General features: G+C 41.2%; 6 protein-coding genes across 7 annotated transcripts; 4 read left to right on the top strand and 2 right to left on the bottom strand.

Annotated features, from left to right (window-relative positions):
• The first annotated feature begins 53,351 nt into the window (after positions 1–53,351).
• On the top strand, positions 53,352–87,501 carry HABP2 (hyaluronan binding protein 2). The gene is given in 14 exon segments (XM_054382333.1): positions 53,352–53,501; positions 71,214–71,250; positions 76,754–76,882; positions 78,054–78,164; positions 78,619–78,735; positions 79,092–79,211; positions 79,611–79,782; positions 80,928–81,022; positions 81,394–81,640; positions 82,493–82,635; positions 82,994–83,134; positions 84,668–84,807; positions 86,059–86,217; positions 87,448–87,501. Coding segments are annotated over 14 exon segments (1,815 nt in total).
• Positions 87,008–139,306, bottom strand: NRAP (nebulin related anchoring protein). The gene is made up of 42 exons (XM_054382465.1): positions 139,235–139,306; positions 138,871–138,965; positions 138,075–138,162; positions 134,962–135,066; positions 134,358–134,462; positions 133,620–133,727; positions 132,679–132,783; positions 132,073–132,180; positions 130,450–130,554; positions 129,110–129,214; positions 127,155–127,271; positions 125,319–125,423; positions 124,167–124,274; positions 123,361–123,465; positions 120,966–121,064; positions 120,030–120,134; positions 118,335–118,442; positions 117,462–117,563; positions 116,091–116,288; positions 115,774–115,878; positions 114,084–114,182; positions 111,901–112,005; positions 111,338–111,445; positions 110,403–110,714; positions 109,256–109,360; positions 106,959–107,057; positions 105,352–105,456; positions 104,849–104,956; positions 103,997–104,110; positions 102,384–102,581; positions 100,470–100,574; positions 99,426–99,524; positions 97,741–97,845; positions 97,258–97,365; positions 95,273–95,584; positions 93,394–93,498; positions 92,596–92,694; positions 92,373–92,477; positions 90,775–90,882; positions 89,801–90,112; positions 89,409–89,555; positions 87,008–87,939 (listed from the first exon to the last, which is right to left on the bottom strand). The coding sequence occupies exons 1-42, from the start codon at positions 139,304–139,306 to the stop codon at positions 87,838–87,840; spliced, it is 5,208 nt and encodes a 1,735-aa protein (XP_054238440.1). The 3' UTR covers positions 87,008–87,837.
• Positions 139,307–147,180: 7,874 nt separating this feature from the next.
• CASP7 (caspase 7) lies at positions 147,181–169,434 on the top strand. Of its 2 annotated transcripts, XM_054382270.1 has the most exons (7): positions 147,181–147,293; positions 151,677–151,679; positions 164,625–164,773; positions 166,064–166,192; positions 166,674–166,849; positions 168,363–168,501; positions 169,145–169,434. In XM_054382270.1, the coding sequence occupies exons 1-7, from the start codon at positions 147,181–147,183 to the stop codon at positions 169,366–169,368; spliced, it is 933 nt and encodes a 310-aa protein (XP_054238245.1). In that variant the 3' UTR covers positions 169,369–169,434. The 2 variants fall into 2 exon arrangements, with proteins under 2 accessions (XP_054238245.1, XP_054238244.1); XM_054382269.1 differs by lacking the exon at positions 151,677–151,679.
• A 5,467-nt stretch (positions 169,435–174,901) lies between these two features.
• On the top strand, positions 174,902–197,330 carry PLEKHS1 (pleckstrin homology domain containing S1). The gene is made up of 13 exons (XM_054382666.1): positions 174,902–174,932; positions 177,118–177,209; positions 177,316–177,422; positions 178,791–178,925; positions 180,263–180,338; positions 180,991–181,098; positions 182,575–182,670; positions 188,632–188,742; positions 190,191–190,291; positions 192,101–192,304; positions 193,522–193,623; positions 194,967–195,102; positions 197,262–197,330. The coding sequence occupies exons 1-13, from the start codon at positions 174,902–174,904 to the stop codon at positions 197,328–197,330; spliced, it is 1,368 nt and encodes a 455-aa protein (XP_054238641.1).
• Positions 197,331–212,872: 15,542 nt separating this feature from the next.
• DCLRE1A (DNA cross-link repair 1A) lies at positions 212,873–230,827 on the bottom strand. The gene is made up of 9 exons (XM_054382332.1): positions 230,419–230,827; positions 227,954–229,510; positions 225,980–226,113; positions 224,766–224,884; positions 222,944–223,087; positions 221,948–222,093; positions 219,805–219,959; positions 213,978–214,119; positions 212,873–213,072 (listed from the first exon to the last, which is right to left on the bottom strand). Exons 1-9 carry the CDS (start codon positions 230,825–230,827, stop codon positions 212,873–212,875), a joined length of 3,006 nt encoding a protein of 1,001 aa, XP_054238307.1.
• Positions 230,828–232,004: 1,177 nt separating this feature from the next.
• NHLRC2 (NHL repeat containing 2) lies at positions 232,005–256,998 on the top strand. The gene is made up of 11 exons (XM_054382417.1): positions 232,005–232,167; positions 233,873–234,025; positions 238,209–238,664; positions 240,915–241,036; positions 241,852–241,981; positions 250,106–250,205; positions 250,667–250,898; positions 251,362–251,484; positions 252,808–253,017; positions 254,117–254,342; positions 256,722–256,998. Exons 1-11 carry the CDS (start codon positions 232,005–232,007, stop codon positions 256,985–256,987), a joined length of 2,181 nt encoding a protein of 726 aa, XP_054238392.1. The 3' UTR covers positions 256,988–256,998.
• The last annotated feature ends 31,360 nt before the right edge of the window (positions 256,999–288,358 follow it).

Genomic DNA, 288,358 nt, shown 5'->3' with positions numbered 1-288,358 from the left:
CTGACAAATTGACTTTCCTGTTGGTAGGAATTACAAACACTGGAAGGATAAGGTTCAAGGCTCTCAGCACAAGGTTTCTCTGTTTTTTAACCCCCATGCCCCAAAGTAGCAGGATCAACAGTGAAGAGAAAATTACATATTCTGTATTTGCTGGGAAGAACAAACGACACTGGGTCCCTGCAAATCCTTCTATGTGTATAAAGGGGAAGAGGGATGTGGATGTAAAAGGACTTTGGAAAATACCAATAGGCAGGATATTGAACTACCCAAGAGAGGTCATCTTTCCTGGTGTGCCATGCAGGGAAACCTGGGATTAATGGATTTACAAACTAAAAGAAACTTTTCGTTGCAGAGCAGTCCAAAACAATTTTTCAAGGGGAAGAGAAAGATTTTGAAGCTCTCCTTCATAATCAGGGCTGCATTAACCCTAACACATTAGCCCCAAGACCTGCCCTAGTACCATCTTGCTAGATAATAATCACATTAACAGTCTCAGCTGCATCCTTTCCCACTTGCATCATTTCTGGTCATTGCATGGTGCCTGATAGGAGCAAGTTGGCTGCTACAGCAGTGTCCCTCTGTCTGTCACAACGTCAGTGCAGGAGAGCCTGTAACAGAAGTATGGCCTGTCTCTGAGTCTCTAGGATCTCCCTTGAGCGGGCAATCCTTTAGCACATCTCAGACTACACACTAAAAGACAAAGTTGTCTGTTGCTGCTTTGCCACATCTCCTCCTCTTGGTTCATCCTGCTGCATTTATGCTCTGAGGGATTCCATGCTGACACCAGGCTCCAAACAAGAATCACCCACATCAGCTCAAGTGCCGGATGCCCTAGAGCTGTCCCAAGGCCAAGGGAGAAACAACAACTGTGCCTTGATCCCCTTGCCAGAGACTGATGCTCGGATGCAGTCCCTATGCTGAGTTTCTCTGTGGTGTTGCCACTCTGCTGTGAACCTTATGGCTCAATTTTATGGATGAATTTTATGGCATTGAAAGTCAGCCAGGCAGTGTGGAGAGGCTGTTTGCTCAGCCATAGCAGGAGTTATCTGAAAACACTGACATCTTGTGACAGTTTGGAGTGAGATGACAACAGAAAAGAGCTGGAGAGCCTGTGGGGTGTCTATGCCTCTTTAAGGACTGGAGATTTTTAAAGAGGCTTTTACATATTATTGCCATTTTTTCCCATGCCTTCTGCACTGCAGCCTGTTTGTGGACCCTGCTGCTACCAGTGTGAGCTGGTCCACATGGCCATATAAGCACATTTAAGCCCTGAGTTTCTGCCCACCTTGCTGCTGATCTGTTACTCTTCAAACAAAGGCATGACAGTCCGAGGCTTGAGACAGTGTCCAAGCAGAGAAATCCCTCCGGAAAAATCTTGAACTCCCATCTGTGTGAGGTGTGCATGAATGACAGAAAACCTCAGACAGAGGAAAGGTGAGGATCAGATTTCTTCAAGACTCATGCAAATGCTCCTCTTCCATCCCAGGCTGGCATGCCCATCCTGTTTTGGCTACGAAACGGCTGCCCAGGGATCAGGCAGGCTGCAGGGAATGCACAGGGGCTGCCTGATGCCAATGCCCACAGCTGCCATCGATGCCCTGGTACTCACACACACTTTTCTGTGCCAACCCACAAGACGCCAGCCTTCCAGCCCTGCTATGTGGACAGTCCCCTTCTCACCCCCTTCCAACTCTCCAGCCTCTTCTCTCCCTGACAGCTCACTCTTTAGCCGGTGACAGCTCCCAGAAGTGCCAGGACATTCTTGGCAACCCCTGCACCCTTCCACACAGTGTAGGTGACAAACCCCATGCCCAAACCCCAAATGGAGCATGGCAGCAGCCCCACAAGAGTAAAACTCCTCTGTGTCACAGCAAACTGGTTTTATCCTCTTCAATGCCACTGGTTAAGGAAACATCTGGCTGCTGCTGAAGTGAACATTCACTGCTGGTGCTACAGGAAGCGGGGGCAGCACGGTGGTGAGTGTTACAGTGTCCACACCCAAACAGTCAGCACAGCTCAAAGGGCTGATTGAGCAGCCACCCTCTAAACTGATACAGAAGGGAAGGATGCTAACTGGAGAAGTCACACAAAGTCCCTGTGCTTGGACCAGGCCATCAGCATCTCCAAATGTTCACTTCACGTTCGAGGCTTTGCATTTTGCGAGCAGCTGAATTTTGAGGACACATTTATGAAAATAAGGATTTTTAAGCCCTTACCACTGCCCCTTTCTCTTCCAGTAGGCTTTTTCTTCCACATGGTACAAGTTCAGTCCCAGTACACTTGGGGATTACCAACTCTAAATGTTTAAATTCCAGAATCAGGGGATTTGCTTTAAAATTCTAAGATGAAAAAGGGAATGGAGATGTTTATTTACTTAGCTGCTTGTTTAAGTTTTTTGAGGTCTTTTCAAACTTCACTTGCAACCACCATGATTATATTTTTTAAATAAAATGTCAAGATTTTCATGTACTCACATGACTTTCAGAGATGGCAATTTAAGGAAAATCATCCAAGAGTCAAGATAAAGTTGTAAAAGCTGGTATGGTTGTGGCTCAATTTGAAGGTTGTTTCTTAACTTAGCTACACAATAGAAAAGCAACAAAAATAAAATTATTATAAGATATTAACTATTACCCACTTAGCAGCTATATAAATGTCATTAAAAATAGGAATCTTACCTAATTAGTTCAATTTCTCTTCGTTTGCTGGAATATGTCATAACGAGCATCAAAGAAATAGATGCTGAAAATTAGGAATGACAATGTAAAAGGCTTGCTGTGAAAATTTAGAATTAAAAAAAAAACAGGGGAAAAAAAAAGGAAAAAGAAGTTATATCTACAAAGAAATAGCTGCATGCTAGTTGAGAAGCCAGCCAGCATTTTCAAACTACTTTTATTAAAGAGAAACCAGGCTGTTTTCAAATTTCTTTCTTTGAAAGAAGCTGAGGTGTTACGAATACTCTGCTAAGCAGAGTCCAGGTAAGGCTGATGAACTGCTTTAACCAGCCTCTGTTTCCAAAATTAAAGTTCTGTGGGCAGAAGAGGTCGTCAGGGTGGCTTGCTTTTTCCTTATTGAAGTAGTGTTTGGGCTTCACAGATTTTAAAGCCAGAAGGGACTATTATGATTCCCTTGCCTGACCTCCTGCATAACACAGACTGCAGAACCTCACCCAATAATTTTCGCATCAAACCCATAACTTCTGTTTGATCTAGAGCATATCTTTTACATCAAGACTGGATATCTTCTTAAAGACTTCAAAAGTGATGGGGAATCTACCAAGCTCCTAGATAAGATAGTTTGAATTTGTCTAACTTCAGCTTTCAATCACTGGATCTCATTATGCCTTTTTCTGCTAGATTAAAGACCCTTCTTCCATCAGAAATCTCCTCCCCATGTAGGTACTTGAAGACCTTGAGAGGGTGATAAGAGAGGATGATATTTCTTGAATGGGTGAAGAGAATGTGTCATCTTAACAAAGATAAAAACTTATCCAAGGATATTCTTTATTTCCCCCCTAGTTTAAAGCTAGTAAAGGTGAAACCAGTAGACTACTCTGGTGAGTCAATATTACTCCCAAGAATATGAGCTAGTGTCAAGCTCCGACTCACTCGTCGTAAGGTGTATTACTGTGGATTTGACAATGCCTGTCAATTAAATTGCACTTCATTTTGACAGAGAGTGGTGTTATACAGTAGGATGCACCATCTGCCCACACGATCAGAGACTGTGTTTTGAACAGGCATTTACAGTATTAATCCACTCAGGAATGATTCATTTCATAATTTTTTTATCCCTTCCTTTCTAAACATGAGTACAAGAATAGCTTCACCTCAGGCTATGTCTGTTTTAGAAATGTTTACTACAGTCCCAGCAAAAACAGTCTATTTTGTTTTTTGGTGGGAATCTACATGAAGGGCTAATTTTTGCTGTAGGCTAATTGTGAAATTACATAGACATTTCTTTAAAAAACAAAACAAAACAACAAAACCACAACAAAATGCAGCACCTCCATTCCCAAACAACCTCTTTCCTTGCCATCAGAACAGTCTCAACATTGGAAAAAGGGAGGGAGGGGGAATGAAGCAAAAGAAAGAAGTATTTGCATGAAGATCATCATCTCCTCTTCAAGGAATTTCCTTTTCCCCTTTCTTTGGTGTGCTGACAAGAAGCCACAGTAATTATTTGGCCAAGGAGTTTACAGGAACACTGCACTACATTGTGTACTCTTTATCCGAGCTGTATATTGCCATATAGTTGGAATGCCCCAAACTGACCTTGTGTGGAGGAACAAAGGAGATTATTAATGACTACTAGTAAGCTGCATGCTCCTGGGATTCACGTTACACAACCACCCACTTCCACACACACTGGCTGGCTTGAAATGCCTAGAAACATTCCTGTGTTCAGCACTGATATTGACTTTTCTTGATTTGTCCTTCTCCTTTTCAGCTGTGTGTATTGCTGCCCCCCTCCTTTTCATTTGAGTTGAATTGTGTTTGCATATTGTATCAAGGAACACACATGGACTCATCTCTGACTTGCACCTAGAAATGTATATTTGTGCACCTGAATAGGTGGTTACACTGCTGGGGGCAAGGCTGCTCTGAGTCACAGTGGCAGTCACTAATGCCAGACTGCAAAAGGTCTAACCACCCTGTGTGGGTGCCTGGGAAATGCTGCCTGTGATGGTGCAATGTCCTCTCCTCTCCTGGCAGAGCACAAAGACAGGAAGACTAAGCGCTGTGTCCAGCTTGGCATCTGAGCCAGAGCTGGAGGCTCTCAAGCTCATATCTGGTGCCTTTCCAGTGGCATATCTTTCCAAAGGGAATGTCAAACTGCATGCTAGCAACGGCTTTAAGATTAAGGAAAATCGTGGGGTTTTTAAAATTTCAGTAGATAATTAAAACTTGACAGTCAAAGGGGGTGATGAGCACGAGCCAGGGGCTCTGCAGGATCGAATGTTCAAAACACAAAATGGATACAACAACAAGAAGAAGCCCTGCCCAGATTAAGTCCTTTCTCATGGGGTGAAAAACTTTTTTTTTTTTACATAATGCTTCACTTCTTTTCATTGTGTGCATATTAGGAATAAGGCTGGAAATAACTAATGGTATTTTTGGTCTGGCTCAATGATGTTTTGATTAAAGATCAAATTCTGGATGTTTCAGCAGAACTGGCTTTATCAACAGCATGAGGTGCTCCAGCCTCTCCTGTGGGTTTAGCCACAGGCTCGTTGGGCAGTAGAGGTCTGGCATTCAGCCAGTGTCATCCAAGGAACTGAAAGGCTCTGAAGAAGCTGAGATGGTTACGTGCACACAGACAGGTCCCTTTTATTAAAGCAGGCAGGACACACAGTTTACCTTTTAGAGCCAGCATTGCCAATACAAACTAAACTTTCCAGCGCTCAGATGGGAATTAGCTCACAGGACCCAGTTTCAAAAGCACTGCTGGATCAGGAGCTAAATGAGCCCCAGCACAGCCCCAGATTGTAAGTGTAGAGCAGAAGGGGCTGTTCACTTCTTAGCACAATGCATGACCCTGCCATTTCCATGCTGGCTGGCCAGACTGCACTGTACTCCTGTCACAGGTATAGTTAAAAATCTCTCTAGCCCAATTAAACACCACTGTCTTTGGTGGTGGAATCCAGGCTCTTTTGAGCAAGAAGTATTAAACTGACATTGGGTAAACATATTTTTTAAGCAAAGTCTCCTGTAAAGGCCAATTATAATCTCAAGATGTTGCATCACCTCCCCATGGACATTGCAGCCTGTTTCCTTGCACACACAGGTGCCAGCTAACATTGCTCAAAAAGATGAAAAAGCTATTTGAAAGCAGGTTTCTTTGCACCTGCTAGAGGATATTTTGTTGAACAGGTTTGTGTACGTAGGAGTTTTCTTTCACAAATAAAAGATTTGCCATACACTCTCACTCCAAACGACTGAGCACACCTGTAGGGCACAGCGTATGTACACAACACCTCCTCACATTGCCTGCACTGCAACCATTTCTTAGCAGAAAGGAAAAGGCTGATTTCCACTGGCAAATAAAAGCAATCAGTGTCATTTTCTTCCCTTTGGGCCCCACGGTTTCCCAATCTCTGCATTACTAATCTTCACAGACCCAATCAAGGAGTCCTTACATCATAAAACACTGATCCAAAATTCAGCATGCTATTCTGTGCAGATGGCTGGTACACCCAAATCTTTATAACAAATGAGAAATCACCAGATACTGCCTCTACTGGATGATGCTTCATAGCTACCAGAAATCTATATAAGGACCGTAGAAATACTGAATTGGAAGCAGATTGAATGGTAGTGTTAGACAGACCAATCCACTTTATTACAGAGCAGCCAGTATTCACATCACCCTCTAATTCATGTTTTTATTCAAGCTTAGGTTTAAGGCCATCCCATATGTTTCCACTTCTTCATCTGGTCTCACTCGTGTTATTTATTAAGCCATTCCTCCACTGGGGTTGTCCTCCAGTGTCATGGTGACAGAACTGAACAGACAGGCAACTGAGAGAAGCCTGGAGTTTGAAAATTAAATTAAAAATCCTATGCACCACAAAGGGGTGATTTTTTTTCCCCTCCCTCTCCCTCTATTCTATTCTGCAATGAAATAAACAATTGAAACATTTTAGCCAAAATCAAAAATAATCTGTAATGAAAGTGGCTCTTCTCTTGGGAATCATATTTAAGGATTCCAGCACTCACACTGTCTTCTGGAACAGCTGGTCTAGAAGAGGTCATAGTCTTTGCTCAGTCCTATCTCTTTTCATTAAAAATGTGCAGAGCTGATGTGCCAGAAACACACATATTTATTTTGCCCTACCTTCCATAGGAGGACTTCTCAGTGAGAAAAACACTGGCTTCCTGATCAAAGCTGGAAAATGAGACTAGATAGAAGAGCTGCTGTATGGATTTTGAAAGCAGATGCAAGCTTGCTGCACCCAGATTCCAAGCTGAGCAAAAGCTGTATGTCATCTTCCTGTCCCAACAGAGCTAGCATCACCACCTCTGCATTCTGTTATCATTTGTCTGCAAATTTCTTGGAAACAAGCCTTTATCACAGAGTTAGAGAAGTTTTTCCTCCAGCAGTGTAATGTACATAACATGAAACAAATGAAAATTATCAAAGACCACCCTGATGAGCCCAGGAGGGAAAAGGGCAACTACAGCTGATTCCCCTGAGTTATCTGCTCATGCACCATCAGCCAGTGGGCTGACATAAACCCCACTTTGAACAGGTCCCACCCTCAGGCAGGTCCTACTCATCTTGGATGAGGCGCAGCTTCAGAGAAGACATCTAGGAGAACCTGGCAGGAAGATGAGCTCATACTGGGAAAAGGCTTTAGAGTGCATTACACTTGAAAGTGAGGAGTTTTGGGGCTCAGTGGCTGGGGGGTTCAGGACTTCCTGCTGCAGACTGTGCTTAAATCATTCTAGGTTGTATCCTGAGCTGGTAGTCTTCGATGCTGAGTTGAGATCTTAGCCCTGAATGGACAAGGAAGGGAAATTCCCCAGATTAGACACTGTTAGACGGTGTTATAAAAAGTACAATTTCTCTGTCTTCTGTTGGACTTGGTTGCTCTGTTGTTCTTACTATGCAGGAAAGCATTGCTAAGAGCCTTATAGTAGAGCAGGCATGATGCTCTCTGCCCTGAGCTGGTAGCCTTTGTGAGGCTGTAAGTACACTACTGCTGCATGCCAAAACCCCAGAGCCGCACAATCGTCTCTGGTGCTTTAAGTAATCAACATGGTAACTCCACTCCCAGTTTCTGGGGCTCTGAACTTCCCTCTTGCACAGAGCAGTCCTGAGAGGGGATCTGATCAATGTCTATTAATATCTGAGGGGTGGGTGATCAAGTGGAGGGGGCCAGGCTCTTTTCAGTGGTGCACAGGAATAAGACAAGGAACAAGGGAGACAAACTTGAAAATAGAAGGTTTCACCTCAACATGAGGAGAAACTTCTTTACCATGAGGGTGACAGAGCACTGGAACAGGCTGCCCAGAGAGGTTGTGGAGTCTCCTTCTCTGGAGTCTTTCAAAATCCACCTGGATGCATTCCTGTGCAGACTACCCTGGGTGTGATCCTGCTTTGGCAGGGGGGTTGGACTGGATGATCTCTGGAGGTCCCTTCCAATCTCTAATGTACTGTGAGACTGTGCTGATAAGAGCAGCTGCCTGCACCTGAAACAGCAGAAGTCATCAGGCTGATAATGTCCATGTTGAGCACTGTCTGTCCTGCACCCCACTAGCACAGTGGCATCCTGGCTCAGCCTCCTGTCTTTTCCAGTGGCTGGTTGTTGGCACTTTAGCTCAACTCAGCCCTGTTCAATCACACCCATGAAGGGGTTTACAGCTACAGAAATGGGTGAAGACCGAATAACAAGAAACACGGTGGCTTAACTAGTTCCTACTGGCATAGTAGCATCCTGAGCATAGCTAAGAAGGTGGTACCTGTGTGACTGTCACAGCCTCTCTTCTCCCAAAACCTTCTTCTGAAACGCTGCTCTCCTTACCATGTCTACTCTACACAGCTGCCAGAAAGTCTTCCCCAGCATCCAAAGCTGTTGCTCATCTTGGTTTACCTGTGTGTGAAACAAAATGAGCAGAAGTAGTGACACCCACATTTCTCATGCAAGCTGTGAGATACTCTTAATGAATGTGCATAAAGGAGCCAGGGTGGATACAGGCAAGACAGCAAACAAATAAACCCCCTGCAGTCTCAGAGCACTGCTAAAGGAAGCCAAGCATATGATGAAAACAGATTGTAATAGATCCTGAGCAAACCTTCCTATGTCACAGGCCTGTGAGCAAAATCCAGTCTGCCTCATGCCAAGAGTGAAGGGACTTTGGAGAGCCAATTAAAACTGCAAGGAAAGTCTTGAAATGTCAAGATTTCTTTTTTTATTTTTTTTTTTATTTTATTATTTCTTTCTCTTTTAGCATGAGGGCACATCTGAGTTCCACAACACCACACTGCACTGTGGTTTGGTGATCTAGGAGCGATATCCTGGGTGGTAACATAAAATATTCACGAAGACAAATGTGAGCTGAAGCTGCTACAGGCTCTCTCAACCAGCTGTGTGGTAAAAAAAAATAAAAAAAAAGAAAAAACAAAAAGATCCCCAAACCAAAACAACAAAAAAATCCCCAAACAAAACCCACCCAGCTAAACTAAATGTGGCAAGCCTCTACCTCTGCCTGAGCCTGTGCCTATGTGACTTAGTCTGTGTGCTTTAAGAGCCAAATTATCTGGGGTTTGTGAACAATGTTTGCCTGAAAAGTCAGGTGAATTTTACTCTTTGCTTTCAGCTGCTTCAGTGAATTTTCTGCACCTCTCCAGAGACAGTCAAGCTCCTTCCAAAAATGTCTTTGCTTTCTCTGTTAATATCCCTCTCCTTGTCAAACTTCCCCTGCTCTAGTCCCCACCTGTTTTAAATGGGCTTTTGCTGATCATTTTTGTGTTTTAGTGACTGCTTTTAGTCAAAAGTTATTCTTCCAGTCAGTCCTGAAACAGCCATGAAGTTGAACTACTTCCTTTTGACAAAAGGAGAGGGGCACAGAGGCACAGGAATCTCTTGAAAGGAGAGACTACATGGGCAGGATGGGTCTGTGGCAGGCTGGTACTATGGATGTCTCTGGGACGAGATGTCCCTCCAGTTCAGCATCCCTTGGGGTGCCTCTGAATCATGAGGTGTGATTTCCTACAGTATGTGGACAATGGTGGAAGAACAAGTAGTAGCAAAACAAGAGAGTGTGGAGTTTGTTTTGGTGGGGTTTTGTTGGTTTTATTCTCCATAACATCATCATATAGTATTAGGCCCAAAGTAGTGACTGTTTGGAGGACCTGCTCTTTCCAGGAGCTGCTGGATATATCTCCCTCACTGTTGTAGGCATGGCAGTTGCTCAGGCAACTGCTCGTGGCTCTCAACACACTTGCTCCTCCAGGGCAGGTTTGTTTCCCACTCATCTCTCCTGGTTTCACTCATGAACCATGGTGAGAATTAATGCCATGTGTAATGCTGGGGACACCTGCCAGCCCAGCCTGCAGGGGCACAATGACCCTGCAGTGCCTGAGGACTGGTAGATGCTCCTGACCCAGGCAGGATATGAATGACTGACCCAGAGGCAAAAGGCTCAATATCCTGTCACTAATTTCATCATCCAGCCAGATCCTTGTCTCTTCCCCCCCTCTCCCTTTTTTTTTTTTTTTTTTTTTTTTTTGCCTTAAAGGACATTTGCTTCACCAGCTGCCAGAATATCTCAATTGTATCATGTCAACAGATCCATCTCAGCCTGATGTTTTATACTAGGGAAGCCTGGGCTTAGCTCTTCCATTAAACAATTAAAGCCATGCACACCAAACTCAAAACAGGCTCTGTTAGAAGAGAACAATAAAAAGGGCAAGACTGGCTTTGATGACGTTTGATGACAACTGGTATCACTTACCCCCCCAAAAAAAATTACATCATAAAGAAAAAGCAATGAAATTGCATGTCATCAGACATCATTAAATGTCAGAAGAAATATGTTTATCCTTGGTTTTCAGATCCAAATTCAGTTCTAACCTTTAAATGAAATCTAGGGCTGTTCTAATACTTATCAGACACCATTACAAAATGTCCTGGGGTGTTTCTATTTGCTAACTAGCTCATTGTCAAAGGTGGTATGTTGTTAAAGTTCCTGAGTTTTGAAGCCAATTTGTGCCTAGTAGAGCATCCTCTGAATGTAAACATCCCCTTCCTCTTTACACCACCCACCTTATTTTTGTCTGTTCTCATTCTCTGGAGGAATCATGGGGCTTGGCCAGCTTGTTGAAGACCTGAGGGTAATCAATGGCAATAGTGGGCCTGGGGATGAGATTGACAGAGGTCTGGTACTAGCAATAAACCATGGGTTTGTTGAAGATATTTGGAGATGAAAACACTTTGTCTCCTGTTTTTTTCCAAAGCTAAATAAAATTAAGACTGTCTGGCCCACTGCACCACAGTTATGTGGTTCAAACAAAACAAACCCTCCCTCTGGATGTGAACCTCAGGTTTCTATATATAGCCAAGGCTGCTAAATTATTGCTATTATTAAGCAATGGTAGAATTTTCAGCTATTCACAGTGCTTTACAACCTATCCCTGCCCATGGCAGGTGGGTTGGAACTAGCTGATCCTTGGGGTCCCTTCCAACCCTGACTGATTCTATGATTCTATGATTCTATTGCCATACAAACACACAGAGAGAAGCCTTAATGTGCATGTCTTAATCATGAGGTCCTTTTGCTGGCCAAACCTTTGGAGCACTTCCTTAGCTTTGCACACGGATAGATCATGTGATAGATCAGGTTGAGAAATCTTGCCCAGAGTTCGTTACAAGGTTTGTCAGATTTCACTTTTAGTAATAGAGACAAGAGTAGAAAAGTTACCATTTGGGGAAGAATAGGTGTAGGAAAGTAGAAATGTGTGATGGGCTGAGATTACCCCCCAACTAATTTGAGAGAACTACCCTCCAAAATAAAACTCACTTTGGGATGGAAGCTGTATTTACAAGCAAGCTAAATTCTAGAAATATGAAATGCAATGAATATGTACAAAATATACAATGTATGTACAATATTAAAAAAAAAATATATATACACAATTTATAAACAACACAGAAACTCCTCAGACACCCACACCCCACCCCACCCCACCCCCCCCGGATGGATCCAGGGGACCCATTCACCTCCTTCCCCACTCCCTCTCTCCTTCCCATTACCTCACACAGTAGACAAAACAGAAATCCCTGGCCAGGCCATGAGAGAGAGAAGTTGCAAGCAGAAGTGATAAGTGGAAGAAAAGAGAGAGAATTGTTCATGCCTCTTCTCTATATCCCCATTAGCAATCCAATGAATTATACAGACCTTATCATTGTTTTCATTTTGCATCCAATGTTAATTTATTTTACTTTCAGTCTTTGCATTCAGGAACCAGGCTAAAGTTCCCCCTTCAAACAGTAACAAAACGGTCCTCAGCAAGCATCTGGGAGGGTACAAATGCCATTTCTCTTTGAAGCAGCACCTGACAGCATTCAACACATCTTACAGCAACCTATATCTGTACAGTATCCTAAAATAAGAGCTGTTTAAACAGAAGAGCCTTGCTATTGCATTTATGGTTACCAATGCCCATACCAATGTCTAATGGGTGGAGGAATGTAAAACCTGCTCGAGTTTTTTGACTCAACCATTCCAGATAGTTGTGTTCCTGATTCTCCTGTAGTCTATATGCATCTGTGAGGTAAACTGTATCCTAAACTTCAGTGTCTTCTCAGACATCAGCCAGAACTCTGGGTTTAAGTACTTGCAAGACTGTGTAAAGCCTGCTCAGTGTCTTTATTGTAAGATAAGCTGACTGAAGATCTCAGAGTTTTTTCTTTTAGATGTCTGCTAGAAGGGGTCAGGGGAGTTGTTTTTGACTCTGGGGGATCTAAACCCAGACAATAAAACTATGCAAATGTGCATTTCTGGAACAATTTAGAAGTAAAAGTTTCAGTCAGGGTTTTACTCAAGTTTTTGGCTCATCCCTGATGAGTCAAAAGAGGAAAGAGGAAATGTTTTTAGGGTATTTGTTTGTTTGTTTGTTTGTTTTTGTCTCCTGTATGGTGCAGAGACTGTCAGTTCATGGGAGCTGAATAATCATTGCTGGGTGTTAGGTCTTGGGTTTTTCTCACTGCTTTAAAGCAAGGCTGGGGCAGCTGCAGTTGTTTTACACTAAGGAATTTCAAAGAATCATCATCTGCTTTTTCTTGTGGTTGAAATCCTTAAAATATTCTTGTTCCTAAAGCAAGCTGAATTTACACATATCTGTATGTATATATAAACAAACACACACTAAGGCTCTAAGTCTGCTGGGGGAAAAATTGTAGCAATCGAAGCAGGAATGTATCTAAGTTATTCTGAGAGACTATGAAAGCATCAGAAAGTAAATACAACCTATAAAAAGAAATAATAAAATCAGGCATTCATAAGGAGTGGAAGATATTCTGTTGGCTTTGCTCATTTGCATGTCAATGCCACAATGCCATGCCAGCCCAGAGCTGCTTCATAGTAGCACTGGTGTCTAAGCCCAAGGGAACAATGTAAGAGGTCATATCAGCACATTTGTAGGTTCACTGGTTTCTTTTCAGTGTGCTCTGGAAAACAAAACCAAAGTGGAGAGACAGAAGCTGTATCCTGCGTGGTGATTTGTTGCTGACCTTTCAGGTCTTCAGCACAAGCTCGGTGGCTGCTTTTCCAGACCCTCGTGCTTTGTGCTGCTCGATGTGGTGGAAGGAGAAACTCCTGAATTCCACTGTGGGCCCTGCTGCTGTAACTTCACGGAGAGCTCAGCACCTGTCTAGGTACGCTTTGACTAACAGCTTTTCCATGCCTGAACTGAAGGGTCAGGATGTCTTTGGCTGAAATAGGAGCAGTCAGCTTTAATTATCACTCTGTCAACTTCTGTAAAGGCTTTTATCTGAGTGTTCCAGGGCGTTTCACGGGTGTTAAGGGGCAAATCTGCCTTTGTTACACACACACAGCTTCTTTCAAGGAACATCTATTTGTGCCTCTAATTTGAACCGATTAATGAAGTTTTGTGCTATCACATCACCTAATACTCTTAGGAGGAGCAGCCTCCAGCAGCTGTGGGGCATAGAAAGCAAATGATACAGATATGTAAAATGAGAAACAGGAAAGATACTGAGTCTGCAGATGGAAGAGTAAGCAAGCCTGAGGAGAAGCTCTTGGTTTAGTAGTTACATAGGTGAATTACTCTTCTGAAGTGCTTGCTGCACCTTCCTGGGTTTCCATAGGGCTCCTTTACTCCTCCTTGCCACTGGCTCACAATCAGAGTCTGGTTGATATTTTTTGGCTGGTTGATTCGCTTTTGGTTTTGTTTTTTGTTGTTTTGTAGTTGTTTCGTTTGGGGTTTTTTTTAGTTCATGCTTTCAGGCAGGCAATGATCCCTGCAGGCTTGCTTCTGAACCCCTGACTTCATTAAATGGTGAAGAATGGTGAAGGAGTTGTGGTTGCAAAACTCCATTTTCTTCGTGGAGCAAGGTCTGAGTTGTCTCACCGTGCTTTAAGTGACTGCTGAAGCAAGTCCAGCTGCTGCCACAGGGTAAAACCACATAGCTACTCTGAATTAGCCTTCCCACTACACCTACAACTAATTCTATTTATTCATTTTGTGAATGCCTGAAAACTTATGCTAGGATCCCACCACACTGTAGTACCAAAGCAACAACATGAGACTAGGGGTGAAATCCAAAATCTCTAAAACCAAAAATAAATTTAGCAGCTGGGGATACTGGGAGGAAAAGTAAGAGCTGCCAACACATGCAGCATTTTTTGGCCTATCACTATGTGCCAATTTTAGCTTGCTGGCATTAGACAGAGAATGTGAGTGATTTCCATTAATTACCATTTCTCTGCCAATGTAGATAACTAGGACTTTCTTCCACCTCACTGATGTGCAGTGTGACTTTTCTTTTTTTCTCAGTTACAAAACTTCAAATTATCTTTTTACCCAGGAACTTCCACCAGGCCTTAAGCCTATAATTTGTCTTTTCTGGATTAAAATTGTGTCTCACTGATTTCAGTTCTGTTTTACACTTGCAGACACCTTCTTGCCTTTGTGTAGTTTCAGCTGTTCTTAGAGGACAGCAAAACCTCCTCTTCTCTGCACTGGACTTTTTTCAGAACCACAAACTTCCCTTCCTTTGCCTTGGCCATGGAATATGCATGCAGAAAGCAGGGATGAAATGGGGCAAAACTACCCAGCTAGCAAAGCTGAGATTGTGTTATTAATGAGGCACAGTTTGTGGCAGTAACTAAAGCTTTTCAGTAAACCAGGTAGAAAGTAGATGTTGCTGTTAATTTGTCTAACATTTGATAGTCACACTTTCAAACACTGACCCTTACCATGAGTGTCTGAGTGTATGAGCAAGGTCTACAAGGAGAGGAGAAACCATTTAGCTTAATATAAGATAACTTTCTTACTTACTGCTATTGTCTTGCTCATGCTTTTAGACTAGCAGGACTCCAGTAATGCTGAGCCTTTCATTGTTTTATACATGAGTTAGGAGGTAGTTAGAAGGCTACAAGGTTTTTGCTCAAATATCCTCCATGATTCAGTGGTTGATTTCTTTCTCCTTCTGCAGAATATTTCGTCATGCTTGAACAAATAATGGATGAGCAAGTTTGAGAAAAGTGAGGGCTGATTTAAAACATCACTTCAAGATTGTTTGTGTATTCAGAATCTTTCATTTAGGGTTTTTGGGCAACCTAAACAATTGCAAAAAAAAAAAAAAAAGAGAGAGAGAGAAAAGGAAAAAAAATAAAATTAATAAAATACTGCCTTGCAGATTTGGTGTAGTGGAAATGCAATTTAAAATAATAATAGCTTTGGCATGCTTCTGACCTGCCTCTTTCATATTACTCAAGGTAGTTCTTAAGCAGTTCCTAAGCTTTTATTGGGTTTGCCTGCAGCTTCTAATCTGTTATTATGCAAAATTTGAATCCTACAAGGAGCATTTCTATCCAAGCCACAACAGCATGGAACTCTCATGCAAGCTGCTGATGAAGTGGCCAGATCATACCTGTTGAGATACAAGCAACTATTCCCATTCTTTCACATTAGGCTTGTTTCTGAATCCGGATCTGGACCTCCCTTCAGGTGTTTTTTTAATAGGCAGTTGAATCTCTGCTACAATGCTGTCATGCCAGGGGAGTTGTGTTTTCCCTGATTCTGCCTCGGAACCCTGAAGCCTTCTGGTTTTTCTAGGTTTCAGGTCATGCCACAAAGAAAACTGGCTTGTTCTTGCAAATCACTTCTGAAAGTCTATGAAGAACTCTGCTAATTGTGCTTATGTGTTGGCTTCTGCATGATTATGTTCAGCTGTTGAGCTGAACTCTAGGAACTGTCAAGCCTCATTAACTAATCATACCTTCAGTGAAAAAAATGAGCCTGACAGCTTCATGGACATAAATGCCCTCTAGTGACTGGTGAGCACTGTAAGGAGCAGTTCTTTGTATAGAGCCTCTGTATTCTTTGGTAAACATCTTGTTTGTTTGTCTTGAAGCGTTGCTTAGCTGGACCTTTCTCCATGCACAGTATTGGTCTGTAATGAGACACTTCAATGAAGTTTGTTGAGAAAACATTCACTCTTTATTCTTTTCTTTAACTCCATACTTACATTAAAGATACTGTATGTGAGAATTCCCTCTGACATTGCTGTGTTCAGCTTTTTCTTCCATCTCTTTACAGACAGTAGGAGCAGATAATAGCTGTCACTTTTCCCTGGAAAGCCTTCATGCCACATTTGCTCCCAGTCCACAGTATCCAATTTGCAAGAAGTGTTACTTGGTCTAATTTTATTTCTCCACAGCTGGAGTAACTTTGCTCATCCCAATGAGCAGAAGAGCTGGGAAAAAGAGGATTGATGCTACTTGGTTGTGTTCCCAGTTCTTACTGTAAGATCATTTTTGCAAGTAGATTCTTTGTTTAAAAATAAACAAGCAAACAAAAAACCCACCACCACCAAAAACCACCAGCTTGCATCTCTAATTCCTGGTCTCTCCAATTCCTGGTTAGCCAGAGTTCAAGGATCCAAGGACCACTGTTGCAGAGACAATATAAGATGCTAGATGTCTTTGGGGACCCTCTTCCCTTCATATGGACAGTGCCAAACCCTCTGAAGAAGATCCTAGCACTGCTGCTTACTGACCTGTGGATGGACAGGTCTCTGCTCCCAGTCTATGCTCTCCTTAGTGTAGACAAAACCCACTGAAGCTGCACTTTACCAGAGCTTTGAATCTAGACTTCATGCTGTTATCAGATCAGGAGGTGTCTTCCTGCCATGTGAGTGGGAGATACAGGTCTTGTCTACTGGCAAAAGGCTACCAGACCACAAGTGGCATGATTTGCTGGAGATTGGAACCAGACAGCCCGAACATTTGCAGTGCTACACTCCTCCTCTCAGCTGGTGATCAGCCAGGTTGCATCTACTATGGCTCCTACAAACTCTTTCTCGGTCTGACTCACCTGACTCCTGGAAGACCTCCTTCCATCACTTGTTCATATCTTTGTGTCTGTACAGGCTTTCTGGGGCTGCTGGCTCTTTGTTGCTGGCAGCCCCTCTGAGGTCCCATGCGTGCAGCCGCTGCTGATTTGCATGCGTGTGCATCGCTGCCAGCAAGCTGCTGCACAGCTGCCTGTGCTGACCTCTCTTGCTTGGCCTTGGGTTTTGTTTCTTTTAATGCTGCTAATCCCCAAATCTTGTGTAGGACGAACACAGGACAGCTAAAGATGTGTTATTTTGTTTGGAGAGAAAGCTTCACAAATGTTTGTAGTCAGCATCTGAATGCTATCAGGAGTGGGGGAAAGCAGATGATTCTGGCTATGTCTCATGACTGAAGGTTTGATATTAGTCTGGGCTGACTTGTTTGGGGCTCTTTTGCAGTAGGATATTTGCAATATTCACTATACAAACATCTGTGTGCTTTTATGCACGTGTATGTCTCTTTTCCTCTTCCATGTATGTCTTTCTTCCTTTTCCATGTATATCATTCTTCCTCTTCCATGTATATCCTTCTTCCTTTTCCATGTATGTCTTTCTTCCTTCTCCATGTATATCCTTCTTCCTCTTCCATGTGTGTATTTCTTCCTCTTCCATGTATATCCTTCTTCCTTTTCCATGTATATCCTTCTTCCTCTTCCATGTATGTCCTTCTTCCTCTTCCATGTATATCCTTCTTCTTCTTCCATGTATGTCTTTCTTCCTTTTCCATGTATATCCTTCTTCCTCTTCCATGTGTGTATTTCTTCCTCTGCCATGTATGTCTTTCTTCCTCTGCCATGTATATCCTTCTTCCTCTTCCATGTGTGTATTTCTTCCTCTTCCATGTGTGTATTTCTTCCTCTTTCATGTATATCCTTCTTCCTTTTCCATGTATATCCTTCTTCTTCTTCCATGTATATCTTTCTTCTTCTTCCATGTATATCCTTCTTCCTCTGCCATGTACGTCTTTCTTCCTCTTCCATGTGTGTATTTCTTCCTCTTCCAGTATATCCTTCTTCCTTTTCCATGTATATCCTTCTTCCTCTTCCATGTATGTCTTTCTTCTTCTTCCATGTATGTCTTTCTTCTTCTTCCATGTATGTCCTTCTTCCTCTTCCATGTTGCTCTTAGAAGGATTTCTCATCATCGTTCACCCTTTTGGGTGTCATCATCTCCTGCTATGGTAATTAAACCAAAAAGGAGGGAGGGGGCAAATAGCCATACCAATAAAAAAATCAGGCTTGTCATATTTGACAAAGGTACCCCATGTTAAAACAAGTTTTCAACATCATGACTGCTTCCTTGTTATGTGTAGCTAAGGGAAAAATGCAACTAAAGTTGTGGGTTTTAGGGAAAAATGCAACTAAGGTTGTGTTTTTTAGTGATAAAGTGGTTAATGATTTAATGAACTAAAAAAATCTCATTTGTTGCATCCCTTGGACTCAGAACAAACCTCAAAGAGTTGATTTTCTGTGTACCTCAGTCCAATATTGCTACCTGCTGGGATATGAACACAATCTCTAAATAAATTGCAAGTGGCCTTGGGCAAATGGAAGAGTTTCACTTTGATCTTGCTAGAGAGAATGAAGTCAAATGTTCAATCAATCAATCAAATTCATAACTTCTAGCTACAATCGGCCTGACAACAGCCTATTATTTATTTTTAAAATCATATATTTCATTATTGCAAAACACACAGTCTCTCGTGGGGGGAAGAAAACTAAATTATTGATAAGCTGTGTATGTGACTGAGTTTGTTGTTCTTGACATGCTTGTCACTAACTATTGTCAGGAAGAATTTACTAAGATGTTTAGTCTGAAAAGTCGGCCAGGAATATGTGTGGTGCCACATCTAAACTGGGTAGAGGAAACTTTAATAGCTTCTTTCTTCTTGAAATCCTAGTTGGTAAAGACAGCTGAAGGCAGATTGGGCTTTCTAATGTGAAAACAATGCATCAGAACAAGCACCCTTTGTTTTAATTGCTGCAAACCAGATGATTCAGGCTCTGAAATTATCCATGAGGTGGGGATATGAAAGTTTTAATTGATTTGTATATTTCTGGAAATAGCAATTCTCAGTCTGCAGAATGTTTATGTAAACAGAAAAGGGAGAACAATTAACCTCACACACACCTCAAGAGTCTGTTTTCACCAGCGTTTGTCAAAAGCATCTGAAGAGTGGGTAAATGAAGAGTGTATCAGAGAAGTCTGCAGAGAGACTTACTTCTCAGAGTTATCCTAATATACAAAAGCATTTACAGTTATCCTAATATACAAAAGCATTTATAGAGATGGAGATGTTACAATAGCTAGCTTTTCCAAGCCAGCTGTAATTTGTGAGGAAGCTGTGCAGACACCTAGATACAGCTCCCAGGTGGCTCATGAGATGCCATGATTAGCCCATCAGTATGTGTCCAGTATGGATAAAGTTTTTATAGGAGAGCCATGACCTTTGCACTCCCTTATTGCTATTTATGTGACCCTTATGAGCCTTACATGTCTATAAATGTTACTAGTACTCAGCAGACTTGGGTCCCTGGATGTGTCTCAGAGTGTTTATGGCAATACTAGAGCATCACAGGAAAGAAAGAGGGTAAATCCTGGCCCTTTTGAAGTCAATGGGTATTTTTTTATAATTGACCCTTTAAAGTCAGGATATTCTCCACCTGTGCCTGTAGTCATTACTGGGCAGAGGAAGGAACCGTGGTGAGTGCAATGACCCAAATCCAGCTAAGAGATCCACCAGCTTGTACTCTTAATGCACCAAGGGAAAACAGCAACTAATGTTGAAGAACTGAGAAATGGTGAATTGAATCATTATCAAAAGTATCCATACATGTATTTTATGTACTGATATACCTATTCTTGCGGTACTCCTTATCTGCAGTCAAAACCAAGTCATAAGTAACGACTTCAGCATTTGAGTGATTAGCATGTGAAGCATTCAAAGCCTTACAAAGACGCTACATTATATCTCTCTGTCAATACACAGGAGATACAGCTTCCACTCTACCCTGTGTAAACAACTGATGGAACCACAGCCGTCTGAATCCTCTTCGAAAACAACTTTTGCCTTCAACATTGCCTGAACACATGCAGCTTCATTTGCTTTTTCTTCATAGAACTCTTGAACAGTTTGAGGAGGCAGATAGGTAATGCTGCCCTGGATTTGCTGGAGGAAAGGCAAGGATAACTCTTCCAACCCAACAACCTGGGTTTAAGCCTCAGAACCTTTAGGTCTTATGCTTTTGACTTTGCTTTGGTGTCTTCCAGTCATCCTTAGCAGTGCAGGCTGAAATTACCCCTTCTGCTCTGCAACACAGATCTCAGTCATTCTGTTGGATTTGATGCTCATTTTGTATCTGTTCCTCAAGCAGAGGCTTGATGCATAAAAATGGTGCAGATCATGCAGAAAGAATCCAAAAAGGCAAATGACACCTGCTTTATGTGCAGTTGCTACAATCTCACATCATAGATAAGCAAGGGCTAATTCTTTGGATCTATTAGCATTATTATCTTTTGGCCATGTAACATGGAGCTTGTTTCTGTAACAGGGAATTTTTGGAGCAAGTTTGTTTTTAAAAACAAACAAAACACACACACACCCCAAACAAATAAACAAAAGACAACCACAAAACAAACAACAAAACATCAAATATAATTAAAAAAAAAAAAAATCACAGACAACCAACAAACCACATCTCCTACTCCTCACCCCCTCCAAAAAGCCAAAACCCCAAACAACCAACAAAACCCAAAAAACCCCACAAAAAACTACTTCTGAGGTAAAGGTGTGCTCCTGAAATATTTTCAGATAATTAATTTTAAGTGAGGTTTCAGAATTAAATTCTAATCATGGGTATAATGTAAGTGGAAATCTGTAGAAGGATCTAAAACTTTAGCATCTCACACAGTCATAGGGCTTGATAGAGAATTCTGAAGATCTTTGTAGTGAGAAGGTGATGCTGTCACAAAGTTAAAATTGCTGGAATAAATTTTCCTTCTAAATGCTGAGCTTCTCTCTGAAGAGTCTACACAAAGCATTTTATTTCAGCTTAGTACAACACTGATCTATTTTTTTGTTTGTTTTGTTTTGGCGTATCTTGATTCAAAATTAAATATTTCAGGTCAGGGAAAAAAAATGTTTCCACAATGCTCAAAATGTTGTTTTAGTCAGATATTGAAATTAAACATTTTACTGCTTCTGACTGTGCTTGTTCCTGAACAATTTGTTCCATGAGCTTTGTGGTGATATTTCAACATCTTCTATTGATTTCACAACAGTGGAGTATCCCATGAGTTAGAAGATCTAAGAGAAGGTGAAGGAAAAGCTGAGCAGAAGGATTGATTTAACCAACCTTTACTGTTCTGAAAGTTGAGCATCTCACAGATCCTCTATGGTTTCTCTGCAGGAACTGACAAAAAGAGACCTCATTGCAAGAGATGGTTTGTCTTCTGCTGAAGCAATGGAGCATGGGCTATCTTTCTCCATGGGAACAGAGTGGACTATTGTCCACTGTAGTAAGGGGAAATTAGATTAGAAGCCTTGGATAAAAGGACAAGAAGCAGTACTTAGAGGAAGGGAAGTTTTGGGCTGAATGACTGAATGGAAGAAAACCATTTTCCTGGTGAGAGTGTTCAAACACTGGGACAGAGGCTGGGAAATTTTCCCCTTTGGAGAGTTTCACTAGGCAGCCTGAACTTTTGAAGCCAACCCTGCTGTGAGGAGGAAATTGGACTAGAGAATTCCAGAAGTCCTGATTAATCTCAATGATTCCTTAATAATAGAGCATGTCCTTGTAATTTTGTGTGACACAACATCCTCATAGAAAAGCTCAGGAGATGTGGCATAGATGGCTGGTCAGTGAGGTGGATTGCAAACTGGCTTCACAACAGAGTTCAGAGGGTTGTCATCAATGGCACAGAGTCAACTTGGAGGCCTGTGGCCAGTGGTGTCCCCCAGGGATCAGCACTGGGTCCAGTTTTGTTCAATATCTTTATCAACAACCTGGATGAGGGCACTGAGAATACCCTCAGCAAGTTCACTGATGATACAAAGCTGGGGGGGGGTTTGGCTGACACCCCTCAGGCTGTGCAGCCATCCAGTGTGACCTGGACAGGCTGAGAGCTGGGTGCAGGCAAACCTCAGGAAGTTTAATAAGGACAAGTGCAGGGTCCTACATCTGGGGAGAAATAACAACAGGCACCAGGACAGGTTAGGGGCTGCCCTGATGGAAAGCAGCTCCACAGAGAAAGACCTTGGAGTGCTGGTGGACAGCAAGTTCTCCATGGAACAACAATGTGCTCTTGTGGCCAAGAGAGCCAATGGGATCCTGGGATGTATCAAGAAAGGTGTGTCCAGCAGGGCTAGGGAAGTTCTTCTGCCTCTCTACTCTGCCCTGGTGAGACCACACCTGGAATACTGTGTCCCCAGTACCCTCCACTTGTTACAGAATCACAGAAATAACCAGGTTGGAAAAGACCTTCAAGATCAAGTGCAACCTATCACCCAACACCATCTAATCAACTAAACCATGGCACTTAGTGCCTCAACCAGGCTTATTTTAAACACTTCCATGGTCGGTGACTCTACCACCTCCCTGGGCAGCACATTCCAATGGCCAATCTCTCTTTCTGTGAAGAACTTCTTTCTAAGATCAAGCCTAAACCTCCCCTGGCACAGCTTGAGACTGTGTCCTCTTGTTCTGTTGCTGGTTGCCTGGGAGAAGAGCCCAACCCCCTCCTGGCTACAGCCTCCCTTCAGGTAGTTGTAGACAGCAATGAGGTCTCCTCTGAGCCTCCTCTTCTCCAGACTAAACACCCCCAGCTCCCTCAGCCTCTCCTCACAGGGCTGTGCTCCAGACCCCTCCCCAGCTTTGTTGCCCTTCTCTGGACACGTTCCATCAACTCAACATCTTTCTTGAACTGAGGGGCCCAGAACTGAACACAGTACTCAAGGTGTGACTTAACCAGTGCTGAGTACAGGGCAGAATGACTTCCCTGCTCCTGCTGGCCTGGTTTGGTGGAGGTCTGTGGAAGTTTTGGCCTAAGAAGGTTTTGGAGATCTGTGGGCTATGGATTTCTATGTATTTTACATGCTTTGCACTGTAGCATGTAGTTTATGAATAGCATTTCCATTTAAACTTTCTAGTTCTATCCAATCCTGATATGGAATGTTTTTTTTCTTAACTACTTTGAAAGAGTTAGAGAGTCTGTCTCACTCCTTAAACTGAGACAATGAGTAATGTGATTTGAAGGGTAATTTTATGACATTAAATTTAAAATGAACATTCAGGTGGTTTTTATTTTATTTTATTTTTTAGAATATCAGGTGACAGCATTGTAAAATTTTGGGTGGTTGTTCACTTTGCAAGAAAAAGGGGGAGACAAATCCCCTCGCAGGATGTGTTGCTTGGGAGATGTCTGAACTACTTGAAGCAGAAGGAACTTGCTCTGAACATTATCCCTGGCATGGCTCCTTGGCTGCTGGAGACATCTCAGTGCCACCACGGGCTGTCAGGGTAATTACAGGGAATTTGCTGCATTTTTATGTTTGAGTACCAGATAGATGGTGGGAAGAAAAAAGCCTTGAGGTTTGCTTAACTTGGAAAAGTACCCTGCGTTTAAAAAACAAGCAAACAAAGAAACCCAAACACAAATGGTCACATTTGGGGACTAAGGGAAATGCATCCTTTAAAAAGTGAAATTCATATTTTTGAAATCTTTCTTCATTTCTTAGTCTTAGATGCTATTGTTTCAGTTTGCCAGAAGCAACGGTTCAAAAGGTCTTCCAGCCTTTCCAGGACCCTCTGTTCAGACCTGTCAGAAACACCATAGGTGTAACAGGCAGTCACTGCTGCAGTGTTGCACCAATAAATCTGGGTGACTTTCAGGAACTTTCCTTCCTAGTGCTTGCTTAGCAACTTTAAGCATGAACCTGTACCATTTGTCTGTTTTATGTCACAGATGATAGTCCTATTTGCACCTAGGCTTGGATCCAGACTGTGAATGTCTTTTAAGCCTCACACCAATTCACACTTATTGCAAAGCCTGGAAAATTAAGGCTTTCCTGAGCTTTTCTCCTGTGGCATGATTACACCATGTAATTATAGACTGTAATGTTATTTTATTATGATGGTTTAGCAAGATGAGCAGTTTGGGATACTTAATGCCCAATGTGCAGTTCAACTTGGCTTTGATTCCTGTTATGAGATTTATTGTCACAGGGAATACACATTCCACTTGACACTGCCATGTACCCATGTAAGCTGAGCAAGCAGACTTTTCTAGGGCTAGAAAGATTTATTTGTTCTTTCAATATCTGGGACTAAATTTTTCATGGAAGGTATGTGTTGCCTAAATATACTCTGCTCCTTCCAGGTATAAGGGTGGGCTAAAATAATTCACTTTATATCTGTCTTTCTCAGCCATCTGAGAGATATTTCAAAGATCTTTCCTGGCCAGATTTCCATTGGGCTGTAAGTAACTTTTTTTCAGGAGGGTCTGTTTTCAGGAGTTTACAGGTATATCAAAATGTAGGGATGAACCTCTCTTAGCTCACTTACAGGCTCAGATCGTTGTGAGAGGGCAATGCCAGTGTGGTGTATTTTGCCAGCTGCTTAGCTGCTGTGATAATGAAGCCTATTAAGGAAGCAGGGGTATTAGATGCTGCAGTCTATGATAGTGGGGGATTGTGTTTGTTGACTCAGAAAGGTCTCCTTGGCTGCTGTGTTCCTGCGTTGAAGGGAGGTGGTGTTTGCTACCTGCCAGGCAGCCTCTGATTTACAATCTCAAAGCACTGTGAAGTGTCAACACCAAATTAATTTCTTTGTGTGTCGGTTGTGATCTCAGACCATCCCTTCTGGTACTTGGTGGTTGCAAAAAAGTGATAAATTCGGCTCTGAGGTTGTTTTGGGTTTTTTTGTGCTCAACTGGACATCAGAGAAAATCCTTCAGTCAACTGTACTGTTGAGAAGAGCAGGGAAATGGCTCAGTTATGTAGCCAGGGCTGGTTAGAACTACTTTCAAATGAAAAAATGGCACTTATAAACTGAATTGTCCTGTAATTTCTCTTAACCAGGTAAATTTTGCTGTTACATTGCAATCATGTAATCTCAAGCAAGCTGCATACTCTTTGTTTGCCAACTTACACATTTGGAAATGAGCACATAGAGTGTAATTCTGCTGCTGTAGGTGGATCAGCCACAAGACCTCCAGAGCCAATGACAACCAGTTGCCTTTGTATGAATTAAGATACCCTCTCACTAGTTCACAACAGGAGCAGATGCTGAAAGTTAACTACATATCTCCATGCAGAGGACTGCTAACTCAGGTACACCACACAGGGCTGGATCCTGTTGCTATTACATGGGTAAGAAATATTTCATGGACTTCAGTAGCCCCAGAGTCTCAGCCATGGCTTTGAGCGCACTTATTATTAAGAGACTGTTTAGGAAGTGTCTTGATAGCATTGCTGCCTTTGGGGTTTGGGAATGTTACAACTGGACATTTTCCTAATGGACTGAAGCATGCTGCTGTGTTGGTTTTGGTTTCCTGCTCTAGTCACTTAACACAGCACCTCATGATCTTGAAAACTGGAGTTCAATAACACCTTTTTGCCCAGGCAGACAATTGTGACTCTCACACATTTACTGTATTCAGGCACCTCTGAAGGAACATGAAGGGCCATCTGAAAGTCTGCTTCTGGGTTTTGCATATGAGAGGCTTCCCATTTGTATACTGGCATTTTAACACACTGAAAAAGAGTGTCTTCAGCATGCAGAAACCACAGACAACTTGGGATTGTTTCCAAGAAGAAAATGGAAGTAAACAAACTAGGTAATATAGGATATTTCTGTTCCTTTGTCTTCAGCAATGTCCTTGGATGTGAAGGCTTTTCTGATCTAATTTCCTGAGGTTCTTGGGGTGCTGCTCACCTGCATCTTGTGCTTTATCAACATGTAATCATAGGCAATTATCTCTTAACTCAAAACTATTTATTCCTGCATTTAATGTTCACACCTATAAAAGCTTGACCATAATAAACTAGGTAAAGAGAGCTTTATCCCTAAAGAGAAGGTAATTAATTCCAGGGTATAGTTGCAATGAGACTCTGACCAAACAAAGGGACAAAGAAGGGGATAACCATAGAATCATAGAATTCCAGTTTCAGCTGGAAAAGACCTTTAAGATTGATTCCAACCATTATCTAACTCTACCTAGTCTGCTGCTGAACATGGGCTGGAAGAAAGGCCCAGATGTCAGGTTTGGATGGCAGCTGCTCCAGACTAGCATGAAACAGTGAGTGCTTCAGAGTGCACAGATTCCCATCACAGGTCCAGCCACCCCTGCCTGCGACAGCTGGCACAGGGCATACTAGCACACGCAGTGCTGGGCTCCTGCATGGCAGCAGCCTCAGAACTTGCCTGCTCAGAGCATTGCCAGATCCAGCACTGACCTTTATTCCGGTTTTCAGTGCACATGTGAATTGAGATGAAGCTTCCCAGGAAATCTGACTGTGCAGTACCCTTGCCTATGTTGGTGTGTTTCCCACTAACATGCAGAAGATATTTGGGATTTGCTGTGTTGTAGTGTTGCTCGGAACTGTCTTGCTCCCAGGAAGGGCAACGTCTGAGTGAAGCATCACTCATCAATGTCCATCCTCATCCTGACACTCAGCTTAGAGTCTGTCCACCAATTTTAAATTCACTGTATTGGTGGGGGACTTGATTACACAGGGCAGTGAAAAAGATTTTTACTTCATACTTGACTTTTCTTACTTCATGTTTGACTTTTCTAGAATGACTCTGACAACAGCTGATGGCCAATTTCTATTGGTCTCAGTGTGTTATTTCAGTCTAACTTCTTAAATCATAAAGTGCTTATATTCTCATTTTTATCCTCCTGGTAGCACAAACTGCATCTCATCTTCTGTATATAAGACATGGTTATCTATAAATGCATGGGAGAGAGTGGATTATGCAAATGTGCTTATTACTCTGTTATGGTGCTGGTAGTGGTTGGTTTCTGTTCTTTTTTTAAATCTGAGCTCATTAACACTTGAGACAACACGTTTTTTCCCTGCAGTCTCAAGACAAAATCAGAAAAAAAGAAAAAAATGTTGCCACCTCTATTTTGTCCAGGCTGAGACATTAAGAAAAAAAAAAAGGGCTTCAAATTGTTGACCAAGCCTCTGCTAAATCCTCCCCAGCTCCCCCCTGTATAAGTCCTTGGTTTTTTACTGAGCTGAAAGTATGAATCAGGAGCAAACACACAGTGTTTCTGTAGTTGTTTCCATAGAAATTAGGCAGTTCCTCTACTACACCTTAATTGCATATGTTGCAGATCATGTCATAAGTGACTCTGAAAAAAAGGCCAGGGAACCTTCATATTTTTGTTTACAGTATGTTAAACAGATGTTTTTTTCAGTGTAGAGATAAGACTACATTAAATATGATTTTATAAATAGAGGCTCTCACAGCCCAGCTCCTCTTGGGACTGCTCTGATTTGCTTCTTGGATGATTATAATGGGTTTTTAATTACACCTATGAGCCAAGGTGTATATCAGAACTAAATTACAAAGCACCTTACAGTCAAGATTTTTTCAGTGTACAATGAGCTGAAAAGGGCTTTTTGTCCATAAGGACAAAGAAATTATTTTTCACATTATTAAAATTACAGAAGCTTTCTGGGCAAACATAGTGATAACACAGAAGATTAAGACAGACAAACTTTTCATTTGTTTATTTCTGTATTATGCATTTATTTTGGAGGTTGCTTAGTAATTTCTCCCAAGCAAGCTTAACTCCTTGTGAGTAGCTGACTGAGCCTCTGGTATTTTTCATATTCAAAGCTTACAGCAGGTTATTTTTGTTTCAGTTTTGTTTCTAAGATTAGTTCTTTCAGAAGAATGCAGAAAGCATTCTAACAAAATCAACCAAAAAACAAACAAGCAAATGAATAACCAAGACAAAATGCCAACAAAACAAAACAGCAGCAAAAAAAAAACAAAACACAAAAACAAGCAAAAAACCCACAAACAAATTCCATCAAAAACAACAAAACAAACAAAAAATACAACAAACAAACAAACAAAATGCCCTCCCACTCAAAAGTAAAAAGCTTGCTTTTAAAAGAATGAAGATGAGTGATTTTCTTCCTTGAAGGAAAAACATTAAAATAATTAATTCACTTATGAGTCATCTGAAGCTGTGCCTTAGATTAAGAGGTTGGACCTTAGAGCTGTACATTAGATTAAGATGAAAGTTGGACATTCTTGAATCATAAAAAAGTCGCTATTTTGGTCAAAAACGGATGGTCAGTGAAGTAACAAGAGCAATAAACACATGGCTATTCAATCTGGAGAGGGGAAGGCTCCAAGGAGACCTTATTGTGGCTGCCCAGTATTTGAAGGGGGCTACAAGAAAACTGATTGTGCCTTCAGCAGTGCAGTGGTGTCCAGTGAAGAGAACAAGAAGTCTTTTCCCCACATGTTTTGAGAAGGGCAGTAGTTGCTTCTTTTTAAAATTTGGGGAAATTAAGACCTTTTCTTTGAAGAAAGAAGAGTGTATGTCAAAGGAATGGTTAGCTATAGATACAGTCCAAGGCCTGCCCTTTATTCAGACACAGGAAGGAAAGAGGTGTTAAAAGCAAATCAGATTGTTGTGCTGGTCCTGCCTTGGTTGAGCTTACCCACAAGGCAGCTTTTCCCATTGAGTTCACTGCCCATATATGTGGATGTGCATAAGCAGGCAGTATCTGTATTCTTGCCTCAGATATTTTCCAGAGAGGGAACTTGCTGTGTTTATGAAGTTATTACTTAATGGCCCAGGGGTGAATGGACCACCTGAGATAAGTCATATTTGAAGCAGCCTGTAGGCATGTTGTTCATGAACTTTTATTTTTCCCTGGGTGGAATTAGAAGGCAATAAGCTGTATGTTGAAAAGCAGTGATGAAAAAGTAAGACAAAAGCCAGGGGTAAGAGGAAAGGCAGGGCATATGAGGAGAAGAAAAGGTGAGTAGGTGGGAAAGGTGGAAGAAATGGATATGAAAAGAGAAAGATGGATAGTCAGGCAGTTGGCACTAAATGATTGTTAAAAGAATGTGCTTCTAGAGGAGACCTTAACTGGAGCAGAACAGTCAGTAATGAAGAGAGCAACTGATTGTAGCTACTGGTTTGGACACTGTTTTCATGTACTGGTTTCATCCAACACATTTGTCTTAAGGCTGGTTTGAATGAAGCATTTCTCAGTTTCATAGAGAAAAACGGTGTGTGATCAAACTGGGTTTTGATGAGACCATCACAGTGTATCTGGTTTAAGTGAAATTCACAGGGTTCACTCATGTGAGGTTTCATAGAATCATAGAATTGTTAGGGTTGGAAAGGACCTCAAGGATCATCCAGTTCCAACCCCCCTGCCATGGACAGGGAGACCTCACACAGGTTGCTCAGAGCCACATCCAGCCTGGCCTTAAAAATCTCCAGGGTGGAGGCTTCTACCATCTCCCTGGGCAACCTGTTCCAGTGTCTCACCATCCTCATGGTGAAGAATATCTTCCTAACATCCAATCCTTTTAGTAGAAGGGCAGAGGCCATGAAAAAGAGTTACTAACTTCACTTTCAGGGTGAAATTCTCTCTTGGAAACAACAAAATACTGGCTGAATCCTGTCTAGTTTATAGTTGGCAGACTAGAGTTGGCATAGCTGCAAATGTCAGTCTTGTTGGGTTAGGAAGTACTGCCTATTATTATACACTGTGCTTGCATAGGACCATGAACATAGAGGGCAGAAGGCCAGATCTGTAGCACACATTATTTCTATGCCATGAAACTTGGGGAAGTGTCTACCATTTCTTGCCAGATGCTAACAGCTGTGACTTTCTAAGTGTTCTCCCTGTTGCTCTGCTGGCTTTCTCTGGTGTGGGATGGCTTGGATAGCCCCTCCTAAGTGACCAGAGCAGGACTGCCAGTTTCTGACATTTGTTATGTTCACAAAGGAAATATCAGTGCAGTATCTGAATAATTTCCCTGATATTGCTCACCTGCACCCATGTAGCACATTTATCACAGTTAGTTTCCTTTTGTAAATCAAATCACCTTCGAACATCAAACTCTCCGTTTATTCTCGTTTGAGATTGGAAAGGTTGATTCATAGAAATGAAGGTACAACCATGTTCAAGAAGCTGGCCATATTCTCTTCTCCTCTTTCCTTCTGTGGTGTTTGAGTCCCCACTGCCATATGCTTTAAAGGCCTCCAAATGACAAGTGCTTGCAGTAAACAGAGGCATACAGTAGGGATGTGGCAGTTGTAGTGCACCACGTTATAACAAGTAGCTCTCCAGTCGCTGTCAACCTTGACAAACATCCTATTGAAATGCAGATTCTTCCTTCTTGCACCTAATGCAGCAAATGGTTCAGCCAGAGTCCATTCCTCTGACTAATGAGAAAGAGGGGAAAGGATGTGCTTTTGATTATACATAATCATCTCAGGCTGTCTGTGCCTCGGGGCAGGGCCACATCATGAAGGTGCTTTGCACATTATTCTGTTATGAAATCTAATATTTGGCCTATCTTACCCACAGCCCAGCTAGGAAGATGCAGGGGGTATCTGAGGCTGGAATTTTTCCCCTTTGGTTTTGACTTTGTGGTGGTAGGTGGGATATGACCTCAATCTTGACAGAAGATGAAATTCTATAGGCTTTTATCTACAGGTGGAAGATGTTAATAAGTATTTCTGACATTCTAATATCCTTCCACTTAAGCATCACTAATAAAATCTCACTTCTCTCTTTAATCACCGGAGCTAGACGTTTCTGAGCTTTGCAGTCATTTGAAAAAGAAACAAACATGCAACAAATTGCACTTGACTAATTTTGTTAAATTCTCCAGGAAAGCAAATGTGAAGTCAAGTCTCTGGAGGTCGAGTCTTTGGCAAGAAGAATTTATAAGCGGAGGACGTATCTATTTGTTCTCTGATTATTTGCTCCGCTGACAGCAGATGAAGAAAAGACGAAGCAGAAGATTTGTGCTAATTTAGAAAAATGTTTGAAAACGTTGGCCTTGCAAATCCAAATATATTAGCTAAATGTTATTGAATAATAATGAGAACAGGCGTGTATTGACCGAAGGACTTTGGAACCATGCAAAATTAATTTGTATTTATTTAACCCTGCCTTTCAATGGATCTTTGTTCATGTTTCTGCAGCTTGGATTTCCTTGCAAGAGCTGATCTCTTTTTATAGCACTTCTTTATTTTAGTAACCAGCCTAAGTGCCTTGGTTCCTTAACAAAGCTTGAACAAGAAATGAAGTAAATATACAAAGCAAAGGCTTGCTTCTCAGAGGTGCTATTGTTTGTACAATGGTAGAGTGCCGGCATCTCCACTGAAGCCTGGGCCACCTCTTGCTGGATGTGCACTAACCCCAAATCTTCCCAGACAAATAGCTGGAAGAAAAGAAGTCTGTTATCTCTGACTTGCCAGCAGTGAGCTGAAGTGGGAAACAAGCAAGAGACCTGTCCAAGTTTCTAGTAGCAATGATCTGGGCTTCCCCAAGTCACAACCCCTTACCCCGAGCACACTTCCTCTTGTCATTCTATATGGAGCTCTCAACCTGATGCCTTTTTCTTACAAGAAGAAAAAGGTTTCATGCTATTAAAATTATGAAGGAAGTAAGTCATAGGGAAGGAGATCTGAGAAGGGCTTACAAATAAAGGGTAGCTATTGAAAATGAAAAATCAAGATCTCGTCAATCTTTGCTACAAAGATGACCTCCTTCTCCAGCCTGTGCCCACAAACACCATGCAGGAGGTGAACAAGTTGACTGTGTCATCTCCTTCACTCCTCTAGCACCCTGGGTACTTTCCTGCTATTTATTCAGCCCCATAGAGCTGTTTCCATGAGCACAGCATTGCTTGTTCCTGCACTGCTCTCTGCCAAAAGACATGTCTGAACACTGTGCTTCTGGAAGCCAGTGCAGAGCAGGGCCAAATGTCATTTTACAGACTGTGTCACAGAAAAGTTCCCCACTGCTCCTTCTGCACCCCTTACACAGGTCAGCAGGGCTGATTTCATCCCTGCTTGTATTCCACGGGACAGCCTTGGGAGGCCATTTAATCCTTCTCCCATGCTAAGATTGGGACTGAGCATTTCTGGACCTTTCCTGATGGACTTCTTTCTCAGCTCTTCCCTAACAGCCTATGAAGGGCATCCTGCAGCTTCCTGCTGCTCTGGGGGGCTGATGGCCCAAACTCAACATGTCTTAACCTCTGTGGAACACAGAGCATTGTCACTCATCCCTTTTTCATAACAGACATTCATATGTGGAAGATTTTGCCTCCTCTGCCTTTTTGATTTGTGCTAGACTTAGTAAACACATTTTAATGCCTCTGGGAAGGGCTGGCAAGGTCCAGCCCACCTGTACACTGGTGTATCCAGAGTGTGAATGTGGAGTCTATGAGACCAAGTGTTTTCACTTGCCACCTCCCCATCACTGCAGAGCCTGTGTCCCCTGTGTGTCCCTCCTTAGCTCCCCAAAGAGGTTAGGATACACCCCATCCTTCCCATTTCAGAAAACAGCACAAAGGACTCTTGGAGATGTCAGCAAAAATGTTTTACAGGTGCCATACAGCTGAAAATGGGAGGCTAGGCAGCATTTTTCAGAATGACCAAAGAAGGCACAATGTGTTCCTTTTCTTTATGGACATGGAAGTGTTAAAGGCTTTTAAGCTTTGCTGAGGAAAAGTTAAATGAAGTCCTCAGCATGTTCATAATGGTGGCCCCTTTGCCTGCACATACATGAGTTATCTGTAGCAACTCAGTACTTTGCTTTGGGAAGTGTGAGAATGAAACAGACTGTTTTGAATCTCATTTATTTCCTCAGACCATCTGGATTTAGTAAACACTCTAGATGTCTGACAGGACAAAGTTGAACCTCAGCACCAACAGGTTTCTGAGTACTGGCTCCAGTGTTGGCTTGCTATGAAGCCTTAATAGCTTTTCTGCAGCTTATACGTCTTAAAGTAGGCCCAGCTCTGACTTCTTGCCTCATGGGGTGTTGTGAATGTTTATTACTTATTGCTGAGAGCGGACAGCATTACTGAAAGAAAGCTAGTGGTCTTTTTCAAGGCTCATTAAAATCTTGCAAATTTGGCTTGTGCAAAGCCCTCTTCAGGAATTACCCATTGAAGTCACTTTACCCCTTGTGTGTAAGAATGGCAGAACTGAGCCTTTAATATGCTTTTCAAATGAATCTGCTCTCAACGTGGTCAGGAGAATCTTACAGCTGGCTTCAGTGGAAGCACGGGATGTGGTCCAAAGTAAAAGAATCAGCACTCTGGGAGTTTGAATGAAATCTAGTAACCAATAAATGAAAAGTAGTTTTGTTTATCCATGCTGGCAAGCAGCCTGTCCATAGTGGGAACACCAATGCCCAACTATGTTCTTTATCCATTTGGATTTATATGATGCTAGAATGGGAGCCTGGCCAAAGCATGAGGTGCCCCTGCCATAAAAAGGAAGGGCAAAATAGGAGTTTTGCTTTGAGAGCTGTTTGGGAAATCCATGCAAAACACAGCTCCTAAGTGGATGAAATCCCTCCATTTGTGGTGGTGTTTAACCATAGCTCTGTGCGTGCTGTCCCTAGCTGTGTTCAGCACAGACTGACATTACAGACACTGCTATGCTGCTGACTTCTGTGCAATGCTGAGAATATGGTGGCTGTGTTTGGATGTGAATGGTACTAAATGTGAGTCAGAAGCCAGGATGCTTTATGCTTTTCTAGTCTTTAAAATCCTTGCACTGGGAGGGCTCTCAGGTGATTTAGTCAGGTTAGCTCTATTACTGCCTTGAAGCAGGACCAAGCATCCAAGTCTCTCACTAGTTTCAGGAAAGGGATGAGTAAACCATAAGTCATGTTTCTGGGGTTTGAAAGGAAAGGTTTTAACCTTGTTTTGTTTTGATGGGATGGTGGCAGAAGGAAGGTTAAAAAGTGTCATTCTTCCACTATTGCCAAGCTATCCAATGCATATCCTTATCTATAACCCTGCTGTGAATCTTTTAGTTAGGCTTCGTAGTGTACTTTAACATTACTCAGTGGAATAAGAAAGAGCTGTTAAATATGATGGTTTTGCCCAAGCTTTACAGTCAAAATACTGTATAAAATGGTAAATTTTGGTTTAATTATTGTATGGACGTAAAGCTGCTGGAGGAAATTTTGAGGAACCGTTCTAGGGAGTCACATAAATATTTGCTTTGGTTTTGTGTAAGCATCTCCATTTTATTGTGAAACTCTCCACAGCTAGAAGCCTATGTAAGATATTTTATTCAGGTCAGGTGTGTAATTATAAATGATACAGCATAACATGATGTGACAAGAAGACAATCTGTAGCTATAACTTCATGGAGGGGCTTTTTAAACCACAGAGCAAAAGCTCCCATCTACAACAGAGCATTTTGGTTGGCTAGTCCAAGGGCTTCCATTGGGAAGGGAGCATACAGTTTCTTCTGAGCTGGTAAATCTGAACCTCTGTTTGACACCACCTCAGTCTGAGGTTGAGCTTTTTGAATTTCACCCATATGCAAAGCAAATGGAAAGTGTGGGGGAAGAGGCTTTTAGCTAGCTAGAGCTTTATACTGTTCTTGGTATGATGCCTCCTGATGGGAAGCAGTCTAATAAAGCTTCCATTTTCAAGTTGAGATAAAAGCATTACCTATCCAATAGATCTGTGTGTAGACACTAATGCCTCTCTGCTTTGTTTTCACATATTATATGTACAACTGGCTTTAATTGTTGCATTTTTCTTATGTTTTTCCAGTATGTTTTTAATCTCTGCAGGCTGTATTGATTTTTTTTCCTGTGTTGCTTCTGCACTTGCCACCAGGACCTCCTTGTAGATAAGGTGTTTCAATTCAGTGTGTGATATTTCTTGGGAAAACACTCTAAACCACTTCTTTTTTTTTTTTCTTCTGTTTTTTAATGTGAGGATTCTTTTTTCTTTTTCTTCTCTCTCCCCTTTTGCGATGTATTAAAAGGAAGATGCTGGAAAAGAATTCAGAGCACAAAGCAGGGACTTGCAATGCCCTTTCTCTTTCAGCAAACTCTTTTATTCTACTGTGAGGAATGAAATGCTTCTGTTACAGCAAACACAGACTTATGTTTTACAGCAAAAGCTGTTTAGAAGGTTATACACAAACTGTACAAAAGGTTGAGCTTGGTGGTGAGAGTGTTTCTGTGTTGTTAATATTGAGAAGAAGAGACCATTTATTCTTGATGTCACAGCTGCTATGGAAGGACCCTCTTTTTTCAGTGCTTCTGTCCTCTCTCTAATTCAGAGCTGAGGGGAATCAGTCTGGAGAGTGAAGGGTTAAGGTGTAATGTTAGGCTGCCACAGAATTAGGCTTAGGGGTTAAGAAGAGGGTGTCCTTGGCCATTCCTCTTGGATGATGGATGATGACAGAGAATAACAAAGTTTGTCATGGGATGGACAAATCCAGTGTCTGCAGACAGATAAATCACAGTATCTTCTAGGTCGTTAAGGCTTATGATTCATTCCTTTAAAAAAAATAAATATTGTAATTTTTCATTATCTCAGCACATACAAACACCCGACATGGAGCAGTCTGGAAATATTGGGGAGGTGAACTCAGGCAACATCTCCAGGCAAGCAGCACTGCCAGAAATAATTTGCCATATACCGTGATTACCAATGTTGTGCAGACATAGTTTGCATCCCTGTCACTTGTCTCCCACCATGACAGGACATCCCAGTGGTTCTACCAGTAGGCAACTCTGTTCCATAACATGATGACCATCTGCTGCCAGCCTCCACCTATGCCTCACCTCCATAGCCATGAGCTCACCTCTTTCAATAATCTTAAAGGTCTTTTCCAACCTAAATGATTCCATGATTCTCTAAGCATAATTAATGGTGGCACAGCAACAACTTACCTTTTGGCACATCTAAATTTGTGCCATAGACTCTACCAGATCATGAATATGGGCAGAGGATTTTCTGTGCACTCATCCTAGCTTTGGCTAGGGGAAGGAGAGCCACAGTTGTTCAGTGACAGGTCCTGGTGAGTCCAAACCACCATCAAGCCCTCTTCAACTAGACACCAATGGAGTGTTTTCACTTAGCTTGGGAGGCAAGACTTTTTTCTGCCCTGTGCACTCCACTGGCTGCACTGAACACAGGCTGTTGCTGATCTCTCTCTTTTCCTGGTGTGGACTGCATGAGCCTGCTGCCCTGCCTGCTGGCCAGAGCATCCTGCTCATGCCTGGGTATGATGTAAACATGCTAACCCACATTTAGCAGCTAGCAAATGGTGCTTGGAGCACCATGCTGGGTGCTTCCCACAGCCTGTGTGTGTGATGTGCGAGCGGGCAGCATCGTCTGCCTCGGCCGTGCGTTGTTATCTGGGCCCTTCAGATCCACTGCTGCTCATTAGGCACCTTTCTTTATCACACCGATTTCCACTTCTGCACCTCCAAAAGCATCAGGGACCCTCCTGGCTGACAGTGCCACAAACCCAGCACACACCAGAGATGATTACGGCAGACTGCCAGCTGTTAGTTCAGCCCCAGTTTGATGCTGCTTTTGGTAACAGAGAACAGGGAAACACTTTTCTGGCTACCAGGTGCAATAAGGACTCAGACTTCTTTCCTCTGTCCCCCCTCTTCTTTATGCTCTGTTTGGGTGAGTTTAACTATTTATAGAACCTCACAATGAGTGATGGAGGTTATTGCACTGCATCCCTCACTCTTTCCAGTACTCAGGTGGTGAGATATCTGCTCTGGCTCAGGTCTTACAGTAAGCTGGAGCAGAAGCAATTCCCCTTCAAAGCTCAGGATTCAAAATCAGACCAGTATTCCTCACAGCACTTTATTGCCTGGGAAGCCCTGTCTCAGCTGTGTCACATGTAACATCAGCCTGGTATGCTTCAGCATGCTGCCTCCCCTGAGCAGGGTGAAGTGGAGGAGATGAGACTCTCGTTCAGCACAGTGACAAGGGAAAGAGAAGCAGCCTGGGCATCCCCCAGCACATGCAGTGAAAGAATGCCACGAGGAGGTCAAAGAGTCTAGGCTTGTTGTCACAGGCTGCACCTCAGGCAAAATACAGCTGAAGGAAAAATCAGAAACCTTCCAGCCCAGTTAACCTGTATCTTAAGCAGAATAAGCAATGCTACAGCAGAACTATCCATTTCTAGCTGACATCCATAAATACAACAGCGATCAATTACAAAAAGAATTTAATATTAAAATTTCAGCCACCTTAATCAGAAATAAGCCCTGATGCAACACAGATGTACAAAAAAAAAAAAAAAAAAAAGGTTTGAATTTTAGGTCTACACCCCAGCCCCAGAGAGCTAAAGGCTGAACAGTCACCACTCTGAAATGCATGCTGTCTCTTGGAAAGTTCTGCAAAAGGTGAAATGTGCTGCAGTTTGTTTTGTTTCCAGACTGATCTAACTTACCCTTCAAATTTACAAAGACAATATGTAGGAGTCTGACATTTAAAAGAGGGGGGGAGAAGGGGGAGGAGGAATCTTCCCAGAGAATTTGAAAAAAAAAAAAGTATTTTTTTTTCCTCCTTCTCCCCTGAAGGACAGTCTCGAGCACTGCTGGGCTGGCATTTTGTCCTGGAGGGTAGTATAGTGTGTGTTTCCCAGTGGTGCAAAAGAGAAGCGTGTCTAGATGGGTGTGCTGATGTCAGGTTTGCTTCACTGGATAGTTCAGTGGGAGGATATCATTCAAGAGATCAGCTCTGCCTGCATTGTGAGATAATGCAGTTAACAACAAGAAATACTTGCAAAGGTTTTGATGGGCCATGGGAGATTTAACACTGGAAAATAGTGTGCTATAGACTGGTTGTCTGCTCAGGAACCAGATGAATCTCAGCTCTCCTTAATCAGCGTAACCAGGAATTTACCAGATTAAACTGGGTTGAATTTTCAATGGTTTGTTCCCCCTTTGCAGTAGGCAGAATTTCCATGCATGCATATACAGCTCTATACCAGAATATTATATAATACACATACTGCTCTGATACAGGCAAGCATTACCCCTAAGGATTTATATATTTCTTCTATATCGTGAGGTACATTGTAGATGCAAATCAGCTGTTTAGAAGCACAAGAAAAAACAAATCCACAACTTACATTGAAGCCACAAAGAGATGCCTCTGCTGCATTTCTGCCTTGGTATGAGCTTTCTGAAATACAATTCAAGCTATGACAAAAAGTATTTTTAACTTACAAAACCATCACCAGGCTATACAGATTCTTAGAGAAGGTTTGGGGTTTTTTTTCCCCCTGACCATACTGGCACACACACACACACTCACATAAGTGATTTGGACTTAGATCTATAAAAACTCCCAAGGTCTAAAGTTTTGACAAATGAGTGGCAAAATTCCCTGTAATCCCCCAGAGTCCATAGGTTTGCTTCCAGGGCCCTTGTAGATGCTTATGAAAGCTGCAGGTCCACACTGAGTATCAGAATAATCAGGAAGAATTTAGCTCTGAGAAGCTGAAATAAATGCTGAATGTGGTGGATGTTTATGAGGCTTGAGGCAGTGAGATGTGTAAACAACCTATTAAGTTCAGTCCTTGCCAGCACTGGATGCAGACTGTCGTCCTGCAAAACCTTATTCACACAAATTGTTCTTACTTATGAGATGCTTCCTTCTGAAGTAAAAACAAACTCTGATGCTATTCCGTCCTCAGAGCTTCCCTCCACATCCACATCTTCTGTTTCTAACAGAGGATAGCAATGCAGGCTCTTTGAGATCAGGGTTTCAGCACTAAGACTTAAACTGTAAAAAGTGCCATAGCAGTGAGACAAGAGACAATGGATATCAAATAAAGATTAAAAAAAAAAAAAAAAAGTATTTCCAGGAGTTTCAGTGAAAAATGCACTCCTGAGAGAGTCTTATTTGATATGACTGTCTGCAGAATTGACAGACCAAGTCAATAGATTGGAATTATTAGACAAATACAAATCAATCTCTCTTCTTCCAACAATTCTTATTTTAAGCTTTTTCTTTCGTGCAAGAAACCTGTGAATTTCTTAATTTTTCTTTCTTTCTGTCTTTCTTTCTTTCTTTTTCTTTCTTTCTTTCCTTCTTTCTTTATTTTTCTTTTTCTTTCTTTCCTTCTTTCTTTCTTTATTTTTCTTTCTTTCCTTCTTTCTTTTTTCTTTTTTTCTTTCTTTCTTTCTTTCTTCCTTTCTTTTCTTGCTTTCTTTCTTTCTTTCTTTCTTTCTTTCTTTCTTCCTTCCTTCCTTCCTTCCTTTTCTTGCTTTCTTTCTTTCCTTCTTTCTTTCTTTTTTTCCTTTTCTTTCTTCCTTCCTTCCATCCTTTCTTTCTTTTTCTTTCTTTCTTTTTCTTCCTTCCTTCCTTCTTTCCTTTCTTTCTTTCTTTCTTTCTTTCTTTCTTTCTTTCTTTCTTTCTTTCTTTCTTTCTTTCTTTCTTTCTCTTTCTTTCTTTCTTTCTCTCTTTCTTTCCTTCTTTCTTTCTCTCTTTCTTTCTTTCTTTCTTTCTTTCTTTCTTTCTTTCTTTCTTTCTTTCTTTCTTTCTTTCTTTTTCTTTCTTTCTATTATAGTAAGAAAAGCTAGGAACACTTAACAAAAATTTAAAAAGAAATTTAATTTACATTAAGTAAAAGAAAATATGTTATGTAAAAAAGACAGAAACAGGATCTCTTCTCATTCCTTTTTGATGAGGTTGTCTCTTGGAAATTTTCAGGGTATATTTTATTAAAATTATTTCAGTACTCACATCTTACATATTCCAGTGGCATTTTGAAATATTTTATATAATCTTAGTGGCATCTCTTCAGTTCTCAAGAATGACAGTCTTCCAGTGCTGCATGTTTTTAATGTTGGAGTTTCTTACATCTGGTTTATAGCTAACAAAAAAAAAAAAAAAAAAAAAAAAAAGTGTGAACTGATTTGCACCAAATTTCCTCATAACAGCAAGAGTTTATAGTAAAAAAGGGTTGTGAAAGTGAGGGGAAAGACGGGAAGAATTAAATAATAGCAGAATAACTCTTGTAATCACTCAGGGTAGGATAAGCATGAAATGCAGCTATAATATGAATGATAATCTGGAGGGGGAAGTAACAGCTGAAAGACTGAAAGAATTTCAATTAAAATATACTAAGCTGAGCAGATAGTGCAGATAAAGCACACTGATAGAGTGATGATGAACACTACATTAATGCCAATGCAGATTCCCAGAGCACAGCACAGGGTTTAATTAAAAATGAATTTCAATTCAATTATTGTTTTTAGCCTGACAAACAACTACAACAGAAAGTCATATTCCATCGGACGAGCTCCCGATGCATGAAGTGTTTCATTGTAAGGTATTTATGAACCCTGGTTTTGTTTCAGACCTCATAATGGACAGTTGAAACACGCAGCAATGAATATTCCCTTGTATCAGTCCTTTGTTCTGGAATTTTATCTACAGATATAATTGTGGAGAAGGCAGTTCCATCCGACAGGAGACTCCCGTTTGGTGCGGAGGCTTGGCGTGTTTCAGTGCTTTGGTTAGGTTTCAGTGCCCTCTCGTGGCTTGCACGCCGTGGGGACATGGGGGACAGGCATCCCCACACAGGGATATTGCCACCCAAGGATGTCCCCACACAACATTGCTCTCCCACCCCACATTGCCATCTGGTGTTTTCAGCATGGCCAGTCTTATCAGCACCCTACAGCAATCCTGCATGAGCATTGCCACTATCCCCGTGGGGCCACACAGCATGATGGGGGGAGAGTCATCATCCTACATGCGTCCCTGTGCCCTGGGTCACATTCACACTCTGCCACTCACACTGAGGGGGTACAAGGCTTGCTATGATCTGTCCCAGAAGGAAGCACAAGCTTTCTCTGTGGTCTGCAGGAGATGATGTCGTTGACCCCATTTCTGGATCAGGCCTGCTTTGTCCCATCTCTCACTGCGCAATGACTCACACTCTTGCCACGTACCTGGGCATCAAAGGATGCTGCAGCCAAGCAGTACCTACCTGCATGGGGTTTCTGTAACAGTCGGGGTTATGGACTGTAGGATGGCCACTTCAATACTTAATCATGCATTTCAGAGTTCCCCTGTGATCTGTAAGTACATACCATTTAAAATATCTAAAATTACTTTTATCTTTTTTCTTTTTCTTTTTTTTTTCTTTTTTTTGCTTCTAACATTTTTTTCGTCATCCTTTTCATCACCTTCCTTTCCTCCCAAACCAAGCAGTGACAAAACAACTGCTATACTTGGAGCTGGTGTGAGGGGCTGCAAACTGAGGAGCAGGCAGGTTACAGGCAGCTGCCTGTTCCCTCCTAGTCCCAAAACCTGCTGCCAATCACACTGGTTTATATCAAGTGATGTGGTACATGTGCTCTGATACAGAAAACCCCATCTAATTCTCAATCAAAGGCACTTATCTAAGCCTGGTAGGGAAACAAGCTGTGACCATTTCATTCAGATCACTTATGACACAAACTAGATTTAAACACATCTCTCAAGAAGCATATACATATACCTCTGTCTTCTGACTTCACTGCAGTTTTAGGTGATGGTAAAAGTCAAACCCACCACCATAATTACCCATCTAGTTCTCATGCTTCTTGTAGTGCCCATCACCGTAAAACCCTGGATATGATGTTTGAAGTTAAATAAATGATGTGAAACTTAGATCTTTGTTTCAGCCAGGCTCTTTTTTTTTAACAGCATCAGAACTGAGTGCAGGCTGTAAGTCTCGTCTGTGCACCATGTCTTTTATTGCTGCCTTGCTTGTACGGTGCAGCTTGGGAATTTTAAGACAGAGGAGGGTGTATAAATTGCACAGCTCTGTACTGCAGGTGAAAGTGATCCCTGCTGTAATGCTGCTGAAGGTAGGAGAGCTGTAAATGAGAAAGATTTTTGCTCTGTGTTTCGTATAACGGTTTCACTGAGCAGCGCGTTGCCCGGCCCCTGAAGCCTTGTGCTGAGAAAGAGACAGCAGGCAGGGAATGCTTCTTGGGTTTTACAAAAATTTAATTGAGCGTGAGTTGTCTTTCCTGCCTCTGTTTTTCAGGTCTCTGTGAGACTGTGTAGACATCACTTTTCATTTTGAGGGACATAACAAATCAAAGCCAGAAGTAGTCTGGGTAGAGTTTTTCCTCTGTTACTGATGTCCTCCAAAGACATGGGAATTTCCCAGTAAGATGCAGTATTACTGTTTTGATCTGCTGCTGATACTGAACTGAGTTCCTGGTACAGGGACATTTCTTATAAAGGTATTTTTTTCAAAGAGGAGCAGGAGAGGGACTGGGACTCTCAAAGTCTGTGCTGGTTCTTACTGGTCAGAGATTGTAAAATGTCAGTGGAAATGAGGCAGGGTCGAAGGCACCCTTAGGTGATACTGTGACAGCAACAGTGATTCACAGGTAACTGCCACTCCTGCCTATTTTCCCAAGTGGAAAACCCTGTTTCTCATTAGGTGACTGAGGGAGAGGTCCCAGAGGACCTGCACATACCTCTGCTGTCCTGTGATTCTCAGTGAGAAGATTCAGTCATCTCCACACAAACACAAGCCATGCTCACTTACACTGCTAGTCATCAAAAATGAGTGAATAGGAAGGGTCAGCGTAGGTCAGAGTTTCACTCAGAGGGAGTCAGCAGAGTTTTCACCTCAGGATGTAGAAACCAAGATTTTGTATTAAGGCCATGAGCAAAAGAGCCCTGCCAGCACCTTCACCATGTTCCTTTGTCAGGACCATTAGCTGCATGTCTTACTCCATTCTGGAGACAAACTTTCCAGGGAGCTGCTGTTGAGTTTGGGGGCCACAGCTGAGATGCAGGCTGGGTTGGGAGTTAGAGTCTTGCAACACCCTTCTCTGTCACAGCAGGAGCTGCTGAGCAGAACTGGTGAATGGATCAAACAACAGACCTGAGAACCATTATTCAGGGTCCACAGCTCAAAGATCTAGGCCGGTGTAGGTCAGAAGTAAGGAATCAAGTACTGTCAGCCCTTCTGTTTTCACAAGCCTTGGCAGCCATGTTAAAAATAAATTCATCTGGTCTTTGAAGAGATTGGAGAGGCAGAGATAGGGCCACAGGAGCAGGCAAAATTCCTAACAGGACCATCCAGTGGGTCTGGCTAGACAGCTCTGCTGCATCCATTAATAATGATCCTGCACCACACAGTTCTCAATCCTGTATTTTGTGAATCATAAAAGAAGGGGAGATACCCTTTCATGTGCCTACTAGGACACCTTGTTTTCAGACCTCAATATTTCAGATACCTCTAATGTTTGAGTCTAAAGTGGATGTGGCTGGAGAGAGGAGCTACTCCTCTGCTTCATGACTAAAATCCCCAAAGACCAAGGGCTAAGGGATGCTGAGCACCCACTTCAGTAAGTGTCCCTAGTGCAGACCAGGCATAATTGCAGGGCATGCCACCCAGATGTTAAGTGTGCCCAGTGGTGTGAAAAGTGGAGGGAATTTGTGGCTGCAGCCTGTTCCTGTGGCTGTGAGTTGAAGTGGAGATGCTCCTTCACACAGATAAGTCAGTGAGAGAGTTTCTTTATTTGCCCAGATTGGAGTGAAGCCTGTGTTGTCATGACCTTGCTTTTCTGTGACTCCTATTCTAGCGAGCCCTACCTTGTTGCTCACTGACATTTCCTTGAATGTATCTGTTATTTACAGAACAAGAGGTGAACACTCAGAAATGTTTTTGGCAGCCAGCAGCAAGGGCCAGGTTAATGGTTACTTGTGTGCTAACACAGACTCTGACCCACACGGTGCAGCCAGAGCGGTGGGGAGCTATGCTATCATCTTCTCACACAGCACAGGATGGCACAACACAGAGACTACCCAGAGCAGTGCTATCTCCTCACTTTGCCTCATCTCTCATTAGCAGCAGCAGCAGCCTCTACAGCAAAAGACACTTCTTCAGAAACTTAAGAAGTGAGCGTGAATGCTGTTCAAAAGCCTGCTTGTTAGACTAGAAACGAGTGGCAGCCTGAGCTGCAGAGATATAGAAGACTTTAAAAATATATATATATATATATATGAATCGTATATGCCAGCTTATAAACCAGGGTATATTGAAACTGACCTTTCTGTTTCATCACAGCAGAGTAAACAAACTGCATAATTTTCTCCATCCCACCAGCACTTGTCCCCTCTGTGCTGTCTGGCCCAATGTCATGCGCTGCAGCAGTGTTTGGCAGCTTCACTCCCTCTCTCTTCCCTCTACTCTTTCTTTTTCAGTCAGCACAGCAGGACACCCACTCTACTATCTTCACTGTTTCTTCACCAAAAAAAAATTACCTAGTTCAATTGCAGGGATGAGTCCTGATCAGTTGGACAGAGGCAGTGCAGATAGAAGACATAGGACTACCTTGTGGCAGGACAGCCAAAACTGTCTCATTTTGACTGTATTTGTCTTAGATACAGAGATTTAGTTGTCTGGAAGCTTGTCTGAAAAGGAAGAGTTTCTGTTATTGGTGGAAGAAAATGAAGCCATATTTGAGTAGAGATGAATGGAAGGTCTACCTCTCAAAAGTGCATAAAAATGGATCTCTCAGACCTGAGATCTGCTCAAGTACTGAGCTTTGAGTTCAGACTCGCTGTCATCATATTTCCACATTCTTGTCTGAGAATGTATCTGCTGCAGATTGAAGTCTTCAAGATTAAACATGTTCTTACTTTTGCTAGCTAAATTACACAAAAAGCTAATATTCTCCAAGCTTCCAAGATGAAGAACTACATTTAATTTGTCCTTGAGGTAGGCAACCTCCATCAGAAACTGGGTGTTCTTCACTTACAGAAGCAAACAATTATTCTGCATGAAACTGATGCATAAAATAAGCTAAGAAAGCACCCTCCTGTGAATACAGCAGCCTGCTAGAAGCCCTGAGTAAGCAGCACTAGAAATCTATCCCTTCATGGAGGCTGGAAAAGATTTGCTTAATATTTTTAGCCCAGTTGACAGCTTTGCTAACCTCTTTCCCTTTTGAACATTTTTCATGTAGCTATTTTTCAATAGTAAGTATACAGAAACAGTGTGGTAAAGGAGCAGGGAGATTTAAGAGGAGCATGTGAGACTGGCAATGCTGGAACTGACACCAATCACAAAATACCAGCTCTGCAGCCTGATGTCCCTCTGCTATCTTCTTGGTTTCTGAAAGACTTCAAAGTTTCCTCATGTACAAATTCATTTGATATCTACTGGGCTGGAGACTTCATGCCTAATAACACACAATCCATCTCAATCCATTTAGCTAGGGACTCTGTCCCCTAAACATGCCTATGAGTGGGTGCACCTCAGCTGTGCCTCTGCGCAGCCTTATGGTGCCTTTTGTGGGTCTCTGAAGAGCCCAGGTACCGCTCAGTAGAGACAACTTCCATGTAACACTGAGATCTAGTCATGAAATAGGAGTATGAGCTGTTTATTTCTTCCTGACTGCTGATTTCAGACAACCACAAAAGGATAACCATCCTCCTTCTCCTATATCCCAGAAGCTGATGGGCAGTTATTTTATCAGCTTTTTTGTTGTTGCTGTTGTTCAAAAAGAATTTTTTTTCCTATATGTTTCCAGATAAAGGTGAAATTGTGACCACTGAGAATTACAGATAATAGAAAGGTCAGCCTGCAAGAACACTCTTGCCTACATGCCCTGAATCCTATGCAAAGTATTTCCTAAGCCTAAAGAGCAGGAAGAATGGTAAAGACTCACACTAATGGAAATTTTGAACATGTACTAAACCACCAGGAGTTAAAGGAGCTTTAGGTGATGGGACTGGGGGAAAGCATCATTTATGGGGAAATTATATCATTGTAACTGGAAAAATCATCTTTGACCTTTGCTTTGTGCTGAAGTCCAGCATTATAGGGAGGTTGGTGCTGGAAGGGATTGTGCTGAGAGGCTGTGGAGTCTCTGCCATGAAAGGTCTCTGAAAGTCAGCTAGAGGGCAGCTGGCAGTGCTAGGGCAGGGGACAGATTGACAAAACCTGTAAATTTTTGTGATATTTGCTGATGTCTGACAGATTTGATCGTTGGATGATTCAGCTGTGAGTAAACCTCTGTCTCCTCCTTATTGTAACTTTGAATTACCTTCACTTCTCCTCTCTGCCTTCCTGTGCTGCTCATTTGGAGGGAGGTTAGGTGACCTGGCATCCTTTATTCATGACAGGAGCCCGGTATATCCGTGCGTTTGTTCTGCCTTCGTGGGGTTAATTCAGTTTTGACAGAATGTGCAGAGAAGCAGCCCTGAAGATAGAAATCCTCCATTTTTCTTCCCAGAAACAGCCTGTCATTCATGCTGCACAATCACTGTCCTGCAGTCTTGCCTCCTGCCTTGCCTTGAAACGGTAGGTGGTATTCCAGCTGCTGGGACAGTCCTTGGCCTTGCTGAGACCATCATATGCCCAGTGGTATGCGTCACAATTTCTTTTACCTCCTTCTAGCTATAAATTTGGTTGGGAAAACCAAATCTATCTCTGGGGAACCATAGAGAACCACATATTGGTGGCTCATGTCCTCTTCTTCTCCCTGCCCAGCTGTAACTCATGGGCAGAGGACTTGCTGGCTTTGGTACAAAATAAAAAGGTCATTTAAAAACCAGTTAGCTATCCCTCTTAGAGAGGGAACTGTGTCCTGTTTAATTGTGAAACTGAACACCATCAGAACATTCTTGTTTATCCCAGTTGAGCTATTATGCAACTTGTCAGAAAGAAACCACATTTGCCACTGGGGAATAATAAGTCTTATTTATAGAGTAGCCCATGCATGAAATCCTCTGGGCAACTAACAAAATACAGCCTGGCTTTAAAAAAAGAAAAAAAAAAGAAAAAGAAAAAGAAGAAGAAAAAGGTCTGAACATCTCCATATAGTCCAATAAATGCCAAGAGGGGTGAAATAATTACTTAATGTTTTCAGACCAAACGTGGTCAGCAGCAAATGAGTGCCAAAGGGATTTTTACCAGACATTTTCTGGAGTCACATTGCTATCTCCTCCAAACAGTTGGTAGCTGTGTGGGATGATCAGAAAAAGAAGAGAGAATACAGATGAAGAGGTGACTATGTCTTGACCCTCAGCTCACCAAATCACTCCCTCTGTTTCTATGCAGCTTTCATCTAAAACTAGTGAAAAAAACCTAATATGGAGACAGCTGTACTGAAGACCAAGTGACACTACATTTATATTCCAATGTGGCAAATTAGGACAAAAAGCCTTCTGTTTAAAATAGTTTTTGGTGAAGCCTGAAGGTCCCAAACCAAGGGAGGAAGCTGGGGGCAGTCTCAGTCAGTGGGGCAGTCTCCCTCCTCTGGAGGGGCTGAAGCCATGAAGGGATCTGAGGGCAGCCATGCCTTCCTTGAAGATGTGCTGATCCCCTGTGTCAAGGGTAGGAGTCACTGAGTGTTAACCAGACACAGCACTGGGGAGAAGGAGGACAATATCCAGCCCCTTTTTCCACCTGGCTGGCATATGTGTGAAAAGGAGACTGGTGGCCAGAGCCAGGATCAATCTCTATGCCAAGGCTCTCACCCTTATTTGCTGTTTAAGGAGAATAAGGGCAAATTCAGGGTGTCATTGAAAACCAGATGCTAATTTATTCAGGTACAATATATCTCTTAGTATTTTCCTTCCAACTACATTTCCTGTATGTTGCAGCTTTTATTTTAATTATTGCATTCCAAATGACTTGCCTTTCAGTCAGCAAGGCTGAAAGATCTTGAAAGACCCCAGAAGTAATTTATGAGCAATTATCTGATTTTCATTTTTAGCAGTCTGTACTGTTCTGATTTCTGTCACCTTGGAATATTCTTCGCCACAGTCTAGATAATTTAACTAATAGGAGGGACACCCATTTTAAAAGGGGACTTTCTAATGACAGGCCCTGCTGAGCCTGCTGACACTGGTGCAGATAGTTGGAATTATTATGGTGATTCTCAGCATTTTCATTAATCTCTTCTGCATTCTCTGGGGTTTCTGAGCTGAAACTTGCCAGGCAAGGTCTTAGCAAAGGAACATATTTTCTTCTCTTTCCTTCGGGTCTTTTTCCCTATTGTGAGAGTCTGTTAAATAAAGTAAAAGTAGTTCACAAAATTACAAATGAAGATGGTGCCAACAGGCTTAAGGGGTCCAATGAACATCTGCTGGAGCTGCAAATTCCAAGACAGGGTAATTTTTGGAGGCTGAGCCACTTTTCTCTCAGCATTATGGTTTGCTGAGGATTGCTCTGCTGGCTGAAGGGGGTGATGTCCACCAGCAGGTCACTGCAAAGTGGCCCCATGGCCACATCCCCATGTGTGGCCTGCAACATGATCTGACAACAACTAATCTTGCTCCTGTGGTCCCCAGAGGCAGAGGAAACTGATGGAGTGGCAGCATGTGGAAATAGAGGAATGAGATGCATGCAAAGGGCCATGTGAAGGCCCATCAGCTGTAGTTCATCCACCTGGCAGGACATGATACAGAGCACACTTCTTCCCTCCATGCTTTCCCTGGCACTGCTGAAGTGTCCTCCAACATGTGTGGGAAAGCAGGACATGATAGACAAGTGGGATATGGTTTTGCACAGACAAGTGACTATCCATTCCATCAACCTTGTTCAACAAGTGCACATCTTTACTGTGAGGGTGGTGGAACGCTGGAACAGATTGCCCAGGGAGGTAGTGGAGGCCCCATCCCTGGAGATATTCAAAGTCAGGCTTGATGGGACCCTGAGCAACCTCATCTAGTTGGGGATGTCCCTGCTTACTGCAGGCAGGGTAGACTAGATGACCTTTAGATGTCCCTTCCAACACAGTGCATTCTATGAAGTGAAGGAATTAGTCTAGCTCAACTGGTTTTGACCAGACCTGAAAGCACAAATTGTTTATTAAAGACCTGGTGCAACCAAAATTCTTACATTTCTGAAGCATAAGGTCTCTGAAGGGTTCCCTCGTGGGTGCACAGACCCACAGAGGCAGCAGGACCCAAATATCTTCTATTACCATGCCACCAGCTGAAGAGAGGTTGCCCAAGCAAAATTAGCGACAGGAGCAGAGACAACCTGGGAAAATAAACATTTCTTCACTCTGGTCACGAGCAGAAATCATCTATTTTCATCTCACTTAAGTCTAATTTGCCTGTTGAGACTGCTGGCACTTCAGAAGACAAGCAAACCCCACTATTTGCCAGTAGAGCATCAGCTTCTTTCTGTGGAGTGCTTGGGTACTACCACAATCCGAATCACAAATGTCATTTTTGTGTTTATCTTCTCTTCCCTTTGATCTTTCCCACACTGAGATTGCTGATAGATTCAGCTAGTCTAGAAACAAATATTTATTGCAGCTATGCTCTTCCACAAAAAAAAGCAATTGTATAGTTTTAATCAGAACAACTTTTCTTTTCCCATTTCGCTTCTTTCCTTTTCCCATTTCTTTTCTTTTCCCATTTCTTTTCTTTCCTTTTCTTTTCTTTTTTCTTTTCTTTTCCTTTTCTTTCCTTTCCTTTCTCTTTTCTCTTTTTTTCTCTTTTCTTTTCTTTTCTCTTTTCTTTTCTTTTCTTTTCTTTTCTTTTCTCTTTTCTTTTCTTTTCTTTTCTTTTCTTTTCTTTTCTTTTCTTTTCTTTTCTTTTCTTTTCTTTTCTTTTCTTTTCTTTTCTTTTCTTTTCTTTTCTTTTCTCTTTTCTTTTTTCTTTTCCATTATTTTCCATTATTTTCTTTTTTTCTTTTCCCCTTCCCTTCCCTTCCCTTCCCTTCCCTTCCCTTCCCTTCCCTTCCCTTCCCTTCCCTTCCCTTCCCTTCCCTTCCCTTCCCTTCCCTTCCCTTCCCTTCCCTTCCCTTCCCTTCCCTTCCCTTCCCTTCCCTTCCCTTCCCTTCCTTTTCCTTTCTTAACTTTTAAGCACATATCTGGAAGCTAAAAGGAAGGAAATCAAAGCCATTTAAAAAGGCAAAGGATATGGGCATGTACACATGTCCCAGTCCTCTGCAGTACAGTGTGAAGAGCTAAGCACAGAAATGTCTGCTGTGCTTGGAAGACTTCAGAGTCTTTAGACACTTAAACATACAGCATACACAGGAAGAAAAGGCATGGCAGCTACCAGTTACCTGGGAGGTTTTGGGTTATTACACTCTCTGTTCATCTTGAATGTATTTAGAGGGGATGGCTCAGAGGATTAATGTGATGGAAAAAAAAAACCACCCCTACTTTGGGAACCCAAATTCTCTATCCAAATGGGAAGTCACAGATATAGCACACCAGTGGGTAAGAGAAATGCTTGCCTTGCCCCCACCTTGACACATCAAAACTGAAACTTAGGTCAAGCCTTTTCATTTGTTGCTCTCAGGTTCTTTAAAATAGTGTTTCCACCTATGCACACCAACGTGATGAACATTTTTCATGTATTATTAATACATTTCTTTGTACCATCTTCCCCAAAAAAAAAAAAAAGTTCTGATTTATTCCACACCTTAAACCCAATGTGACAAACTAGTGAGATGGCAGCAGGCTGCCTCTTTCTTTCTCCAAGATTTGAAAACTGAACTTAAAAGTCGAGAATTATACTCAGATGCATTCCACTCTTGTAATATTAACATTTTTTTTTTATTACCTGAACTATTTTCCCTGTCTCCCTTGACTCCCACAGCAGGGACTCTCATATTATTTCCTGCAGTGTTCCACCCCCACTTTCAGAGACCTGGATTTGAGGAGCTGCCCTACCGTTTATCAAAGCTTTTCCCTTGGTCATCAGAGAGAGTCTTGTCTGGTTTGGGCTCTATGAAATTGTCTGCTTCTACTTTTTTCCTTGCTTTTTCTTCCTCTTCTTTGTATCGAGTTATCTGTTCACAGCTGAGTAATCTCAGTAGAACTGCGGGGATGGAGATCTTCTTGCCTCACGTCAAAGGTACAGAACCTTTTTCAGCTGAGCCAGGGATTGGCAATACGGACAGTTATTTATAAGTGCACACACAAAGCAGGTGTGAGGTGTCCTCTGTGGCAATTCCTGTGCAATATTGTATTGATCATATATACCTCTGACCTCTTTTTCTGCCCTCTAACCGTACAGTTCACCTCCACCAAGACTAACTGCTTCCAGCTTGCTTTGCTGCTCAGTGCCTCTTAAGCACCAACCAACTTTCTGGGAAAAAAAACAAAACAAAACAAAACCAGAACAAAGGGGGGAAAAAAAAGGCAAAACCCAAGGCCAATCAGAAAGGGAAAGTCTTTGTTTCTTTTCTTCAAGATGTAGGATTTTCTCCCACACCAGAACTGTAAAATATATGACACCCATTCTTAGATGAGATAACGTGTTTAAAGCTCAATAGGTTGTAAGAGAGTTTAAATCATCACCATCTTTAACCCACAGAGATTTGGGAATCATTTGTTTGAGAAGAGAGGGGGAAAAAAAAAAAAGGGTTTTTAAGATAGAGGTAGCTTGTGAGATATTAGACTTTAAATTTTCAGTGGTGTTGTGCAGAGAAAAATCACAGACCATTTCCCAGAGAAACCACTGATACCAGATTTGTGGACAGACTCTATCATCAGCAGATATTTTAAGTTCACAGAATTAATATAGGTAATCCAACTGCAGAGGGGTGTGAGACCCTAAGCAAATGTTTTTGTTGGACTTACTTGGGGGTTACATTCTTTGTGTGTTTTCAACTGTTCTGTTCATGCCTTTTTTTTTTTTTTTTTTTCTCAATGTAAAGCCTTATCCTGCCTGCATTTTGCTTCTCTTTAAAAAACACTGCTCTCTGGAACCCTTTTCACAGTGCAGTGAGTTCACACATGCAGAAATTCTCAAACTGTCATTTGTGCCTAATCTCTGCCTATTTGCATGATGGCCCTCCAAGTAGGAGCCTCTCAGAATAAAAATGAGTCTCCCTTTCCTGAGAGTTTGGAAATCATCTAGCCCAAACCAGCACCCATGATAAAGATGCTGACACCAGTGTTGTGGATGGCTATTACTTATTTATATTCTCATGACTGGCTAATGGAGTTCTCTCACCTGATATTAATAGAAATATTTTTTTACAGCAACATTAGATATATGAGTACAGATGGTGGGGACAATTTAAACTTTCACTAATCAGTTCCACAAACATTTACTTGAACAGAAATCTAAATCCACCTCTCTATATTTGTTTTTCACTTATTTGAGGGGGTAAAAAATAAAAATAAAAAAAAAAAAGCACAACTAATTTTTCTTCTGGTGAGTTTCTATGCTGCAGCCCTTTGTGAGAGTATGCACTTGTAGGGGAGCTAATCACATTCTGTGGCTACTCTACCTGACAACTGTAATCATGAAAACGTGGATGTTTGCATGAGAACCTGAGCTATGTACAGAAAGCAAACTTTGAATGTTAAACTGAATATATGGAAACAGAATCTCATTCTAGAAGCAACACTTGTCAGTCTGCTAGTCAGGCAGTGAAAGGGAAAGCCATAGGAGCTCTACACACCAAGGTTTATCAGCCTGGCTTCATCCACCTTTACCAGACAGTTGTAGGAAACCGCTTAGGTTACAGAACACAAAATCTGCAAGGCCTTAATTCACATTTTGTAAATGGAAAAACTGGGCAACCCTACAGAATAAATTATACATTCCCCCCACCCACACACACACACTTCTTTTGCCTGCCAGCATCACTATGCCCATACTGTGCTGAAAAAAGGGTTTTCACAGATTTATGATGTTAACTGTTGAATCTATATTTATGAGTTTCCATGATGTTTCCTTAATAATAAGATTATTAACCTCTTTTCTACTTAGTATGAGGTACTCAGGCAATCAATGCATGAAGTTCACCTTTCTGTAAGAGCAGCTGGTTCATTAGCAGGGACTGTGGTGAACATTAAGGAATATGCACGTATTTTTAGCAGGTATTCAACCTTCTCTGCAAATCCAGTATGGAAAAGAAGCACAGAATTTGTAAACTTCTTATTGGCAAAGAATCCTTCACAGAATGGCAGCGTTTAAGCATTTTATACCTTTCCTTTCTGGCCCTGTACCCTAAGGTGCCAGTGACAAAAGCATGCATGGTACAATTCCTAAGACAGATACAGAGAGGATTTGGCCATCAAACTGGTCCTCCAACTCTGAGTGTTGTCCCACAAGTGTGGTTCAGTCAACAACTGTGCCCATATAATATTTTCCTTAGTTCCCATTTTCACAGCTCATGAGAAGATCATGTCAGACTCTTTTTAAACCTCATACTATCTTCAGACATTCCTTGCTTGTGTTGAGTTCTCCTCTGTCCCTAGGATCTCTTTCTTTCACAGAATCACACAATGCCAAGTTGGAAGGGGCCCCAAGGATCATTTGGTCATCTTTCAGCTGAGACCAGGCTAGATGGGGAGGCAATCCTTGACGTGCTTGGCAGAACCTGGATTTTTCAACCCTTTGACAATCCCCACATTTGGTAACACTCAGATCCTATGGTGGGGATTTGGTGGCCTCACTGTTAATGTATGGTCAAAGAACCCAGCTTCAGCATTCAAATCAAACCTCATCACTGTGAGGAATAGTTGCACACTGATGCCACAGTGCTGAATATATCATTTTGACTAGGACAGAATGTGAACATACTCAGCTCTTGAACTTTACTTAATCAAGTTGGAAGTCTCCTTGTTCAGCTGAAGAGATGGCAACAGTGTGTGGAAGTGACAGCTGGGGGAAATGCCATCATTAGGGGCATTTCCATAGTGTCTATGGCTCTCCATCAGCAGGCAGACATGCTGAAGTGATGCACACAGCATTTTCACATTAATCTAAAGGGTATATGAGTGGTCTTTGTAAGCTTGCTGTGTATTCTGAGGAAGCTCAAACTGAGGATCTGACCTGAATTTGGAATGGGGTAGTCCCTTCAGTTAAGTAAAAGCTCATTTTTTTGCCATGATAAGAATCCCTTTATTAGATGAACCAAAAAATCCCATAAGCAGATAGTTTTAGGATTTCAAAGTGCCTTCATACAGGTTCTAGGAAACTATTTGCAAAACATGCAGGAATTTATAACAGAGATGTTTAATAAATCAAAGAGACACTTACAACAATGAACATCACTCAGTTTAGGTGATTAGTTCTTTACAGTCATTAGGATTGGAGACCAGAGTGTGTGGACTAGTCTCTTTTTATAGATGATTGATGGAATGAGAGAGATCAGAAACAATATTGTAGACAACAGATGAACAGAGAATATTAAAAAAGCAATGGGGGGAGGATTGAAGCCCTGCTGAAAGATTAAAGAATAGAAAGAAGTACAAATGAGCAAATCAATTATTGTGTGAAGATTTCTAGGATGTTGTTTAATTCATATTGGCCTGTTCTATATATAGTTTCCTCACAGTTTCTTTCTTTTTTTTTTTAATTTATTGATGTTTCTTTTAGTTCCCTCTCTGGAATCTGATTCTAAGATGCATCATTGAATGATTCTTTGAGGGGAAATGTTACAAAATGAGATCCAATCTAGCAAACATTTTCTGACATGAGCCATCTTGCTTTAACTAAGCAAAATTCAATGATGCTGTTTTAGAGTAAGAGAATCTCCCAGAAGAAAAAGTTTGCAAGTGTGGGCTGTGGAGTGGCTACATCTGCTTGGGGAGGGAAGGACAAAGAAGGAAAAAGCAACTTCAGACACTCTTTATTTTTCCCCAGGAATTTATTTTAACACCAAGTATGTGGGGAGGGTTGTTGGAGGGATAATCCCAGAATGTGCAGACTGAAGGGCTTTATGGGCAGTGCCTGTCTGTCAGATCCCCTGCTGGACACAAAATGAGGAGTTAGCCAGTTCTCCCATGGGAACCTCAGCTTCAGCAGCCAGGGTACCTGGGTTTTCCACCTTGTCCTCCTGCTTGGAGGCTCTTCTTCCAAAGCATCCTGTGCATAGTGTGAAAGTTCTTTCCTGCATGGGAATCATTCCCTTCAAATTCTTGGTTTCTAATCAATTAAGTGATCAGTGAAAGCACTAACATAGGCAAGGACAATACATGAGAGGTTTCCTCTGGGAGCTGTTGCCTCCAATTACCCATTTGACAGACTTGATATTCTCAGAGGTCTACTCCAGCCTCAACAATTCTGTGATTCTGTGATTTCTTGAGCCAGGCCAGCAAACAGGCCCACTTCAGAAAAACATGTGGGGCATGAGAAGAAGAGAAGCTCAGAGGTGCAGCTGCTGTAGCACAGCTATGTACTGTGTGGTGAGGGCTGTGCAGAAAGGGTGCTAGGGGAGAGGAGAGGAATGACTGGGAATGGGTGTCAGAGTGGACAAACCTTTGTGCTTATGGAAAGTACCATAGGAAAGGGAGAGGATGACATAAATCTATGTTTTAAAAATTGTGTTAACTCTAAGCACAGCCCAACCACAGACGTGGTTGTTTTGCTGGCTTCAGGATGTCATTACAGAGCTGAGCAACCAGAGTTCAGCAACCAGTTCCACTTTGGAGAACATTTGAATGAGGTTCCACAATAAACTATTCAATTTTGCAATGCATGGCTTAGGGATGATTCTAACATTACTGTAGTTACTTGTAATGTAAACACTAATAGAGGCTGCTGCCCACACCAGCACCTCAAATAGCCAAAATTTACAGTGAAAAGTTAGGTGCCCATCAAACCTACTGTGTGCAATGTGCTGCTTTCCACACAAAACATCAAATTCTTCTCAGAAAATTCTTTTCAACAACAGCCATATTATTCACTAATATCTTTATTGTGAAGCCTTTCATAGAAATATGGTGAGTCTTACTCTTCTCTGCTTTCTGGGAGACCATGGTGCATCACAGGAAGATTGCCAACCAGGAGGTCCATGTTACTACCAAGGGTTAGGGGAGGAGGGAGTTGACTACTGCTGTCATAAAACATTATGATGCTAGGCTCATACCAAAGTTTTCCAGCCTTAAAAATATTCAGGTTTTGATTTAGAACTCCAAAGCAGGAAAACCACACTGACTTTCCAGAGAGCTGATATAGTGGTTGGCTGATAATGAGGGAAACCTCCCTGGACAGTGTCCACATTTTCCTTTATGAACTCCAGACTCTGATTTTTTTGTGTTGCTGGGTCTGCCCATTCCAAGTGTGGGTCTTCAGAGGTTGTGCTGGTGGTGTGGGCACAGTGATTCTCTGGGCTGCAAGCATCTTGCTCCCATCACTTTGGCTGGGTTTGGCTCCTGTTATCTGCCAGCAGTGTAACTTCAAAACCTGCAAGGTGGCTTGTTTGGTTGTAGTGGGAAGAACAGAAAGTGGAGAGTGGAAAAGGGAACAAAGAGATTTGAGAGCAACCTAATCAAAAAAGGGCTGGTTAAACTGAAGCAGAGGAAAGCAGGTAAATAGCACTGAGTGCCACAAACAAGGAGAAGGAATAGTGGTTAGGGTCTTAAAAGGAAGGTAAAGGGCAATTCAGTGGGAGAGGAATACCAGACCCCTTAGGATCTGCTCACAATTCTGGTGACTAATTTACAAGCTGTTAGCCCTGCATTCATCAATCCACATCTCCCATTTGGCATTGCTGCTCAAGAGACAGCTTTCTTATCCCAGACAGTCTCATAAAAACCATGATCAATTTTACTTTTGGTTGCCACTGCTAGCTGAAGGAAACTGCAAACAGTGTCACACTGCTTCTGTTATAAGTTTCAGAGACTTAAATTAAAAAAAAAAGCTTGTTTGACTTCAACTATGTGAAAAATGAGCATGAATACTGGATCAGCGTCCATAGAAAAATAGTTTTTCAGAAAGAAAATCCAGGGCCAAAGTATAGATCTAAGATGATGAATCAAAAAGAGGAATTGTAACCTGGGGAAGCTTGGCTTGAAATGAAATCAATGTTTTTCTGCTCAGCCATATTGGCCCTGCTGATCACACTAAGCCAGCCAAGTTAAACATGAAGCCAAGACAAACAGGACATAAGTACTGAAGCTATTACACATTTCATCATCTCCACATCTGAGAACCAAGGAGGTGAGACAGGGGCTACAACCGTGTGCTGGTTCTGTTGTGCAGCCTTTCAGCTGGCCATTCAGATGGCTAACTCTGTCAATGTGTAGTACTGACCACCAGTAAATACATTAAAATCTTTTGTGTATTGTAGTCAGAGTGCTGCACAAGGAAAAGCAAACACCTAAAGAGAGTAAAGTAGTTGCATAACACTCAGGCAAGAATTGCTGGCTCTATCAGAACTGCATAGCTGTACTCATAACATTTATTCATCCTTGCACCTGAAGTTGTCTCTGTTATTTTAGTCATTTAGACATTTAACTGAATAACATACTAACTTATTCTGCCAAAGAATTCCCAGACATTTAGTCTATGTATTACTGTGTTACTTTTGGATTCCCCTCCTGGGAACAGATGATATCTCACTGTCCCACTGAGCCATTTGTGACTCCTGTTTAAAGGTCTGTTGGACTTTCCCTCATTCCCTTGGTGAATGAGGGAAAAAAAATAATCATCCAAAAATTACAATCATGTATTTTCAAGACACATTCTTTTTTTAAAATCCAAGTGTTTCCTAGTTTGTCCTGACCTCTACATGCAAAATAGCAAGGGGATCAAGCTTCATTATGGCTTTCTTTCTTGAACTGGAAAAAAAGGCATTACCATGATGTTCATTACATGTGGCTTGTTTGGGGATTGTAAAAATAAACTAGTAATGAAAGTGGTGTAAGTTACCCTGCTATTTGAAAGCAAAAGAGACAGAGATACTGGCTACAGTAGTACCAAGGTCTGTGAGAACTGCTGCAACTGGGCAATGCTCATGATTGCAGAAGCAATGTTCTGGAGTCACTTTGGGGCTGCAACCATGCCAGCTTTGCAGCCCTAGGTGTCTGCAGGGCCTGTGCCTGCCTCACAGTACAGAAAGGAGATGGAGTCTCCCTGAAAGCCCACACACCTCTGTCTGGCTTCATTTTTTCTCCTCTCAATCCTCTGCAGCTTGTGAGTTTGTGGGCCAAGGTTAGCCTCAGACTGGGCCATGGAGCACAGCCCAGAGCAGCTGGTCTGTGCTACTGTACTACAAGAGCCAGGTTTCAGGAAAGCAGCAGAGGCTCCTACCTTCAGTTGTCTTGCCAGCTGCTATTTGACATGTTTTAGAAGTGCCTGGCTCTGACCAGCTCGAGGCAGGTCTTCATACCTCTGTGCAAGCAGCTGCCTTGTCCCTGGCTGAGCACAGCCATCTCTCTGTGCTGCTGCTCCTCACACCCTGGTGAAGAAAATCCTCATGGACACAGTGCCAGGATCTACTGTCAGGCTTCTTCAGGTCCAGCAGCATCATTTGTTCTTTGCTTTTACAGCTTCTTCTCTCTTTTCTGTACTTCTGCTGTCAGGTTAAAAGCCAAATGCTGCACCTTTCAGAGCCCCCCACAGAGCAGCAAGATGGCACTGTCAGCTCTTCCTAGTTGTCCCCTGACTTTGATACCACCTCTGACAAACTCCCTCATCTAAGACTGTATTATAGGGACACAGCTTGTGTGTGTTCCTTCAGGCTGATGCTCTCTGCTCTGCACTTTATTTGGAGAAGGACCAACAAAGCCTGTGGAGGAGGCATTTGGTAACCAGAGCAGAGAGCCTGTATTAGCTGTATCTTTGCAGTGTAAAAATATCTTTGTTTTAGGATGGCTGGACAGAATTTGGCCCTTGGGATTTATAGCCTAGGCAGGTTAAATGAGAGATGTGCACATTAACTGCAAACTTTGAGGTAGGCCATCTCATCTTTCACAAAATTATGTTACCCTACGGTCAGATTTTGTTTGGTTTTAATACTCTGTAAATTTACTACAGGAGCTTTGATGCATGTTTTTCAGCTTGAAAGCAAAACTCTCTTCCCTTGTCCACCACATTACAGTTTTAATGCTTTTAACAGACAGCTCCAAGACACAAAAATAGGCTCTGAAATCTGCAGAGCCAACAAGGATATCTGCAGCTGTCACAGGAAAGATTTAAAAGAACACCCAAAGGGCCATAAGGGGACAGAAAATCTTTTGCCCAGGGCATAGACCAGTCTTTGACTGAGGACAGAAACAGAGCTCCACCATGGCAGGTTGTTCTTCAAGGACTCAGCAGTGTTTATGTACCTTTAGAGGAAGAGTCTGGTACGAACTCAGCATCAGAGAGAGGTTGCTGCTCTTGGTGTGTACCACTGGAGTAGGATTGCCTCTAACTAGCTGAGCCTTTTGTTGCACTAGCTTTGAGCTTGCACAAAGTCTTTGAAGAGTTACTTCTGGCAAGGATGAGGGAAGAGCCCTTTTGCTTGTCCAACTGAACTTTTTGCTGCCTGCACTTATTGTGGGGTTTGTTTGTTTGCTTGTCTTTAAATTTTTACTGTGCTTTTGATCTGAGCCCAAGAATTGAAACCATCGCTGGGAATGTGCTGCTAGAGAGCAATATGAGACAAAATGCAACCACAACACTTTAAATGTTGATTTAAGTGGTGTCTGGACTTCATGCTGGCTTTCTGCACCAACACGAATTTCACAAAGAGAATACCCCTCCTCCCCTTCCCAGGTTTTATATTAAAAGCCAATTCCCTATACTCTCACTCAACTCTGGTCCTCCTGTATGAAGAGGAATAACAGGACTTCTGCTTTCTTATTTTCATTTGTCATTTGATAAAAGCTTATATTTAAGGGAAGAGAAGGGAACATTAAAAAGGAAGCACAAACATCTATAAGGCTTTTGAGTTATTAGGTTAATTAAAGAAATCCACAAAATGGTAGCAGTGGAAAAGGTCAAAGTCAAAAAGCATCAACCTTTGCATGTTCCATGGCACTGCTGTTGAGTCTAAAGACAGATGTCCTGACCCTCAAGGAGACTGGGCTTATACTTTTGTGGGCATAGTGTTGATAGCTGATAGGGGCAAGTATTTCTGGAACCACTATTTTTATTAAAGTTGCATAGTAGATGCTTTTATTTTTCTGTTGCCTTAGGAGTTTTCTCTCCCACAGCTGTGGTGATTTGTTTCTTCTGTTGTTAATAACTAGATCTACAGTTGGTGCATCTGACACTGGATCCAAGCTAGGGGGGAGGGGGTGGTAGATTTAGATTAGATATCAGGAAGAAGTTCTTCACCATGAGGTGGTGAGACACTGGAACAGGTTGCCCAGGGAGGTGGTAGAAGCTCCATCCCTGAAAATTTTTAAGGTCAGGCTGGATGTGGCTGTGAGCAACCTGGTCAAGTGGAAAGTGTCCCTGCCTATGACAGGAGGGTTGGAACTAGGTGATCCTTGAGGTCTCTTCCAGCCCTGACAATTCTGTGATTCTGTGATGCTGTAATAATACACACACACCAGACACATGTAGGCAGATCCAGCACAGAATTGTGTTGGAGAATGGAGAAGAGTTTGAAGGGCTTGAAATACAGGTTTGGAATTCAAGTGTTGTGCACAGTAGCATAAAAATGTTGAAGGAGTTTTTTTCCAGTGGAAATTCCCCTTTTTTGGGAAAAAAAAAACAAAAACACATACACACACACAAAACACAAACCAAGAAATAATACTCAAGTATTCTAGAGTACAGTCCTTACTAGTAATTCAGGGAAAAAACCCCAACATTGAGACCATAATCTTTTAGGTCATTCTTTCCTTTTTTTTCATATACTAAATATCACAGCCAAGACAGAGCACCTCTTGTGCCTGGAGCTACTTGTTAATATAAGGAAAAATACTAAGCAGGAAGAGTTTGTTACCTAATCAGGCAACACATAGTGAAAGAAGTCACTACCCACACTCTTTAGATGGGAAGTGAAGGAATTCTGAGAGCAAATCATTTGTTCAAGGCAGTATAGACAGCTATGTGTAGGAAACTCCCAGCCCACTAGGTTCTTATCCAGTACTTGAAACAGTTATTTATATCTATTTATTATCAATTTAGAAAGATTTTATACCAATCCTCTGATTTTTATCCATATTTCTTATTTGAAAACACCTAGACTGTCAGAGAAGTGTTTCATGTCCAATGGTCAAGCTGTCAGGACTAAGATGGCTTGGAAACTTAGGAAATGGCTCCATTCCCCCAAAAAAGAGAACATCTGCATCCAAATCCACCTTTGAAGCCTTTTACAATGCACAGCAACATACTTTAGGCACTCCCATGCTCTGAAAGTGCTGGCCATATCCTGACAGACAAGGACAGCAAGATGACATGTGTGGTTTTAGAGCTTTTAAGAATCAAAATTACTCCAAATCTTCTTCTCAGTGTCTTAAAGCTCCCTACTGACAAAGCATTTCTGCATACAAGAAAGAGGATGAAGGAGTTTCATTTTTTTAGGCTTTACTCCTTCTTCTAAAATCAACAGAATTTGCAAGCAAATTTCCCTTTCCCTAGGATCTGACATGAGGATCCTTTTGCCACAGAAGTTGAGGCAGAATGAAATAGATCCATAGAACATTCTCACCAGCCAGAATTTCCCTGGGAACAAAGAGAAACCCTGTTACTTGTGTCTTATTCTGTAGATCTATGCGGCACAAAAAGATATGAGCGTTCTGCTAGCCCTCTGCACACAGAGAGATTTTACTCAGCAGCTTGAGGTGGTCAGCTGAGTGTTAAATAGCATCCAGGATAACAGGCTGTGATGACTCTGAGCCATGTAACACTTTTTACATATCATGAGTTGTGCACCAGGGCATATCTAAATAAAATGCATAGGAAACAGCATCACGCAAATATGATCTACATTTTTCCTTGATCAAAGAGGCTGAAGGGAAAAAATAATTAAAAAGTAAAAGCCTTATGCAATGAGGTTTAAAAGAAAACTTTGGAGGCTGACAAGATGCATCTGGCACAACTTCAAAGTCCATCAAAGTACATATAATCAATGTTTGTCAATAGCAGTTTTGCATCCTTTAATTTATCTTTCATGGAGATAAAGCATGATGTTATTAGGATCCAGTCCATACCTTAATTCTGTTTGAGATTTGATGAATCAGGGCTCTATTAAAATTCAGTGCAAATCAGCTTACTCAAGGACACATTACATAAAGTCATGTGTTATCTAACTCCTTTTATCTTGCTGTCTTTCTAACTAGTTAAAGAATCTGGAATCTCTTAAACTTGTACGTGTGGCCACCAACACACTAAATCTCAAACACGTTTTGCTTGTAGGCACCTGCTTAAATTATGCATGTGTGGCATAATTAGCATATCTAAATTTCTATCCCCCTCTTCTCCCCTTCTTCCTACCCAGGCTGTAAGCTATCTGGGGAAAAGGATCTATCTTTTCACTTGTTTTCATTCCGTGTAGCACAAACAAGATCTGATCAGTGAAAGTTTGTCAGCATTTCTGCAACAGAGGGTTATCTATTCTTGCAATAATATTGTGATTTCCTCGGCTGCTACAAATGTTTCAGCTTCTGGAGGCTGGGGGTTATTCAAGAATTTCAGATTTTATTATTAAAAACTAAAACTGTCCCCAATGGTGTGGCCAAATACTTGAGAGCATGAAGCCTGATGCTTAAAATCCAGCAAACAAACACACGTTCATGTTTTTAAAGCCTTACATTTTGTAACTAGATCTCACCAAGTGGAAGAGAGAGAAGTGAGTCTGATTCATGCTCTTTAAAAACTGACAATAATTAGGGAAAAAGAATTCTAATGCAAGGGAAATACTTTGTTTCATTGCTAATTTATACTATTCCCATCTTTGATACTTACTGATTTGAAACATTTGTCAGCAGTCAATGCAAGGATTATCTGGACAGGAGACGTTCATTTGATCTCGGCACTCTGTTGAACATTAAACAATATTTGAAGCACGGTTAATTATTTGCACTGAATTAGCTCACCCTTGAATGATTGTGACTTGTCTGGGATAAAAAAAAAAAAAAACAACACAGGCAAGCAGAAAAAGCTGATTTCAAGGAAAAAAAAACAGGTGTAAGGATGGTCAACAGTGCTTTGGCTCTTCAAGTTCTTCCTCTGGCTGTTGTCCTTGGGAACATACATTTGTGCGTGAGTATGGGTTTATATTCTTTATCTTGCCACATGCCAGCTCTGCCCCTTTGCTGGGCCCTTCCTGGGCAGCTGGAGCATTTAGGACACTGAGGTGCCCAAGTGAATGCTGCATGAGAGGGAAGAGCTATGGTTTTTTGAAGCATATACCTGCAGTGACAAGGAATGGCCCATCTGGGTGCTTTAAGTGGCCATTCCACTCCCAGGGGTGTGTGGTAGGGAGTGCAGTCACTCTCTCGGACTTGAGCCCTCAGAGGTGCTCCAGACCACTGAACTTGCAGCACAGGGTGCTCATCTCCATGCTGAAGGGACTAGGTGTCAGGTTAAAGAGGTCAGGGGGATGCACTGACTTGGCAGTTTTTCGAGCTCTTTAATCAAAGGCAAAATTTATGCCAGCCATATGTTTTGGATGGCTGAATTTTCATTGCTGTTAGTGTGGAAGGAAAGTTGATAGCAAAATACTCAACACAGCTAGAAATAGCCAGAGTCCTGCATTAGCAAAGCTTGATTTCCCAAATCTATTAACCTTCCCTTTAAAGAAGACAGAATGAATGACTTGTAACCAAAGCAAATTTAAAAGTCAGTGTTAAAAACGTTTGTTTTGTTTCTCCAAGCACTGTGATGAAATAGATTTTCTCATGAAGGAATCTGAGGTTCTTTCCAACCTCTGCTTTGCTAATGATGGTTCCTCTATCTGCAGTTTCATACTTACTGAAATGCCTTGCAAAATTTCAGATGTTGATAAGTTTAAATTGAGTCCTTTGGGAAAAAAACAACATATCTTGCAGGGGTTTAATAGGCTATGGATGTTGTTGAAGACCTTGGTTAATTTGAAATCAGTGATTCTTGTAACACAATAGGATATGTATTAACCAGTGCATCATCAGGGCTATCACTGAGAGCAGCAGATATGGCACACTTGATCCACTAGTGCATGTGGCAGCTTACTGGGGGGATCAGTTCTAGGGTGGTTCAATGCCAGTTTTGTAGACTTTGTGGGAGCCCAATCTAATAAGAATAAGCTCATCATGAAATGGTTGTGTTAATTCTCACTCTGTGCAGTTTTAGACAACATGAAGACTTGTATAGGTTTTTCCTAACTACTTCTAAGTGCTGGACTGATTCATTAGCTTTGGCAATTCTAACCAGACTTTGCTCTAAATATTGCTGTGGAAAATACAGTGCCTATCTCTCCACATCCCTGAAAAGTCATTAACATTGCTAAAATGCAAAAGCAATTCTGCTGTCACTGAAAAGCAGCACGACAGAATATTCAGCAGGCTAGTTTTTAATAAAACATGTTTTTTCTTCATAATTAATATAACAAGGTTTTCTGGCTTAGCACTTGGCATGGATCCCAGAACAAACAAAAAAAAAAAAAAAAGAGGGGAATGACTGGCCATGATGTGACCATTGCATGACAAACATGTTTTAAGAGGACATTTTTACCTTAATGATTTGCTCCAAAAGAAAAGTTACAGTGAAATAGCTTCAATGAAAAAAAAAAAAAAAAAAAAAAAAAAACCCAACACTTTACACTTCCCTGAAACCATGGAAAACACCTTTAAATTACTATTTCCAACCTTTCCCAGAACTATCATCCTTTGCATTTTTATTTCAATCTGGGTTTAGGAGTTTTTCTAAGTAATGCTTTGATTAATAGTTGGTATTGGTGAAATGCAGGAGAAATCAAATGCAGATTTAGACAGTATCAAGTCAGTCAGAATAGAAGAGGAAAGCACTTGGGCATTTATGGATCCAGTGGGTTTGGTACAGAACCCTAAGACAAAAGTTTGCATTTGGTTCTTTCATATTACCTGAAGAGAAACTATTTTCACCAAACTATTCCCATCAAAGGCATAAAGCTGCATGATGGATGCAAGTGAGAACAAAACTTTGGCCTTTATTTTCACATATATGAAGCAACCATGCCAAAGACTGTCTTCAGATAATGGTCTTCTCACTTTTTTTTTCACTTTTAGTTACACTTGTGCTTAGCAAGATACTGTAGTAGAAATGTGCCTGCCATAAGGTATTGTGTTGTTAAGTGTGCCTGGCTTAGCCAAAGAGCAATCCAAAGGGCTCTGCTGCAGCAGGTTGTACAATTCAGCTGCGTAAACTTTTTTACTCAGACTTGCATTGAGGCAACCTTTCAGAAATACACATGGTATGAAATGTGAAATGGCACACTTAAATGTTGTTCTGACTCAGGTTAGAGAAATCTATCAGAACAAGACCAAGGCGGATCTCACAACACTCATCAGATAAGAAGCAGAAGGGAAGAATTAAAGTATCACACTAGGATCAAACACTTGCAAAGAAAACTCAGCACTGGTGCCTGTCTGCTTGCTGGTCCACAGAGGGAAGGAAAGTACAGATCTTTCTTTGCCTCAAGTGCTTGGAGACCAGCACTTTGCGTGCCCCAAAGCCACCTATAACATCTTTTTCTACACAACATGAGATATGTTCCTGTAGTAAACTCTCCCTTCGGCTCCTTTCACACTCTCTCCAGTGCTGCACCACTCACACAAGGGCTTTATGCTCCACTGTGTTGCGAACCGATCACTGCAAAGAGAAGTGAGGGCTGTCAAGCCCATCCTGATTTGTGACCCATCAGGTGTGAGGCCCTTCTGCAGCGCTCACCTAAATTTGCCTGATGCAGCAGGAAAGCAACAAAGCCCTGGGAGTGCCCCCAGCTAATTGTGCGCGGCGCTCGCAGAGAGGGAAGCGTTCCTCGCTGACCCCCGAAGGCAATCAGCTCATGCCCTGAAGCGTGCAGGTTGATATCCCGTGTAACTAAAGGGACAAAACGACTTTGCATAAGCTTTAAGTCTAGCAGTATAACCTGCATTCCTGGCACCGGCTGCAAAAGCCTTTGATAGCTCAGGGCACTGGTGTTAGTGTGACACGGCTGGGTCCTGCAGCCTGCATGAAACAGGTTTTGTAGCTTCCACTTACTGTGGCATCCAAGGCTGACCCCATTTTCCACTTGGGAGCACAAGCACACCTCATTCACCAGTGAGCAACTTTAAAAACAGCCACCTGCTACCAGGCCATCTCTCACAGTGCAAAGACTAATTTGGGAACTTTGATCTCTTGGAGAACAGGAGCAGGTAACTCCTGCACAGACAACCAAGCTGATTTCAGCAGTACCTCCAAGGGATCTTGTTCTTTCCCTGGATCCCTGAGTTTTTTTTTTTTTTTGATCTGGTGCTACCATGGGAAAGGTTCATAACTAAATCATCATCAAAATAAGGTCTTAAAATGTAAACTTCTCTTGGCACCCTGGGACAAGTCAATGAGGAGCGTGTCAGTTACTCTGAGGCACACGTTGTAGTTCATTGTGGAGGCAGAAGATGCCTGGTTAGAAAAGAGGTGAAGAACTCAGAAGTTTTGGTGGAATCTTTTCAGAGAATGGTTTCCCAGGCTAAAAATACAACATGTGCTACATGTGTGCTCCAGATGATAATATGCCCTGCTTTCATTGTGCTGCAACCATGGCCTTGGCTGAGAAATACAATGTCATTGCTGGAAAAGCCATTTTCCCTTGAAGTTCAAAGACTGTCACTACCCAAGATGGTTGCAGGCAAAAATCTGGCTGATTGTAAGAGCATCAGAACTGTTGATTCCCTCCTTCTTTGGCCAGGAGCCCAGACAAAGGTTCCCACCGAGAGCTGTCAGCAGGATCAAGGGGTTCACTACGAAAAGGCAGTAGTTGTGTCTGCCACCATGGCTCCTTCATGTCAGTCGTGGATGGAAGCTGATCAAATATCCATCCTAGTTCTCCTGTTCATTCCCATCCCACCTCCTTGTCTGCAAAGCTGTGACTGCACAGAGGAAATGAAAGGGGGTATGCTTGTTTCTCTGTGATGGAGGCCACTTCTCAGCAAGCTGCAGGAGCATTTTCACAGATTAGTACAATTAAATGAATAGGCCAATTCCTACCAACACAGTTTAGTGTTTGAACTCTAGTGTTAGAGTCATAGAATTGTTAGGGTTGGAAGGGATAGAGGGCTGGAGCATGTCTCCTATGAGGAAAGATTGAGAGAGTTGGGGCTATTCAGTCTACAGAAGAGAAGGCTCTGAGGAGACCTTATTGTGGCCTTCCAGCATCTTAAGGGGGCCTACAAGAAAGCTGGGGAGGGACTTTTTAGGGTGTCAGGTAGTGATAGGACTGGGGGGAATAGAGCAAAAAGTGAAATGGGTAGATTTAGATTGGGTAGGAGGAAGAAATTCTTCACCATAAGGGTTCTGTTGCAAAATGTGTGTGTGTACAGGTGATTTCCATCCCTTTTGCTAGTCTGTCACAGCAGCTTGGGTAGCTACACAGATTTCTCTGGAATTACTTCTGGTTTGCACACATGTAAATTCATCCTGTGTTGTCACCTCCGTGCTCTCTGTTTCTCCACCTGCTTTTCTCTTTTAGTTATTCATTTTGATTGTAATAAGGGGTAACAAACATACCTGAGACACAACCAACAGTTCAACTGCAGAATGCCCTTGGAAGCTGTAAATAACTTCTCTTGAATATAGGAACAAATCTTTCGTTTGGTTGGTTGGTTTGGTTTGTTGCTTGTTTGGTAGTGGTTTGGGTTTGGGATTTTTTGTGTTTGGTTGGGGTTTTTGTGGGTTTTTGTTTTGTTTTGTTTTTTCTTGGGGGGGTCATTGGTTTGTTTTGGTTTTCGTTTTCCACAAAGAATCACCAGAGATAAACTGTACATTTTTGCCTGGGGAAGAGATGTAGGATTCTCTCATGAGACCCAGAAAGTTCATGGTTCTGGCATTAATGTTTGAAAACTATTACATTTCATTAGTCTCACTTTCTTGAGGAGCTGAAATGGGAAAATACTGTCATGGTATAGGAAATATCACAGCAACCTTGGTGCAAACCCCAGTTAGCAAAGTTTTGATGATCCTTTGGAGGCATGAAGCTTTGGTAAAGTGCTAATCATTATGATGATGATGATGATGACAACAAAGGACAGGTAAAATGAGGATATTTTGAATTTCAGCCATTTCCCCACCTTTTTTTCCAGGAGCCCTATAGATGTAATCTGCTCCACACTCAGCAATGCTCTGGTACCCATAGAAAACATCTCTCCACGTTTTCTTTGTTTGTTTGTTTGTTTGTTTTTGCAGGGTTTGTTTTTTATGAGCCTAAAGCAATCAGATTTAAAACTGCTCTCTGCAAATTCCTCCAGCTTTTGTCCCCTGTCTCTACGAACAGGATCCAGTGATGTTATTCCCTCTTGAGAGAGCGCACGAAGTATCGCTGTCGAGCTGCAGCAAGCAGGCTGTTTGGTGAAATCAGCCCCACAGTCTAGTATCTTCTTCCCCCCGCCACCCCTTCCTTTTGTTTGAATCCTGCTCCCCGTTGGACGCCGTACTGCACCTCGTCGGAAGGACAAGATCCTCCTCTGCTGGCCATGAGCAAATACGGCACAGCAGGCAGGAGCAGAGACCCTGCCTTCGCCGCCCCTGCCTGCATCCCTTCCTGCAGCCCCATCCTGCACCCTCTCCCACCTGCAGTCCCTTTCTGGACCCCCCACCCCGACAGCCCCCAACCTGTGCCCTCTCCTAACAGCTGCCTTCTGCATCCTGCATCCCCTCATGGCTCCGGGAAAGAGCGAACTCAAGCAGGCCAGAGGGAAGGAGGCGAGCTCTTCCTTCCCTCTGCTGCACACCACCGTGGAGAGCCTCATGCAGGGAGCCAAAGCACTTAACTGTGGCCCTGTGCTGGCTATCGGAGGTGAAAACACTTCAAAATCAGTGTGGTTTGGAGAGTGGTTTGGTGGACCTCAGGAGGGAGGAGAAAAGTCTCGTGCTGAGATTCAGCTCTGCCTGAGGTTTTGTTCCCTGTCACTGCTGCTTCAGCTTATGGCAGGTACATAAGGGGGGGAAATAGGACACTAGAGCCACACAGTAAGGACTGGGTTTAACTTTTGGATTCTCTGTGCCAGGTGTTCCAGGAGCTTTTATTCTCAGTAACATTTGTACTGTTGCAGCAGCTAGAAGCTTTCATCCAAAAGCAGGAATGAAAATTTGGGATTCAGCCACCCTAGAGAACAAACCACTGCCTGCTCTGAAGGATGTCCCCAGAAACCTGCACAGTGCTAGGACACTGACTTACAGCAAAAAGGAATTTAGGGTATCTGCCCTTCTACTCTGCCCATGGAAGAATGCTTGGTTGGGAGGGGTAGGTGGGTAACCTGGAGAAGAAAATAGTATAGCAAAGTGCTAGTTCTCTTCTTTTTCTCATTTTCCTGGTATGGGCCACCTCCCCAGCAGTGTGATACTATCATGTCTGCCCTACAGCTGGGGGAAACTGGTGCCTGGAAAAGAATGGTTGCAGTCACATCCTGCACCTCACTCAGCCTGGGCTGAAACTCTCTGATGTTCCCTTGTGGTGCCAGGGGCTGCCTCAGGTGCAGGGCAGCCTCACCGAAGTCAAACCATTCTGTCCCCAAACCCTTTCAAACAGGCAAGCAGCACAACAGGGCACTGTGGAGAGCTGAGGAAGGAGGTCAAATGTTTCTTGCTTCATCCTGCTCCTGCTGCAGCTTCCTTGTTCTTTGTTTCATCTGTTCCTCTGAAAGAACACACACTTGCAGGGTTTGTTTTGGTCTGTGTTTATGGATGAATGCTACCACTAATTGTAAATGAAGCAATTAGACCTTTCTTTATACAGAGTCTACTGGGGTCTGGCAAAGGATCTGACAAAACCTGTACCTGCTCTCCGGAAACATATACACCAAGGGCAGAGCTTTTACAACCATCTGATTTACCATCATCTCCTCACTCATTCAGGAGGGGCAATTGTGTGAATGGATGTGTCCTTCCAGCTGCAAAGGATTTAGCTTTGTATGTGTGTGGCTACTTAAGTGTACCTGGAAAGGGGCTCCACTGAGCGGTTCAGGGAATGATGTCGCTTCATTAAAGTCAGTGGGAAGGGGGAAGCTGGAGTGTCTGTTCTGCCTGGCTCAAACACAAGAGGGACACAAACGTGCCTGAAGCAAGACCTCATTTATATATTCTTGTTAATATTTGCAAATGTCAGTTATGTACTTTTTTTTTTTGGTCCTGTTTCTTACTCTTTGCTTCTGATTCATTTGTTCTTAGTCATAGCTGGTGTTTGCTGAGAGTGACTTTCTTCTATATACAGTTTCTGTATATAATGCACAACTAAACAGGAGCTGTATTTAGAGCTTAATTCTATCTCTGCTCACAATAACTGTGTATGAGTGTGTGTGCGCCTATGCTGTCTTTACTACATGTATTAAATCCAAAGAATCACAAAATGTCAGGTTGGAAGGGACCCCAGGGATCATCTGGTCCAACTTTGGTAATGCTTTTTCTTCTGACAAATCATGTGAGGGATGAAGAATAGCAGCTCCAAATCTCCTTCTTTACACCCACTGCTAGCATGTGTGTTCTCATCACAGGCAGGTAATCCCGTCCACAGCTGGGGTTTAGAGCGAGAGGCAAGGCGAGCTGAAATCATCACGCAGGGGCTGCATCCTGGTGTGGAGTCAGTGTGTCTCCTTTTAGACAAGCCTCACTTATACTCTTCAAAGGCTGAGAGCTGTTTTCCTTCTTCTGTTCCCTTTTGTCACTTGCCTTGATCAGGAGCCAGGCAGGAAAGGCTGGAGCCCCATGCTGGAGGTCAGACACATGGCATTTCCTCATGGGAAGTGCCAGAGATGTTCTTTTCCATCCAAAGGTTGTTGACAACCTTCCAGCTCTGAGGTCCAGATAGGACTGGCTGCAGCAGACATAGGCTCTCAGGCTCTGCCATGCTGCCCATCCTCTGCTCTGCCTTGGCCTCTGGCTTTGGCAGCTGGCTGGAATATGGCCTCTGTTGGTATCTCAGAGAAATGAGACAAATAGCCAGTGCGTGGTCGCTTAGTAAGCAAAGAGGCAATTTAACCAGTCCAGAACAGGTGCCTCCCAAAGGACAGGAGCCCAGTTGGCGTGGGCTGGGTGCTCAGAAAAGTCAGAGCTCCCACATGGGTCATTGGGAGCAGAGAGTGTTTTAAGACATTTTGTTAATCTTTTGAAAGAGCTCTTAAATTCCAACCCAGTTAGCTCCAAAGTGGGTAATGAGCTTATCTGGATGTCCAGTACAAGGGGCAAAGAGAAACTTTATGCCCTAAATTGAGTTGTCTGCTGGCTTTTTTTTTTTCAGAAACTGACTCTCTGGTTTTTTTTATCTCATGCAGGCTTCCCATTTCTTCTCACTGGCTGACCTTCTACATGGTAAGTGGTTTAATTTCTTCATTTTAACTTCTCCGTACAAAAACCAAGAGGCAAGTGACCCGCTCTGTCAAAAGCCTTCACTAGTGCCCAGCACTGAATTTGATTCATTTCATGCACAGCTTTGCTTAGCTTAAAATAAGGCCTGTGACCAACTAGAAAATTTGCTTGACTTTGGACAAATCATATGGTGAGCACTTCCAGATCTCCACATGTGCTCTGTATCAATATTGGCAGGGGAGACAATGTTGTCTGGAGCCCCAGCCAGGAGTGTGTCTGGCACACTGGAGCTAAAACCAGAGTTAGAGCAGCAGTAACAATTTGCAGCTGATCATAGGGTACTCCTAGATCATACCTGCAACTCACACCTCTGTTCCAAGACAGGGATTTTCTGCCACTCTGTGGCTTCATGTGCTCAACACAGCTTTGGGGACTCATAGGTGACACAGTGGGCTATGGTCTGGAGGAGAGGTCATGGCACTGGGCTGCAAAACTCACGGAAGGATAAACCAAGAGTCTAATTGTGCAAAAAAAGTGAAGATCAGATAATGGAAGGATAACTTTCTCTTGCAGCATACAACTAACTGTGGAATGTAGTTTTGCTAGGTTTCCTCCAAAGTGCAAGAGGGTTCAAAAAACATTTACAAGCTTGTGGAAGCAAAAAAATCATTAAAGACTATGTAGCATTAAGATGTTGATAAGGGAAAGGCTGTGATGAACGTTGTGTGAGGATGTACAGATTGTAGTGATGATTTGTACATCCTTACACAGCCCACTTGGTCCAGCAGAAGATTGTGGTTTTATTGATAAGTTTAGTATTTTTATGGGTAAGCTCAGCTCTTCCTTTTTCTTGATGTCAGTGGATTTTAGATCTGAGTTCATAATTTATAGCTAATAAAGTATTACATTAATTTTACTCATTTACCTCCAAAAAAGAGTGTGGCTTTCACTATGAACTCATTATTTGGTCACATTCCTGTTCATTCAAGTAGCATATTGGCTTCCAGGTTAAACCTGCAAGTTCAGGTGCTCCTGTGCTCCTGTGCTCCTGTGCTCCTACAGCACAGCTTCTTTCTCCAAATCACTGTTGTTCTTCTAACAAGGTGTGAGCAGAAAATCGATTTCCCGATCAGTTGTGCATCTGAGCTCAGTATTTGTCTGCTGCAAGTATTTGCCCACAGACTTGTGGCTTCAGGCTTTACACACAAGCCTTGTGCAAACTGTTTGATTTGTGTTTTGATGGTGGAGTATCCCTTTCACAATTTCTTGATTCATTCCCTCCCTTACGCTTTGTGGTTCTTAGCTCTGTCCCTCCACCACCCCTGCACTCCTCGGCCTCCTGTGGGTCCCCTTCAGCTGCTGTCAGTCACCTTCCCGTCCCTCCGAGGAAAAGGTGCTGCAAAACTGCTTTTAAGTAACAGCCACAAAGCTGTTTGAAGGGCTTGCTGGCTTTGTTGTTAGCTGGTTTCACTTCTTTTGCAATTTCTTTCTGAAGCTGCAGAAACTGCCAGGCACAGCCTGCGTAGAAGGGGAGAAATACCATGAAGTCTCGTCCCCGCAGAAGTAAACGGGGGAGATCTCATTATTTAAAATACAGTCAGGATTTCAGCCTCATAAAAAAAAATAACAGGACATTATCCTCAGAGCTGGAGACAAAAAGTATTTAGAAAGGTGGTAGGAAAACTCATCCTGCTTAAATTAGGCCAGATTTCAGTCAGTCCCCAGAGGTTCAGAGAGCCTGAATAAAGGCTGGGTCCTTCCTGGCGCTCTCGACGTGTGTTGGCAATAGTCTTTAACTTTGCACATCACTCATCTTGACAGCTGCAGACCAACAAAGTTACCTGGCAATTCAGGTCACTGGATGGCATCCTCATGCATCACTTTCCCACTCAGAACATTAGTCACGGCTCGATCCAGCGAAGGTTTTGAAAGCAGTGTGACTGCCAGCGCTGGGATATCTGTTCTCTCCCTTACAGAGAGCCCGTGGAAGCTAATGAACAAGGGGATATTGATCAGAAATCCATCCCTTGATTGACAGCTCTTGTCAATGTGAAAAACTGCAGATGAAAGCTTGAGGAGTTTAAAAGATCACCCAGACCTCAAAGCTGAGTTGGAGCTTTAAAAGTCAATCTCTGCCTATCAATTATGGGGTATTTTTTTTTTTTTTGTACTACACAGAGGAAAGTTATTCTTTGAAAATTTGCATGCAGGATGTCTAATTTAATTTCATGTAATAGTCACATTTCAGTGACAAATGTCAGATCACTGCTTTTTTAAAGCATGTAAAGGTTTTCCAACACTTACAAAGAAGGAACACTCTGATTTAGTAATATCTTTAAATCAATGTATCAGACTGTGTGTGTTAATTATGTGCTCAGATAAAATAAGAAAATGTTAGTTTTGCTTTACTAAACCTATGGCTTGTTATGAATAATTAAAAAAATGGAATGGGAGCACTTCTTAAATAAGAGATGTGGAAGCCAAATAGTTATTTAGTGTCAAAGCAGTGAAAAATAAGATGTCTTTCAGTTTGATGTACCCATGTCAGGGTTTTCTGTTCTTTGTTTTTCACTGCTTCCTACTGCTGGAGAGGACGTGGAGTAGCTGAGAGATGGAAAGCATCACTTGTGTGACCCATAGAAGCTATTTCTGCTTCAGAGTTTCATGAAGAGGGATGGAGATGGAGAAAGCAGGGATGTTAGTAATTTCTCAGATCAGCTGCAGTCTCATGTCACATTGTCTGGTCTCCTGACAGACCAGCTCAGCTTCCCAAATCCCACTATTCACAGGGAGGGGCCAAGGGTACCCAAAAGGGTTTGCTGATGTTTCTTGAATCCTTTCTGCATCCAACCTTAACTCTATGGGTTTGGTCATAAAATTTCGTGCAATTGTAATAGCCAATTCTTGAGGGGTTGCTTGGTGCTGCCCTCTTGTCCTCAGCCCTGGCCACCAGAAAGTACCATCCTTAGGGGCTGCAGGGTGCCAAGCTGGACTCAGGTGTGCATAAACCTGTTCCCACAAAACTTGAATTTCACCTTGGCTAACTTGGGTTTTATCACAGAGGTGCACTTGAAATAGCCCAGAATGGGACAACAAAGAATTTCATAATGTTAATAAATCGTGGAATAGAATCACAGAATTGTCAGGGTTGGAAGGGACCTCAAGGATCATCTAGTTCTAACCCCCTGCCATGGGCAGGGACACTTTCCACTAGATCAGGTTGCCTAGAGCCATATCCAGCCTGGCCTTAAAAAACTTCCAGGGATGAGGCTTCCACCACCTCCATAGGCAAACTGTTCCAGTGTCTCACCACCCTTATGATGAAGACTTTCTTCCTAACATCTAATCTAAATCTTCCCTCCTCTAGCTTGGATCCATTCCCCCCAGTCCTATCACTCCCTGACACCCTAAAAAGTCCCTCCCCAGCTTTCTTGTAGCCCCCTTCAGATACTGGAAGGCCACAATAAGGTCTCCATGGAGCCTTCTCTTCTCCAGACTGAACAACCCCAACTCTCTCAATCTGTCTTCATAAGAGAGGAGCTCCAGCTCCCTGCTCATCCTCATGGCCCTTCTCTGGACACGTTCCAGGATGTCCACATCTTAATGTTTAATTAATTGCTAAAAAATTATGTAACAAAATGCAGTGAGAGAATCCTTATTTCTCTACCCCATACTTACACTGAGAAGTTGGTTTAAAAATCATGGTAGATGCTTCTACAACAGCTTAGCTTTTTGATCTCATTTGGGGCACTTGTTTTCCCTCTGTTGACTCAAGAGAGTCCTGACCAGCCTCTGTAAAGCACACTGGACATGTCTGCAGTCTGCTTTTGGGACCCATAATTCCCCTGTTTATCCTCTGTAACTTGTAACAGGTCTATCTTTTCCACGCAAAGGGCTACCCAATCCCTCAGAATACTTCTTGAAAGCATCTATGGAATGAAAGGCAACATTCCCCACTAAGATTTGGAAAATAAACAGGGGAAACAAAATCAGACTCCCTGAGACAATTCCCCCAAACTCCAGTTCACTTGCAAAAATCTCCCCTCTGACAAAGTGAGCTTGCAGGCTGCATTTCAGGCAAAACCTTCTTTTTTTGTTTTTCTTTCTTAACTACAGCACATTAAATTTAATTTTGTTCACTGTAGACAATGTCCTTATCTTCCAGTGAGATCCTTCTGTTCCTCAGCAAAGCACATACTTCTGCAACACTTGCACACTGTCGAGACTCAGCTCCTGTGGAAATAATGAGCTGAGGAAAAGGAGTCTTGACTTGACATAGCAATAAATGAGGTGAAACTTTCCACTTTTTTTTCCACTTTTTTTTTTTTAATGTGAGAAACGAGAGTTGGCATGTAGGCAAAAAAAAAAAAAAGAAGAAGAAGAAGAAGAAGAAGAAAAAAAGACAGTTCTATTTTAATATGAAATATAAAACACCCATTGTACAAAAGTGGAATTTCTTTTTTTTTTTTCAGAAGCAAAGAAAGAATAAAGATGAAGGCTGCAAGCAAAAGAATGAGGAGAGAAAACTAAGATAATGCAGTTGATAATCAGTTCAAGGCAGAGCATTATCCATGGGGCCATTGGTCCAGCCCTAGGGGAGAGCTTTTTTAAATGTCTCTGTGTATAGCTTAGCTTTGCTCATTACCATAACTTGTCTTTGAAACACTGGAGTGGCTTCCACTGGCAGCAGCCATACCTGTGCAAGGAGCTGCCAGCCCACTTTAATCAACCAACCACCCCAAATGTGGGCTGGCAGAGCTGTGGGTCCTGCCAGGCTCCTGAGGAGGATGCTGGCTGCTGGGATGCTGCAGGCTTGGCTGAGGCAAGGATGGACTTTTCAGCATGTGCCTGCTGCACCAGGCTCTCACTCCCAAAAAGGGATTTTATGGATGAGGAGCCATATATGTGTGCAGGTGCCTTGGGCTCTTGCTCCCATCCAATTTCCCTTGAAATGATTTTCTGTGTTCCTACATGCAGCAGTCAGCCACGTGCCAGCGAAGGTCTTGCCTCACTCTGTGGTACTGGTGATGCTGGTGATCAAAGCAGTTTGATAAAGGAAACTCCTTGTAGGAATCTAAACCTCCTTTTCCTCCTGTTCTGGTAACAGCCATCACCATCTCTCCTGGCTGTGGTGCTATGCAGGGCGTTTATGTCTATGCCTGCAGTGCCACCACCTTTGTCCCCCCTGGTGCATTCTGGATGCCACTGTAGAAGCCAGCTAAGCACCAGAGACCCAGCACCCTCCAGGAGTGTCAGAGAGGACAGAATCCCAGTGTTCTGTAGTGCTGTCTGTGCTGGGCACTGGGTGAGCTCTTCCCAAGGAAGAGCTGAACAGCACCTTTGGTCCTCAGGACAGTGCAAGCTCTGGACCTCCTGACATCCCAAACAAGCAGAAGGAGAAAAGGACTGTCCATCCCAGGGAATAACTTCTTTCATACTTTCTCTTCTTCTGGCAGTTTTAGTTCCTCTGTTCTAACACTTTCTTCTCACCCTTCCTTCCCTGCAGATGAGGCTGATGAATACGAGTACTACGATGAGTACACACAAGCAGAGCAGGACCCCTTCCCCCAGCAGCACCCCTCTGAGGACCCTGACTGGTTTGAGGAATTTTTTGGCTACAGTGATACTGGAAAAGGTATCTCTGAGGGGTGGGTAGGGAGGTGAGGAAGGGGTAAAATCCCAACCCTGCGCTTGCAGCATGAGCATGGCAGGCCTGGGCTGCCAGCCTACTCTCAAAATGCCTGCATCAAAGGGATGAGTTAGGAGGATTGTTTGCAATGTTCTCTTTTTTATTTCTCTTGTAAAGAGCCTGTGTTTTATCTCTTGAGTTTCACAGGACGGATTCTGATCATGCAGAACATTTCTGATTGCTACTACAAAAAAGCACAGGCTTATTTGTCTATAGACACTGTAAGATGTAATTGCTGTTTTCATGGGATATATGTTCTGTATTTATGCTGGGAACCAAATATAGAGCAGGTTTCTTTTTTTTTTTTTTTCCCCTAGCCTTTGTTTTCTCAGTTGCAGAGTTTTTTCTTTCTTCTTTTCTTTTTTTTCTTTTTTTTTCTTTTTTTTTTTTTTTCCTGTTTTGCCAAACTTCAGGAGAACAGGAAACACAAAAGAAGAGACAGGGAGGTTGCCTGTAACATTCCCTGGGTTATCCCCTGGTACAAGGAAAGCAGAGCTGAGGCGTTGCTCCTGGCAGCCTGGAACAGAGAGGTTGAGCATGGCATAGGGAGCAGCACTCAAATGATTCTCAGCAGCTGCCTGTTCCCTTGGAACAGTAGCCCCCCAGGGATATTTTACAGTATAGCAATGGTGCATGGCTTTTCCAGAGGTGATTTAGAGCACTGTTGTGCCCAGGGCAATGCCAAATCCAGATGCTCCACCCTGACTGCATAAAGCCAGACATCCAGGACCAGCTCTGCCTCTTAAGGCATCTGCTTCTGCCACTGCCACAGAGATAAATCTGTCCCCAAGCAAAGGAGGGTGCCTCATTACAGCTCCACCACAGAGATAAATATGTCCCCAAGCAAAGGAGGGTGCCTCATTACAGCTCCACCACAGGCATGGCAAAGAGAGCTGAGGAGCTCCAGACCCAAAGCTGTGACCCGTTACCACAGCTCTGCAGCAATTCAGAACTGCTCCCATAGCTGCTGAGCTGATGCCTAAGTGTGGTGCATCTCACATGAGATTCTGTGCCCCGGAAAGCAGCCTTCTCCTGTCAGAAAATGTAAGAAGAAAAAGCAGAAGATGGAGGTGGTCAAGCTGAAAGTAAAGCTAAAAGATCTCCATCCTTCCCCCAGCAGACCCCTGCTCCTCCAGCCCCTGCAAGAACAACGGTGGGTGTGAAAAGAGAGGAAGCAGCTTCTCCTGTCTCTGCCCTGAGCCGTATGCTGGGACTACATGCGAGAAAGGTAATCTCTCTTCTGCTGATTTACACTCCCTGCTGTGGCTGCTGGTGCTGCTGTTACAGCTCTGTCAGTGGAAGCAAACACAGGACTTCACCAATCCACTGTTCACAAAGCTGAGGTTTTTGCCAGCCCACCACAGTCATGTTCATAGGTCTCATGCTAAACTCCTCGTCCAGAACAAGGTCAGCCTAAAGCAGCATCCCATAAAATAGACTTCAGGTGTGCAGGAAGCACATCTCAATCCCCTGCCAGGTGGGCAGTAGGGAACTGCTCACCAGTCCTGCAGGTCTTTTATCATAAATGCTGACAAGAAGGGAAATCCCAAGTTCACACCAGCCAAATGAAAGCCTCCTTGGGGTATCAAGTCCAAGTGCATCTTCCCATGACCCCTGTGAGGGCACAGCTCTTGTGCATGAGGAAATGTTGAAGAAGTACCTCATGTCTCTGTTTTCCACAGTGAAAGACATGTGTCAGAAGGAGAGGTGCCATGGGGGAGACTGCTTGATTACATTAACCCCACCATATTTTCAGTGCAGCTGCAACCACCCCTACAAGGGACCCAACTGCAAGCGAGGTAAGCACTCAGCAGGGTGCTGAGTGAGTCGTGATGGGGACAACGTGGCAAGGTTGCCTTATCATGGCTGGTCAGTGATGGGAAATCACATGCAGCCCTTTGCAGAGGGTTGTCCTACCCTAGTCATCCAGTCTGCTACGGCTCCCATCCATGGGGCTGGCCAGTGATGAGCCATGCTTGATTTGCAGGGTGGTGATACAGCCACCCATAAATCCCATGGTGATAAGCATTTTAAAAAACTTCCTAAGAACTCAAAGCCAACAGGCTAAGAGGGAGCTCTCCCCAGTTTTCATTGGGCATGGCTGTATGTCATTCAGCAGAGTGATAAGGCTGTTCTGTGTTTTCCACGTTGCCAGCATCTTCCCCGTGCAGGCCGAACCCTTGCAAAAATGGAGGTGTCTGCCTACGGCACAGAGTCAGATCCAAATTCACCTGCAAGTGCCCTGAAGCTTTCAGAGGGAGATTCTGTGAGATTGGTAAGTCACAGCTCTGGGGGAGAGGGTACAGGTAAAGCCTCCAGGCAGCACATTGACCTAGTGTGATAGCAGCTCTGTCCCCACTGCTGTCTAATCTTGCTGATATCATTTCTTGCCCAGGCCACCGAAGAAGAGATTCTTCTTTGGCACTAAGACATCTCTTAGCTGCTAGGTCTTTACCATGCAAAGAGGTTTCAGGCATTTGCAGTTAATCAGGCTTCAAGCTGGACAGATTTGGAATATCACTCTTATTTCTGGCCTGTGTAGGATAAGGGATATCATTACACGACCCAGTAGGTCTCTCTGAGCCTCCCTAAAATGAACACAGGACAAGGAAGGGAAGGAAGAGGCAAGGAGCAACACAAAAGTCTTTTTGATATCAGCATTGTCTTCCTACAGGACTGGACGACTGTTATGAAGAAGCCTCCTCTGAGTACAGAGGAAGAGTGAACCAAGCAGCAAATGGCAAGACCTGCCTGCACTGGAATTCCCGTGCCCTCCTGGGCTTCCCTATTAATGCCTTCATGGAGGATGCTGAGTCCTATGGCATCGGTGAACACAACTTCTGCAGGTAATATTTTGACGCAGCTGCACCAGTACAGGTTAGGAGGTGATCTGCTGGAGAGCAGCCCTGTGGAGAAGGACCTGGGAGTCCTGGAGGATAACAAGTTCTGCATGGGACAGCAATGTGGCCTTGTGGCCAAGAGGTGTGTCAAGAAGAGTGTGTCCAATCAGATCCAGGGAGGTTCTCCTCCCCCTCTACTCTGCCTTGGTGAGACCTCACCTGGAATATTGCATCCAGTTTTGGGCTCTCTCATTCAAGAGGGACAGGGATCTGCTGGAGAGAGTCCAACAGAGAGCTACCAAGATGATTGAGGGACTGGAGCATTGCCAGATGAGGAGAGGCTGAGGAACCTGGGGGCTATTTAGTCTGGAGAAGGGAAGACTGAGAAGGGATTTAATGAATGTTTATAAATATCTGAGGGCTGGGGGTCAAGAGGGAGGGAACAGGCTCTGCTCACTTGCACCCTGTGATAGGACAAGGGGCAATGGCTATAAACTACAGCACAGGAGGTTCCACCTCAACATGAGGAAGAACTTCTTCACTGTGAAGATCACAGAGCACTGGAACAGGCTGCCCAGAGAGGTTGTGGAGTCTCCTTCTCTGGAGACTTTCAAGATCCATATGGATTTGTTCCTGTGCAACCTGTGCTGGATTCTATGGTCCTGCTCTGGTTGGGGGGTTGGACTCAATGATCTCTGGAGGTCCCTTCCAACCCCTAATATCCTGTGATCCTGTGAACATCTGCAGAAGTCTTTAACAAAGAGAGCACCAGGGACAAACTGCTTATAAATTTGGAAAACTGATGGGGTTAAGATCTTAGATCTTACTAGACACTGCCTGACTATAGAATACCAAGATGTTAGAGAGGTATTCCCTGTAACTGTGCTGATGTGGGGCTTCCAAAAGCAGCCCCCCTTTCCCTAAATCAGTCTCTCATTTTGTTTAGGGTTAATATAGGTCTGGGGATAGAAAAATGGCAGAAGCCCCACTCTCTTATCTCATGCATCTTCTTTGTCAAGTCTTATGAAAGGGTATCTTTGGAGGTTAGATTCTCATATGGGAGCATGAGACTGCTCCCTTAAGCATCCACAGCTCTGATTTTGTGGCAATTTCCCACTCCTGCTGGCTAATGCTCTCAGCTGTTCCCTCAGGAATCCTGATGAGGATGAAAAACCCTGGTGTTACATCAGAAAAAATCATGAAGTGGAATGGGACTTCTGTGAGGTTTCACCCTGCTCAGGAACAGGTAAAAAATATCAGAAGTGAGCTGTTTGGGAGCAAGGAGGTCATCCAGAGCAGCAGGTCACTCCCAGTCTGATATTAGGGTGTCAGGTAACGATAGGACTAGGGGGAATGGAACAAAAATAGAAATGGGTAGATTCAGATTGGATGTTAGGAAGAAGTTTTACACCATGAGGGTGGTGAGACACCGAAACAGGTTGCCCAGGGAAGTGGTGGAAGCCTCATCCCTGGAGATTTTTAAGGCCAGGCTGGATGTGGCTGTGAGCAACCTGATCTAGCGTGAGGTGTCTCTGCCCATGGCAGGGAGGATGGAACTAGATGATCCTTGAGGTCCCTTCCAACCCTAACAATTCTGTGGTTCATTACACTCTGCAGCTGAAGAGAGCCAATGGCCAACAGACAGCCTAACAGACCCACCTGGACCAAATGAAAGTTTCAAAACATGTGGACAACCAGAAATTCAAAGCACATTCAAGAGGATCTATGGTGGAGCTAAGACTAGAGCTGGCAAACATCCTTGGATGGTATCTCTGCAGACCAAGACCTCAAAAAGAAGTGAACATTTCTGTGGTGGAGTGCTAATCGAAGCATGCTGGGTTCTTACTGCTGGGCACTGCATTGAGTAGGTGCATGACCTTTGTCTAGGGTAGATAAACATTTAAAAATCAGGATGGTTGTTAAAGACAGTTTGGAATCCAGATTCTCTGCAATCCAAATGGTTGCTGGGAATCAAACTGTCAGGAAAACACATGTGTGATAAAATGAACACATACAGGAAAAAATGTATACACGTGAAAACCACACCTGCTGGAGTGACAAATTAAATGTATGCCCTGCTCACCTACAATGAGCTAAAGTAGTTGTGTGAGAGGAAAAAACAAAAACAAAAAACAAAACCCCAAGGTTTTGCAGTGTATAAAAAGCCTCATGATTATTGGGATATCATAAGCAATGCAATCATGTTGCATTGTAATTAATTTCTCCACAACAGCCACAATTTGCATCTCACTTTCAATTATTTATGTGCCAGCTAGTTAGGTTATGATGTTTCCTTCTACATCTTTATCCAATAGGATGGAAACCACCATTCTTGGACACTAGTAGATTACACTCTGAAGATCATTCCAGCACAGAGGATTTCAAGTATTCCCAGACAATGTACTCCGATGGCTCCACGGGTTGCTGCTCATCACCACAGCCTCAGTAACAGACTGGGTGTGCACTGCTGCCCTCAAAGCAAGCCACGTTCATGAGCTTTACATCACTTTATGTCACAACTGCAGCAACTTTAGGGCACAAGTATTGTCCAAACCCACACGTGCCTGACTAAGCCCTCCTAGAATGATCTTAGGAAATCTTCTGACCATGCCTTAGAGCAGGAAGCAACATCTTAGCTTCCAGATACTAAAGGTGCAGGTTTTCACCACCAGTAATAGACAGTGCCTGCATGTAGCTTACACATGTGTTTTTGCAGACAACCAGCAGAAAATCTCCAAGTAGCCCTTGGAAAGCAAGACCTCAAGAAGAGAGAGCATCAAGAGCAAATATTTGATGTGGAGAAGATCATTGTGCATAGCAAATACAGAGAGAAGAATGGTATCCCACACAACGATATTGGTAAATCCCTTTAACTGAATATTCACATAGCTCACCTCCAACTAAAGTCAACGAGGTGCTCACCTCAGCACCTCTCTCCAACTAAAGTCAATGTAAACTTCCTGTTGAGACTATATTCTGGAAATAACAAGGCCAAACTGTGGGTTAGACTCATCTGAATCTTTGGGGTGTGAATTGTGATGGGCCGGCAGAAGTCACTGTCCAGGAGAAACAAAACAACAGGGATGGATCTGACCTGTAGAGCAAACGGCCCACCAGGGATAAGCAGCTTTGCACAGTTGTGTCACACACTGGTAATGATGGTGAGGGATTAAAATTAGCTGCCAATACTTTTTATTGCTGTTTATCTTCTCTCCAGCACTACTTAAATTGAAGCCAGTCGATGGTCACTGCGCAGTGGAAACCAAGTATGTGAAAACTGCGTGTCTGCCTAACTTCTACTTTCCCATGGGGACCGACTGCTTCATCTCTGGATGGGGCATAACAGAGACAGGTATTTGTGGGCCAGCTGCACTGTGGTGGCTACTTTGGTGACAGTGTGCACCAGTATTTTCAGTAATAATTGCCAGACCCAAATGTGGAGCTAGGCACTCAGTGAAACCAAGGCAAGGAACTCAAAACTATGGGCAGCTAAACCCTGCCATGGAAATTGCTCATTAGCAGATCTCTCCAACTGATAGACAACCAAACCTTCCACAGCTATGAAAAAAATCCCTCACATGCTTTTTTTGGCTTGCCATCTAACACAGTGTCATGGTTTCACCTGAAGACAGCAACAGAAGCAGGAAGGTATCAAGAGAGCAGCTATTGTATAGTTTGTGTGTTTCAAGACAGGACCAAGAAAGATGGGAACTTTCACTTGGTTTTCCAGCCCATTGGGTCAGAGAAAGCTTTTCAGAAGCAGCATCTGGATCTTCAGATGCACTGAAAAATAATAAAATTGGGGGGGGCAGGGGGCGGAAATCCAAAGCTTTTCAAGTTCAACCAGCTCTACCCAAAACCTTTCCTGCCCGCAGTAAATCCTGAGGGGAGAAATTACTATGCTTAAAAAAAAGATAATGGCAATTTTCTGAAAAATGCATTTTCTCATGTTCTGATTGATGTGTTGCTCTAAAGCAGCAGAAGGAAAATGTGTCACTGAGGCTGCAGTAGGTGTCCTAGTGCTTTGTGACTGATACAGCCTGATACGATACATAGGACCAAATTCTTCCTTCTGATGTAACTCTCATTGAAGTCCACAAGAGACAAGTGTGCTCATTTGATCAGAATGCACCAACAGAATTTAATGGACATTTTTTAAAAGTTCCAAATAAAAAGTGTCTCTTAAAAGGGTACAGGGTATTTTAGTTTTTCTTTTTCCCCTCAGCAAAGACTATCACCTACCTTGTACGTGCTCAAACTAGATGGCTCCTTCTCTGAGCTGAGCTATTATTAGCATTTCAGGAAATCACTGCAGAAATGGAATATTTCCTGAAACTCAAGCAGAACCAAACTTATAAACTACCTTTAATGATCTACAGATGTAGTGCTTTGAAACTGGCTATTGCCTTTAGATGTCAAGTTATGTCTTTAGAGTCACTGTAATTAATCATCGCCCTTAAATATTGTATGATTTTCAGTTTTCATCTGTTTCATTAGCTTGCGTATTAAAGCATCTAATAGCACCACTCTGAGAAGTGCTGAGCAGCTCCAAGTCCCACTGGGACCTGTGTGAGCTGCAGACAACCAGCACCTTTAAACAGAAGGATTATATGAGCAGAGCTGATTGGAGCCAAATTCTGAATACCTGGCTTTGCTGTTTATTCAGGCAACAACTCAGTGTGTCCTGAGTGAAGTTTCAGGTTCCAATGCAAACCCTTATCATTTCAGACAGGCACTTCTTTTCTCCCCAGGCTAGCACGATCCATTTCCCCCCTGCTCTTCCCCTTTCCCATCCAAATGGCAGGCAAGCTTGTGTTTTGAATGAAGACAACCTGTAACAAGACTGGGAGGAAGGTGACTCCTTTCTTTGGTCCATATCCCACAGATCAAGTATCTCGTCAGCTCTTGGATGCCAATGTGAAGCTCATTGCGCAGAGGAAATGCAATGCACCCAAGGCATATGATCAGTTGCTGGATGAAGGCATGTTTTGTGCAGGGACTCTTCAGAGACCCAGAGCTGATTCCTGTCAGGTCTGCTGCTTTTCTGCATTTGAAGACTCTTTCTGTGTGTGTGTGTGTGTTTTAACAGTCAGGCTGTGCAGAGCAATAGCTTTGGCAGATTACTGCACATGTAGCTCTTTCTCCCATCAGTGTATTTGAACAGCCATGGTCTTTCTTCAGTGCAGTTTGAGATGTATATCCCTAGAGCTGACATCACTGTCTGACACAGGTGGATCTGTGGAAGCTAGAGACTAGCCAAGAAAGTTTGTCATAATAACCTGAAAACTTGCCTTTTCTCTCTCAGTTTTATTATGGCCTCTACCATGACCACATTTTCATTACCAGAGGGATTTTCACTTACAGGAAAAGTCAGGACTGAGACTTCCTTCCATTGCAGCTAGTGCAAATATGAAGCAAACTCCTATTTGCACCACTGAATGATAGAGTAAAGTTTATACACCGCTTCCTAAGGTGGAAATTAGCACAATAATCATACTTTGCAAGAGAAATCACCCATAAAAGGAAAAAAAAAAAAAAAAAAAGAAGAAAAAATGAGACCAACCTGGTCAGAATAAAGTTATTTTGAAGGGTGCACGAGAGATCAAATGTTTTACCAAAGATCACAACTTTATCTTTCTGAGCTCAGGTTCTGAATATTTGGCCTGGGAAGTTTCATGTGGCCTTGTCAAATATATGTCATAGACCTGAACATACTAAAGCTTACATTCAAAAAGTCTGGTACCATTTCATCTAGTCCTAGAAATTCAAGCATCTAATGGTACATTTAGTTGGAAAAAGAGGAGGCTGAGGGGAGACCTCATCACTGTCTACAACTACCTGAAAGGATGTTGTGGAGAGGCTGGTGCTGGTCTCTTCTCCCAGGTAATTAGTGATAGAACAAGAGGGAATGGCCTCAAGCTGCCACTGGGAAGGTTTAGACTGGACATTAGGAAAAAGTTTTTCATGGAAAGAGTGGTCAGGCATTGGAATGAGCTGCCCAGGGAGGTGTTGAGTCACCAACCCTGGATGTGTTTAAAGGTGGTTTGGATGTGGTGCTTGGGGATATGGTTTAGGGGTGAACCTTGTAGAGTAGGGTTCTTGGTTAGACTTGGTGATCTTGAGGGTCTTTTCCAACCTGAATGCTTCTGTGATTCTGATTCTGTGATTCCATAGGAAAAAAACATTATGACAGCTTCAAATTGTTATAACTGGAGAGGAGCATGCATTTCTTGGTTAACCTTCTGCTTCAGTGTTTTGAACATGTGTGCTTTTTCTCATCAGGGAGACTCTGGAGGCCCACTAACTTGTGTAGAGAATGGCTCCTACTACGTCTATGGCCTCGTGAGCTGGGGTGATGGGTGTGGGCTAAAAAGCAAGCCAGGAGTTTATACCCATGTGACAACATTTCTCAGCTGGATTAGATCCAAAATTCGGTCTGAGGCAAGGTCACCTCATTAGGAGGCAGCTTTGGAATGACAAATGGTAAGTTTGAGATACTTACTTGTTTTATCATTTCCCCAGATGCCTCCTCTTTGACCAAAAACGTTATTGATGTTTTCTCATGGCCTCACATGGGCCATCTTTCAGTACCATATTGAACAACAGCCTTGGAGCATTTGCTAGAATGTCAGTGACTGTTTTCCTGGTGGGGGCTTTGAAACAAGCCCACATTTTGTCCTTAAAACCAATCAAAATGTAAAGCAACTCCATTTCTTCCTCCAGTCAATCAGAGCCATAGTTGCCAATGTTTCCAGTTCTGCTTTTCAAGCCTTGAAATTTCTGCAGGCTCAGCTATTGCCATCCCTCTGCCCTTCACACCCCTGGCTAAGGTGTGTTTTGCCTGCACCCCTTAGGCCCTGACACCTAAAAGCCACTGGTGTGTGCTGCCAAAGCAAATACCTTTTTTACACATATAAAATTCATCCTGTGTCAACATCTGTAAGACTGCAGCCATTGGCATCATCTGAGGAGGGAGGAGCAGGCAGGAAGATTATTTTTAAAAGCACTTCTGTAGGGTAAAATAACCACAAATTCCATCAGTGTTGCACTCCAGATTGAAAAAGGAAAAAAGGCAGAAAAACCCCACTCAGTATTAGAATTATCCACTTTAGTTCTGATTAGAAGATAACTACTTACCATGCTCAAGGCTTAACTTCAGTATCAGCGAGACCTAGAAGGTATTAAATCCCATTAAAAAAATATGAGTCTAAAGCTACTGGATAATTCTAGGAGTTTAATAAATTTTGCAAGTCAGATAGTGTAAGTTTTTGACCCATGATTCTGCACAGAAATTTGACAAACCAGAGGGCTGGTATTAAATCAGAACACAAAGAACAGACATGTTTGTGAAGAGTAATTTCCTTGCAATAGCAATGCCCCTTTCAGTTGAATTCCAGGGTTTACAACCATCTCTATGCAACTACCCAACTTATCAATAGTTACTCCTATTGCAATCATTTCTAAAAAAACTAATTCTGATTTTTTTTTTCTTCCCTTTGGAAGATTTGGAAAGGACTGAAGAACTGATTGCGATCTGAACACATCCTCTTAATCAAGAACAAATTCTCTGAGGTCCACTAAAAGGCATACCCTTGGTTAGTCAGTGATAACCTTGCTTCCACTGGCCTGTGTCTTGTTCATCTGTTAAACCACACTTTTGTATTCCCTTAGGTGGCAATAATCCAGGAACATGAAAAAGCTCCAAAGATTATAAGTGTGGAATAAGATTAATCTGATTTATTTTTTACAAATTATTTTATAGTCTACCAATCAGGTTCATTCAACTGTAGTACAAAGCTGAGCCTGCCAATCCCTGCCAGTATTAATTTCACTTACAACTTTAAATAAACATCAGGTTGTGTGACACATGCAGTGATAAATCACAAAGTACCCCCACAAAAATAAAGTTAGTAGTTACAAGTTGCAATGTTTTATTTTGCTTTTTAAAACAAACAAACAAAAAATCTTAGATACCATCTATTGTGTTTCCCAGGAAACTGGGAAAGCTACTGGATCTGAAGTAGAAGACAAAAACCTATTTCTATCATGTCATGGTTCTGTTCACCTCTGATACAGCTGCATTTTCCTTCTCTTGACTTGCAGAATTTCTGAAGCATCAGGGTTGACCGTGACCTGCTGAGATCCTTCTGTCTCCAATTGGTCCTGTAAAATCAAATCCAAGCAAATTGTGAGGACAGCCAGTGGACAGGAGAAGGTTTTAAATGTTCTTTTACAAAAATATCTGCATGTTAAAATGGGGGGGAAAAAAAGAGCAAATTCCAAATCACTGCTCTGCACCGAGCAAACTGCTCTGCAGTGGAAAAGTGCAAAAAACCAGAGCTGTTGATGTTAGTCACTGTGCAGATCAAAGGGCTGAATGTGCTCAAGGCCTAATTTCACATTGAAGGCCTAAATAAAGAGCAAACCTGCACACACCTGAGTTCCAGGTGGATTGCACACCTGTAGATTTCTGCGGCACCGTGAGATCATTGAACTTAAACACAGAAGGTTTCACCTCAACATGAGGAGAAATGTCTTTACAGTGAGGGTGAAGGAGCCCTGGAACAGGCTGCCCAGGGAGCTTGTCAAGTCTCCTTCTCTGGACACATTCAATACCTGTCTGGATCCATTCCTGTGCAGACTGCCCTAGGTGATCCTTTTTTGGCAGAGGGGTTGGACTCAATGATCTCTGGAGGTCCCTTCCAACCTCTAACATTCTATGATTATCATCCTCTAGGGATTGACAAGATGTTTCCTACAGCTCCCACTGCCTGCATTACCCCATCACCATTAGACTTTATTTCCTGAATAACTTTTCAGGTGGGAATGTAAATCATGGATGTGTCCTGTTTCTCATGGGCTGGATTACTGTTTGACTCATTGGCAAAGTTAAGACTTACATGACACAAGTATTTAAAATGCATAGTTCCTCTTTTATTGCAATTTAAAGCTTCCTAGCTGTAAGCCTTGCAAGGTGCCTGTATGGACTTCTGCTTTCTTGTGCTGGGACATTGCAGACTGGGAGTCATCCCTATGGTAGTAGGGAGAAGGAAAACCTGCAAGATTCCAGTTGTAATCTCTTGCATCTTGAGCTGGACAGAGATGGAGCATTTTCCCCTTGCAAAACTCCTCCCACAGTATTGGGGAGCACCCCACAGTACATGTTACACTGATGGGAGTCTACACTGAGCCTGTCAATACAGCTGCCAGTGGAGATTAGATGGCAACAAGTAATTACAGGGCAACACGTCCTGCTGAAACTAGAACAGGAGAAGGGGAGTTACACAGGGAGTCACTTCCACCTCTACTGCTTTCCATGGAGGTACCAGGACACTTGGAGATCTGACAACATCCACAAGTTAAGGGAAACACACTCTGAAGTACAAACAAATCTCCAGTGGCACTCCCTAGTCCCTATAGGAATTCCTCAGCCATGGCAGTGCCCTTGAATTCTCTTGAGAGGTTCCTTCAAATTAGGGTACACGCAAAGCGTTGTGATGGAAGCATGTATATCCTGTTCAGATCACAGGAAGAACTGTAGACTCTAGGGAGGATTCCAAATCACTAAGCAGGATGTCTGCCTGTCTGCCTGCCTTCTGCTGGGATTTGTGAGAACAATTTGCTCGACTTACAACCGCAGGTCCATACTGAGCTGAGGCACTCTGCATCTCCCGAAGGTATGCCAGCTCAGCAGCTCTTCTTGCCATTTCAACTTTGTGAGAACCTGGGGGAGTCCAGCCAATGCCTCTGAGCCAGTTCAAGTCAGACTTGTATTTTACCTGAGAGAATGAAACATACACTGGTGTGTATTACTTCGTCTGGCTCTAATCAAACTGCATGCCCTGGGTATTCAAGAGAGAGCATATAAAAAGCAACATTAATGAATAAACAAATTATTAATTCTCAACAAACAGACTGCAGTTCTTTCAAGAATGTTATTGTGTTGATGGGTAAGGTCTGTGAAGCACATTGCCACTGACAGCTCCCAGCACCTGGAAGGAAAGGGTCACTCAGCTATACTTACATCACTCTGAAGCTTGTAGGCATGCTTTGCATGCTTCACATTCAGCTGCTCAGGATCACAAGTGTATTGGTGCAAAGGCTGCCTGTAGTTAACGTTGCTTGCAAGCTGCTGGCTTCTCTTAGCATGGAGGAATCCTGGCTGGTTGGGGTGACTCTGGAACTGTGCCCTGTTTTGGGCATATTCACTCCTGTATTGGTTGTCACTCTGGAGTTTCCCCACTCTGAGGACATGCCTGATTTTGGGATCATCATTTGCACTGAGGAATCCAATCTGCTGGCCTCTGTCTCTCAAGAAGGCTTCTCTGTATTTGTACTGCAGGAAGCACCGAGGAAAATCTCATTTTCACATTCATATTGCCTTCAAATTCTGTTACTAAATAACTTACCTGCCAACCGCGCTTCCTGTAGTGCAAAAAAACCAAGGGTTTGCTTGATACCAAACAACATTTCCTAATCTAACAAGACACTTTAGAAGAATGCCCTCAGTGCTGATTTTTAAAGGAGTAGAAAGACTTAGGGTGCCCAAAATACACATCTCTCAAAAGCAAACAAATGTCCTCTTATTGTTGCACTCTTGTATGCACTTGGGCTCAAGCAATGAAGCTGCTCCATCTTCAGCTGGTCCTCCTTCACCTTTCTTGCCAGCTGCAGTCTTCTGTGGTCAAAGGTGACCCATTTTATTCTAGACCCTGCTTTAACTATTCATAGCCTTCTACCTGTTTTATTTAACTACATCATAATATGCCTCCTTCCCAAGAGTATCTCTCTGAGGTGAAACAGAGGAGGCTGAGATTGAACAGTATTCTTGGGAGCCTTTGGTTGGAACTCTTTGCACTTAACCAGCATTTGGTTTCACAGGGTCACCAATTTTCCAAACCAGAACAAGTTTCACTTACATCAGATTCCCCCATTTGTACAGGGTAGGAATGGCATGGGAAGAGGGTTGGGAAGTGTTTGAAACAGAGCAATTCTTACATCACTAGCAATCTCTCTTGAAGCCTTTGCTGTCTGGAACGGGATGGCATCAATCCTAAAATCATAGCCAGATGCCCTTGTCTGTTCCCAAGATGTTTTGTACAATTTCTGTGTTGAAAAGAAAATAATAAAACAAGTCATTTCCCCCTGCAGTTTCTTAAACGTAGTCCCACAACTGCAATAATAAATGTTTTATCCTACTGGGCTTATTTGTATCAAGAGTCATCAGTACCATCTCTAAGGTTTTGATCCAGTTCTATAGCACTTCAACTCCTTCTCTATTCACCATAATGATAAAATGCCTCATCTGAAAAGTGCCACCAGGGTTTCCTTTTGTACTTGAATGTGGTTGGTTTTGATGTGATTTAATTTCTATTAGAAACTGCGATGCATCAGTCACATCAATATTGCATTGACATTGCCCTTATTCTCTCTTTTGATGCATCCACTTGCAGTGTCTTGGGTTTTGTGGCATCATAATTTCAATACCAGTTATTTCAAGCTTTTCAAGTGATCCCTGTCTCTATCCCCAGCCACATGTGGCTTCATTAACTCGTATGGAATAACAGCCAGTTCTAACATATTTAATGCAGCTTTGAGGATGTGAAGTACATTTACATCCTGAAGAGAAATTGCTCTAGATTTTGGGTCTCTTCCATTAGTAGCTTTCCTAAAAGAGCTTTCAGTCTGCAGGTCCTGCTACACAGCCGTGGTGTCCTGGCTGACACTTTTGGTTGTCTTTTTTCAATTGTATTCATTTGCTATCATTCATCCTTTCTGGGGTTTGTGGTCATATGAAAACAAGAACAGAGTCCACTTCACATTTGCAAAGATACTCTTCTGTTTTCCTGGTGAAGTTAGTGCTAGGTGGTACTAAATTTGAAGGTATACAGTGATGCCAGAAACCCTGTAAGACAGCCTGGAATTCCTGCATACCCTGCTGACAGGTCTAGGTCTGACCTTTCATTGGTGTCCAATCACACCTTTGCCTTTCTACCTTCTCCTTTATGGCTTTACAGAATATAAATCTTATTTGTTTCTTTCACCTACAGAGCATCTATCACCAAACATGGCACTCAAAGCTTCTTCCAAGCTAAGGTCACTCTGACCCTACAATTAAAGATAACAGCAATTTAATCAGGGAAAAGCCTCTGTTTGGGATAATGTAGAAATAAAATTCCTTTAAAACAATTCTACTTAGTGATTCACTTGCATCCAGGTTTATTACAACTGTGCCTAAGGGATCAGTTCAACAGTGTTCCAGCTTCATTAAAGCAGATTATGCAGTCAAGAGGATTCTCCCCTCACCCAAACATAAGTAAAAGGACTGATGTTTGCAACTAACCCTACCTATGCTGAAGGACTTAAATCCTTAACACAGCTTCCAGAAGCAGAACCAATTCTCAAAAGAAAAATCAACAGACCTTTCCTGATTCCCTCCAGCCAAAACCTAGCAACATATTGGCTGTCTACAGCTTCTGGTTTTTGGTTTTAGTTTTGGTCAGGCTCAGAGAACCTGGCTTCTACCTACACATGAAAGATTTTCATTCCCAGCCATGTCTACAATGTCAGTTTCCCAGAGTAAAAAGCTTACTTACATCACTGATATGAAGTGCATTCTGGCGGGCTCGGATGAAATCCAGATGATCAGGAGGAAGGGTGTACCTGTGCCTGGCTTCAGAGTCTCCAGCTTTGTACAGCCTCTGTGGAGTCAAAGTCATTGAATGCAACTGATACTGGAAGCAACGTTGAGATCAGCTCTTTCATGCATTATAGGTACCACAAAAAAGTTAAGATCACTTAAGGCTAAGTGAAACCTACATCATTGCACTGGATGTAGCTGGTTTTAGCGTGAATCAAATCAGGAGAGTCAACCACAGCTGTGAACTTCAAACTTCCTGGCTTCTGACGGTACTTTGCCTGAGAGGTGGAGGAGTAAAGAAAAACAAACAAAAGACAATAAAACACTGACATATTTCTGCTAATGATATGTCACAATTCTAAAGTGTGGTAAATGGAGCAATACATAAATGTCTCCTTCCTGAAGCCACCATATTGGAAACACACTTTGCTGCTTTAGTCTCGGCTGCTCTTTCAGCTGGGGAATGGAGATGCTGTTGTATCACTACTGTGCTGCCCAGACACCAAACTTCTCTCTTTTTTTTTGTTTTTGTCTGTGTGCAAAAAGGCCTTCCCACTGAAAACTCACATGCAAAAGGCTTTCAAACACTACACTTTTGACAGCTCATAATTTTTCTCCATTAATGCATGATACTGAAGAGGCAAATGCCCCTTCAGTGTGGTTGTCAATGCTGTATCTTTCTATATCACTTCCATAACCACCTGCTTAGAATTTCATAATGGAGTTCACTGCATTTATTCATTGCTACATGTTTTGTTTATACCCTGGTGTTTCATTCGGAATGGAAAATATTCAGCAGGTGTCACACAGTGGACTTGCATCTCCTGCACTGCTTTTTGGTAACTTACACCTTGTATAAACAGGCTCCCACATCAAAAGGAAATGATGAGCTACATTCGTAAGTGTCATGTAACGAGGAGCCTTGATGGTAAACAATTCCTACAGACGTGCTATCCCATGAAAGATTTATCAGTTACCTCACTGATGAGCTCTCCAGCCTTCTTTACACTTTCTATCTGCGGAGATCTCAGAGCCAGCCAACCAACTCCTTTCATGAAGTTCAGGTCTGCTTTATAGCGATGCTGTTAAAAAATGAAAATCGTTATCTATCAGTTTTGTATCCACAGCTATTAAGGGTCTTTTTTAAAAAGAATCCCTGATTCATATTAACATCTTGAGGTTTTTCATTTGCCATGCACATATCACATCATAAAGCCAAACTGTTTGCATTTGTTCATTCCACCAGGAATTAAATAATGTATCATATGCAAGTTACAAGAGGAGGCCCCACGAGTGAATTAGTATGACTCAAAGCAGTAAGTAATAACCTGTTTGTACTGGACCTAAAAGAACCCCTTTTGAAATCATTTTCTGAGGTGAGTTCAAGTCAGGAATACTAATTATTTTATCTGGTGCATGCTTCCTCATTAACCCCATTTCCAGGAGAACATACTACTCTTTCTTTACTCATACTAAAGGCTTTCTCTACCTCCTAATCCAGCAAAGAAAACAAGGCAGACCCAATAAAAGTGAAAGTCAGTAAAGTACCCACAATCCCAACATTTCTGACTACTTCTTTGACTAAGAGTGACTCACTGTGTGACTTTAATCCAATCACCTATTTTCTCAGTTACTTCCCCCCCACATCCCAATATACAAAAAGGCATAACAGCCAGATAGTTCCATCTCATGTTGTACATTACTAGATAGTGAAGGTATCAGAAAACCTCTATTCCTAACTTGTGGGTCTAAAGGTAAAGAGCCAAGTGTTGAGGTTCTTACTCTTCTCCTCTCCTGTCCCTTTGTAGGCAAGCTCTGAAGCACATGCTGTTAGGGTCTCAGGACTAAGTCCTTGGAAATGCCACTTTCCTGTCATGTGAGCCACCATCACACGTCAGTAAATAGCAAAACATCCTGCCTTCCTGGATCTAACTACCTATATGTCATCTGTTAGCCATTAAGGAAGGCAGGAATGGGAGTTGGAAAGGCAAAGAAGTGCATCTACCTGCAGCTTCTATACCATCCCAAGAATATCCAAAAAAAGTTTTGGCAATGAAGAGTATCCCATCAGTTTGTCTCACAATAAAATCCCGAGCTCAGTAAATGATCAGCTTGATAAAGGCCTATAAAGAGTTAGCATCATGTTATGAAAAAACATTTTCACTTCCCTGCTGACTGACTCAGTCCCTTTTCTTACAAAACAAAAAACCCACCCGAACAGAGCTTCCTGCTACAGAGCAGCTAGTGACACTGGACCCTGAACCACCAAAACACAGTTACCTCTGTCCATGCAACTTTATGGGTGTACTCCACATACACATCTGTTTGAAACCACAGACAATGGCTTGTCCCTGAACTAAGTAAGCAGGGATGTGGCCCATGCTGAGATTCCATCATTTCTGTCATCAAAATTTGTCTGAACTTACATTTGCATGACCAATTTCTGCAAACACTTCTGGGGAACTAGTTATTGGATAAAACCATCACTGTTTGCAACATGACCTCCTAATATATCCCAAATCAGCCTCTTAGCTTTTAAACTCCCACCCAAAGAATTCTGCTTGTGGAACAGTGGCTGCCAAACCACTGACTGGCTGTGATGCACACAGTTGAGAGATGATTGTATCTATCTCTCATCTCTAGAATAAATAACATGGACCACAGTGATTTTCCATCAGGTTCATAACAAAAGAACCTCTGATTTACATCTGTTCCATATGTGAGGAGCAATCAGATACCTTGCTGCTACACAAACATAAATTTCCAAGCAGCCTTTCTAATTTCCAGTTTGTGCCAGTCACTCAAGCTTTGTTAGTGCTAAAATCAATTTGCTATTAACAGAAGAGAATTCTTTACCTCACTCTGTAGCAGGTGGGCTCTTTTGGCCCACTTCATCTTCATATCTTCTGGGAGTGCTGTAAACTCATGGAGTCTCTTTCTGTAATCTTGATCACTTGCTAAGGCCTGGGCTTTCCTGGCATGCACAAGGTTCACCATGTCCATGGGCAGATGGTACTGAGACCATACATCCTGGGACCCTTTCTTATACTCCTGTTCGCTCTGCAATTTGGCAGCATGCAAGCAATGCAGCAACCTGGTGTCATCCAGAACACTTCTGGCACCAATGTGCTTTCCTCTCTCCATCACAAAGTTGTGCTTATACTGGTACTGAAAATAAAAAAGAGTGAAAGTGACAAAGTGACAAACTTTAACTGGCTGCTCTACCTAACTAGTTTATGATAAATCACTGAAACTTGTGTGTTGTCTGTGACAACAGCCAGGCTATGCAGCACTTGAAGGCAGTTGTTTGAGTCTCTCAAATTTAAATATCACGGTAGTTACAATGTTAAAGTTAAGTACATCTCAAAAGGTTCTCTGAATATGCCCAAAGCATTGATTGCATTTAACCTTAGAATATGTACTTTTATTATCTCTCACAGAATTTTATTTTCATCATTAGAAATGAGAACATAAGAGAAACAAAGACAGAAGAAAAAAGAAAAATCTATACAAAAGATATTTCATCCTGCACTCTGTAGCCTTCAGATTTGCAAATGCCACTCAGCTATTTTAAAGAGTAAATTCAGCTTTCCTGGATCAATAACTATGTTGAGAAGCCTAAGATGGTGGTCTGAGCAGAAGAGTAAGCACCAGCAACCTCTCATTCTCATTTTAGCTGGGATTATGACTCTTCCTATGATCTTGCATTTATCCTTTCTGTGAAATAGTGATGATGATGATAATGATTATTTATACAGCATCAACAGGGTGCTTGGAACTTTAAAGGGAAGGCCTGGGCCCTGAAGAGTTCATAATGTAGTTGAAATGGGATAATAACACTTATCTACCACACAAGAGAGTTGCAGGGATTAAATTACAGTAGCTAATGTTTATAAAGTGCTTCCAAGATGAAGGGACAAATTCAGATCTGTTGTAAGTGGATGTAATTCTATTATGGACTTGTGCCCTTTAGAGCAGATCTGAAGATGCAACCAGAAGCACTCTGCAAAATATGGTTATAAATGACAGCAAGAAAGAGTTGCTTCATAAAACAAATGCACATTAAATATATCCATATTTTATCACATCAGAGATAAAACATGGGAATAAATACTACACAAAATGAAGACTTTTATAACTAAGTTTAACTTAATTGTCAGGTTTTCCTAGAATTATTAAATTTCTTCTGAGGAAGGGATGAACTTATGCTGTCTGAGAAAGAGATACCCTCATGGCACAGTGGATAGCAAAGAACAATCCAAACAAAAGGATATTTGTAAGGGTAAGATTTGTTTCCTCTATTTCAGAACTTGAGAGGACACATACTTGCAGGAGCAGCCACTGAATTTCAGTTCCTAACAAGACAGGCAGCTCCTGATTTTTAGAGATTCAAAGAACATTCAGCTTCTTCTGACTTAATTTCAATTCATGAGCAGTAGGCACTTCCAAAATTCAGCTCAAGGCAGGGTAGACAGAATCACTGGGCACATACACACACACACACACACACACATATATATATATATATATAAAGGAGCTGAAAGGCTGGGAAGGAGCAGAATTCCTCTGATTTCTCTGTCTGCAAATACTTTAATTCACTAGCTATTTCCAACTGGAAGATGTTTAACCAAGCTTGGTTCCCGATTAGCAGTGATTCTTCCTCTCTCTCTCTTTTTTTTTAATTCACACAAAGAATCTCATTCATAAGTAATATATTCTGTCTCACACTTGTCTCACACAGTTATGGAGTTGCTTTAATTCAGTAAAATCTGCTTCAGACATTGTTTTACATGAAGTTAACAGAAATTAAGCAAGAAGGAAGGTTGAATCATTCAACTCACATCACTGGCAATTTCTCTGGAGGCCCTGGCAGTCTGGAACGGGAGTGCTTCCACTGTCAGCTCGTAGCCTTGAGCACGTAGATTATGCCAAGATTCTCTGTATTTTGCCTAGAGTAGGAAAGGCACATGTAGATTGCTGTTTCACTTCTAAATGCACAAAGGAACAAACAAAGGAACCCTCTTTCATTTGTTATTCTGTGTTACACTCTCATTCTTCATAATCAAAGGGTTTGTCTTTTTTTTTTTAAATTATCTTTGGGAAATCCTACAATCTCAGACTAAACCTGTCTGCTTCTGTGTGTAGATTTAATATACTCACAATCATATCTATGATAATAGGGATAAGCATCATTATATTCAAATCAGGGAAAGCATAAATAGAAGAGACCTGAAAAAAAGTCCTCTACTTATCCATCTTCCTTATCACTGCACAATTTATCATCCATCCCAAATAAGAATATGAAACACAGAACAAATTCTTACATCACTGAGGTTGGCTGCATTTATTCTTGCCCTTGTAAACTCAGGCAGACCCAGTGTTGGTGTATAGTGGTGCTGACTGTCCTCTCCTGCTGCTCTATACAGCCGCTAGGGAAGAGATCAAAATGACAATTGCCATTAATATTCTCAGTTGTCTCAATAACTTACAAGCAGGACTTAAGTTGTTTATGAGTCATATGAGGAGAGGCTGAGGGAGCAGAGGGTGTTCAGCCTGGAGAAGAGGAGACTTAGAGAGGACCTTATCACTCTCTACAACTACTTAAAATGAAGTTGTAGTCAGACTGGGGGGCAGACTCTTCTCCCAGGCAACTAGTGACAGGACAAGGGGTATGAAGCTGTGCCCGGAAAGGTTTAGGTTGGGTATTAGGAAGCACTTCCTCACAGAAAGGCTGATTAGGCATTGGGATGGACTGCCCTGGGAGGTGGTGGAGTCACAGTCACTGGAGGTCTTTAAGAAAAGATTGGATGTGGCACCTGGTGGCATGGTTTAGCTGATGTTGTGGTGTTAGGTCATAGACTGGACTTGATGATCTCAGAGGTTTTTCCAGCCTCAATAATTCTGTGATTATGACAACTATACTCAGCCAGTACCAAAACCAGCTAAGAATATACCATTGCAATTGCTATTGCATGGTTGTTTGCTTGGGTTTTTTTTCTAGAGATAAAAATCTTTTGCACTAATTTTTATACATATATCACAATGCCAATCCACTACCTTCTTAGCTTTGCGTTGTTATGTTCCCAGGAGGCCAAAAAATCAGGATGACAGGGAATAGATTGAAGCTTGAGGAGGGCATATTTAGACTTGGTATTAGGAAGAAATTCCTTATAGTAAAGGTGGTGAGACACTAGAAGAGGTTGCCCAGGGAGGCTGTGGATGCCCTCTCCCCGGAGGTGTTAAAGATCAGGCTGGAAGATGCCTTGAGCAACCTGGTCTAGTGGAAGGTGTCCCTGCCCATGGCAAGGGGGTTGGAACTAGGTGATCTTTAAGGTTCCTTCCAACCCAAACCATTCTATGAATCTATGAATTTATTAATATTTTCAATCCATTTAAAAGTCTTGTATTATTGTACATTGTTAGGGATTTATCTTCTGTGTATTTTTAATGCCTGGTTGTTAATACTATATTTTCTACTTACTTACGAACATTAAGAGTTTCATGAATGTATGTTAAATAAAAGGGCAGGCATTACTGGTGGACTGGCCATATTTTCAAGCTCGGATTTTTCCTGATGTTATTTTAGATAATTTGCTTAGGGATTTTGTTGTGGGGTTTTGTTGTTTGTTTGTTTTTTAGAAATTTGAAAAGTGAATTCTTTTTTTAGGATCCCTGTAAAGTGGATCGTACCATGCAAATGAGCTCCCTCAAGAACACCCCACAGATCTGATCAGGCTGTTTCATGTGAAAAAAACCCTTAATAACAGGACTCTATCGTGTGAGTAATATTTAAGCCTTTTTAAAAGAGCTTGAATTGAAAATGGTATTAAATGTTAAGAAAGAACAAAATGCAATCTGTGAAAAAGCACAAATCAGTGAGGCTTGCTTTCTTTTTGATGCATTTTGCTTTCAGAAGAGGGCTGTCTCTTTCCCACTCCTCCATCCCTAGCTCTCTGCATTTTTGAAAAGCATCTCTTTTTTTTTTTTGATTCACGTTAGGAGAGCCTACCTCATTAGCAATCATATTGCTGAATTTTGCATGAAGGAGGCCAGGAGAGTCTGTCACCGATGTGTACTTGAAGGAATGTGGCTGCTGACGGTATTTACTCTGAGTTCACACACAAAGAAAAATGAACAGAATAGCTACATTCAGTTATTTAAGTCTTGCCAGATAAATAAAGGACTTCTTCCAAAACCAGTGGTCTAGTATTGTTTCTTGGGCTTAAAATTCTCCTTTGCAAAAGGGTATGTGTCTATCAATCACGAGCCTAATTTACCTTTTGCTACTCTGAATTTGGGGTATTCAAATCTCACAGGGGAAATGAAAAGTAAATAAGGAATAAGGTGTAAAAAAAAAAGTGCTGCTATGCTGAATACAGCAATGAGATTATTTCACTCCTTGGTGTCATTAACCCCGGCTACTGGAAATACAGTAAAGGCAATCTGATTACAGCAAAGGCAAGCTGGTAAGTGAGCAGGTGCTGCACGAACTGGCTGAAGGTTTTTGTGAGAAAAGTGGAGTTCCACCTGCCCTGTGGGCCAGTGTCAGAATTGTGGACAAAATAACTGCAAGGTCACTGTGAGCAGGTGTCAGTTCACTAGAGCACTACTAGGAAGAGTACTCTTATTTTTCTTAATTTCACATATATGTGAATATGGGCAACTGATCAGAGATTTGAAACTAGGAGAAACTGTAAGAAGAAAAGAGAGGAAACAGTCTAATTTTGGGGAAACAGGATGAGGTACTTATTAGAGATAGGCATGGCCTTGTTTTTAGCTGAAAAAGCTCATTTTAGTTCTAAAATAAATAGCATGACAACCTTCTGGGTCTGAGACACAGGAGAAAAGATTTGAGAAAACAGTTAGCAAAGTCTGCAAAACCTTGAACTGTGTCAGGTTCACCCATCTGCAGTTAGGACACGAACAGGATGATCAAACACAAGGGGAGGGAGCCTAGCATTATCCAGTGAGTCACTTTGCCAGCCCAGTTTAATAGAAAGACATCTGGCAAACTCTTGTTTGTAGTGGAGAAATCAAAACCCTCTTTTGTTACCTCGCTGATGAGTTCAGAAGCTTTCTTCTTTCCTTCAATCTCTAGGGCCCCTGGAGTAATGCATCCAACTCCTCGCATAAAGTTCATGTCAGACCGGTATAGATTCTAAGGAATACCAAGCAGAAGTAATTACAAGTTTGCATTTGAGATGCCCTATATTTATTCATCCAAACCCACACAATAACAATTGTCAAATAAATCCATTAAAATTAGTATCTACCACAGAGAATTCATCCAGATGTCTGTGTGCATGCAGCCCTGACTGATCTACAGTACAGATGCAAGATCCTGAATGATATTTGGACTCTAACTTCTCTTTGTAACCTTTAAAAGACTTTTCCTAGATATGTGAATTTTCTTCACATGTAATACGTTAATCACAGCTAGATGTTATTTAGTTGTACATAAAACAAAGCCAGTTGAGAAAAGTGTATGAAAATACTCTTAAATAGAAACTGCTAACTTTTTAATGAGTGGAACTGCAGACAAAATAGCCTTGGTTTTTAAGAGTTCTGAGTGGTCATAGTGTAAGTAGGGAACACTAAGGAAAAATATTACTAAGCCACTACACAGGCTTCATTAAAGCATTTTCCAGACCACCAAAACCAGCAGTGATTTTATTGTAAATATTACTTTTTCAAAAGTTACCAATAGGTTACTAGTAGACATATAATGACAAATCTGACGTAATCTGATGATGAGTAGAGTAAGGTAGATCATCCTATTTTCTTCATCAAAAGAGCTATAGAAACCAAACAACTATTGAAACACAGTTTAGCCTACTTGATGGAGATGTGGAAACTGCTAATGGTTCCTGAGGGAAGAACTAGCTTTAGTTAATGAGGCCTTTTTGGTTCAGCCAACCACTTAAAATGGAAATGGACAATGCCTTGCTTTTGTTTAGCCACCGAGGAGAACAGAACCAGCTCATCTTTCACCCAGGTCTGTCTAGCGCTAATCTCTAAACTCAAAGGCTTCGTGGTGCTGCATACAAGAAATATCCTTTATGGGTCAGAAGGTAAAGGGAGACAACGCTAAAAGTGTGGTCCTCACCTCTTGTCAATCATAGGCACAAGCTGGCAAGAGAGAAGCATTGCACTCTAAGAAGTGTTGTTGAAAATCAGCATTTCACTCCCAACTCAAAGAGTGACATGGAAGGAAACCTGCCTCAGAATCGTTTGTGTCATGCGTTTTCACTCCAGCTAGGGCAGCACAATTAGCACTTGTTTGAGCACAGTCTGCCATCTTTAGGAATGTTGGCTGAAAGTTTTAAACTGATAGACAGGAGCATTTTTGGGTCAGACATGTTTTTAAGATATAGCCCCTCCTGAGGTCTCCAGAGGCAATATAATCTACTAAAAGGCCTTTGCTCGAGGCTGTGCCTACAGATACAGCCTACCCTTAAATTTGTAAGGCAATATCCAGTTCACTTTACTCAAGATTACACAGTGAGCTAAACTGATCCTTAGAATTTCAGCAGCTATGTCTTATGCCAGAGTTTATAAGTCTCTAACAAGTCAGATTTTTAACAATAGGCATCTTTCTTCTGAAAGCACACCTGAATTTCACACAGATACAAAGCAACTCAAACACCAGTTAGTAAAGAGTTTGCATGGTTAGCAAGATCTTTAAAGGAGTATTTCACCAACAGTGCAATCATCCTCACTTGCAAACACTTCTCTGCCTAAGCATCAAAGACTGCCATACTTTATCTCTTGGTATAATGCAATCACACACATCGTACAGATGCTCAGTAAGATAAATGTCTCATTCCTGCACGTAACCAAGGGGGAACAGCCATTGTTTACCCCTCAGCTGCTACTCAAATACATGCTGTCAGCTGTCATGGTTTGGAACAGAACTATCTTGCATCAGAACCAAGAGGGAAATATGGCTGGGGTGTTTTGCAGTTACCTCACTTTGTAGTTTGTATGCATTCTTGGCACACCGCAATCTCACATCATCAGTCAAAGAAGTGTACTGGTGCAGCAGCTGTCTGTATTCTTGCTCACTGACCAAAGACTGGGCTTTTCTGGCATGTACAAAGTGTATCATATCCAGTGGCAGGTGGAAGTGAGTCTTTGTGTCCTCAAAACCTTGCTTATATTTCACCTATCAAATTAAAACCAGATCACATAGATATCACAGCATGGTAATTAGAATTCAGGGTTTGATCTGATGAGCCACTCTCCATATTTCTTCTGCCTTCCAGTACAAATAATTGTTCTTAAAAGTAAGTTCCATCACTTGACTATGTTGTGAATGATCAATACCTATAATTAGAATATGTAGCAGCCTACTCTTCATCAAAACATCACATTCACTTAAGCTGACATATTTTTGTTGTTGTTGTTAAAACCGGAAAATCTAAATCTACAGAATTACCAAATCGAAAAATGAAATCTCAATTCATTGCATTTCTAGAAAGCACAACAAAAAGGTGAAGCTACTACCTGAGGATAAAATGCAAACCAGTCACATCTATATCAGAATTAGTACAAAACCTCAACAAAAATATTTGTTATCTCCATCAATTTGGCCATTTTAATTTCATAGTTTTAAATATCAGTTTTAGTTGTGAAGCTTTTTTTTTCCCACTTCTTGTCTCCATCGAGGAAAAGAAAGGCACAGAAATCTTCAAAGAATTTTTTTCACATGACATTTCCTAATCAGATTATGCAAATGTGAGATGTTCAAGCTGTTCATCCAGATAATGAACATCCAGAGTTATTGATGATCATCAAACTGACTTAAGAGTAACCTGACAGATGGATGAATTCTTCAGGCACTTATTGTTACCTGCATGTCTAAGTATACCACCACAAGAAGGCAGAATCCCAGCACTCAGTGAAATCCCTTAGCACTCTCCCATCTATATTCACAATCAGACTCACTATGGATAATTTTTAAGATAAATAGTTCATAGATTATTTTTTATGTCCTTAAAGTCAGACAAACATCTCACTGCTTTCTTGATCAAGCCACAGTGTTCAAAATGCACTGAACAGTTACAATTCTTGTAAATGATGAACCAATTATGTGATTCTTAGTGCATCCCAAGACCAAGTGGGAACCATTCCCCAACCAAAAAAAGTCCAATTTCAAATTCCATAAACTCATTCATCCTTTAGTCTCTCAGGAAAACAGTAAATTGAAAATAATCACTCAATAACTTTGTATCTCTACCAAATTTAATTTACTTCTGGACAAAGACCACTACAAATTCTCAATTTAACCTGCCTCTGAGTGATACTTTTAGAGAGTAAAAATAGCCTACACAAGTGGTATGCAGCAGGGGATTGTGCAAGTATTCATAGTCTTCTCTTATTGTCAAATTAATGTTACTGTAAATAATGTAAAAGAATTATAAGAATATCATGATTGTATTGAAATATCTGGCAGTGGGAGAGCAAACTAGGTTTGAAATGGTAAACTATTCCACAGCCAGTGGAGAACTACTGCATGGGAAACTACTCACTGCTAGGAAACCAAGTCCAAAATGCTCACATCTCCTTTCTAGTACTCACATCACTCTGCAGAGATGCTGCATGGACTGAATGAGCAATATGAATATCACCATCCAGGCCATGGGAGCCAATCATCTGTCCTTTCATTTTCTGAAATGCTTCCTTGTACTTGTGCTGAAGAGGAAATAAGAATAGAAAAGTGAACAGGAGTGGAGCATTAGTCAAATTGTTAAAATCTGAACAAAAGGGTTTTCATATTACAGAAAGAGATCTATGGACAATAAATCCTAGCTATACTCAATACAATAAGAAATCTGAATGAACCTTTAGTAGATGTTAGGAAGATCTCACCTATACAAAGAAACATTTTGATATTTTATCCCATTTAGGAAAAATAACCTTTAAAATACACCAGTGAACACTTGCAAATAGCTTGGGTTAGTTACCTTCTAGGTGCTCAGAATCAATCTCAGAGAAGCCTCTCTCCATCAGCTCTCTAGAAAGGTTTCTCCTACACTTGAAATTAATCTGTATATGTCTACAAACTTTAAAGGATATCCAAAACAAACCCTGAAGAGTAGAACTTCCTGATAAGCTCTCTCTTCCAATGCATGCCCTGCCTAACTGTGGCTGACAGCTCCTCAACCATCCCTGATTGTCCAGTCACTACAGCAAGTAAGTTGTTCAGCTTTGCTACTAGATGCTTGATTTTGCAGACCTTCCTTTGTGTAGTTACCAACAAACTTCATTTTGCCTGCACCTCCAAAAGCACAACTAACTAGACCAAGGTCAGGTGTCTCCCAGATGCAGAGCTGGCTGGACATGCTGTTTCCATCAAGAATCACTCAGCAGAGCAGAAATAGTCCAGAGTGCCTGACAAACTGGACAATATCAGCAGTGAAGTTCACATACATCACTTATGATTTCACCCAAAGCCTTTGCTGCCTGGAAAGGAATGGCATCTAGTTTGAGTTGATAGCCACCATCCTTCATCTTTCTCCAGGCCTCCTTGTAGTGAGTCTAGGAAATATGGAAGAGGAATAAAGCAGAGTTACTGTTCAAAGGCATCACACTGCAGTATCATTGTTATCCCAGCAATATTACCAGACTAGTTTCATTCTGTTCCTATCACAGAGGGCTAACACAAATGAAACTACCAACACACAACAGGAATAATCACATGAAAAATGTCCCTTATAAAAATGCTTTTTTGTTGTTGTTGTTCATGCTTAACCTTTCTAACTTATGAAAAATTTGGTAAGAAGTTTGATGTCCAATATTACTTCAGAAGCATTTAGACCATAGAATGATCATATACTGTGGAAAGGAAAGGAATTTAGTGTGATTTCCTCTGTAGAACAAATAGCAAAGCACTTTTTAACTTTCTTTTAAAATAATAGAAGTCAGATTTATACCTCACTGATATTCATAGCATTTAATTTGGCCTGAAGGATTTCAGGAAGATCTGTCGTTGGTGTATACTGATGCTTTACACTCTCTCCATGCTCCTTGTACAGCCTCTGCAAACAGAGATGAATTTCAGCAGCAAGCACTCACCACGCACTCAATCACTAGGTCCAGACAAAAACATTAACAAATAGGTTTATGGAAAGCAAAGACTACAGAAATGTGGCAGCAATATTAATAAATACAGGCAACTGTATCAGTTAAAAGCTATTCAATAAGTTGTGGAAGTCTCGTACACCTATCAGCTAGAATATGCTAGTGAGGAACTCCTGGAAGTTTTGAGTGTACAGATCAACGTATATGAAAATTCAGATCAGTGATTATTAATTTGATAAGCCTTCCAACACATGTGAACAGGGAGACTGAGACAACACAGGGGTTATTAAGGATGTGCAGCCATGAGTGGCCCAGCAACACTTTGACATTTCACATCTGCAGAGTTTAAGTTCCCCAAACACAACTCCCCAAAGGTGTTCATTTTTAGCAGATAAACATAATGTCATTATCTGTGCAATTACTCCAAATTTACTTTTAGATCAAGATGCAGGGGGGTGGTCCATCACCTCAGAAGGTAACTGATCCCATTGTAAACCAGGTGACTGCTGGGCTGCTCATGTAAATCCTTGGAAGCAAGTAGGCCCACTTGTGTTGTGGCTCCCTAAGAGGAGAACTAATGAGAACTCCATGTGTGAAGAACTAGAGCAGCAAGACTGATTTTGACTGTGGCTCAGTGAAACAAAATGACTTTATATTTATCCTGTCTGAGATGTAAGCCTTTTGGATCTTATTAATTAAACCAAAGGCACAGACACTATAAGTATTACAATAGCATGTGTTTTACACAAAGTCTTTCATCTTCTTCTTCACTTTAAAAATATCTGTTTTCACAATAAGACATCCTCTCATGTTTGAAACTTGTCTTTTTTGAGTGACTTTCGCTTATTATTCACTTCTGCATTATCCCAGTTAAGTCTACAATATTTTTAAATCGCTCTTCTATTAAAAATAAACATGTTTAAACACCAAACAGCCTCAATTCTTCCCTTTAAGGTTTTCCTTCCTGGATTTCTCTCTCAGCAGGATGACAGCTTGAAATTCAATTTTTTTTTTTTCTTCCTTGTCATGTTGCCTTACATTTTGTTTGCAAAGAATATTAAGAAACTGAAAGTTGAATGATCTGTTTGAAAAGGGGAAAGAACCCCAAATGGGTTCTTCCTGAATGAATCTCAAGAGGCCAAAAGTCTCTAAAGGTCAAAGGTCAGTCTTACTTCTGAATTTTACTACTGAACAAAGAATAGCAAAAAAATAAATGGACAGAAAGCCCTTTTTAGAGGAAACACCCATTCACTTCAGTGGGGTCTCTATGACTTCCCATTCCAAGCTAGAAACACACTCTTTGTGAGATGCACCACACCAAAACACAGAAGTTTCATGGTTCCCAAGGATAATCTCAGAGAAAAAAAAAAAAAAATGAGAGAGAAAGCCAGTGCTTCAATCAGGTCGTTCAAAGAGGATACCACTCTTATAATCATAATGTATATACATTATAACTTACATCCACAGCCTGGTTATAACTAATTCTAGCCTGGATCATCTCAGGAGTGTCTTTAATACTGGTAAACTTCAAAGCATATGGATGCTGACGGTACTTCTTCTGTTGAGCAGAAAAAGATCAAAGCTGTGAATTTTGTGCTGCTCTTTCATGCTATTTGAAAGAGAAAAATCATAGGTTGCTGGAGATTAGAGTGAATTTGTGAACATAATTATTATTCCTCTTTCCTTATCTTTATGTCCTAGGTACTTTCAGATTAATATTTGTTTCGATTTAACAATAACCTTTTGCTGATTAATATTAAAGTATTTCTCCTGAAATAGAAGGAAAACATTTCAAAAAATCAGGTTCTGCCTACCTAAAAATCCAGAACTCAGAATTTTAAAACCTTTTTTTCAGATTACTTCAAATATATGTTTTATTTATAGTTTCTTTAGGCAAGAAGAGAGACAGAATTGTAGTGCGTTAATAATGGCAACCATTCAGCTTATTGTGTCAGGGGTTTTAGGTCTCCTCCTAACACCCATAGCAAATCTGTGCAGGCATTAACACTGTGCCTAATTGTTATGGTATAGCTTCTAGGTAATTGCATTAATTCTGCTTGCTTGAAAGGACCCATAGGAGCTGCTGAAATAACTTAATTAATTTTTTATATATATATATATATACACACACATATATACATATATATATATATACACACACACACATACATATATAATATTAAGATGAAGGCTGTTTGATGGTAAAACAACACTTTTTCCACATGGCCAGGTCACTAAAAGCTTCCTTTCCTGCATGAGTTGCCCTATTCCCGTCAATGGTCTTATTCTTCTCCAAATACCAGCATTTCCTGATGTCTGTGACGAACTCCCAAGTCAATAAATACGTTCAAGGCTCTTCTGAAAATTATTTTTATCTCAGTGTTTTGAGTCTATAGGCATCTTATCCTCCTTTAAACTGAGCTGTGGTACACAGACATTTATTTGAGGCAACATCTTGGCTCTTTGGGGACTCAGAACACCAATATAAAACACATTAAGTCTTTTAAGATATTACAAGCTTATAAGCAATGTTTTGGTTTCAGAAAACAATCCCTTAGAAATCAGAAATCTTACTAAGTTGAACTGGAGACAAAAAGTGGTTGATGCTTTATCCTGATCAGCTGCAGAAGAGTTGACCAATACATCTTTACATAAAGCTCCCAGAAATCATATTCTAGAAGCTGCTTTTTAGGAGTATAAGAAGGGCTAGTCACCGTATGAGAAGGCTCACAGCCACCTAAAATTATTTAGTGCTCACAAAAAGGGTTGGGAGGAACAACCTAGCAGGTCAAATTTTTGCAGTTTTCACTACTAGAATATCAAAAAGATAGACCTGTACAGGTTCATAGTTACTACTCCAGTTGGCATTGCTCTACTAGATTTTATGAAGCTACCTTGCTTTACACTAGCTGAGGATCCAGCTTATTGCGTCAAAAAAAAAAAATCATTCTTCTCCACTGTAAATGATTACACAGGAAAAAAATAGTGTTAGCAATCAGGCAGATGTGAAAGGATGACCATATTTTCCTGAGACACTATACCAGTGGTTATGCTATTATTCTCATTGAGTGAATGCACAGGTGAGTCCTACATCAGCAGTTACCTAAAATAAAAAAAAATCACAGAATTCAGTCTCCTACTGCAGCAAATTGGGCCAGTAGGACCCCCTCTGAAATAACAGAAAATTAGGAACCTTTTAACCATTTCCACCAGAACTTCCTTTGAAGGCACCATGGGACTGGCACAAAGGATTCTAGATTTCACTTTTTCCTGTAAATGATGTTGCTTATAAGGAGAAATAAGGAGAGAAACTGCTTGGGCTGATAGCCACAGACAGAGACATCTATATGAATTTCAATAGCTAAAGTGAATATATATGAAAAAGGAGCAAGAAGGAATGTGTATCTCTTGCAAAAAGTGGTTCTTGGTCCAGTGATTGCATCTTTTCATCATCTCTCCTGTTCTGCTTCATTAAAAGGTAGGCTAGTGGGTAGCAATTGAGCACTGTTTGATTGCCATTATTATTCATAATATCATTTGTCACCTACTTTGTTTTTGCAAAGGCTATATGGACTCCTACTGGTGTGTGTTTGGTATCTGGTTTCCCTCTAATTACCAGCCCTATCCTTGGTTTTGAGGCCTTTCATGTGGTAAGCCTTTTTCTTTCCCCTTTGAGTGGAAATTATTTTAATTTTATACAGACATTTTGCACGCATTATGCAGCAAATTCTGTTACATGCTGTCATGAAATCTCACCTCACTAATGAGTTCTCCTGCCTTCTTAGCCTGCTCCACATTTAATGACCCAGTGGCTATCCATCCAGCTCCTTTCATCCAGTTCAAATCTGCTCTGTATCGGTTCTGACAAAGAGAAAAAAAAAAAAAAAAAGGTCCTATTGTTGGTGTTCATACACTTAAAATACCATTAAAGGATTCACATATCTCAGGAACAACAACCAAGGCAAATTAGTGCCTGCTTTTCTTATATTCACTATTGCACAGTTGCAAGGAAAGCAAAAGAAGAAATAAATTACAGAATGAAATAGAAGCAGCAGAACTCGGCAGCACTCATGTAATATGCTTTGCAAGGTAATTCTTAGAAGTGGTCTACACCTTAATGTCATTTCTAATTTCTACTCCAACATGGCAAAAACTTCAGTTTTGCTGTCCATCGTGCACTGTTTAAAAGATCATTAATGATTGACAATGATAAAAAAGTGACACTTAACATTTCCCTACCCCTATGCTTTTGTTATACTGGAGGGAAAGTATTTTGTTTTGTTTTACTTCTTACTTTCCTCACGAAATCTCTCCTACTAACTGTCTGCTGAATTCAAAAGACTTATACAAGCACTAGAGCTCTATTTCTCACAGCAGCTAGAAGGGTTTCAGCAGCAATACCTCAAAAAGACCTGTACAGGTATTTATCTCAGACTCCTTGAAAAGTTCTCACTTAAACCCTCAGAATGGAATGTCTAACTTAAGAGTAACCATCTACAGTATCAAACAGTCCATCTGATGGTAACAGCTGACCATGTGGCCTCCATATGGAATTTTATCACCCATTTTATCACCATAAATGATTTAACCTCTTTGCACATTAAGTTAGAAAAGTACATCATATATGAATCCTAGTGTTTTATTAATACTTGAAGTAAGCTTTGAAGAAGCTACACTCATAAGCAGGATTAGAGCTCTCATAAAGACTGCACAAAAGATATCTGTTGAGCAAACAAGTGGTTAATATTCACTGTTTTAATATTAACTGCTTAATAGTAAAAAAAAAAAAAGGTGTATAAATATGTCATGGTATTAGAAGCATAAAAATCTGAGGAAACTCAACCCTAAGTGTCTATAGGGGTTGAATGGAAGGGTATTGAAAGAGATTAAGCTCTGAATTTACATCACTCTGCAATCCGTAGGCCTTCTTGGCCCATGCCACTTTCATGTCAGTAGGCAGGGCTGTGTAGTTATGGAGGGCTGTCTTGTATCCTATATCCGTGGCCAGATTCTGAGCCTTTTTGGCATGGATGAGGTTAACCATATCCATGGAGACGTGGAACTGATTCTTTGTGTCCTCAAATGACTTCTTGTACTCCAGATCACTCTGCAACTTTGACATTTGGAGGGAATGAGCTATCTGTGAATCTTCCTCTGCAGCTTTTACTCCAATCAGCTTACCCTTCATCTTCTCATAACCTTCCTTATATTTAATCTGTGAAGAAAAAAACCAAAACAGACCATGGGTAAATGATCTAAGCTTCTGAACTGACAGCTTTGTTAGTGGTAAAGCAATGGCCTATGACATGCATGGTCCTTGATACCAGCAAGCAAGAAGTCCATTTTCAAAAGAGACTGGGATGCCTCAGAAATGACTCAATGTTTATAAAGAACAAACCCTTCCTCAAATAATAACAAAAGCTGTAACAAATCATTCTCTTATTTTTGTTGTTGCTCTCTCTAGGAAAAACATTCTCTAAGCATTGAGGTCAGAAGGTTCTTCAAGGAATTTTCTGCCCAGCCTAAATATATTAAGCTATGATGTTTCATAGGAGATTTTCACTTCATTCTGAGTTCTAAAATTCACCCTCCAGTCAAAAAGAGAAGAGAAAAACACAGGCAGCACATGGGGAAAAACTCTGAATTGCTCAGAGCAAACCTTCTGACTAATTACAGAATGCCAATCACTCAGACAACTCCTCCATTGCTGCCTAGCATGAATCAAGTGAGGGTGGCTCAGGGCACTGAGGCATATGTGACACATCCCTAACACTCTGTTAGTAACTTGGACTGTCAGCTGTCCTAAGAATAAAGAAGGCTGATAGAGTCCATACTCACATCACTTGCCAGATCCCTCTTTGCCTTAGCTGTCAAGAATGACAAAGCATCCAGACGAAGCTCAAATCCTTTTTCCTTCTGCTTCTCCCAACTACTCTTGTAGAGTTTCTAAAGATATAATAACAGTCCCTTTATTGCTATCCATATATTTTATTTACTCTATAGTCACAGTGAAAGGTCTCAAAAGTAACATCAAGCCTGCATGCTCCCCATGCCCAGCAACCACACGTCTAAGGACCAGATCCTGATGTCTTCACTTACATCCTGTAACTGTGGATACTGACCCCATTATCTCACTGGGTCCAGTGAACCTGTCAATATGCCACTTACTTGGAAGCATGTGGAAAATACACAGTTTCAAACCCTAAAAGTGTAAGTCTTCAGAACATCCATCGTGACTAGCACTTAATTAAAAGCAAGCAATTAAATCTAGATATTAACACCTAAAACATTTGGACCTTCTCAGAGAGAGAACCTAACTTTTACTACAGAACAAACATTTCAACAGCAGCTCTAACTGTTGACAGGAGTGAGAGGACCCAAACCTCTGTCTTACACATTACCTCACTGATATTGGCAGCATTTGCCTTGGCCAGTATGAAGACAGGATCATCTTTGCTGATGGTGTACTGATGAAGAAACTGCTCTTTTCCTGACCTGTAAGCAACCTGTCCACAGAAAGCAAAGCATGGTTAACAAGCCGTAGCCCAGGTTTAATGTTCAAGGAATATTGACTAAAACACCCCAAATATTCAAGGATTAGTTAGGGCTAATTATTGGTGAGTTACACTTTAGCATCACAAATTTTTTTTTTCCAAATGTGTATTTAACAGCTGACTCAGAGTCAAATTACTCCCAGTTAAAATTTCAGGGAGTAAAACAAGACAATTTAATTCTCTTTCCTAAAGTTAGGTCTTAACTGGCTATAAAGCTGACAGCAATGCATGCTCTGTACAAACCTATGCTAGAATATATTTCATCCAATATTAAACTGCACCTATTTTTAGGTGGAATGAAAGTCTTTAATATGACACAGAAATAGTGCATTTTAGGAATGGGATTAAAAATACTAAGCAACTGAATCTGCAGAGAAAATTTGGGACCTAGGTGTAATTGCTGACATTGTACTCCAGTGAGGACTAGTATCCCAACTTTGAACAAAAATATCAAGGATCTTTTATGACCCAAGTAGCAAACATCTCCATTTTATAACTCAGGGCAATGTCAACAGAGAAATGAACTGCTCTAGTTCAGGAAACTGTTGGAGGAGCTGCTGAGAAGCTATGAAAAGGTGTTCTATTTCACAAAGTGTTACATTTCTTACCAAAAAAAAAAAAAAAAAAAAAAAGTTCCTACTATAAAGCTCTAAATTCATGGTTACTATTTTGATTTCAACACCCAGACAGAAAGGCAGCGTTGTTCAGTACACAAGAGATAAGTAATGGGAGCCAGGAGACCAACATTCTCCTCTGATTGTGTCTGGTGATATCTTTGAGACACACAACACTCACTAGTAAGCTCCAGTTTTTAATTGACAAAGAGGAGCAAAAGAGCAAACATGGCAGCTGCCTGAAAACGATCAATCAAGAAGCAATAGCACTTAATTCACATCACAACTGAGAAGTGACAGTATCTTGATTTCACAGCACAATATGCTAAATGTCATTAAAAAATGAAAGCCTGGCAAGTCACTACTGCTCCCAAATTAGCTAGTCAACAATTTTAACAACAGGTTCCCCTTCTTTTGGAAACTTAAAAGTGAGCTGCTGTCAGCTAAGTCCTGCCAAGGAGTTCTAAAGTACCATCTCACTCCTGAAGTGGTCAGGCAGTTGGACTAGAGGACCACTGTAGGTCCCTTCCAATTGAAATTGCCCTATTCTATTCTACTCCTATTCCATTCTACCTCCATTCCATTCCATTCCATTCCATGCCATGCCATGCCATGCCATTTCTATCCTATCCTATCCTATCCTATCCTATCCTATCCTATCCTATCCTATCCTATCCTATCCTATCCTATCCTATCCACCAGATTCACACAGACCTAAGGAAGAATAGACAGCATTCTGAAGCAACCTAGTTTGGGAAAATATGACTATTTTAGCATTTTACTAAATCATAGAATCTTAGAACCATAAAGTACTTTAAAAAGGTAAGTGAAGTTAAAGTAACAGCAACAGCTGAAGTACATGTGGTCTAAAACTGCTGAAACAGCTTTAAGTAGTCTGACAGGGTCCTTAGTGAAACACAGCACCTGGGGTGGATTTGTATCAGTCCCTGTCTACCTTGCTTTGAAGCACTGCCTGTTTTCCCTCCAGCTTCCTTCCTTGCTTTTACTGCCTCATGGTAGTAAAAGTTTTTGTGCAGATGGCATTAATATCTCAGGAACACTCAGGTATCCTCTCATGAATGTACTGCAGCAATACCTGAATCCAGCCAGCACCACCCACAAATTTGTTGCAAAAACTGTCTTCTAGAGTCATCCTCCCCATTTCTGGCCTTTGCCAGCATTTATGAGAAGACTCTCTTGTCTATTTCCATTCCCTTTGTGAGTTTTTTTGTCGTTGTTGTGTTAGTTCAGAGAATTCAGTGAATTAATCAAATAAACCAATAAAAACCCTTAGAAATAAGTGTAAAGGTTTCATGACTCAGTTCTTTTCCACCACTACCCCAGTGTACATTCCTTAGAAAAGACCACATTATGAGTAAGCTACTTGCAAAGAAACAAATTCAGTCAAAGACTCACATCACTTTGCAGTTCCTGGCTTTTCTTGGCATGCTTGATCTGAGAACTGTCAGCCACACTGGTGAACTTCAGAGCATCAGCCTTCTGCCTGTATTTTTTCTACATCAAATTAAAGCAAGTTAGGTAAAATTTTCTACAATATTTACCCCCCTCTCAAAATGTAGTCTTTCCAGAAAGCACATGACTGATAGAGCCAAAAGTCCCTTGTAAATTCCGAAGACAGTTTTAGCACAGCCATCAACAAAACAAGCTTCCAAATACTACCCAGTGCTAGTGCTAGCATTTTTGAGGCAAGGAGGGGAGCTTCTGCCTCAGCCTTTTGCATCACTCATTTGAGAGGAAGCTGAGCATCCCTTTCTATCTTTGAGACAGTACAAGAAAATGCAACATCATAGTTCAAGACCACAGTATGACAGGGAAGACCAAGCAAACACTTTCTTGTATACTTTAGTCAAATTCTTATGCTAACAGCTCAACCATGAAGTGGGGCATTCTACCTAGGAAGGGTGTAAATGCATTTTCTCATTATCTGGCATTTCATGAGAGAAATCCTTCTGCTTGAACTGATGGGTGAACAGATCAGTTCACGCTGTGTTTCTGCTAGGGTAACACAAAACAGAAGTTAAAAAAGCACGCAGCACTTCAAAGAGGTGCTCATCACTTTATTTTAGGAACCTGGAAGGGAGGGAAGCAGATTAAAACCAGCATGTTTTGTCACATTGCATGGAACACTATGTAGTGACATTCTGCAAAGAAATGACAAAATGCCAGGCTCTGTATGGCAATAGAGATCTCTATAATAATATCCACTAGTCTCCAGTTTAAGTGACTGTCAGACACCTCTTGGCCTTACACAGCACTGGAATGAAAAGCCAGATCATTATGGATTAAATATTTGTGGAATTGATTATCACTATAGCACACCACAGCAGCAGATGTCAGTTTATCCCTAGCAAGACACTAGATCTGAGAGCAGCTTCTTTTCTTTTGTTTCTAGGGTGTACTTTTTCCCCCTTGCATGAGTAGTAAGAGATGTCAGAGACCCAAGGTATTAGAGAGTGTGATCTCCAGTAACTAAGTGTTTCTGTTCCTTCTTCCAGCACTGAGTGGGATTTTATACTTCTTGTCAAACTTCCCATAATTTATTCTTCTATCTGTTCTCTAGTGTTCCTAGCACTAGTGAGACAGCTCACCCATAGCTAAGCAGCTGAGGAATTGTACTTCCATAAGGTTAATGGCAGTGCAAAATCATGAATCAATCAAGTGAAAGCACTAAAAACCTGCACAAGCTGAAGCTGCCAGCAAAGACAGAGCTTTTATTTGCCAAAGAGTAAGGACATTTCCAAACATGGATAATATCTAATTTTTCAACCCTTTTAAAACTTTTAAAGGCCTTAATGTAGCATGTTCTACAGGAAATTCTAATTCCTTTCAATGCTGCTCTGCAAAATGGGTAGGGGAATGAAAAGAGGTGGAAGCACAATTATGGGGACTTCTGCCTCAGAAGAAGTGACACAATAAACATATGATGGGAAAATATATTTTTAACCTTTAACCCAGGATTTCCTAGGCTGTAGAAAACCAAAAGGATGCCCATCAGTTCTTTAGGGCTTTCTTACATATTCCATACAATGTAGAGGAATAAATGTGCATAAACCTTTAAATAAGTGACAGAAGCCTGAGCACTTACCTCACTGACCAAATCTCCTGCTTTTTTGGCTTGCTGTATATTAAGACTTCCTTCTGTGATACATCCAGCTCCTTTCATCCACATCAGATCTGCCCTGTATCGAAGCTGGAGAGGAAAATGACATTTCTTGGGATGGGAAAGACAGGTACAATGTTTGCATGTGAACATGGGCACCCTTTCCAGCTTCAAAGACATTTTAAAAAGACATAGTGGAAATCAAACAGCATCCATATGAAATGAGCATTAATGTCAAACTGAGAAAGTCTACAAACACTCATAGCGCTTGTAATAGTTAAGCTGAGTATACATCATCTTACATCACTCTGGAGACCATAGGCTTTCTTTGCCCATTTGGTCTTCATATCTTCTGGAACCACTGTGTACTCATGAAGTCTCTTTCTATAATCAAAGTCACTTGCAAGTGCCTGGGCCTTCTTAGCATGTCTCAGATTTATCATATCCATAGGCAGATGGAAATGTTTCTTAGTCTCCTCAAAATCCTTTTTGTAGGCAATCTAAAAATAAAAGGAATGAAAAGAAGTTGTCTATATTAGTGTACTGCAAAGCTGAAATTATCTTAAATCTCCACTCTTGTTTGAGTCCTTACTCAGATTAGGCAAAAAACACATATAGAAAAATCACATAATGAAGGATCCAGAAAACAGATGGCAAAATGAATTTTGCAGACTCTAGAGATCTTCTCTATTACAGTACATCTTACATTTTGACTTGCTTAAAAGTTTTATGCAGAAGTGTTGATATTGATTTTTTAATAAGATGTTATTTCCCTGCCCCAAAACTAGGACATCATCAACCCAGAAATCACTATGAGAACAAAAATACTGTGTAATCATAGAATGCTAGCTATAGGAAGAGACCTCCAGAGGTCCTTGAGTCCTACACCCCTGCAAAGCAGGACCGCTTAGGGCAGGTCACAGAGGAATGCATCCAGGCAGGTTTTGAAGATGTCTAGAGAAGGAGACTCCACAACCTCACTGGGCAGCCTGTTCCAGTGCTCCACCACCCTCACAGTAAAAATTCTTTTTCTCTTGTTGAGATGGAATTTCCTGTGATTGAATTTACATCCATTGCCCCTCATCCTATCACTTAGTATCACTGACAAGAGACTGGCTCCATCTTCCTGACAGTTACTCTTCAGATATATTTCCCTCTCAGCGTTCTGTTCTCAAGGCTAAACAGCCCCAGGTTCTTCAGTCTTTTCTTGTAAGAGAGATGCTCCAGTCCCTTAATCATCCTCATAGTTCATAGTTCAGTAGTTCCCTGTCCCTCTTGAACTGGGCAGCCCAGAACTGTACACAATAATTCAGATGTGCTCTAATTAGGGCTGAGTAGAGAGGGAGAAGAACCTCCCTCAACCTGCTGGGCACACTTTTCTTAATGTACCAAATTATACTATTAGCCTTCTTGGCCACAAGGGAACATTCCTGTCCCATGGATAACTTATCAACCAGGACACCAAGGTCCTCTGTGGAGCTACTCTACAGCATGTCAACCCCTAACCATTGCAGAATATCAGATGGAGAAAGGAAATCAGGTTTTGTTATATGCTTCCAAGGATTTCTTATAGTGAAAGTACTAAGCAGTAGGTCTCATACTGTTGCTGAAAATTTCCAAATTACAAAGGAAAAAAACAACCACCATGTGAGCAAGAAAAATAAAAATTTTACCTCACTACTCATCTTTGCTACCTTCAGAGAGTGCAAAAGTCTTGAATCTTTGGTTCCAATTGCTTTTCCTTTTGTTTTTTCATATTCTTCTTTATATTTAATCTGTGGGGAAAAAATAGTTTGAATCAAAGAAGATTTCCATTTACCCAAGAGATAAGCAATATGCTTTTCGCTGGAGATCTGGATGGTCAAAATTTACAAGGGCTTAATCTGATCCTCACTATCACTTCATATTCCCCAGATTTTTTTCTTAGACATTTCCAAAGGTGCAAAGTTGTTCTCATTTATGTTATGTTGCTATAACCTCATTCTTTAAGACTCTCTTCTCTGAGGTGGATACAATTATAAACTTAAAATCTTTTGATTATCTAAATTATCTGGTTCTTAAAGCAAAAGATGAGAAATCAATCACCTGAAAATGAAGCAATGGATTCAGGATTTGATTTTCTTAATGAGGTGGGATTTCAGAATCAGCTGCAGGAATAAATGTCTTCACAGGTTAAGAATCATAAGCTAAGTTGTTTGTTTTTACATTTTTAGATATGTGTTTATGTTAAAGGAGCAGATTAAAGAAATATGCATTACCTTTGCAATGGATGATAACAATGGTTTGAGGATATAAACAATTCAAATTACTGAATTTTACTATGGAGTTATCCTGCATATTTTTCTTCCTTCTGTATGCTTGTAATAAGTCATTTTCAGAGAGTGAAATTTCATAGCAGAGTCTGCAAAAGTTTCCAACTGTTCATCAGGCATTAAGAAAGATGGACAGCCAAATGCAGGACTTAGATGAAGTGAGCTAACCTTTATTTCCCCGTGCTATATCAACTTATATAAAGAATAATTCCTATGTAATTAAATATAACCTACATCACTGGCAAGATCCCTTGAAGCTTTGGCAGCAAGTAAAGGCAGAGAATCAAGTTTCATCTCAAAGCCCTGGCCTTTACTCTTCTCCCAGCCTTCTTTGTACTTAATCTGAGAAGGGAAAGACAGCAACATGTCACTAACACATAAACACACAGCATCTCCCCAGAAACACAAAGATGACTAAGAGCAAACCAGAAACATGTATATATATATATATTTTCAGTCCACAAAGTGGATACTTCTTGCATCATAATTCATTATCATTTTAAGACAATTAATTGGCCAAGATTGAGTCAAGAATTTTATTCTTGGAGTTTACATGCAGTTTAATGGCCAGAATATGCACCAAGAGCTCTCCATTTTAAACAGGCAGGGAGGAGGGAAGGTGTTTTAAAAGTTACATCTATGTATGTAAATAGCATAGATCAATAGGAGCTTATCTATAGGGCAGAAAAGCTGGTACTCAGAATCAGACATCACACTGCTCGTGTCAGGGTTTTTCTTCCTCCTCAGCTCCCCAAAAACAGCTAGTCATGCCCCCCCAGTACTGAATGCCCATTTGTAACTACAGTTCTTTATGTGAGCTGCTGGAGAGCATCTTTCAGGTTGGCAGCATTTAGAAGGGATCCAGCTCATGTGCTCTGAGACCATCCCATACTGTGAAGCAAAGCTCAGTGAAGCAACCTTTATAATCAGGAGATATGCATGAAAAGCGCATTCATGAGTTACACAAATTAAATGCATGAGTACCCCATGCTTAACTTCTGAAAGTCAAAGTACTAGTGGTTTAAGCTCCTTTTCAAAATCCCATTTGAAAAATCCATTACAGAAGGATCAAGTATGCCTTCATGCACACTACTATTCATGCACTTAATAAAGTATCCATCAAGCCCTGATTTATGAATTTGGCTTTTCCTATGGTTAGATTTTACCAGTATATAACAATAAGTACACATCCCAACACATTACAGGGACAAAGAGTACTGCTACACAACACTTCACCAGCACAACTCACATAAAACTGAGGGAAAGACATGAATATGGCAGGATATGAATATGACAGGGAAAATTTGCAGTAATGGCAAATCAGAACCATGAAAAACCATGAAACTGGTTCAGAAATAAGAGTCACACCAGCAACAAGTCTGGAGTTTCTTTCTAGTTTTTCATTTGTCTTGTTGGGCTTTTTTTTCCCCTCTGTAATGACCTACCAAAATGGAGACTTGAAAAATACATTAAATAGCAGTTAAACTTCCTGCAAGTGCTTGATTTTAACATCAAAGTCCCAGGGTAAATCAACACATATTGTAATGAGTGATGAGTGACAACAACAGTGAGCTTTATCTAAGTTCACTGAAGTCACTGTGTTTCTTTCCAGTGACTTCAGCAGGCTTTGAGTTATTAGAACTGTGCAAATATTGGTTCTTCACACAAATATCACCCCAGAAAGAGTTAATTTTGTAAAGTGAATACTGATTCACTAAACAAATTCAAATAATATGAAAAAGTCTGGAGCAAAAAAAAATTCCATTGGTTTCACTGTGCTGTTTCTCTGTCTATTCTGAGCACCATATTTTGTGCCATTTAGTAAAGACCAATGATGAATGCTTCCAGAAACAGTGTCATCATCTTTACATTCATTTCAGTTTGTTAATACCATCACAAATATCAGCATGTCCCCAGTTACTGGCTTACCTCACTGTATAGCTCAGCATTGGCTTTTGCCTTGACTAACTGTGGCAGGTCCTGAGGTAGAGTGTAATTTGTTTTTGTCTTCTCGTACTGGGCTCGGTAGTTCAACTGCCACATATTGAAGAAGTCAACAACAAACTCAGTTATTTTTACCTCATTGAAAATGTGGCTGTTACACTGATTGACTGCTGTTGAATTTCAGGCTATTTGTGCTGTTACAGATACATTTATAGGTATGGCTGACATAAATGTGAGGGCAATAAGGCAATTACAACATTTACCTAGGTACTAGGAAGTAGAATAATTGTTCTATAAGTAGTTACTTATTATTTGTAAGTAGAAAATATATTATTAAAAAACAGGCATTAAAAACACACTGAAGATAAATCCTAACAAAGCACAATAACATAAAGCATTTAAATGGATAAAAATATTAATAGATTCATAGAATGGGTTGGGTTGAAAGACACCTTGAAGATCACCTAGTTCCAACACCCCTGGCATAGGTAGGGACACCTTCCACTAGACCAGGTTGCTCCAGGCTTCATCCAACCAGACCTTGAACACCTCCAGGAAGTGAGCACCCATGAGGCCCCTGGGCAACCTGTTCTAATGTCTCACCACCCTTTCTGTAAAGAATTTCTTCCTAATATCCGGTCTAAATCTGCCCTCCTCAAGCTTCAATCCATTCCTTCTCATCCTATCACTACAAACTTTTGTATAGAGTCCCTTCCCTGCTTTCTTGTAGGCCCCTGTCAGATCTACTGTTATGCTTGCCACACTTTTGGAAATGACTTAATTCAATTTGTATTCTTGTTTTGGTTGTAAATCTGCTGATGAACGATGAAGAATAGAAACAGTTAAGTGCTACTAATGCAATGAAATAGAATTATCTCATAATACTAATAAACAGTGGTGGCTGATCATGACAGAACTTACATCACTGAGTTGCTGTGCATTTATTTTGGCTTGAGCAATTTGTGGAGTGCTGGCAACAGAGCTGTACTTCAGCTTGTCTATGCTTTGCCTGTAGTTCACCTAAGATAAAATAAAAAATTAAAAAAAAAAAAAAAACAAAGGAAGAATTGCTCAGACTGAAAAATGAGAGATTGAGTAGATATAGTTGTGTTAGTTAATACTTATAAATCCTGACTTCAACCATGATAAACCAAAGTGAAGAAAACTGACAGGATCTCTTGGATGAGATCGGAGTTAATGCTCTTGGAATTTTCTAAGCTGAAGTCACAGTTTTTATTGCACTTTGAAAATGAACTTCCCTTATAATCCCTCCCCCTTAAACCCACAAATTCTTAAAAAGATGAAGCTTTATCTGATCCTCCAAAGCTTTCCTATAAAACTGATATTCTTAACCATCACTTAGACTATTTTTATCTATAAAAGACTATCTTTATAAAGGAACATTTTAATTGTCTATTAAGACATTTGTCCAGTGTAAGGCTGTGCAGAGGTGAACTCTCTCACAGAGGGTACTGAGTTTCAATACAATAATCAGAGAATTTCCTTGTGTGGTAAGAGTTTTATGTGGATGATGAGTAGAATTAAAATATATATATGTATGGTACAGAAAAAGCAATTTTAATGCCAGCCATTGATAGGATTGGAGCCCACTAACTTCCTAACACATTAACATAGCAACAATAAACTATAAAATAAATATGTTAAATCCCAACATTGCACAACAAGAAAACCACAGAGAAGCTTTCTTCCAAACCTGTTGCTGCCAAAGGACTCAGTGCTACACTGCAGGACACAATTATCATTCTCAGTAGGCCTTAATTAATATTCACTGTAGTTAATCATCATTTTGCAAACATTGCAAATCATACTGTTTAAAACTAGTTTTGTAAGAACCCTTTTTTCCAGTAAAGTATAATATATTTCTAGAGACTCTGAGTTACTGAAACTACTTTAATGTGAACCTTCTTATCTCAGGTATCGTGTCATAAACCTGGAGTTTCTGCCATAATGACGAAAAGCTTGGAAAAAAGCCCTGAATTATCTCATAGGTCTAAAGTGATCAAGGTAGCCAAAACAGTTCATTTTGCTTCTTTACAGGGAGAGAATTTTAATTCCATAGAAAGGGATTATTTCCTTTTAACTGTGTATTTATTGCTATTTGTGATTGCTTAGCATGTGAGACTTGTATTCTTCAAGAGTTCAATGCAGGCAGGCTACTTCTCAGTGAGCAGATGAGTCCTAAGTCTGTTTCAGACTGCTAGATGATCATGAATAGTACAACTGAGTCTCTGTGGCCAACTGATTTAAATGCTCCAGACCCAGATGCTGACTATGAATTGTAGAGCAACAGGTAGTGCTGAAATGTGTACGGTAGGTAGAACTAATTTGTAGACTTGGACATGAATTCATGCTTGCTTTGAACTCTTTAAGAGATCTGATCTGTATTTTTTTTAAAGATTTTCCAAAGATAAAACTGAAACTACAACTGAAGAGGCAACAGTGCATCTTACAGTTGAAGTACTTCCTCAAAACCACCAGGGTTCTTAATTTTACCTCTTCATACTACCATTTTTTCTTGGAAGAAGTGGTCAGGCCCAGATACATCTCATATATGTTATGAGCCTCTCTAAGGCATCTTGCCTCTGGTTTCCTGAAATTTCAGTGGAAAGACATCTTAGGTAGTCAGAAATACCCTGAGGAAGTCCTGCTCCACTCCTGTTGATTTTATAAGTAATGGCTGGTGTCTGTGCTCCTAAGGCATAGGTTAAGTTCCCAAGGGTAGATGAGATCAGTTAAGCCTTTAATGCTTGTGAGAGGTGGAAGCATGGTATCCTCTGCAGTATGATGTCTTCCATTTAACTGCAGAGCACATATAAACACAGCAGTACACAAATTTCTTCCTATGGTTCAATCAGTAACTCAGCTCCAAGCCCAAAGGGCACCTCTTTCCCACAGACCCCAGGCATAAGGAAGGTTATGTGACCAGTCAGTTCCCCTTCGAAGGGGAACACCTCTCTCCAGGGAATTCACAAAGGATGAGAAGCCTATTTAAGTCTCACTGTTCTTTCAGTATTTGAAGCTGCCCAGGATGGTGAACATGTTTTGCAAAACAAGGTGGAGACAGGGCAGAACTTCACATCACTGTATAACTGGTGCTGAACTGAAGCCAATGACAGGAGGTGGCAGCACCTTCTTTGTCTTTGAGCCCATTCTTTCCTTTAACTTTGCTATCACTAGCTGTGTCCCCATGACTAAATCATCATTTGACACATGCAATCCATCACAGCCTCTCCTACAGAGACATGACGAGCCATGCAAGTCATAGGGAAAAAACACAAAATATAAAATTATTTACCTCTTTCAAAGGGACCAACTTTCTTGTTGTCTGATATGAAGGAGTGAGAGTAGCTGGGTAATTGTAGTCAACACCATCATGTTTGTAATCAGATTTATAGGCTATCTGAAACACAGAGAGAACAAAAAAAAATTCATTCCTTTTTTTTTAAGCTGTCATTTGTTTGAATAATTATCAGTCAGGAGGAAAAGAGAAACAATAATATTAATATTAAATGCAGGAAACAAAGTAAGTTGAGTGTCATGAGTGACAAAGAAAATGAAATTATTTGCATAGTTTAGCCACTAATTGATTCTTTTTCAGCTCCTCAATTAATCCAATGCCAACAGTGGAAGCACTAACTTAACTTCCACCTATGACACATCTCTTTTATCTTTCTGCTTAGTTCTCAAGCTTCTTACAGATTTGTAAATAACATACTTGAAGGAATGGTAAGTAATGAAATAGCTTCTTCACTAACCCAGTAAATTAAATTGGAAACCAAAAATCTTCATTAAAGATTGCTTTTTCAGTAAAGGTCTGACCCTGGAGGTGGTGGCAAGCAACCTTCAGCATTCCATTGATGTCAAAGAAAACTGAGGAAGCTCAGTATGTTGCCAGACCACTGAATTTCCTTATTTTAACTTATTCCACACAGTGAGCTATAAATCAGTACAAAGGGGTCTCCGGAATTTCTCTTCTTCTCAACATATCTATCCTTCAGATCCTGAGTACAACATGATCTAAAGTCGTGTATCAGCTTAATTCCAGAAAAACTTAAAGACAAGAGAGCAACAACCTTACAAATGTGATTAAAAAAGACTTACATTGCTTGCCAAGCTGCCAACTTTCATGGCATGCAGCATTCGCTTGTCCATGCCAACACCTGCATAATGACCTTTCATCTGGTTCTGGTAGGTCTCCTTGTATTTAACCTGTACAAAAAAAAAAAAACACCACCACAAAAATGTTCTTGAGAAAATACATTTAATTTTTCTTTGACTCTCCTTACATTACAACAGTGAGACAATTTATTACAGCTGTGGTCTACTACTGTTGCACTATTACAGAAACTTGTGAGTCCATAACAACCTTGGTACTTAAAAATTATCAAACTAAAACCCTGTGTGACCTTCCTGCTTTACAAGATGCCATTTACGTACTCTTCACATCACCTAAAGGAGATTTCTCTGCATTCTCTTGCTGCATGTTATTTCATCAACAACAAATATTAGACCAAAGTTGCAAAGAAATATTATTTGTATATTAACAAGTGAACATATAATCATCTACCAAAACTGGACTGTTTTGGTGCAGATTTCACCAAGCCCAGAAGAGGGGATTCAGCAATAAGGTGAACTAACCACTCTACCAGCTCATCTGCATGGCAAAATTTTCACTCCTCCTGATAGCAATCAGTATAAAGCAAAATTATCATAGAATCATAGAATCAGTCAGGGTTGGAAGGGACCACAAGGATCATCTAGTCCCAACCCCCCTGCCATGGGCAGGGACACCTCACACTAGATCAGGCTGGCCAGAGTATCAGTATCATGACGTACAAACACTATAATTATTTATATTGATTACTTTCACACAGGAAACATGTTCTTCTCTGACTTTGACTCTGGCACAGTATCTTCTGCCCACCTTTTCAGTCAAGAAATGGACATATACAATGACAGAAGTAATAATTGTAATAGGTAACAGTAACAACAGATAGCTACTTGTCCAGATTAGCAGTCCGTTGTAAGTAACCTTTCTTCCATATATCATAACACTTCTTTTGATAATCTTGTATAAAATGAGCCCCTGCTATCCATCAGGACAGACTAGGATACTTGCTATACAGCCATGGGTTAAAATCATAACATCAGTTATAACTTAACTCCCACACTTATCTGAAAGACACACAGATCACTTGCAATTCCAGCAGCAATCAGGTTAAGGAAGCCACACAGGAGGTACTGAAAACTTACATCACTGGTGAATTTTGAGATCTTGCTCACATTCTTGAATTGTGGAGTATCACAGTAGTTCATGCTGTAGCCTCTGTTGTTTCCAAGATCCTTCTTATACTCCACCTTAGTGACAAAAATGGATATGGGAAAGATACGGCAAAAATCTTAACCTTCTCTGTCAAATTCCTCCACACACAGACTCAGTGTTTGGAGATTTTGATACATGGCTTTCACCAGATGGCATATGATGAAAATTAATATGAGGATGATTGTCATATACGTAGTTTTCATTTTATAAGCAAAATAAAAAAATCAATTTCATCCATTTGGACCTCAGTAAAGCACATAAGACTGTGCCATAAGGAAAATTATTAACAAAAAGAAGGATCTACAAAGGAATTTTAAGATGTTTGTGGAGCAAATGAAAGCAGAAAAAGCAATGGTTGTTTTTCAATAGGAAGGAATGAACAGGGTAAAGTTTAACAGTAGAATTCTTCAGAGTAAGTTTAAATACAGAACTGGTTTAATATTTTCTTTAAGTACCTTTGCTCTGAAGTAGGAATGTTGAGGGTGATATTAAAAGGAGTAATAGAAATGGGACTAAATTCAACAGTGTAGAAGTTAATACATGTAAGGAGTAATCATAAAAATTTCAGCTTATCACCTGGAAAGGCTAAGAGAGAGAAAACTGTTCATAGGCAAGCTGACCACAGAAATATGGCAAGATGCCAAAGTAACACAGCCATAAAACAAGCAAATGCAGCCCAAAGCAGGAGCAAGAGGAGACTTTTAAGCAGACACTGGGAAGTGCATGTGCTATGTACCAGGTTCCAGCAAGACCTCAAGAACTTATATGCTCTTACAGTCATTCCTGTTTAAGGAACATGCACTTAGCCTGTAACAGCTGCAGTGAAAGACTGAGAGAGAAGAAATTGGCTTGTTTAGTCCAGGAAACCAAAGGCAGAGAGAAGAAAATGGTATCCATTTGTAAACATCTCAGAAATGTAATCATGCAGGGAGAACAACAACTTTTTAAACTCAAAGGCATTGTTGGCACAAAACACAATAGTAATAAAGTGGACAGGAATAAATGTAGGCTAGAAATTAGAAAAGGATTTTATGACACTGTGCCAAAACAGCAGGAGCCAGGAATCAGTGGCCCAGGAGGCCCCTTGCAGTCCTACTTCCAGGGTTTTTTCATTATTGAAGGTTTTATACTTTGACATCTCAAGAGTATAAGTTTTTTAAATGCCATGGGGAAGCTCTAGAAACTCACATTTATTAATAGCTTTATAGCTGATATGACACTATAAATAAATTAATAATTCAGAATCCACTGAGAATTCCCTTGCCAAGCAGATGAAGATTGCATTACCAGTAACTCACAGTCTTTCACATAATGGAAGAAAACAGAAACCTGCATTAACAGAACATTCAAATTTGGGCTCTGCTGGTGTTATATTTTAATTATCAGTAGAAACTTCTTTGAACACTCAAAGGTGCACACTCAAGACATCCTAAAGTATTTATGATTATAACTTCACAGCCTATTAAGAGCACAATTCAGGGCTTTCGTTTTTTAGATTTCTATTCCTCATGTGGCCAGAATTAGAATTATTCTTCTGGGGTTAATTTCCCATAGTTTCATGCAGATCATTGGAAGTGACAAATAACAGCACCTGAAGATCTGTTCTTGAAACTTTCTCTCCAGTTACTGTGCTACACACAGATCATTTTTGTTACACACAAGGCAAAAAGAACAACAAATGATATATTTGTAGTGCTTACCTATCAGACACAAGTGTTTGTAAAAGCTGCTCTCAAACCTGTTATCAGATCGATTAAACTCCTTACCTCACTGACAAGCTTGTTAACACTTTGGGCTTGTTTAAGGGCTAAGTTGTCTTCAGCTGTTAGAGAGTGATAGTGAGCTGCACCTTTCATCTTGGAAAGATCTTTCTTGTATTTTATCTGAAAAGAAGTATGGAAAATTATAAAATAGATGTCTAGCTTTTTACTATTTCTATCTAGACTGGCATCATGAGTCAGGATTTTTCCTATCCTTGCTTTGATAAACAAATAGAACTTGCTAAGTTGAAGTACTGCCAAGTTGTTACTTCCTGAAATAAACCACATATAAAATCATAGCCCTAACAATCCCTGTCAAGCCACTTCACTAGGTAGTATTTTTTTAAAACCATTTTTTACACAGACTGAACAGTGCTGGTTGATGTTCATAGCTTGAACAGATAACTAGCAGAGTCTTGGCTAATGGCTGGTTGGAGTTTATATGCTCTTCTATTACTAAAGTTAACTTTTAACACTTTAATACTTCTAGTCAGAGAATTACAGATAATCACCAAGTGCTCTGCAAGCTTTTACTGTTGTAGAATCCAGCTTTTTTTAAAAAGCTGTACTTTTTCTGCACTTACATTGTTCTTAATAGCATTCTATTTCTCCACCAAACCAAGATCTAAGACATCAGGTTATGGCCTCAAATTGGATGTGGATTATATGGGCCTTTTGCCAAACTTTGTCCAGAAAAAACCCTGCTGGGAATATATTTCTGTATTTCTTTCTGTAAGGAGATTCTTCATCTTATGTTACCATTTCAAAAATTATGTTACTGCTTCAAAATTCAGATTCATATCATACAAAATTATAAATTATTTTAAATATGCTGAAGTGCAAAGTGTTTGGATTTTGTTATTTTCCAAGTCTGCACAGTTTCTTAGGCTTTCATGATATAAAGCAGTTTGATAAGTACTCTAGTTTGCAAAAGTACTGCCGTGAACAAATCCTTCTTGCTCCAGGTATTATAACTTAATAAGGAAACTACTGACCATTAGCACTTTGAAAACCTATGAAACTGCCTTCTTCATCTATAAAGGTTAAATATTTCATCTTGGAGCAAGAGAACACTGAGTTTGTCATCAAAACAGGGACTGGCCACAGAAGATTTCAGAATTTCTGTATTCTCTCTGTCATAAGCTCAGGTAACAGAACATGACCAATCCTTTCACACTGCTTTACAGCTAATACAAGCTGAAGACTCAACCATCTGCTAGCTCCACAGAAAACTGCTTGAGCCCATAAGCTCACATAGCCCTATGGGGGACAAGTGTCCACACTACAAAGGTTGTCACTCACAGGAACCCTTCACAGCAGCCACATGGTAGTGACCTATAGACAGATCCATTTTTTGTCACTACTAGAAATGGTCACCTCAGAAAGGACTGAGACTCTTTAATCAATGGGCTGCAGGCAAGAATCGCACATCACCACATTTTTTTGCCAATTTTTTAGCTTGTCACCCAAAACTAAGAACCCTCAGCCTAAAAATAAGATCAGTATTGTGAAGTGGCAGTGTCATAGTCTATAGTTTCTTTCCCTCCATATGACTTGCTTTGTGCTAGAGGCATGATACATCAAAATATCAAAACCAGTTCAGCTCATTCATCCTCCATTTATTCAGTACTGGGAATACCACAGAAGTTCACGGGATGATTAAGGCAGTTGAAGGTTTCATTAATAATACAGGTGCAGATTGGCCAGGAGGGTTAACCTAACAGTAGGGATCCCCATTAGTTGCTACATCCATCTCCTCCCTTGTGCAAGTTGGAGCTGTGTCCCCTTCTATTAATGGGTATTATTAATCCCCTGAGCCATCCAGTTCCCAGCAATGCAGTGAAATGTCATTGTTGTTTACTTCTCAAGTATAATTTTAGCATTCTCCTCCCAGGCACTGCTCTGACAAAATGCTGCTTTTAATTGTTTATGAATTGTATTGATTCAGGTTTCTCACTTACATCACTTGCCAATTCATTTGCTTTCTTGGCATTTTGATAAGCTGGAGTGATCATAGCAGGAAAGCTTCCTTTCCCTCTGTGCTCTTCATACTCATCCATATAATCCTGAAAGAAAAAAATTCAAAGTGTTTACTCATCATACATGAGTAGGTGAGGCTATGTGTGATTGCACAAAGCCCCATATTCCTTGTTAGTAGGAAAAGTTCATTTCTTTATTTTATTTTTCTTTTAATGAAAAAGAGAATAAATTTAACAATTGCAAGAATAAAATCACCCATTGAATTAACTGCTACTGTAAAATTACTTGTGTTGCATTGCAAGAGAAATTTAGGTAGCAATTGACTGTGGTCAAGATAGCATTGCAGTAAGAATGATATGAGGTGGCATCTGCCAGCCTCTTTCTTTGTCAATCTATGTTTCCCTGGAAAACCATAAAATATCTAATGGTTTGGACAGGCAGACTTGCTTAAACCTTCCAAGTTTAGCATAGAGTTAGACTTCTGCGATGTGACTGAAGTCTCTGGACCTCTCTATGGCCCTTTCTCACATCATAACTGACCAAAAAGAGTATTTCTGTATATTTTGAAATGAGATTCATAAATTAAACAGAAATATCTAGATATTAAAGTGGCAAAGTCCTTAGAGAAAAAAAATCACATGCTTGATTTATTTTTTTCATAAAAACAACAATTGTTGCAGAATGAATACTCTGAAATCTATCTATAGGCAAGTTTTTGTGTAAGTGTTTACAATTTTAAAAGCCTTTTGAGAAAAACAACAACTGTTGCAGAATTAATATTCTCAAATCTATCTATAGGTAAGATGATGTGTAAATGTTTACAATTTTAAAAGCCTTTTGATAATATAATAACAAAATATCAAAGCTTTTTTTTTTTTTAATGGTAATACACAATGACCATCCAAAAGCTTTCTATGGCAGGATCTGGGGAAACAGACAATTAAGATATAATACAATGTGTCTTCTCTGTAATATTCCAGTGCCCCTCCTCCTATCACTACAGGCCTTTGCACTTCCACATATTTAGAGATGCAAAGCTTCTGAGATTTCTGAAAGTAACTAAGGCTTACCTTTTGAAATTACCTTACCCATAAGGTACATGCAGTGACACTACATGCACATTGTAGTCTCATCATGGATGCTCTAATGTCAAATACATTAGATTCAGACCATGGTGCTGTTGCACACCATCTCTTCCTTTGAGACCTAGCTTTCCCATACAGCAAAGTGGAAATGGGTCTCATTGCCATTGCTAAAGTCTTTAGCCATCAGCCATACCAATGACTGACATCACCATGGGTATCTCTCAGATGTTGCATACCTGGCCATATTGATCTACATTTTCCCTGGCAAAAGTAACATCTGCTCCAGCTGTATGGGTGGCTTTTCCCTTGATCTCTTTTTCATATCTTTGATGATACTTTACCTAACAGGGAAAAAAAATAGAGAAGGAAAAGAATCATCTGGATGAATTCAGTCTGGTACACAGATGCTGCATAATAAATAATAATCAATGACATGCATATGTTGGCAATAAAAGATTGCCAAAATTTCCATTGCCACCAATCTACAGAAGTCAAATATGCCACCTGAAGATATAAAGCCAAAAATAGTGGTGCATCTTTTAATAATGCACTAGGAACATGGGACTTACCATTTCAACCAGGACCATTAGTTCAGCGTGTTCAGTATCACCTGCTTGTCAGTGGCTAATCCCTGATGCTGCAGCAGGTTCAAAAAAATAGAACTAATCATGATGCAAATTCATGGTTACCACAGAGCACCTTTTTTTTACCACAAGGTCATCTGAAAACCATTAATAAATGGGGTTGTTTCTAAGAGATACTGATTGCCCCAATGATTAAGGGAATTTTAGGCCATCAACCTTCAAGTTTACAGCAAGATTTGCACTACCTTTGTTCAAGTCAAAATAATGCCTCTGTAACCACCATGTGTGTTTGCTGACACAAATGAAGGGTTTTCTTTAGGCCACAAGCAAAAAAGAAAAAAAAATTAATGTTTCAGAGTTAGTAATTTTTGTCTTCAAAATTACAGATCTCTTCTTATTTTCCTCAATGAGCCTTAGTGTTTTAAATTTACTTCCATCACAGTAGTTTATCTTTTCCAATAAAAAGAGCTTTCCTTTCAGTCTACAGTGACAAGATAATTAGATGTACATTTTAAGGCAATACTGACATCCTTTTAAAATGCCTTTTAAATAATTAGGGGTGCTGTGGTTTTGTAGAGAAAGTCAATAAAATCAGTACACTGAGGAGTTTAAAAAAAATCAACAGTAAGGAGAGTAAAATGAATGGATTAGAAATCCATGTTGCATAGATCTATTACTATGTCATATGCATGCATGTCTTTGTGTGTATGTGTATGTATATACTTCATATAAATAATTGCTATTCAAGGAACTGGTTTCCTGAATTCAGGAAAGCCTCCTCCTGCAAAAACAGAAAAGAAGGAGTAGGAGGGCACACTGTTATGGATCCACTGGGAGCATGGGAAACCATGGCAAAGCCAAGCTCTGCAAACACTCCCCTGATACAAGGTTACCCAGAATCACTGTGGCTTGTAAATTAGAGCTGTACTTTGGCCCTTCTAACTCATACTGAGTTGGGCAGAATAAAATCAAAGACCTCCAGCTGACACCCTATTGTCTTCCTTCTCAGTTGTATGCAACAGAAAGCTAGGTAACAGGGATGCTTTTGCCAACAAAAGTCCAGAGTACCGATTCACAAATAAAAAGACTAATTTTCTCTTTGTCCCATAAAAACTAAACTTTGTCCCTGCAGGAAAAAATTACTTATAAATCTGTGTATGAAGTGCACTGCTACCTAACTCCCCAATGCTCATGGAATTTGTGTCAGGAAACATTTTAATCCAAAATTTTTTTGATGATTTCTTCCCAAAAAGAGACCTTGCTTTGGAGACTTACATCACTGGCTAATTCATTCGCTCTCTTGGCTATTTGATAAGCTGGAGTGATCATAGCAGGAAAGCTGCCTTTCCCTTTCCGTTCTTCAAAGTCTTCTGTGTATTTCAACTGTAAAAATCCAAGACAGTTCAGGAGCAATTAAATCAAATGTACCTTGATTGCACACATCATCAGTTCTTAAAATTGCAATGTCAGGCATTTGGTGGTTGTCATCTGCCACTATGAAGTCTGAATCTTTACAATGTAGTCTTTTAACTGCACAACCAGGTGTCTTCTGCAGGACTTCTGTGTCTCTTTCAGGGTATAGGATGGCTCACAGTTGTTTAAAGAAAATGCTAAAGCTGTTTGCAAGATGCCTGCTCTATTTATATGAGTCAAGCAGCTTCCTTATTTACTCTGCATGGCACACAGTTGCTGGTTATAGAATAGGCTAGCTCTCTGCCTTCAGTTCTAACAGCCAGTCAGCCCCTAAAATGGCCTTTAAATTCTGCCTTTAAAATACTAACTTCTTACTCTTCTCTATGTTCATATTTTTAAGTGATTTATAAATGTCCCAGGAGCCACTTGTGGAATCAAAATCAGGTAAATCTATTTTGTTTCACTCACGCCACTTGAAAGCTGTCCTCCAGCCTTTGCATGTAGTATATCTGGAGTGTCTACAACAGAGGTGAACTTGGAAACTCTTTCTTCATGACCTCGCTTATACTCTACCTGAGGGAAAAAACCCAAACATATAAAATACAGATTACAAACAAAAAGCAGGAAATAGGCATTTTCTATCAGAAGGCTTCAAGAGAAAATGAGCAACAGCAGTCATGACACTCCCCACCGGACAGTCAAGTTATCAGTACGTATAAGGCCTGATTTCCTTAAAGTGAATGCCTGAAGCAGACAGAAATGGACCCAGATAATCAAAATTTCAGATCATACTAGATTTATATGAGCCATGCATTGGATTAAAATACCATGAGAACTAATGGCCCAAATGAGAACATACTGCAATGACAATGCAGAGAGTGTTTGCAGAAAACGATGCAATACTTAAGAATAATTTCTACAGGATTTAGATTTACTTGATATTTTGCACCTGAATTATTGTTTTTATAAATAAGCAATTTCCTGTGCATATACTTAAATTAGCTTGTATATGAATTAAATTCAATACTACAGGTGTTTAAATAATAAAGAGAAAAAAGTCAGCTGTAAATAAACACATTGATAAAGCCATAAACTAAAAAATAAAGGTAACAAATTAAATAAACATTTTAGAGTAACAAAATTATTTCTGAGGTTGTGACAAATTACAGTGAAAGTTGCTACATCTTTCAGGAAATATCTGTATTGCCATTTATCCTACATGATGTCTTTCCAAGCCAAGTAGTTTGTTAACCCTGTTTCCTGCACCATGTGAAAGTTTTCTTACTTTGTAAAAATAACAGAACAAATATTCATCACAGAATCTACTGTCTAAAGTGAATGCCCTAAACCTAGGATGCTCCAAATTCAATAGTTTAACACACAATTTAAAAAAAAACCCTGTGACTTACATTGCTGCTTAGCTGGGTGGCTCTCTTAGCAACCTGATAACCTGGAGTGATCATAGCAGGAAAGCTGCCTTTGCCTCTCCGTGGTTCATATTCTTCTGTGTATTGAAACTAGAAAATGAACATTTTTTGTTTGTTTCATTGTTACAGAAGAACCCACTGTAGTTTAATGCGATTCCTCTTTCAATGCCTACTTCCTAAAGCTTTGTATCACTTTGTTTAAAGGTAAAAAAATTAAAAGAACTTACACGTTGAAAGCTTGTTAGGGAGAAATACTTCCCACATCCAACAGAAAACATTCCCTGTATCAATTACTCACTGTTAATTGGCTATGTTGAGTGAGCCACTAGCCCATTGTATGGGCATGCACAATCAGTCATAATGCAGAAGTGATTTTCATCAGTCATGGAAATACAGTCAACGAAAGATCTACTCTGTGGAAAATAGATATGTCTTCCACCATGAGTTCTGCTCTTCTGAGGGAAACAGCACTGCTGGCTGGAGCAGGTCACCTCAGATATCATCAGTAAGCTGAAGTCCTTCTGAATTACATAACTGTATAAATGTATGATTTCCAGGATGGGCAATAGCACTTTTTTGTGTCTTACATGGTTAACTGTAGGTAAATATGACACCAGTCTGTTCTTTGGTAACACCTTACACTGACTTTGACGCATTGGTAAGCCTTCAGAACAGGATAGACCTTGAAAATAAAGCTGTTCCAAACATCAGGCCACTTACATCACCCAGAGTCTTCTGTGCCTGTGTTATCTTGACCATCTCAGGATCTGGGATGGTTCCTGAGTGCCACGATTTTCCTTCCTCATAGGCAGCATAGTAAGCATTCTACAAAACAAAAAATAACAATTACCAGTCTTCACCCTTGCTTTAATACACAAATGGCTGATCCCACAGAATAAAAAAGGAAACATACATAACGGTGTGGAAGTGAAATTTACTCTCTGCACAGGGCCTAATTCCACATATCTTCAGAATGCCAAGGCAGAAGATCTATAACAAGAACTGACATCAAGATGGCAGGATCTAGGATCCTGGACTGAGATTCGCATATCTCCCCCTCGGAATCAGATCACTTGTAAAGCTCCAGTGTCATTATGTAGCAGTTCAAACAGCTAACTGCACACTCTTCCTTCCTTATCTTCTGATTCTTGCACCCTAAGCTATAACTGAGCTATGCTGCCTTGAAAAGTTTAGCCAAATGAGAAGCAATGACTTTTTTTCCCATTGAAATGCTGCAAGTAAAACCCTAATAGTCAAGACTGCCAAGTCCAATCCTTGGTCTCCTGCAGGCTAGTGGCTTGGAGATTTTGAGAGTATTTCTTACCTGGGTGGCCAATTGCTGGGCTTTATAGGTAGCTTCAATTTCTCTGGACCTTGCATCCCATTGAAAAACTGATTTGAATTGTTCACTTTCTTCTCGATATTTTATCTTTACAAATAAATAAATAAATAAACAACTTGGTATTAGTAGTTTGTACAGATTAACATACCTGCCTCTTAGGAAAAGAACAAGGGAGGCAAAGTGAACAGTTTCTAGTCTGTTTTATGTAGAGAGATGAACTCTCTCCATACCCACAGTGATACGTAGTCTGTGTGGACCACAGCAACAAAAGGAGATGAAGGGAAGATGAAACAAAAACAGTGCAATTCCCACCACAACAAATCCACTTCAGTGCCTGATACTTTTGACTGCACCTTAGACCTGTCTAAAAGAAGGCTACTTCCCAAACCACCTCTGGTGACCAACCCTTCTTGTCTCACACACTGACACCATCAGACAGGAAGTCATGGGGCAAATTAGCATGCAGGCTTTTGCTGTGTTAGTTTCCAGCTACATCAGTTCCTTCTGCCTCACTGCAAAAAATCACCAATGCAAGAGATGAGAAACAATGTTACTGCACAAAACAAATTTTCTCAGTGGCAGCATCAACACAACTCAGTTTTAAGATGATTTATTCTAGTCATATTATTTATCTGTGTCTGTGTGATGGATCTCCAGCTGCTACAGGACAGCCTAGTTCTCAATGCCAACTAATAATTTCACCCTGAAGACACGTTTATATACAACATGAATGAAGAAACCAAGGGACTATGGGAAGCACACCTGATCCACCAAATTTCCACAGCCCACAAGAAAATAACCATCACCTTCTGAAAGCTTGCAAAATTCTCCACCTTTTCATCCTTCTCCCTTCTAGATCACCACTTAACTTTTGTTTATGTACAACAAGTCTACATATCTTGTAGCTCTATGCCATGCAGTATCTATGTAAGGACTTCTTCCATGCCACCCATTCTTGGCAAATGAGTTAGCATGGAAGATTGAATTTATCCTTAAGGTCAAAACTCTAATCCACAACCAGCTTCTATCTAAGATTTGCTGCATATCTGTAAAGACACAGCATATTACACCTGAAATCTGGCATGAAGTTCTGAAATAGCAATTTGCTCTTCAGATAATACTTTTGGGAAAATAACCTATGAGGACTGAAATTCCTAAGAAATTTAAGCAGAACATATCAATGCAGCATTAGATGAAAGAACTAACACCTGGTGGGCAACATTCTACTCTCTTATTTCTGTGCACTGTGTCCACAAAGTATCAAGGCTGTATAAATGTAAATTACTACTATATTTAGTCCCAGCTCAGCATTTTCCTACTGCTACTTTTATCATGACTGCATATAGAAATCCAACTGAAATCACAGCTCTCTTACACAACTCGCTCTACAGATGCAAAAAAAATAACAGTCCCTGTCCTGAAGAGTGTAAAATCTAAACTGACTGGACAGAAATATCACTGAAAATGTGCCCCATTATTCCATTTTATAAATTAAGTACACAGGTGCAAAGAGATAAATTATTTGTCTGCTCACATAGAAATTCTGTGCAGAGGGAGTGAGTTTAATTTTTATGTCTGCAATTTGAGTTGGAGTCTCAACATAAGACCCATGTGAGAAGCTCATGCTAGGACTGGAAAACCTTATTAATTTTCCACACTAGAAATAATCTTACCTAAAAAGCCTCTCACAAACTACAGCAGCAACTGAAACCTTTTCCCTAAATAGCATTATCTGATACATTTACCAATGAAAAAGTTCTCCTGCGCTCTATACAAGTACTCCCTTTACATAAGTTCTGCAGAATCAGCTTCTTTACTACCCTTAGCAATTTTCTCTCTGGAACAGAATCTCATTATGTGATTGAAAAGGACAGAAGGTGCTTTATGTGTAAAAAACAAGGGAGAATGATCTTTGAGCTATAATTTGCCTGGCGTGTGTGTTCATATGCACTGGAAGTATCAGAGTCTCATATCACTGCTTAAACCCAGAAATAGAACCTACGGTAATCCCAAACCCATTCCTGACCAGTTCTGTCACACATAGTTTAAAGTAAGGGTGATAATCACTGCAGAAATAGTTACTGCCCATGATACTGCAAAAAGTGATGCACAAGAATACTGTGCAAGAATGACAAAGATACAGTGCCTGATAAAGTCTATTAATGTACATCAACTTGGTATAGCTAACACAGAACATCAGAATGAATTTTGCATGCTATAATCTAAGATACACAACTTTCTCCTTTCATTTAAATGATGGCTAATCACATCAAAACACATTGGTTTGCCTACTAATTATAGTCCTGGAACAAATAGCACTATTTTAGAGTACAAAAAGATCTTACAGCCAAGAAAGTAGTACTACACATAGGAGTGAGCTAGCTATCAAGTATCAGCTGTTCCTGTATTTCCCAATTCATGACATTCTTAGAAATGTAAGTTTGAAACATATGTGTCTGGAGGGAAACAATGCAAGACAAAAAAGAATGGCATTTGAAAAGAAAGAAGACTCTGAGCACCCCTAGAGGTTTGCCGGGGCACGGCAGCCTTTCAGGGGACTGATGCAGTCAAAGGGCATCCTCAGTGCCTTATCAAAACGCTTCCCGTCAAACCATGCAAAGCTTCCTGCTCTTCGTGTTTTCTCATCTCAGGTTTGCCAGAAATACTCGACAAAGCATTTATGAGAATTTTGCCTTCATCCCACTGAAACAGATTTTGTTCTTCTTTCACGCCTTTTAGTATCAGCTTCAGAAGAGATAAAAGCAAGTAAACACCCCTGATTTAGGTAGCAAATTTACCCAGCTCTGGGCAGTTTACACAAACAATGCTTCCATGCGGATTAACAGATAGAGCAGGTGAGAAACTGCCATCCATTTTTCCTTCTGAAAACAGAACCAAATTCAGATCTAACCTGTCTTTTTCAGGAATGAACTTATTTTAAAAATTATGATCCAAACTCAGGCTAGGAACTTACTGCTCTAACACAACACAGGAGGCAAAGTAAAGAATATACATTTCTGTTTCTAGAACCAGAAACAAACATGCTATCAAAATGCAAAACAAAGCTATGCACATTTGGCCCTCAAGCTTCTTACCTCACTTACCACTTCCGACAGTTTTTTTGCATTCATATTCATTGGTGTCTCAAATATGCTTGTGAAGGCATTGGTTTTAGGATTATGTCTAAAAAGGGAAAGTGTAAAGGGATATTAGGAATGTACCAGACACCCCACCAGAAAGGTTTTCTTTGAGCACTCAAACCCACAACACCAGCCTCTACCACTCTGTACATAACTTTCCCCCCACCCACTCACACACAGATCTCAGGTTATATTCAAGTTATTATTGTATGGAGTAGGTGCCTAGAGCAAAATTAATTTTAATGATCATCATAACAATGCTGTGCTTCTAATAACAAAAGAGAATAATAGAATAAAAAACAACTGTCATCTTCCCTTTTTCTGCTGACAAATTTGACAGGAATTTGATCATTATAAAATAAAAACTTCCTAGAACAAACCAACTCCAAAATCTGCATTTTATACATTTTCCTGATGATTATCTCCACCTTGTTAACCCTTAACCACTGCTTTGGAAAGCACTGAAATTTACAGTTGGGTTTATTTTTCTTCCCATGGTATTGAAAAGGAACTTAACTTGGCACCTTTCAACACACTGGACAAATGAGCAAGCTTTATATACAATAACAAGAGTTTCCCATCATTTCTGATTCAAGTAAAACCAAAGATATGCAGGAAGACACTAACAATACATAATTTCATATTAGGCATGGGGCCAGGATGAGCCTAAATGATGATCTCCTATTACAGTAAAATGACTTGGCATTTTAAACCTTTGCTTTACAAAGAGAAGAAAAGGAAACACACTTACGCTTGACAGTAAGGCTTTTTCTCATGGCTAACAAAGTTGTTTACTGTTAACATCATCTTGCATACCTCGCAGTGAAAACAGGCTTTATGCCATGTCTGGAAATACCACAAAACAGAAACCAAGCAGATATGATTTGCATTCTGTGTTTTGCATTCTCCTGACTTTTAGATTTCAGTATCAATCCTTGACATTCATTTCATGACTCTGAAGAATTCCTCTTTAATTATAGGCCTATTATTAACTCATTTCAGTTCTGAACTCAGTTATGAGTCAAGAAGTTTTGGAACCAAGAAATTTTCACTCTGTTAAATCTGCCAATCTGTACATTTATCATAGTCCAAAATAATAAAGAAAAAGAACTGACCTGATCTATACAGTTAATCTTCTCAGCAGGGTAAACCCCATAGCCACATCTAGCACACGGCTGTACATTCATCTTGAAATCCACAGAGTGAAAAATATATAGGTTTATATAAAAGGTTCAAAGAGTATAAAAGTGACTTTTGGCCTTTGCAAAGCACACTCTAGACACTCCAGTCAGGGCCTTTTGCCGTGGTCAATGGCTCCCATTAAAGCTCTGAATTGAAGTCTGTTGCTCCTCTTGGTGACCTTCTGTTTCAAAGTCAGCTGCAGGCTGGCTTTTAAAGCTGCCAGTTACTAAGAGCAGTTATTTTGGCAACTGTGTCAGTACGTAAGAGAGGGTAGCGATATCTTTCTCTAAATAGAAGAATGAACTCACAGAAACGAATCATGTCCATGTGAACATTAGAGTCTGATCATTTAGTATTTCAGTTTTGCTGTAAAGCCAGTTGTCAGAAGCCTGAGATGAAGTGAAAAGTACCTACAGCAGCAATTTATCAGTCTCCCCTCACTCTGACATACAAGTGACCTCGTGGAGGACTACCCTGTGTTTAGGAACAGCCTCATACTAGAAAGAGGTACCACCAGAGGTCCAGGACAGAGATGGTTTTGGAGCTTCCTTCTACTCTATTGGATCTAAAAGAGGTACATTGCCATTGTCTCAGCAAAGTACTTATTTTTTTTTCACTTGGCACCAGCTCTGTTTCATCAGAGCTTGTGTATTATGGGCAGCAGAGCAGAGCAAACTCATTTCTCATGTCTTTCTGTTTCATCAGCCTAAAACTCAATCTCCAGGCAGAGGAGGATGCACAGAAAATGAGCTGAGCCTCTTAATTTAAAGTACTCTAAAGATGACAGGTACAAAACCAAACATGTATCTCCTACAGGAAAAAAAATCAGAAAGGAATCATTTACTTTTAAACAAAACAAACAAAGCAGCTCTTTTACAGTGTTGACAAAAAGTAAGTTAGCACAGATCAGAATTATAGAAATCCCTCAGCCAAATAACAATAACAGAATTATTATTCTGATACTAGGATTCAAGCAAGTTATTAGGGTTGTTAAGACTGCTCTGAGCAAAAGAAGCCATTAAATGGTCAGGGTTTGAGATTTACATCTCATCAAATCATAATATATCCAGCTCTAAGGCTCCATAATCCTGGGACACAGCTGAGGGTTATCTCAACCCAACTAAAAGTCTACTTAGTCATCCACGCATCTGTCTGCTGCAGTCCTAAGATATTGCTAAGCACTTCCTTTTCCTAAATTACAAACAACAGGGCCACGAGAATGATCAGAGGGCTGGAGCATCTCTCCTATGAGGACAGACTGACAGAGTTGGGGCTGTTCAGTCTGGAGAAGAGAAGGCTCTGAAGTGACCTTATTGTGGCCTTCCAGTATCTGAAGGGGGCTACAAGAAAACTGAGGAGGGACTTTTTAGGCTATCAGGTAGTGACAGGACTAGGGGGAATGAAATAAAGCTGGAAGTGGGGAGATTCAGGCTGGACATGAAGGGGAAGTTCTTCACGATGAGAGTGGTGAGAGCCTGGAATGGGTTGTCCAGGGAGATGGTTGAGGCCACATCCCTGGAGGTGTTTAAGGCCAGGCTGGATGAGGCTCTGGCCAGCATGATCTAGTGTGAGGTGTCCCTGCCCATGGCAGGGGGGGTGGAACTGGATGATCCTTGCGGTCCCTTCCAACCCTGACTGATTCTATGATTAATCCAATCAAAATAATTTCTGTCTAAATCTTCTGGGTGTGCTTAGAGAGCTTCCTATTCATCTCTCCACGGAGTTACAGAGTTCTGCTTAACTTATTATTACTACCTTTTCTGAATGCTGACAATGTACTGGCGCAATGTACCATCAGCAACTGGTGTGCTGAAAATAGAGTCTCTAATCTGAAGAGCAATGGGTATGGCACAAAGTCCTGAAAACACTTGAGGCCTTTCAAAGTAAGTAATTAATGTTGCTACATAAACAGACATATTTCATTAAAAAAAAAATCACAGAACATAATTTCTTGTATTAAAATATCTTCTGAGTGACCTCATGTTATTTCTTTTGACATCAGGAGCAATTATTATGCTGACCAAGGTACATCACAATATTTACCCTGCTCACACCTGTGAACCAAAATAGTTTGGAAGTCTTCCAGTTCCCTTCTCTCACAGATTTTCTTATCCCAGACTGTCATTCTGTTTATGTAAGTGACCTACATTAGGTTAAAAGTGCCCAAGTTGTGCCCTCCTTATTTAGCACTGGGCACACTACCAGCTGCTGTCTCTTTGTGTTCATTTACTCCAAGAGACAACGTATTGTATATTTTCTACATAGTCCTAGTTGTCTTCATGCTATCTGAACCTATGCTAGAGCCCTTCTCTCACACTTTGGCAAGAAAAAAAGATGCATGATCTTCTGCTGTCCCAGCACACCCAGTACAGTGCTTAAGGTCCACCTGAGAGGTGCTGAAAGCAGGACACTCCTGAAGCACACAAAAACATAAAGACTTAGCAACTCAGAACAAGTAATTCACCCAGGTGTAATCTGAACACCTATGATCTGGACTTGACTCCAGCCTAGAGCATCAAAGTATATAGCCCATACGTACAGTCCACCCAGAGAGCACACTGAAGGTCCCCAAGAAGAATGAAACTGTATGTTCCTCACAAGAGACCTGTAAAGGCAGCTAGAAGTATTTTATTTCACAGCTAAAACTTGTGTCATGTCAAGATACACAAAGCCTGTTTGTTTCTTTTCAGAGTAACGCATTATTACCAGCCTGGCTGGAAGTCAGCAAACACGTTTTCCAAGTTCTCCTGCTTCACCCAAATTACAGTACATGTTCAAGAAGAGAAGCAGGGTATGCCACAATGCCTTATACAGCTACTGTCTTCCCTAGACATGACACTTCCCTCACATCCATTGTGCACCGCTTCTGCTGGAGTCTATTGAAGATTTCCCCATTCCCAAGCACCTCAAAACTGTCCTGTTGCATGGCCTGTTCTTCACCATCCTGGATTAAAACTGAGCTGCTATGAGAAAAGAGAGTTTATTGAAAAACAAGCATTGTATCGTCTCATTACAAAGTGTGCCCTGCGTTTTGATCATGCAAAGAATTAAATCTCAAAACCACTGCAAGTTTGTTATCTTGACAAATCTTAGCAAGACATTTTCTCTTCAGTTAAAAGCTCATTGTGGCTTTCTTCCTCCTTTAGTAAGGCCCCATAAAGGTTTTTTGATATCAATGGAAATCTTAAAAGGCTTTACTTAACAGTGGAACCTTAATCAATGCAGTTTAAAACTACTGCAGCTCCGTGTAAAGTACAAGGAGACAGTACCTTGAAAGTGCAAATTAGTAGGAAGAAACATTGTTACCCCTCCAGTCTCCTTACATTCATTGAATTAAACTGCATAGAAAACTTGGAGCATGTCTGCATCCTGAATTTGAATCTAAAAAGCACACATTAGTTACACAAAGTAACCTCTTAATAGATATTCAAAGTCAGGGCCACCTTCCCCTGTCTCTCCTGAACAGCGGCTGTGCCCTTTCAGCCACGTGAATAGCAGGAAGCCAGTGCTGTTTCGCTACACAAACTGGAGGTGTTACCCACTGTAAAAAGCTGCCTGTGAAAGTTCAAACACTAGACCAGCCTCATCATAACCTTCTCTGAACCACGTGGTTAATTAGTTACCTGGGCTCAGGGCCTTTTATCTCATTCAGCCTCTCCATGACAGTCAAATTTAGCATCGTAGCAAATCCAGCTTGCAAAAATACTGAAAGAAAGCTGGAAGAGATTTTCCTACACCAGGATGTCTCAAGGAAAAATCTCTAAGGGTAGAGTGGCTTTTTTATCTTTTTGCTGTTTTGGAAACCAGCCAACAACTGTTTACATTTTGTGACTAAAAGGATTTATTCTTACACTTTGTTCCCAGCTTCAGGAAAACTTAAGTGTGGGAATTTTGCAAACGCTTCTAGTAGAGAAAGTGAGAGGAAGAAGGGAGAAATGGAGTAAAGAACCAACAGAACAGGAAGGCATCACTGTTACAAGGCAGGTCAGGACATGCTACAATTTAAACTGAAAGCTTGAACTACTGTGTGCAAAGCACGCACAGCACAGCTCATGTGCATACAATGACACCAGTGTCCAAATATGCCCATTTATCATGGATCATAACCCCAAAAACCACTCAGGCTTAAAACTTGTAGAACATGGCATGTGCAGAAGATCATCTCTGCCTCACTATAAGAGATACAGCATCCAAACACAAACACCAAGCTGACTGAGACGAATTACTCTACCAAATTTCATAATGTTGATGTGCCAAATCACACTGCACAACCCCTATATTTCCTGCAGCATATCCAAACCTTCCATCTTTTCTTGCAAAACAGACAAAAATTTAACTACTGTCATTTAGGAGAGAACACCTTGTGAGTCACTCAAATTCTCCATCCTGAAAGTATCCCCACACCTGCCTCCCAGGCCTCAGTAAAGCCCCTTCCTTGTTTTCACAGATGCTGTGCAGGCACAGTTATTATTCCAGACAGGTACTATTTAGTAGCCTCAAGCCTTCTAGCTTGTACCTGCCATCCACCTTGCAATTTCCCAAAGGCATGCTCCATTGTCATCCTGCAGCTGCTTATGTGGTAGTTAAACACTTATTTTCTACAATGCAAATATCCAGTCAGAGGCTTCATTATCAATGTTTTTTGGGAGCAGGCTGAGTCCCTGGGAATAAGAAAAGGAACGTAGATGCTATAGGTATCATTGCTGGCTCTTCCCCTTGTCCAGTAATGCACACAGCCAGCCGAGCAATATTACACATGAGAAACTTTTTCCTTCCTGACCCTTCCCCAGGTGGTAATCACACCATGCCCTGAAGCAAGATACTTCTTTCTACTTCTGCTACCTTTTAAATGTCTCCCTTACTCTTTACTGAAAACAAGCAAGATTTTCTGAAAAATCTAGGACCTTATACTGCATTAAAATTAGTTAACCTAACACATATTAAAGGTATTGCTGCACACTGAGGAATCAGCCTTTCTCTTTGAGAATGCCAGCAACCAACATGAAAAGAACTAGAAATAGGGATGTCATCAACAGTTTGAGTCAGAAATTCCCCCATATGTGATTGTATTAGTAAACTCTTGAAAGTTGGCAAGCCTTATCAGGTACAACACCACTTTTTAAATACCAATACAACGACTTTTAGAAGAAAAACCAAAACACAAACCCCCAACATTTCTAGGTCTGATAATTTATCTGGTGGGGCCGCATGGCAATGGATAAACATTTTCACCAAAGTATAGAAGGTCACAGCTGGCAAATAGCTTCTGGATTTCATAGGTAACCCCCATATACATTGTCAGGAAAGCATTTGGATGTTACAAAGTTCAGGTACCACCATCATTGCTAGTGGCAGCACAGTCTCCCCCATTTCCTCTCCACATATTTGCCTGAAGATCTTACACATTTCCAGTGTCTCTGTTGTCCACAATGATCCATTATGGATCTGGAACTGGTACTGTCTTCTTGAAAAGAGGCATCTAACAGATGGCATGAAAGGAACCATGGGATTCTGTCAGTTTGATATTCAGAAGAAAACTTTGGTTAAGTATCCAACCAGGAGCTGCAGGCATAATTCCATGAAGCAGAGACCTGCCCCAGCAGAAGCATGCAGACACATGGCAAGAGCTGCTGCGTTCTTCAGACACTTCTCAGTCACATCGAAGCAGTGACCTGTCGGGAAGCAAAAGGCTGTTTGTTACCATGCCTGTGTTTTGTGCCAATTATGAGGCAGTTACACTGAGAAATGTCGCTTTGATGTAAATCTCTTCAGGTAGTGGATGTTAGACACTGTGCACTGCTGGGTAGGTGTATGATTTTGCAGGATTGGAGCCCACAACCAGGAGTAATTAGCAAGACTGTGCCAACCTTCAGTCCCTGGACTGGACTGCTGGGCCTGATTCAACGGCTACACAGTGGGATGTCGTAATTAGCAGAGATGCAACACACTGAATAATTGGAAAGATAGAAATGCCACTGAAGCCTATATAGGGGAAAAAATGTCCTTAGATCTAGACAATCTCGTGTCACCATGACACTTAAGGCTCTTCTTTCACAGGGGTGTGACCCGGCACAGCTATCAAAAAGCGGTAATTTCCTTTTTGCTGTGATGAAGCCGTCATTACCAGAGAAGCGACGAGGGCCCAGGGACAGTGCCAGGAGAGCGGGCACGGGAGCGGGGCGGGAGGAGCACTCGCTTGCTCCAACCCCAAACCCGCCTCACCCAGAGGCCAGGCGGAAGGCGGGACAGGCGCGGGCTGGTGGAGCTCGCCCCTCCCCACGGCCAGCCGGGCCCCGTCCCGCCGCTTTCGCTTTCTCTTCTGTCTCGCTGGAGGCCAACACTAAGGCAAGCCACGGTTTCTTCTCGGCCCCCTTCCCCTCCGCGTCGCCCTGGCCACCCTCCCTGCTCACTTAAGGCTGTCCGTTCCGCTTCTCTGCGCCTCAGGCCCTGCCCGCCAGCTTCCCACCCTCCCATCAGCCGACTGCCGTCTTCCCGCTGCCCCGCGCCTTTTCCCCTCCTGTCCTCTCTGTCCCCAACCCGTCCCCTCTGGCCGGCAGCTCCGGGGCCCTGCCTCGCAGTTCTTCCTTCCACCCCGCGGTCCTTCTTGTGGGACTGCCCCCGCGCTCTTCCTCGGCTCCCTTCCTGCCCCCCTGCGGCCTGCGCATTCTTTGAGTCTTGTATTTTATCCGAATCTAGACCCCAGCCTTGGTGCGCTGTGGTTACGCCAGGGTTGCTCAAGAGCCGCAGTTTGTGTGATGGACCCTGGCTGGGGCAATGCTGGTGGCCATGTAGCTGCAGCGCCCAGCCAGCGGGCTCTGAACTGCTGCAGTCACCAAGGTGGTTTTCAAGCTACGTGTAAACATATATTTTTACGTGTAATTGTATTATAAATGCAAGGTTAATCTGCCTACATATGGAGAAGGGGCAGGAGTTACAGCTGCTTTTCCTCACGAAAACCTTGGTCTGGACAAGTGGCTCAGTGCATCCCACCACAAGTGTAGATCCCGTGCTGCCATCTCTCCACTGCTCTTCTTAGACTGCGCTCTGCTGGTGCAGGTCGTTGCACCATCAGAAAAATTACACCTTGTAATTTACTGATGGCTTAACGATCTGAATAACCATCCTGAGTGGCAGCTCACAACATGGAAGAAAATGAGAAAAAGACCGTTTTCTTTTTCATCAAGAAAAAGTTATTAGATTAGCTCAGCCTTGTCTAGCAGTGCCTAGTGTCACCTTTGAGATGAGTGAAGATGTTCTAAGCTTACGCTGGAGTAACAAAAAATACAGTACTGGCTCAAGTGCAACAGTTTGTGTAAGAGCCTTCTTTTAATTGCTAAATAACACTTCATAACTGGAGTTGTGGTTTGCGTAACAACTGCGCACAGTAATCATGAGAAGGAAATGAAATGCATATTGAATGTTGATGTAGACAAAACAGAGAAATGAAAACCTAAGATCCTGTCCATGAAAGATAATCCAGGGTTATTATGCACTTTTGACTGTATATGCAAATGAAAACAGGAGCTCTCTGAATGTCTCATTACTGGATAGGATTGCAACTACAAATATTTTGACATTAGTTGTTGTTGCTTGCTTCCTGTTAAATGTTTGGGAACTAGTAATGAGATCTTGCACCATAAAATTTCTTTTTTTCTTACCTGCATTTTAGAGAGTGGTACTAGACAAGTCCCTTTTGGTAGCTGCCACAGTGTAATAGAGATGGCTGAAAAAGTGCAATGATGCCAGATTAATCTATAGCCATTCTTACTTGAAGCAACCTTACATGTATCTGGTTTAACAGTTTGGTTTGTAGAGGTATGTCTGATATTTCATGTATGTTCATTGTGGGACACTTACATTCTTGTGCTTTTATTTGTAGATGTTGGAAGATCAGCATGTTGATAGCTCTGCTCAAGAGGGAGGTGATGAAGATCACGGTGATGTAGTTGATGCAAAGCCAGACAGAAGTAGCAGGTTCTTAATTTTTGGAAAGTAAGTTGCTACTTTTGTTCATGTTATTGTTGTATCTGCTGTCATACTGCCCTGCTAATGGGATTTTGGTGTTCAGTTTGCTATGTCCATGATGTCATAGTAGTTCTGGATAGGGAGATGAGTTTGTTGTGTAGGTTTAATATATCTGGTCTGTACCTTAGACTTTCTCTATGTAGTATCTCCCTAGAGAGAGACCTACAGTATCTCCCATAAGCTTTATTTGGTAGTCAAGAGACCACTAAACTCATTTAGCATCTTAAGCACTGCCCTTTGGTGGAGCTGGGAATTAAATATGCCATTAATTATCTATTTTACTACATTCAGCTCAACTAATCTCCTGCATCATTGGAATCCCCTGCTGACTATTTAGTTGGTTTAAAGCCTGGATGTGCCATCTAGGTTGTAGCACAAAGAAACCTCACTGAGACTAGAGATGTAGCCCATTACAGAATAAATTAAAAGCCTTTCATTTTAGTCTCAGTGAAGCATAAGGTTACTTTCATTATAACGTTTAGGAAGCAAGAGCTGTGTATTGCTTGTTTGTTGTCCTGAGAACACTAGATAAATGCAATTGAAAATGCAAAACGTGAAAAATAATTTTTTTTTTCAATTTTACAATTTGAAATACAATTTAGAAATACTGTTGAGTGTCAGCAAATGGCTGCTTCACATTGTGAACTTCATGGATTTAGGAATATTTTATTAGAGGTGTTTATTACAAAGACTACTGTATTTACAGAGAGGTTTGAATTTTTTTTTTAACTATTGGACATTCATGGGAAGTACTACCATGATTCTATGATTCAAGTGAACAGTATAATTCTAAGAAAATACATTGAGAATATAATTTTAGTTTTGCTCCTTATTATATGAGTCTAACAGAGGTAATGAATCTGTGAGAGAAGTGAAGATGCCTTAGTCTTAGAAGATGTGCTCTTAAACAAATCTCTTTGTGTCTAATTTTATCATCCCTCAAATATGATTTATGATGTCCATGTGTAATACTAATTTTAACAGAATCATGGAGTGCAAAATAGATAATTAGTCTCTAAATCTAGCCAAACATTTTTCAAAAGTTTATTTTAAACTTTATAAAATGTGTGTTTAATGTCTGAATTGATTTTCTTTATAAGAGGTGATATGCTAATACTGTTATTAAATTATGCAACTGGAAGTTAATCATTCCTGAAGGAAAGGCAATAATCAGCATTTCTATCACTTTTTTTTTTTTGTCTAGAAGAAAAATTTCAAATAATTTGGCTATGCATCAATTTGAGGCATTCATCTTTTAGGAGCTCCTTGAAGATAGAATTTGAAACATTTTTCTTTAGAAGTAAATTGCACAGATTAAATATGGCTAATTGAGAAAATTCAACTTAGCATTTGCAGGAAAGAAAGAAAAAAGTCTGAGAAATCTTTCAGTTTTTGAAGAAGATGATGGTTGCTGAAAGAGGAATGAACTGGTTGGCAGCAAGGGTCTTAAAATTACAAGCGCGGTGAAAAGGTCTCTGTCTTCTAGAAACTAAAACTCTTTGGCCTGAAGGAAAATAGGAGAAGTTTGTGAGAGGATAAAGCAAAATGAGATATGATCTAAATTCAGTGACTGTAATGGAGAAGGAGAAACTGCTCTGGCAGGGGGGTTGGACCTGATGATCTCTTGAAGTTCCTTCCAACCTCTGATATACTGCTGGAGAGAATCCAGTGGAGAGCCATGAGGATGATTAGGGGACTTGAGCAGCTCCCCTATGAAAAGAGACTGAAAGCCCTGGGGCTATTTAGTCTTGAGAAGACTGAGAGGGGATCTGATCAATGTCTATAAATATCTGAGGGGTGGGTGTCAACTGGAGGGGGCCAGGCTCTTTTCAGTGGTTCACAGTGATAAGACAAGGAACAATGGGTTCAAACTTGAACAGAGAAGATTTCAGCTCAACATGAGGAGAAACTTCTTTCCAGTGAGGGTGACAGAGCCCTGGAACAGGCTGCCCAGGGGGATTGTGGAGTCTCCTTCTCTGGAGACTTTCCAAACCCACCTGGATGTGTTCCTGTGTGGACTACCCTAAGTGATGCTGCTCTGGCAGGGGGGTTGGACCTGATGATCTCTTGAGGTCCCTTCCAACTTCTGATATACTGTGAGACTGTGAATAGAGAATGATCTTTTCTTGTGCCTCACAGGAAATCTAGAGGACATCCAATCAAAAGTTCACGCAGTAGATTTAAAGCAACCAAGTAAGATGTGATTTTTTTTCCACAGTGCACAATGCAGTTGTAGAACTTATAGTCACAAGGTATTTAGATGTTAAGATTTTAGATGACTTCAGAAGAGATTAGGTCTATTCATAGAAGAAAGGTCCAGTGGGAATATTGATGTTAAAGTTTTTAGTGCAAGATGTTCCTAAATCAGCACTGTTTGCTTTAATGTTTCCTGTGCAGTACTTTCAATGAAATTCTACACTGTATTTCATCTGTTGTTGCTGAAAATTTATAAACTCAATAGGAAAACAAGTAACTTGTGTTGTTAAATAGACACATTAGTTTAAGGAGAACAGTGATAAACTGAATTCAAAGCCATGCAGAAAGACCAACTGTTTCCAGTAGCTTCACCACTTCAATTCATCATTCTCTGGCTGTGACTAGAGATTCATCTAGCACAAATCTTATTCAGCACAGCACATTTATTTCTTACCTGAGGAGTCCGTGAGCCTGCCCACCCATGGAGGTCATAAGGCTCAGAACAAGCCAAGGACTTGGCAGGTTCTTCTGGCTGCACTACGGTTTAGGGGAATTGTTTTCTACATATTTCCTGTTGCTTGAAAAAGTGCTAGTGCTTAGTTAATGTCGCTGTCTGGTGGGGATAAGAGTCGAAAGAACCAAGTTAGTGGTGTTTGGGTTAAGGGCTTTTAGCCACTAGATGGCAGGAGAGTATCAATTTTGTATACTGCAAAGCGGGAGAAAGGGAGAGTTTCAGTTGAGCAAAAATTTGTCTTTCAGAAAGCAGAAATAGCAGGCGAGCCTGTGCAGGACAGCATTTTAAAACATGGTTAAACAAAGGTTGCATGAGGATTTCAAATGTGTATTTTCACTCTTATGTGATAGTTAAAGAAATTATTATTTTTATTTTCCCCATAGAAATTTTTCTTGTCTATGCTGTATATGCTCCTTTTGAGGCTTTAAAAATAGTCTCACTTCTCCACAGGATGACTTAATATCTTTATTTGGTATCTTTTGTCTTTTATTTGGGAATTCTTTTAGGGAGAACAATAGTAGCAAACCTCTTTTAGCATCCAGAAAACATAACATGAAATGAAATCTGTGCTTCCACTCTATTACATAAAGGTAGAATTTCTCTTCTAATTAAAGCTGGGTTTGGGTTTTATTTATTTATTTGTTTGTTTATTTAAGCTGCATCTGAAAATTCTTAAGGCTTGGTAGAATCATGATTGTACTCTCAATCATCATGAGTACTTGTGGTTTCAGTGTGGAAGCATAAGAGGGTGTTTGTTAGTAGTATCTAAGTACCAGTTGTGTTCTAATTTAATTCTGTAGAACTGTTTTTCTCTTGGTTACTTTTATCTAGTCCAGTTTTACTTACTCCAGTTTGTACCTTAGTCTGTCTTGTAACTAGATGTTGATCTTTCCTTTTGCTATCCTGATTCCAAAAGGTAGCACAACATAACTTTTAGTTTGAACTTTGTGGGCTCTGCTTTGCACAAGCTAAATATCAGTGTATTTTGCCCCAAAGCAGTGAACATAAAATTTGAGAAGCAATAGGTTCTGGCAGCTGTAGTCTGTGAAAGTTAATTCCTAGAAAGACAATAAAGAGCTTTTTACACAGACCAACAGAGATCTTTCATTCTCTTGGCTCTCTTCTAAGCCACAGGTTGTTTTTTTAAATCTTTTTATTGTTGCAGTTTTTGTTACATTTGGAACTCAGTATCTGGAGAGCACTGAAGTATAACAATTAGTGAAAATTCTGGTCAGTGCTTGTACTTTCCCTTACATGCTTACTGGATGTACACATAGGAAATGCCCAAGTATCTTGAAATAGTGTCTAGACTAACTAAAGTGTAGGAACTCATTCATTAACAGTCAACATTTGTTTCCTGTTACCTTAGAGACTTTATCTTGTGAGGCAGAGCAAACACTGGGTTATCTATAAACTGTATCTGGAACAATCACAACAGTGAGTCAAGGATACTAATTCCTTCTCAGTGTAGTAGTTTATTGCCTTCATTACAGCAAACTCTGGGCTGTCATCATACAAAATTTGGAGGAAAGCGTGACACCACCCGTGTGTGGTGTCATTTTTTTAATCTTTCAAAGGAGTCAAAACCAATTTAAGTCTGATTTATAACAAACCAAAACAATTTAAGAGTAAATACGGAGGAAGTAGTTCTGTGAATTAAAATACAAAGAGGTTTTGTAACCTGTGCATGTTAATTTGCATTATTTTCTTAGCCATATTCATTGTGTAAATATTGCAGTAATGATGCATCAGGTTTTGAGAGATGGAAGAAAGATGCATTACAGAATGAAGTCTGCTGTCCCACCTCCATCTCAAGATCAACTGTATTTTCCTACACTTTTGCACAGGAACAGTGATAGAGCGATGGGAGCTTGTTTTCCACTTGTCAGCAAAGGTAGATCAGGCCTGCATGACCTCAGCTTGCAGGGTGAGAGCTATGAGGGTTTGAATAGCCCCATAGAAAAGTCCAGCGTGACCCACTGCTGACACATGCGAATCTTTGGGCCTGAGCACACAGAGCATCCTGTTTCACTCTCCAATGTAACCCTGAGCATGGTGGGCTCCTAGCATTAGCAAAGAGGATTAGACTTGCTCTTGAGGACAAGCTGAAGCTGCTTTCAGATGCAGTGTGGAGTACCATTTGATGATGAGCCAAGGTACTGTAGAATGTTATTCTCCTTCCTTTTGTGCCACTTGTTTGGAAATCTCATGAATGAATATCCTAAAAGAGTTTAGTTTCAGTGCTTATATCAAGCTAATTGTAACTCTGCTGGCATTTTGCAATTGCTAATCCTGGCCAGAGCATTCTATGAGAAATAGAATTTGGAGGAGGTTGCTTTATTTTGAGTCATTTTCCAAGCAGTCTATGTAGCAATATATATATACACACACCTGATTATTGATTTTAGTACCTATGAACAGGTAACAGAGGCTTAATCATATATTGGCAGTTGCCTGCTTGCATAATACTACCTAGTGTATGATCATAAAAGATTTCAGTTTCCAGAACACCTACAGAAAGTATGTACATGAAGGTTTTCTAGAACTGAGCAGAAAGCCTTTCAGCAAGTAATCCTCTTTATTTGTAAAATTTTACCTTTTTAATGTTATTTGACTACTATGTTGCATACAATATTGTGAGGCCTACGCAGCAGAAGGCAAGGCAACTTGTTAGGAAGCTGAGTTACAAATTGATGGTTGAGAGTTTAGAACTTGCTCTGTTTTGATGCTCTGCTGGAGGTGTTACACCACAATATTGTCATTTAGGTTGTAAATGATACTTAAAAGACTGCTACCTTTTTAGCTGTTACAAAACATGGACATTATTAGACATAATAAATACTCTCTGATGAAACTTTTTTTATAAAGTGTAGCTAGCTAAGCCTCACTCCACTTTGTCTGCTTTATTTGTATGTAATAATAAAACTGCAGCCACGGTTTTGATTTGAATTATGTTTGGGCCATCACTATCACATAGTTAAAAGCAGAGGAAGACATGTTTAGATGTCACTATCAGAAGTCCAGAGATACATATAATACACAAAGTATGCCAGAAGTGGTAGTCTGAGGCTTGCTTTGTCAAACTGTTCAACTGCTTTCATTGCACACTGAGTTCCCAATTGTCCTGGTCTGGGTTTCTCTGTTTTCAAAGTTCTTAGAGAAGATTCTCTCTCTTAATTGGAGATGAATCTGAAGCTGAAATGGGACAAAAATGCAACAATAGTAGCTCAGGGTATGAAAAATGTCTTACAATGAGGAATTTAAAATGCATTTAGTTCCTCTAACTGAAGTTGAAAGATAATTTAATTGTACTGTATGAACATGTAGTGTACTATACAATTATATATAATGTACTATTCAAATATATAGGTGATGGAAGATCAGAAGATAGGAGGCACTTTTTCCAATGAATTCATAACAGATCTTTTTAAAAGAAGTTATAAACGTAAAAGATACTCTGCAGATTGAACAGAAGCAGCAGGTTTGTAGAAACTACTGACAAAGGGCTTCTGGCTTGCTTTGCAACTAAGGGACCAGATGAAAAGTGTGCTCACACTCAGGTGAGTCAGTTACTGTAGTTAGCATGTTGGCAGCTCACTAGTTGATTTTGTTCATCTCTGAAACTGTTGCAGCTGTGAAGCTTTATGGTAGTTGAGGCCTTAACATGATTCAAGCTATTGTGGTTTCATAGGAACATACAAATAGCCATTGCTGTGGGTCAGCTGAGTAGCAGCAATGTGATAAGATGTGATATCTTAGCTGTTAGGCTTTAGGTCCCAGAGCTCTTTAGGGTTAGAATGAATGGATCAGGTGCAGAAGAGGGCCACAAAAATGATCAGGGGGTTGGAGCACCTCTGCTCTGAGGACAGGCTGAAGGAGCTGGGGGTGTTCAGCCTGCAGAAGAGAAGACTCCAGAGAGACTTAATAGCAGCCTTCCAGTACCTGAAGGGGGTCTACAAGAAGGATGGAGAGAGACTCTTTACAAAGGCCTGCAGTGACAGGACAAGGGGCAATGGATTCAAACTAGAGAAGAGCAGATTTAGATTGAATGATAGGAACAAATTCTTTACCATGAGGATAGTGGAACACTGGAACAGGTTGCCCAGCGAGGTGGTTGAGGCCCCTTCTGTGGAGGTATTCAAGGTGAGGCTTGACAGGGCTCTGGGCAACCTGATCTAGTTGAGGATGCCCCTGTTGAATGCAGAGGGGATTGGCCTAGATAACCTTTGGAGGTCCCTTCCAACCCAGACCATTCTACAAATTTGGGGAAATGCTGTATTCTGTGGACTGCACCTTGTCATTTTTGCAGTTGACATTAAAAAGTCATGTGCAGGCAATGGCAGTTTTCTCTCCTTGAGGAAGCTAATATGCAGCAACCAAAGACAGGAATTTGTTCCTGGACTGAGATCCACTGTAAACCTCCACAGTGGACAGTAAGAATCCCTTTATTTCAAGCATATTTTTCCAGGAAGCTCATGGCAGTAAGCTACTACACTCTGGACATAAACATTGTGCAGATGTGCACTCATTTTCTAGTTGCATTACACTACTGTCACCCTGGAAAGAAGCCATGAGATCTGAAAAACAAAGGCCAAGACATACGGAGTTACTTTCACAAAGTTATAGCAGGATTCACACTAGGTGGTCCATACAGAGCACAACTAAGCGGCTCTTACTGGATGACAGAACATATCCCCTTCAGCTGAGCAATTTGTTCTGTTTAACAGAATCACAGAATGTTAGGGGTTAGAAAGGACCTCCAGAGATCCAGTCCAACCCCCCTGCCAAAGCAGGATCACCTAGAGCAGACCACACAAGAACACATCCAGGTGGGTTTGGAAAGTCTCCAGAGAAGGAGATTCCACACCCTCCCCGGGCAGCCTGTTCCAGTGCTCTGTCACCCTCACTATGAAGAAGTGTCTTAACTGAGCAAATTGTAGCTAGTGTGTAATAGTTTTATAGCTGGTGTTCTGTTGCTGTAAGTGATAACAGCATACTACAGGAAACATGGGGAAATGCCAGGGTTTCTTAAAATACTTCCTTAAAAAGGCATTTTGTTTGTGAATTTTCTGCAAAATCTGTAACACTGCTGCTACACAGGTCATAGTAGGAACAAAAGTAGGTTTTTTAATATAATACTGGGCTTTTGTGATGAACTAACTCAATCCTGCTTGAACTAGGAATTTGTTAATGATAGTTGAGGTCTCTCCCTGCTCTATTATTATCTTTATTGAATCAAGGAAATAATCCTGTTGTTTACCTAACTCCTTTCTTTCAGGACGGCTACAGCAATATTTTCCTTTCAAAATTATCCGGTTTAGATGGTTGTTGGGGAAGTTTTATTTTCAGTTTTGTGTGGCCACTTTTCTTCCATCTTCTAAACAATGACTTTCTATTATGTTGAAAGGTGCTGATTTTAACAATAGATTTAAAGAAAAATTCTTTTGACATATTTTAAAAAAGCCTTCTAAGGACTGCTTGTACTGCAGGTAGTAGTCTGTCAAAGACAGCAATTATTGCTAATAACTTTTTGTAGGGAAATGGAAAGTATGCAGTATTGACTTGAACTTTCTTCTCTGTAATTAGTATTGCCCCTTCTTTATCAGGAGATTTTTGCTCCAGCTATTAAGCTGGTTTTCAGTTTATCTAGTGGCACATAATTTGGAAGCCTGAGTAACCTTGTGAGGGGTAGTATTTATTTTCTTTTTTACAGTTATATATAATGTCTCTCAAAAATAGTCCTTCGTAAGGTGTTTTCTGTCTGAAAAGAGGGAGATGGCAGCTGTACCATTACAGGTTAGGTGGTGACAGGATTGATTGGGATATTGACAAGGGGACAGAGCTCAGCAGGTTTGCTGTTGATACCAAACTGGGAGGCTTGGCTGATACACCTGAAGGCTGTGTGGCCATTCAGCAAGACCTGTGCAGACTGAGAGCTGGACCAAGAGGAACCTAATGAGGTTCATCAAGGATAAGTGTAAAGTCATGCATCTGGGAAGGAATAATAAACTGCACCATTACAGGTTAGGAGGTGATCTGCTGGAGAGCAGCCCTGTGGAGAAGGACCTGGGAGTCCTGGTGGATAGCAAGTTATCCATGGGTCAGCAATGTGCCCTTGTGGCCTAGAAGGCCACTCCTGTAAGAGTGTGTCTAGTGGATCCAGGGAGGTTTTCCTCCCCCTCTACTCTGCCCTAATGAGGCCCCACCTAGAATATTGCTTACAATTCTGGGCTCCCCAGTTCAAGAGGACCAGGGATCTACTTGAGAGAGTCCAACGGAGGGCTACAAGGATGATGAAGGGACTGGAGCACTGCCTTATGAGGAAAGGCTGAGAGACCTGGGGCTTTTTATTCTGGAGAGGAGTTCTAATCAATGTCCACAAATATCTGAGGGCTGGGTGTCAAGAAGGAAGGGGCAGCCTCTTCTCACTTGCACCCTCTGATAGGGCAAAGGGCAGTAGATGTAAACTACAGCACAGAAGGTTCACCTCAACATGAGGAGGAACTTCTCTACTGTAAGGGTCACAGAGCACTGGAACAGGCTCCCCAGAGAGATTGTGGAGTCTCCTTCTCTAGAGACTTTCAAGACCCATCTGGATGCATTCTTGTGCAACCTGTGCTAGATTCTATGGTCCTTCTATGGCAAGGGGGTTGGACTCAATCTCCAGAGGTCCCTTTCAAACCCTAACATCCTGTGATATTCAGGAGAGATGGCTTGTGAGCCCATAGCATGACACTCGGGTTGGAAATGTAACTGGGATCTCCTAAGTGCCAATGTTTTCTGCAGTGGCTTTTGTTGGTGATTCTTATAGGCTTCCCTTAGTATTCTAGCATGCTTGGTGTGTCACCCAGGATCACACCATCAAATGCAGTGCAATGCAGTATTTGTATTTCGCCTTTATGGTTAATGTTTAGTCCTTATCCCGTATAATTTCCCAAACCCTTTCTACAAATTTGGTGGGATTTTAAATGGCTCTTATGCCAATAGGTTTTATTCACTGTTGAATTTCATGCAATCATTTCATTTCTTATGTCAATATACAGAAGACCTTGTTTTCAAAATAAGGTAGCTTCAAATCCAAAACCACCAGTACATCAGAGCTACCATATTATGTACAGTAAAAAAAAAAAAAAAAAAAAAAAGAAAAAATAATGCCCTTAAAGATGCTGACTTGGTCTAGTGGAAGGTGTCCCTGTCCATGGCAAGGGGGTTGGAACTAGATCATAGAATCACCAGAGTTGGAAGTGGCCTCTAAGGGTCATGTAGTTTAACCTCCCTGCTTCCCTCACCACCAGCCTTCACCTTCCCAAAGCAACCCCTGCTCCCTCTACACCACTCTCCACCCTGCCTAAACAGCTTCTGCTCCACCACCACTATTTTTACCTCCCTCCCAAAGCCAGGTGCAAGACCCTCAACCAGCCAAGATACTACACAGAGAAGCTCAGCCCCAGTAAGGAAGCCCATGGATGATATTAGATATCAACCCTATTTCTACATAGCCGGGGGGCCACCAGGCCCCCCGGCCTTTGAACCCCCATCCCAGTCACCCAGTGTGCACCATGGGCACTCACCAGTGATGAGAAGAGGATCCTTCAGCCCAGATGGGCTCAGCTTGGGGCTTCTGCCTTTCCTGGGGGAGGTTAAAAAGGGGAGTGGGTGGTAAGGGCAAAGTGGCCACACCTGGGGTGGGAGGAGACTCCAACAGAGCCCAGGTGCTCTGGGATTTGAGGGGAATAAAGGGGAGAAATTGGATGGAAAAGAGGCAGAGTGTGAAGCCAATGTTATTGAGAAAGAATAGCTACTACAAGCAACTAAGCAGATTATGCTAATAGTTTAATTTAGAAAGACAAGTGCTGGGAAAGGGATGAGTTTTTCTTTCAGATCACATGGAAAATTCATCTTCTGTGAGTGCCCCAGGGGATATGAGACTAGCAGAAGAGGTGTATCTTGCATATATCTGAATACAGCTTTGGACTGTGTCAATCCCTGCCAATGACAACTTAACTAGACTTAACTTGACATATGCTTCCCAAAGCATAGCTCTCTGCAAAGGCTATGAGCACTCACACTCTAACTTGTAAATGGAACAAATTTCTTCTAACATCATGAAGAAAGAGGGGCTGGGGATGTGTGCCTGCCTGTATCCCCTTTGTGTCATTTTAACAGAGTGCTTCTAAAGAGCATCAACACCCACTTAAAATTAGTACAAATGTTTCCTTCATTGGCTTGCTCTGAAGGAGTTTCCTTCTCTGGAGACCTTAAAAACCCACCTGGATGTATTTCTTTGCAGACTACCCTAAGTGATCCTGATCTGGCAGGGGGGTTGGACTCGATGATCTCTTGAGGTCCCTTCCAACCTCTGATATGCTGTGATACTGTGATAATTTATGCTTTCTGCAGTTTATCAGTAAAGGAATATTCATTTTTATAAAAGACAGTTAAGCAGTGAGACATTACTCTTGTCCAGAAATGCTGCTGCTTTCCCAACCTGGTGCAGTGTTAATGGGAAAAGGTAACAGGATAATCTATTATTTGTATTCTGCTCTAAATCTCCATGACACTTTACCAAAACAGATCTGACAAAGAACAAAGAGTCTGCCTTGAAGAACTTAAGATCTAAAAAGCTCTAGTCAGGTTTAACAAGTGCCTCTTGCTTGTTATTACCAATATAATTGTAATTGTAATTGTAATTACCAATAAACCAAAAAGGTTTCAAGACAAAAAAAAAATCAAAGAGGGGAGATTGTACAGTAATTAGAAGTGTACTAAATATGGTAAATTTAGACTGGATAAAAAGTATTGGAGCTGGATAAAAGTATTAAAGCTGACAGTTTGGAGAGAAGGTTATGTGGGAGTAAGACATATTAATGCATGATCTTCAGAAAGCATCAGATACATGAATAGACCACTAATTACTGAGACTAAGGTAGAAGCATAGAACAAAAGATTTAACCTCGATTTGTCTTATTGTTGATTGTTTTCTGTTCACTTCCTTGGAGGAGTAATTCCAAACTGGTCTCCAGCACACTCAATTTTACTACACATAGCTTGGTGATGGTTTGTGAAGTCAAATAGAAACCTTTTTGGATGTTTGCTGTCTATCCTTTAAACACCTATTAAAAAACCCCAAACTATCAAAAATTAAAATCCTTAAACCAACAAACAAACAAGCAAAATTCCCAAAACCAAAAATAGAATCCAGGATTTTTCCCAGGAAAGCAAACATAGCACTTGTAATGAGCAATATGTGCTTACAGTAATGGAAGGAGTGGGGGTTTTAGACAGAGAGCAGCACAGAACCACAAACTGCCTGCAATGAAACCAACAATATAGGTTATGTAAGTTACTTTAGAAGTCTTAAAACTAATATATTGTTCTGTACACTTATTCCACAGTACTCTTATATTGTTCTGTACACTTATTCCACAGTACTCTTAACTCAATGAGGACTTTATTCAATGGGGCCTTTAAAAAGGCCCCCAAATGTAGAAGTCAGGAGGAAACATCTCTGTTTTTTAGAACAGTTTAAAGATACCTTCATCCCACAATGTTAATTGTAGGAAAGTTCGGGTGGATGTTGATGGATTATCTGAGAAGATTTGTACTAGGGGCTTTGTCACTATACCACTGCTACAATCTGTTACCAGTCATTCAAAAATGATGCAGCATTGCACATGTAATAAAGAATCATACTAAGGTAAAAACTGTCACAATGTTCTATGCTATTTCTTATCAAGTAAAGCCCAAATTTACTGAATTCACTTCATGGAGCAAGAGTAAGATGGAGTTCCATTCTCTTGTGTGTACTTCAAATAGAAGTGAATATAATCAAAGGTTTCTCCACCTACCTCTGAATGTCAGCTTCCTTAAATTGAATGGTATCATCATTGCAGAATTTTTGTACCTGCTTACATTTTTCTGTACAGGAATAAAAGCCCCTAACTTTCTGGGAGAGAAAGGGACTATATCTGTTTTCAAAGGCCAGGTATCACTCTAATACCATTTTCAGAATTCATTTTGCTTAACACATTAATCTCTTCTCAGAAAAGCAAACAAAAGTGGGGGAGGGGAAGAAAAAAAGAAAAAAAAAGAAAACACAAAAAAGCTTCTCCCATCCTGTGAATGAGAACTGATCATGAAACTTGCCTTTATTCATCTAATCCTTTGGCTGTAAGCCTAAGTGACTTGTCTTTTCCAGGGAGAGCTACTTCTTCTGTGTACTTAGCATCACGTTGCTTTTAGGTCCAAGCTGCTCATGTTTTCAGAAGAGCCCTGCTGCCAGTTATTGTCATCCTCTTTTTAGTCACTGTTAATACTGAGATGTAGTAAATGGTCTGATCAGTTTCTATCCTAACAATTCCATTTTTTGTTCTTCATAGTTCCCTTTCACTAACTCTTCTCTTGAGAACTTTCCTCACGTTATGCTGGCACTCCATGTAGTTACAGCAGCCCAACTGTCTTAGAGCAGAAGGTTTGTTTACAGTCACTGGCCTCTACATGCTGCACAAAGGTAGACAATACCAGACTTACAGAGCTGACATGAATTCTGCAATGTGATGGGAAGTGAAGACCCTCCCAACAGAAATATATCACACTATAGTGAAGTTAAGCAGCTGGTTCTCACTGCAACACTCAGTACTTCGGAGGGCTGGCAGACCTGAGCCCAAGGGATGCTCTGTAGCAGGTGACAGATAATGAGAGACTGCAGCACTGAAGGAAGCCATTCTCCTACACAAGGATTCTTAGTATGTTGGTATGTCATACTAATATAGAGCAGCAAAGAAACTGCTGGAAGATTTCAATAGAAAGGAAACCAAAGGAGAAGAAATTTCACTGCTGACAGATATTGCTTTCAACAAATTTCTTATTGAACATAATCTTTAGGTGTAGTTGGATGTTAACAGTAGCTTTTGTTAGATCTTGATCCTTAGATCTTGATATTGTCTGTACTGAACTCATCATTTACCCCAAGTGTAGCAGAATAGAAAGTGTTGTGATAAGTAGCAGTTTTGTAGACAATCGTGTTCACTACTGGTGCAAGTGGTGTATCTCCATTGACTTTAACAGAATTCTAGCTACTCATGGTGATAAGAAATTCAGCACTAACTGTTTAAAAGTTCAATAACAAAATGGTAAATGGTATGGGTAACCTTCATTTTACATTTGAGAAGTGAGTAGTTGATAATAATGATTTTCACAGGGTTGACACTAATTTGAGGCTAGACTTCATGAAATCACATTCTCAGACATACTATTGTCAAGCCTAAGGCCTGGATTTAGAGACACAGTAAGGATGAAACTGTCCAACCTACATGAAATTGCCAAAGTGGAGCTTCAGTTTTGCTGAACTCTTGACCAAAGGGAGAGAATATGAAATATGTGAGAGCACTGATGGGAAGAATATTTCAGTCTAAGGGAAAGATCAGTGGCTACTAGTGGAGTGAGTGGTTAAAGCACAGTTGAAATTAAAGGCTGAAGAAAGACCAAACAGTAATAAAATTCAAGTTTCTCTTTAGTATTAGCAAGTTTGAATCCCAAAAGAGGGAAATTAAAGACACTAGATGTCAGAGAAGCAGAACAAAATAAAACTGAGGGCAGACAGTTAAAGCATTTTATACCAACACATAACTATACTTTGGAAACCCTTTCAAAAATACAGTGATTAGAAATCTTAGTAAAAAAAAAAAAGAGCAGTTGATATTTACATTGACTACATATCCAGTGCAAAGCTTTGCAAATAAAAATTTAGCTGGAAGGGTTTAGGCTTTCAGTTGTAAGCCAGCCTATCGAGAGAGCATTTCCCTTGAGGATTATGTGTTTTTTACTGTATTAGTCATTACTACAAGGTCTGATTTAACTTTTTGAAACTGCTGGACCCTTACACTGTCAGCGTGGTCCAGTCAGGCAATTCCCATATTGTGCTATGTTGACACAGAAAACTAAATCTTCAGAAGATTCCTCCCAGGACTGCAGGCTCGGGATGTGTGCACTTTGCTTCCTTATTTGTTCAGTTTGGACAGATACCAAGAGATTTCTGAAACATTTTGTTGTCTTCCAGTAAAGAAATAGTAGGTGTAACCCTACAAAGCATGCTACTGTTGCTTAGTATCTCATTAGCCTGTTCAGCTTGGAAGGATTCATTAGAACAAAACCATACTATCACTCTGTAAGGGAATGAGGAAATGCTGCAGTTATGTGTGGGACCATGCTAACAAGGCTTCTCTGTGACATTTGACATTGACTGGCATAGAGCTTCTGACATCCTTCTGGGAACACCAGCAGCAGTAGCTACATCCCTTAAACTCTTAAGTATTTCTGCATGAATAAGTGCAAACTATTGAACTCGGAAGTGAAGTGGTTTCAGAGAAGTTGTGTGGCTAGGTGTTTATGCCACTTAACCCCAGCTGCTATTTTCAGTGAGACTCTTTGTGGGCTAACATAACTGTGTGGTTTCTGGACTGGAATCAGATCACTTCCAGCATTTTAGGAGAGCAGACTGTGCAAACATGATATTGTACTGCTCATGTGGATCTGTCCCGAGTGTTCACAACTGTTCATGGGTTGGACATAAACAGAAATTTGTGTACAGTCCATTTGAAAATATCCTGTTGTGTGTAACAGCCACTGTTAGTGATACAGCTTTTTCAGAAAGTGAGTGAAACCAGATAAATCTGTACAAATTTGAGTCCAGTGTGGACTCAGGAAATTAACCTCTTTCATCAAATTGAGTGGTTATTTGTTGTTTTGAAATGACTTTTTCTCTCTTTGCTAGAGAGCTGTCTAATGATCTAGGACCAGGGGGAATTTTAGACTAAAATAAGAATTCAAGTTCTCTTTGAAAGTCAAATATAATATTAACATCATACAGCTGTGGATAATTCTTTAAAATGGTTAAAATCTTTTCTTGAGGCAAAGCATATTTAATTATTCCTCCCAAAACCCTCAAGAAGCGATATGCAAAAAGAATACCAATACTTGCAATTTGCCAGAAAAAAACACCCCACCTCTCTTTCCAGAGTATCAATCAGAATCCTCAAGTCAATACAATTAATTGTCTTCATTTGTGGTTTCTACAAGAGGAGATTGTAATAGGATGGATGGTCACATGTAAAAAGAGTACAGAGAAAAGCCTGCCAGGTGCAGCCATTTAATTTGTCCCTTTATAACAGAAAATGAATTGCAGTGGCATTTAAACATGGTGAGTCACCTAGAGGAGGTTTGTCATAGTTTCCTATTAGTCTTGTCCTTTAGTAATAAAAAGAAGAGGACACTTAAAAGCTAAAAGAGAGCAATGGTTGAATCAGGAAGGGAAGAAAGTAGGTTACCTAAACAACATTTCATCATTTTGCAGCCATCTCATGTCTACAGGCTGTTACTGAAACTAATAGCTTGGTTGTTCTTTAGAAAGATGGCAGAGTGAGAATATTGAAAGTATTTACAGTTACTTGTGCTGTGAAAGTAGGCTGTGTTTTCCTCTCAGACATCAGCAGTAAATACTATTGGAAGCAGGATGCTGGACCAAATAAGTAAAAGAGGTGCTGATAAATTCTTTGCCCTTCCCTGAGCATTGTTTCTAACTGGACTTTCTCCAAAGCTTGTTTATGGTTCTGAGCTTGAATCAGACCCTTTTTAGGCTCTCACTGTCTTCAGTTCTGCTTGAGGAGATCTTACCAACAGCTGAAGTCACCAAATAAAGTCCACCCCTAAAAAACAACATAATGGAGTTCCTCATGCTTATATTTCAGGTGTAATGCTGGCTGTAATTGATCTGTTCTTAATACTTTATTTAGAATAAATTGATGAGTAATGTCTGTGCTATCCCTTTTCATCTCTTCTTAATCCAAGGACTAATCCTAAAACTCTTGCATGTAGCCGGAAGGTCAGTGCACAGTCATATTAACAGAGAAACATTTATAGCCTGGTTTGGTTTGGTTTTTGGTTGGGTTTGGTTGGGTTTGGTTTTTTTTGGTAAGGTTCATGTATTGATGATTACACTAAAATGTGCTCACTGGTTTTGTGTAGATTCAGGCTGCTGTTTGGCAGATTGAGTTAAACCGTAACTTGTTCACATCTATAACCTTTATCAGTAGAAAGTACCTACTGCTCAGTCTTAATCTTCAGAGAATTCAGGGGTGATGGTGATTCAATAAACAAATCCTCCCACACCGTTGGGTAAACTGCATATCTTCTCGTGCTTGGAGTAGTTATTAAGGGAGATCTGTCTGTTTTTTCAGGAATTATTTATAGTAATGTAAAACATGTCCAGAACCACAGTCAGTGAAAAGTTACTGCCAGCCTGAGTTCACATTTAGGCTGTTTGTTTTATCTGTGGGTCAGGATCTGTGTGTACAACTGTTGGCTGCCTTTCACTCTAGAGTCATTTTACCATCATCTGAATCCAATCGTGTACAATAATCACCTCGTGGAAATCACAAGTTCTTCGTGCCTTGATTTGAAAGATGAAGAAAGAAAACAAACACTAGAGAAGAAAAAATGTTGGGTAGGGCTGCCTGGATGGTTTGAGTTAAAATAAATAGACAGCCTGCATGTGACTGACCACTAACAGTAATTTCATTTGGTTCACTTAGAAAAAAGAAGAATGGAGAAGAAGAACAGCCAAAGTCCTCTATCAGTAATCAGTACCGAATTGTTACACCCACATTCCAGTATAATATGGACTACAAGAAAGTTGGCAAATGTATTATTATAAACAACAAAAATTTTGAAGACAAAACAGGTAATGCCCATGCTCATTACAGAGCATTTTATCCTTAGGCTTGTCAAAAGTATTTTATGTTCAGGATGTGGAATGTTAATGAATATATTTATCCTTTTTTTGTTTTGGGAGACAGTTGTTCCCACGGTTTTTTCCTGTTCTTTTAACACTTAGAGTGCCTCCTTGCAGCTTCTTCTGTTTCAAACAGCATATCACTTTGCTCTGCTAACTTCAAACTAAACCTTTGTCCCAGTGTTTAAGGATGTGTTGTTAAAATTTGCAGCCCATGTTATAATTTCTCTGTCTCTGAGCTACAGCTACAAGATACAAAAGCTAATAGCTGTAGCTGTGCTCTGTTCACACTCCTGCATTTAACTTTTCAGACCATATACAGTTTTAAAGCAGACAGATACTTGTGCTATAGTTAACTTTAGAGGTCTTTTGCCTATACACTACGCAAACACATTCAATGAAGTGTTTCCTCCAAAGAATTTGCGTCCCTTTTATGTGGGTATCAGAGGGAAAGAGTCCAGCGCAGAGCCACAAAAAATGATTAAAGGAGTGGAACATCTTCCTTACGAGGAGAGACTGAGGGAGCTGGGGCTCTTTAGCTTGGAGAACAGGAGACTGAGGGGTGACCTCATTCATGTTTATAGACATGTGCAGGGTGAGTGCCAAGAGGATGGAGCCAGGCTCTGCTGGGTGATGCCCAATAACAGGACAAAGGGCAGTGGGTGGAAGTTGAGGCATAGGAAGTTCCATGGAAACAGGAGGAAAAATGTTTTCCCTGTGAGAGTGACAGAACACTGGAACAGGCCGCTCAGGGGGGTTGTGGAGTCTCCCTCTCTGGTGATATTCAAAACCCACCTGGATGTGTTCCTGTGCAATCTGCTGTGTCAGGAGGGTTGGACTGGGTGATCTTTCGAGGTCCCTTCCAGCCCTTAACATTCTGTGATTCTGTGATTTTCAACAGTTTTGCCTTGGGCTGCTTTATGCATGTATTACACTGCATAACCAAAGGGAGATAGAATCACCCATAGAGGTCCTCTGCTGCAAGGTGCTGGAGTTATGCCAACATTTTTCAGGAAAATATACATGTTAATGTTGAACTTAGACTGTTTTGCATTTAAGAAAAAAAATATACCTCACCGTTTATTTGCCATGTTGCCAATGCTGTCAGTGGGTTGTTTTAAAATCATGTCACTGGGACCTAGGTTAGGTGTATAATAAACCTAAAGATTCACCTTTGAACACATGAAATCTTTTGAATTGTGTCCTGTGCAGCCAACCTTATTCTTTGTTTTCTGGCAGGAATGGGTACACGCAATGGCACTGATAAAGATGCTGGGGACCTAGCTAAGAGTTTTAGAAACTTAGGGTTTGATGTTTACACCTACAATGACCGAAGCCGTGGTGATATGGAAAAATTACTGAAGCAAGGTAAAAATTTAGATTGATATGATTCAGAGTGAAAAAAGACCTCTGGAAGTTACCAGATCTGCTCAAAGCAGGTCAAATCAGAACAGATTGCTTAGGCCCCACTACATGCAATTTTCTAGATAGAAGGATTTAGTTCCTGAATGGATTAGGCTTAATCCCCTGCCTCTTCTTCAACATCAGTTTAGAAATACACAGTTTTCTTGTTGTATTAGGTGAAGGACCTGTCCTGTGTATTGTGTAAAGAGCCTTATCATATTAGATAGAGTCCAGTGGGTTAGGCTTGGAGTCAAGTGAAGGATGCATTCATGTGTTCAAGGTACTCATCCCAGACTAAAAATGTGGGTTGCCATCTTTATCCACTACTTCCTATGCCTTCCAGTAGAGAACCAATGTATATTTAGTCTGCGAAAAATATGCTTGCTAAATGTAATTTGCATTTCAAATGTTGCTTCCTTTTGGCTAAGAAGTATTTGATTTGTAGCTGCTGAGGAGAATCACAGTGATGCTGCTTGTTTTGCCTGTATCCTTCTAAGCCATGGGGAAGAAGGCCTCATCTATGGCACTGATGGACCCATGGCTATCAAGAGTTTGACTGCGCTGTTCAGAGGAGACAAGTGTAAAAGCCTTATAGGCAAACCCAAACTATTTTTCATTCAGGTAATAGCCCTAAGGTAAATATCCTATCCTACTGCTGCAGAGAGGAAAATATGCTCAGTTTGTTTTCTGCTCTAGAAGAGCCCCATGGGTTAACTGACTAAGTTTTGCTAGAGGTTTTATGACAAAAGAATGGGTTGAGAGCAGTTGACTGTGATGACTTGTTTTGTTTGTTTGTAAAAGACAACTTGCATACAAGATTCCACAAATGGAAAGAACACGTTGCCATTTGTCATGCAATTTTTGTCATGTAATTTTTTACATGATTTCTTTTTGTGTTTGGTAATACATGAACTTCAAAGATGAATTCCCTTTTGTGCAGGCAGAGCCAAGGACACTATGTGCTTATCAACAGAAATAATACAGCCCAGCTCTCACTGAATAAAGGCTGTCTCTACAAATTACTGCATTCTACTCAATATTTTTTCTTTCCCTCAGTAGCCTAAAAATTCATATTGTATTATTACATTAACATACAATGGATTGTATATTACTTAAACTTTTAAAGACAGCTGTTTCAAAGAGTACTAACACACCATGGGTCTGAATTAACTTTTTTTTTTAATAGTATTATGTATAATGTGAGCTGCAGCAGATGTGGTTTTCCCTAGGCTGTTTCATCAATTAATCCAAAACCTCAGAGTGGAAACCACCTTTATTTTAGACTCTTCATACTACTAAAATGATGTTTCTTTCAATTACAACTTTGGAATGGGTACTTCATTGCCTTTGAAATTACTTTAATAAAGGCAAACAACTCGTATTACATAAGCCCTACAAACTGCTAATTTTTTTGGCAAGAGCTGTCAGTCAGAGCTACTGCTCAAGGAATGAAACTTAACAGCCTGAACTGCTTTCTTTAGATAAGCCACATGATTAAGGGGAAATTAAGAATGAAAGAGAGAAATGAAAAGCCATTAAAAATGCAATGTACTTGAAATGGGTGGCCAGACACTGGAACAGGTTGTCCAGATTTTAAAGTCTTTGTGGAGATATTCCAAACCAATCCTGGACGTCTGCTGTAGCTGTCCCTGCTTGAGAAGGGGGATATGACTGGATGGTCTCAGGATGTGATTTTGCTTTTCTGTGAAATGTAGTGCTAAAGCAGTGCTTGTCAGGAACCAAAGGCATCGTGTAGTCTATGGTAAAGGAAATGTCCAGAAGTCACACTGGACAAGACACATTATATAGTAACTGAGTGCTGAGGATGATGCTAGACTAGTAATTAATGATGGTTACAATAAGCTAGTGCTGACTTGGTGCTTTGACAATCCACTGAGGTCCATAGCCTGCATCACCATTACCTCCCTTTACTCCATGGGGTGTATCTTTTAAAATGGGTAGGCTAGTAGCTATCACTGGGCAGTTGGGTATCCCCTAGAATTGCAATTCTGCTTCTAATACATGTAAAGTACTGCTTAAAACTTTATCCATTAAAAATGTTAATGAGCATTTATTTTTATGACACCTTGTTTCTCCTTATTGGACAAGTTCTCTTTGCCTTCATTGCTTTCAGGCATGCAGAGGCTCTGAATTTGATGATGGTATACAAACTGACTCTGGACCTGCAAATGACGCTCTGGAAACAGATGCCAATCCAAGATACAAGATCCCAGTAGAAGCAGATTTTCTGTTTGCATATTCCACAGTGCCAGGTAAAGAAAAGGAGGTCAGGGTGGGGATAGAAACCTAAAAACTTACCACCCATACTGGCTTGATTGTAGACTGACCCTCATTGATGGTACGTGGTGCCCTGAGGGACACAACGCTAAGGTCCAGTGTATGTTGTATCCACCCCTTTTACATCAGCTGTAGTGTAAGAGAAGAAAGCCTCTTACACTAGATAGAGGATCTGTCTGGCCCTAAACCAGGACACCAGATTTGGTGGGTGACAAGACACAGAGATTACGGGTGGGGAAGGCTGCACTATTTGCTGGGAATCCTAGCCTTCCATGTCCAAGTTCAGTGAGCGTGTTGAATGTGAAGGCAGGAAGAGGAACAACTACAGCACAAAAGTGTTAGAAATGAAAAGTGCAAAATCTTGCTACTTATAGTTTCCCGAATGAGCAATACAGAAAGATTTGAAGAATTAATACCCATTGTTCTCCACTTGAATCAAGTAGGATACGTGATACAAGTGATTAAAGTTCTATTTTCTCTGTGTGCATTGTTATTCTTTGCCCAAAATCTTTCACACAAATGAGAACTTACCTCTCTGCCATTCAATTCTTCATCCCAGGGTAATAAGAAAAACAGAAAAATAACTTAACATACTTCCTTATCTGTCTTTCCTGTAAGGTTATTACTCCTGGAGGAATCCTGGAAGAGGCTCCTGGTTTGTGCAGTCTTTGTGCTCTGTGCTAAATGAGCATGGAAAACAACTTGAGATCATGCAGATCCTGACACGGGTCAACTACGTGGTTGCCACAAATTTTGAATCCCAGTCAGATGATCCACGCTTCAGTGAGAAGAAGCAGATTCCCTGTGTGGTCTCTATGCTCACTAAGGAACTTTACTTCTGAAAGCATATTTTAATGCAGCCAGTGATGAAAGATCAGGATATGGTTTTGGGTGGAGATTTGATTATAAACTGGAGTTTAATAACAGAAATGTAATTACACTAGATTTTTATATTTTATAAGCTGGGGTATCTGGTGCAAGATTTTAAAGAAGAAATAAATGCTGTAGGTTAACCTGACAGCAAATATTTATTACTGTATCTTCATTTTTCCTTTAGTTTGGATATCATGATTTAGAGCTACTGAAGATGTTCTCAGAGTCCCATAAATGTTTATTCTAGAAAACAAATTGTAAATTAAGGAAAAAAATCAATTCGTGAGACTCCATCTTTTCTTTCACTGCTAGTTCATGGAACCATAACTTTCTCATAAATTTCCACAGACTATCATATTGTGGCTATGTCCAGTGATGAACCAGTTTGTAGCTACAGAAAAGAGTGTTTCCTAGTCTTATATATCCATTTCCTTTTTGTGAACATTATTAATGAAGACAAGTGGTTGCTCTGTGCTTAATCTGGAAGTCATTTTGCTTAGTTATCACTCTAGCATGAGATGGATAACTACAAAACCAATATTTGATCAATGATTTACCACAATGCTATGGAAATGTAACAAAGAGCAAAATCAGCATCTTTGTAAAAGATTGGCAAACTGTAATTGGGTGATGCTTTGTTAAAGCACCATTGCAAAGATTTTTCCTTGCAGGTGACAATGAACTGACTGAATGGCCTGAAACAGTGGTATTGAAGAAATAAAAAAATGGCTGCTCGTTGATTCAGAACTTCTGAACCAACAGAAAGTTCATGCCAAGGCTTTGTAATAAAATAGGAAAACCTAATGTGGAAATGATGGAATTTTATGTTCCAGTAGCAAATGTGTGTTTAGATACCACTTTTGTTTTTGAGGAATTTTGCCAAGACTTACTTGAATCAGAAACCAGAAGTGCCTTTTTAGTTACTGTACAGTCTGGGGTTTTTGTACTTTGGAGTTGTATCGATGATGTTTATATTCCTACTTTTTATATTCTCTTGAAAGTTGGCAGCTAGCTCAAAAAAAGTAAGTTTAACAATTTGGTTAAACTGATAAATGATTACTTGTTCACCCTTTTCCCAGTGAATGTACTCTCTACTCTTTTGAAATCTTCCCAGAAAATAAGTGCATGCTATTAATAGCCAAGTTACCAAACTGTTCAGTTAATTTTCTTTACAAACATTGTGGCATAGAGACGCATATATTTTTTTTCATAAGTCAGATTGACAGTTGTTTGAATCAAATAAATGATTGTTTTATGGATGTCTTGAGCATGAAATCAATAAAGACCCTTTTTTTTTTTTTAATTTCCTATGAATATCTGCATGCTTCTCACTCAATCTGCTGAAGTGAAAACCAACCAAAATACATCCCAAAACCTTTCTTGGACAAGCATGCAGATCGTCCTCAGCATCATTTCAAGATGAAGCTTACAGTGTCAGTTGAAAAGTAGTTCAGAAAAGTTAGCTGGCATTGGGTGACTTGGGTTAGACAGGTCACATCCTCTCTTAGGAGAAAAAAAATATTGAAAATATTTTAATGGAAATATCCTGATCTTATCCAGAGCTTAGTCTTGACCTGTTTATAAAATGTCTTCATACAGTAAACCATACAGTGGTCTAGCAGTTCCTATGAAAATGTTCTTCCTATTACTTCTGCCAAATAGCTCCATCTTAAACTGCTTTCTGGCATTAGAGGTTTTACCTCAAGATACACATCCAGTCAACATTTCAGTGTTCATTACTTTTCTGGAAGCTCTTCATGTCTTTATAGTTCATTAGTGTTTATTTGCTTAAGGTTTAGCCTACTTTCACGTTTCTGTTGGCAATATTCCTCTGTCTCCAAAACTATCCTTTTATTCAGCCAGATTGTAGTTCTGAAGTCAGAGAGCCTTGGGAACAGTAAAGAAGCAAGCAGGGGCTCTGAAACAGGTCATTTAAGTTTTTAAAGTAATGCCAAGGAATGTAACAGCTTAACAGGTAAGGAGCAAATTTCCTCTTGTGTAGTGCTTTGAGAATTATATAGCAAATTTCTCTTAGCTCAGAAGCATTAGGAAAATGTAAAAAGAACTAGAAATAGTCCCTGGTCCAGCTTACAAGAGACTGCTGAGTGAATCACAGGAGTTAATATTAGTGGGTTTTCTTTATGAATAGGAAAAACTATTTGCCCTATTGAACATAATGTCTAAACAAAGAAATATGTCTACGGGGCAGGTCTTGAGCAAATTTTGTTAAACATTTACCATGACAGATACTAAATGAGGACAGCCTGGGAATTTCCAACTAATGAGTGAAATGGTGGTTGGCTGTGTAAGAACTAAGACAAAGTGGTAAGGTTGTTTGAAGCTCTTCAGTGTTCTGATGTGGCAAGTCAAAAAGGGACTCTCAGCCTTTACAAGAGGTCTCCTGGTAAAGCAAAGGTTTCCTGGGAAAAGGTGATAGTATGGCACAAAGGAGCACAGCAGTTCTACCTGCTGGCTGACCACAAGAGGAAGAAGTTGAGACTCAATCTTAAACAACCTTCAAGCTAGTTCTAGTATCTGAAATATACAAAGATCTGCATAAAATTCCTAAAGTCAGCCACAGTGGAAAGCAATTTGGAAAGACCACTTACGGTAGTGAAAGAACGAAAGCATTCTCTCGTGCCAGGAGCAGTGTCTCTGCTCAATGGAGACCATATTCAAAAAATATTAACATAAGAGGAAAATTTCCCACTGACAGACATCACTCCTGACTGGTGATGTTTGCATGCCAAGGGCTGTGCCAGCCCAAGAGCCTGAAGGAACCTATTCAAAACAAGGAAGCCTGACCCTCGAGCAGGGTAGCTGAATAGTGATTTCCAACGTGCAGGGTGTTTTAGCTTATTCTCTGTTCAAATCTATGACTATTTTCTTTCAAAAAGCAATTCCATTGCCATCTGCAGGATTAGCCAAATGGTTTAGTGTGTAAAATCATTATCATTGATGATACAGTGGATATTTCTGGAGAGAATCAAGAAAATTTCCCCTTTCAACAAGAGAGAGACACTGACCCTACAGGGAAAGTTGACTGCCATTATGTAGGTAGCATAATAATTTCACCACCACCAGTATGGTTTACTAAATGCTGTTCTTTAAATCTGAACTTGGTCACGTTTTATGGTACTTTATGACCTTAGAGTGTTCTTAACGTTGTTTTATCCTCCAGTCATGAGTGGATATTATATTTTAAACACAGCTTAGGGGAAATAAAGGAACTGCTTAGAAAGCTGAACCAACAGACCCAAGCTGTCTCCAGGCTTTTTTTTTTTCCCCTGCTTGAGAGACAACTTCCTGCCTCCAATGTGCATATTTCTCCATTGCTTGTAAGTGAATATTAATCTGGATTTCCCCTTTCAGAGCAGTCTTTAATTTGCTTCCCATGGCAGAAAGAGGAGTTTCCTCGTGGGTCATATTTCAGGGTGTTGATGTTTATACACGGACTATAAGAATGCAGTCACAATGCAGGGCAAGGACACACTGTTTTGCTGCAGAAGGCAGTACAGGAGACCTGGAAATACCTAAAGGTGAATTTCTCTAAACCCTACAGCATAAAGACATTTTTGCTGGTAAGTATTAACACAGTTTCTTTTCTTTATCTTTTTGAAGTTTTATAATAGCCTACATCTTAATAATTTGAAGCATTTTATTTGCATTTTGACTGAAGTGCCTCATTGCATTTCAAAAGGTTGAAAGCAATCAAATCTCTTAATGCCAGGCACATAAAAAACTGAGGGGGTATAATCATGGAACTGGCATTGTTTATTCTGAATTAGACATATAACCTCCTTAAAATGTTGCTGTACATTGAGGAGACAATTAAACACAACAATTAAAAACTTGTGCCCAAAATGCAGAGGGAGACAGCACAACTGCAATGTCACAGACTTCTGTCTTCCCGCCTGCAAATCTTGACTTTTACTGAAACCTAGAAGATACTTTTATCCTGTCATAGGCTCTGGGAACCTTGTTTGGAAAGAATTGCATTGTTTGCCAGTCACTGTGACTCTGTCAGCCACGTTGAAAGACTACTACATTGCCTTTCGTTGCAACCCCAGGCGTGTGCCCTTACTGTTGACACTAACAGATTTGTCTTTGTGTGCAATTTGGTTTAGTTTTGGAAATTGCTTTTGTGTTCTTTTCTTTGGTAGGCAATAGGTGAAAACCCTAGCAGTAGATTTCATAGCAGTCTGTCGTGGCATTTGTACAACAACTCTGAAAAAAGGCAAAACTGCAAAGATTTCCCTAAGTAAGCTACCCCAAAATACAGGCAGAAATGTTCTGCAGAGGTCTCCAGTGGACCTAAGTTTGCAGTGGCCCATTCTCATTTACATCATGGTATTACCTGGAACAGGAGGTGTGGAAGTCTGTAGATATTAGTTATATGTCAGAAGCAAAAATTTGTGTAGAACCCACCCTATGTCATAAAATCATAGAATCAGTCAGGGTTGAAAGGGACCACAAGGATCATCCAGTTCCAGCCCCCTGCCATGGGCAGGGACACCTCACATTAGATCAGGCTGGCCAGAGCCTCATCCAGCCTGGCCTTAAACACCTCCAGGGATGGAGCCTCAACCACCTCCCTGGACAACCCATTCCAGGCTCTCACCACTCTCATGGTGAAGAACTTCTTCTTTATGTCCAGCCTGAATCTCCCCAGTTCTGGCTTTGTTCCATTCCCCCTAGTCCTGTCACTACCTGAGATCCTAAAAAGTCCCTCCCCAGCTTTCTTGTAGCCCCCTTCAGATACTGGAAGGCCACAAGAAGGTCTCCTGGGAGCCTTCTCTTCTCCAGACTGAACAGCCCCAGTGTCAGGTGAGTGAGGAGAGATTTAGCTTAGATGTTAGGAAGAAGTGCTGAGACACTGGAACAGGTTGCCCAGGGAAGTGGTGGAAGCCTCATCCCTGGAAGTTTTAAAGGCCAGGCTGGATGTGGCTCTGGGCAACCTGATCTAGTGTGAGGTGTCCCTGCCCATAGCAGGAGGGGTTGGAACTAGATGAGCCTTGAGGTCTCCTCCAACCCTAACAATTCTGTGATTCTATGATTCATAAATTGTGTGTGCTTTGTCTAGTGCAAAGGAAGAGGCAAAATGAAGTTCTGTTAGCAGCTGTCATCACTTCCTGGGCAAATAACCTTTTTTTGGCCTACATAAATTGATAATTTTTATTACTCACAATGTCATAATTATAATAGAATATGATGACATAAGAAAATATTGTATAATTTCAAAAAGATAAAAATATTTTAAAATGCAGCATAATGGTATGCTTTAATGAATTATAACTATTTACATCATTTATTCTAGATTTTTCTATGCTTATTTTATGTAGTTTAAGCATCACAGTGAAAAGAAACACTTGTGAGATGCTCATTGTTCTCTCAGGCAACTGTGTGTGCAGTGAAATGCAGCTCAGCAGCAAGCAAAGTGAAAGGAATTAGCTTCAAAGGATTTTCCTCTTTACTATCTGGGTGGAAGAAACAAGCAGCAGCATGGCTTCTACAAGTAAAAGAAATTCTGCAGGTACAAAATTTCATTTACTAAGTTTTGCCAGCGGTAAGGTTGAATCAGGTTTCAATCCATTCTTATCTGTATATGATGTAATTCTCTTCAACCTCCACTTGCTAAGGATTTTGTGGTAAACTGTAGGTGAAAACCAGGGGAAAACAGCATACTGAAAAACTTGGAGATCTCTTTTGGAGTTACACTGTGTTGATTCTGCCCTTTTCTTCCTTAAAGAATCTGTCCTCAAAGCAGCATTTATCTTGTCCCTGACACAGAGCGTGAACTGATGCTTGTTAAAAACATTACATTCCTTAAAAAATTATCTGGGAACTGGAAGGTGCAGTCAGAATCTCCAAGGTACTGCTGATGAAGCCTTACCTGCTCTGAAGTCAGTGGTAAATGAGATTTCAGAACCAGGCATTTCATGCATCCCCACAAAGTTTGGTCATGTTGGATTTCCCAGAACTCATGTCTGTTCTCTGTTGTCCCTTACTGATGGAGGCCCCATCCCTGGAGGTTTTTAGGAAGAAGTTCTTCACCATAAGGGTGCTGAGACGCTGGAACAGGTTGCCCAGGGAGGTGGTGGAAGTCTGGTGGCCAGGCTGGCTGTGGCTCTGTGCAACCTGCTCTAGTGTGAGGTGTCCCTGCCCATGGCAGGGGGTTTGGAACTGACAATTCTGTGATTCTGTGATCCCAAATGAGGATGACTGTGCTTCTTCCAGTCACTTAAAACATACTGATTTCTCATACACAGGGCTCAGGGCAGCCTGATCCAGTTGAGGATGCCCCTGCTTACTGCAGAGGGGGTTGGACTAGATGACCTTAGGAGGTCCCTTCCAACCCAGACCATTCTGTGATTCAGTGTGATTCCATGTTTTAAAAAAAGGAACGGAATTGCCACTCCTTTCATTGGGTGTTAAAGTGCATTACTAAAACTGAGACTTTGATCAGAAATCCACCAGTGATTAGAAAATGCAAATCTCAAACTACAGCTGGCCACAGGGTCGTAAACAAATACACTCAGGCATTTTTTCTCCCCACGTTTTTAGCTCATCTTTTAGTTGTAAGACATTTTCCTGTTGTGTCATGATTCACAGTGTAAAGTGAGATATCCTTAGCTGTGCTTGCCACCTATCCAGATGGAATGCCATCTACACATTTCATTAGGAGGCTCCTTATTGTCTTTTAGATCACTAATTGTGAAGTTAAACAAGACCAGACTCCAAAAGTCAAGTAAGAGCAGTTAAGTAAGGCATAGGCTGATTGTATCTTCCAAGCACCCTGCTCAGGGTGAAGCTATCATTACTGGTCACTATCATCAGTTAATAATTTGGGCCAGTTGTCAGCAGTGACATTAATATGAGGGAAGCACAGCCTGGCTCTCTATTTTATAGCCTTGATTTGTGTTTGTCATTGCTGATTGTAATGTGCTTTATGCCCATTTAAGCACAGAAACCTGCTGCTCAGCAACAGTTTCCAGGGGAGGTTCATGCTGGATGCTAGGAAATACTTCTTCACAGAGAGGGTTCTCAAACATTGAATGGTCTGCCCAGGGCAGTGGTGGAGTCACCATCCCTTGGAGGTGTCTGAGCAGTGTGTGGACCTGGTGCTTAGGGACATGGAGACAGACTGAGAGAGTTGGGGGTGTTCAGTCTGGAGAGGAGGAGGCTCTCAGAAGACTTTATTGTGGCCTTCCAGTATCTGAAGGGGGCTACAAGAAAGCTGGGGAGGGACTTTTTAGGATCTCAGGTAGTGACAGGACTAGGGGGAATGGAGCAAAACTAGAAGTGGGTAGATTCAGATTGGGTGTCAGAAAGAAGTTCTACACCATAATGGTGGTGAGACACTGGCACAGGTTGCCCAGGGAGGTGGTAGAAGCCTCATCCCTGGAAGTTTTTAAGGCCAGGCTGGATGTGGCTGTGAGCAACCTGATCTAGTGTGAGGTGTCCCTGCCCATGGCAGGGGGGTTGGAACGAGAAGGTCCTCGAGGTCCCTTCCAGCCCTGGCAATTCTCTGATTCTATGATTCTATGGTTTAGTGTTGACCCTTCAGTGCTGGGTCAGAGGTTGGACTGGATGAGCTTGGAGGTACCTTCCAGCTGGATGTTTTCTGTGATTCTGTAATTTCCAGTTCAAGCAGGTCTTAGTAAGAGGTGAATTGGCAACAAATTAAGTAATGGTACTGTTCATTTCTCCTTGGTTAGTGGGAACTCAAAATACATTTTGCCCTGAAGGTGGAGTCTCCAAGCACGGATTCCTAATTAAATCACCACCCCTTCAACTTTTCAGCTCACAGGTATGCTAGCACAAATGAATCATATTCCAGCAATCCCTTGTACAAGCATCTGCTATTTCTGCTGTGCTGAATTTTAATGAGACACAAATGACTTTCTCTTCTGCAGAATTCCTGGAAAAGGCGTTTCTTCATCCTGTCCAAATCCAGCAAGGGCAATTACATCCTGAAGTATCTAAAAGGCCAGAACATAAAAGGCTCCATAGCTGTTGATCAGTATGTAACCCAAATGCAGCACCTTTTTTATTTTTGAGTCATCTATCAACACTCTTAAATGGCCCCTGATTGATTGCACAGACACTTGCTCCTGATGGAGGTTCTTGATCCAAATCCCACTGAATTGCAGAAAAGATGACCATGGGCATACATCAAAGTATGATAGATGTAGAAGTAAAAATATTGAATTCCTTTGGTGAAATTTGATACATTCATGTGAGTGATTGTGGTGATGTGGTATCTGCAAACCAGACATCTCAGTTCTGTGATCCCAAAGGCAGTATTCCTGAAGCAAAAGGTATTTTGTCTCCTGTGAGGAGAGTGCTATGCATTCACTCACACATGAGTAAGGACAGGCTGTGCCACTCTTAACTGTGGCACACAACCTCTCCAACCTTACAGCTTTACAAAGTGCTTTGCAAGTTGTGCAGTTGGGCTTTCATGCCGCCCTTTGGGCTGATGCTGGTTGCCCCACTGCTGCTTACTCTGCCAAGAAATGGCTCTGCTTGGCTCATTTGGGTTGGCCATTTCATTGCTCCCAGCATAGTGCCTGCTGCAGCGAGGCTGGGTGTCACTGGCTTTGTACTAGCAGCCTTTACCATGTCACATGTGGTGCGAGCTACATAAAAGGGAAACAATAAATATGAAGGGAAGTGTAAGGACTTTACCAGTCAGACCTGGAGCTTAATACTCCAGGCTCCTGGAACTGTCAGGCATGGAGGCTCACAGGACTCACATGGATGTTTTGCTTTTCCCATTAAAAGGATTTACACTGTGAAGCTTGCAAAAAAAATTGCAGCTTGCTCAGTGGTATGTGGTTACATTATTACCATCAGTAATGTTGTTATTATTTTTACTAATTCAACTTCTGGGAAGTTAATGGAACTAGTGCTTCCATTTATGTATCCATTAAGAGTATTTCTGGTCTGTTCCTCTTCCCCTCCATTAAAACACTGTTAATATAGACATTTACTTTGAAATCCAACTTATTGTTCTGCAGTTGTTCAAAAGCATCTGCAAGATGTTCTTCTTATTGTCATTTTTTTTTCCAAGTTTCTGTTTTAGACCAGCAGCCCCATTTTTCAGAAACAAAGATCCAAAGTCTGGATATGACTCTTTGCAAAAGCTGATTTTACTTTTCTGCTAGGAAGTTTTCTTCACTGAAAGACCATTTGTTTTGAATGTGCCACTTCACTTTCTTGAATTTTTTTTCCACCCCCCCTGTGGAAAAATGTTTCCTTTTTCCCATGCAGATCTCATCCTGTTAATGCTGTGCTTAATGTAAAATGCACACACACACATAGACCTGTGTCTGTGTGTGTATATATGTACAGTTATACAGCATGTTTCATATGCTTATCTTAACAGAATCATAAATGTTGGGGTTGGCATAAGCAATTCTGAAATCATGGAAACGGTGAGGAAGATGTTTAAATGCCTTCCTGAACAGGTGATGTCCATCAGTACTGGAAACAGGTGTTACTACCTCATTGGGAACAGCAGGTAGGCATAGGAAGATGTACAAATACAGCATGACATTACAGTTAAGCTAATGCAACACTAAGCTGCTGCCCCAAGGCAAGGTCCTACTCCGTTGCAGCTGCTGCCTCTCTTCCTGTGTCTCAGGAGCTGATGGTGCAGATCTGGGATGAAAGGATTCAGCTGGTTGATCCAATGGAAATCTGCTCTTCTCTGTGTTGTTTTTTTATCCCTGTGGACATGTTAACTTTTGCTGGTTCAGACAGAGGAGGTAGTCTTCCCTGCAGCCACACTATCCAAGATGTGAAAGCGGTGGGAACACACTGCTGGGAGTGGGGATGGCAGCAGCAGCACATCAGCGTGGCAGTGCCATGTCAGACTCTACCAGTTAAGGGGCACAGAAGAGCAGAGAGCTTTGTCTTCTCACCTGGCAGCTCCTAGGAGTTAGGAAGGCTTCTGCCCTTTATGGATAAATCACAGGAAACAATCTTGCCCTGGAAAGTAGGTTGATAATCAAAGGAAGCAGATTGAAGGGGAAAATGCTCCTAAATTTATCCTAAAAGCAATGACTGAGGCCTTTACTGCAGCAGGTGTGGTGTGCTCCCTGCTTTCCCCAGCTGCAATCCAGTCCTCTGCAAGGGCAGAAACTGCTGCTGCTGAGGTGCCCAGCCACAGCTTGGCCAGGGGAGGGAAGACATTTGACACAGTGCTCCTCTGTTCCTGCTTCCCGGCTCCTCGTCTTCAGTTTCCCAGTCACAAATATTTCAGGGTTTTTTTCTGCCTTCATGCAGAGGAGCAGCTGATGTGTGAAATGCTGATAAGTGCAGAAGAAAAACACATACCTGGGGGTTACCTGAGCGTGTCACCCCACACCTTTACCCAAGGCACTGCTCTCACAGACCACACTTGGTGGAAAGCATTCCAGAATTAATCCAACTAAATTCACCACAGGAATGAAACAGGGCTTCAGGTGTCCTTTCATGGCATGTTTCTCATCCTGCTTGCCCAAACACATTCCCAAGTCTTTATGGCAGGACTTAGCAGAGCAGCATTACACACAGAAAATCAAGCAGAAACAACCATCCCAGCTCCTCCCCATTTTTCCCTCTTTGTGTGTCTTGGACATGCATACAACCTCCTCTGCCTACCTTTTAGCCCTCAGTTCTGGGCTGCCCCCCTTTGTAGTCAAACTCTTCCATCTTGCTGTTGCCAGCCAAGAAGACTCTCTTGAAAGGAAGATGCAGATTTTCCCCAGTGATTTCAGGAAGTGTTATTTTGGGCCCCATAGGAAGAAACAGGTAGGCAAAGGGATTTTCCTTTACCTGTGAGTAGAATTTAATTTCTTTTGTTCCAACCTACAGGCAGGAAACAGAGGACTGGGTCACTGTGCTATCTTCAGCCTGCGGGGAGGCCAAAAGAGGTGGATGGTGCCCTCAGGTGACACATTACTGCACTTGATTTTAGAAAGAAAGAAATTTGTAACTTCTTTAGAACCTGCACAAAGGAATTTTCCTGATCTTGGCCTTGCAAGATGGCTCTTGCCTTGGTTCATCAGAAATTTGTTTTCCATTTTGTGCACTAAGCAGGCATTGCACAGTCTGTCTGTGCTGAGATTGATTTTACATGGAGGGAATCTCTTTGAAGAGTAAGCCACATGGGAATTAGGAGATGATGGACATTATGCTGCAATGAAATGCACTTTGATGCCTCTGAATGAAAACTTGTCTGTTGTTCTTACTGTGTGTTTTTTAGTTGTATTTACATGCTGGTTTAGAAACCAATCCACATCTAGTCTGTCAATGTTATGAACCAGCTGGAAACCCTCTTAGTTCAAGCTCAGACCCAGGCTGCTGCACCTTAGGAGCCATCCAGGCTCACTAGTTCAGACTCAGCAGTAACCTTACAGCTCTGCAGCTTCCAGTCAGCTCAGAGCACAAGCACAGGAATTGATGTCTGCCTGGAAAAATGCCATGGAGGCAACCTCTCTGAGCCCTTAAAAGTCAAATTTGGAGTAGTGAGTTCTTTGGTACATTGTAGACCATACTCATGAGGTGTCTGTCTTCTTACACTGAGATTATCTGCTTTCTAGAATCAAGATCTTCCAGATGCAGAAGCCAGGAGCAGACCCTCCTCTTTGCCACTGTTCTTGAATTCTGTAGATACAACCAGCTTCATGGAGAGGCAAAGCTACCAGAAGGTAAACATAGATTCACAGATTGCATTGGCTTGGAAGGGATCCTCAAAAGTCATCTTGTCCAACCTCCCTGCAGTCAGCAGAGTAGCCAGTTTTAATAATGAGTTTGCTCCTAGTGGTGACTGTGATTTGTGTAGTTGCTTTTTTCCATCGAAAGTCCTGTAGAGCTTGTGCAATGAGTGTATAGGTGGTCTTTTCTGCTCTCTGGTGGGGTTCCTGAGTAAGACATGAGTGACAGTACCAGAAAATCCCCACAAAGGAAAGGCTTTTGAGGACAGTCTTCATGTAAGGAAAGGCAGGTGTTGATGGTCACAAGAAGTTATATTCATGGGCTGCCTCAGCTGACTGGCAGAGATTAGCATGCATGGAGTATGCCCCTGGCATGGCTTGGCAAAGCCATGTGATGATTGTTTTGGCTGCTGCTAACCACATTCCTCCTGGTTTGTGTTTTCCTTTGTCTCAAGTGTGGACAAGTGCAAGGTCCTACATCTGGGGAGGAATAACAACAGGCACCAGGACAGGTTAGGGGCTGCCCTGCTGGAAAGCAGCTCCACAGAGAAAGACCTTGGAGTGCTGGTGGACAGCAAGTTCTCCATGGAACAACAATGTGCTCTTGTGGCCAAGAGAGCCAATGGGATCCTGGGATGCATCAGGAAGGCTGTGTCCAGCAGGACTAGGGAAGTTCTTCTACCTCTCTACTCTGCCCTGGGGAGACCACATCTGCAATCCTGTGTCCAGATTTGGGCTCCCCAGTTCAAGAGAGACAGAGACCTGCTGGAGAGAATCCAAGGGAGAGCCATGAGGATGATTAGGGGACTTGAGCATCTCCCCTGTGAAGAGAGACTGAGAGCCCTGGGGCTGTTTAGTCTGGAGAAGACTGAGAGGGGATCTGATCAATGTCTATCAATAGCTGAGGGGTGGGTGTCAAGTGGAGGGGGCCAGGCTCTTTTCAGTGGTTCACAGTGATAAGACAAGGAACAATGGGTTCAGACTTGAACATAGAAGATTTCAGCTCAACATGAGGAGAAACTTCTTTCCAGTGAGGGTGACAGAGCCCTGGAACAGGCTGCCCAGGGGTGTTGTGGAGTCTCCTTCTCTGGAGACTTTCCAAACCCACCTGGATGCATTCCTGTACAGACTACCCTAAGTGATGCTGCTCTGGCAGGGGAGTTGGACCTGATGATCTCTTGAGGTTCTTTCCAACCTCTGATATACTGTGAGACTGGGATGCTGTGATATTCAGGCTGTAAAGCTTACAAGGGAAGTTCATGTCCAGTTCCTCTGTGCCTTCCAGACCTCCTGCTTAATATTTCAATAGAAAGGAAGGAAAGCATTGCTGCTGTCCCAAAGCAGTTGTAGTCTGTTGGTTTTCTCTGGTCACCAAGACTAGGCAAATGGCCCAGCTAGGGGAAGCTGAATGCAGGTAAAGCACTTCCAGTGTATCTTTAGGAGTAATCAACTTTTCTCTTTTGTATACAGGAGAATGGTTCCTCAGAAGACAAGAGCAGGCCTAATTCAGATCCTGGCCCTCATCAGGCTCAGTGTGACTCATCAAGAGGAATTTTTCCAAGTGTGGTGAGTAGAAGAAATCAAACAGCTCTTGACTTGTTCAGTCTGCAGAAGTGACTGTTGGCTTTTATCTCACCTGACTCTCTGTAACTATAGATTATCCAGCTGCTTTCCCTGTGTCAGTTTTCTCTATGAAAGTTTCCTAAATATTTACTCTGTTGTCTTGTTTAGCAGTGAAAATAACCTTCTAAGAACTTTCTTGAAATACCCTGTTTGTTTTGCTTCTTGGAGGCAAATTCTCAGTATCTGTGCAGCAATTGCAGCTTGTGGCAGCTTTCACAGACTTGATCAGGAAAACTCTAAAGTTGCACTGCTAGAGGATTTCTTCCTCCCATCGCATTTCTCAGCTGTGCCCCTGCCTCCCTAAATAGTTTCTTTCTGCAGCCTCTGCCAGCAGCAATTTGATCAATGTAACTGAACTACAGAACAAGGGATTGTTAAATTGAGGCACAACTCAGGACTGACCTTCTGTCAGCATAAATATGGCTTCAGTTGCTTTAGCTTCCCTATCTGGCAGGAATGATTTAAGAAGATACAATGATGAATGTTATCATGTATTATTGGTTAAATGTTCTGACCTGTGTTTCCTGAACAAACAGCAGCAGCAGTCTCAGATAGTTTTCAGCCATCCTTTGCCCTGAATTACTGCCTTTACAGCAGAGTCAACAGAACAAAAGGCACAACCAAGGCTCCACCACACCACTGTGCAATTTGGCAGCTGAGTTTATACCCATCTTTACTGGCAGTTTATGCACTGGACTGTGATCTGGAGTGACTATGAAACAGGGGTAAAAAAAAAAATCTATTCTCCTGTCATAGCTAGCAGGGTGGTAAATCATGCACTGCAGTCACCATCCATCTATAGAGGCTAGCAGCAAGTGTGAGGCAACACAGCTAAATTTAGTAGAAATAAGTAAAAAAAATAGTTGTCACAACATGGTTGTGCTATGGGCAGTTAGCAGAGCTCAGCTGATGCACAGTACTCTGTGGAGCTGCAGTAAGTCAGTTGTGAGTCTGAGCTCTAAAATGCATTTACTTAACCCACAGTCTGATTTTAACGAATTGTGGCAGTTTAACCTGGGTGCCTTTAAAAAAGAAACACCACAGAGTTGACCTCCAGTATCCAGAGTGTCCAGACCACTGGGTGGACACAGGAAATAGTGGATTTCTTCCCATGAATCCTGCATCCCTATAAAACCTGGCTGCAAAGTCAGTTTCTTCCTCTTTTCTTCCCTCTCTTCTTCCTGGATGCAGTGAGCTACTTTATCTGGGGTGTCAGGGCGAGGATGGCTCCAGGCTTGTTTGTGGCCTTCAAGGTCTGACAAATTTTTCCTGTGCAATTTTTGCCTGTTTGGGCCCACTGTGGTGGGAGAAGAAAGAGCCCTGGGGCTTATGGTAAACCTCAGGTGGAAGGAAGAAGGAGCCGTAGGGCTTATGGTAAATTCCAGCAGGAAGAAAGAGCGAGCCCTGGGGCTTATGGCAAACCCTAAGTGGAGAGAAGAAAGAGCCCTGGGGCTTATGGCAAGCCCCAGGTGGAAGGAAGAAGGAGCTGTAGGGGTTATGGTACATGCCAAGTGGAAGAAGAAAGGAGCTCTGGGGCTTATGGTAAACCCTAGGTGGAAGGAAGAAAGACCCCTGGGGCTTATGGTAAACCCTAAGTGGAGAGAAGAAAGAGCCCTGGGGCTTATGGCAAAGCCCAGGTGGAAGGAAGAAGGAGCTGTAGGGGTTATGGTAAATGCCAAGTGGAAAGAGGAAGGAGCTGCAGGGCTTATGGTAATCCCCAGATGGAAGGAAGAAAGAGCCCTGGGGCTTATGGTAAACCGCAGGTAGAGGAAGGTGGCTGGCCTGGTGTGAAGGGAGTTTTGTGTAAACTAGGCTATGGCTTTCTTTGTGTTTTCTATGCTTTGCTATGCTCATCACTCTGTAACTGTAGCATTGTAGTCTGTGAATAGCCTTTCCATTTAAGTTTTCCAACACTATTCCAATTAAATTGTGTGTTACTCTTTTGCTCCAAAAAGGGCAGTAGAGGAATCTGTCCACTCGTTACACTACGACACTAGTGCTGCTCTGGGTGCATACCAAGGCTCTGTCTCTTTCTTTCACATGTCTTTCTATCTTACTCAGTAATTCTTCTCATATTTATGATGCCTCACAGAGCATGCATTATATGCAGCTGTTCAGACTGACCATGAAGGTTAGATATAAGGAGTTTGGATTTGTACCTTTTTAGCCTGAAGCAGAGGAAATAGCAGGAAGCTTGTATTTCCATTTCAGCATGTGTGAAAAGAAATAAAACCTTGCCATACAGCTAACAAGAAACAAAAACATTTGTTCATTTGATCAAAATATTTCACTTGCCTCCTAAGTTTAGCATCTGCTGACATCTCTGAGTCTATTCTCTGCTCAGTGATGTCTAGACAGCTGACTTGCAGATTAATCCCTTGCGTTTACTTCCTTTCTGAAATACGACTCCACATTTGTACTGTCTGATTTGTTTTGTTTTTAATTGGTGATTCCCTCATCCAAGCCCAGATCTTGAGAACTCTTTGGTCAGTAGCCATTAGTCATGCAAACAAGCCTCTCAATGTCAGCTGAGTTTAGACACACAGGCAGATGCCTTGCAGAGGTCTCGGGACCTGGCTCCCTTTCAACCTGCATTCTGGAGCTACCAAACCACATCCGACTCAGCGACTCCGTATCAGATATTTTGATACACAGCTTTCAATACCTGAAATACATCAAATTAAGGAGCCCTGTACTGTGCATTACTGTATTGCAGACACGTAGGCATCCTTGGTGGGATCTGTTTGATGCAGGTGATTTTTTGAAAGAGAAGCTCCTAAGTCCAAGAGCAGCACATAACCTCTCCTAAGGAGCCTACATCTAGCAATTACTCAGTTGCTCTCTGGGTATTATTTCCATCTTGTGCTACGGCCAATTTTCTCCAGAGTCTACTTTCTCTCTAATGTAAATCCATGTCACAGTTCACCAGAGACTTACAGAACTTGTTTAGATGTACTGTTGAGAATGACTATACACTGAGGTTAAGTTCTCTGGTGGTAAAGCACCTGGAGGAATGGAGATGTTGGCAAACTGCTCTAGGGAAATGCAATGCTCCTGCACCTTAACCTTCTCCTTCCCATTGTCCCTACAGTCTGCAATGGTGCCAAGGAGAAACAATACACATTTGGCAAAAGATAGACACTGTAAGTGATTGAAGGGCTCAGTTTGGGAAGCTGATGAGTGCTGTCTTCTCTCTGAGATTTCCTAGGAGCTGGAGGATCTCAAGACTTGATAAAATCACCTCCTTTACCCTCTTCTCCCCAAATGTCTGCTTATGTGACTCATCTAAAGCCCCTCAAAAATCACTAGGAAACTCATTCATGACTTTAGATCATGACCACAGACCCAGTCCTGTTCCTGCTAATGATACAAAACTGGGGGGGTTGGCTGACACCCCTCAGGCTGTGCAGCCATCCAATGTGACCTGGACAGGCTGAGAGCTGGGTGCAGGCAAACCTCGTGACGTTTAGTAAGGACAAGTGCAGGGTCCTACATCCGGGAGGAATAACAACAGGCACACCAGTACACGTTAGGGGCTGCCCTGTGGAAAGCAGCTCTACAGAGAAAGACCTCGGAGTGCTGGTGGACAGCAAGTTCTCCGTGGAACAACAATGTGCCCTTGTGGCCGAGAGAGACGATGGGATCCTGGGATGCATCAAGAAAGGTGTGTCCAGCAGGTCTAGGGAAGTTCTTCTACCTCTCTACTCTGCCCTGGTGAGGCCACACCTGGAATACTGTGTCCAGTTCTGGGCTCCTCAATTCAAGAGACAGAGACCTGCTGGAGAGAATCCAACGGAGAGCCACGAGGATGATTAGGGGACTTGAGCATCTCCCTTGTGAAGAGAGACTGAGAGCCCTGGGGCTGTTTAGTCTGGAGAAGGGAAGACTGAGAGGGGATCTGATCAATGTCTATCAATAGCTGAGGGGTGGGTGTCAAGTGGAGGGGGCCAGGCTCTTTTTGGTGGTTCACAGTGATAAGCCAAGGAACAATGGGTTCAAAGTAGAACATAGAAGATTTCACCTCAACATGAGGAGAAACTTCTTTCCAGTGAGGGTGACAGAGCCCTGGAACAGGCTGCCCAGGGGTGTTGTGGAGTCTCCTTCTCTGGAGACTTTCCAAACCCACCTGGATGCATTCCTGTGTGGACTACCCTAAGTGATCCTGCTCTGGCAGGGGAGTTGGACCTGATGATCTCTTGAGGTCCCTTCCAACCTCTGATATACAGTGATACTGTGTTTTTGTTTTTAAGGAGGACCTTCCTGAAGGCCTTGTTCTCCCCCCTCCTGCCTGAGTTGCTTTATATGTCATTCCTACAAACAAGGAACAAAAATACATTCATCTTTAATTTCTGTTCAATGCCAGTTTCTTCTCTTTACATGTAAGAGAGTAATTAGTTTAATTTACCTTACCTTGAAAACAGTCACATATTCTGTGGCATATTTAGCAGTTATTAAAATGGTCACCATGGAAACCAGGGATGTAAATGGAGAGATAAAAAAATGGTTGCATCACAACCATGGCATGGATAATTGCATTGGGAGGCAGCTGAATACTAATTACTCTTCACTGCAGTGAAGTCAACAAGGAAACACAGTAACATATAATTTAGCTTTGTGACTTAGAAAGATAAACTTGGTGGAGGGATTAATTTCTCCTTGACTTGCCAAGTTGCCACAAACAAAACGTAGTGTTGCAGGTATTTATGAGGGCGGAATATCACTCAGGACACAAAGAATTCAATGTCAGATCTCCAGCCTTGCAGGGTATATTCTAGTTCATGGAGAAGTATGAGATAATAGATTGCCCATTAATCAGGGAAATCCCAAATTAATTCTTTACTTGACAGCAGTTAAAAGGTGCTTAGAAAGCCAGATATATCCAATCCACTTCTAGATTTCCTACAGACTTTTTTTTTCTAGTTTAAGGACTTCAGAAGTGAATGCAAATAAAAAATCTTTCCCACACGAGTGCCCCTAAATGCATACACAAAGTGTTGAACCCACTTCATTTTAAAACAAAAACACAGGCTGTAAACATGCAGTCAGTTGGAAATGCCTGGTTACCTCAAATTCATCTGTGAGAAGTACTACTGGCAGTGGTCAGTGCTGTCCATGTGCAGAGGAATCTGAAAATGGCAAGAAGGAGCACTAACATGGAAACCTTGTCTCTGTATAGTGTGGCCAGCAGGAGCAGGGAAGTCATTCTGCCCTGTACTCAGCACTGGTTAGGCCACACCTTGAGTCCTGTGTCCAGTTCTGGGCCCCCTAATTCAAGAAAGATGTTGAGGTGCTGGAAGGTGTTCAGAGAAGGGCAACAAAGCTGGGGAGGGGTCTGGAGCACAGCCCTGTGAGGAGAGGCTGAGGGAGCTGGGGGTGTTTAGCCTGGAGAAGAGGAGGCTCAGGGGAGACCTCATTGCTGTCTACAACTACCTGAAGGAAGGCTGTAGCCAGGTGGGGGTTGGTCTCTCCTCCCAGGCAGCCAGTGACAGAAGGAGAGGACACAGTCTCAAGCTGTGCCAGGGCAGGTTTAGGCTGGATGTTAGGAAGAAATTCTTCCCAGAAAGAGAGATTGGCCATTGGGATGGACTGCCCAGGGAGGTGGTGGAGTCACCATCCCTGGAAGTGTTTAGAAATAGACTGGATGAGGCACTTGGTGCCATGGTTTAGTTGATTAGATGGTGTTGGGTGATAGGTTGGACTAGATGATCTTGAAGGTCTTTGCCAACCTGGTTATTTCTGTGATGCTGTGTGACTGACTGGCTCTGAGCATATCTGACTTCAAGGAGAAAGATGTCTTCCCATGTTTTCTGTGGATATTTGCTGATTCTATTTCTGCTCCATGTAAATGGCCAAGTACATCTTAAGTAATCTGTATAGCTGTTAAATGCAAAACTGTTTTATCAGGATAAACATCTGGGAAAGAGTGAGGAAAATCAGCTGTCATCAGACACAGATGAAGACATCAAAAAGGACGAAGAAGATTATTACCAAACTCCCAGCAGTATTTTGGCCAAGGTAGTGTATCAGTTGTGAGTTCTGCTGGTTTGTTGACAGCCCCAAGCAGACAAGACACATTTGAGCACTTTGAGCACCTCTCCTATGAGGACAGGCTGAGAGAGTTGGGGTTGCTCAGTTTGGAGAAGAGAAGGCTCTGAGGAGAGCTTATTGTGGCCTTCCAGTATCTGAAGGGGGCTACAAGAAAGCTGGAAAGGGACTTTTCAGGGTGTCAGGTAGTGATGGGACTAGGGGGAATGGACCCAAGCTAGAGGAAGGGAGATTGAGATTAGACATTAGGAAGAAGTTCTTCACCATGAGGGTGGTGAGACACTGGAACAGGTTGCCCAGGGAGGTGGTGGAGGCTTCATCCTTGGAGATTTTTAAGGCCAGGCTGGATGTGGCTGTGAGCAACCTGATCTAGTGTGAGGTGTCCCTGCCCATGGCAAGGGGGTTGGAACTGGATGATCCTTGAGGTCCCTTCCAACCCTGACAATTCTATGATTTAATGAGCCAAAGAGGAGCTGGTGTGAGGATCTACTAGTACCTTGCAAAAGAAATATGTAGATAAAGCAGGAGGTAATAGATATTTCTTTTTTACAAGAAGAAAAAAAAAAGACACTAGACTCATTCAAAGGATCTTTCTGGTAGAAAGTGGCATTTTGACAAAAACATTGCTGATTTTGTTGAAATTCCCCAAATTGATTGTTTCATTGTTAATGGCTTTTGCCTGTTGTATAACAGGCTGTATTATTCTGAAAGTCAAAACTTCATTTGGAAAATGGGACAGCACATTCTTTTTATGTAGTCTGAAATCTGCTTCTGTTGAAGCATCAGTAAGCTGCATAAAGTGAAGCAGTACTTTAAAAACACTGTGAAACCTTTTCATATCTACATTTCACTGTGAAACAAGGAGCAGGAGGAGTCACCCTGGTAATTTAAAACAAAATAAAAATAAATACACACCTAATCTGGGAGGCTGATTTCTCCCATGTAGCTAGTGGTCAGGAGAAGCTAAGTGGTTGGTCTTCTGCAGAAGTCACTGCCTCTCTCCCATGCATCAGAAGGACATTAGCAATAATTAGTAATCAGTGGTCATGACATCAGCAATATGATTTTGTCATAAACCCCAAGTGCTCAATGTTAAGCACAGCCAAAGTCTAAGAGTCTTCTTTCAACCTGCTTAAATTAAAACGTAACAAAGTCTTTGTGGTGGTACTTTAGAATGTAGCTGGTATGTCCCCATCTGAAGGTGTCACTAGTGCCAGATACCCTTGACTTGTAGTTTCAGCCACCTTTCTAGCTTGTGATTTCTGGGAATTGACTTACTTGGAGAAAGCCAAGCTATAGTAGCCAGTGTGTTTCAACAGCATGAGCCATGATTGAAATAAAGAAATTAAGAAGATTTTTTTTTCTCTGTAGATAGAGCAATTGTATTAAGACCTTCTATTGTTCTGTGTTCCCAACAGTGCACTTCTGAAGCATCAAGGCCTGACCCTACAGCTGGGCCTGATGTCCTTGTGCAAGAGAACTCAGTGAAGGAGAACATTTATATGCCAATGAAATCACTGTAAGTTACTACTTCATTAAGGTTTGGCAAATTAAAAGTGACACAGTGGTACAGATAGAGCTGTCATCTGTGGTAGGCACATAACAATATCTAGAGGCTGCTTCTCATTGGTCTTGGCTCAGAAAGTTCAGAACCTGTGGGAATACCAGAGGGGAATTCAGACTCAGCAATGTGAAGTTTAAACTCACATTGCAAACTCCTGTATTTAGAAAGACTCTGACTAGAGGGTGAAGCATTTTTTTGTTGGCTCATACTTCTAGTAGGTGTTAATGACATAATTGTACCCAGATACCACAGCTCAAGCAAGCTCTGCCCTGGTGAGACCACACCTGGAATATTGTGTCCAGTTTTGGGCTCCTCAGTGCAAGAGGGACAGGGATCTACTCGAGAGAGTAGATCCAATGGAGAGCTACCAGGATGATTAAGGGACTGGAGCACTGCCCTGTGAGGAGAGGCTGAGAGCCCTTGGACTGTTTAGTCTGGAGAAGAGAACACTGAGAGGGGATTTAATCAATGTTTATAAATACCTGGGGGCTGGGTGTCAAAAGGGAGGGGACAGGCTCTGCTCAGTTGCACCCTGTGATAGGACAAGGGGTAATGGATAGAAACTACAGCACAGGAGGTTCACCTCAACATGAGGAGGAAATTCTTCAGTGTGAGGGTCACAGAGCACTGGAAGAGGCTCCTCAGAGAGGTTGTGGAGTCTCCTTCTCTGGAGACTTTCAAGACCCGTCTGGATGCATTCCTGTGTGATCTGTGCTGGATTCTATGGTCCTGCTCTGGCAGGGGGGTTGGATTTGATGATCTTTGGAGGTCCCTTCCAACCCTAAACATCCTGTGATCCTGTGAGCCTGTCAGACAGGCAGTCTCCAAAGAAGGCAGCATTATCTAGTGGCTAAAAGCAGGCACAGGGCATTAGCTCCCAGATTTTCCAGTAAGAAGTTATAGGACTCTGAGTAGCTCATCTCCTTCGTTCTATTTTCCCATCCAAACAATGAGTCTGATGCTGTGTACTTTGAAGGGACAGTGCTTGATATGTCACAAATAAAGGCCTGGACTATGTAGTAGTAGTGCCATAAGGAAACTACAACCTCCACCATGTAGCACAGCATACTGAAGTGTGCCTATATGGTAAAATCAAACCTTCTGAGCCACCACAGGACTGGTTTTTAGCTGTTAGCTTTGGCCTGCCAACTGTATTCAGCTCTTGTGCCACACAGTGGGAGGCAATTGGAAATGCAGACCCACATCCCAGGGTATTCCAATAGGTTTATTCAAGCTCATCTGTGTCTTTGGGAGTGCTTGGAGCCAATTACTGTAAAACCCTCACAAGCCTGTGCCATGTAAGCTAAAATACACCAAGAGCAGCTTTTGCTACAAAGCCCAGTTTGTTTGGGATGTGGAGGAGAGTTGGATTCCAGCGTTGTAAGGCTCATCAAATAAACCTAAAATGAGTTGAAGCCCATCTGAGTTATTTTATCTCCCAGGGGACAGTGTTACATCCCTGCAGAAGCCAATGTGGCCAAGGCCAACAATCTCTACTCAGTTTCTTTGTCTAGGCATGTTGCTAGCTGGAATGCTGTCAGGCTTTATACGTAGTCTTCAAATACTGGGAAGGTTTATTTGGGGATTTATGGTCCATTTTTAGAAGAACTGTTTATTTTACTTAGCTGTAATTTTGTTCACTGGATACTCTGCAAGAACTTGTTATTCTTTGCTTCACTGATAGCTGTTTGATCCAGCTTCAAACACAGCAAGTGTGCCTGGAATGGTCAAACCAGTTAATTTTTTATTTCCCTTCCTCTTCAGTAGGTTGCTGGATGAGAGCTGCCAGCTCATGTGCAGACATGGTGGGCTCCCATCTCCTCACAAATGCCAGGACAGCAGTCCAAGAGACTTAGAAGCAAATAGAGAACTAAAATTCCCAGAAAGCTGCTCCAGCCAGCAGCCAACCCTCCAGAGAAAGCAAACTTCAGTACCACTTTCTGTGGTTCAGTTGTCTGTACTGCTCAGGTAAGTGTCTTCTCCATTTTCCTTGCAAAGAAGACAGACATGTTCATGGATTTCACTTGAGATGTTGGGATGGTGTGCCAAGCCTGTCAGGGTTTGAGGAGCATCTGGACAATGCTCTTAGTCATATGTTGTAGCTTTAGGTAGTCCTGCAAGGGAGGGACTTGATGATCCTTTTAGGTCCCTTCCAACTTGAGCTATTCTATGATCCTTGGTTCTCTTCTCTTCTCTTCTCTTCTCTTCTCTTCTCTTCTCTTCTCTTCTCTTCTCTTCTCTTCTCTTCTCTTCTCTTCTCTTCTCTTCTCTTCTCTTCTCTTCTCTTCTCTTCTCTTCTCTTCTCTTCTCTTCTCTTCTCTTCTCTTCTCTTCTCTTCTCTTCTCTTCTCTTCTCTCTTCTCTTCTCTTCTCTTCTCTTCTCTTCTCTTCTCTTCTCTTCTCTTCTCTTCTCTTCTCTTCTCTTCTCTTCTCTTCTCTTCTCTTCTCTTCTCTTCTCTTCTCTTCTCCTTCTCTTCTCTTCTCTTCTCTCTTCTCTTCTCTTCTCTTCTCTTCTCTTCTCTTTCTCTTCTCTTCTCTTCTCTTCTCTTCTCTTCTCTTCTCTTCTCTTCTCTTCTCTTCTCTTCTCTTCTCTTCTCTTCTCTTCTCTTCTCTTCTCTTCTCTTCTCTTCTCTTCTCTTCTCTTCTCTTCTCTTCTCTTCTCTTCTCTTCTCTTCTCTTCTCTTCTCTTCTCTTCTCTTCTCTTCTCTTCTCTTCTCTTCTCTTCTCTCTTCTCTTCTCTTCTCTTCTCTTCTCTTCTCTTCTCTTCTCTTCTCTTCTCTTCTCTTCTCTTCTCTTCTCTTCTCTTCTCTTCTCTTCTCTTCTCTTCTCTTCTCTTCTCTTCCCTTCCCTTCCCTTCCCTTCCCTTCCCTTCCCTTCCCTTCCCTTCCCTTCCCTTCCCTTCCCTTCCCTTCCCTTCCCTTCCTTCCCTTCCCTTCCCTTCTCTTCCCTTCCCTTCCTCTTCCTTCCCTTCCCTTCTCTTCCCTTCCCTTCTCTTCCCTTCCCTTCCCTTCTCTTCCCTTCTCTTCTCTTCTCTTCTCTTCTCTTCTCTTCTCTTCCTCTTCCCTTCTCTTCCTTCCCTTCCCTTCCCTTCCCTTCCCTTCCCTTCCCTTCCCTTCTCTTCCAATTCTATGATTCTATTCTGATTCGATTCTATGATTCTATGGGCTTTGATGTTTTCTCTTGCAGCCAAGTTACAGATGAGACCCAGCTGCAGAAGTTGGATATTTTCATCCCCCTGGTTGATATTAACAGTTACCTAAAACTTACTGAAGCAGCAGGACATGTATGGTAAGTCCTGGACGTTTTCTCATGGCACCTGTCAGAAGTGACTGAGTGACAGAGACATGCACAACCAGACCTGTCCATTGACAGTTTGGGCAGTACAGAACAGGGCAGGGTCAGTGTGTGCTGCTCCTTCAGCGATTGCTCTCTGCTCTTTCTGACTCTATGTACTTGAGTTTGTTTCAACTGCTGTTGAAAAGTGCTACATAGAATTGAGATCCCTCAGCATGCTGTGTAGTAATTCTCAGTGAAGTCCCATCCCCAAACCTGTTCTAATGTTGGTGTGAAATCACCTTATTCCTGCTAGTCAGTTTCGCCTTTGATTTGGTGAGCCACAGTGATGGGGTGTCTGAGAGATACAGTGAGAGCATATATCTTGTGATAGGGTAAGCAGAGCCTCAAGCTGACCTGAGTAGCATGTGAGCACAAAATTACCTCTGCCTTAATCCCAGTAGTGGTTCAGTGCTAGGAATGAGTGCTAGACAGAGATTTTCACAAGTAGTTGTTATGGGCTAGAGCACATCCATCCTCTTAGCAGTCCCACTGGAAATCAGTGCTCTTCCTAGATCTTCAATATCAATGACTGGGATAAAGGGGTCTCTGGAGGTCCCTTCCAAGCTCTAATGTACTGTGATACTGTACATGCAGCACATCTGGCTAGCTGCTTTTCAACCAGAATCTCTCACTTGGTGACCTGCTAGCAGCAGTTTCACTTGTTAGCAGGCTGCTTTCACACTGCCATGTGCAATTTTAGGAGTACCCACTGGGATAGTTTCAGCTAGAACCAAATCAAAAAGTTGCAAACTTATTCACCCCTTGTTATTTCCAGAGGACAGGAATATAAATGCAGTCCTCACAGGATCACAGGATGTTAGGGGTTGGAAGGGACCTCCAGAGATCATCAAGTCCAAACCCCCTGCCAGAGCAGGACCATAGAAACTAGCACAGGTCACACAGGAATGCATCCAGATGGGTCTTGAAAGTCTCCAGAGAAGGAGACTCCACAACTTCCCTGGGCAGCCTGCTCCAATGCTCCGTGACCTTCACAGTGAAGAAGTTCTTCCTCATGTTGAGGTGGAACCTCCTGTGCTGTAGTTTCTATCCATTACCCCTTGTCCTATCCCAGGGTGCAACTGAGCAGAGCCTGTTCCCTCCCTCTTGACCCCCAGCCCTCAGATATTTATAAACATTGATTAAATCCCCTCTCAGTGTTCTCCTCTCCAGACTAAACAGCCCTGGGTCTCTCAGCCTCTCCTCCTAGGGCAGTCCAGCTCAGCCAGTGCCACTCTGTCAGCAGTAAGTGTATATCCTGTGTGTTTCCTTTCTTGTCTGTCCTCCACATACCCCAGTGTCTCACACTGGAGCGGTCCTTGCCGACTGGGATGCTTGTTTAATCATGGAGACCGTATAGTGGCTGTGAACGATCTGCAACCCTGGGATGTGGAGGAGGCTTACTTCTTCATCAGCAGGTCCACAAGAAAGGAGGTAAGACTAACCTGAAAGTGATAGTTACATGAATCAAGCCAAATGAGAAAGCAAGCTATTTGCATTTCAGATGGCTCCATTCAAGCCACTTTACTCTGATTTCAGTTGGGCATGAATAACTTTGGTGCTAAATAGCTCCTCAGCATCAAGTGCAAGGTCCTGCATCTGGGTCAAGGCAATCCCAAGCACAAATCCAGGCTGGGCAGTGACTGGCTGGAAAGCAGCCCTGAGGAGAGGGACTTGGGGGTGCTGGTGGATGAGAAGCTCAACAGGAGCTGTCAATGTGCACTTGCAGCCCAGAAAGCCAACCAGAGCCTGGGCTGCATCAGGAGAAGTGTGGCCAGCAGGGCAAGGGAGGTGATTCTCCCCCTCTGCTCAGCTCTGGTGAGACCCCACCTGGAGTACTGCATCCAGTTCTGGAGCCCCTATTACAAGAGGGATATGGACATGCTGGAAGGTGTCCAGAGAAGGGCCACCAGGATGAGCAGAGGGCTGGAGCACCTCTCCTGTGAGGAGAGACAGAGTGAGTTGGGGCTGTTCAGTCTGGAGAAGAGAAGGCTCCCAGGTGACCTTCTTGTGGCCTTCCAGGCTCTGAAGGGGGCTACAAGAAAGCTGGGGAGGGACTTTTTAGGCTATCAGGTAGTGACAGGACTAGGGGGAATGGGATAAAGCTGGAAGTGGGGAGATTCAGGCTGGACATGAGGAAGAAATTCTTCCCCATGAGAGTGGTGAGAGCCTGGAATGGGTTGTCCAGGGAGGTGGTTGAGGCCCCATCCCTGGAGGTGTTTAAGGCCAGGCTGGATGAGGCTCTGGCCAGCCTGATGTAGTGTGAGGTGTCCCTGCCCATGGCAGGGTGCTGGAACTGGATGAGCCTTGTGGTCCCTTCCAACCCTGACTGATTCTATGATCATTCTGATGTAGCATCTCTTATTTCTGGACTATTTGGGGAATGCAAGGTCAGCAGTGCTGTTTTTGAGGACTTGACATCGAGTCACAGCAACCCCAAGAGATGCTGTTGGGCAATGGTGAATGAGAGTTATTTGGTATTTTTTGGCTAAGATCCATGACTTACAAGCTTTGGGAAATAAATTATTGCTTCTAGTGAATGTGTAGTTGCTTGTAGTGCTTTTGGGTATTGAGGACAGAGCCCTAGGTTCCTGCTTCCAAGTGGTTCTCAAGCACTGCCATCTCCTTGTGTGATACCACTTTTATTGAAGGATGTGGGAAATTTCTAAGTGATGCCTTAATACCACTGTGGTCTACTACATGTTTATGCTATTCTTCACAGAATCACAGAATGTTAGGGGTTGAAAGGGACCTTGAAAGATCATCCAGTCCAAGGTCCCTGCCAGAACAGGGTCACCTGTACCAGATCACACAGGAACGCATCCAGGCAGGTTTTGAATGTCTCCGGAGAGGGAGACTCCACAACCCCCTGGGCAGCCTGTTCCAGTGTTCTGTCACCCTCACAGGGGAAAAAAATCAAGTCCCTAAATCAATTCCTTCACTTATCTTTCCATGGAACTTCCTATGCCTCAACCTCCACCTATTGCCCCTTGCCCTGGGCATCACCCAGCAGAGCCTGGCTCCATCATCTTGGCACTCACCCTTTACATCTTTATAAACATGAATGAGGTCACCCCTCAGGCTCCTCTTCTCCAAGCTAAAGCATCCCAGCTCCCTCAGTCTCTCCTCATAAGGGAGCTGTTCCACTACCTTCATCAGTTTTGTGGCTCTGCACTGGACTCTCTCAACCAGTTCCCTGAGTTCCTTCTTGAAGTGAGAGGCCCAGAACTGGACACAATATTCCAGATGTGTCCTCACCAGGGCAGAGTAGAGGGGCAGGAGAACCTCCCTCAGCCTACTGACCACAGCCCTTCTAATCCACCCCAGACTGGCATTGGCCTTCTTGGCCACAAGAGCACATTTTTCTCTCAGAAGGATTCACATGTCAGTGTCCAGGTTCCCTGATCCATACGTGAGAAAGTTGATGTTGTGAGATGCTGTTGCCGTCTAAAGAAAAGCAAGCCAGTCTCAGCAAGCAAAAAAATACTCATTTTTAGTAGGTAGTTAAAATACAAGTCAGGTAATAGCACAAATGTTGATCAGATATAACAAGGTATAAAAAAGGCTCTCTTTTCTGTTTTCTTTTCCTCAAGGTGAAACTTACTATATGTAGGATTCCACATTCAGATATCTTCCATGTTAAAGGCTGCTCATGCTCCTGAAAAAAAAACCAAAACCAAACAAACCTCAGTGATAAAGTAAGTGCCAAAGTTTAAAGGAACTGATGAGGGAGAATGTGATATACAGTATATAGAGGTAAAGTTCATCCTCTAGAGCTGCCAGACATCTTTTGTCACTTAAGTACAAAGAATAGAGAATGTGGATTTCATTTCCATTTTGTGTCCTACTAACTTGTTTTGTTGACATGAATGGTGTATGTTTGGCTTGTGTTTGATGTTGGCATGTTACATGAAAGAAAACCTGAGGATCAGACCAAACCTTTGCCCTGTGCATGCTGCGTACTGCAGCAGGCAGTACTGATTTGTGCCTCTTCTCACCTCTTTGCACTGAGTTACACAGGTTTATACTGAACTCCTGATCAGTTAGAGGTGTGGAAACCACCTGCATTTGGAACAAAGCCATCTTTGCCCTTGTTTCCCCTTCACTACAGAAAGGCAAAGGCAAGCTGAGAGCTGTGGTGTTGGAAGGAAGGGTAGTAAGTAGTGTTGTGTACTGACTGAGTGGGGTCTGCCTTTTTTGTTATGACCCTCTTATGTTAGAGCCAGAAAAACACACTCAAGGCATGACAGTAAAAAGAGATGGTTGGAGTAAAGGAATCTTTCTGGAGCACCTTTGGGTTCACTGGCAGTCAAAATAAGCCCTAAGTGAGGGAAGAATGAATGGATTTGGGCGAGAGGAGGGCTGGTCTGCTCTGTGAAAGTGCTACTGGTAAAACCTGGGGAAATCGGAGAGAGAAATGGTGTAACAAAGGCATGTGCACTCAGCCCACTGCACACAGTTCACTGCGAGAGTTTTTGGTACTACCAAGTGCTACCAGGGGGATGTCAGTGGAACTGCAGCATTTCCAGAGCAAGTGCTCCTTTGTATCCCAAACAAGAACATTTCCTGTAAACATTTATTTGTAAATGTGTCCTGCTCCTATTGCTGTTAATAAAACTAGTTTTCAACTAGGATCACACCCAAAGCTGCTGCTGCTGCTTGATAGTGAACTGCCTGACTTTAGTAGATGCTAAAAGGGGGCTTTGTCCTGTGCTACAGTGACCTCTGTTGCTTAACAGACACATGGTGTCACCAGGTGTGTGTGCAGAACTCCTCTCTATTCCCTGTGTGGATATATATGCATTTGTATATAGGTGTCTGTCTGCACAGTCAGCCCTTTGAACACCACTGGAACAGAAATACCAGAATATACCTAAATATACTGCATGCTAGATACATACTATGCATATATATTGCTGTAAGATTGTATTAATATAGAGTGATGTGGCAACAAGCTGAATCTCTGGGGTTTGAGTACAGGTAATTTTATCTTGCCAGATACAGCCAAAATAACTACTCTTTTTAGCAGTCTTAGGACTGTTGATATTAAGAGATTTATATAAGCCTTGATTACAGAATTATTGAGGATGGAATAAACCTCTGAGATCATCAGGTCCAACCTATGACCTGGCACCACTACATTGACCAGACCATGGCACTAAGTGCCACATCCAATCTTTCCTTAAACACCTCCAGGGACAGTGACTCCACCACCTCCCTGGGCAGTCCATTCCAGTGCCTAATTCCCCTTTCCACAAGGAAGTGCTTCCTAACATCCAACCTAAACCTTCCCTGGTGCAGCTTCAGGCCATGCCCTCTCCTCTTGTCACAAGTTGTGTGGGAGAAGAGCCTGACCTCCACCTCACTACAACTTCCCTGCAGGTAGTTGTAGAGAGTGATAAGGTCCCCCCTGAGTCTTCTCTTCTCCAGGCTGAACACCTCCAGCTCCCTCAGCCTCTCCTCATCAGACTTTCCCTCCAGTCCCTTCCCCAGTCTGGTTGCTCTCCTCTCCTCTGGACCTGCTCCAGCACCTCAAGATCATTCTTGCACTGAGGGGCACAGAACTGCAGACAGTGCTCAAAGTGAGGCCTCAGCAGTGCCAAGCACAGGGCAGAATCCCATCCCTGGCCCTGCTGGCCACACTGTTCCTGATCCAGGCCAGGATGCCACTGGCCTTTGGTACCACCTGGGCACACTGCTGGCTCATGTTCAGCTGGTGGATTTGGCCCAAAAGAGGTATCTGGGCATCTTCCAATTAAATTAGGCCAACTCAGCTACTACAGTAAGAAACTACTCTCACTAAAGTGATGGGCTATCACCATACAGGACTGCTTCCAGCTCTGTATCTGTATAGCTGAGCCTGCTAGGGTTGGACTTGATGATCTCTTGAGGTCTCTTCCACCACCCTCACAGTACAGAACCTGTTCCTAACATTCAATCTAAATCTGCTCTTCTCTAGTTTGAAGCCATTGCTCCTCGTCCTGTCACTGCAGGTCCTCGTCCTGTCACTGCAGGCCCTCTCCATCCTTCTTGTAGGCCTCCTTCAGGAACTGGACGGCTGCTATCAGGTCTCCCCAGAGCTTTCTCTACTCCAGGCTGAACACCCCCAGCTCCCTCAGCCTGCTCCAACCCCCTGATCATTTTTGTGGCCCTGCTCTGGACCTTCTCCATCAGGTCCATGTCCTTCCTATACTGAGGGCTCCAGACCTGTATGCTACTCCAGGAGAGGTCTCACCAGAGCAAAGTGGCAGAATCACCTCTCTGCCAGCATCTGCTGGCAATGCAAATTTTGATGCAGCCCAGGATGTGATTGGCCTTCTGGACTGAACACAGGAGGTGAGACAGCCACAAAGCAATTTCCTGGAACTTCACAGCACAAAGAAGATGTGAACCATACATGGTGGTGGGAGAAGAATCACTGGCATGAAACCTGCACGCAGTATTGCTGCTAAAGTAGATGCTGAACAGTGCATACTGCATCTCTTGCCCATGGAATAATGGTTCTTTAGGACAAAAATAGGATTTGGGCAGGTATAGCATGAACAGGATAATTCTAGGATATTTCAGAAAACCAGGGGATTACTTCTGTCCTTCAGTAAACAGTTACTGATGTGTTTCCCCATGGGTGATCATGGGGTCACTTTGCACAGTGACACATGTCACAGACTGGCTGATTCATAACACTTACAGAGATACAATATGGAAATGACATTGATCCAGTAAATTCTGCTAGGGTGTGTGAAGTTGGCTGCCCACATATCATAGAATCACAGAATGGTCTGGTTTGGCTCCAAAGCTCATCTAGTCCAACTCCCTCTTCAGTCAGCAGGGGCTTCCTCAACTAGATCAGGTTGCCTGTCCAGCCTCACTTTGAATATCCCCAGGGATGGGGCCCCAACCACCTCCCTGGGCAACCTGTTCCAGTTTTCCACCACCCTCATGGTAAAGAACCTGTTCCTAACATCCAATCTAAATCTACTCTTCTCTAGTTTGAAGCCATTGCCCCTTGTCCTGTCACTGCAGGCTTTTACAAACAGTCTCTCTCCATCTTTCTTGTAGGCCCCTTTCAGGTACTGGAAGGCTGCCATTAGGTCTTCCCAGACCATTTATTATTATGATTAATAAACCTGTTAGCATTTTACAACACATTGTATTCTGTGAATGCCTCACTTCCCCCTGATGCAGCCCCTCCTTGTTCTCCAAAGACTATCTGTAACTTTCCAGTGACCTGCAGCTGAGCCACCAAACAGCCCTTACAAAAAACCCAAAACCTACCCTTAAAAAACCAACATCAACCTCATTTCTGTACCATTTTTCTCAGTGTGACAATTCTACCTTCCTTCAAATGAGCAAATTCTGCCAAGTCTGTGGACTGCTTACAGAAGTAAGGGAAATGCCTGCACATGTGGTATTACCCAGTGCTCACTTCTGGTCCTGGAAGACCTCAGGAGAATGTCTTTAAAGCCATGCCATCTGAGGGATCACAAGATGTCAGTGTTGGAAAGGATCTCTCCAGAGGGGTTGTGGAGTCTCCTTCTCTGGAGGCTTTCAAGACCCATCCTGTGTGACCTGTGCTAGATTCTATGGTCCTGCTCTGGCAGGGGGGTTGGACTTGATGATCTTTGGAGGTCCCTTCCACCCCTAACATCCTCTGATCCTGTGATCCTGTGACCTTGGAGATCTTCAAGTCCAGCCCTGCTGCCAGAGCAGGGTAACTGGTCATCTTTTAGATCAGCTACAGGCTTAAAAAATAGGTGGTGGTGTAGCTTCTTGTTGCAGCATACTCTGTGGTGCCAGGCTGCAGGTAAGTGTTGGGTGATGGAGAGTTCCTGACACAGATATTTAAATTGACATGGGGTGAAATTCCCTGAGTTCAAACACTGGCAGATTTATATAAAACACAGCTGGAGGGATCTGAAATGTTCTTGCACTACTGACTCCCTTGGAAGCAACCTGCTTGGAAGCAGAGGGGCTGTTGCCAGCTGCAATGTGCTCCACTTCGGATTGCCAAGCTTCTGCAAACTGGCTGTACAAGAGAGACAAAACTCAACTGCCTACAACACAGATGATGTGATTAGCTAACAATTAACATGCTCCTCACTAACTGTTTTATTTCCTGTCATTGAATGCAGCCAGTGCCTTTAGGTTGTTTCCCTGGCAGCTAATTCCCATGCTGCACTCAATCATTAGTAGCTGCTAATTTTCCCCCCTGAATTCCCAGATATGAATCACACCCTTTCTACCACTCTAGTATCCTTCCCCAGCAGGAAAGTGGCAGTTGTCCAGGAGAAAAGCAAGTTCTGGAGAAGAGAGAAAGTATCACACTATCCCACTACATTAGAGGTTGGAAGGGACCATCAAGTCCAACCCCCTGCCAGAGCAGCATCACTTAGGGTACTCTGCATAGGAATGCATCCAGGTGGGTTTGGAATGTCTCCAGAGAAGGAGACTCCACACCCACCCTGGGCAGCCTGTTCCAGTGCTCTGTCACACTCACTGTAAAGAAGTTTCTCCTCATGTTGAGGTGAAATCTTCTCTGTTCAAGTTTGAACCCATTGTTCCTTGGCTTATCACTGTGAACCACCAAAAAGAGCCTGGCCCCCTCCACTTGACACCCACCCCTCAGATATTGATAGACATTGATCAGATCCCCTCTCAGTCTTCTCTTCTCCAGACTAAACAGCCCCAAGGCTCTCAGTCTCTCCTCACAGGGGAGCTGCTCAAGTCCCCTGATCATCCTCATGGCTCTCCCTTGGATTCTCTCCAGCAGGTCTCTGTCTCTCTTGAACTGGGGAGCCCAAAACTGGATGCAGGATTGCAGGTGTGGTCTCCCCAGGGCAGAGTAGAGAGGTAGAAGAACCTCCCTAGACCTGCTGGACACACTTTTCCTGATGCACCCCAGTAATGGTGCATCAAATAATGGTAAAAGAAGGCTCCAAATAAGTGTGAAGTCATTGAGGTTAAGAAAAAAAAAAAAACAAAAAAACAAACAAACCGCAAACCACCATTGTAGAGCAAGCACGAACCAGACCACGCAACCCTCACACTTCCTCTCAAGGGCAACACTAGCAAGAACTGGGGTTAGAGTCACACAGTGATCAAGAGAGCACAAGTCCTGCAGGAGAACAAGTCCAGCCAGGGAAGGTTACCTGTGCTGTGTCCATCCTGAACAGCTAGAGGCAAGCTCTGCACAGTGCAGCGTCTGGCTGCAATGTACTGTGCAGGGTCCCTCCTGCCTGGGGAACCCAACCAGACAGGTTTTGGTGTGGCCAGACTTTCAGCAAGTGGAGTGGCTGCAATGGAGGGGAAGGAGACTGGTGCACATGGAGAGAGAGCTGTACTGGTGAGCTGGGGACACCATGCTTTGCCTCAAATTTTCTGGTGACTTCAGGAGAGCCATTTCCTTGCACACAGTGAAATTCAAGTGATTCAGACACATTTGCATCATGCTGTCTGTTGCCACAAATATGAAACAGTCCAGCAAGCAGTTCCCAGGTGGCCATAGAGCAGATGAACCACCTGCAAACCTGTGCCACCATTGGCCCTGACACTTCTAGCAACAGAGGACAAAAGTGCTGATTGTACCAGACAAACTGCTGCTACAGGATACCATTTGAAGCACCCATAACCCCAGGTAGTTCTGTAGACTGTAATTGTAATTGTAGACTGGAAACCTGAGACAGAGCTGGTGCCATTGGTGCTGTCACCTCTTCCAACAGTGTTAAGAGTTGGATCAGCCAATTAGCTAGAGATAGAGACTATCTTTGCTTGGAGCCCTCTGGTTTAAGCTCAGCTCTACACAGCATCTGCCTGGAACCACCACATGTGGTGCAGGCCTGTCTCCAATGGCCCTGTACTGGGAACTGAAAAACAACACACAGAAAAAAAAAAAAAAAAAAAAAAAAAAAAAAAAACCAAAAACAAAACAAAAAAAAAAAAAAAAAACCAAAAAAAAAAAAAAAAAAAAAAAAAAACAACCCAAACCCCACCCCAAAACAAACAACCCCCCCCCAAAAAAAACAAAAAACAAAAAACAAACAAACAAAAACAACAAAAAAAAACCCCAAAAAAACCACAAAGTAAAAAGGATTCTGACCTCTCACCACAGGCAGAAGTTCCTTGCTCTCAAAGAGAAAAAACAATCTTAAATCTTCATCTCTTGGAATGCCAAAAGAAAAATAAGACAAGGGGAGGAGAAGCTTGGAAGAGTTTGAGCACATGCCTCATCTGCCCCTACTTTTCTGTGAAAAGGACTGAATTGTTAGCTGGAAAGGCTCACTACGTATTTGTATTTCTCAGATATGTTGCTTTCTATGTGGGAAACGACCTGGAAATGTTGTTCTGGGAGACTGAAAGGATCTTGTATGTTTGCCCAGGATTTCTGGGCACTTGACCATCCTAAATCAGTGCATGGACCAGCTCCAGTGCTCTATGAAGCATCAGTCCTGGTGTGCCTGTGCTGCAGGGAGGGTCTGTGGAGACACATGAAAACCAACAAAGCACAGCAGCCACAGGGTGTGAGCAGAGGGGCACATCCACTAAGCAGTTCCTGTGCAAAGAGCCCTGGCTGGGGCACCCCCATCTGAGGTTTCCAGCTCTTGAGTCACTGATGTGAGAGGTACATCTGATGGACTGGACAGGGCTATATGTGAAGCAGTGGTGCAGGTGGAGTGTACAGGGATGGAGAGGACACCAGACCTCATGCAGCCAGGCTGGCTGAGTGCAGCTGTGACTGCTCACTGCTGCTCTGCTCACACCAGTGCTGCAAGACAGGGAGCTGTGGGTTTGCAAAGCAGCAACAAAATGCCACAGAACATCCTTCTGAAACCCATCTGACCGCAGTGGTCATGGTCATCACTGAGCTGCATCTATTTCTGTTTCTTTCTGTCTCTGTAAGACCTCCCATGAAATTTGTTTCTGTCTGTGGCTGTAGCATACAGCTTAAAGCCATGACTTGTGCTCCTCCAAGGGCTGTTAGAAGGATACTGTCATCACCAGCCAGGAAGGTGGCACAATTTTTTCACCCAGGAGGAGCCCATATTTTCAAGAGCTTGCTCCTCAGTGGCCCTACTGATCGGTCATGCATTCCACACCAGGACTTGTTCTGCCAGGATAACCTCATTTGCAGGCTAATTGCCAATGAACTAATTAAATGCCTCCCAGAAATTCTGGCCTTCTGCCCTCCAATTTACCCCTCTTCTATTTGATGTCAAATCCCCATGTTGTTCTTCACAACTGTCATTTTCCTTCCAAGCAAATGTCCTTGTGCTCCTATTTCTAAGAATAAAGGTGAATTCTGGCAGCATAATGTTTCTGAGAAATCCCCAGTAGTGAAAAGGTAGCTGGGGGCAGGGAGGGGAGAACAGAGAGGAAGGCAAACTGAGTCAGGAGGAATAGCTATGAACAGCAAGAGGGACTGGGGGTAGGACAGAAAATAAGTCAGACAAAAAGAAGTGGAGTTCTGTGCTGGAGTTGAAGGTTATTCCCTAGCATCTGACAAGTGGCAGTGGCACCTGCTCTTCAAAGTTAGCTAAAGCACTGAAATAAATCAGTCAGAGTAAATATGTCTCTGGTTCTCTGTCACTGTGACTTTGTGATCCTGGCACCCTGGGAGCTTCCATCCACTTGTCTTTAAGACCTGCAAATGCTGCTTGCTGCTGCTGCTGAGGCTGGGAGCAGCCCAGGGGTGTTTGAGCCTTGCAGCAAGGAGATAGGAGGAGAATGTCACACAATACACCCAGCCTGCAGCAGGTTCTGGTCACCACTTTTGGCCCCTCAGGGGACCTTACGCACTGCTGCATGCCCAGGGGCTGTAGTACTGTGTTGTGAGATCCAAGAAGGGTAAAGAAAAGCAGCAGCTTCAAGGTGTACCTGGGGGCATGATCTGAGACATAGGACAAAGCTGCTTTAAAGTAATTCCAATGGGGTAAGGAAGTGGTGCTGATGTGAGCACAGCTACAGAGCAGCTGTGGACCTCCAGCTCCCCCTGACAGTGGCTCCAATGAGCATTGTCCTGCTCACCTCCCATCCTCCTGTCCTTAGCTGGGCTTTTCCAACCCTGAAAGCCATCCTTTGCCAAATGAGCACAGGGTACAGCATTCCTGCTCCCTCCACCCCATTAATCCCTTAGGGCAGCTGGTAGTTCATTGTTATCCAATGAACCAACCCACCATTAAGCCTACCACTCTCCTGCCATGTCCCTCTCCCTTTGTCACTTCTGCAGCTTTGCCACAGGCAGAGGGCTCCAGGGTGGGCATACTTTGTTACAAGGCAGAAAACCATTGCTGCTGGCAATGTTTGTCAGGGCCTTGAGCACACCCATAGTCCATAATGGCCCTGCCCAGCCCCACCAGGGTGTGCCTCATGGCCCAGGATCTCATTATTCTGCAATTCTGTGGCATGCTGCTCTCCCCTGCCCAGCTGTGGGACCCACTGACACTCCCCCGGCAGAAGACCTGGGCGGATGAGCTGTGCTATAAGTGACCATGAAGGTGTTAAGAGAAAAAAGCAGCTTCCTGCTGTGCTGCAGAGCTCAATTCCTCAAGCTGTCGCTGGGTAGCAGCACAGAGAACCGAATTTCAGCTTTACCTTCCTCGTTCAGGCAACAGATAAGACCCAAGAGCAAGGCAGAGAGCCAAGCAAGTAACAGAGTTTCAGCATCCAGTGAAACCCAGCCTGTCTTGCTTGTTCTGAGGAAGCCCTGCTGGGATAAATGCCACAATGCACATCTTCTGTAAGACAGGAGCTGAAAAGTGGGTAGGGTCCTGCTACCCGCAGGGCTGCATTTGAAGAGGTCTCTGCTAGGAAGTGACAAATGACTAGAGTGATCCAAAACAAAGCCCATTTGCTTCTCACGACAGAGTTCACTGAGATTATTGTCTCTCTGCATGGAGGATGATGCTGGGCAGCTGGGAGGCAGTAGGAGGTGATAGATGCAGAGCCTCACAGCCAGCCCTGATCTTGCTGAACTCAGCTCCAAAGTCACCCATGTTCATGTCTGTGTCCTTGTGGCACCTCTTCCTTGGGTGCACTGGTGGCACCTTTTTCCCTGAGATGAAGAACTTTTTTCCTCTTCCACCTTTGACAACAATGTACAGAGGGAAAGGTGATTAAATTTAAATTCAAATGCCAGTAGGAAAGCTTAGAGGTTTCAAAAACTGTTTGTTTTATGTAAGTGCTCATTGGAAACTGCCACAAACAAGTCACTATCTGCTCCGAGATACCAGAGCAGATGTGACAGAGTGGAAAAGCCTCTTCCCTGCCAAAGTATTTGCTGGAGATTTGATAACAAGGTGCCACTGTACATCAGTGGGTAAAGGTTCAAAGGTAGAAAGGGGCAACGGGAGGCACCCAGGCAGTGCAGGGCCCTGCCTTTGCTGGGTTACAGCTCCTCCGCTAAGGCTCGTGCCTGCAGACAGCAGCCAGAGCTGGAGCAGGTGCAGTGGGGAAGCAGCTAGCTCTGCTGTGCCTTCCTCCTCATCTGCAAACAGGGACTCGACTCTGCCCTGGTGAGACCTCACCTGGGGTATTGCATCCAGTTTTGGGCTTCCTAGTTGAAGGGGACGGGGATCTGCTGGATAAAGTCCAAGGGAGAGCTACCAAGATGATTAAGGGACTGGATCGTGTGCCCTATGAGGAGAGGCTGAGAGCCCTGGGGCTGTTTGGTCTGGAGAGAAGATGACTGAGAGTGGACTTAATAAATGTTTATAAATATCTGAGGGCTAGGTGACACGAGGGAGGGAACAGGCTCTGCTCACTTGCACCCTGTGATAGGACACGGGGTAGTGGATATAAACCACAGCACAGGAGGTTCCACCTCAGCATGAGGAAGAACTTCTTCACTGGGAGGGTCACAGAGCACTGGAACAGGCTGCCCAGGAGAGGTTGTGGAGTCTCCCTCTCTTGAGACTTCCAAGACCCATCTGGATGCATTTTTGTGTGACCTGTGCTGGATTCTGTGGTCCTGCTCTGGCAGGGGGGTTGGACTTGATGACCTCCAGAGGACCCTTCCAACCCCTAACATCCTGTGTGTGATCCTGTGTGTGTGACTGCCCATCTGGTCCCTTCATTTCTGTTAGAGGGCTGTAACCTCCTTTTGGCTTGTCTGTGCACTTCTAGGGAGAGCATTAAATTCAGCATTCCAAATGCATATCTATAATCTGAACCAGCACGTGAAACTCAAGTACAAGAGCTCCAAATTCCAGTATTTGTACTGACAAACTTTCAATGGTTCCTGGGAATTTCATTCATCCTTGCCATATTTCCCCCTAGTTACTACTATTGTGTTTTGCAGACAGTTGAGTTGGAATGGTGGCTATCAAATACAATTTCAAATTGCATCATTTCACTCTGTCTTAAAGACACACAGCAGCCTGTGCCCCGTCCTCAAAAGAGACACTTGGAACAAGTTGCCCAGGGAGGTGGCAGAAGCCCCATCCCTGGAAGTTTTTAGGGCCAGGCTGGACAGGGCTCTGAGCAACCTGAGCTAGTGAAAAGTGTCCCTGCCCATGGCAGGGGGGTTGGTTGGAACTAGATGATCCTTGAGGTCCCTTCCAACCCTGACAATTTTATGATTCTATGATTTGTTCTGATTCTGGAATGAGAAGCAATTGGGTTTCTGTAGCTAAGGGGAGATGAAACAGTTTGGGCTGCGTTCTCTTGTTCTCAAAATTCACCTGCTTTTTGTCCCTTACCAAAGAAAAAAAAAAATTCATTCAAACAGACACAGAAATCACCCTGAGGTAGTAACTGCACCTTTAGCCTGACATGGTAACAAGTCTCCCCTGCAATTCCCACAAGCAATCATCAGATTCAAAATAAGTCTCAGAAAAATCAATCCCAAATCACTTAAAGGATATGCCTAAGTCATGCTGGCTTAAAAATAAACCCAAAGTGAAATAGCAGTTTATGTTAAAAGCCTTTACTAAGCACATGTGAGTGGATAGGTTAGATCAGGTAAGAGAAATGCTTTTAGCCATCCTAATAACATCAGTTCCTTTCTCCACTCCAAGTTACTATCGATCATTTCCACATCATTTAAAAGGATACCCAGCACCTTCAAGTTCCCTTTAATTGTCCATATGTTAATTTTGCAGTGTCTTTGGACTTGCCTTCCCAGAAGCCTCCTCAGCAACCAACATGGGTGCAGGCAGCTGCTTTCAGTTATCACAGCTAGCCTGAAACCTTTTGCCTAAGTCAGTTCAGTGAGTGAGCTGCTTTCCTCCTCTCCCCTTTCCCCTCCCTCTCCCCTTTTCAAACAGTGTTGCTTTTAGCTCATTTATCTGCCTGTTGGGGTGATATGTAATCAGAGCAGGAGTCCTGATGGGAAACACAAAGTGATTCTTCAGAGTGGTTGGCTTTGAAAACCATTCTGGGAGCTGATCAAGCGAGCGTTACAGCTGCCTCTTACATTTGCTTTGCTTTCTGCCTGCAGCCTTCCAGCAGCAGCCAAGCTGAAGAGCCTCCTGGATGTTCACAGGCCTGTCTTGCTTCAGTAAAACCTGCTATTATTTGTATCAACACATTGGTTGAGACACTGGTTTGATGTGAAGGATAAGGACACAGACTGACTCATTTATCCCCACTGTCCAGGGGACTCTGCTCTAGTCTTTCCCAGAGACCAAAAATCCCAGCCTATTAAATTTGAAAAAAGGGCCTTCACTGAAGTTAGAGCCACCACTCTAAATGAAAATAACAAATGCTTTCACTCCTGCACCTTGAATGCCAACACTGGGAAGGGAAAAAAAACAAACAAACAAAAAAAAAAAAACCACACCACCAAAAAACACTCACTGCTTGGTTAGGAAAAGTGGAGCCACTCCCTGGTTACTTACACCCACACAATGCTGCTGAAATCAGGTCTGTGCTCCCCAGCTGACTCAACCTGCTGTGATCAGAGCACTGCCCCTTAGGAACAACCTACACAAGGGAAAAGGCCCTGCTATAAATCTTCCCACAAAATTCTTGTTGAATTAAATGGTTTTCCACATCATCTTCTATGTTCTCCTTGTCAACCCAAGCAAGTTAATCCTGTTATTAAACTTCTTCCTTTACAGTAAGGAGAACAAAAATAAGTAATTTGTTGCTGAATTTGGATTCTGAGGTCTTTTTTCCATACAGAAAATATCAAGTAACTGGTTAGCATGGAGGTGGATGAAATGTTGGAGAATTTGAGTCTGCTCACATAAAAGAGAGCTGGTAAAGTGCAAATACAAATCAGCAAGAGGGAGGAATGAAAGCAACCAGCAGGCTGATGCAGGAGTTCTACTGCAGAGCAGGCAACTGGAAACAGATCCCAGCACAGAGACAAAGAAAAGGAATCCAGCACAAAGCCATTCTGCTTTGCTGACTGAATTGAGCCTATCAGAATCTGTTCCAGACACAGGCAGTATTAATTGGGTCAGTCCAGCACACACCAAATGTCAGTATTCTCCAAGATACATCATTTAGGTGGTTAGTTTCAGAGTAAGTTTGCTTTTGAAAGAAAAAACAAACACCACCTGATCCTTCATCCTGGCTAGCAGGCTACAAACCTGGAATACTGCGTCCAGTTTTGGGCTCCCCAGTTCAAGAGAGAGACCTGCTGGAGAGAATCCAACTAAGAGCCATGAGGATGATTAGGGGACTTGAGCATCTCCCCTATGAAGAGAGACTGAGAGCCCTGGGGCTGTTTAGTCTGGAGAAGAGATGACTGGGAGGAGATCTGATCAATGTGCATCAATATCTGAGGGGTGGGTGTCAAGTGGAGGGGGCCAGGCTCTTTTCAGTGGTGCACAGTAATAAGACAAGAAACAACAGGTATAAGTTTGAACACAGAAGATTTCACCTCAATGTGAGGAGAAACTTCTTTATAGTGAGGGTGACAGAGCACTGGAACAGGCTGCCCAGAGAGGTTGTGGAGTCTCCTTCCTGGATGCATTCCTGTGCAGACTGCCCTAAGTGATCCTGCTTTGGCAGGGGGTTGGACTTGATGATCTCTGGAGGTCCCTTCCAACCTCTAACGTACTGTGATACTCTGAAAGCAATAGCTGGAAGAGCCACAGAGAGGCAGCAGGTGCCTTGCACTCAACAGCTGCCTTGCACTCAGCAGCTGCCCTGCCAGCTGGATGGCTGTGTTTCCATGTTACCAGCTGCAGGCAAGCTAACTAATGGAATCACACACCTGCAACAGCACCAGCATGGTGAGCCCACACACACACTCACATTCTCTGAAGGAATAATCATTCTGCACTTGAGCAAAGGTATTTGACGCTGTCCCACATGACATCCTTGCTTTTAAGATGGAGAGACATGGACATGATGGATCACCACTTGGATTAGGACACTGGCTACACAGTTGCACTCAGAGTTGTGATCAGCTGTTCCATCTCCAGGTGGAGACCAGTGACAAGTGGAGCTCCTCAGGGGTCTGTCCTGGGCCCAGTGCTCTTTAACATCTTTGTCAGCAACATGGACAGTGGCATCGAGTGCACCCTCAGCAGCTTTGCTGATGACACCAAGCTGTGTAATGTGGTGGATTCATTTGAGTAAAGGGATCTAGACAGGTTTGAGAAGTGGGCCAGCACAAACTGCACAACGTTCAACAAGTCAAAGTGCAAAGTCCTGCATTGGGTCAGGCTAATTAGAGGCACAAATACATGGTAGGTTGAGAGTAGCCCTGAAGAAAAAGCCTTAGAGTGTTGATTGCTGAGATCCACCACATTTGACACTCACAGTGTGCTCATGTGGCCCAGAAGGCAAATTGTGTCCTGGGCTGTGTCAAGGGGAGTGTGGCCATCAGGTCAAGAGAGGGGATTCTGCCCCTTTACTCTTCTGAGACCCCACCTTGAATACTGCATCCAGTTCTGGTATCCCCAGTATAAGGAGGACAGAGAGATGTAGGAGCAAGTCCAAAGGAGGACCACAAGGATGGAGCACCTCTGCTATGAGGATAAGATGAGGGAGCTGAGGTGGTTCAGCCTGGAGAAGACTCTGGGGCGACCCTGGAGCTGTCTTCCAGTAACTGAAGGGAGGCTACAGGAAGGCTGGAGAGGGATCTCTCATAATGATGTCTAGCAATAGGTAAAGAGGGAACGGCTTTAAGCTGAGGGAGAAAGGGTTTAGTATGGATCTTAGGAAGAAGTTCTTCAGTATGAGGGTTGTGAGACTCTGGAATAGGTTGCCCACAGCGGTTGTGGATGCCCACTCCCTGGAGGTGTTTAAGGTCAGACTGGATGAGATGTTTGGCTCATAACTGGGAACAACAGCACTGGGGACATCTGAGGCTGGGAGCAGCAGCCCAGGAACATCTCTCCCCTCTGCCCCCACCACCAAAGAAGGACCATGGGGTGGTAACTATCTCTCCTGCTCTTTCTTCTTCCATTCTCTCTCTCCCTTTTCTTTCTTTCTTTCTCTCTTGTTTTCTCCATTCTCTCTCTTTAATAAATAGTCTCATTGTGATATATGACCTTGTGTGTGTCTCAATTTCACTCACAGGAACGTTCAAAAAGGAACTGCCTCTCCTTCCCATCCTTCAGATCGAGACAATACTGCAGACAGCCTTCTCACATTAGCAGATCCAGTACTGGAAAGAAATGCATTTTGCTCAGGAAGAACACAAGAGGTTTCATGCAAGTTCTTTATTAAGAAAAAAAAAAAAAAAAGTCAAAAAATCTTGAGTGGAATGTGGGCAGCGACATCTTTTATAAAAATCATTCACCATGGTGCAAGAGCCTGAGCCCAATCCTCTCTCACAAGGTCAATTTTGTTTACAAGATTTTAAATCACAGTACCTAGTTCTGCCTTCTAAAAGGAGCTTCTCTGAAGCCTGAATCAACAGCATGTGTCATAGGCTTACTATCATGTTGTTTATTATAACAACTTCTTTTCAGAAAAGATTATTCTAGAGGCAGTTTCTTCCCCAGCATTACACATCTGGACATCTCCAGAATCTGAGAACAATTAAGAATGGGGGAAAAGGAGTAAGATAAAAATAAACCCCACATTTTGCATTTGCACAAAACTTATTAAGTTATGGGAAAAAGAAGTAGTAGGTACATGAGGAAGCAAGGTGCTTTTTCTCGTTTGTTTTTTTTTTTTCCCCCTCCTTTTTTTCCCCCAAATCCAGCTTTCTCAGGAGTATGGCAGCTTACAACTGCCTAAAGAAAGCTCCATGGAAAAAGCAGTTAAATAAAACTCACAGGAATTCACAGCTCCCCACTCCAGCCTACCTCCTTTCAAATATTCCTTCTTCCTTATCTTTATTTCTGCTACTGCCCTCAGTCATCCAGTCTCTAAAATGCTTCTCCATCAAGCTTCTAGCTCGCCAGTCACCGACGTTTACAGTGGGGATGATTTTCTGTGGCTTCAACCACTGAACGAAACGCTTCATCTCCAGGTAACTGCTGTGTTCACTGTAAGGAATCCCTGAAATGAAACAAACCACAGCAATCTGTCAAGTCTGATTAGCTTCTTGCCAAAATACTTTTGCAAGCTTTCCAGCTAGGAAATACTTTAGATAATACTTTATTAAATTTGTGTTTGAGATCTGAAGTGTATAGGTAAGGTAAAATGGAAACTTAAGATCTTCCTTTTGGACAAATTTGCCTTGCATTAAGTTACCAGGACATTTCATCAGTGCAAAATGAGCTACATCAAGCATTTGGTTAAACGAATGTCAAGAGATTCAACTCCACCCACTGAAAACTCCCTAGTATCAAGTGATAGGATGAGAGGAAATGCCTCAAGTTGTGCCAGGGGAACTTTAGACAGGATATTAGAAAAAATTTCCTTCCTGAAAGGTTGGTCAGGCATTGGAATATGTTGCCCAGGGATGTGATGAACACCTGGAGGTGTTAAAAAACATATAGACATGGCTTTTTGGGACATGGTTTCATGGCCTTGGTGGTGATAGGTCAAAGGTTGGGCTTCAAGATCTTAGAGGTCTTTCCTAACCAAAAAGATTCTATGATTCTTTAAGAAGCAAGAGAAAGACCCAAAGCCTCTCACAAATTAGAAAAGTATGGGATGAAATCTTGGTGTACTGCCACCAGCATCAGTCAGACCAAGACTTCAGCCCTGAAGTGTCTAGCAATATCAGATAAAGGCCTTTATTTGCATGAGGACAGGAGCAAAATGTTTGTAAAAATCTGCATTTACTGTGTTCTCAATTACTCAGCTCACAGATCTCTCCTGGCGAGACCATCTGTGCAGTTTCTTAATGAGTTACCAGAAAAAGCATTGCTTACAAGGAACAGTAGGAATTTCCAGAATAAAAATATGAAAAGCATCCACATAAAATGAAAGGTATTGAATCTTTAACACTCTTATACCATATATGGTGATCTTTCCTCTTGTCTGAGGTTTGATATCTGCCAGAGAAAAGCATGAATCAGAGTAGGTCCACCCGGTAGGTCGGAAAGCCAGCACTTGATCAAAATTCTCAGAAAACTTATTCAAGTGGTCTTGCAAGCTCTGTGAAAAGAATACAGCATACACTTAATCCTATTAAATAGACTGTTAGTCTAAAGCTTGGAGATTTCATGATGGAGAGACTTCAGACTAAACTTCATTTTCTTGTTTTGGTTTTAACATTTTATTTTAAATACCGTCTGCCTTGAAATTATTGATTGTGCCTTGGGATCTCAACAGTTCTACAGATCAGAACACATAAGACATAACCACACCTTCTTACAGATCTTGCTCCCCAAATCATTCATATCTTCCTCTCAGCTGAGTGGTGATAAAAGATAGTGAAAGCCTCCTTCAGTGCAAAATCACCTGCTTAAAGTGTCACTGAGATCCTGACATCTCCTTATGCCCAGAAGCACTCAGAGTTAATTACCCAAAAAACTGCAGCAAGCCAGTGCACGAGCTGGATATTGCTCTGAGCACTAAACTATGTTTTACAATATCTCCATTCATGATAGGAAGGAAACCATCCTTCATCTCTTCACTCTAAAAACAAAAATTAACTTGAAAGAGTTTCCAAGTTGGCTAAATTAGCCTTCAGTGTTGTTTAAGATAGGATTGGAAAAAGGATGAGAGCGAAGCAGAAGGAATGTACAATCCTACTTTTGGATGAAATGAAGCCAGCATGATTTCAAGCCAAAAACATAAAACCAATTCCAAGGGTCCTGTATAAAATCTTAAAGGCACATTCTCCACTTGAAAGCCCTACAATACTACAGAACTCAAAATCATAAACTATATCAGAAGCAGGAAGAGGAATACAAAATAAAGACTGATTAAAAGAAGATGAGTGAAGGGGAACAGATAGGCTGTAACAGAACAGTAACGAACCTGTCAGACACTTGAGAATTATTAAGCAGAGAAGGAGGGAAGAATTATTAACCAGCAGCCTGTGACACTGCCATATTTAATAATACTTTCAGTACAATGTTCAGTAGCAATGTAGAGAGTCCATCAGGCCAGGCACTTAAAAGAAGAAAAAAAACCCCAACCTACCATAATACACAGTTCAACCAGCAACAGGAATTATGGCTAGCTGCTGTGACTCTTAAAACACTGCACATTTTCAGGCCTCACCAAATGAAAGATGTAAATGTGGCAGTGTAATTCTCCTTCACACTTCATTTTGGGAAGATTAACATAATTTAAGGTAATGATTCACATATTTGCTCCCCTTAGTCTAATGAAGCCTAAATATGATACTTCAAATACAATCATTATTGTTATATTAACAAATGCTAATCTGCTCTCAATTTTTGTTATGAATCAAGTGCATAACATTCACATTAAGAATGCAATTTCAGTGTCATAAAAAAAAAAAAACATTATTTCAATCACAGGCACTTTTGGACATCTCTCCTCAGTGCAGGTACAAGACATGATTGACCTAAGCTCCATCAGAGGTACACAGACCTGAAGACCTCAGTTCTCTGGAAATCTTCCACTGCATGTTCAGTGGCAGAAGACTCAGTTTTTGGTTGTCACAAAGAATTGTTTGTTGCAAAAGAACCATACAGGCATATTTGAAAAGATAGCCTCTTTCCACCAAAACAAGCTACTACAGCATTTATTCACAACAAGTCCACTTTAAATACACGTTCCGATTTCTTCTTTTATTGCTTTAGCCAACAGTGTTCTAAACATGCATCCTTTGAAAATGGAAAATGTATTTCACTGCTAAATCAACCTCCTTCAATTACCATGACAGCCCTGTTATCTACAGTGTCACTGAAGTCAGCAGCACACGCAAACAGATTCCAGAAGATAGGAGAAGGCTCCAACATGACTAAGCAGTTAATTTACAGTCAGCCCTAACACCAATTAAACTTATTTGGCTTGTTCAAGAACATCTATTTATCAGGACACAGCAATCCCTGCATTTTACTGGAGTAAATCCAGTACTGTAGTGATGTACCCCATCTCTTGATTTTTTCTTTCCTTTTCATGTATCAAATCCACTTGCAATACTGCAACAATTAATGTTTTATTATTAAACACTTTAGTTAAAAAAGAAAATATATAAAATGTATACATAAATGTATGTAAATATTATCCATTAAGAATATCCAGAACATGAATCTACAACATATCACCTCATTCTTGACCCAGGCAGCACCTGAAGAAAATTTGGTATCAAGTGCCAATGAACAAACTCAGGAGAGCCACAGCTATTCATCTATGCATATGTATAGACACATATACAACAAAAGGCCCACACAATCCAACAGCTATGGGAAACACAAAAACCTTTCTCCTCTGCTACTGTCTGTTCTCTGCCTCTGATCCTCTATGGCTTGTTCTTTCTAGTTTTATCCTGCAGACTTCACCCATTTCAGCCAAACATTCATTTCAAGTACTGGTTCTTTTCAAAGAGCCAGTCATAAGGCCTGCCTAAAACACATCAAGCCTAGAGATAGCTGGCCAGGTATTCAGTTTCCTAGGTTTTATCCTAACTACAGAGAAAGACATTCTGTATGAATTTATAAAGTAGGAAGAACAGGCTTTCTTCTCAAATTTAAACTTGTTTCTTCAACAGATTTGTGGGACGGTGACATGACTCCTGATGCAGTGATCACTGCCCAGAAATCAATATTTAAATATACATTTGAAGATAACAAGTGAAACAGTTAAGGCAAGTAGCAGAGTTTCCCTCAGTGTGGCTGCAGGTGTATAGAAATATGCACATCTTGACACAAGACAGCTCAAGCAGAAAAAGGAAATGCAGCCTAGGTTATCGTCACTGAGTCTCTGGCCAAGTGAACACCTAGGGTAGAGCATATATTCTGAGGATGCTGTGGGTTTACAAAAGTCATCTTTCAACCTGTCTAAAACACCATACACTGCTCCACCTGTTTTTCAAAGTGGATTTAACACAATTACAGTCACTTAATTTTTGTTTGCTTCAGTTCTAGGCAGAAGGTACCAACATTTGTCTTTAAACTCTGGTAACCAGGAGAAACACAGAGAGAGGATTCTGCAATTTTCTAAGCACCTGTGGCTTTTAGGTGAATGCTTTCTGCTGAATCACTACAGTGTTTATAAATCATACATGAAGAGCTAAGCTAATAAACCAGATGACTTCAAAATGAAAAAAAAATCCACCCTTGATATTACTCCTGAAAATCAACATGGAGAAAAGCACCAAATAGCACCAAGACTGGAATTAAAAAGCTGAATAATGCCACCAAAAGGAAAACAAATATTCACAACAGAGTACAAAAATACTTCTGAAATTCCTGAATATGGACTCCAAAAATATCAACTTTATTAAAATAAAAATAGTAACATTTTTGAGCAATCTGGAGACTCAATGATCAGGAAAATAAAATGCCCTTGCTCACAGCAGAAAGCCTGTGAACAACAATGCAGGAGCATCATTTCCTTTCCATGGTGGGTATAATGGAAAACTGTGGACATCCAGATTTAGCCTTGGGAACAGCCAGCTAGGGAAATGTGGAAGTTTTCCTTGGGCAGGTACAGTTTCATCAACAGTTACTGCAAAGCAGGCTTCAGCTGTGGTAGGGACATGCAGCTTAAGCAGTGGATTCTTGGTTCTTTATCTATAAGTAGACCAGAGACCCATAAGGAGCTCAAGAATTTGTGGGTTCACAGCTGAAACTGCATGAGCAGGAAATGAGCCCAAACTAAGAAGCAGGATTGAGTTTTTGACTAGGGCTAAGGAGCTTATAAATAAAACAGAAGTAGGAGAGACCCAGAAGAAGATAATGAAGGCACTGCCATTCAGTGATGATGATCAATAAAAGAATTCCATCTTTCCCAGTAATAAGACAGTAATTCAGCACAAAACAAAAACAAGCAACAGATTATATCAACATTTACATCGCTTGCAAAACCAGGATGAAAACATTCATCATTCTTTAACCAGAATGAGATTATAAGTGAACAGGTAATTTATTCTTAGCAATACTGGCTTTCCTGAGATTTCTGTTTGTTACTGCTGCTGGAGCAGAAGTAACATAGATGGTCATATGAACTCATCTTTAAGCATTTAACCTTCCACCTGGGCATTCAGCTAGCTACTGACATCATCAGAAGTTTAGCACCCAGGAATTCTACCCAGCATGCCCAGTTTACATGGACATAAAATTACTAACGACAGTGTGAGGCCACATTCCAACAAATTCACATATCAAGTCAAAGCCCCAGCATGGATGGCCCTGGTTGTTACAGCAACACTCTTGTCTACTAGCCACTGTGTCTTTAACCTTTCCTGGGCCTTTGCAGGGTCCAGGCATCACTTTCAGCATGCTGTAGATTCGTTTAGAACCTCCTGTTCTGAGAGATGAAACCTTGCACAGGATACAACTGCCTGTCTCCTTGAAATAAGGCTGTCTAGACATCTTTGTGCTATAATCTCTGCCTGGAAAAGCCCAGCTATGTAAGTACTTCATACACACTGGGACACGACAGCAGAATCACATAACAACTCAGAAATCCGCAGGAGAAACTCAAATATATTGCTGTTTAAGACATCACAACACATTAAAAATAAATCCACACACATTCCCATTACTCATTTTCTGCCTCACCATGGAAAAGAACAACATTAAAACATTAAGTTCCATCTCCTGCAGCTCCCACCCGAATCGTACAGACTCTTTCTCTCCTTTTTAGGTCAACTCTGACCTTGACTGCCCCTGCAGCTGAATATCATCGTGTTCTAAAGGATTTGCTTGAGATGGCACAGCAGGGCTGAAGCAAAGCAGGAAAAATAATCCAAGTCCCTAAGACGTAAGTGACCGCTGTTCTTCTTGCAGCCTACCTTTAATCTAGAGCCTGCTGCTTTGCCTTAGTGCCATCTTCTGGTTTTTTTTGCAATCTATTTAGAAAAAATGAATTTTCTCCCTAGGAATTAGTCACCTTTCCTAACTTAAGAAATTCCCACCAAAATTCCCACCAATAAAAAGTTACTCTCTCAAATCTCAACTGAAATGTCTATTTGAAGCCAACTCAGATGAAAAAGTGTCTTAAAATGAACTGATTTACTTGCTCTGTTACAAATACTAGAAAAGACAGTGTGGGGGAAAAACTGAACTAGGTGTACCTAGGAGGTGTCCTTCAATTCACTCATAGTGTGTATCTGTTTGTATGTATGAATTTTCACTGACTTTTAAGTATTCATATCCCACATAAATCTATAGCACAGAAAGAGAGAAGATATTCTCTTGAAAGATGATAATATAATTAGAAACACATGGCAACTGAACTGAGATGAACATGGAAAACCCTGTTTCTTTTTAATCAAACACCAGACGAAGTTGGCCACGTTCACAGGCTACCTCAAATCAGAGGCTCACAAGCAGAAAGTCCTTTTAGCCTTTTCCTGCATCATAGCAGGTAAAAGGCTGAAAAACAGGGACTCTATGTCACAATGTATTAGTTGCTAATAGGACAGATCCTGCAGTCGTTACATAAACCTACTTCAAAAAGGCCAAGCCTTTGAACAAACCTCATCTTGTAGAGCCACAGCACTGAAGTGAAATTACACTTTCTGTGCATCATGTTTGGAGACAGATATTACTGCTTAATTGCATTTCATTTTCAATGCATTGCTACATGTCAAGACTTTACTAAATAAATATGACCTGACAAGAGGTTAAAAAGCACCAAACACAACAGTAAGATCAGCCAGCAGGTTAAGCAACAGAGGATAGTTTCTGGACTTACCTTAAAATTAATTTGCATCATGGGAAGGACATGAAGCAAAGTACCAGCCCATTCCACACTGATGAGGGAATTAACAGCTGCTGACTCCAAGCACTGCAGTGTTTTGTACTTATCACGGGACACGCTTGCTTTTGAGCCCAAAACTTCAGCAATCGCTTTCATATAAATAGGGAAGAAATCAGATGAAGAAAATTCTAAGAGTCAATTCTGTTTTCTTGTTTTGGAGATATTCCTAATTATTGCACTGGATAATTTTTACTATTGAAAAGAAAATCCGTATTCAACAGGATACAATATTTCATATTCTAAAATTAAGAAGACAAATCTGTAATGGCTGTTAAAAATCTCTGCCTCCTACATTTTAGAAGCAGAATTGTGTAGGATACTTAGAAAAAGGAGGAGAACAGAAGCATTTTGATAAGTTCTAAGTCACATTTCTTTGGTAGAATGTTACTGAGTTGAACTGGTATATATCCCAAAGATGCCAGAAACATGTAGCTTTTGGAATATGCAACAAGCAGCCCATGGTGAAGACAGACTAAGTATCAGTGAAAGTCTTGTATTGCCAACGTTAAACACCCTCAAAAGCACAAATGGTCCCCAGCTGCCTGCTTCAGAGTATACGTTCAGGCAATCACAGAATGGTCTGGATTGGAAGGGACCTCCAAAGGTCATCTGGTCCAACCCCCTCTGCAGTCAGCAGGGACATCCTCAACTAGATCAGGCTGCCCAGAGCCCTGTCAAGCCTCACCTTGAATATCTCCAGGGAAGGGCCTCAATCATCTCCCTGGGCAACGTGTTCCAGTGTTCCACCACCCTCACAGTACAGAACCTGTTCCTAACATTCAATCTAAATCTGCTCTTCTCTAGTTTGAAGCCATTGCTCCTCGTCCTGTCACTGCAGGTCCTCGTCCTGTCACTGCAGGCCCTCTCCATCCTTCTTGTAGGCCTCCTTCAGGAACTGGACGGCTGCTATCAGGTCTCCCCAGAGCTTTCTCTTCTCCAGGCTGAACACCCCCAGCTCCCTCAGCCTGCTCCAACCCCCTGATCATTTTTGTGGCCCTGCTCTGGACCTTCTCCATCAGGTCCATGTCCTTCCTATACTGAGGGCTCCAGACCTGTATGCTACTCCAGGAGAGGTCTCACCAGAGCAAAGTGGCAGAATCACCTCTCTGCCAGCATCTGCTGGCAATGCAAATTTTGATGCAGCCCAGGATGTGATTGGCCTTCTGGACTGAACACAGGAGGTGAGACAGCCACAAAGCAATTTCCTGGAACTTCACAGCACAAAGAAGATGTGAACCATACATGGTGGTGGGAGAAGAATCACTGGCATGAAACCTGCACGCAGCATTGCTGCTAAAGTAGAGGCTGAACAGTGCATACTGCATCTCTTGCCCATGGAATAATGGTTCTTTAGGACAAAAATAGGATTTGGGCAGGTATCTTCAGGGGTGGGGCCTAAACTACCTCCCTAGGCAACCTGTTCAAGTGTTCCAGCACCGTCATGGTAAAGAACCTGTTCCTCACATCCAGTCTAAATCTGCTCTTCTCTAGTTTGAAGCCATGGCCCCTTGTCCTATCACCACAGGCCCTTGGTGATCTTGGCTCCTAATGCTGTAACTGAGTGAACAACATCATGACAGATTTTTATTAAGCCAGAAAAGATGCTTTCTTAAAACAGATTTCATGACAATGGATTACTATAAATATTAAGGAAAATACATAATCCAAACTCCAAAAGAAAACTCATAGTAAAATACAAGTTTAAGAATCGCTATACCCCTTTGCTGTTTCTTGACAACACGAAATTACTAACACCAAAAATAGCATGAAGACCTCATAGTTTTTTTTAGTTGTGATTAGTGATTTTCTCACCATAATCAGTTAATTAGGTTCATGCATTTAGTATCCAGATTGGCCTTCTGCATATCCAGAGGGGCTCTAAGTATGGCAGGGAAAGATTTCTTTCAGAAAGTTAAAACTAATTGATAAATAAAATAAAATCTGGCAGTAGGAGTGTTAAATATATTTCATTTCTTTACACAGTATCTGACCATCAAGACTAAGTCACTCTTTACATCTTAAAAGAAGATCTTTTAACACCAACTTCAATATTTATTTAGTTACTTGTTTCACATACCTAAAAAAACTTTCTCTTTCCCAATGGAATAGGTGCCACAGACAACCAGAGTACGTGGGTTTAAAGTCACTGTCTCAAAGGCAGTATTGACAGCAAACTGGATAACCTCTTGTTGAGAAGGAAAAGTGTATTCAGGACTACAGTATCTGGGGCATGGAAACAAAACATACAACTTCGTTACGCAAGACAGGAGACATCTGAATTTACCATGGTGGCACTCAAACCTGCATACACACAATAAGGTAATCAAAATGTTATCCTTCTATATAATTTCAGTCTACTTGTAACCTACTGTATTAGAAACACTGAGGTGCCCAGACAAAATTGTTGCAGTAACATTGACATTGGAGATATCAGTCTATTCTGTACAGCTATTCATTTGTCTGACACTCAGTTCTGCGGTTTTGTTCTCTATAAATACGAAGAGCTCTTTCAAGCTGGATATTTGTACCACGTCCTAATAACATCCTTATTTCTAATTTTTGTCGTGCACACAAACCACGGCATTTGCAAAAACATATGGAACAGAAAAAAAAAAAAGACTGCAGCTGAGCATTAGTCATCCTACATAGGAAAATAGTTTTATATACATGACTCAGAGAAAGATCTGATGAAAACCTGGCCAGCGGATTTAACCATTTGGCATTTTTGAATTCCCTCACAATTCATTTCATAATGGAGTTGAATCCACACACCCAGGCTGCCATGAATCCTACTTCAGAGCTGAACATCCAATGTATGCATTTTGACACCCAAATTTTAATACCACTTTCTTTTTTCCCCACTACCCGGTTTTATTCTCTCATGTAACAGCATAACAGATGAACAAGCTAGACATACATGGCCCTTCAATAAATATCTGATTTTATTCAACAGTAAATAGAAGCTAAACTGTTAAAATAGTGATGCCACATATTTATTTGGTTCATATAAAGTCTTACTAAACTGAAAAAACAGTTATATTGAAAAAAAATAATACCATCAAGCACAACTTACGTGGTATCAAGGTAAAGGGTGTGGACTTGCTGACCTATCAAAGCAGGGTAGCGCTCCATAGAAGGATCTGCCCTGAAGTCTCCTGTGTGCAGAATAACAGTTCCGCTTGGTAGATAGAAAAGGATCATTGTTGCACCTGGACAGCTGAAACAAACAAACAAAAAAAATCCCATACAAATTATGTTAGCTCTCTATACTAATAAATTGCCTTATGAGATATACCACCCTTCAGTGGCAGGAAGGCCTACAGAACAGCGTTTTAAAACTACAGCTGCTATGCAGCCCGATTTAGCTAGAAATGCCTGATTTCCAAAGGAATTCTGAAGCCAATATTATGGTATAGACAAGACTTGACATACACTTCAATTCTCAGCTGAGGTGGAAAGAAGGAAAAAAACCACACCAACAGTAAAGTAACCAAGCATTAAGTGCCTCTGTCTTCTAGGCATGATAAAGATGCTGCTGCAATTGCAATCCAAGGTTCTGTTACTTGATTGAGAAGGCAAAGAGCACACCAAAGAGAAGCAGCACTCTTATTCAGGAGAATTAGAATCATATTATTGCAAATGCACCTTCATTCCTGCAGGTCTTACTGAAGCATTTCCTTTTAAATTCTATTTACAGCACTTAAAAATTATCCTCCAGTGAGAATTTACTGATTATAAGTAACAATTCTCTTACTGGCCACAGCAAAATGATTGCACTTTCTGCAGTTCCTCACCAAAGCTGTCTGAAGGGTGAAAGTTCAGACTGGATGAGAGTGGGACTTTGGATATGAATCATCTGCAAAGAGTAAATGAAATCTCAAAAAAGGAAAAGCTGGCATGAATCAGTGCTAAAATGACATAATTAGTGAACTCTCCAGAAGCTGAACTTTGTACCTAAAGTTGTATGTGTTTTAAATTGAAGCAGAGGATCAGAGACACAAAGAGGAAAAATAAGAAGTGTCCAAATTACACAAGCACCGAGGCTTCCTTCATTCCCAGAAAGGGTTCTCAAAGGACTTAATAGAATTTATCTATCCAACTATAAACAATCCTATGATAAGTAATATTCAAATCAGCTGTGACAGAGCATTGTGTTTCAATATATACTTCAGGGAAAGTACTTTTCTTCTAGCCCACAGCCGAAGAAGGTACCAAGAGGCAGGACAGAAAGACCACAGGGCTGGAAGTCAGGTACTACTGAACTTTAAATCCAGCATTACCACATAGCACCAATGTAACCTTGGACAAAAATCTCATCCTTTATCATTGAGTTCAATAGAAGTCTTGTTGCAGATTTCAACAGGCTTTTATTTAAAGTTAAGTCTTCAAAATGGTTTTGTCCCTCCCAGGTTCCAAGGTGCCACATTTTTCATTAGCTGAAGACTTCACTATCTTCAGTTGAAGCTACAGAAACCTAATATATCTGATAACCAAATCTAGGATATTTCCAACTAGACACCAAAACCTAAAGTGTCCAGACCACTAGGGAAAAAAAAAAAATCAAATTGTTTAACAACCTTAAAGACTATGAAGCTATGTGTGGTTAACACTATATACACATTAAAAGCAACCAAATAAAAGTTAAACTAAAATGATGGAAAAGTTTAAGTTTCATTTTAAAAAATAACTTACTTAATTGCAAGGAGTTATCTTTTCAAATAACTGCATGCCTAGTTCAATTCAGAAGTGAAAATACACATTACTAAGCCAACTCAGTAATGTGAAGTATTTTCACCCTTATTGTTTTCAGATCCACTGAAAAATCATGAGACTATGAACTGTATCTGTACAACTATTTATCTTTAATATCCCACAACAAATGTAATCATACATACTGATTGGCATCAAGCAACACCACTTTGATCCCATTCACTATACATTCGGTGTCCATCGGCAGCATGTGGATGTACTGCTCTTGGACTCGAAGTTTGCTCTTCACCAGATTGCCAGTTATCTGTAACAGGAAAAGGATTTAATATGAGATAGGAACAGAATCTAAAAAAAGCCTTTGTTTATTTTAGAAGCAAAGGCTTTCAAAGCCAGACTGTCTGGCTTAGAGAGAAACTATGAGAAATGTTGAGATTCTGGGTATAATAAAGCCTTTCAGGAGCATTTTACCTTTCAAAACACAAACTGAACAAAAAGTCAACTTTTAAAAGCCTGTTAACAGGCTACAGACTGGAATTAGAGGAGGCAAACATGGAGGAATGACATCTGCTACAGGCTGTTAAATTAGGAATTTAGCAAAGTCTTCATTAAGACTGTTACACAACTGAAGAAGTTTTCAGATCACAGGCCCTGGATCTTATCAGGGAGACTGTAGTCACCCCAAGACCTACTGGAAGAGTGACACAGGACACGAGCGTTCCAGCACTTCCAGAGTAAATCAGAAATACTTGTTCTGATGCAGGTTCTGGATGAGGTGATTAGATAGATGCCCTACTGTGTTACAAATAAAGAAGAGTTGGTTTGGAGGTATGAGAGCTAATAGCAGTCCTGGCCATTCAGCAGTCTAAAGCACAGAACACACAGGACCAGACTAAAACAACTTCGTTTACTTAGTGTGCAGAAGAGATGGCTTAGGGAGCATCTAATTTCAGACTTCCATCACTTGAATAGAATTACTGAGAATATGGACCCAGATTCTTCTCTATGATGCATATAAAAAAAACAAGCTACAATCCCAAGTTGCAAAAAAAGGATTTTATATTAGGAAAAAATTCAGAGTGGGTAAGCACTGCAACAGGTTGCAAGAAGAGGTAGTGGAATGTGTCCCATTTTCAAAATCTGACCATCCGAGGCTCTCTGCAATTTGACCTAATATCAAAGCCAAACCCAAGCTGTGCAGGCAGATCTGTCTATGTGACCTCTAGAGATCCTTTTCTACCTGAATGGCTTACAAGGGAAATCCAGATTCCCCTATATATATCACTGTATCTAACTGACCCAACAATGGAATCCCTGATCTTAACATTTACTTTCATCATTATAAAAATGATCACAGTTCCATATGGATTTGATAATATCTAAGTACTTTGGAAAACCTTACCTTATTACAGTAGATTGGAAACATGAAGTTTTTTGTTAGCCCACAATAGTGATCAGAGTGAAAATGAGTAAGGAAATAAGCAGTGCAGCCTTCAATTTCTCCGTAACGGAAGGCATCAACTGTAAAACCAGTTCCTACAGCAAAAGAGGGAAGAGTCAGTAACTGATTGGCTCCAGTCAGTAAACATGCATAGTTCAGAGCTAGTATCTAACTGAATTTGCTTTTTGTTCTTTTTTCTTTATTCCAAATTAAAAGGGAATACAGTTACAAAGCATATAAGTGAAGGAGCTCTTTAAAGATAAGCACGGTTTGTGCGTGACTGGACAGCCACAAAAAAGGTTTTACCTTAAAATGAAAATTTAACAAAGTATCCACACACAAATACCTCCAGATGCCTCCCAAGTATCTGTTGTTCAGCTGCCATCCTGCATAGATTGCAACTAGTTAAGCAAATAAACCACATTTAACTGCATTCAGCTGGTATTTTTAAAGTTCATGTAGATTAAAACCTGGTATCAACATCTTCACACAAAACAGAACTAACCACAGCTTCACAAAATGCATTTTGGGATCAAACTCCAATTTTTCAATTGTTCCACATCTAATATTCCTTTTAAAACATGCTACAATATAATCATCAAACAAGCAATCTAGGGTGAAAAATGAGCCATTTACCACTGTATGCTTTCAGTGAGGTGCTGTTTGTATACAAATGTTGGCTAAAGAGAGCTGTAGAGAAAACAGCCCTTTTCTCTACAAGCACAATTTTTTATGTTTTAAATACAAGCATACCAACAAATGGTCCTTTCATATTCACTTACAGCTGCTTAACAAATCACCAAGTAGCCCACAAAACTAATTCATCAGTGGCATTCAAGTATCTTTCATTTTACATCATGCAAATTTCCCAGAACTAGAAACAGTTCCACTTACATGAAGACAGAACTTCAAGTATTTGTAGCTCCAAAAAAACCACAGCAGTCTGCTAATTAGAGATTCACAAACCAAAAAAATCCCCAAGTGTTTGAGAGGTACCAGACTCAAAACTTCAGGGAGGCTGAATTATACCAGGCCATGAGGATAAATACATATCATTAGCAACACAGAAAATACAGTCACTTGTATTTCAAATGTAGTAACAAAATTCAGAACAAAGCAACTTGAAAATTGTATTGTAGGCATAGGAGTCTGCCCTCCAAATGTATGATATATGGCAAATGCTTTAAACCCACAAAGACTTACAGGTCAGCCTGCAAGCAGCAGTTTGGCCCTTAGGATCACTAATAAATTTCTATTTGGCTTCTTCCAATACCTACTTAAAGCTAAGACAGTTCTTTGGTGCTAAATGAAACTGCAAGGATCTGAATTTTTTTAAGCCACTCATTCTGTAATGTATGTCTTGCTTGATGAAAATTCTGAGAAATTCTTGGCTCTCTCCTTAACTCTATTTTCCTGCTTGGTTTTCATTTCTTTGTATTCAGAGTTGTAGTAAATCATATTTCTAAGACTATTGAATTTCAAATGCAAAACTAAACTCAATTCTTTTAACTCAGTCTAAGGAAACAATTGCTATTGACAGCTCTATTTTCAGGCACAAGTGCTGAAGATTACATTCAGAAATAGGAGTGACTAATTACCAAGGGATGCATTTAAAAGAATTTAAGAAAGATGATCCATTTTTCAATACTGCTTATGTTTTTTTGCTCTGTCAAAACCAAAAGTCAGTCCTTCAAATAATTTTTCCTGAGATAACTATTTCCCTATTTATTCAGCCATTGCTGACTCTGGTTCTGCATTCACCCTCTTTTGGAGATCTGCACCTACTCAAAGGGAAAGAAAATTCACTATGAGCTGCAGGCTAAATGGTCACGAAGAGTGAAGAATACAGAAACCTAAAACTAGGAAAAAAAAGTACAATAGTCAAGCCAAAATTAATTAATCTCCATAAAAAGCAACAGCTAAGCTATCTCTTACCTGGTATTTTCTTGTAGAAAGGGCAGTGGTTTTTTCTTGTCCCTTCATCTGAAGTAGGTAAGTCTTTAAATTTTTTTCTCCACCTTCGTTGGCCACCAAAGCTTACATCTGCAAAGCTTCCAATTTTATCTGTACTTTCTGCAACTGCTTCAACATCTTCCACAGACCCTTCAGCTTTCCTTTTCTGCTGCCTGGGCCTCTTTCCATTGGGAGTTACTGAATCTGCTGTCTGCTTTCCCTTACTCAAACATGTCTCTCCTTTGCTTTCCTCTTTTACTTTGGGTTTTAACCCAAAGAAAACACCAATGTCCATTTGTTTGAGTTCTTTGCCAGAACTGGATTTGGCAGTCATACTTGCTAAAGGAAAAGGTGGTGCAGTTTTAGAGATGGGGCTGGAGAAGCACAGAGCAGCTCTATTTTCTTCTTTCTCCACTACTGATTGCAAGTTCTCCTGGCAAGCTGTTTTTTCAATCACATTGGCAGTCATTTTATCTGTGCTGATTAAGATATTAGTTGGGTCTCTCAAAACATTGCTTTTCTGTGTCAGAAGAGAGACATCATCTTCTCTGCCTAGTAGTGATGATGGGTCAGTAAAACTCACACACGCAGAATCCAAAGCACAAGCACCAGTATCTTCTGACTCTGTGTTACCTGCTGTAGCAGCAGAGGAAATCAGTTCTAGCTGCTCAACCTCCTTGCAGTTAAAAGAGGATCCAGGGGATAGCATTTCTTGATACTGATTATCCACACATGTTGAATTACAATAATTGCTGTTCATGTGACCCTGAGAAATTGTTTTTATGTTATGATCCAGATGGTTAAATGTCTTTACTTCCTCACAGTGTGTTTTTTTAATTAAGACACGTCTAATTTTGGTATGTTCACCCTGAGGCTTCTGCTGTAAGAGATGTCCATCAAATGTTTTAAACGTTACAGAATTAGACTCATCATTTTCAGAGTTACAAACCTCAAATAATTTATTTTGTGATATTTTTACTTTCTTCCCCTCTTCCTCTCTTTCGTCTTCACTTTCCTCAAAAGTACTCAGTGGAGAATAAGAAATTTCACAGTCACTGAAGTCCACTTTTGACTGTAGTAGACTCGGCTGACTTGTATCTTTCTGAGTAGATGGATCTTCTCCTGTTCCACTTTCTTGAGAGAATGGAAAGTCATAAAATTCAAATTGACAACTGTTATCTGTGTCCTGTGTGAGCTGAAACGTCTGTTGAGACTTCTGAATATCTGTAAAAGAGGAAGTACTTCCACTGATTATGTTGAGAGACTTCCCTTGTGGTGAGCTGCGTACCATCAATGTACAGTCATCATTTGGGACATTTTTCATGTTATTTGATTGTTTCTCATTCTGTGAGATTTCCTCTACATGACTTGGGGAATAGCAGGGCTTTGTAACAGTAGAATATGTCATTGTCCTCTCCAAAGGGTCTGCTGAAGAGTTTATAAGATAATCTCCTGCCCTGCTTGCTGCAAGTAGAAAATGGCTGTAACGCTTGTAGTGAGATGGCATGGTGGAATTGCACAGTAAACCATCAGGACACTCTAGGAAAAGAGTTAACCAGAAAAGTGATGTTAGTATCTTTGCAATTAAATAAAAATCAAACATGAGACACAATTTTAAAGCTTTTTCTTAAAAATACAGCTACTGGAGGACAGAATGCACAAGTAAAGGTAATTTTTAAGCCACCAAGACCTCCTGCCCTGTGCTGGTTGGAAATGAGAGCGCTCCCAACCTAAAACTAAACAGCTACTGCTAATACAGCACTATGCCTAAATTACTACAGGCCTCCAATGACAACACTACTTCGTCCTGCTTCAATATTGCACTAACGTAATCATGCCATGGTTTAGATAGTCATGAGGTTTAGGGTGACAGGTTGGACTCGATGATCTTTGAGGTCTCTTCCAGCCTTCTTGATTCTATGATTCTACGCATATTCTGGTTTAGAAGCACACAAGCAATGCACTCTGAGAAGTAGCACCAGAAAAGGCCAGTAGACAAGTTTCTAAATAAACTAAATATCAGTTCTTAATCAACTTCAAATTCCACTTCAAATTGTCTGCTAAATACTGTTTAAAAAACAAAACAAAACAAACAAACAAAAAACCCACATTAAACCCTCATGGATTTACTTGCCACAGAATCACAGAATGTTAGGTGGAAAAAGTATTCAGGATTCAGATGATAGCAAAAAAGCTGTGGCAGTTTTGTATGATTTTGTTGCTGTTGTTGAGAGCTATCTTACAGAATTACTAGGTTCTGATATGAGATTTTCACATCAGATTTCCATGTTCTTCATAAAGAACCTCATATGAAAATAGTACTGATAAATGACCAGCAGTAACACTCTAAAAATCATACCAACTACCAAATACGAAAACCAAGGTTTACAGCAACATTTTATGAAAAGCCCTTTTCTCTAAAGGCCACGTTCTTACTCTATTCATACCTTTTTCAGTGGCTCCTGGAGTATCCAAACATTCAGCAACATGCCAGCGAGGTGTCTGCACCAATAGCAAAGAGAAAGGCATCTGGCAGCTCGGACAGTATCCATCATGCACAGGCTTCCCGTTTTGTGAGCTCTGTCCTGTCGAGCTACTCACGCTCTCCTGTGAGTGCACACTACTGTCATCTTTGCACTGATCCACATCCTGATCTGGCCTTGATCTCTGCTCAGTTTTCTGAAGTCCATCAGTTTTTTCCACAGATTTCTTTTTATTTCTGTTTCTCTTTTTTTTTGGCCTGCCCTTGCTATCACTTACTTTCTGCACAGGTGTAGAGATGCTATTCTGATGCTTTTGCTTTCTGATGGACTTGTATTCCCAAATGTCCTCTTCCAACAAAGCATCTTCAGACATGGTAATATATGAAACAGTCTTTCTTTTAAGCAACAGTTCACAAATCTATCTTTTCTTCCACTAAAAGGTTTTCTCTTCCCTGCGCCCTTTGCTATCTGAAGGAAAGTGCTTGAATTCCATTTTAAAAGAGTAACACTGGGCCGCACACCAAACAGCAGTCCGTGATGGGACAGAAGCATGGTGGATCTTACCCTAAAAAAGTAATTTAATGAGCGTCTCTTTCAATATTCGTAGTTACTCCTGTCAAAGAAAACGCGAGCCTGGAAGACGCAGAACGACTTGCTGAGTGAGCCATTCCCTCTCATAAGCACCCGACCCTATCTCGGAGCCTGCAGCCCAGCTTGCCCAGCTCCCCCAGATGCCACCTTGCTGCCCCGAAGCAGGAAGGTTTTAAGAAATAAAATGACAAGAGTTCAGCAACGGGATCGCTGCCGGGAGTCACCACACGACGAAGGCCGAAAGCGGCCCGGCGCTTCCAGGAGGGGCCCCGCGCTTACACCCCACCGTGGGCGGCTGCCGCCCCGCAGCCTCCCACCGCAGACACCGTGGACAAGCTGCCCCCCGCCCCCCAGCCTCCCGCCGCAGGCTGTCTGAAGTCTCCCGCCGCAGGCTGTCTGAAGTCTCCCGCCGCTACCGAGGGGGCGGGCGGGCGCCTTTCCTCAGCCGTTCCCCGCCGTGGCACTGCATTCGCTTCCGCAGCTTCGTCACCAACTGTCACTCAATTTCCCTCTTCTCTCACAGCTTCCCCCCTAACAAATAAAATCCCATAAATGTCATTGTTTAAATGATTGGAGCCTCGTTTGATTTTCCCCCAGTGCTGCACGACTTTCGCATGTGTTCTATTTGCAGATAAAAAAGTAACTGGACAAGAAAATCAGGCTGTGTTGAATCTGCTGTTGAATCACCACTGGGTGTTGTTTTCACGAATATGCTTCTGTGAATATCAAAGCTGTGTAAAATCACGAAATGAATCAGAAGCTCCTCCTTTGAGACAGACAGTTTATTGCCTATTTGTACTTTGGTTCCGTTTCATGAGTGTTTTTTTGTTTGGCTGGTTGGTTTTGGTTTTAATTTGAAGTTTCCTCCCACCGCGTTGTCGCGGGCCGAAAGTGCGGCGGTGAAGCGGCAGGCCGGTAAACATCGGCCCGCACCGGCGGCGGGTCGCCCAGGACGCGTCATGGCGGCGGGGGGCCTAGCTGGGCTCCTGCCCGCCCAGACCCAGCTGGAGTACGCCCTGCTCGATGCCGATACTCCTCAGGAGAAGGAGAACTTGGTCTACCAGTACCTAAAGAAGATGGACAGCCGGGAGCGGGACCTAACGGTGCCCGAGCTCGGCGGAGGTGGGTGGCGGGGCCCGAGCAGCTTCGGTCCCGCGGCGAAGCGCGGTTCGGCTTCCCGGGGCCGCCGGGTGGGCAGCTGCAGGGTCTTCCTCGGTGGAGGTGGCCGAACTTTGGTTTGAGTGTGACAATCCCGCTGTCTGACAGGGCCGTGTAGTTACGGCCCCGCTAGATGATGCTTTAAAAGGTGCTTCTAGTTACAGAAATGTCACTCCTGAAAGTACCAGGAGCGAAGGACGGGAAAAAAAGAATCTATAAATGCTAGTGGCTGCAAAAACTCCTTATTTAAAGCTTCTAACTCTCTGCTAGGATCATTAATTTACTTTAAAAAAAAAAAAAAGTCTTTCTTCACTGCACCGTATATTGATGTCTCTTCTGGGCATAGTGAGAACCTTCCCAACTCTCACAGCTTTCCCCTGACCAACTTTGGTTACACTGCAGCCGTTTAATGTTTCCCAGTTCTCTCTCCTCATGTCTTACCTGTGCTTGTCAATTTTCATGTCCCTGATATAGCAAACTGCTAGAGATGTCATCCTCCTTCAGTAGAATGCCTATTTCCCTTTCATCCTTTCATAGATCTTCTTGCACTAAGTGTAAAAATCAAGGTTAAGTCTTTTAAGCCTTTAAGTCTGGATCAGGGTCCTTTTAACCTTAGTGAGGCTGTCTGCAACTGCAGGAGCTTGCATCTGACTACAGGACAGAAACCTCAGGAGATAACCTTCAGGGTTAAAGTCACATGTGTATCATGGCTAACTTTTAGCCAGTAGAGCAAAGTGAGTGCTCTTCCTGTCTAGACTTGGACCCCTGAATTGAATTTTCACTTTTTTCATGTAAGTGTTTCACGTTCTGTATTCCAGCAAAGCTTTTTTCTCCTCTGAAAAGAGCTCAAATAGGTAGCCAAGTGTTTCTTTTCCAGTATTTTTTTTCTGAAAATTAATTTAATTCTAGCAAACAGTGGAGCAGTGCTAAAAAATAACCTAATCTTTTATTTTAAAAGGTAATGCCCTTAAACTGTGCAAAGAATGCATATCTTTGATAAACTATTCTCATTATTGCTATCAAATCTGAATGTGTGTGGATCTATTTATGTTTATAAATACATGGAGGTAGAGACCAGGAGTTCTACTGTGTGTATCTGGAAAGGTTCTATTTCTTCCCATGTAACAACATTAATTTATACCTGTCATTTCAAACTTTGAAATATCAAGATCAGAACTATAAACACAAAAATATTTCAGTCATCTTTGAAATTAGTGATTTACAAAACTGTTGGAAAAAATTATTAAGAGTTGAACAGCTTGTTAGTCTACTAGCATTTATGTGGGTTTTAAATAATTGATTGTTACCTATGGGACATTGGTAGAGGTTGAATAATGTGGATCATGTTTTAAAGAGTATGAAGACTGGTTTGAGGTTTGTGTGCTCTTTTGATTAAAAGATGCCTATTTAAATAAAGAATTGCACTTTCCATAGTACATTAAAACCTGGTAATAATATTTCTTCTCTCTTACACATTATGAAGGGTTGTGGAACATAAGGATGAGCTGGTTTTTGGTTTGCTTTTCTAGCTGCATAAAAGGGGATGTTGAACTTCTTTTTATTTTAAGTGAAACATACCAGGAACATTGTGTGGTGTGCAAATTAGATATAAGTGTCTGCTTTTCCCTGCCCTTCCCCTAACTGGGTATCACTGTTCTCTGAATTCCAGATCTACAATGGTTAAACACTGAAGGTCCTATTTCCCTTCACAAAGACCTTTGTGGAAAAGTTGTGGTGTTGGATTTCTTTACATACTGCTGCATCAATTGCTTGCACCTGCTGCCTGATCTCCATGCTTTAGAGCACCAGTACTCTGATAAAGGTAAAAGCACTTTGGCTTGCTTGGAATAGAATTTCCTGGCACTGTTGCAGTCGGAGTAGCTGAGTCACTTTGTTGCTGGTTACTAAACAGCTGGCAAAATTTCAGGGGTGCCTAAAAATGTCTTCTAATCTCTTAAGCAGCCTAAAAAAGGTGACTGTGTATACTCCCATCACATTTTTTAATGGGGTTAAATAAGGTATCTGTTGTGTCTGTGTAATTAAAGAGACACGATGTGTGCTTAAAGTCCAAATATGATATCGTCATAGGTAAGGCTATTTGCAAAAAACTATGCAGGGATGTAGGATACCGACTTGAGGTTGTTATAACTACATAACATTATAACATATTATAACTACAACCTCTGCACTTGACTTAGGAACCAATTTGGAGAAGAATATAGTAAAGGTGATAGAATGGATATAGTTAAGATTAGTGTTCGGTTGTTTTCTTTTTTTTTTTTTTTTTTTCATTCTAACAGAAATACCAAAATATGTAAGGTTTGATTTAGCATATTTTGGTATTGGTGTCACATTATATAACATTAGTAGTCCTGTGTTCTGGAGAAGGAATTAATCTTTAAGTCATATCTGAGATGAAATTTCTCTTGCTGTGTGAATAAAAATGTGGGGTAATGACTATTTAGAATTCAGTCTCTTGTCATTGTGATGACTTGTCAAAGATAAGCTATAGTCTTACAGAATGTATCGGCTACTTGCTTATCTTGGATATTTTAATAGACTGAACAGTGAGATGAAGAGCAGTGTTACTTTCACCCCTAAAAACACTGTATTAAATATACTATGTATGTAGTAAACAACATTATATTATACTGTTTAAGTCTCTGGTTATCCATCAGCCTTTTCTGATTGGTTTTCATTTTGGCAGAGTTTATTTTCATCTGTTACCTTCTTTCACTAGAAAAAAGATTAAAATGTCTTTGAAAACTCAAGTTCTTACATAGTTCACTTATATATTGTAGATTTATGTAGCATTTTACAGAAGACTCAGACTGATTTTTCTACCTTGGAAGGCTTAGCTGTTTACTTTAGAGAAATTTGAGATCTGGTATAGTGTTTCAGATACGAGAAACTTTAGCTAATAAGGGAAAACTGTCATGGACTGAACCTGAGTCAGCAGTGTGCCCAGGTGGCCAAGAAAGCCAATGGCATCCTGGCTTGTACTAGAAAGAGTGGCCAGCAGGACAGGGAGGTGATCATCCCCCTGTACTGAGCACTGGTGAGGCCACACCTCAAGTTCAGGTTTGGGCCTCTCACTATACAAAGGATATTGAGCTGCTGGAGCTTGTCCAGCGAAGGGCAGCAAGGCAGGTGAAGGGACTGGAGCACATGGACTATGAGAAGTGTCTGAGGGAGCTGGGGTTGTTCAGTCTAGAGAAGAGGAGGCTGAGGGGAGACCTTACTGCTCTCTACAGCTACCTGAAGGGAGGTTGGAATGAGGAGGGGACCAGCCTCTTCTAGATGACAACCAACAGGACTAGAGGAAATGGTGACAAGCCAGGGGAGGTTTAGGCTGGATATTAGGAAATATTTCTTCACTGAAAGGGTTCTCAAGCATTGGAATGGTCTGCCCAAGACAGTAGTGGAGTCACCATCCCTGGGGGTGTTCAAGTGGCATGTAGACCTGGCACTTAGAGACATGGTTTAGTGTTGACCCTTCATTGCTAGGTAGAGGGCTGGACTGGATGATCCTTGAGATTTCTTCCAACCAGATGTATTCTGTAATTCTGTGGATTTCTTCTGGGAGGGAAGGAGTTTTAAGTGGAAGATGATTAGCAAATGATTAAGTGGACTGCTGTGGATATCAGGCATGTTGGGAACAAAATCTAGTTTAAGATTTTAGAGGATTACATTGATCGTACAACAAATAATATCTTTAAATGGTAAACATTTTGTATTATAGTGTTACTGTATTAATATAGCTGTTTTTTAAGACCAAGCTGTAATATCAGTTGATAACAAAATACTTTAACAACCTCTCCCCACAAGCTTTCTCTTCAAAATATGTATCTCTGTACTGCTGTGGAAGAGGCAACATGTTTTCCTGCATAACTGAGAACAAACCTCAACATTGATATAACATCTTATTTTGATTGTCCGCATACATTTTTGACACTCCAATTGCTTTTTAAAATGTGATCAGCAGATCTGAACACAAGAAGCTGTGGTTTTAGGATGATCCTAAAAACTCTTGTATGTATCCTTGTACATGTGCACCTAGTTCTATTGTCTGGAACTCAGATCTGTTACAAAACGAAGACTGCTTTCCATAGGATTAAATGTCACCTAGCATCTTTATCTGATAGGTTTTAACTGCTATCTCCAGTGGTGCTATTTCTGTGTTTCAAGTGGCATTCAGAAAGTTATTTTAAACCCCAGTGCATATTCAGTTCATGCTATCAGCAGTCCAGAAATTACTTCTATAAGAGGGAGTACTTTTTAATATTCAGAAATAGCTTGGCATAAGTCCAGTGTTGTGCTCTGTTATATCCTTCGAATAAAGTGTTTTAAATGGTGTGCATATTCTTATAACACAGCATCCATCGGTTTCCACAGGAGTTTACTTGTGCTGTTCAGGTATAGAATTCTTTCTAGCTTTAATGAAATTTTTGGAGGACAAACATAAGCCCTGCTGCTGCTCCCTATTACAATTAAAACATTTGACCTGTTCTCTGGGAGTTCAGCAGTTTAATGATAATACAGCTTCAGCTGTCTGATATTGCATCTGTAGGACTGAGAGTTATATTGATTTTTTAATTATTTACTCTTACCTGTTGTCACATTGAAGATGATGCTCTTCTCCATTAATACTGTTTCGTGGTTGACAGGGACTAAAAGAGAAAAATAGATTTCCATTTCTCTGTAACCATATAAAAAAAACCAACTTGAGATTATTTTTTTTTCAGAAGGAGACAAGCTCACCTGAGCCCAAATAATACAGCTGAAATCATTGCCTTTCTTACATTTCTACCACAAAACCAGAAGTGATGGCAGAACAAATATCTTCAGCTATGCAGATTGAACCTCTACTGTAAAAGTAGAAGAAAAGCACAGCAGTGAATGCTACATCCCATTCCAAACTATGTTCTTGGGTGCACCTGTTGCCACTCTTGGTTTTGAGTCCTGGTCAAGTCCCTCAGAAGGCTCATTGCACCATTCTTGAAATGGCAAACTCTGCCCACTGTAACTGCAGTGCTTTTGGGGAACTGCTTTACAAAAGCGTTTTATTTTTACATGTTTGCCTAAAGTTTCACAAATAGTGAAGTCCTTGAATGGATTAGGTAGTAAATGCCAAACAACAGTGAGGATCTGATAATGTAAACTTCTAGTTTAGAATGACTGGTTGTGTGATGTATGACAGTTGATGCTAAATGAAATAAAATGTATAAGATAGGTGAGTTATTGCAGGAAAAAGTGCACTTCTTGTGGATTAAATCTTAAAATGCTAGAATGCTAAATAAATAAGACTGCTTTGAGAAAAGGAGAAAGTTAAATTATGCAAGCTGCAAGAAGTTATTTTGTGTGTGGCTTTCCTTCTCAGAGAGCCAGCTTGGATTTTGAAAATTGCAGTTGCAACTGGAAGAGTGAACAAAGGAAAACTTAGGCAAAGAAGGGTACTGTTCTAGCAACTATGAGAAGTTAGAAGTTGAGAAATAAAGTTGTTAGCAAGGTGACTGAAAATATTTAGGTTATGTTCTAATTAGATTTGTGATTAACTGATAAAGCATCTGTTGTAACAAATGGTTATTATTGGAATGCGAAAGAAGTTGCCTTCTTAAAATTAAATATCTGCTACTGCAAGTAACTGAAACAATTCATTCTCTGAAGTCTTCTTAAAAATTTGTGGAGACAACATATAATAATATCTTTTCTAGATGAGTGCTTTTTCAGAAGGGCTGTTTTCATGTTTTAGGATAAAGCATATCAATATTAGGGTAAGCACCAAATAACAGAACTTGCTTATCTAGAGAGTTGTAATTTTAGTGAAATGTTATTTCTGAGTTTCAGTATTTTGTATAGATAGGTGTCTGTATTCCTGTTGAGATAGAATTGGTTTTGTTTGTTCAAATCCTCCTTCAGTCTGGAAAGCATTGTGAGGTAACTGTGCTTCATTTTTACTTTTGTTTATTCAAACGTTTCAATGCACAGCTCTGTTTTTCTTTCAGATGGTCTTGTTATCGTTGGTGTCCATTCAGCAAAATTCCCAAATGAAAAAGTTCTGGATAACATTAAAAGTGCCGTTCTGAGGTATAATATTGTCCACCCAGTAGTAAACGACGCAGATGCTACGCTGTGGCATGAACTAGAAGTGTCCTGCTGGCCAACCCTGGTCATTCTTGGGCCTCGTGGAAATATGCTGTTTTCACTCGTTGGAGAGGGGCACAGAGAGAAGTTGTTTTTATTTACTTCTATAACACTGAAGTTCTACAAGGAAAGAGGACAAATCAAAGATAACAAAATTGGAATAAAGCTATACAGAGACTCCCTCCCACCTTCTCCCCTGCTGTTTCCTGGCAAAGTGACTGTAGATAATTCTGGAGAAAGGCTGGTAATAGCAGATACTGGACATCACAGGATTTTGGTTACTCGAAAAAATGGAGAAATTCTACACAATATTGGAGGTAAGACTATGTAAGTTTATTATAGTCAGTTGAGGAGTAGAGTATGTTCACTGGGCCTGCCAGACTGATACTGTTTTTTTTAAGAGGACCTAGCAGTTTATGAACATTGACAAAATTTTTTTTCCATAAAGTAATTTTTACTGGCTACAAGCGAATATAGTGTAGTACCATCAGTTAATACAATTGATTCAAATGTCTGATTTTTTTTTCCCTTATTTCATTGACTAAAGTTTGTCTTTCCATGTGATGCCCAGTGTGAATTACAAAACCTACATTTTCTGTAAGGAGTTGCAAATGGTTTAAGTGATATATATCCACATCCAGCAGCAAGATAGGGGAAAGAAAAGTCACAGTAGTGCCTCCATTTCCAATAGAAGAAATGAGTATTAATTATGGTAATGGTGTTGTGTCAGGAGGCTTTGGGGTTGTGCTTTTTGTTTAGTTGTTGGTGGTTTCTTTAGAGGAGGGGAGAATTATGAAGAACAGCAGCATTGCACTAGTACATAGACATCTGAAAATGAAGTTACCTTAGTACGCATGAAAAGACTTGTGTTCTCACCAAAATTGTGGTGTAACATACAAACCAGTTATGAAAATAGTGAAAGTGTTTTAAATTATTTGTCACAAAGTTTGTATTAGTAACATTTCAGCTTTGAAAAAAAAAATTCTTTGACTTTTTGTAAAATTACTGTCTGCTGTAAAGAATGCAGGTCAAGAAAATTTGCACACCCTGTATGCTTTACTCTCCCATAAATGAAACATTCAGAAGTTTTTTTAATCTGTTAACAGTAGTTCAAGTTCCATCTTAATGCACCAATTGCTGTTAGGATGGACCATCTATAGGCAGCCATAATAGACAGTGGTTGAATCCCTAAATCACTGAAACCAATGGTTCATTTGTTTCAGAACCAGGATCTATGTGCTGATGTGTCCTGTATTACTTAGTCGTGTTATTGACTAATGCCTGTCCCATGGCAGGATCCTAAAAACGTCATGGAAATACCAGTGGCACTGATGCTTAAAGAAAGGAAGAAAATCTCTTGCAATTTGAAGTACAAGTGCATTGAATAGACAGACGAGTTATACAACTTAACCTGATAAAGGCATCAGTCTTAATACCCTTCTATGGGAAGTACAAACAGGATCTCTTATGACTAAAGTGAAAAAATTTAATTTCTGTGTGATGCATGAGATGAAGTCTCTGCCAAGAAGCTACCCATTAGCATTCTGGAATAGTCATTAAACAGCAATTCAGAGGGCAGTGTCCTAACCTCTGAACTAGTACCCCTCCTATCCTGTGGTACTGTGTTACTCCCTTCCCTGGGGATGTGCACTTTGATGCTTACAAGGGGAACTACTGGAATCTGGCACACCTCATCTCAGTCCTTCCTGTCTGTTATGGTCTAAATTGTCTTCTCACAGTAGCTAGTGAAAGTTTGTGTATTTCAGTGACTCAGTAAGTGATTCAGTGGGCAGAAAATAATGTAATCAAGTTGGTAGAAATGTGGGCATGCACAAAGGTTGAAATTACTATATTTGCATCATCAATCATGATGCACACAAGTCATATCTAAATGTCTTCTGCTGACACATACCACTAATGCACTTTAAATGTTAATCCCTCTGAAATGCAATGCTCACCTTCATACTGTTACATTCAGGTCATGTTCCTTTCTTGATTGTTCTGTGCAGAAGACTGCCACTCCATCATTCTCACTGTTCTTTTGTGTAATTAGTTCCATGTAATCTTTTTCCTAATTATTATTATGAATAATGAGAAAATGCTGCCAATATTGATTTCATTTGTAATTATATCAAAATCTAAACCATTGAAATGGAGTTGAAATGACTTTTGGAAATAAAAGTCTTTTCCTGATGACTTTCTTTGGTGTTGTCAGGAATAAGAAAAGATGTAGAGTTTTTATTTTTGTCTTCCATTGTTGTTACTGTCCTTTATTGCAAGGGAACAAGAGCAATTTAGACCCCTATTAAAACTTCTTTTTGGATGATGACCTTAAAGAAGCAGAGAACTTGTGGAGAATGAGTTCAAAACTTAATAGCACCAGGCTACTATAATTATATGGTACAATGACTACAATGAGACTACACAAAAAATTAGTAATGTAAATTGTACAAGGTACTGTGAAAGCATCTCTTAGAATGTGTAACTCTCTTGCAGGTTTAAATGTAAGCACTTTAAGGTGTTATTTTTTTCTCTAAAATTTTGAGTTTGATATGTTTTATTTATAGGTCCAAGCAGTGGAAAAAGAGATGGAAGGTTTTCAGAGGCAGCTTTCAACTCACCGCAAGGGATCGCTATAAAAAATAACATTATTTATGTAGCTGATACAGAAAACCACCTAATTAGAAAGGTAAATTTTCCATAAACAAAAAATTTAGTCCCTTTACCTTATTTTCCTTACGTGGGCGAATCTTTACACCAGATGAATTGCTCTCTGAATGCCCTCAACATCACAAAAGATCCAATATCTTATTAAAAAAAATGCTGTTGTGCAGTTTGTTTTCTAAAGGGTTGTGTATACTTTTGTGCTTCTGTTCAAATGAAGATGATACACTCATTCTAATATAAATGAGTCTCTTTTTTCTCTAATGAGTCTTACTTTCCTGTACTGAGAAACTTCTATTCTGAGTATTCTTTGTCCTGGAAAGAAAAACTGGTTTTGTTTCACTTCCAGTAGTATCAGATTCTTATCTGAAGTTATCATACTAGGAGAGTTCAGTGAACATGTAAACTTTTGCTGGCTGTTTGGATTGTCTGCATGTGGATTTTTGTTTTGATCAAACACTTGCAAGGTGTTACAACACTGCAGTGTTACTCTTCACAGATGTCATTGGACAACTTTTGGTTAGATCAAATTTAGAACAATCAGAAGTATGTTGTTATTATTGAAGGTATTTTATACAACTCAGAAGATCTTGTACTCAGATATTCAGCAGTATATCTGATTCATAGTTAGAGGAGGTACATCCTTATTCAATTTAGTGTGCATTTGTACTGTTAAGGTGCGTTTGCACCATTATATAGTTTCATTCTGCATTTCACTTCCTTCACTTCATTCATTTTAGTTGGCTAACAGGCTAACCCCTCTGTTGATAAAGTATCAAATTATCCCTGAATTCAATCGAGTTAGTGTTGTACATTCACTGTGTATTATTTTTCTTGTAGATTGACCTGGAATTAGAGATGGTGACCACTGTAGCAGGCATTGGGATACAAGGTGTTGATAAGGAAGGTGGAGCAAAAGGAGAAGAACAGCCTATCAGCTCACCATGGGATGTGGTCTTTGGAAATTCAGGTATTGTATCATTCGAGCTTTTAACATGTTTATACATGCATGACTGTTTGCTAAGTGCTTTCCTCTTTTTGTTAATAATCTGAGATTTGAAAAAGTAAAGATCTACTTTTCTGAAAAATAGTGGGTTTGTTTACAAGTGAGAAATGCAGGTCTGCTTTGGATCCTGAGAAAAAGTGAACTGTTGCTCAGTGGAATCAAATTCTTTTGTAGGAGATCATGTAGTTACTGGATCCAAATACAGAAGGAAATTGTGTTGCTTTTGTTAAGCCAGTGCTTTATGCCAAGATCACTTAAGAAGAAACTACATTTCACAGGAAGTAAGCATTGTCTAGAAGTTCCTTTACTATACAGACATGCCCAACCACATGTAAATATTTGAATTTAGGAATTAAAAATAATTTTAATTGGGGACCTCTGTTTATTCCTGTTTAGGTGGCATAAAATCATTAGATTCAAGGTCATGATAGAGTCATTCAGATAGAAGGCGAATACCTCTGAAAAAAAACTTGCCAGTATCAGGGAGTAAATATTAAATCTTTGGAAGACTCAGCTTCTGAGGGTTAAAGTAGCTTTCTTTCCTAATACATTTTACACACACCTGATCTTAACATCACATAACTGCCATGTTTTCAGCTGTTACTGTGAGTTGATACTCTTATTTTCTCATGTTTCCATTCCAATACAATTTAGATGTTGCAGATGCCAGTTGCTTGACAATGACAGAACAATGCTTTAATGTGGTGTAAAATTCTTAGGTCTGTATTTCAGGCATAAAAATTGACTTCCAGTATTGGGCTTTCTTTAATCTGCAGATGAATGAGGTGGGGAAGTAGCATGGTATAAGTCTAGCATCTTTAGATTAGAGGTGTTGTGCAAGATTAGTAGATTAGAACATTTTACTCTCCTGGAAGTATTTGGTATAATCTTGGGTCAGTTATGAGGGAGGAAAACACATTCAAAGTAAGTTTAAGGGAACATGGAGCTAGTTCATAAAGGCTAATTGTATAGAAGTCTTCTGGTACAAAACCATTGTTGGTATAGACAGTGTACCACCAGCAGTGGCCTTGACTACTTAAATACCAGCATCAGTTTTTAGATTTAACACCTGTAGTAGTGTATTTTCTACTAAGAAAAAAAAGGCACTTTTTTCAAAGGCTTTGTCAATGACCCTTAAAATCTGTGCTAAACATATTGAATCTCACTTGCAAGAGGAAGGAGGAGTGCATGAAAGAGAATCTCACTGGATGTGGGTTGCTATTAATGAAGGCATTTTGCTGAATTTTATCCCATCTGATTTTCCTTTTGTGAACCAGTAGACTGTGTGTGACTAGACAGTATAGTTTTCAAGGTGTCTCAAACCAGCAAGATCTCATCTCTGTGGGATGTTATTGGAGAGCTGCTTTGCAGATCAGCAATGGAGGAGATTAATAACTCATCAGTGCTCTAGAAATCTAAGCTGATTAACAGAAATATCAAAATATCAAAGTTTTAATTTTTCATTATTCTTTCTTCTGCTTCTGTCAGTGGTTGAATATCTGTTGATACTTTTTATTTGGGAGAGCTCTGCTTGTTAAATGTTAATTGATATGGTTGTTATCAGCTTGAACATAGTAATCACTGAATTAGTCACCTGTAGAGGATTAGTCATCTGCAGTGCTCAACACTTACGAATTTTTATGAGCATTTACATAAAAATCAGATCTGCTGAATGCACTCTGTTCAGACCAGTACAGATTTTTTCATATTCAATTAGAATCCACCAGTCAGTTGTCTATTTAGATCTCTACAAAATATAATCTGTCAGATAAGAAGAGATTAAATCAATTTAAATGCCTTATTTGAGAAGGCAATAGGCCAAATAGATTAAATAGAGGGGGAAAGGGTGTGCTTTCAGTTTCTTCTGCAGATTTTTTGTGTGAGTAAGCTAGGAAAAATGTAAATTACTGTAATAGCTATATAAAACTCTTCAGAAAACTATAACCAGAGGGAGTTGTCAAAACAGGGTTATATTGAGTAGAATGCTAACAGGAGTCTGTCTCAGAGTATGAGGAACCAGGACTGTCTTGTCGTCTGCAGCGCATGTGTCTTAAAGCAGAGATACTGTCATGAGTTGCAGTGACTTCTCTAGCTTTTTTGCCAACACTGCAGCAGAGTTTGTCAAAGTTTTATTAACTGCAAATTGCTTGAGCCTAGTAGGATCTTCTGTCACTATCCAGTGTGTCACAGGATGCGTTTGTTACTTAGTAAATGCCCATGAAGCACAGTTCTGTGGGAAATCCTCACTGTCCTGAGCAGAGAGACAGCCTTCTGTTGGTGATTCTCACTGTGCTGTCTTATCTAGTAGATATCCTGTTGTCAGTATATTTAAACTGGCATGAGAGTGTCTGTTCAAGCATTTGGATGGGTGAAATAATTGAAGAGTTTCCAGAATTAATTTTGTTTACATCCACACAGTGGTACCTATTTTTTATGCATGCTTACATTTATCTCTGTGCAAGTTGCAGGAGGTAATGTATGCTTCAACTATGGAGTTTGACTTCTGTGTTAACTGGGATTGCATATGGAAAATAACATATTTTCCCATTTTCCTTACATCTGTTTAGCTTAAACAGTGTACAAGAGGCATTTTTTCTTTTCAGAAGACGGATTTATGGATTTTATACTTTTTAAATAAGTGAAGCTTCTGTGGGTTTCCTGTCAATGTCCAAAGATATGCTATTCAGGACACAAAAGGGAGATTAAAAAAAAAAAAAGTGTTTAAACTGTATATGTAGTCATTAGATAGTATTCAACAACTCATACTGACCTTTTCCAAAGTGAAAGATGAAGAGAAAAAATGTATTTCTGTATGATTTATATTTCTTGACATTAGTCCAACACAGTTTAGATTATATATTCCTCAATGAAAAGACTTCATTTATTGTTTGTGGTTTAAAATTTCCATCTATACTTTTTATTGTGAAATTAAAATTATTGAGGAAAAAAGTTTATGAGGGTACAGATAAGTTAATATTCAGAACAGATACTGTTAGGTAGCTTGTTTTTAAACATCCTTGTAGTATTTTTGTGAGATAATAGGTTTTCGTTTTGTACATATGCTGAAGTCTGGAGCAAAGAGATTAAGTGACTGAAATACCATTTAAAAAAAACTTGGCACAAATGTCTCTCTTTAAGGTAGGGGAGTTAATGGAGGCAGAACATACACTAGGATTCAGGCAGACAGTATTCTTGTCATCTTAATTTCTTTAGTTGTGGGAAATGAGTTTAACCCTTCTCCTTTGAAATTCTTGAATGAATTTCAAGGATTAAGTTCTGGCTTCCTTGAAGATGGTGCTGAAATTTGCATTGACATAGATTGTGCAGGAAATACACGGGGAAGGGCAGCAGCTTAAAAATATATATTAAATTACTCTGTGTTTCTCTGTTGTACCTTTCTATTTTTATTCAGTGGGTGTTGAAAGCAAGTGGTACTTAAACGCACAGTTGATCTGAGCGTGAAATGTACTTGATAGCTGCATTCTTGCTGGAAGGAACAGGACAGTGACCTGTGCTTGGTGACATAACTGTGTGTTTCACATTCCAAAATCTGGTCTTAAATTGCATGATTGTAATCTATTTATAGAACTCCCACACAGAGCATTACCCATGCTTTTAGTAAACCAGTTGGAAGTTTGTGCGTCAATTTAGGTGTTACATAGATATTATTTAAATGAAAGTACAGTACCTTATCATACTGGTACAATTTTGAGAGACCTTAAAAGGCAAAAGTATGTAAGGTTTTTTTTTTCTCTCCATGTTTCTGGTAAGGGGTTATTTAATACCACTGCATTCCAGAGGAAACTGGGTTTTTTTCTGAACTACTCAGGGTGATTCTTCCCTAATTTTACAAAAAAATAAAGCAATAATCTCTTCAGCAATAAACACTTAACACTTCCTGAGTGTTTATTGAACTGTTTATGTCTAAATTTTATGTCTTGAAAGTATACTTTCTGCACATCACTCTTTCCTTCTAGTTTGGCCTCATTCTAGCATTGAAGGCTCTAGCCTTCACTGCCCTGTAAAAGGAATTTTCCTTGGTATTGGCTGAAAACAAAAGAGCTACTTTTGTGATCATCGGGCATTAGTTAGGAGTAGTTTTTCTGGACAACTCAAAATTTGAATTACTTTAAACATATGTTGTATATGTAAAATGACTGCATGGTGTAGCAACGTTGATTTACTTGGGATGCAAAAAGCCATCTCATCTCTAGCAGTTTCCTAAGGAGAGTACAACTCTGGAATGCATCTGCCCTGGTAAAAGTTCAGTTCCACAAAAAAATCATGTTGGAGACATCATTGCCATGAAACAACATTGTTTTTTCTTTTTTTCTTTTTGAACTGTACCCTAAATATGCTTGTATTGTAATTATTTTTATTTGAAATTTGAAAGAGAAAAGGTGAAATGGAAGACATGACAGTTTTTATTCCCACGTAAGAACTGTTTAAGGAGAAGGATGATGTGTACTTGTAACAGTCCAGATTGGCCATACTAAAGAATTCCTTTATGACTTTGCTGTCTCTGTGTCACTAAACAACAATTCTCTAGTTTTGTGTCAGTCAGATTTGGATTTAATTTGCCAAACTTCCACTGATTTAAGTGAAGGCAAGACTTGCGTTCACATGGGTGCGTAGGCAGTGCGCCTGTCTGTGTTGTATAGCCCTTTTTGCCTTGTGCTTTTGCAGAGGATGAGTGTACCAACAGATTTCTTCCCTGTTATTTTTTTTACAGATAAAATTAGTAGAAAATAATATTTTTGAACTTCAGTCTATTTAGAAAATGTCAGCACTGCCAGCCACAAAACTTAGCTTTGATTCCCAGGCGTTTAATTCCCAGGCTGGAAATAAGCATTCAGTCTTCAGACAGGGAAGCTGGAAGTGTGGCTAGTCCTGGGAATGGAAACTCTTCAAACAGATATGACTGTTGACTGGTACAAAGTGAAGTCTTTTCTGTGCATTCAGACTGACTCACAGTTAATGGTCAGCAGCATTCCTGAGCTGTTTAAAGTTGGTTGTGTGTACAGATAGGACTGTGAGTTCTTAAAACACAGAGACGTAGCAGAGGCAGGTTCAAGAACTTAATCAACGCATATATAATAACTGAAGCATCATATAATATGGAACAGCCAGTGCATTCAAAGCTCTAGTTCATTATTAGTAAATCTTTAAAACATATCACATTTGCAAGCCATACTTTGCTTTGATAGAGGCAGCACTAAAGATAAGAAAGCACATACCCTAATAAGGAGAAACTGCACTGGGTTTTTAAAACGGCTCAAGATAGGTTGGAATGTGGTGCTTAATTGAATAAATGTAGAAGAATTGCTTTATTCTTTTATGTTGTTGTATAATAAGTTCTTTAAAAATAAATTCTTTCCATTCAAGGGATGATAAGGAGCTATGATAATGATGGCATTACCATAATTTTAGCATACTGATTCTCCTTGGACCCCTTCTGAGAGAACAGTGCAAGGATGACAAAAGTGACATGTCTTCAACTCTTCTGTCCTGAATGAAGAGGTTTTTCTATTTTGTTTCAGAACATAAAGCATTAAACTGTATTGTTAGGACCCTATGGGCACTGTTGTTGCTTTTCTGGTTTTGTATACATTTATTTACTAAAGTTGACATATTTTCCACAATTCAGTATGCTTGTGCTGTTTCCATGCTTGCATCCATTCTCTTTGCTCTAATTGCCATCTAGTAGAAAATATGTAAGTTGCATTAAAATGCATAAATGGTTATGGAGGTCTTAGTTATTTCCTGTCTTGTTCTCCAGTTGAAGAAAGGATTTTCTGTCTATTGATCTTTCATATTCAGTAACATTTGAAATTAATATTGATAATTTTTTTGTGTGTCTCATTTGATAAGCCTTTCGGTGTGCAGCATTAGACTAAGAAACCTTTTCAATTTTTCAACTGTCACAAAGGAGTTTTCAGTGGATGGAATTGAAGATAGATGAATGGAACAGATTTTTCTGAAGTGCTCAGTTTAAGTCTCATTCGGTTTCATTGGTGGATGAAGTGAAAATTAAAAATTAAAGCACTTTTGGAGATCCCTCAGAACGAACTGCACAGCACAGAAAGATAAAAAGCTCACTTTCTCAACACTTATTTTAGCATTATTCATTCTGGGCTACTCAGAATAGCAGCATCTGAAAAGTGCAGGATATGCATCATGGAAACATAAAATTCTGAAACAGAACTTTTGCTAAATAGGAAGTAGTGAAATGATTTCATAGGACATTTTTCTCAATTTAAGTGTCTTGGCAAAAAGCTTTAATCAAAGGTGATTCCATAGTGTGGCTGTTATTATATTGGTTTTTTTTTTTTGGGGGGTGTTTTTGGCATTGTCAGTACTTTGCTGACTCATAAAACGTGTTTCCCAACTCATTTTGCAAACCTTTCTACTCAACAAAAATCCTTTTAGGTGCTTTGTAAGTTTGACTTTTTTTTCTTGGAGCCCTATCTTATGTAAAAAGATGGAGCCCACGTGAAGGTGCAGGAGAGAGGCAGGAGATTTTCTTTGATCAGTTTTGGAAACTTGTGTCTTGATCCATGAAATGGAAAAGGCTGAAGATAAATTGTGTTAAAACCATACCAGTACTACACTGAAGAGGGCTCACAGTATGAGGAAATTGATTCTGAAGTCAGAAGGACCTTTTTTCTTCCCTTCTGGCAGTTTGTAATGTAGGAAATGTTTAAGATCAGATCCTCCCAGCAGGATCTCAGCTGGGAGAATGGTGGTAATTAAAGTTTAGGTAGATTGATTTGGGCTAACTTCCGAGTTTAAAATGCTTTCAAGGATTTTACATATAATTGGTTTTATTTTGAAACCACAAAATAGGGAGGGAGCTATCCATTAGGTTGTTTGTAGTAACTGATACTTAATGTTTTTTAACTTCATGTGAATAAAAAGTCTCTTGTGAAAAAATAGAAGGTATTTTTCTGTTGGCTAATAGTCATTCCAATACCTGATACATCCATTTAGAAAAACAATTTAATGTTATCTCTGATCAGATGTATGCAGTTCTGTACAGTGTGCATAGACTAGTATGGTGTTAAAAAGATAACACTGACCCCATTTTAATGCAGCTTTTAAATATCAACTTTCTATCCCTTAAGATTTTCAGAAAAAGCTGAGTAAATTTCTTTTGGTTTTGGGATTTTTTTTTTAATGGTCTTTCACAACTTGCCTTCATGCATTCTTTCTCACGCTGTGATATGATTTAAAGCTACAAAGCACTTAAAATTCTTCACTTTCCATTTGCATCATTTTATTTGTGAACTATTATCTGAGCAAGCTTTGCCTAACTTAGAGATTTTGCTTGGTGAATAGGAGTTTTATGCTTGGAGTTGAAAAAACTAAATGTTTGGCATGTCCTTGAACATTTCTTGATCAGGTCACTGTTCCACAGATCTGTACCTTGCATTTGTGATAGAGAGCAACTTGGAAACTGTATAATTAGTGGAGATGGAGGAAATTAGTAATTGCTTACATCACCTCAAAGTGATGTTTGAATAAGCATCAGTTGTTGCTCTCTAACATGCAAGCATCAGTTACTCTTATCTTAAAAACATTATGTACTCTGTATATAACGTACAGTGCTACTGCCATGGATTTCAAAACCTACAAACAACTGCCAATAGTTTTTTTTATCACTAGCAGAGTGAAAAAAACTAACAAACCACACATTCTTCCTCCCCTCCTCAAAACCATGCTTACAAAGATACATTCACAGTGGTTGGCCATTACAGGTCCAAAAATAACAGGTGAAACATGAACCAAATAGCAAAATGTTGCAAAAAGCAAATCCCATCTGAAGAACTGCTTTTATCAGGCAAAGATGTTAAAACCACAGCTTTTATATATATGTGGGAAGAAAATGGAAGAAAAATAGCAGAGTTTTTGGTAGATCAAAGAAAGATGTCTTCTTCCCTTCTCTTCCTCCATTTTTGAGTTAGTTTTCTTTTTAATTCCCCATGCCCAAAGGTGAGGTGGAGTAGGGTGTTTTTTTAATTTGTTTCAGAAAACATTCCCAAAATGGGATTTTTTTTCCATATTTTTTTATACATCCAATTTTAATAGTTTCAGGGACCCAGGAAGATGATGTTCTCTGGATAGCAATGGCAGGCACTCATCAGATATGGGCACTGATGTTGGAAGGTGGAAAACTACCAAAGGGAAGGTAAGCAACTATAATAAGAGACCTGTGAAATTGCTGTTTGTCTTGGTAAACAGCTTTCATATCCCAAAGAGGGAGATAATCAAATTAAACTAAAAGTAATTTTTCTCAACCATGCTTGGCTCGAAGCTTGCTGCTTCTCTTCAGACTTAAAAGGTGTGTGTCCTTTTAAAGTCTGCCTGCTTTTTCCCATATCTGTTAGATGAAATGGAAGATGCTACTTTCGCTATAAAACTATGGCTTGGTGAGGTACGTTTGTATAATTGAATGTTACTGTTCATTGCTGAATTACCTAGTGATGAGTGATACACTATGCAGAAATAAAAGCACAAAGATATTGAGCAATTCCTTGTGCAGCAGTTGGGTTTATGATTTAGAAGTGCTTGTCCTGTAGCTTAAGTTTATGCGTCATGTCTGTGAGTATTTCAAACTCATTCTTAAACCTGAGTACTATTTTCCTTTAGTGATTTAAAGAAAGGAGTCTGCCTTCGCTTTGCTGGGAGTGGAAATGAAGAGAACAGAAACAATGCATACCCACATAAGGCAGGCTTTGCACAGCCTTCAGGTCTCTCTCTGGCTCCTGAAGAACCATGGAATTGTCTTTTTGTGGCGGACAGCGAGAGCAGCACTGTGCGAACCATCTCTCTGAAAGACGGAGCAGTGAAACACCTTGTAGGAGGAGAGAGAGATCCATTGGTAATCACTTCAAACTTCCCCACACTGCCCTACTAATATTTCTCAAGCCTGACCTGGAGGAACCACTTTTGGGGTGAGAGGGTAAATCAGTTTCCATAGCCATCGATTTCTTAACTTCACTACTTGGAATGCAAATGTGTGGCGGTTGTGATGCTCAGGTTGTAGTGCAGATTGTTGCTTCTAAGATAACAAATTAATTCACTTATTTTTAAAATAGCCAACTTGATTCAGCAATATGTAGTCACTAAAGCCAGCTGGATTCCCACTGATAATTTAAATGCAAGAGTTTCCATTTCCATGGTTAGTGTTCATATTTCTTACTTTTCAGTATTCTTATTTTGAAGTTGTCTTGGGTTTTTTTGGTTTTTTTTTAAGTTAGTGAATTTCCATTTAACTAAAATCATTTAAATTCATGTCAGCATTGAATAACCAGATGTACTAATTTAATGAAATACTTTTTCAGAATTTGTTTGCCTTTGGTGATGTGGATGGAGCAGGCATAAATGCAAAGCTGCAGCATCCTTTAGGAGTAACATGGGACAAGAAAAGAAAACTGCTCTATGTGGCAGATTCTTATAATCATAAGGTAAGCATATAGTAGCTTGTTACATACAGGCTTTGCAATTTTACTACTACAGAGGATTATTTTGGGGACATACAGATATTGTGCCTGTTCTGGTTAAGCTGAGGAAACAAATGATGCAAGTTCCTTTGTGGGCTCCTTGCCTTTCCTTCCTTCCCTTATGGGTCCTTCTCATTACTATTGTGTGGCTGTCACACGCTGCTGTGTTGATAGGGTTGTCCCTTGGGGAAGCTAAATTTAAAGTTCCAAGTTACAGTTCAGACTAAAGACCATTTCCATATATCTTCCAAAGATGCTGAACTAGAGCAAAACATCTAGGAGTGCTTAGTCAGGAGTGGTACAGGTTTGATATACGTGAGAGAACAAAAGGACTTGCTTTTTCCTTAAAAAAGCCCCCAAGTTTTGAGAAGTGTTGTGGGTTGCCTCCATGAAACTCTGAGATAAGACAAGAGTTATAAGCTTTCATGTTTAGAAGGTTGTTAATTGTGCATTTATTACAGGCATTAAAAGAAAAGTACTTTGGTTTAATTTGAGTAAGATATATAACACTAAATGTTGCTTGAAATTTATGTTGGAAATTAAATTTGTTTCAGGTATTCTATAAACTAAACTTTTTTTCACAGTTACTTTAAGAAAAGAACCCTCCATTGATTTTTTTAGGAAAGAAAGTGATGGAATCATAGAATTGTTTTGGTTGGAAAAGACCTTTAAGATCATCAAGTCCAGTTGTTACTTACCTCTACCAAGTCTAGTGCCTAAACCATGTCCCTGTGCACCACATCTCTGTGTCTTTTAAAAACCTCCAGGGATGGGGATTCAACCACTTCCTGGGGAACCAATTCCAGTGTTTGATAACCCTTTCAGTGTGAAGGTTACTTCCAATATCTAATCAAAACATCCCCTGGTGCAACTTGAGGCCATTTGCTCTTGTTCTATCACTTGCTACTAGGGAGAAGAGCCCTACACCCATGGTATATACTCATGATACAGAAGTCAGTCTGCCAGTTTTGTTGTGCTCTTAGTGTTTTGCAAATGTTCCCAGAAAACCAACAAACATCAGAAAAAGAAGGCGTTCTTTGGTGGCTTTGAAGGAAAACACTGAATGAAGACAAAAGGAAGAAATGAAGTCCATAGGTCAGGGGGAGGAGAAGATGGGACATGTCATTTGGTAGAGTATGATAACTTAGCTTCTAGGACACATCCTTGATAGCTAAATTACTAAAAGTTAGTGCTGACTTCTGAAAATACGGAGCATAAGATAATGCCGAACTTCTAAATCCTGGTGGGCTCTTTTTCAGCAGATTTTTGTGTCTGTCTTTGTCTTAGATTAAGGTTGTGGATCCTAAGATGAAGAACTGTGCTACCCTGGCAGGCACAGGAGAAGCAAGCAATGTTATTGGTTCCAGCTTTACACAGTCAACTTTCAATGAGCCAGGAGGTTTGTGTGTTGAAGAAAACGGCCGCTTGATGTATGTTGCAGACACAAATAATCACCAGATTAAAGTGCTGGATTTGGAAACAAAAATTCTTTCCATGGCAAGTAATATAATTAAACAGGCCGATAGTGATGTTTCTTGATATAAATTACTATTACAGACTTTGGCAGGTGGTATAAAAATCCTATAGCTAGTAAACCTTTTGGGTACAGTAGCTGTATTCACAGAATGTTTTATGATGATCTGGCAAACAAACACTGCGTGTTAGCACAGATGTTGAAAGCCTTAGTCTCTGGAAAGGCAACTTTGGCATGAAAAGAGAAAGTGATGGCCCTCTAAAAAAGAATAATGCAGAAACATGAACTACTGAAAAAATACAGCTCAATTTTTCAGTGTGAGAAGCATTTCATGAGCACTTTTTAGCAAGTGGAAGTTGAAACTAATTACCAGGTTCTGTAATTAAGCTGTAAGTGATGGTTTGGGGAAGTCAGTGACTTAAAGCAGGATACGTAGCAGAATTCCAAGCTGTCAAATCAAAATCACTGTTATAATTGAACACTGCTGTATTTACTTATAAATAAATACATGAAAGCAAAACAAATTCATGCTTTTGTCCATTTTACAATGACACTGTCTTAATGTGTTCATATATATGTGAACATATATATGACGTAATGGTGCAACTGTCTTGTATGCTTCTTGTATTTAATAGTACACAACCTTAATGTGTGTTTAAATTTTCATATCATGTAACATGTTGGTGGCCTTTCTGGGAAATGATCCTTTGTTTTACTGTGCAATCTTTATTGTTACAATCTTGTATTTTATTACTGAAGCATGCAGTTTGCCACCATATTTAGAAGAAAATGCCTATAGATTTTATTTAAAGTAAAAATATAGTACAATGGTTAAAATTTTAAATTTAAGGATACTCTACTTACAAATGTTTATCTTTTTAGTAGTAAATAGTATTTTTATTTGGATTAATAATTATTTTTCTAAAATTTAAAAAATAATTTTGTCCTTCCTTTCTGCTGCTGTGGAATGGTTACAGCTTGTCAGGAATTTTTCCTCCAGTAGCCATATTGTCACATGTTAGTTTTCCTAGTCCATGTCAGCTTTGAAACTTTGGCTGTATTGTGCAAGCCTATTTGCTTTCAGTGCAAATAAAAATACCTTTTTTTTTTTTCTACTGATAGTTGCCTATCCTGAATCCAGAAGCATGTGATGTTCCAGACAACCTGCCTGTGCAAAAAGATAAAATAACAAACCTTCCAAAACTGCCTAAATCTGCACCAAATGTTCAGCTTCCTTCACTAACTGTAGCTCCTGGCCAGACACTTCAGTTTTTGTTAAAGTTGACTCTTCCTCCAGATTCAAAACTGAATGAAGAAGCACCCAATGCCTGGTTTATCACAGCAGAAGGTAAAGTGCCTGTGTTGTTTCATCAGTTGAACGGGAGTAAGCAAGATAGAAAATGGGTTACATCATGACATGCTTGCAGTGCAAGGGACCTATCTCAGTTTGATGAATCAAGATGTCCTTCCCAGTCCTGTGTTCCCATTTGACCTTGTGATGCAATACATGTTATTTAGAGTTGATACACTTAACAGCTGGAGTGCAAAGAAAAATACCAAACCACTTGACAGGCTGCTTTTTGCTTGAATTAATACATGCTACATTTTTGGTTGTTGGTTTTTTTTTTTCCCCAACCTCCTTGGAACAAGCTGCAATTGAGAGTTTTCAGAGGTGCTTAATCAGTCTTAGATGCTTGCCTTTTCCACTCTGTTAGAGAACTGCTTATTGCAACCCCTTATCCCATGTTTTTTTCTGGGAGAATGCTCACTGTGAAGCTGAAGCATATATCTGGAAGAGAAGTTTCGGGTTTTTTTTTGCTTTTGTCTCTTCCCAAAAGTATTTGAGGTCCCTTTATTTATACCTAACAACCTACTTTGTTGTAATTCACATTTGCATATTTCTGCTCTTAAAAGCTGTTAATAAATACTGTACAGGCACTGCAATTTGTTTATATACCTCACAATTTCAAGTCACTTCTCATGGCAGTTTGTGTTTTTGGAGTACAAATAGACTATTTCCAGGAGAGTCAGCACACATTTTTGCCTGAATAATCCTCAAATATTGTGAACTAAAGATACATATGATAGCTTCAGGGATTAGAGAAACTGGAGAATGTAAACAATCTAAATGCAGTAACTCATTTCAAATGTATAAATTCTAGAGCCAACCTTTAGGTACTCTCTGAAAAACACCAAAAAGAGGACTTCCTCCATCTCTCAGTAAACCACTGAGCGCAGTTCAATGAGCTAATCACCATCATCAAATCATAAAATGGCTTAGGTTGGAAGAGACCTTAGAGGTCATCTTCTCCAGCATCCCTGCCACAGGTAGGAATGCCTCTGAACTAGACTCAGCTGCTCAAGGCCTCATCCAACCTGGCTTTGAACACCCCCCCACCAGGGAGGAGGCATCCACAGCCTCCCTGGGCAGCCTATTCCAGAATCCCACCACCCGTGTAGTGAAGAACGTCTTCCTAAGATCAAGACTAAATCCACTTTCCCTCAACTTAAATCCAGCTGGATGTGGCTGTGAGCAACCTGATCTAGTGTGAGGTGTTCCTGTCCATGGCAGGGAGGTTGGAACTAGATGATCCTTGAGGTCCCTTCCAACCCTAACAGTTCTATGATTCTATGATTACCTTTTCACCTATCAATAGATACCCTTATGAAAAGTCCCTCTCCAGCCTTCCTGTAGGATTCCTTTAGGAATTTTAAGGCAGCTATAAGGTCACCCCCCAGAATCCTCTCTAGGCTGAACAACCCCAGCTCCCTCAGCCAGTTCTCATAGCAGAGGTGTTCTAGCCCTTGGGTCATCTTTGTGACCCTCTTCTGGACTCACTCCAACAGCTGTGTCCTTCTTACAATGGGGACACCAGAACTGCATGCAACATGAGGAGAAACTTCTTTACAGTGAGGGTGACAGAGCACTGGAGCAGGCTGCCCAGGGGGGCTGTGGAATCTCCTCTGGAGACTTTCCTGGATGCATTCCTGTGCAGACTACCCTAAGTGATGCTGCTCTGGCAGGGGGGTTGGACCTGATGATCTCTTGAGGTCCCTTCCAACCTCTGATATACTGTGATACTGTGATATTCAAGGTGGAGTCTCACAGAAGCAGAATAAAGAGGAAGAATCACCTCTCTTGACCTGCTGTCCACACTCCTCTTGATGCAGTTTACTGTTCAGTTGATAAACATTGAAATGTGAAACTCAATTGCTGTTGTAACAGTTAGCCTGAGCATTGCTAAATTGCAGCAACCCACTTGTAAAACTAACCCTTCTGTTTGGAAATGCGTAAAACTGCAGGTAAATGATATCATTTATGGCAGATATCTTACCTAGAGTATTAGACCTCTGATACAAATGCATAGCAGCCCATTAATTTAAGGAGTTTTGCTTGCACATCTCAGAATAAATTTCAGTATACTTTTAAGAGCATAAAGGGCAAATTGCAGATCCTTTGCATTTAAATAAGATGTACTGTGTCTGCACTTGTAGTTTTGAAGCAAAGCTATGGATCTCTCCATCTTTAAATGATTGCTAGAGAAACATTTGTAACTACTTTTCCTGGGTTGTTTTGTCCATGGCTGGAAAGATCAGGAAGAAAATTTCCCATTATGTTGCACATGGAAAAAAAAGTCCACACTGTCCTGTAGGTATAAGTGTCTTCTCTAGGTTTCAGACATGATGTTAAATGTTCTAATTGATAAAACTTGTTCTTCTTTTACAGATAATACCTGGTTGCTTCAAGGACAGTGTCTGTCTGGAGAAATAAATGACATTTCCCATCAAAATACCATTCCCTTTCAGTTACCTAAGAGCTGTCTGTCAGCTGAAGCAATCTTGGCTATCAAAGTGTGCCTCTACTATTGCAGCAAAGGTAGCAGTGCCTGTATGATGAAAGGAATCTCTTTCAATCAGCCTTTACAGATTGCTAGTACAAACCAAGGCAACTTGACTCAAGTTGAACTGATACACACATTTTTAACCAACTAACCCAAAGCCTGTTAATTTCCTATTGTGTTTTACTGTCCACCATTTCTGCAGGAGAAAATACAAATAGGTAACTTCACTCTGTTTTTCACTTTCATGGAACTTAGGACAAAGCCAAGAAATAATACACTTGGTAAAATGAAGCAGAGTTCCCTACAGCTTACCATGACATTTATCATCACAACTTCATTTCTTTTTATTATAGTAGCAGCAATAATATTGTAGTACTCTGGACTCTGTTGCCAGTTGTGACTATCTTGGATGTATGCCATTCTTAGCAATGAGCAACAATTCTTAGAGTCCTTTTGAAAGAGCTGTTGTTACTTTGTCATCTTACTGTAAGAACTTCTTTGCACTGCACAGGCTGTTAGAATAGCTAGATCATTTGTACTAACAGTTACAAGTTCCTTTTGTGCCCTTATTACATTATAATAGACTGTCAAAACCAGGAGTTTCTTTCTCCAGGCTGTAAAAGAGATATCTTCCTTATTTTTCTGTAATGGCATTTATCACACATATATTTTGGAAATACATCTTAAGCTAGGTACAGCTCTAATTTTATGCAAATTTGAGCTTAGCTGCATATAACTGCCTTATATGAAGGGCATGGAATTTTGATGGAAAATTTGTGTAGGGAAGTATTCAAGTTCTTACAGAAAAATTTCATGCTGATTTCTAACAAAGAACGTGCCTATCTCTAATGTAAAAAAAAAAAAAATATATATATATATATAAAGAAAAAAAAACACAAAACCATGCTGGAGTTTTTCTGGTACATACCAATTTACACTTTCTGCTGAATGGTAGGTTATGGTTGAATAACTAAACTGCAAACATTTAAATGTCAACCATTTCAAGCAACATGAATCACTTCCCTACTTTTAATGTTTTCTGTGTAAAGACTTGTCTGAAGACTTCTGTCTTGCAAGTACGTAATATTAAGAAGAATATTATACTCTTGAAGTCTGATTCAGAGTCTTTTGAAGTCACTGTTGTGACTTCAAATTTGTAGTAGTGGCCACTGAAACAGAACTGTGTATTTAATAATGGATTATTTGCATTTATGTTCAGAAGCTCTGAGCTTTTGCTAAGAAACTGGTAACCTAATCTGTGAGTAAATTGCTTTAAAACTATATTGCAAAACTTTGTCTTTGGTGGTGAAGTGTTTTGCAAGTAAAATGCTTTCAATTTGGTCATAGTAAGTAGCAGGAATAGAGGAGGAGGTGTGAGTTCTTTATTTGAAGTGGAAGAGTATCCACAGCACTTAAGTGGTAATTGAATTAGGCTCTGTGCTCAGCTGGTGAGGATCAGTTCTGAGATTTTGAGTTAAGTTTGAAGATGATATTTTCAGACATATTACAAAGCACAGTAGTGAAAGAATTTTTAGATAATCTTTTCTAAATCACCACCATTGTTCCTGACACCTGTCAGTAAATTGCCAGTATGATTTGTTGCTGCCCTTTCTTTCTTAAAGTGTGACTGAAATCTTGGTCATGAACCTGAGAGGCTTTTGTTTTCAGGGAACCATCTGGACTGGTGTGCTTTTTCCGTCCATTGAAATGCCATTCTATCTGCAACTTTTCTGTAGTACCAGAAATGGGTTTTATCTCACCTGTCAGCAAGGCAAGGGCTGAATTATTATTTTTCTTGTGTTTGTTTTTAAAGCAACTTATATAATGCTTCAGCTCCTTTGCTCCTTTGTTCACACATTGCAAATTCTATTGGAAGGATGAAAGTAAAGAAACTGATTTGGGCATTTATCATTTTTTACACATTAGCACAACTCCTTCACAATTTTATGTTTGTTTGGGTTTGGATAGTAGGCAGGAAACCTTAGATCAGCTTCCAGCTTGCCCCCAAATTTTTTGTGGCTTACTGTAACAAACAAGCATTAGCTTCAGAACTTCAGAATAACCAACCATTTACAGTTATTTTGAAGATTAAATTCAGCAGATGGAATTATTTTCTCTCCTCTTTAAACTAGAATGACTTCGTATTTGTCTATTTCAGTTGGATGAGATTATCAAATTCTGCCTGTATTGCCCCCAAAAGTCAACTAATCTATTTTCTTATTGACACTTTTTAATTAACGTATTGCTGTAGAGGGAAGTCTGTGTATTCCTAAATTTATTTAACTGTAGTTTACAATGTTTCAATATAGTATTGTAGATAAGTTTTTCTATCTAAATATGCATATATAAATGTGTGTTAAAGTGTCATAGCCTCTTTGTTTTCAAGTTTTTGCTTTAGACACACTCAGAAGCACTGGAAGCTTATTGGGAAAGGGTGATAGTAGGCAGTAGGAAAACTGTGGCATAAACAATCCTCAAGTCCAGGATCAGACTGTAAAGAATCTTTAAATATTTAGTTGTAACCAAAATTTAAACAATCCTTTTTCAAGGAAACAGCTTCAGCTTTACTAATGGAGAGCAGAAATATATCTCTTTGAGTCATTTTTTTTTTCCTTCGGGTTTTCTTTTTAGTCCATGTCTTGTAGCAGGTAATTAAATTTTATCTAAACTAGAGGAATGGGGAGTGGAGTGTTACATCTGTGCTACTGTTACTCTTTCCACAAAGCATCAGAGCATTCCTTGCTGCTGCACTGGAATGGCTTTATGGTAAAGGAGAGGCAGAAGATGTGATACCATCTCAACACACAACCCACTCTTTAGGAAGAAAAGCTGTATATCCCAAAAGGGCTTTCCCCTCACGTCCATTAACTCCCAAACCATTTTAGGCAATAACCCGTTTAGTTTGCAAGGGAGAGCTGATTTCCTGACTGGTGTTGATGAGTTTCACACAGGGACACTGCTCTACTCATTCTCCTTTGTCATCTTAAGAGCAGCTGATTGTCAGTGTGCTCCAGTTCTCTCTGATGACATTACTGGGGTTCTATTCCTCACTCACTCCCTGTGTTCACTGTGGTCAGCCTTTCATTGTGCAGCCTAAAGCTGTGGAGTTTTTTGTACAAGGAACAGCATACACATTCTGAGTCACTCCTTCTGTTTCATTTTTTGTGTTACAGACACTTGAATGTTCTGTAATTAGAAAAACATGGGATTTTTTAATTCCTCTAATGTTTGGGAATACTATTTCTTTTTCTTCTTCCAGGCTTTACAAGATGCCATAAATGTAACCAGACATGCAAACAGAATAGCATGGACAAGCTACAGGAAATTTATCTCAGTTAACTACCAGAAAGCATCTTCGAATTAAAAGTCAGAAAAAGTAGAAAATGTTTTAATAAAGCACCTTCAAAATAAATTGAGAAAAACAGAAAATGTTTTTTTAAAGCATCTTCAAAAAAAATTGAGAAAAATAGAAAATGTTTTTATAAAAACATTTTTAAAACAAAAATGGAAAATGTTACTACTCTGTCTAAATACTGAAAGTTCAGATACATTGATGGCTGATAGCTCTTTGAATAGTTTTTTAGTGTTTCCTGGTACAAAAATTTTAAGCAGGTTGATATGGCTCAGCACTCCCAGATTTATTATTTACATTATCATTTACATTGAAAAGGCCCTGAATTACTACTTTTAAAGAACATCTTTCTACTGACTTTAATAGATTTTTGCATCAAGCCTTAATAAAGTAGTAAATTACTACAGCAAACCTCTAAAGAATAATGGTCATGATTGTGTTGTATAGTGGAAGGAAGTACAGTGGCATTTGCAGTTTTTAGTTGCAGTGTTTGCTTTTCTGGAACAGCTTTTGGTTTTGGATGAATATGTTAATAGTTTAAAGAGATGTTTTTAGAAGTTTTGTTGAATTGCAGTACAATATTCTTCATGTGACTGGGAAAGAGATAATGTGGTTTCAAAGAGGGAACATAATGTGTTTCAATAGCTTTTTCATGATTGAATTCTGTAGTATCTTTCTGCAAGTTTGTTCCCTTCTGTTGAAGGGAGGGCAGGGGAGCTGACTGTCTAAACCTATTGATGGGCACATACTTTATGCATACATTTTCAGTTGATTCCTTTTTGTGCTTGATTCTCACGTCTCATTTTGGGCTTTTCTTCTGGATGCACTTCTTCATAGTTGATGGTTTGCTTCTCGTGTCTTCCACTTGTAGAGCATTATGTTTGTGTAATGCTGTGGTGATGTGACACAAGGCAAATGCAAACCAAATAAGTAAGAGATGAGAAAGTAGCTTCCTAGCAGCATGTAAATGCCTTGTCTGCTTAGCCTGAGAATAGATGCATATAGCTTCCAGTACATTGTATATATTCTTAATGCACTTTTTTCTTTTTTTTTTTATTCCACTGGGCCATTCTTGTAGTTCAAATCATGGGTAAAACTTTGGGTTTGTTTTTTGTGAGGGTGCCAAGAAATGCATATTCCTTATCTCTTCTTGCTCAGAAGAAGGGGATGATCAGATTGAAATGACTTTCCTTCTCATGCAGGGACATGTCCTTCTGTTCCTTTAATTATTGACTATTTATTTTAGCAAAGAGAGTTGTATTATTGGCCACAAAGGCTCTTGATTCTTAACAAGGTTTTCTACATACTTTAACTGTCTGACTTTGTAGAGTTATAAGTGATAAATCTAGTTTAAAATGGCTTGTAGCTTAGCAGGCAAGGGCAAGGATTTAGGTACATTCTAAAGATCTGTAATTTTTCCAAATCACTGCTACTCATTAAGACTTACCTCAAAGATACATTGCAGCTAAACTCCCACAGAGGTGTGTTCAACTGCAACTCAAAAGTAAGTTTTCTTCTTTTTATAACGTGTGAGAGATGCTGTGACACGTTGTGTACACGTGTCCTCCAGGCTGCAGTTGTGCTACCAGAGGAGAACTTAACCACTCACAGCAGCTGATCAATCACCCCCAGTAACTCTCCACTCAGATTTCCCAGCTCAGCTGTTCATATAATGAATGAAAATTATTGATTTATGTTAGCAAATATTTAATATTTAGAATTAGTCATAATTATAATTACAATTTTAATTTAAATCAGTTTGTCATGGACTAGAGAAGCTTCTCTGTCTGAAGCAGGGAAAGCATAAGAAAGGTGACAGTTGGAGACAGCTGTTGAAAAAAATGTGAGACCTGATGATTTTTAATTAAAGCACCACATCTTTCTCTGTATTCTACAACAGATCATGACTTTAGAAAAGATATCTTGAATATTTTACATTCCATTATGTTCACATAACCAAATTCAACTTGAGTCTTCCATCAGAAGCAGCTGGTCTGTATTTTATAGTTTTTGTACTATCATATGTAAAGGATTGGGATTGGGATTCATTCCTGTTCAGGATTCAGCACACCTACGATTGAGCTTCCATGTTTATCTTAGCTTTTTTGTCAGTTTAGGGGAGGGTTGGGTCTATCTTTCCCTGCTGTAGCTTCCCCCAAAAAGATAATACAGCCAGTATCCTATTACCAGGGAGGGCTCCAAGTAAGGTAATTCTCTCTACCAGCATCTTGCCCGTCCCCTGCTTTGGGAATGGGGATGTAAAGAGCAAGTGCAATAGGGTGTCCCCTATCAAAATAAAGTTACCTGGCAGCTCACTCCAAAAGGCTGCAGATGAGGTGAGGGATTCAGGATGAGGTGCACCATGACACTGATTCTCCAAACAGGTAGAGCTAGTGCATACTGGCTTTCTGGGCTTACCTGCTTCCTGACTTATATTTATGGCCTATAAAATCTTGCCCCATAAGAACAGAGGAATTTTGCCCTTCTTACTCCTGCAAATATCTGCAGTCTGTTCCCTCATTAGTACTCTGAAGACAAGCTGCTAATAATTCCTGGATCCTAGGACCTATCTGGACTCTCCTCCATGCTTCTAAGTAGCATTAGAATGAGGTTATGTCCTCGAGTCAACTTGATATCAACCTTTACACCAATGCAGCCACTATCAAATTTTTTGTCTCTGGCCCTGTCCAGTAAGCTGTTTCTAGATCTCCCAGAGTATTCCATCAAACTCGAGTAGCCTGTGCAAAGATTTTGAAGGCTCTTTGTTTCAGGACACTTTGACACTACAAATTAAGTACTTTGGCTATTAAGTTCTTTGAAAGATACCCCAGTTTGATTAATGATTTTCAGAGGGTAAAGCATTTTTGTTGCAGCTGCGTAACGAGAAACTTTGGACATAAGTTGAGGAGTGTTTGTATGGCTATAATTACTTACTCCTTCGTGTACCTCTTTGTTGGTCCATTGCTTTCAAGTATACCAGAGAAAATTTTATCCAATTAGAAGCTCCAGGCTAAGCAAAAGAATTGCAAGTATTTTTCCAGCCTTACCTAGTTCCTTTGAAACATCAACAATTTTGAGCTAAAGAAATCCCACAATCCCACTTGTAAAAATCTGTTCATAAGTCTACCTTCATTTAATGCTCTGTACTCCACATGCCTCAGAAGAGCAATATTCCAGACTCTGTATCTCCTCATTAGACTAAGTGTTTAGAAACTCATCTGTCCATTGTCAGACTGCACAGAAAGCAAGATAATGATTCCCAGTTTGATTTTACATTCATGAATATATATATTTTTTTAAATAAGAGCTTGTTTTTCAGACTTTTGATTAAATACTTGACTTTTGAACCATGCATTCAAGGAGTCATAAGAGTTCCCTTTGTCAGACAAGGGCTTCCAGAATTAAAAAAAAAATAATCAGTTTATAGGGGAACAGAATTGCAAAATGTTTTATATTGTGGATGTTTAACTTTAAAGCTATATGATTTCATTTTAAAAGAAGGATTAGTAGAATTAGAACTTTCCCTTTTGTAAATCTTTGCCACTAAAGTGCCATTAATTACTGTATCACTAAAACCTGTGATGGATCCATGTGATTTTATGAAGAAATGAGTAAAAGAAAAATAAGGTAGCTGTAGAGCTGCTGCTGAGGGAAATCCAGGTGCTTGGAGCTTAGTGGCAAATACCTTTAAGGCCAATAGCTCAACCTAGTGTGACAGAAATTCTGCATTTTCATTACATGGTGATGGCTGAAGAAAAAAATTGAGTGCCTTGCATAAAAATACTTGAAGGTATATCTACAGAATTGCTGGAGTAGTGATCGAAATAAGGTGTCTGACCTTCATGGTTTGCAAGTGTCAGAGGTTTCTAATTCTACTAATTTTGGAACTGTGAAGTTTTCCATCTGCTTCGTGGTTTTTAATTAAGTTTCGATTAAGGTGCTTTTTCAAGCTACTCTTCTTATGAAGTGCTTTAAAATGTTTTTTATTTCTCAATCCTGTTACCTTCTGAAACTACCTTTTTGTACACTTCAGAACAAACTTGGCAGGGAAGAGTTCAAAAAGCTTGCTGACATTGTGGTATGAGTGAGATGGAAGGCAGAACATTCATTGACTTAAAAGGGTGAGGTTAATCCTTCTTGTTATTTGAGGGGTGGAGGGTTGGTCTTCCCTTTGTTGGGTTTTTTCCCTGTTCCACAGATGAGCAAAGATTCTTTAAATAGCAGAAGGTGGTGTGTGGAGGCAGCTGGGAAGGGTCAGGTTCTCTCACTGTGAAACCATGTAACTTCACTTAGATTCTGGTGCTGGGATGTCTGAAAAATCACAGTGGTATAGTACTGGTGAAGAAAGTCACATTGGAGCCCTTAACACCTTAATAAATGTTTTCACATGGTTTAAGGGTAAAGATGGGGAATTATTTTATTCCTTGAGAGCTTCAGTCTTGTTTGTGGATACTGGAATACTTTTGTCTGCTCTTTGAGATACTAAACCTCTGTTTTTCCATTACGCATGATGCAAAGCCTTTCAAACATTCAAAAGATGCCTTTTATATTTGTTACTACAAAACACGTGAAGAGTCAAAACTGTAGGCACTTCATCTACAGCTGATGTAGACTCTGTAAATTCTTCACATATAGCATGGCCTAATAGTGTTAAGAGTATTAGTGGATTATGATCCTTTTTAATTAAAAGGTAAATGTCCTGTAGTATTATGAGAACTAAGAAATACACTGTAGAAGAAATGTCGGCCTCGGGATATCCATCTAATAAATAAACAATGATTCAAGAATGTACTCTCTCTCTCTCTCCTGTGAAACCTCCTCCTCCTTGTAAAGCTTTTTCATTGAAAAAAGAAAATAAATTAAAAGTTTCTCTTTTCTTTCAAGACTGGCTTCGTCTTTCAATCTTTACATCAATGTTTTACGCAGTGCATCTGACATACAGGTTACAGCTTGATTAAAATCCTTTAATTAACAAGTGCCACTCATTTTACAGTCCCTTTCCCTCGGGGCTCTGCACTCGTGGGTGTCAGGGGGCCACTAAGTGACCTGATGGTTGGTACAGACACTGCGCAGTCATGAGGACTCCCCAGTTTCATTGTTACACTGGTGGTCTGGAAACAAGGTCTGGTTTTCACAGTATGTCAGAGGTTGGAAGGGACCTCAAGAGATCATCAAGTCCAACCTCCCTGCCAGAGCAGGGTTTTACTCCGTTTCTGCACGTAAGAGAGATGAGCAATGGTGTAGTGCATGAGTCATAGGCAGTTTTGTAGCCTTCAATTTATTGCAGAGAGCCCAGAGCAGGCTTAGCTCCTGGATCTCACTGCACTGTGCTCCACTTCGAAGCACTGCTTGTTAGCCCTGTTACTGTGGCTAAACTGTGCCACAGATCACAGCGTGTAGGTGTCTGTTTAATGGTTGTGGTCAAATCATTTTGTACAGCAGCTTCTGAAAAATACAATTGTTTTGTTAGAATTGTTTCCCTCAGGTAACAGTTGTGCAGCTTTGAGTTAAGAACATAGGGATACAGAGTGCAAATAGAGGCTTCTTGTGCACAGTACAGCTGAGGACTGATGCCAACAGATCGATGAAGATAATTCCTTAATTATGCTGCTCTTCAGGTATTTATTGATATAAGGATTTATTGTTAACGAAGGCATTGTATGCCAAAAATTCCAACATTCCTACTATAGGTGAACCCCAGCAATGATGGTGGTGCAGCTACACTCTTGTCAGACCCCAGCTGGAGCACTGTGTCCTGTTCTGGAGCCCCTGTTACCAGAAAGATATGGATGTGCTGGAACATGTCCAGAGAAGGGCCACAGGGATAATCAGAGGGCTGGAGCACCTCTCCTCTGAGGACAGAGTTGGGACTATTCAGTTTGGAGACGAGAAGACTCCCAGGAGATCTTATTGTGGCTGTCCAGTATCTTAAAGGGGGCCTACAAGAAAGCTGGGGAGGGACTTCTTAGGGTGTCAGGTAGTGATAGGACTGGGGGGAATAGAGCAAAACTAGAAGTGGGTAGATTCAGATTGGATGCTAGGAAGAAGTTCTTCACCATGTGGGTGGTGAGACACTGGAACAGGTTGCCCAGGGAGGAGGTAGAAGACCCATCCCTGGAAGATTTCAAGGCCAGGCTGAATGTGGCTCTGAGCAGCCTGTGTGAGGTGTCTGCTCTAGTGTGAGGTGTCCCTGCCCATGGCAAGGGAGGATGGAACTAGATGATCTTTGAGGTTCCTTCTAACCCTGACAATTCTATGATTTCCCCTCCACCCTCGATTATTATTCATTATTATTCATGTTTATTCCTCTATTTAAACATTTAAAACATTCCTACATTCTGCATGTAAAACCCTCCTAACTTTCTCTGATCTCCATCCAGATTAAATATATTCAGTTTATGTGGATGCAGTAAGTCCTAATTTGACATTCAAGCAGATTTATTTGCAGTTTTAATGTGTTGTCACAAAGTGACACTAAAGGTTCTGCCAAGCCTCGCTCAGCTTGCTCAAGCAGCATCACCTTGTCCCTCAGCACCTCAGTGAGTGTTTGCCACAGACCATAAAGCTGAAAGTTTACTTGGCTTCACTCATCATCTCTGAAATGAGACCTTCACCCCTACTTTTATGTAAACCTGTACTTACACAGATCCTGCATTCTGTGTCCAAGGAAATCTGTGATGCCTGTGTGTATGTAATGGCTTTTGCATGCCTGAGTTGGACTCTGAATTTTCACAGAATCACAGAATGTTAGGATTGGAAAGGACCTCCAGAGATCATCCAGTCCAATACTCTGCCAGAGCAGGGTCACCCAGGGCAGGTCACCCAGGACACATCCAGGCAGGTTCTGAAAGAGCTCCAGAGAAGGAGACGTGCGCAGCCCACTCCAGGGATCTGTTACCTACACGCAAAAGTTTCTCCTCACACTGAGTTGGAACTTCTTGTATTCTACTCATTGCTCCTTGTCCTATCACTTGGCACCACCAAAAAGAGACTCAAACCTTCTTCTCAACACCCACCCCTCAGATATTGATAGACATTAATCAGATCCCCTCCCAGCCCTCTCCTCTCCAGACTGAACAGCCCCAGGGCTCTCAGTCTCTCTTCACAGGGGAGATGCTCAAGTCCCCTAATCATCCTCATGGCTCTCTGTTGGATTCTTTCCAGCAGGTCTCTGTCTCTCTTGAACTGGGGAGCCCAAAACTGGACACAGTATTCCAGGTGAAGGTGTTGTATAGTCCTTAAACTGACCTTCTCTTCCCACATGACAGTCAGGTTGTGCATATTGAATAGTACTGGGTTGGGTTGGTTGCAGCAACTCAGGGAGGTGCTGCCTGGTAGAGATTTCTGTGGTCACAAAGTTGCTGCTCTAGGAAACAATTAGCTTGTTTCTAAAGCAGGGGAAAGGAGCCTTTCATGTGATACTCGCTAACAAGGCTGAGTTACTTTCTTGTTGTTGCAGGGGATTCTGCAATATTCTGCTAAGGGGAATTTAGACATTGGGTAGACGGAGCTTTAAAGGGCTTCTCTGCCTGCCCTGTCCTTCCCATCTGAAGTAGGTTCCTGTGGCTGTTCAAAATCATGACCCTGATTGATGCCTCATGTGAATTTTATCTTTTCTGCCTCTCACGCTGGTATTTTGTGCACGCAGTCCACCAGAAACTGAAAACTGATACTTGATGGCTATTTGATGTGCTGCTGTATGCAGGTAAATTCTACCCTTCCTGTAAGAGGGCTTTCTAGAGCCACTGTGTTCTCCTTTGACCTCTTCCTTAAGCACAGAAATCAAGACAGAGGTGAGGATTTCAGCTTTCAGGAGTAAAAGAGGTGCTCTTTAAAGTACTGCTACAGTTACAGCAGCACAGGTTGAGTCTTTTTTTTTTTTTTTTTTTTTTTTGGGAGGGGGGGGGGAAGCATTAGCAAGTTGTAACCCTTAGTTAAAACTCACCATAATAGTTTTGCTATCATCTCAGGCATTCCTTTAAGCAGGGTGTGTAGGCTTAGCAGTGCTCAGGCTGTAAATAGTGGGGTATTCCAAACACTGAACAAAGCTGCAATGTTAAGGAGTGGGTATACACTAGTGAAGAGGTTGCTTCAGTAAAACTAAGTATTTAGTCAAATTTACCCTCGTACTGTGTATTCACTCAGGGATTCCATCCTCCATGAAACTGCAAAGCTGGTTTCGGTCTTTGAAGCTAACTTTGCATATTTTGTTCCTGAGAATCGGAAAGTTACTCTGACACTTTTTATTTACTGAAGAGAGGGCAGGTCTTGAGCTTTAATATCTTCCTTATACAGCAGGGCTTGGAAAAGCACATCACTTCCCTAGCAAAGGTCTGAACTCTGTGTCAGAAAACAACAGGTAAGTGTGAGCTGTTTTAAGCAGAGCACAGCAGCTTAATTGTTGGCATCAAGCAGAAGCAACCTTTGCATCAAGGCCTCTGCACCTTCCCTTTCTTGATGCACACCGACAACCTCAGGGCTTGAATAAAGCTGTTCTGTCTTTCAAGTTGTTATTGGGGCTGATATTAAAATACAGAGATCACTAGGAATGGGAGATGTAACTGTTTTCCATACTCTTAAGGCATTCAGCAAGTGGAATTGCAGGAGAGAATATAAAATTGAAATGCACCAAGCCGTGCGTAGGAGCATCGATGCCTAAGTGGCAGTTAAATCCAAAGGAAATCTTCTGGGGGCTACTGAGAAACCCATCATTTAAATTTTCCTTTCCTTTATGCAACTGAGTGAAGAAGATGGATTTCATTAGCATTTTTTGCCACAGTCCTAGCAGTAAAAGTACTATAAAGTGCTGCTGTTATCACAGCCTTGAATCAAAGGAGGTGCGTGTGGCAGAACTTCTTAGACTGTATGGGGAAGGTGCAAAGGAGGTACTGGGACACTCAAAGTCTCCAGTAAAGAGTGACAAAATTTGCCTTACAAATTCATTGGTAAGTGTAAAATGAAACATTTCCTGCATCTCAATAGGATTAGTTCTGAATTTAAACTAGCAGGGGATTAAAATTTATTTACTTGAGGATGCTGAACAGAAGGATACTCTTTACAGTAGGATTAAATCACATGGAAGTGCATGAAACTTTACCCAGGGAAGTGAAGTAGGATGGGTGGTATATTTTACACAGAAAGGCAAGCATCTTTTTTCTAGTCTACAGCAAGCTTGTTGATTTTAGGAATTTCCTAAAATGTACTTTTACAGTGTCAGTGGATGGAGAGTCAGCAACTTGGTGACCTGATTCTGGTCTATGTGAGTACGTCCTCTGTATTCATGAGATGGTCTATTTTGCTTACAGGGTACAGGGACTCTCCTGCTTGTGCATGCTGTAGTAGCCTAAGCTGTGATGCCCTCTGGGACTCTGTGTGTCACAGTTTTGCTCTTGACAGTAGGAGAGACTACCTTATTATAGGCATCTGACAGCAGGCAGGCATCTGCTTTCCAAGAACAGTCTAGATGAAATGAACCTGTCATGGAAATTGTTTACCACTTTCTCCTCTAATGCAGAAAGCTTACAGAGGGTTTTATGCAGCAGCAGGTAAAAACTGAGCAGGATTCTTTTGGATTTAATCCATGCTAAAGCTTCTCACAGTCTTGAGAGATTTTTTTTTTTTTAAATTAAAATGCCCCCAGGAAAGAGCTAATTTGCTATATGCAAAAAAAATCCTAACAAGTTTGTGTTGTTAACCTAGAAAAAAATGTGTATTTTAAACTCAGAAATGTTTGCAGGCAAGAAATGTTCAGGGAAAAAAGGGATCAGGTTATTCTGAACAATTCTGACCTGCCAGCTTTAGCAATATGAGGACTATTATAAGCAGTGATATGTCCTATCCATTAGTGTTTTTTTTCTCAGCCAAGGAAATTTGTGAAGGAAAATCCACCAAGACTATGTTCCAGCATGGCTCTTCAATAGTGCAGCTCAGCATTAAAGGCTACTGAAATCTCCTCAGTTGGGAAAGAGTCTCAGATTCAGTAGTAAGTTTGACTGTGTGATATAAACTACGTGGAGGCTGAACCCTCAGGTGGAATAAGTTTTCCTGCTTGTAGCTGGACAGTTTTTATACATTTCTCTCAGGCAGCAAATAGAGGTATTTATCCCTATATTGCTGCACTCCTTAATCCTTGTTGAGTTTCTTCTCCATGACTATCACACAATCCTTTTCACTCTACCCTCATCTCTGTAATTAGTTCTCAAAGCTCACAGCCCATTGACTATCTGCTTGTAGCTGTTTTCACTCATGAAAGAAGTTTCTCTCATATTGGAAAAAAACCCCAAACATCCCTAATCTCTATGTTCCTTTTGCTTTTCTTTCTACACTCATGAATGTGCTGTTAGCAAGAGCTCCTGCTTCCTCTGTTCCACTTCAATATTGCATGCCACTAATTGGGCTGTCCCCATACTGACTACTGAAATTGCTCTTGGCAAGGTTTCTAATGATCTCTTTCTAGTCAAATATCTTTAACCTTCTGCCAGTTGCCTTTAACCTATACAACCAATCTTTTAGTTTTGAAGTTTTCACTTTCTGTACTTCTGTACTTTTCTCTCTTCCAACTCTTCTTTGGAAACTGCTCCTTCATCACATCTGTGGCTGAATGGTCCTTGTCTTCCCCATCTCCAGCTTTTGGTGGGAATTCCCCTGGACTACCTTCTCTCTTCTTATTGCACACTCTGTTTCCAGATGGTTCAAAATTCAGCAGCCACCTATGCTGAGAAGTCAGAGTACTTCCTCTCTCCTCCAGAATGGTCTCTTTCTATCAAAGTTAAGTAAATTTCATCCTTTAGCTCCCTTTGACTTTGTAAAATTTAATATAGCTGAAAACTTCTAATCATCTCTCACTATTTCTTCATGTTTCTCCTTTATCAAAGATTAGAGAAGCCTTACAACTTCAGCATTCATTCAGATTTCAGCATCTCACTAGATCCTTTGGACAGTCTGAATTTTCACATTTTTTCCCTCAACTTTTCCTTTCTCCCTCTCTACTCTGAGGATTTGTTTAAGTTTTATTCCCTCCTGTCTCAAATGCTCCAGCATGACGTGTTAGGCAACAGAGTCTTGTTCTGCTCTTTCCTCTCCAACATGCAACTTTGTCAAGTGTTGGTTTTGTAGCCTGAGGGGTGATAACTGTTAACATTAGTTTCTTGAATCCAACTGCCAGCTCTGCCTGCTTGCTAGCATCAAGCATATGCTGCGCCTCCGCATGTTTCAACATGCAATTCACACATAGTCATATCCTATCTGTGAGGTTTTATTAATTTTCAGGATACCAACTCCTGCCTCTGACTTTTCTTTCCGTGCCCCATTATCCACTATTAATGTTGAAAACATTGCAAAAATTACCTCTGAGACTTCTCTTAATTTTTACAAAGGATTTCCTCATCAACGCCAGCAAAGCCCTGAAATAATGCCAACATTGAGGCTCTGCTGGACTAAGATCACTTACTCTTAAACCAACAATAACTCCTTATTCACTGTCAGACTCTGTCTGCACTATAAATTTTTTGCCTGTGTTTGGTGTTGTACATTGGTTATAACCTCTCCATGGATATGAGACTTCTCCCTGTATGTTTACACAACACCTAATGCCACAGAGCTGTTCCTGAGAAGAACTCCTAGACACTATGGTAATATAAATGATAATAACAGTTGGTATGACAGGTTTATTTCCCTAGCAGTGCTTAATCTTAGCAAAACAGGTTTTTTTTTTAAAAAATTAGATTCAGAAGCCAGAAAAATAAAATAAATTACTTCTACAAAAATTGAATTTCTGGTTCTGTCATCCCAATGTCTTGCTCTTGCCTGTTTGTAGACTAATCTCCCCTTGCTTGTCCCACTGAAGTTTCAGCAATGTGCAAGCAAACAAATTAAAAAAAGCCTTCCTGAACTGGAGGGATTATGTCCTTAGTCCAGGAATTCCAGAAGGGTGTGTGGAGGAACTGAATGTCTCTGCAGGCTCAAGTTCTAAAAGATCCAAAGATTTTATCATGCTGGGGTTTTTTTTATATAGGGATGTCTGATCCCATCCTAAAAAATGTTGAAGCTGGCTAGAGATGCATCTGTCTTCAGAATATTTATTGGCTTTTTTAGTTTGTTTAGGGGATAAATAGATGATTGATTGGAATGGATAAAAAACATGAGAGCATCAGATATAGAGTTTGACCCTGCACTGTGGTACATCTATCTTCCACTAAAATAACAACAGATCCTACACACCCGTGGGTGAAGGGATGAGCTCTCCCATCGTGAGCTCTTCCTAAGGATGTATCTGGAGTGTCTGTAAGAGGTGAGGTTTGTGTCTTGGTTTAACTCCCATAGAAATTCACTCCATGACTTTGGACAAGCCACAAGGATGTCTCCTGAACTGCTGGTTGTAACCCTTATACGGAGAACTGAGTGACTGATCACTGTTATTTCTTTGCACCTTTGTATGTTTTGTATGTTTGTATGTTTCACTTCGTATGTTTGACTTTTGTGTGTCTGGCACTGAGCATCAGGGAGATCATGAATAGTTTTGTGGATCTCACTTGATATTTTGAGCAGGATCCAGTCTCCTCAGTCACAGGTCTACTCTCTGTGTAAGCTGTTCTTTTCATAGTTCTCCACACTCAGCATCAGAAGCTGCTTCCCATCACTCCTGGATCCTTTGGGAACATATGCTACTGCTGCTCTTGCAGAGTGGCACAGAATGGAGTGGATCCTTCTAAGAAGCTGTCAGTTCCCTCTACAAGGGACAGGCTTTTGTCTGTTTGGACCATGTCATTTCTGCTGGGGAAAGGTGGTGGTCTAAGTCCTGCTAATGCCACTAAGATGGCAATCTTCTCAATAGAGAAGACAGACATGTAATGACCTCTCATTTACTGTTGGGACATACTGCTGTGCTGTGACTTTGCTGTAGTTCATGAAACTGATGATTTCATCTGCACAGCTACAGTCCAGGCAACCGGTAATAAAAGGCACTTACATCTGAGGCAAGCAGTCTGCCAGGATCAGTGTCCCCTGGTCAATGACAGAAGGTGGAAGGTCTTGCCTTGAGATGAGTTGTGTGAGACCTCAGTGTCAGTGAGGAATTCCTGAGTGCTCCAAGTACAATGTGAATAACCAGACCAATAGATGGCCAGGAAGCCTTTTCTTGGGGAAGTTCTGCAATTGTATAGAAATCTTCTGGCCTGGTTTATTTTTCCCTTTAATCCTGAAGAATTCCTGTCTGATATTCTAACCTTGTTTTCTCATGTTTTATTAGAACTAACTTACAAATCCTCATTCCAGTCTGCAAGGGATCCTGAGCTCAGCTTTTCACTAAAGGCTGCCTTTTTAACTCTTTCACACCTTCTCCTAACTGTTTTGGAAGACTATGATCTCTGTAGAGTCTATTTGTAGGCCAGACCTATGTCCGTGCTTCATTATCCAGGCACATTGCTGCTGATAGCAAAGAGCTTACTCACTGTAGTAGAGGCTTGCCCATAAATAAACGCTCAGTTCCATAAGCACACACTAATTTCTTCACATTCTTAGCACCATGGGACTCTAGGCCTGGCTTGGGATTGCTTATTTCTATTAAAGCTATTGCTTTAATAGCTGTGAGTGATAAAAAAATAGGGGTTCTTTCTTAGATGCCCATTATAGGCTTTTTAAAAACCCTACACTCTTGCTTATTTCAAGCCTTTGACTGCAAATCACCCCCTCTCCAGGAGAACTGACAACCTGTTCTAAGCAGGCCTGTATGATGACAGATATGTGATTATATTTAAATAGCCCTGTCATAAAAAGCATTTCCTAGATTGTTTGGGTTTCTTTTTTTTCTCCCTTGGCCTGGTATTTGAAAGGTTGCATTGCATTTTCTGTATTCCTGATGAAAACGTTCTACAGCATGAAAAAGGAGTTAAAAGCCTAGAATTGAGCCTGTAGGGACCATTTACCATACAAAATAAATATGTAAGGATGAAGAGGAGGGGAAAAGAAAGTAAAAAATCTGTAATATGTCCATGAGAGTTTCCCATAGTGATAAAAAAAAAGGTTCCAGTCTGTTCAAAGTACAGATGAATTTGAATCTTGCTTCCAAAGAATGGCTGATGTTGCTAATCTCCCATGTCCTGCTGTTTGAACTTCATCAGCTTCAGAGATGATAAGAGCATGTTGTTATACAAACTATCAGAGTTTGTTTACACAGCTTCTTAAACCAGATTCTTTCAGTGCTATGGCCAGGTGGTTAATATCCTTTGTCAGAATTTTTATGGCTGCCAGTTCAGTGGTACACATTCTCCATCCTTTGAGCAAGACACTGTCCACTGCTCAGTGCTCTGTCATCCTTAGTCTGAGGGGTTAGCACGCTCTTCATCTGTGATCTCCTGGAATTCTTCTTTTCTTTTGATTTTAAAAATCTACCAAAGCTTTCACTTCAATAAACACAATTTTAAAAAAAAGTCAAATTATCTAAGCATCTTTAAATTCAAAATTAAATTGTATACCAAGCAGAAATCTGCCAACGCAGTGCTAGTCTAACCTAAAGTTTTTCAACTCTGCGAATCCTAAACACTAAAGGGAAAAAATCCTAAACACTGGGAACACTTTAGTGTGATTCTCAGAGGAGCTCTCTGTTCTAAGTAGTTTTAAGTGGCTTAAGCACTTAAGTACTCAATTCTAAGACTCCCAACTTAATGTTCCTCAAAAGGATTTAATTTTCAAAGGGTGGCTGTTCAACTCTTTCTGAACAGCAGCCTGGTTTTCTTCTCCTGTCTATAAACTGAGGCAACAAAGTGTAGAAGATATGTTTACTATGTTTAGTGTAACTACAAACCATCTGTAACAGCTGCACATCATTAGGTCTTCTGTATTGAAAAAACTTTGCTTCTCTGTGGGGTAGCAGTCACAGAATAAAATGTATCAGGAAAAAAAAAATGGGAAATGGAGGTACCAACTTGTATATAAAGGTAATACTGGAAAGTTTATTTTCAGTGATTTTTTTCCAAAATGGATATGGTTGCAGTTTTTCACATCCAGCAGTTTTGGTCAGCGGTTTTTATGGGATCCTTGTGGAAATAAAAAAAGGCACTGGCAGTAACTAAATGTCTTCCAAAGAGCACCAAACTGCTAGAGGCTGCTGGAAATCACCACCTCAAATCATAGGATGGTATGGGTTGGAAGACACCTCTAAAGTTTATCTAGTCCAACCCCTTCTGCAGTGAGCAAGGTCATCCTCAACTAGATCAGGTTGCCCAGAGCACTGTTGAGCCTGACCTTGAATACCTCCAAGGGATGGGGCCCCAACCACCTCCCTGGGCAACCTCTTCCAGTGTTCCATTATCCTCCTGGTAAAGAACTTGTTCCTAACATCCAACCTAAATCTACTCTTCACCAGTTTGAAGCCATTGCACCTCATCCTATCACTATAGACTTTTGTAAACAGTCTCTCTGTTTTTCTTGTAGACCCCCTTCAGGTACTAGAAGGTCACTATTAGGTTTCTATGAAGCCTTCTGTTCTCCAGGCTGAACAACCCCAGCTCCCTGAACCTGTCTTTGTAGCAGAGGTGCTCCAACCCCTTGATCATTTTTGTGGCCCTCCTCTGGACCCTCTCCATCAGGTCCATGTCTCTCTTGCGCTGGGGGCCCCAGAGCTGGACATGGTACTCCAGGTGAGTACTACTCACCAGAGCAGAGTAAATGAGGGCCTTGGTGTCACACCTAAACCTCATGGAAGAGGTGAAGGTACCAGTGGGAGCTTTCATGCATGTTGAAAGCATTGCTGACTGAATGTCACAGGGATCAAGCTTAAACTGGGAGCCCTTGGCACATCAGGGTATTTTGGAAAAAAAAAAAAAAAAAACACTCCTGCATCTTAAGTCAAGTTACAGCAACTTAGGAAGCTCAGCTGGACATTTGTTGCCTGTGTCATGAGCAGACTTATTTGAGTGAGCCTACACACTTGTGAAAGCCACAGTAACTTTGATTACTTTGCAGCTGCTGAGGACTAGAAGACTACACCTTCAGGGTGGCAGCAAATAATGGAAGAAAAGTCACCTCGGTGATATTGCTAAGTCAAGACAAACTCACCCAAGAATTTGTAAGCAACTTAACTTTTTCCACAGGAAAAGAAAAAAAGAAGAAGTTCTAGAAGAATGCCACTTATAAGAACCTTGCACAATGCTTAATTAGTCCAAGTGCTGGGTGCTGCACTTTGGCCACAACAACCCCAAGCAGCGCTACAGGCTGGGGTCAGAGTGGCTGGAGAGCAGCCAGGCAGAAAGGGACCTGGGGGTACTGACTGACAGAAGCAGAACATGAGCCAGTAGTGTGCCCAGGAGGCCAAAAAGGCGAATGGCATCCTGGCCTGGATCAGGAATAGTGTAGCCAGCAGGAGCAGGAAAGTCATTTTGCCCTGTACTCAGCACTGGTTAAGCCAAACCTTGAGTACTGTGTCCAGTTCTGGGCTCCTCAATTTAAGAAGGACATTGAGACACTTGAACATGTCCAGAGAAGGGCAACAAGGCTGGGGAGAGGTCTGGAGCACAGCCCTGTGAGGAAAGACTGAGAGAGCTGGGGGTGTTTAACCTGGAGAAGAGGAGGCTCAAGGGAAACCTCATTGCTGTCTACAACTACCTGAGGGGAGGTTGTAGCCAGGAGGGGGTTGGTCTCTTCTCCCAGGCAACCAGCACCAGAACAAGAGGACACAGTCTCAAGCTGTGCCATGGGAAGTTTAGGCTGGAGGTGAGGAGAAAGTTCTTCACAGAAAGAGTAATTGGCCATTGGAATGTGCTGCCCGGGGAGGTGGTGGAGTCACCATCCCTGGAGGTGTTCAAGAGGGGATTGGACGTGGCACTTGGAGCCATGGTTTAGTTAGTCATGAGGTGCTTTGTGATAGGTTGGACTTGATGATCTCTGAGGTCTTTTCCAACCTTGTTGATTCTGTGATAAGTGCTTCCACAAGCTTGGAATCCCAAACCGATTTTCACTTCCCTCTTTTTGCATTATTTCCACTCAGGCTGACAAGCACCACAAAATTGTGTATTGCTTCCCAACTAACTTTTGGTGCTTTTCTTCTTCACCAAATAACACTGCTGAAATTATACATTAGACAAGAAAGCAAATGAATCATCCAGCTATGAGAGATTTATTTTCAAACTGTAAGAACTGGGTGCGAGCTTCTGGAGTTGATTAAATCCCTGCGTTTGTAAATCCTTAGACTTTAGCTCCCTGGTAAAGTTGATTTAGACTTCTGAGAGAAGCACACAACAGGTATGCAACAATATCATTGAACAGTAACACCAAGATTCCTGATAGTTCCACTTGGCACTGGTGAAGCCTCACCTCAAGTACTGTCTGCAGCTCTGGGCCCCTCGCTTCAGGAAGGATATTGAGGTGCTGGAGCAGGTCCAGGGGAGAGCAACCAGACTGGTGAGGGGGCTGGAGGGAAAGTCATGTGAGGAAAGGTGAGGGAGCTGGGGGTGTTCAGCCTGGGGAAGAGGAGACTTAGAGGGGACCTTATCACTCTCTACAACTATCTAAAAGGAAGTTGTAGTCAGGTGGGGGTCAGGCTCTTCTCCCAGGTAACTTGTGACAGGACAAGAGGGCATGGTGTGAAGCTGTGCCAGGGGAGGTTTAGGTTGGATATTAGGAAGCACTTCCTCACAGAAAGGCTGATTAGGCACTGGGATGGACTGCTCAGGGAGGTGGTGGAGTCACCATCACTGGAGGTCTTTAAGAAAAGATTGGTTGTGGTCCTTGGTGGCAAGGTTTAGCTGATGTTGTGGTGTTAGGTCATAGGCTGGATCTCAGAAGTCTTTTTCCAGCTTCAATAATTCTGTGATTCTAGCATTAAGGAAGATAAAAGTACTCCTAGAGTATTAGAATCATAGACTATCTGGAGTTGTAAGGGACTCATAATATTGTGGGTTTCCTTCATATAGAGAACATTTTCAGTATATCTACCAAACTCCCCACTCATTCACGTGAGAAACTAGAACTTTTGTTGGCTAGGCGGCTTCCAAGTAGGAAGCAAACAAGCATTGCCCATTTCATACCTATTTAATACCTATTATGTCAGTGGTCAAGCAGTCAGCCTCTGAGAATATATCATCAGAGCTTACTGGCATTAGGCTGACTTTGCAGAAAAGTGGAATACTGGGAGAATTGGGAAAGAGGAGTGCCTTGAGTCAGGTCCTTCCAGAATTGAGCTAAGGCACAATACTGGAGAACCAGTAACAGCCATTTCAGTGCAGTGCATTTCATCCCCAGATGTGGTTCATCTGGAATAACTGCTGCCAGGACTGGGCCTGGTCTGTGAATGAGAGGACTATACCTCTCTAGCCCAAACCAGAAGGAATGTGCAGAAAGCAAAGATACACAAATTACATCCAGCCAACATGCTCATGACTTTATTTATGTTGGGAAGGTGAAAGACAGAGCAGACTTTCTATACTATTTTGTTAAGGAGAATGGTGTAAAAATGTGGCTAGGCATCAGAGTGCACAGACCTTAGGCTGTTCTGCCAGCTCATCTAAGTCATCATCTACAGCATCACTTGCTGTTTGGCTACCAGACATCCTTGGGCTTGAGAGCTTCAGTCATGTTGCAGTATTCCAAAATGTTTCATCTGTTTTCTTGTTTGTCATTTTCAAAAAAAAAAAAAAAGATGCATGAACATGAAAAATGATTGCATGAACAACTTCCCTTGACTCTGAGGTCTGCTCTTGTAGCTGAACCTAGTATGCAATGACAAACCACTGCTAGATGCAGATATGTCATGAAGAGAAGTCAGTGGGAGCTGCAAGGCTCTGCAGCTCATTATGGCTTGAGCATATTCCTGCATGAGCCCTGCCATGGAGCAGGAGTGTTCAAGCAGGTGGCTGCTGGGCCACTGCTGCTGTCCCAGAGGAAAGGGCAACACTAACACTTCAGTTACCACGGCCCTCCCAAACACATATGAGTGTCAGAACATAGATGCAGAGACTTCAGCAGTCAAATATGGAGGTTGTGGTTAGGTTCTTCAGGGGTTGGGCACTGGTGTAGTGCCAGCAATCTGGTCACTCTCCAAGACTACACTTACACACCACCTGAGTAAGCAGCCTGAATTTCACCCTCAAGCACAAGTCTTATTTCACTGTTGTCTGAACTCCTTCTGGAGCTTTTAAATGTTTCCCCAAAAACACACTCTTTTGATAAGCTACATGATTTAATAACCTTTTAAAAAATAAGAAGAAAGAAAGAAAGAAAACTGAGAACCCAGGTTCTGCACAGTAAGGTCAAATACTCAGTTCCTTCTCCAAGCTGAGCTCATCATGCTTGGAAAACTTGGGACATAGCTGTGTTGGCCCAGCTTTTCTTTAAAGAGCTTTAACCTGATGTCCAAAACAAGGCAGTAAATTAGATGAACCTGTCAGCTGAAATTCAGTGTCTTAGCTGAAACTTGGAATGTAGCTTTGCCAGCTCAGTTATAGATTTTTTTTTTTATAATAACTATTTGGTTTTTTATTTTACTGCACCTTTTTTTTTTAATCTCCTCCTTCTTTACTGCCTTAAAATGTACTTTCCAGTACAATAGCTGAGCATGGGAAAGTACCACCTTGCTGACTAGTCTAATCCATTTTACTTAAATATTCTAGAGACTGGAGAAATTTTCTATTAAACTTAACAGATCCTTTCCCCTCCCCTCCTTGCCTCTCAGAACATACTTTCAAATGTAAATTCTTTTCTTTTTGAGGTGCATGGAAATTAATGTAATGTGGAAATTCACTTTGCTCAAATGAGGCTAAAGAAAACATTATAAAAGATACAAGAGCACATGATCCTGATTAGTGCAGGGGCATCTACTGAATTTCCATTGCTTGGTTCTATAATTCTACCACAGACTAAAGTAGTTTTTCTCCAGGTAGATCTTAGTTGGAAAACTGAACAACAGGGTGTCTTTTGAAGATTTATCAATGCACCTTTTAGGAGTCACTTCACTCAAAGTTAAGAATGTATTGTTTAGAATTACCAGGGACATTTTTATACAGTCGATTTGTTCCTTTTTCTTTCTCATCTGAACCTCACAGTGATGATATCAGCACTTTGAAGAGCCCTGTTTGCTGCAGTAACATTTGAAACATTGCTTCCTCGCTTTATTTGCAGGTCATTAAGTTTTGAGAGGTGCCTGGGATGGAATGGGAAAAAGTAGCTTTAATTGTCACTCTCTTCTCTGTCCTCAGCTGATTGAGGGCAATGCTGATTGTCAGGAATAGACAGAGCTGCTTAGAAATTTGAAAATCACTGCCCTTCCTCTGGATTTGCTGGCTTCTTGCTAGCAGTTCTAAAGAAGCTGTGCTTCCCCAGCCCACAGAGACGTTTTTAACCTCTTTTCCTGAACTCATCATGATTTCTTCTTGAATTTCCATCCATATCAGTAAGGGAAGCAGAAAAAAAAAAAAAACAAGCAAGCAAGCAAAAAAAAAAAAAATCAAAACTTTAAAACTTTTCTTGGGAGGAAAAATAAGCTAAAATAGCTTTCTAAAGAAATAGAAACTGAACTGGAGAAAGTTGGCTTGCTTAAATTCAGCTTCAAAGCTTGACCTTAACTCCTACAAGTCACAGGAATACCAGCAATGTTTCTATGGACCCTTTATGTATGTGTTCTGTTGCTGACCTCTGTACCTAATAAACCCCCTAAATAATGACATCATACACTTCTGTTTCACTACAAAGGGAGATTGAATCTCCCAGCATCAAGAATTCGAAAGGTTTCCTGCAAGTGATCTATAATCTCTGTATACCTCTCTCCTAAGTGAGCAAAAATTAGCTGCCCAACTCTTTCATGCTTAGAGTCATGGATAATCAGGATGTAAACTGAATCTCATTTATGACATGAGAATCCTGAATAGCCTCACTAAGCACAATGGCATTGTCAGAAGCTTGTGTACAAATACTAACCAGTGCAGTAGGGATGGTTTGGCTTAGTTTAGATGCAGATCTCTCTTTCATATCTACTTAAATATCTCTTCCAGCATTGACTGTATCAAACTTCAGCTGTCATGGCTATAGCTGTCTCAAAAGGACTCTCATCAGGTAGAGAGATACAGAGAGAAAAAATAAGGATCACAAAAAGACAGAATTAACAGAATTCAGAGTGGAATCCTTATCTCCTTTCCAGGCCCTGCTTTTATCACAGCACCTTCTCTTTTTTTTTTTTTTTTTTTTTTTCTTTTTCTGAATCATGGAACTAAAGAAACACAACTAATGCAGATTTTATCTTCTGTAAAGCAGCTGTGAAATAGCTGCTCCACAAAATCACTGTCCTTTACACACTGGGAATGACTCATTAGCAATGCCAGGGTTGTTTGTTCTGATCAGCTCATTTATAGAGCTGCATCCTTCACTATGGACATTATTGTGTGTTAATAAAAATACTTTCTCCCCTTAGATCTTTATTGTTGAGAGCTGACTGTGGGGTTGTACCTAGCTGCTGATGGTGGTCCAGCACTCACCAAGGCTCTGACAAGAACAGGCAGATGGTCCATGTAGGTGGGATGTTAGAGTGGCATTTGAGAATATTAGCAGTGATAAGAGCTAACACTGAGATTGATTTTGGAAGTGGGACAGACCCACTCCATGGGTTTTCAGTCTTAAAGCCATCTGTAACTTTCCAGCATTAGCTTATATTTTCTTGGCAGAGCACCCATCACATGCCCACAACAGGGCTCCCTGGCTCTTCATCTGTGTGTTTTAGTGGATGGTAGACTTCATCTAGAGGACCAGTCCCTCTATTATTGTCATGAATAATGGGCAGTAAATAAAAGACTCCAGGATAATCTAGTAATAAGGAACAACCTGACTCTATGTTTTTGCTGTATCACTCTTCCTAACAGAAACATACAAATTTATTGAGGAAAACACTACCCTTTGTGGCATTTACAGATGGTGATTGCATCTCTAAAGATGACAGCAAAATGGACAAGCTAGCAAGTAGAGCTAGCTAAGGAGAGGGGGAGCATCCTCCCTCTCCTCCACACTTCAGCTAAAGTCGGTTAAATTGTATGTTCCTAGTTTATCACAATTCAGCCTAAGGCTTTAGAAGTGCAAACACTCATATGGCTTTTCTCCCTTCTTCCACTAAAAAGTCCAGACTGCTTATTACATGCTATTTTTATTCTTGCTGCATTCTCTGTAGGGTTTTCAGTGGGAAACTTTCAGAAGCACCAAATGGACCTATTTCTCCTTTTACAGCTCTTTAAAGCTGTGTGCATGTTTGGTTACTCCAAAGTTTGAAAATGAGAAAGCAATTTTCAAACAACCTCCCATTATACAGCAGCATTCCCAGCTGGCAGGCTGGTAGAGATGAAATATTTTATATATTTAACAAATATATAGTACTAGTATAGATAAATATATCTTGGTGTTCCAGGAAAGGCTTCAGAGCTCAGAGTGCATGAAACTTACTACATAAAGTGAGAACTCTTTGGTACACTGCTATGGTGTGAAAACTTGGTACTTCTGGGTCAATTGATGTCACTTTGGGAGCTCAGTCACATCAGATGAAATCCTAGGTGAAAAGCTGTGCATATGAAGACTAAAACTTAGGTTTTTCCTTTGAGAGAATTAGCTTGCCTTATAGAATCATAGAATTGTTAGGGTTGGAAGGAAGCTCGAGGATCATCTAGTTCCAACCCCCCTGCCACAGGCAGGGATACCTCACACTAGATCAGGTTGCTCAGAGCCACATCCAGCCTGGCCTTAAAAGCCTTATGCTGCAAGATTGTTACTTGTAGAAAGATGTCGTCTTTGAAGGTATGGTGCTGATCTTCAGTTGCTCTCCAAATCAAATCTGTTTGGAGAAAACCTACAACAAAAACAACTCATCTGGGATTGAGCTGAACCACTGTAATCCATTACATTCAGATGGACTTGAATGGCAATGGAGACCTGTGGCCTCAAGATTCTTGCAGATTCATTTACCTGACAACTTTTAACGTGATCTTGGTTTGCTTGCTTGTTGATTGGGTTTTGTTTGTTTTTCTTTTTTTCCTGTGATTCAATAGAAGTCAGGAGGGAGCTGGGGTTGTTTAGCCTGGAGAAGGTCCCTTCATCTAGTCATCTAGTTTAACCCCCTGCCTCCCCCATCACTCCACTTCATCTTCCCAGAGCAGCTCCTGCTCCCCCAGCACCACCCTGCTTCATCTTCCCAGAGCAGCTCCTGCTCCCCCAGCACCACCCTGCTTCATCTTCCCAGAGCAGCTCCTGCTCCCCCAGCACCACCCTGCTTCATCTTCCCAGAGCAGCTCCTGCTCCCCCAGCACCACCCTGCTTCATCTTCCCAGAGCAGCTCCTGCTCCCCCAGCACCACCCTGCTTCATCTTCCCAGAGCAGCTCCTGCTCCCCCAGCACCACCCTGCTTCATCTTCCCAGAGCAGCTCCTGCTCCCCCAGCACCACCCTGCTTCATCTTCCCAGAGCAGCTCCTGCTCCCCCAGCACCACCCTGCTTCATCTTCCCAGAGCAGCTCCTGCTCCCCCAGCACCACCCTGCTTCATCTTCCCAGAGCAGCTCCTGCTCCCCCACCACCCCCCTGCTTCATCTTCCCAGAGCAGCTCCTGCTCCCCCACCACCCCCCTGCCTAAACAGCTCCTGCTTCACCACCACCATTTTTGCACCCATCCCAAAGCCAGGAGCAAGAACCACAACCAGCCAAGATACTACACAGATGAGCTCAGCCCCAGTAAGGAGGCCCAGCCAGCATTCCTAGATGATATTGGAGTAGTCATCAACCCTCTTCCTACCCAGCCAGGGGGCCACCAGGCCCCCCAGCCTTTGTGCCCCCCCAGTGTGCACCATGGGTACTCACCAGTGATGAGAGGAGGATCCTCAGCCCAGACGGGTTGGATTAAAAAGGAGAGTGGGTGGGGAGGCTAAAGTGGCCACACCTGGGATGGGAGGAGACTCCAACAGAGCCCAGGTGCTCTGGGATTTGAGGGGGAAAAGGGGGAGGTGGTGATGAAGGGAGGGGATTTTAAAATAACTTTATTTTCCATAAATCTTTCATAATGTACAACTGCAGTTCATGGTTTGCTTTGCTTTGCTTCCATGCAAAAAACCCAAACCCACCAATACTTCATAAAATAAAGCACAATGATGGCTATTACAATGAAATCTTTCCATAAGTATCATTTTGCTTGGTGGGAAAATCTGTGCTTTTCAGATCAAGATCACAAGTTTTAACAAAAAAATGAAGTTCTGCAGGAGTGAATTTTCTCCCTGGATACCAGCAGACAACCACAGGATGATTGAGGGACTGGAGCATGTGCCGTGTAAGGAGGGGCTGAGAGCCCTGGGGCTTTTTAGTCTGGAGAGGAGAAGACTGAGCGGGGATTTAATCAATGTTTATAAATATCTGAGGGCTGGGGGTCAAGAGGGAGGGGACAGGCTCTGCTCACTTGCACCCTGTGATAGGACAAAGGGCAGAGGAACTTCTTCACTGTGAGTGTCACAAAGCACTGGAGCAGGCTGCCCAGGGAGGTTGTGGAGTCTCCTTCTCCGGAGACTTTCAGGACCCATCTGGATGTGTTCCTGTGCCACCTGTGCTATATTCTATAGCCCTGCTCTGGCAGGGGTGTTGGACTTGATGATCTTCTAAGGTCCCTTCCAACCCCTAACATTCTATGATCCTAATATCAAATCACAAGTACTGTACAGAGATTTAAAAGGGGAAAATTAAAAGCTGCATCATTTGATTAACCTCTCTGTCACATTTGGAAGTTAATGGCAATGAAGTTTACTTTCATGTGAGCCTAACAATACCTCCCAGGACATTTGGGAGCCCAGAGCACTGTCAGTTACTTAACACTGAGATTCTCCTATGCAATTTTTAATAGTTTATACACAAACCCATGTTTGTGTTTTTAACATCTTTACAAGACAGCATTTGCAATATAGAACCAAAGTCTCACTGTAACTGCTACTTATCTGTGAATGTATTCCTTTCACCTGAATACCTTTTGTACACATCTGTAAAATAGAATTTCTATTGAAACTTCCAATCCAGTGTGGAGCATTTTTATTTTACTCCTTGGGAAAGGGGTAACATATCTTTTCTGTCCTTTTGCCCTGGGCAGCTGGACAATAGTTTTACTTTTAGTAGAAAGAAAAGAAACTTCAAGTTGAACAGAACTGTCTAAAGCAAATTAGTTTAATGATGATGCCTTTTCCATGAATCAATGATGCTCATTAAAGATTCAGAATGCACTTTAGAGCAATCCAAAATGTGGAAAACAGCAAGATACCAGGGTGATCTCCCTCTAAATTATAGATTGAGAATTAGATTCTGCTCTCAACCACGCAGGTGCAAATCCATTAATTTCAGAGCAGCTGCTTCAGGCTGACATTGAAGTGACTGAGAGTAGAACTTGGCTGGGGAGCTGGTTGTTTCCCAGTGTTCATGGCAACTAGTAAATACCCAAGGCCTTGAGTTGTCCTACCAAACACCCTCTTCTCTACCATGCTGAATTACAGCCTGCACACTGTGTAAAAGGTGGGATTTAGTAGATCCACGTCTTTGTGTTGTAGCAGGATGTGTGGGGAATCCATGAATCTGTCTGTGAGCAGCATAATGAAATATTTGGAAATCTAGTTCAATTGTTTCCACCTAATGACCCGTGGGTCCCTGTGGTTTGGTGGAACATTGTCCTGGAAGAAACATCATGTGGGGCTCTTTGCAAGCAGATCTAATGTGAGTCTGCTTCAATTTGAAATAAATGGAGCTGTGCATCCACTGGAAAACATTTTACAAGTATAAAAGAGAAATAAAAAAAAAAGGTGAAAAAATAGCTTAGTTCTCTTTTCTCCGCTGCCTATTTTATTTTATTTAGCTTTAGGTTGGGAAGTCTTTCACTTAAAATATTTATATAAGCTCTGACAGAGTTTTCGACCTTTCTGATAGACCGCAAAGAAATTCCAGGTAGCTTGAAAATGCACATGAAGAAATCAAATCTGTTCTTAAAACCCCCTTTCCTGCATCCTTATGGATCAATGAAGCATAGGATTTTTCACCTTCTAAAGGGACCACAGAAGGACACACTTAAATTATGCATTGCTAGGGAAGGAAGGGTTATTATGAAAAGATTTTGACACTTAGAATCATAGAATAGAATCATAGAATCATAGAATCAAGAAGGCTGGAAGAGACCTCAAAGATCATCGAGTCCAACCTGTCACCCTAAACCTCATGACTATCTAAACCATGGCACCAAGTGCCACGTCCAATCCCCTCTTGAACACCTCCAGGAATGGTGACTCCACCACCTCCCTGGGCAGCACATTCCAATGGCCAACCACTCTCTCTGTGAAGAACTTTCTCCTCATCTCCAGCCTAAACCTCCCCTGGCGCAGCTTGAGACTGTGTCCTCTTGTTCTGGTGCTGGTTGCCTGGGAGAAGAGACCAAGCCCCTCCTGGCTACAACCTCCCTTCAGGTAGTTGTAGACAGCAATGAGGTCACCCCTGAGCCTCCTCTTCTCCAGGCTAAACAGTCCCAGCTCCCTCAGCCTCTCCTCATAGGGCTGTGCTCAAGGCCTCTCCCCAGCCTCGTTGCCCTTCTCTGGACATGCTCCAGCAATTCAACATCTTTCCTAAACTTAACTGGGACAGCTCCTCAGCTGTGGTAAACTAAGAAAATCATCTAGAAGTCAGTACTCACATCAAAGGGACACTTAAGTCATACACTCTGCTGTCACACCTGAGGAGGTCAGAGGACAGGGTAAAGATGCTTGTTGATCATTTGAGAGAGAAGAAAACCAAGTTGTAAAGAAGTTGTAGGGTTTCCCCTCCCTTCAGTAGAGTTAAGAAGTGGCAGCCAGGGATAGATGCCAGGAGTCTCTTTTTATAAGTTTAGAGCATTCTCTGTCATGAGAATTAGGCTGGGGTGGGGTTCCTAAGCCTTGTTTGCCATCCTTTGGCTTTGTGAGTGCAGCAAAGGGGCGTTTTCAAACGGCCTGATGAGCTTCCTGGCTTGCAACTTCTAAGCACATGAAAATCCCGATGTTTGTTTTTATGCCCTTATGCAGCTGGTTCCAGACTCCTTCACCCTCAAACACCACAGCCTGTATTTGCAAAAATTTGCAGATAGATTTAGATAAATTTATCTGAGTAACAAAATAACGGGAGGATTAAGAACTGCCTGTAAACTGTGAGCTTTGGTAATCGACCAGAATGTGTGTGAGTTCCACTCAAATGCAGAAGCATGTCTTGAAGCAAGGAAATTCTGTGAACAAAACCTTCTCAGTGTGGTATTAAAAGGAAGTTCTCACTAGTTTTGACTTGGCTTCACATGCATGCAGTGGATGAGTACATTAACTTTCCATAAGCAGGAAAGCCCTCTGTATTTTCATTCCAGTAGTAATGGAAGTGATAACATGTTAGAGGGCTTTTAGAAGGCAGAAGGAGAGAGTGGAGATCTGTCAGCTGTAATTTGTGTGCACAGTTCAGATGATGCTGCCCCTTCTTATTCTAGGCTTCAGGTACAGCAGTGGTAGGTAATGCACATGCTCTGAAAGCTGCTTGATTGTCTTCTGACAGTCTGTCCAAGAATGAAGTCCAGAGAAATTAATGGAAAAGACAATTATAGCTATCTTGTCTTCTTGCACAAAATATTCTGTGCCTCTGAGCTTCATCCCTCTGCTATCAATAAAGGCAATGTGGATAATGTGATTTTAAAGAGCACAAGATGTAAACAATTTGCTTTGGTATGCCAGAAACGGGCCCTAATTGTCTGGAGATTTGCTGGATATGTCTGCAAATCATTACAGGCTGAATTAAATCCTTTTGAAATGCCAGGTCTTATTCCTCTTTACTGTTCCTTACATCTAAACACCCTGATAAGCCACACATATTTGTGTTAATTAGTGTTCAGCAATTACTTTCTTCCTTCTTTGTTTTGAGGGGAAAAAAAAGCCCAGTCAAGGAGTGTCCCAGGAGACCAACCTGTTCACACCTCCTTTGCAGTGAACATCACCGTGGCCAATTAGAAGAGGCCCCAAGCCTGAACAAAAGAAATTACAGTAAAGAGGTAATGGACTCTAAAAATATCTATTGTTTTTAATAAAGGGAAGGGAGGAAGTGGTGAGCACGTGGAATAGGAAGCACACACAGTACCTGGGCTCTGGGTGATGAAGTGTATCAGTAAGAACTTTGTTGCAGGATGATTCCATTCAG

Source organism: Indicator indicator, chromosome 7 (assembly GCF_027791375.1).
Source record: "Indicator indicator isolate 239-I01 chromosome 7, UM_Iind_1.1, whole genome shotgun sequence".
NCBI lineage: Eukaryota > Metazoa > Chordata > Aves > Piciformes > Indicatoridae > Indicator > Indicator indicator.
The sequence above is the reverse complement of the archived record's forward strand: the minus strand, read 5'-3'. Positions and strand labels throughout refer to the sequence as shown.

Bases quoted from the DNA above. Each gene is read 5' to 3' on its own strand.
- NRAP (XM_054382465.1), bottom strand. From the start codon at position 139,306: ATGAATGTACAGCCGTGTGCTAGATGTGGCTATGGGGTTTACCCTGCT. The intron at 129,215-130,449 runs GTATGCAACATC...TTTTTCTTTCAG, and splicing joins ATGTAGATCAATATGGCCAG to GATTATATGGATGAGTATGA. The intron at 99,525-100,469 runs GTAACAAAAGAG...GTGTGAACTCAG, and splicing joins CTTCTGAACTCATCAGCGAG to AGTAAATACCGTCAGCAGCC.
- CASP7 (XM_054382270.1), top strand. From the start codon at position 147,181: ATGTTGGAAGATCAGCATGTTGATAGCTCTGCTCAAGAGGGAGGTGAT. The intron at 166,193-166,673 runs GTAAAAATTTAG...TTTGATTTGTAG, and splicing joins GGAAAAATTACTGAAGCAAG to CTGCTGAGGAGAATCACAGT. The intron at 168,502-169,144 runs GTAAAGAAAAGG...CTTTCCTGTAAG, and splicing joins TGCATATTCCACAGTGCCAG to GTTATTACTCCTGGAGGAAT.
- PLEKHS1 (XM_054382666.1), top strand. From the start codon at position 174,902: ATGGCTTCTACAAGTAAAAGAAATTCTGCAG. The intron at 177,210-177,315 runs GTATGCTAGCAC...TCTCTTCTGCAG, and splicing joins TTCAACTTTTCAGCTCACAG to AATTCCTGGAAAAGGCGTTT. The intron at 180,339-180,990 runs GTGACACATTAC...TCTGCTTTCTAG, and splicing joins GAGGTGGATGGTGCCCTCAG to AATCAAGATCTTCCAGATGC.
- DCLRE1A (XM_054382332.1), bottom strand. From the start codon at position 230,827: ATGTCTGAAGATGCTTTGTTGGAAGAGGACATTTGGGAATACAAGTCC. The intron at 224,885-225,979 runs GTAAGGTTTTCC...TTCCTGTTACAG, and splicing joins TTCCAATCTACTGTAATAAG to ATAACTGGCAATCTGGTGAA. The intron at 214,120-219,804 runs GTAAGTCCAGAA...TTCTTTTCACAG, and splicing joins TGATGCAAATTAATTTTAAG to AGCTTGCAAGACCACTTGAA.
- NHLRC2 (XM_054382417.1), top strand. From the start codon at position 232,005: ATGGCGGCGGGGGGCCTAGCTGGGCTCCTGCCCGCCCAGACCCAGCTG. The intron at 232,168-233,872 runs GTGGGTGGCGGG...TCTGAATTCCAG, and splicing joins GGTGCCCGAGCTCGGCGGAG to ATCTACAATGGTTAAACACT. The intron at 238,665-240,914 runs GTAAGACTATGT...TTTTATTTATAG, and splicing joins AATTCTACACAATATTGGAG to GTCCAAGCAGTGGAAAAAGA.